The following is a 241,991-nucleotide window of genomic DNA, read 5'->3' as shown; positions in this document are numbered from 1 at the left end:
CAAGAACCACTCATAACTATACACGATAAAAAACAATGCATCAAGTCTCAATGATACATTTATAACTTAAGATTTAATAATAATTAGCTAAACAACAACTTTCAATCCAAGAAAAACATGACTTTACTGTTGTTAATTTCTTATAAGTAAATAATATTATACATTCTTAAATGGCTAATACGGATCAGCAGTATACATTAATTAAAAGAGGCACCTAATACGGAAAACGATAATAATTATGAATATCGAGGAAATTACCTCAAAATGTTCGTGACTTACCTACACCAGTTTTTTACTTAAATATTTGAGACGTGTACATTAGTGTTACCATTTGTGCCTAAAGGCTAATTTGACTTAAGGAATTCATGTCGCAACCTCAACTCAAGGGTTTGCATCAGTGTGATTGTCTATCAAATATCAAGTGATAGAGTAGCGAGTCCACAATCGTGTGTCTCGCGGCCTCGCACGCATACCCAGTCGAATCAGTCAATATGTATCGATTAGGTTATATAGATCGATTTATTTCACCTATCACTTATCATAGTTCAGAGATCAAGTCGTGGCAACGGTGTAGTTTGCAGGTTGAATGTCAACTTGCTACATTAAGTTAATTAACAACTAAGAGCCCAGAGGTTGTACTCGTAGAATGTTGACATATACCTAATTGTAGTCAACTATGCTCGTTATACATAAAAAATGTAGTCTGACCTCGTTTATAATGATATAAACTTAAAGAGGAAGATGTAACAGCTATTTTCAATTGCCTTTTCATTCATGTCGATTTGGATAAGAATTACAATATTACTTGCGAAAAGACGTGTAGATGAAAAACGCGCCTATGACTTAACAGTTGGTGTGCAATTGGCCTAGATTAATATAATTTGCACTTATAATCTCAGAGATTACCTGAAGCGGCTAGTAGCTCTGTTTTCTAATGAGCAAATGACGAATGATCAAAATACATTAGTTTGCGTTCCTTTTTTTATTAACTACCTATTTATATAACTAACATATTATATGTCGCTATATCATAGTTTGATTGAGGTTAGTTCGTATTATTTTAAAACTCTTATAAAAAAGAAACTGACACCGTGACACGGAAATACTCAATAAAAATAGCAACTTGGACAGACCTTATCAGCGCTTTGCGTGCAATTGAATCTAATGCAAGAAAAAATCGTGATTTTCATTACAGAATCGTAATTAGCATATTGTACGCGGCATCTGCCGAAACCTTGCTCAAGCGTTGTAATGTAATTAGTGTCGGTTCAACTGTCAGTGACAACAATAGGTATAAAAGATCCAATCACTTACTCTACGAGTGTTCAGTGCCGTATCACGAAGGCTTTAACCTCTAGCCGCCCATACGTCAAACCTTGTCAAGCAAAATTAAATTTTATTTTGTCGACACAAAGTTCAAATTAGAATGGAACAGGAGCCCTTTTTATAGGTCTCTGGGCGGCTAGAGGTTAAGAAAGTCAACATTAATCTATGTATTTACTTACTCATGAGTCATTGAAAGCAATATATTAGACATATTAGTTTAAGTAATGGAATATTGTATGTTAAGCTACTTAATGTCCTTTGAAACACATGGCGCTTTGTTTTCAACGGAATTCCCGTATAAGTTATGACTGTTATGAGATTTATTAGGGTCGTTAATTTTGTGTACTGGAAATTTACGAAATGTCAACACATACCGGATTTTAGGTATTTATACGATAAATAGCTTCTGCCCGCGACTTCGTCTGTGTGGAATCCTGATGATGATGATTGATAAAATAACTACTTTATGTCTTTCTTCGGGTGTGACAGACATGTAACATGTTACTTTGGCATATTTTATAATATTGGCAGGGATATGTTAACACATATTAACCATTATTTAAATCATAGATGAACGTATAAAAATAAAGTATATTATAAAAAATATTTTATAACCTTTTCGAATGTATGTATAGTCGAGTTTGGCTAGGCCATAATTTGCCTAATATTATCTACAACAAATTGTCAATTAATTTAGGTAATAATTGACCCTAATTGACCCTTTTACTCGAGAAGACAGTTTATTCCGTGTATTAATGCTAGCCTCTATTTTATTTAGATACCTACTCGTATCCCTAAAAACCAGCCGTTTTGAATAACTTGAAATTTACTGATTAATATTGTTGATGCAAAGAAGGTACGAGATCAGAGGCCGTGGCCAATATGACAGTCATTTATCGACAAATGCCAATCTAAAAATAAAAATGTATCAGGGCGATAGATGCGAAAGCAAAGTCAAGCGATTATTTGTTTCGATTGGCGTTTTCTTTAAAGTATTATCACTTGGCTAGACCTCCAGTTATCACATTTGTCACTTAAAATACTTGCAGTCTAGCATGAATGTAGTACCTATTAGAGAGCCTGTGATATTCAAGAACCTAACGCTACGTCTTACGTAGGCGAACAACGCGCGAACGCGGCGCGGCGCGGCGCGGCGAAATCAATCCTTTGATGCCCATAGAAGTGTCCTACGTAAGCGATCTCGTTGCGAACGCGGTGCGGCGCGATTTGCACGCGAATGTCAGGCGGCGCGGCGCGGCGCGGCGCGGCGGCGGCCGCTTTCGCCGCGCCGCGCCGCGCCGCGTTCGCGCGTTGTTCGCCTACGTAAGACGTAGCGTAACAAGTTGTCTGTCATCCGCCACGCCTCTGCCAGAGGTCACGCATTCCTTTGCTAATAGACTCGAAGAAGATTGCATGAATACAGCTTGCTTTTAATAAATTTAGGTAGGTATTTTTTTTGGAAAAACCATAATTTGACCTTTGTATTTGTATTTGTATTTATTTATTTGCTGAATATGGGTTTACAAAGGTGTACAATAACATATTAATTAGTTCAACCATACCCTGCTTGGTGTAGCATGCAAAATTTAAAGTATAGTCGCACTAACATAAAATTATAACATAAAAAATATTAGAAATAACATGTCAGATTAATTATTAACATTAGAAAAGTCATGCAATTCATTATTTACAATTTCAAATTCCTATTTCTATTCCATTTCATAATCAAAGTATTCATGTATGGAATAAAAACACATGTCATTAAGCCATAAAAATAATTTCTTTTTAAACTTGTTGATTGGAAGGTCTTTTATGTCAGCTGGCAACCTATTAAATATTTTTATACACATATAAAATGAACTTCTAGCTGTTTGTTTGAGGCAGGTTTTTGGCAAAAATAGTAGATTGCGCTGTCTAGATATACGGTCATTGTAACTTATCATATCACAGTTTTTTTTTAAATGAGTTTCATTGAGGCGAACAAAAAGAGCCATTTCATATATGTACAAGGATGGTAGTGATAACAATTTATTCTTTTGCATTACTGGCTTACAGGATTCCATTTGTTTCATTTTGAAGATGGCTCTTATACATCTTTTTTGCATTATGAACGCCCTTTGCACATCAAATGAGTTACCCCATACTATTATACCATATCTGAGTGTAGACATAATGTAGCTGTGATATGCCAGTAATGCTGATTCTCGAGATACTGTTTGTCTGACTTTCCTCAAAGGGAATATAAATTTATTTATTTTACTACAAACACCATCAACATGCTCATTAAAGGTTAAATGTTCATCCAAATCTATACCAAGAAATTTGAAGCTTTTATTTTCGCTGACAGAATCACCTAAGCAAGTTATATTTAGCTTCAAACTTTGACGCTTACTAGTTCTAAATTGCATATACCTAGTTTTGCTTACATTTATTGATAGGTTATTAATTTCCAGCCAGTTGACTAATGCATTCAGAGTTCTATTAATGTCACTTTCAAATGTTTGCATATCAGTACATGGTATTACTACGGAAGTGTCGTCTGCAAATAGTACGGTAGGAAAATCTACGGCTTTAGGCAAATCATTTATGTAAAATGAAAACAGTAATGGGCCCAAGACACTGCCCTGTGGCACGCCAAAGTAATTTTCTCTGCAGTTAGATTTGTAGGTGTTTAAAGACTTGCCTACCCTCCTAACAATTTCTGTATATTGCGTTCTTTGACTTAAGTATGACTCTATCCAGCGAAGCACAAGCTTTGTCTTTGTTTTATTGTCAGATTTTAATTTAAAATTATAAGAAATATTTTTATTTGTGTGGAATTGAAGATGTAGCTTATTCAAACATTGTATGATTTTCATAAATGTGCATTCAAAAATTTCAAAACTGAAATCTATGTAAGTGGGTGTCATAAAACTGAACTAACTTAACGTTATGTGTTGACTGTGGGTCATAAAACTCCTACTAGGTAATATGGATGTATATTAATATTAGTAATAAAGGAATACGCTAAACAATAAAGCCTTGCTTAATTGAATTGGGTGTGAGATTGCGGTCTGGCAGTAACAGTAACCCGAGATGAAACACAAGATTACTTACATACGTATCTACCAACATAACGAGAGGATATTGAACGTATTAACGAAGGTCACGAGACATTAAATTTTACTCTGATTATTAAACAATAAATAGTCAAAAAGGCTTTTTAATGTTAACAAAGAACTGTAATCTTAGTAGGTCCTTGGTTATTAAGCAACTAAGTAATCAATGAGTTTTAATGGTTATATTGTACAACAAGTCAATAAACACAAAATTTGGTTGCGAAAATTGTAATTATCTTTATTAATACATGGTATGTAAGCACGCGCCATGGAGAAATATTAATATTACTGATGTATAATTCCAATACCCTACAGGTAGCAGAGGAGGAAATTTGGGTGAACCAGCATAAGAACGGCCTTCGATAGGGTTAAGTTTGTTACAAATCTTGAGGTCATATAATAGCGGTAACTAGAAACAACGACTCGCCTTCGATTGCGTATTTTAGTGAATATATTGGAAATAAGGTCAACCAGGGAAACTGTAATTAAGTATGGGGCAAAAGCATCTATTATAAAAAAAACAAGACGTAAGTCTTGAGCTAGAGCCACTTATATTATAAGTGTTATACCATGGTGTCTTGAGCTCTAGACTCAATTCTTGTATTTTTAGAATAGTTACATTTACCCCATAGTTGCAATTAGCCTGGCTGACTTTCATAGGTCAGAGAGATTATCCTATTACGTATTAGATTTCGAGAAAGACAGTTAAGTTATAAATTTAATCAGTTATTTTACATACCATCCTTTAATTTTTTACAACTCCTGCCGATGCCGGCTGAGTTAAGTACAGCAAAACATAAAGAGAAACATGTTAATGCAATTATTGTCTTGTTTCGATAACCAACGCAATTAATGCTTCATATTATACATGTAATTAATTAATTACACATAGATTAGTCGCGGTTGATCCAGTTATTTTTATGCAAGTACTTACCTATCAAGGGAAACATAAAATGCAACATATTTTTATTTTACCAAGTTTTAATCGAGCAAGGATAATAGGAACCAGTTAATCGACGCATAATCGAGGTCTTTGCCATAAAATAAAATTATCACTTAATACGTAACTCGGTTGCTTCATTGATGAGATGAGTAATCAAACTTCACCTATTTCCACTATTATATTTAGGTGTGCTCAAGGATAAATTGTAAAATTTAAATTACTTAGGGGAGAGAGGGGACCATTGGGCAGAACTGACATACACAGTATCATACACATACATACATACATACATACATATCATATCATAGTACATATGTATCTTCTACACAGTCATGTGTTTTATGAGTTATGAGTACTGTGTATATGTATCTTCTACTCAAGAGTGAATTTTCTGTTAATTAAGAGACACACAAAATTTTAATACAAAGAAATTAGAGCGAATACAAGGTTTACATACAAAACTTCTACTAGATCTATTTTTTGTACCTATAGCAATTTTTAGCAACGAAAATTAGAATCAGACATAGACAATCAAATAAATTTTACGTTAATGTTCATGCCAGATCTCATGTCATTTAAACAAAATGTGTTGTGTAACTTCAAACGCGGGTAAATCCATTCGACGTAGTTTTCCATACAACCGTATTCTCCATTTTCTTCCCTGGGTATTAACATAATTGAAAATATTTTTACACGATTTGATGTATTTAATCGTCCGTTTAATTTTATTGATTTATTAACTATAATAAAAGTTGGCAGCGAAAAAAGGTTTCATACAATTTTTTAAAGCCCCTAACTCTTATAATAAAGTAAAAATCTATAAAATCAAACAGTCGGGTATAGCTATGAATGCTATGATTAAAATATATCAAATTGTGTAAACATATCCATAATGTATTGACATCCAGGGAGGAAAATGAGGACTACGTTTGTATGGAGAGTCGATTAGTGATCTAAAAGCCTTTTTTATTTCATTAGTATAATAGGCTTTTATCCTTTTAGGCGTCAAGAGATGAGGCGAGCCCTAAAAAAAGAGCTAACAGGGCTAGAGTCTTTTGGATCACTAGAATCGATCGTCCCCTATCTTGTAAAGTTGTTATTCATTTTTACTTACAGCGCCATCTCTGCAAACAGCGAAAGATTCTACGCGCCTAATATCACTAGCGCCGCCTCTCTTCAACAGTGTTTGAGATAACAAGTATAGATGGCTCTCAAGGTAATCATTAATACTACTAAATATTATGCTCATGAAATCAAACTTTTCTAAAACAAAGTTATGAACTTATGAATGTTGTAAAATTTGGAAATAAATATTTATTAATATATGTATTTGTATGTAATTTTAACCTACTGAACTGAAATATTATTACTAAAAGACGATAATTTCACATAACACCCGTGAATTTTTTTTTGTGTTACCTAGCGGTTAACTGCAACTTTCTTTTTGTATCGATGTTAGGATGTTAGTATGTATTGGCAATTATTTGTATGTATAACCTATTTATTATGGTTCTGAACTGGTTTTGATACGTTATTGACGTGACGGTCACATTTGATGATTGACAATCAGCGTAAACTATCTTTAAAGTTGTATTGAAATAAGATCGTAACCGGAGCAACACAGTCATAGCCAGGCAAACTAATTGTGTAGTTTACACTTTCGGTTATTTCTGTTTAGATTTGCTAATAAAAGATATGTTAAAATTTACTTGGTATAGTACGCGTAGGTACCCACACATTGACTACCACTACTGCCAGCGACCCGCTAGATGGGTTCTCTGTTCGTAAGCGCTTTTTGCTTTAAAGCCTACTATCTGCTACAATTGTATCGTGCCGGCAGCGATAATACAATATTTTCAAGCATTTTATTCACCCCCCTCCCCCCATTATCACTCTTGGTCGGACCGGCTCCCGTTGATTGGTCTACAAAGCAAACTTGTAAACATTCACAATACATTATGCAGTCAGAATATCGAAACTCTTTCAGCGAGTTCTCGGAAGAACCGTGATCGATCAACTGTGCTTATTGAATTCTCGGGTTTGGAAACGTGCTTTTATTATTAATATTATTGAATAAGATAAGGGAAAACGAGTTTTCACGGTGTTTGTTAACTTGAGTTCTCCAGTAACTGTGTTTGTGGGCTAAATACAATCATATTTCTAAGCCAGCATCGTATAAGGTTGTGTGATGAACACATATTTATTTCTTAGTCATTGGTGTTTGCTAAGTATACCGGTTGTGGCCTGTAACACGAGCAAATAATTAAAACATAGATTGTACTCCTCAAACGGTGACACTTTTGTTCAGCAACTTTTGAAAATTATGAAGTATTTAGACTCCCTATTTTTCATACAAAATAAATATTATCTTCAATGGATGCCATCGCCACGCCATATCATTGCGATTGACGTTGCTTGTCACGCATTGAAACATAACAAAATTCGCAATACATTGCGTCTTAGAATAAACTTTAAAGTGTATTAAAAATCACACTCACACCACAAGTTATTTTTAAAAGTCACTGAACAAATGTTGGTCAGTATGAGGAGTAGCCTACAGTTTCATTTTTTGCTCATATTACAGGTCACACCCGGTATAAGTATGTACCTATTTATTTATATAAGTATGTGTATATCGTCGCCTAGCACCCATAATATAAGTTATGCTTAGTTTGGGGCTAGGTCGACCTGTGTAAGATATCCCCAATATTTATTTATTATTTATTTATAAGTAGAAACCAGTACTTATGGTGCCCTCTAGCCTTCGGCCTTAATGGTATAATAAATCGATGGAAACCAGTTACTTACACAAAAATATTTCCAATAATAATTTATTTTTATTTTCTCCTCTAGTAGAAAAAAAATAATAGGAAAAAGTAGTACTTACAGTAATTCAGTGCAAGTTTCAGTGGTTTTAGACGGGTCTACAACTTTTCCGGGTTAGGCCGTATGGTTCCGGAAATCTGGAGTAATATAAATCTGTCTTTTTAACGAAAAACCTTGAAGAAACGCCTATAGTCATTCAAAATTGCTTTCATTTTCCTAGATAACTCCAATAAAATCAAAAAGTAATAACGTCAACTTTTGCCCGGTTTTAATAACAGGAAACAGGAAGAACAACGAAAATTTGAATCAGAGTAAATAAAATTTCCGTTTCGTTTTGTTTGAAGATTTTATAATCTCCTTGAGTTTTACAATATGTTTTTATGAAAGAAGCTACGAAGTTAGCAACGTATTTATTTTCGCTATCCCTGTTATTATTTCATACTTTGAAGTTTATACTTACATTCTGAACAAGTAGTACAATATATAATATTTATTTTGCATAACACACAAGTTTGGATCATAAATGCAACATTTGGATAATTCTCGCAAACTCGACTAATTTGGACTTCAGTCAGGCGTGTCTCACTCCGCGATTTCGTCGCTTTGCTACAGGTACTTAGCTAAAAGTACATCCGTTCTGCCCCAATTTTGGGGTTTGCCATAAGCCGCGCGTGGCGCTGTCGCCACCTAGCGGCTATATCTGTGCTGATCTGATCGTAACTGACGCGTTTTGTTAGAGAGTGAGTTTTCTGTACTTAGTACTAGTATTTATTCTGTGCTTCAGCACTAATTACGACACATTGGAAAACAACAGTGTTCTGCTTTTTAGGGTTCTGTACTCAAAGGGTTAAAACGGGACCCTATTAAGAATCCACTGTCCATCTGTCGGTCTGTCTGTCACCAGGCCACCACCACTTTTATAAACCGTGATAACTAGACAGTTGAAATTTTGAAATACTATGTTCGTTTTTTTAGCATTAGAAAGAACTCCACAGAAGCAAGCGTGCAGATTTTATCAGGCTCGTTAATTGTTAATAATTATTGAATTATCTAATGTAGCATGGTCAATACATATAATTTACTTCAAATTATTACCGCTAAAAGTGCCGGATTTGGAACCACAAGCTTACTTCTGCGAAGTTCTTTCTAATGCTAAAAAAAACGGACTAAAAACAGAATATAATAAATACCTATTCAAGCTGAGCTCCCACATAACAAACTTGATTATTTTTGCCGTGTTTTGAGTACCTAATGGCACGGAACCCTTCGTGCGCGAGTCCAACTCGCATTTGGCCGGTTTTTTCGTTACATATTTACTAGGAATACTCTCCTGTCTACTACAACAGTAGCTTAGTGAATGAATCCCGGTAGCATTCATTCAAGTGCTGAAATCGATTTCGATTATATTCATCCAGTGCATGGTGGCCTAGTAATAACGCAGTAATTCGAGATATTGGCAGGACAGTAGACACGAGTTGATAGAACCGGGTAAATTAATAGTGTTTGGACATGGCTCGCGTTGGAGCATGGACAAACATTGTGAATGCCTGTTTTGTATTTATTGAATGGTTCGTGTAGTCCAGTCATTGAGAACTTTATGTGGGAAATGGAAAAGTTATTCATTTTTAACCGACTTCCAAATCTCAAAGAAGGAGGTTATGAATTCAGTTGTATGTTTTTTTGTAGAATGAGATGCGGGAACATAATCGAATAATATAATAATACCTGAGAGACCGAGCTTTGCTCGGAAAACATATAAAATCTTAAAAGTGCATTTCCCAGAGATAAGACCTACCTATTAGACATCACCAAGATACGATAACGATATGTTTAAGATCTAACCTGTCAAATTTTCATTTGCGCGATTCTGGAGATACTCTTGAACGATTTCCACAGGATATGACTTAGAGATCCAATTCACATCTATTAGATATCTTACTCTATCTAACGTAAAAGTGACATTAGTTGCCCGAATTGCGCTGCAAAAGAGAACAAGTTGATATCTAAACTATACCTTATTTAGAATAGAAACGTGTCGTTTCTTGTGAATATAAGTTCGAATACGGCAGTAGGTAGATGTCTTAGCTATCTAGCTAGCTATTTAGATCGATTTTTCGCCCCCGAAAACCCCCCATTTAGCAAATTTCATCGAAATCGTTCCAGCTGTTTCCGAGATCCCCGAAATATATATATAAATAAACAAGAATTGTTCGTTTAGAGGTATTAGACTGCAGCAAAAATAAAAAAGGTTTAATGTACCTATGTATCCTGTAATTTCGATAAATATACATAATTAAATAACGTCTGACTCTACTGCTCGTAAATAATTACTTTGACGATAAATGAGATTAGGTCTATAGATTGTATAAATAATAGAATTTATACAAATTTACGTCTGTAAGTCATTACGAGAATATCTGGAAAAGACAAAAAGTACACAAAAAAACAGTAGAGCCAGTTAGTAAAGACGTCAGAATGTGCTGTCTATCTGACAGACCATTTAAACTGAAAACCGATTTTACAACAACCGCAATTCTAGCGAGCAAATAGCTGAACTGTAAAGAAAGAATTCACTTTACTGCAGAAGAGAATAAAATAACACGCTTGTAAGTACATTGCCTGTAATGGTATTGCTGCCTTCCTGTCCACAATTCCGTATATTCTTTTTAGTCTTTTATTCACTGTTCTAACGTTCGATATTGCCTACATTTATATTATGGAGCTTATGATATCGTTGATATTTTTTTTAATATCATCGTGTTTTCGATTTGGCTCAACTTACATTTAGTAAATTAATGCCTAATGTCATAGATATAGAAGGTAAAATATTTATTATGACTCAATTAAACCTAGAACATTAAATAAGATTAAAAATAATAATACAAACTATCTTTAAATAAACATAAAATAAAAGGCCTATAATAAAAATAAAGATGTAAAATTAATAACTTTTTTTGTACGTCGGTGCCTAAAGTTCACATTTTCATTCATATTGTAGGTATCTATTTTTTATTATCAAATAAATCAATTAGATATTTAAAGTTTTGACTTAGATTAGGATTTCATTTTTTATAAGCCGTGAAATTAAAAAAGGATTCCTGGTAAATTCCTTGTCTGCTTGAGTAACGCTAAGTGGCCTAGATATTTATTTCCCTTCGACTTTTTTTAAATATTTTTCCAATTACTTGCTTACTTGAAACGCCACTCCACAAAGAGCAAAGAAGTCATTCTTAGAAGTTATTCTTAGAAACTGTCAAGTTTCTTACTAAACAGCACTAACTATATATACTTAAGACATCAAATTTATCTAAAAGTACCAATATTAGGTTTAATACGAGGTTTTATAAAATTACAAAATGAGATGAGCTCCGAGAAGTGTGAAAAGCGGAATTTTGCACAACGGTCTACCGTTACCGTGGCGGGCGGTCATCTTAACTTGCAATTCCATAAAGGAGCGCAATCTTCTGGCTGTGGTGGCAATGAGATCTGCACAGAAGGGCTCAACTGCTGTTGTTTTTGTACAAAAATCCGCCTTTTTATGGCAGTTTGGATGTGTACATTCCGCCCATTGACCCTCGGCTATATAGTTTCCATTACGTACAAGCTCTTTGTTTTCCCTCAATGTTTTTGTTCGCCAGCAGGGACTAGCTTTGAAACTGTTTGATTATTTTGGTATTGCAAAAGCTTGAAATACGTACTCGTAGTTTGTACTTAAACATTTTTAATCTGTTTTTATTAGATTTAGAACGTAGGTGTATTTAGTGAGCCGCTACTTAGTTTGGATGTTAAAATTTATAAAAATAATCAGGGGCTACAATTACAAGAAAAAAAAACTGTGTACAAGTTAAAAAAAAAAGATAAGTAGGTACATAAATATTTTCTACAAAAATTTGGTTGAGCCATTAATATTCTTATTAAAACGCACTAGTGCCGTTAAGATACACCCTTCCTTGTGCATGTATGGCTTTTTGTAGTTTTTAGGGTTCCGTACCCAAAGGGTAAAACGGGACCCTATTACTAAGACTTCGCTGTCCGTCCGTCCGTCCGTCCGTCCGTCCATCTGTCACCAGGCTGTATCTCACGAACCGTGATAGCTAGACAGTTGAAATTGTCACAGATGATGTATTTCTGTTGCCGCTATAACAACAAATACTAAAAACAGAATAAAATAAAGATTTAAATGGGGCTCCCATACAACAAACGTGATTTTTGACCAAAGTTAAGCAACGTCGGGAGTGGTCAGTACTTGGATGGGTGACCGTTTTCTTTTTGCTTTTTTTTTTGTTTTTTTTTGCATTATGGTACGGAACCCTTCGTGCGCGACTCCGATTCGCACTTGCCCGGTTTTTTTGTATTGTACGAAGTTGCGGAACCCTCCATTATGCATAGTCCGATACGCACTCAGCCGTTTTTTTCAATTTTAAGTTACGCAAAATATTAGTTAACTAACGGCTTGAAATGGCATGAATAGATTGAAGAGTAGTTTTAATTATTTCTATAGCCAAAGACTTACTTTTTAAATTAAGCACCGTCATTTCATCTTGAAGTCTTAATTCGCCCCAGTTTTCACCTTCCACAGCTGAAGTGCTTTCGGCTTGGCAGAGCTATAAAGGCTTAGTATCCTATAAACGAGCCACATGATAAATATGAGTATAACTGTAATAAACGTAAACGGAGGTCGTATTTTTAAATCGCTGCGGCCACGAGACGGCGGAGTGTAAAGAAAAGAGTATTTTCTAGATAGGTATACAACTTGAGATGTTTGCTGGGGCTCGTCTCGTGGTGTTGGGTAAACATGTTTTCGTTGGTGAACATACGATCAGGATTGAATAAACACGGGCTTTGGAAATCGAACGAATTAATCATGTGTGCGCTTTAAATTGATTTGTACCTATCGATTAATCACTACACCTTATAAAACAAAGTCCCCCGCCGCGTCTGTCTGTCTATGTAAGTATGTTTGCGATAAACTCGAAAACTACTGAACGAATTTTCATGCGGTTTTCTCGTATCAATAGAGTGATTCTTAAAAAAGGTTTAGGTTACGTAACAAATTATACGGTTTTGTCTAACCCGTCGAAGCCGGGGCAGGTCGCTAGTTACTTATATTTAAATATAAACACATTGAGATTACAACATGCTATAACATTCACGTCCTATTTAATTCGAAATCGATATGAGAATTAGAATACGACTGCTGAATAAACGCGTCTGACTTACGGCTCGAAACGTAACGATTCGGGTAGACCGCTCCATGGACCGTGTGAATCAAGTGTCTGGGTCGCGCCGAGGATCGAGATCGGGCGGCAGTGTGGCGGATCGCGCGTGACGTCATCTCTCTCCGGGCGTAGAAGGCGGACAACGCATGCGTTAGACCAAGATTACCAAGTACAAGTACGACGTATCGCGCCCTCCACCCTCCCTTCCCGCGAGCCCCCGCGCCCCGGCGACACCCTCGCCCGCCATTTCACGGGCGGCGCGCAACCCCTCCACTCGCTCGCCCGCCCTGGCCAACTTTCGCATACGCCGCGTCAAGGCCGAATCATAAACTTTCACAGTTTCAAGTGCGTGTTTACGACGGACTTGGTGTGAAAAGGACAATTAATTTGAGTGACATTATTACGTTGGTACCGGTAATTAGTTCGGATGTAAAAGTTCAGGTAAGTTTTGTCTCGCTTTTTGTTTACAGGAGCTGTTTATTGTTAACAGCGGGTTGGAAAATTCGAAAATTTGCGCTCGTAAGTATGGTCGGTGGGAGATAGATCGAGTTGCACTGAATTTGGTGATTGCGTAACTGGATGCGCCGCGATCGGATTCCGACCTCCCGCTGTCTTAATTATCTGTTCCATGTCCTAGTTTATTAAAAAACACTTAAAAGCTTAATTAAAAAATGTGTAACAGAAACGGTTCATCAAATTTCCGTTGAAATTTGAACCGTGACTCCGGTTAAAAAACATCAACGCGCGCGCGCCTGTTTGCCATAACACGAGTAGCCCGCAGAAAAATAACTAAGTATCATTATTTTTAAAAGAACTGCGTATTAATCACACTGTTACAAAAAAAAGTGTTTCATTGCACTATTTGTAATGAGTTGTATAGTACGGGTCATTCCATGTGATTTCAACAAATTTGAATTAAAAAGTGTGCCGCATGATTTATTCGATATTTATTTATTTATTCATTTATTTATAGGTACACCTATACAGAGCTTACACCGCTTTCAAATAGTAAAATTGTCGAACACAGGTCGCGTTTCAGTTTCCCGCACAACGTTCTTCTTGGAGCACTATCGCCGTAATTGAATATCAGAGTTTACTTTAGTAGTTGAAACAAAAGATATGTAAATCCAAAAGATCTTCTTATTATTAATAATAATAGGAATGATTTTGTTAATTTATCGAATAAATTTCGAGTTATTTCTGCTAGTCAAGGTTTCTGATAAGCATAATTTTTATTATAATTTTACCAACCAGCGATGTTTCATAAGGCTTTCCTATTTGTCAAAGGGTATTTGTTTTCCTAATAGTGAAGAGATATTCACTTATAACTAATACTGGGATACGTTAAATTTACTATTCAAACCTGTTCATCATCATCATCATCATCATCTCAGCCATAAGACGTCCACTGCTGAACATAGGCCTCCCCCTTTTGGGGGGTGTATGCCATAATCGCCACGCTTGGCAGGCGGGTTGGCGATCGCAGTCGAGTACACCGAATTTGAGGGACGCTGCTGCCCGTCCACCGGTGGTCTTGGACGTAGTTTAAGGACATACCCGGGTCCTCAAAACCTGTTAAGTATTCAAAATTAAGCCGCGGCAGACCAAGAGCACTTGAAGCTACTGAAAGTCAGCTACCCCTACAAAAAAGGTATTTTTAATTTTTTTATCAGGTAGGGTTTCATGCAGTCGCCACCGCACTATTATCGAATCTCCGCTAAATATGCCTCCGCAAAATGACAGATAGAAACTAACGATTATCAACGGCATTTTAGTTTTGACAGAAGTTTAACGAATAATGTCACATTTATAAAATTACGATACCTAACTATAAAGTGGATGTATACGACAGTTTGGGTGCCCACCGCCCCGTTTCCAGTACCTACAAAATGAACACACATTCGTATTCTTGGCAGTGAATGTGTTAAATAATTGCCTTCCTAGCAATGCCTACTATCCCTCATCTCTCTTACAAGGCATGGCAAATTGGCATTTTTTCATGCGCATGTGTGAACCCGGAGGCAATAAATCTACTGGTATCTATTGGGAGCCGAGTAGAGTTAGTTTTGCTTTTGAGAATTTATCGTATGTTTCCGAATGGTGGGATCATTCTTTCGGATTGTTTGTGGTATCGGAATCGGAGCGTTTTTAGGGTTCCGTACCCAAAGGGTAAAACGGGACCCTATTACTAAGACATCGCTGTCCGTCCGTCCGTCTGTCACCAGCCTGTATCTCACGAACCGTGATAGCTAGACAGTTGAAATTTTCACAGGTGATGTATTTCTGTTGCCGCTATAAGAACGAATACTAAAAACAGAATAAAATAAAGATTTAAATGGGGCTCCGATACAACAAACGTGATTTTTGACCAAAGTTAAGCAACGTCAGGAGTGGTCAGTACTTGGATGGGTGACCGTTTTTTTTTTTGTTTTTGTTTTTTGCATTATGGTACGGAACCCTTCGTGCGCGAGTCCGACTCGCACTTGCCCGGTTTTTTTATGAAAGAAGCGAGCCTATGCTGTCGATGTTTCTGAATAGCTTACATTCGGCCGCCGAATACTGTATAAAAGAATATTGGAAATGGAAAAAGGAATATGTGAAAAGCTTAATTAAATTTCCGTAAATGTATATTTTCTAGTTTTTGGTATATATTCTGACTAACTAAAACGTTTTTTAGCCCGAATTTTATTTTAACAGTATTCAATCTATTTTACTTTAATATTCAATACTCAGGAAATAACTTTTTATTTAAAATGTTTTTACGTATATTTTTTAATTAATATATCTGATATCTACATGAATTTTATGTCAGGCACATTATTTTGTGCAAAAGGAGTAAATTTAGTCGCTTTGAAATTTAACAGAAAATACAGACTAGAATTTCAGAAAATTTACTTACCTAATACTCGCGCAAACGAAATGCCACAGTGATAGACTTGCAATTTAATTACTTGGTTGAATAGAACAGACTTGCTTTACGTACCAGCTCCCGGTCGTAGCTAGTCAATGCATGCAGCCTTTTGGCGGTTTTACTGTAAAACCAACAAGATGGCCTAGCGGTAACAGCGTGTGACTTTCAATCCGCAGGTCGCGGGTGCAAACCCCGGCTCGTACCAATGAGTTTTTCGGAACTTATGTACGAAATATCATTTGATATTTACCAGTTGCTTTTGGGTGAAGGAAAACATCGTGAGGAAACCGGACTAATCCCAATAATGCCTAGCTGGAAGTTTGGATTGGAAGGTCAGATGGTAGTCGCTTTCGTAAAAACTAGTGCCTACGTCAAATCATTAGATTACTTGTCAAGGGTAGCTTCCTTGCCTTGATTTTATACAGGTTATTAAGAGTTACAGTTTGTGTGTAAAAACCGTATATAATTTGTATGATAACGCTTTGAAAAGACACCACTGAAAGATCAATAAAAATATATAAAAAGTTGACTAAAGGTTATATTACGGCATATATTGAAAGAAAAATAACGTTTAGCGATGTACACCATTTTAAATTAACCTTACCAATTATTTGGCCAATATCAGGTTACAAATTTGTTCACACAACTGCAAATTATGTTTATTAATACTAAAGCTAACGCGTGTTTGGTAGTCGCGCCGTAAGCCGATCATGAATATCGACACTCACACCTAAACTTGTTGACAGTTTAAACATGATAGGTACTTGAGGTATGGGCATGGATTAGTTCACTTTCATTCATGTACACCGAGACGAGAATATTGTTAAGTAAAACTACTGATAGAAAGCGTTTTTAATTGGGCAGGAAATCTTACAAAGGCTATACATTATTGTAGTCAAAAAACTGTACTCGGTATCTAAGTCGATCACTTAAAAACAACAATACAAAAAAACTTACTTTTTATAAATTGTATCTCTAGACTTGAAATTTAATATAAATTAATTTCTTCTTCTTCCTAGTCGAATCCTCATGTCTGAGGGTCGTGACCACCATAAGTCGCTCTGTGCTGTAGTGCTCTCCATCCTGGCCGATTCATTGCCTTCCTTAAGGAACCCTGGAACCCCTCGCGTGTAACATCTTGAATGGCGTTGAACCAGCGTGTGGGTATCCCTCCCTGTTTTCGATGTCCTTCAACAGGCCCAACTAGCAGAGCCTTTTCCAGGCTATCAGGTTCACGCCGGGCCAAGTGCCCAAAAAAGCCAAGCATTCTCCCACGGCAAATAGCAGAAAGACGAGTCTGGATCTTGAGCTCCTGCAGAATAGACACATTAGTGCGACGCGCTGTCCAGGATATGCCTAACATTTTGCGCCAACACCACATTTCAAACGCATCTATTCTGCCTTTAATTAATTTATATATTGCTAAATGAAAATGGAATCCGAAAATATATATTATTATCAATTTGTATAAGTGAAATCGATTAAAAAATTTTCGCTAACCTTCAAAGAGCCGAATTTGGCACATAACTCGGAAGCTGCATCACTTGGAAGTGACGCTAATCGATATGTCGGAGTTGGACATGGACCAAAAATCATGTACAGTCGCCATCAGATATATCGGAGCGGGCTAGGTGTTCACAATATCTGAACACGCACTCTAACGCCTTGACAATAGAGGCGTGTTCGGATATTTGTGAGCACCTCGGCCGCTCCGATATATCTGATGGCGACTGTATAAAGCCTGTGTTAGCTGCAAATGAATATTATCACCGATACCAAACTGATTATGAGTATTTAATTTTCGTTAGTCTCTGAATAAGAAGGATAAGTAAGCGACCTGCAAAATTGAAAAGGAATTCGTTCATAATGTGTCCATGCATCTTTCCTATAAATTACTGCTTCTATGTTTTGGCTTCAATATGTCACAAAATGCTAAGTTTGCTTTTAATCTAGTTTAGCCCCAAAATTATTTATTTATTAATTTATTACTTATAAACTTTATTGCAAATTTAAAAATAAGTACAAATGGCGGACTTAATGCCTTAGGGCAATCTCCACCAGTCAACCATTATTCAATATTCTGACGCCCTAGGGGATATAAACAATAGTCATTTCAGCCTGTATTGGAAATAAATATCGTCATAAACAGAGTATTATTTTATAAAGGACTAATGAAAATATAACCTTCATAATAATCATAATGAATGACGTCATTGGCGGTTAGGGGCTATTCTGTAACATCGCTGTTAATTATGAACCTATTAGGAACTGTAGACTAAATAGCTTATTCACAAGCTTTTCATTCAACTTCTATACTGTGACGAAGCAGCCGAGAAAGGAGCTCATTTCACAATATGCAGGTTGAAAGCAAATTGCATACTTTAACACTTTGTAACGGTATAGCTCAAAAAGGATAATATCACTACTATCTAGTTTGTAGGTATACAGTGTGTTTTCTGTAACAGGAGCAATAAATTAAACTGTAGGCTGTACGCCTCAAACTGACCAAGATTTGTTTAGCAACTTTTGAAAATAACTCATGGTTTGATTTTTATTACACTTTAAAGTTTATTCTAAGACGCAATGTATTGCAAATTTTGTCATGTTTACAGCGTGACAAGCAACGTCAAACACACTGATGTCAGCGTACATTGAAGACAATATTTATTCTGTATGCAAAAGAGGAAGTCTAAAGGATTCATAATATTTAAAAGTTGCTGAACAAATATTGGTCAGTTTGAGAAGTACAGCCTTTAGTTTAATTTATTGCTCCTGTTACAGGAAGCACCCTGTATGTCGAGGTATAGTTCAGTGTCTGTGCTATAAGTTAATTTAACAGAAAATTGCAAAAGCTTTCTGGGCAATGGTTTTCAATACAAGTACATTTCATGTCAGTAAATGAGAACAATATGGTCAAAGCTTTATCATGTTTTATTTTTCACTTTATCACAAAAAAATTTTAAACGAATATCTGGTTATTTTAGTTTTGTTCTACAAACCATTCCAGTTGAATGGTTTGAGAAAAGTGTTTTAAAAAGTTTATTTTTTTAATATGAACGGATTTAGAGCAATTAAATTCATTTATAAATTATAAGCGCCATCTTTTCCTTGCTTGTTGAAGTAACCGGTTATTTTCGAGGAGCATAGATCTTAAAATGTACGAATTCTCAATAAAAAATTCTAATGTATCCGAAATGACCGGTTTATTACCCGTACATTTAAAACCGGTTTCTAACCTTGATTTAAAACCTAATCAAACCTAACCTTGGTTATTAAGTTCATGGTGAATGTGTCAAAAATTAAAACTTACAAATAGGAAAATATCGGTAAAGCTTCAGACTATCGCGTATTAATTCAAGCCAGAGCTCAATACGTACACGTATCTGCATTTAATTATTTCCAATTAGCTAAGCTCCTAAAGCGAAATCACATCAGGCCGGGATAATTGAGCGGAGCGATTACTCAAGCAAAGTCCAATTGGGCCTCGTGTCAGTATCTTTACGAGCTTATACCCTCTTGGAGAGGCAATCAAACATTACATTTTACTCGTATGCCAGTCACAGACCCTCTTTTACCTACTAATATATTGGTGCGAGCGAGATGCCCTCTCGGGTGAATGGTAGCGTAATTCAAAAGTGTATTTACATTGGTAAGCCTGAACTTTCGACTCTCCTGTAGTCTTTTTATACCTAAATCACAAAGAAAGATGACGTGACTGTAAGTTCGTTTCTATGGTACCTACCTAACTACAAAAGACAACTTGGACTTAAATAAATTAGCAAATTGATAATTGTTTAAATAATTATATATTATATACCTACAATAAGCCTTGAAGATCACAAAAACATAAGTCCTGTCGGTCCCGACAATGGTATCGGTTTTAGATGACTAATTAAGAACTGAGACGCTCATTTTAAAGGAAAAATAAGATGAAACAATGAAGAATTTGAATTATATATACAAAAATAGGTAAACATTTATTTTTGGAAGGAAATTTATTAGATTTACTCAATGATTTCCAGTTTTAGGAATAAGCCTCTTTTAAATGAAAGCTTCTGAGCAGATATATTGTATACGACATAATAAATATCCCGATGGGTATCTCAATAGGAGCGTTGGGTGCGGTAGGATATTCAGTGAATTTTCTCTTGTAGGTATCTTTGAATAGACTGTCGATATTTCAATTTTGTAAATACGTGCACTCATTGCTTTATTTTTATGATTCTTCACAAAATATAAACAAAATATCTCGCTAAATGACATTTGCTGGGACAACAGTATCGGCGAACAGCATCAACGTTACCTGCGTCGAAACGTCGGATTTTAATTGAAATGTATCCGTATTTAATGTACCCACCTATTGTTTAGTTTTTTAATAAAAGATATCAGGATATGTGCATTTTTCTGGCCGGCATCAAATTAATGTTTGCCGGTAGCATGCAGCGTCCAGAGCGCAATAAAACATATTAGCATAGCTTGCGCTACCTGAAAAAACAGATCCATGATCGATTTTTATATTTTGTGTACGTAACTTTATTTTCGCAATATGTTTGATGCAAACTTATTGTAGAAATTTTTAAGTTCAGATATAAATCAATCTAACATCTATTAAAAAAACAGTCAAAAACCTTAAATTTGTGGCAAAAATATGTGATGTGTGTGTGTGTGTGTGTGAATGTGTGAATAATGGCTGATGGGATTAAAACAAAAGATATTAATATATTTTAGTCAAAAAATTATTCATTGTGACTCCAACACTGATCAATTTAGCAAAGTGCATGCATTTTACGTAGTTATTTTTGCATTTGATTTCAATAGTAAAAAAATAATATTATACAGAATTCATTCTCTTTCACATTTCAATAACTTTTGCGAAGCGCGCAACATATTTCATTTCAGATTAGAACTGATAAGAAATTATCAACTAAATAAGCTACAATAGTTACTTACGAGTAAAAGAGTAACCCCCTTATTCATAAACGTTGACTAAAGTTGACAAGCCGATAATAATCGTTTGTCCCTTTCCGACGTATTCGTATGATGGAAAGGGACAAACGATTATTATCGGCTTGTCAACTTTAGTCAACGTTTATGAATAAGGGGGTATGTCTTTAACGGTTTCATAGTTGAATTTGCCTTTTTGGGATTGCATGGTGGCAAAGCGCGGGCGCTCCCTGGGGTGATACTTTGAAAACCAACTACAAAACATTACAGTGGCTTCGGCTTTTAGATTAAACACGGTCCCTGGTTGCTACTTTGTAGAAATGTTGCAACGTCACTTCACGATTTTCTTGGCACTGTTATTGGTCACTCGGTTTCCACTTAATGTTCTTGAAGTCTTTGCATTATGCACTGTTTGTATTTTTCCACTGAACTATTTCCACGTGCATGTCTGACTTAACTAAATGATTGATGGCGTGGGTTACGCGACAGGCCACTCGTTAAGCCTTTTATGTCCACGAAAATAAAATTAAAGATAGTATGCAGGATTATATAACAGGAATTGTAGAATGCTTGGTTATTCGTACGTACTTATTCTTATTCTTTCGCACTATCTTTTTGCTTACGCATTTAGTTCTAATGTCTAAATAAATATAGTCAAAATAGTCTAGCGGCAACATATAAATCAGCATGTGTAGATAGCTTTCACGCAATATTATGTATATGTGTATTGTGTATATGTTATTATAGTAGTATTAATTACTAATTACATAATTCATCGAGACCAATGAATTTATCGTATTTACCCCTGACTCATCGTTTGTATTAAGATAATCTGTTACTGTTAATTATCTCCCGCTCGGATAGTTTTATTATATGTATAGAGACTTCCACATCTAAATGCAGCATGATAATTAAGACAAAAATGATTAAAAAAAACTGTCAATGGCACAGAAAGTAAGTTGAAAATTAGAATAAATCCACAGAATAATGCCTTCTCGCGTGATTCCTACCTATGCATCAAAGACTTATTTAAACAAATTATGATAATGCAGTTGTCAAAAATTATACATTCCCTACTAGAACATCAAACAATTAAGTCTTTATGGTCCAATAAAACCTCCAAAAGCTTAACGTAACACTTTGTAAATATAAACCATTGTGCCGTTTAAAAAGTGGATAAGAAAACATCGGGTCGCTTTCTCAATTTCGTCCCTCTTTCTGGTCCACTGAATGCCTACACAAAGTGCGGTATCAGCACAGGCAACTTAACCTCAATTAGAGAGTCTTCGCTGCATCGCAACTTGTAATATTGGATTTGATGCTTCGAAATTCGAAAATATTACGGATGATATTTTACCATTTTGATTTATTTTCCTATTTTACTACAGAACTAGCTCTAATGACTACATATCCAATATTTTTATGTACATTTCCTGCCGTCACTAACATTCAGAATAAGAATATTTTGGCATGAAAACTTGTGTTTCCAATACTTATTGACATCTTTGGGTTAGAAATTGTTTTGTTATTTTTCATTTCCATTTCTTAGAAACAAGGATAAAATGCTGCCATGTTTACAACTGGAGAATATTTTTACCTAAAACAAAGCTTTTGAAAATTCACTGTTAAAGTTAAAACTCATCTGCTACATCAGTAAATATCAATTAACCTTTCTGTAATCACAGTTTTTGTATTTTTATTTTTTTACCACAGCATTTTAAAACGTACGAACCGTGAATAACTGAAAAGCGTAAGTTTAAAAGGCTCAAAATGAAAACATTTTTTAAGCTCTCTTTTTAATTCAGATATTAGCGGGTTTAATCTGAGCTCTGCTTTAAAGCGTTGGCACATATTGCATTAAGAATGAAATTTTGCAACGCGAGAATCGAGTCGACGTTTACTCGATCGGAGGATAAGCTAGTTAACGCTAGGCGCTGCGTTATTGTCCCTTTATGATGGAAAATCGCGGTCAGCGTTGCCAATGATGACCTAGACCGGCATTGTGGAAACTATAGTTACCTACTAATACGGTTGTTGACACATGTTGGTATAGCTAAATCTGGTTAAATAGATAGCAAATGAGCAATTTATCACAATACATTGGAAATATAATGGTACCATTCGATTCCTTACATTTTATTAAAAAAAAATTCTATGCCAACAATATACATAAACGCAATATTTCACCGATAAAATCGAAATTTCCTTGTTTTCCATACCTCGAAACGGCCTCTAAGGTTATATGGTGACGTCACGATGTATTGCCATTTTGTTAGAAGCGCGACTATAATTTGTGACTTTTGTAATGCTTTAAGACAATGGGTCCCATACAGACGTTTTATCCGCAAAACAAACCTGATCGATTGATACCATTCATTAAAAAATTTCAAAAACCCTATTGTAGTCAACTTTGTAGCAATAAAATATGACATATTCATAATTTGCTGCCATTAGTTTAAATTTGGCTTTCAGTCGTCGGGATAAGTTAAATTATGTTGCAATCTATACAGGGTGTCCCAGAATTCGACGTCAAGCCGTAAACGGATGATAGACCAGGTCATAACAGTTATCATAAAAATACAAAAAAAAATCCAACTCATGTTCTTTAAAAATTATGGTCACTTTAAAAATTCACTAAAAAATCCACAGCCCTGTAATTATTCAAGATTACACAATAATAAAAAAATTAGAATAAATTATGGAATTTGTAGTAACAAGAGTTAAAGAACCATTACAGGGTGTGGATTAATAGTGAATTTTTAAAGTGACCATAATTTTTAAAAACCATGAGTTGGTTTTTTTTTTTGTATTTTTATGATAACTGTTATGACTTGGTCTATCATCCGTTTACGGCTTGACGTCGAATTCTGGGACACCCTGTATGACCGGACTATAATTATAATATTTATAATAGTCCGTAAGTATTTTAAACCCTCTGGAGTCTGCCCTGTAATGGCTCGTTGGAATGTTGATAGTGAGCTGCACTTCAGATAGGACTATAAAGAACTAACAGCGTTATTTAGGTAGGTAATATTTACAAATAAATTGATAATATTACACATTCTTAATCTATTTTTATAGTTTTTTTTTATTATTATTATGAATGGGCTTACTCATGGCTACAGACTAGCCGAGGCGTAGACGTGGCCTACGATGTAGCGAGCTCGCCCAGAAGGTGCCTGTTCACTCTTGATTTGAAGGTTGCCGGGTTATAAGAACACGGAAATATAGACGCCGGCAAGGAATTCCATTCCTTGGCAGTGCGCATATAGCGGAAGCAGTTATAAAGTTGACCCAAAAAAAAATTATTAAGCTATGAGCTTCATCACATATGTTCCTTGAGTAATTCTAAGCATTTCAAGCCTGGGAGGCAATAAGAAATGTGTGTCTACTCGGATTTGTAATGGATTCAAACTTTCAACCCCTTTTTAACCCTGTTAGGGGATGAATTTTACAAAACGCTGAAATTACTTTTCCTGTCTTTTAATAATATCCCCAAATACAAAGATTCAAGTCCCGCGTTCCAAAATTTTTTTGATATCCATACATACTTTCAACCCTTTTTTCACCACCTTAGGGGATGAATTTTCAAAAACGCTGAAATTAGTTTTCTTTTATTTTAATAATATATCGTTTTACGAAGTTTCAAATTCCTAGCTTAAAATAAAACTTGAACCCCATACAAACTTTCATCCTCTTTTTAACCCCCTTAGGGGTTGAATTTCTCAAAATCGCTTCTTATCTCTTGTACACTCTATAAATGTAATCTAGTGTGCAAATTTCAACTTTCTATCTTTTGTAGTTTCGGCTCCGCGTAGCAAAAATCTCCAACCAAATTTTTCACCTTTTTACGTTTTTCTTGTAAAATTACTATGAAACTGAAAAAAACAAATATCAGCAATGAATTCTACGTCTTTGGTTTATACGAAAATGATACCAAACTTGCCCTAGTACCCACCAGGATCAGAATAGATTTTTTTTAAAGATGACGGGTGGCGGCTGTCTTTGTACCCCACCCTTTCCCGCACCCCAGGCTAGAAATGCTTAGAATTACTCATATATCAGATGGGATGAAGCTCATAGCTTAATAAAAAAATTTTGGGTCATGTATGGCAGCGTTACATAACTGATTCCAGTAATAAGGAAAGTGGAAGCAAAGCGCTTCGTGCGTTTTAATGCAGTTTAAACACTCATTCATAAGTTTCAAGTTATCTCATTGTTCCAGAGCCTAAAATAAGACACGATGCAATTTAGTTTTAAGTATAGAGTCCTTTTAAAGTTCTACTAAATTCGTAAAGCAGTCTAAATACGAAAAATAAAGTACCAACATAACATCAAGAGCTGTCGATCGCAGTTATGCATTGTAGGGAGCAAATTGTATTTCCATCTCATTCCACGGAACATTCCAGCGTAACTGCGTCCCGAAGGCATTCTGTGGCTTGACATACATGGAAAGGCTTTTGTTAAGTTTATTAATTTTAATGGGACGTAGGTGCAGTTGTATTACTTATTATTTATTTGTAACTTTGATATGAATATGGATTTATATGGTAATATCTATCCATTTCTTAATTTCTGACAGATCTGGGCTATAACCGCGAAAATCGAAGTTCGCAAATTGCGGGCATTTTTCTCGGTCACTCTCTAATTACGCCTTCATTGGAGTAAAAGAGAAAGATCCCCGCAATTTGCGAATTTCGGTTTTCGCGGTAGCCCCTCAGAGCCTTAATCATTAATGGTGATAATGGCGTTGAAAGTTCCAGGAGGATGAGGTCGCGGATGGTAATAAAAACTGTTTTAAATTTCTCACAGTGTTGTAAACATTTCCCGAACTTTAATTTATTTTCTGCCTGTCATGGCTTGGGACATGACAGGCAGAAAATGCCTTCTGTCATTAAGTTTCTCTTCTACTAAAATCTAATCGAATATGTAGGTAGGTCTCTGTACGAGAAACCTTTTGCAGTTATTGGTCGCAGATATATCCCGTGTCTTGAAGATGGGTCTCTATTTATAGACACCCATAAATAGGGTATTAATTAATAAAGATATCATACTTTGTTGGACTCCGGATCTTATTTACTTAATGCGAATGAGACTGTAATATACCCACGAATCTAAACGTTTCATTTCGCTGAGGAATATCAATGAAAATAATTTGCATGACTTATTAAAGTCTGAATGTACGCTCACTCAACCATTATAACACCACAATTGTACTATATTTAAATCAAATAATAGTACATTATTGTCGAGGCTCGGAAGTAGCTACTTGCAGGCTGAGGGTTCGTTTTAAACGGACGACCTTGGGAGTCCGTTTAATTGAATCCGAAGCCAGCAAGTAGCCTTCCAGCCGAGTCATATATAGTGCTTTTCTCAAAAATGGTGCAAGAAACATAAATATCATAGAAACATTTTACAAAAGCAACGTTCTTACGTATATATTTTCACAGAGAAAAGCCCTTGCCGCCTTTTTATTTTTTTAATAAAAAAATAGAAGTGTATTTTTCTGCCGAAAATACGCCAACCTATTTGAGACAACTAAATAGTCGCGGTACTAATCATCTGTTTGGCTGTTTAATGGGCCTGTGCCTTCATATTTTGATATGGCCATTTGAACTTTTAAAAAGTTTGGAACTCGACAAATAATGGAATTTGTATGCAACATTGCAGTCCCAAAATCGGGACTGCAATGTTTTTAACTTTTTAATTTTTGACTGACCATAAACTCCGCGCTTCGCGACCTATTTTTTAGACGGCAAAGTCGACTTTGCCGTCCATTTTTGAGAAAATTACTATTACTAGTCTGTTTAACATCCAAATATTGGCAGACTGATCAAATTAAAGAGCTTGCGATGGCAGCTAAATCCTATAAACTAAAAACGCAGAGTTGTTCAATATGTAACATACAGAGGCTATGCACACTTTAGCTAAGTTGAGAACACTTTAGATATGTTATGAGTATGACATTGTCTTTGGTAGGTATAAGTTAAAAGCGCCTGATGCTTAGCGCGCCGCCAAGTTTTCATAATATGTTTTCACGTCATTTCACGTCACGTCGGCGTCGAGGCAGTGATGGAACACGCAATCTGTCTGCTAAGTAAGGGGTCTGGATCAACAATGGCGTTTGAGTGATTCAATTTGTTAAATAAGACAATTTTATTAAATATTTTTAGGTTACACGGATGCTAGTGAAACTGTACAAAAATGTGAACAGATTTAAATTGAAATACACCGTGTTTTTATTGAATTCCGTTAACTTCGGGGTATGGTTAAGTACGTTTAAGAGAACTAAATGGCATAGTTTATTTAAAAAAAAATTATATATTTTTGCTTTTTAAGGTTCCGTACCCAAAGGGTAAAACGGGACCCTATTACTAAAGACTTCGCTGTCCGTCCGTCCGTCCGTCCGTCCGTCTGTCACCAGGCTGTATCTCACGAACCGTGATAGCTAGACAGTTGAAATTTTCACAGATGATGTATTTCTGTTGCCGCTATAACAACAAATACTAAAAACAGAATAAAATAAAGATTTAAATGGGGCTCCCATACAACAAACGTGATTTTTGACCAAAGTTAAGCAACGTCGGGAGGGTCAGTACTTGGATGGGTGACCGTTTTTTTTTTGCTTTTTTTTGTTTTTGTTTTTTTTTTCATTATGGTACGGAACCCTTCGTGCGCGAGTCCGACTCGCACTTGCCCGGTTTTTTTTTTAATTGGTATACCCTGTTGAGTTTGTAGACATAACTATTTTATATGAAACTAAACTGAATTTAACTTTTTTCAATCCTATAAAATTAAAAGTATATTTCTGAAGTCGGCCTGTGGGTTTAAGGATGCTGCATTATAAATTATAGCGCTGTAATCGATTAAATGCCTTTTGTTAATTGCTGGTGTATTTGGGAGGCTGTATTAACAGCTTAATTTCATGCATTAACTGATTACCGCTCACTAGCCCGCACTGTTGTTGATAACGTTTTGTTGCTAGTTAATCACGGATTTATCTCTGAATAGTCTGAATACAATATTATACGTATAAACCAAATTAATGAGATGCGTGCCGATTATACAGCAAAATATCTTCGTGTGCTTTTCAATTAAAATTAGGTTTATGTTTGTGTTGTTAAGAAACGTGCCAGAGTTATCTGCTCCTGTATTGCACGAATACGCAAGACAAACGGCGAGTCAGATAAGGAAAATTTATATTATGGATGATTGTGGCAGGGCCCCCAGTTTCTAAGTTTAAAGCGTTGACAACGTTAATGCTCTTAAAAGTTCGATCAATCGCATTTTCATTAGGAAAGATTAAAGAAAGCGAGCAGTCCTTAAGAAGTACCTATTAATCATCTTTCGAGAACCAAAGCTGAGTAACACTCTTCATTAAAAAAAATTTTAAATTCATTTATTTCTTCTTCATTCATTAGACTTAAACACTAGACTTAAACACTATAATAGCATTTAAAATGATAAACCATCAGTGGTACCTAATACTTTGACAGTCATCACTAATGTCATAAGTCATAATACTTTCAAAATTTAATACTTGCATAAAATTATTACTTTATATGATAATCTGAAAAGGATTTTGTAAAACGGCGGCTTTAAAATATTAATGAATTATAGCAACCATCACACAAAGATTATTTTTCAGTTGTAATGAAAAGAGTTATTTAGCCATTTAAATGTACCATTTCGCTTCATTCTACTCATTATAATGGTTAAATAGACTGTTTGATCTGTCGTTACTATACTACCTAAGTACTAACTTTTATTATTATTTCTACTTAAACAACTGGTTGACTGGCCGCCACTTAACGTCTTGTACAAAATGTACAATACAATACAATACTCTTTGTTGCACACCTTGTATTGTGTGAATTGTATCTTATTATAGGTATGGTAAGTTTAAATTATATGTCACTAGCGACCCAAATTATACACCTAAACTTTCCTCGAGAATCACTCTATTGATAGGTGAAAACCTCTTGAAAATCCGTTCAGTAGTTTTTGAGTTTATCGCGAACAAACATACAAACACACAAGCAGCGGGGTTCGTTTTATAAGGTGTAGTGATGTCACTACATTCCGTATCTCATGTCTCTAGATTTCAAGAATTTATTGCTGGCGAGAGTTTCCCGAGTGCGGGCTCGAAGTTGCAGCCCCGCGACCTCAACCGCGGTCAGAGGTGTCTAAACTTCGTTCGCGATCAGCTCAATTTGTTACCCAAATTAAACTTGGGAACTTACCCATTTAAACGAATAATTAGCTCAGCACCAAACTTTGCAATGTTTGTCAGTTTATCACTTCAATTTATTTTTTGCAGATAGGTACCTAGTTTATTTTTCATATTATGGTATATTTATCGCCACAAAATATCACTTACTTAACTGTTCGGTTTCTGTCGACTTATTCTGTTTCACGTGATAGTTTTTTTACAATACTGACCGTGTCAACTGTCAATGAGGTGGCCACTGACGAGCCTTCCAACAGTCTGAATAGCGTGCCTGCAATCCAAAATCGGTCTGTGAATGTCAAAAACGTACAATGTTTAATATTAGGATGGAGGACTATCCATTTGGATGAATCCATTGTAACGGCATCCATTTGGAATGCTCGTCAGTGGCCTGCTTAACGAAACTTCCCACAACACCTTTTAAAAATAAATAAGTACTAAATTTTTGAAACAACAATCAAATTTTCAATCTGAAATTAATTTAACATTAGAGATTCTAATTTGAGTATTAATCTGTTATTGGATGCAATAGGCCACAAAAAAGTCGAATGACCTAATAAAGCTTAAAATACTACTACAGTTTTATATTAAGTTCGTACATTTTGGCCTCATCTTAGCGTGAATATGCAAAGACGATGCAAAGCTCTAATTATCTCGTTTGCGACACGTAAGTCGGGGAAAATGTCCTCAAACTAATTAGGACGGGCATGCAAAGAGTTTTAGGCCAACGTTAATCTCTAGTAGGGATCTAATTTTGGCTATTTGACCGTACTAATAGTAATAAACTGGCCATTTTAATTCTAGTTAACTAATTAGTGTAACATTCAGATTAAGGTTGTGGTAGTCCGTGATTTGAATATTCATTAACATTATTGTTTTATTAAGCTTATTAATATAGACATTAGATTCAATAAAACTATTAAAACTACTAACAATCGGTAGCTACCTATTGCTATACCATATACGAGTCTTTAGTGTTTTGTATCTGGAAGTCTATACCAACCCTAAAACTGTCAATAAATATTCAATGTGAGTAATTTCAACTCTATTTATTATTGACGTTCGAATTATGAATAGGCCTCGTAATTAGTTGATTACGGTGTCCCTTTCCATATATGACCCGTGATCGTATATGATACCGTCTGAGCATAAGCAAAACTTAAGTAATTACTTTGCTAATAAATTTCTTGGACGCCCACGAGACTCAATCGTGATTGTCTATCTCACGTTATGGATACATGACTGCACATGGTATTAAGATGACTTGAGAGGTTCTTTGCTATTCTCGTCACAATACAATCTTGTGTTAAAATGCAAAGTGTCGAATCATTCGCATGTGACAGAGAGATTGGTGGGTAGTCATGCGTGAAATGCAAAAGTCAGTACTCAGATTCGGAAGCTGCATTCAACTCGCAGCTGAAAGCCACACCTGATTGGACGGCCACGAAATTTATGCGAAGAGATTTTGCGGCGCCTGAGAAATTTTTGCGGTGGGTTTCAGTACTCTATTTAACATAGGGGTTAGAAAGGCGAGGCTTGACGTTCAAAAATTATCAATTTAAATGGAATTAATATACGTGACTATTTAATCGAATCTAAGGTCATAACTTAAGTAATCATATGGTAACTACCTGAAGCAAAATAAATTTAAAATACTTATTTTAAATTTTATGTAGGTACCTACGACGTCCATTTGTGAAAACGCACTTTATTTATAGATTTGAAGATGTGCGACTTGCGGACAAGTAACAATAACAATCAAAGATAAATATAAAAAAATATACTATGCTAAAAAAAGCAGAAAGTAAAAATGTCTAATAAGTGAGGAGTAAAATAAAATGCTTTGTATAGGTATATTTCAGTAAAAGTATTTAGTAATTTTGTACGAAGTATCTACAGTAATCTGCATAAATTCCATTTGGACAATGCCGTAACGAGATTGCTGTTGTCGTTTTCACGACTGTTTCTTACAGCTCGGAATGTTTGTTTGCAAACTTTTCAAAATTTGTTAGCTCATTAATTAAGAAGTTAATTAGTTGGATTTACACTCGCCAGACAGTCAGTAAGTATTGGTCGTGAAACAAGGTCATGCTTTGATTTTATTTCGGGTCAAATGGGCTTCTAGATAAAACACATAATAATATATTACAATTTCTTTATGGTTTTATTAGACTTAAGTATATCGACTGGGATATGAACCGTGATTACCTTTTGTATAGTTTTCGAGCTCCCGATATTACAAAACAAAACACGACGACCGGTCTGGCCTAGTGGATAGTGACCCTGTCTGCTAAGCCGATGGTCCTGGGTTCGAATCCCAGTAAGGGCATTTATTTGTGTGATGAACACTAATATTTGTTCCTGAGTCATGGGTGTTTTCTATGTATATAAGTATGTATTTATCTATATAAGTATGTACATCGTCGCCTAGCAGCCATAGTACAAGCTTTGCTTAGTTTGGGGCTAGGTTGATCTGTGTAAGATGTCCCCTAATATTTATTTATTATTTTATGATTATTTATTAAACAATACAAAAGGTAATCACGGTCCATATCCCGGTCGATATAAATCTAGTGAAACTAACCGTGAATCATCCAAAACTGTTACTCTTTATGAATTTTTTATTACAATTTGAGATGACGTAACTAGTGGTTCCTGCTTTGTTTTTCAGGGATGTACGAAATGTGAATGAATTACCTACTACACCACTACTAAATCCATATCGATGTTATGTGATGTGTTTGATAAACCAGTTGCTATAATAATGTTAAATGTATAACTATGTTTTTCTGAATAAATTTTTTATTTATTATTATTTTATTTATTTAGTTATCAGTATCATCATACTGCCCGTAATTTGCGGTTTTTGAACGATTCATAAAGGGTTTATTTAATTTATTAAATTTTTTTAAATACCTCACGACGTAAATATCGTTTTAAACCATATAATGAGATAAACTTTACTGTTGAGTATTCATTCGAAATGAAATGTTGCGTTCATTTCATTCGTGAGCACAATCCCAGCAACAAATCCATGAAAGGATGTCCCGGGTAAGTTACAACCATTTTTCATAGCGACAATCCATTAAGCAGGGACTATAGCGTAGTTGTTAGGTGTGTCAACACGGATCAAGGGGCAGGATAAATTGTTAGGTTTGTTCCATTTATATCCCCTGGTAATTCCTAGTTGAAAGATAGTTGACCTAGTAACTTACTTGGAGCCTAAGTAGCTTTCACGTTTAATTTTCTTTTGTTTTATTCACGTTGTTTATCTTTTGTTTCATTTAGATTTCTTAGTGGGAAGTATTTTCCGTTGCGAAATTAACGTTGCCGTGTTTACTTTAGAAGAAAGAAATCCACTTTATCGATGTTAAAGGAAAGAAATAATTACAAATTGTTGTTAGGTAGTATAAAAGAGCTATATTTGTTACCTAATGTAATCTTCCACTCCGCGCGGCCTTTAATTGGAATTGACCCTCATTCATGGCGTAGGTTTTTAAATTTATTAATATTTATGCATTTATGAAACAAGTTGGACCCAAGTTGATGCACACATTACAATACATACCTTCATGTTCGTCTTTACTTCTGCTGATTTAAGCAGCAATATATTATTTTCAAAATAATTCTAGCTATACTAAAGTTAAGCAAGTCCGTGCCATATTGTTAATGACTCAACTTAGCGGTTTTGCTCTTGTTCATTACTTAATTTCCACCAAATTTCATTACTTTCTTTCCATCCTGTTACCCCCTGCTGGGGTGTAGGGCTCGAATCTCAGGTCTACTTACTTTAAAAAAGTTTATACTCTGTGAATTCTTGTTTCAATTTGAAAACTCTAAGAGCTTTCCATTATTACGGCGACCCTGTACCTACCAACGAAGCCACACACTCTTTTAAATTAAAAATACGTCGAAATTCGCTTTGCATATTAAGAGTATTGGTTGTTAAGCCGTTTACGTATATTAAAGCCACAATGCCAGTGCCAGTATAATTTACTACATTTGCTTTTATTTGACTTATTATTTATTCTTCGTTTGACCTGTTTTATTGTAAACGTTTAATTGTTATTTAAGTAAAAAAGTATTTGATAAATTAAGTATTATAATGATTTGATTAAATCGCAGTCAGCTAAAAGTTATTTGAAGCAGCTGTGCATGATTAATGATTATTAGGAAGATTTTTTGCATAGTACATACTTATAATATTTGCTTTAGATGGAAAAGCCAAAGAATATTAAATAGTAATTCACTGGTTCATATACATTTTAAGGAACACTTACTTCTAAATAGCTACAGCAATAAATTATCTCGTTCAGCGCTCGAGCAATAACTTCTACCGGGATTCCTAGCACTTCAAACCAGACTAAACCATTTCACTAATAAGTTAAGCACTAAAGCAAGCTAACTTTTAGCTCAATAAAGTTGAGCCACGCTGCGACAAGCCTTTATATTAGCGTGGGCGCTGAACCGTAGATTAGTAACCCCGTTAAAACATTTTTACTCACGAACATGTTCGACATGGCTTCTTCTTATGTAACATTGTTTTCAGGCATATGATTTGTAAACTGAAATAATATGTTTTTAACATTTTATACGAAGGAAGACCTCGAGTGCCCAAGATAGCGTCAGCGCTAAACTAGCGTCTTCTGTATTCATTCTGCAGGATCATATCGGTGCCGGCCGAATTTCTGCCGCGAATGTTTGATTATATCCTTACATCTTTGGACAGGCAATCCAAAGATGTGGGCTCGAATCCCACGTTGACCAGCTGGTCATCGTTAATTTTTTCATTGTGATTGATATCTATACCTATATACAGTCAACGGTAAAGATATGGGTGTACAAATCATTTCAAAAATATGTCCCATAACTCTTATGTCAGTGAATTAAGAACTATGGGACATATTTTTGAATAAGTTTACACCCATATTTTTACCGTTGACTGTACCAATTATTAATCTTAAACCTTAGAGTCAAATGTTAAAAATATATTTCTTGTTTTTTTTTAGATATTAAAGGCAAAGTATACACGCGAGACATAGATTCAAAGAGGATTTAAATTTGAGAAAATTTAAGGCGTGTGCGAGTTGACTGAAACGTCCCTGGTGAGAAATCAATTACTTATAAGAGGCAAAAAGTTAAAGTAATTGGCTCGATGGAACTTCCTGTGTGTAAATGGAGTTTGGGTCTAACGGTTTATCTCGTCTGTATTTTATTAAGAGGGCTTTGGTTCTGTTGTGGTTCTTAGTTAAGGATGACTCACGCTAAACCGGTATGTCAGTGTCAAAAGTGACGTTTCCTCAAACAAAAATTTATTTTTTAGAAGATACACACATTAGAATGTCAGTACATATCCATGTCGTTTCTAGACGTAATATTTGACGCAGTGGGCAGTAGTGAACCTCGCTTACTTGTTTCCGTCACTGTTTCCTCCTAGGGTTTTGATGCTAGAGCAATGATTTTTTCAACACAGATTAATATTGTCAATATCTGTGTCGGACCGTTTTGCTTTTTTTGATATTTTTTACGAATTAAATTTGGTTACGAGTGGTTATGTTTTGGAGGAGGAAACAGTCGAGTACGAAACCTCGATTTTTGAGATTTTTACGCAGGATTTTTCGCCTTGTCCTTATCGCACTAGTTTTAGATCCGCTTCCGTTAGCGAGACGGGTATATTTATCTAAAATATTTAAAACTGAGCTCCTGTTTCGTCTTAATAAGACTTTAGACGAAGGCCCGTTGCTCGAAACTGTAAGACAGCGACAAATCCACTCGACGATTGGCGCAACCAATTTGCTACATAGACAATGATTCATTTCCGTAAATCTGGGTTATCCGTCCGAAGCAGTCAGATTTGTTTTAGAACAGAGCTCGGCCATAGTAGGATTATTCAAATAAGCAAGCTTATTCTGACTGTATTAACATTACGTTATGAATTTGATCTGGATTTGTTATGGATATGATAATATATCAGCTGTCAACAGTGACATAATTATATCAATTACAAATCCAGATCAAATTCATAATCTATTTTTATAATCAGAATAAGCCTCCAGCTTGAAACCTGTGAAAAATCGTAAAATATCTGCGAAATAGCGTTAGCCACAAAATAAACGCTATTTGATAGTAATGATAGTTCATTTTTAATACTACAAAAGGTTTTAGAATGAAAACAAACTATCTTATTTAAATTTCAAACAAGAAATCTGCACTGAATCAAACTTTGTTTGAAATTGCTACATTACCTAAGTAATAAATCGGCGTCTGAATAAGTTTCACCTAATATATTGTTTTAGTTACTGTATTTCTTGAAATAAGAAATAAATATAAATGATGAATTTGAATTTGACTAGTTCAGCTAAGCTAATTCTTGAATTAATTTCTATACTTACTTACTTAATATAACACTTTATATACTGGTAAGTCTAACAATTCACATAATCCAATTAGATTGATGTATATCGCAATTGAAAACTCAATATTCAATTATTTAAAATAGGCAACATTAAAAGGTCATTCTACATGTGATTAATAGCTGTATTCATAAACTAAATTTCCTAAATTTGAGTAGATGAAAATTTGTGATGGTTAACAGTAGTTGCGCTGAGATTCTTTGGTAGAACGGAGGTACTATAGTAAATTTTTTGTAAAATTTTTTTAGTACTTATTAAATTTATCGTACCTAACATAATACAGATCAATTTACTGCGCAGCCAATCCTTTAACCAGTTTGTAGTAAACTAATTATATTAACTAGTATCTCCTTGAACTAACTTTTATCTCCTCTTATTTCTTCCCAGCTAAATGGTATATTGTTTCTACTGTTTATAAGACAGACGCTGTAAAATAACACTCGTCACTTCGCGGAACGCGACCAATGCGTACAAACAATTAGGATTAGCGTGAGGATTTCGTTCGCTGCTTGATGAATAATTAAATAAAGAGCGACTCGTTAATTAAACCGTATTATTGCTATTATTATAACTATGAATTTGCATAAAATCTGTAGGCACTTACATAATAATTATGTCAATTCAAGTCAATTATTGACTTTTTAAAGCATTCAGATTTAAAAATATTTAATTGTTTTGGTTTTACATAAATTTATCAGTGCATACGCCGCCTTAACATTCCAAATAACTTTTAATAACAAAACGTTTGGATTAAAAATAAATCTTAGCTAATTGTAAGCCTATATTTTATATTAGGTATTACTTTGCAGTACCGCTACAATAGTTCTGTACAATACCGATAGCTCAAACTAGGAGAACTTTAGTACTACGAAATTTCGTAGTAGTGCTACGGGCGCTGAGCGCGCTTCATCGTAGTAGTCGAAGCTACAACTAGGGGCCCACTGATTAACAGTCCGCCGGACGGTAATCAGCCTGTCAGTTGTTCGGAACTGACAAAATTTTGTTCTAACTGACAGGCCGATACCGTCCGGCGGACTGTTAATCAGTTGACCTTCTCAAATTTGGCACTTTCGAATTATTTTCATTTCTCAAATTCATCTATATGTACCTACTACATCTTAAAAGGCTTTCATAATATGTATTTTCTTCTTTTATGCACGTTCGTTTTCAGTAAGTAGTTTTTCTGTTTTTACCAATTGTTTTACCCTATTGTTCCAAAACAAAGGATACCTATTCTGTTCAATATAGGTATATTTAAGTATAATAGTAGGTATTACAGCATTAATTTGAACAAAGGTGGTACATATAAGCCATCATGTTTCACAAATAAGTAGTACAAAGGACGTGATAATTTCATAATGAAGTTGTGTGTTTAATTTACGCGTTAGGATTTGTGTGGCATTATGTCGGCTCGCGAAACAAACAGCCCACAGAATTATGCTATCATGGATTATTTATGATACAGTAAACCCGTCTCTGCACGGACACTGTCGACAATCATATGCAAATTACAGACTAAGCCTAAACATTGAATTTTAGCCGCCTCTTAAAATCATCGCGTAATAAGCAACGTTATTAATTTCATGTTTCAAATACTAAGCCTTTGCTCAATAAACCCCGTTAATAACCCGTAAATATCAACGACTCAATATTGGGGCTTAGTAACGACGCAGACTTTGTTTTACGTGTTCATTTTATTGTTAGACTAAAAGCTAATTAAATAAAGGTATTGTTCTGATGAAGAATAATGTGATATGAAAGCGGCTCGCCAATGCCGTTGAGGCTCAATAAATCCTTTCTTTTCTTTTATTCAAGGCTTTCTGGATGATAGATGCAGATAATTTGTAATGTTTGCTCTACGTTCATTTACGTCACACTGGATAGTGAGACCTAAATCCCAACTGGACTGTGAAAATGACCTCTTTTCTTACACTCTTGATAATAGGCCGTTTCATCAATATTTCAAAGAAGATTGGAATCAGAATCAGAAGTTTGCGTTATATTTTCACCGAAAGCCGATAATTCCAGCCCGCCTGTTGGAGGATGCCATAAATCAGAAGGGAGTTGAGGTTCGATAGAATCGATAGGGCCGAAGAGGAAACTGGTAAGAACAAAATAAGTACCGATTACGAGTGAAAGTATTGCTATGCATAAATATCCGTGATACGCCGCCTGTCGCTTAAGGATTACATGCGAGACGCGCAAGTGCGTACGCCTTTTTACACGATATATTTTAGGGAATTTCGGGAACTAACTGATCGTGGGATCGTCTGAGCGTTTTAGAATTTTATGTGGATCGTTTAAGGACTTTAGGGGGTCTGTTCATTTTGAACGTACAGTCGCCATCAGATATATTGGAGCGGCCGAGGTGCTCAAAAATATCTGAACACACACTCTAGCGCCTTGACAATAGAGGCGTGTTCAGATATTTGTGAGCGCCTTGGCTGCTCCGATATATCTGATGGCGAATGTACGTTTTCTATAGATACGTATGCGAACTTCCTACGAAAAGCGCCCAATGGAATTAAGTGTAGTTTTTTAAGCTCTGTTTCGACTGGACGCATTGGGGCGATTTGCATAACTTTTTGAAGCGGTACAATTAAAGGTTCAGTGGGTAATTTTATGTATTTATACAGAATTCAATTAAAGTGGTTTCGATTTCCCGCAAACTAGACGGACAGTTTGTAAATGGCATGTGGAACGTTTGTTAATGTATAATCTAAATTAATAGGACTTTCAGTTTTAACGTTATTTTTGTTACTTACAAATATCTTAACAAATAACCTTACTTTTTGATCGTTAATAAAAAAATACGCACAAAAAATCAACGTAGACAAGTTCTTGTTGAAAGATGGCGTCGTGTAAATATTGTTTGGGCAAGACAGTCCAGTCACGTTCCACGTCATCTGGATGGAGCCGACGCAAACTTTGACGCCGTTGAATGGCGACTGAAAACAAAGCATTAAATCATGGTATTTTTCACGGAGCATTTTTTGTCACTAGTGAGTTTTTTTACTAGACAGTCAGTTATAGAGACAGCGCCTGATATAGAGACCGATCCTGATTTACCATTTGTTCATCTTTTGGTCTCCTTTTGATATTACCTTGAGTCGTACATTCATTTCACGCGTACCAAACAATTACGCTTAAAGATTGACTGTTCTGAATCTACGCGAGCGAACGTCTATGTAGGTAGTATCGTGATAACAAAATTAAAACCTTAAGAATCGGCTTCTCACACAAGCTTGCTCTAATAGCTGGTAATACTTACAATTTTCTTGAAAGCAAAGAAATTTACCGAAAGAGACTTGTGATACCTTTTTTTTTAATGAATAATGCCTTGTTCATCCTATAGGTACGTGGTGCGGTTACCAACCTACTTTAAGCTGTATAATGAAGTGAAGTCATGCTGAAGTACCTAATATTAATTACGACACGACTACTTTATATGTAATATGATAGGTATTTAGAATTCTAGTAGTGTGTGCTAAAATAAGCAATAACGGAGGAATCCTAAAACAACATTATGTTTCAAATAACTTTAAATCGAAACCAATTTGAACGAGCCTCTCAAAAGGGTTCTGTCGGTTAATAAGAGGGCTCCTTCGCGACATTCGAACATTTCCAAATTGATTTCAATTTTGACATCAACCACAGCCCGTTACGCTCGCACCGATGTCAGTACGAGTAAAATGCACTTTAAGTGATATCAAAATGGGATTATTCATTTAATAAAGTAGTTCGAATTGTTCATCAAACCCCTGCTTTATTAGCTGAAAATTGGCTCAGCGATTGACGACTGATAGGTAATGAATGCAATTATTATTTCCGCGATAATAATTTGTCAGTGGGAACTCGGATTCATAACGAAATTCGACTCTTAAATATAATTTCTGTTGCTTCTGAGTGAATCACTTGATCCTTAAAATAACTACAATGAAATACAATAACATTAACTTGCACGTTGAGGCACGTTGATGATTATAGCATGTCAGTTTTCTTAAACTTTTTATAATTTTTACACTGTTTATGTTTGGGCTGATGGTTGACAAGTTGATAATACCTTTAGGCATGAAGTTCGTACTTAATTATGTTGTGCAATTAAGTTTAAATAATTACTTACTGAAATAAGGGAGATATGAGAAAAAAATGTTAACGAAAGTCAATAGAAACACGATGTCTGGATTGTAGAGATGGCTTTTATGACTCGAGTTTACAATTTTCACACTACTCCTCCCGTGTTATGCATAAAATACCACCATTAATGAGCAAATTTGATGAATATATAATTGATTGAGGTTAGCGTAGATTAATAACTGAAATTTGAGATGCTCTCTAATACAATTGCCGTGAGATTTGCAACAGCTTCACCTATATTAAAAAGATCAGCTTGCTTGCTTCTGAAATAGAAAACAAATACAGAAAAATAAGTCCGACAGGCGAAGGTTGAACTACTTCGTCGACGGTGTTTTGGCAGGGGAAAACAATTCTAACGTTGAATAATAAATAAGTTTGAAATTGTTTTCTATTTCTTGCGAAAACTTAGTTCAATATCGATACGAAAGCTACAAAAAATATCTCGACACATATAAATATATATACCTATGCCTACCCATAGTTTTTTTTATTGTTAGCTAAACAAAATTATACTTATGTTAGGTATGTACTCGTACAAGTGTACAAACGAACTATGTTAACCTTTTGGACGCCAAAGACCGATTAATCGGTCACAGACCACAGAGCAACATAGACCTACGTGCATATGCATACAGTTCAATTTCAGTTTTGACACTTGGGTGACGTGGCGTCCGAGTGACAGCTTTTGTTTGACACGGCGTCGAAAAGGTTAACATACGAATGGTTCATGTATTTAGGTACCCATGTTAGATTAATATAATATAATATAAAGGCTGCGTAAGACTTGAGATTAAATAAGTAAAAGTGAAGCTTTATTATACTTAATATTGCACCCAATATCGTCATCATAAATGTTTTGTATTACTGTTTGGGATGGTTAGTACTGTTATTTCACGTAGAGGAATTTCGAGAGCAAATTCGAGGTGAGCGAAAAACTTAATTAAAATATGAAGCTCAACGGGACAACGCGCGCCACAACTGTCGCCAGTTCTTTATTTCCACTAAAACACACATTTTAATTGCTTTTCTGGTCATTTTATTCATAAGTGTGCAGAGTAGGTAACTTAATTACTTGTACTTCTATTGACGTGATTTTAGCTGGTCAAATAACTAAACATGGTATTTTTGTTAAACTAAAGCCCTTTTTAGGGAAAAAATATTATTTCAAATATATAGAAGATATCTTTTTATGTCTGTGTACCAACTCATACAGCTTATTATTTTTAAATACATCTTCCGAAATCACCATAACTTCTACGTCTGAAGTACTGAACTACCTATTAGACACCGCCAAGTTTATTTTAGTAATTTGCTATTATGGCTAATTAGGTGCCTGTTCACAGAGAAGCACGGACTGCGATAAAAGCTTTCATCAAATATGAAACGTGTGAGATAAAAAATCTTATTTAATTACAATAAAATATACGTCTGGTACATTTTACTAAGAACCTTTGTTGCAGAGTTGCGCAAATATTTATCAATTTATAAAGCAAATAATAAAAAACAAAAGCTTTTCATGGTTGCCGTGATATAAATAACTTCCCTATTGCGCACAGGCACTCATTATCATTACTTTTGTTTATTTTCCCCCATTTTAGGTCACACCGCACTTGACCCCCGTCGCAGATATCCGTGATAAATACAACACTTGTAACGTGAGCTGGTAAGCGCTGTCCCATTAAAAACGCTCAAAATTTAGGTCAGGATTGCCATTTATGGGGTGGCATATAATGTCATAATTAATTTATCCCAATTTATTCCTTCTCATGGTTTAACTAAACATTGTATACCGTGCAAAAATTGCTTAGCACTTCTCCGAATACAAACAACATAAAATTTAAAATACACAATATTCTACACAGTATTTTAAATTTTATTTTTAGTCATGGAAATTTTCGTCATTCATTATTGTTAACCGCCACTAATGGGAAATAATTTTCTACTAAACTTCCTTTTTCGAACACACACATTGAATCAATCGAAAATTGAAGCGTTCATTTAGCATACAAATTCATTTCGCTAACAACAAAATCGTAACTCTTTTGTTTCTATAAAACCTGTAACAAATCAATGGGAGTGAATTTTTCAGAATAACAGACGTGTTATTCCATGGAACTAAGTCAACTTGGCTTGGCTAGGGAAGGATAAACTTGGAGTGGCTTCCCCGGGAGGAATATTTGTCAAAATATTTACGGAGCCTTGGGACGCCGTCGTCTGCTTCTCCTTTACCGTTCATTTCTTATACCGATGATGTCATAAAATAAATAAAGCGCTTTTATATAATTAACCCGATACAATGTTGTGTAATTAATTTGTATGCCAATAATGACATGGTTAATATTAATTAATATAGTCAAACAGGTTTGCGGTGAACTTATTGATTATAGTTCGGTTAATTAATATGCCCAGTCGTAATAATGTATCGTTATTGATTCAGGCAAACATAATAAGGCACATAAAACCAAAATTCAAGAAATTGAAGCATGGTAGAAACGGGTAAATCTCAGAATTGAATTTAAAAAAAAATTTGCCTTGTGATTTTGCGTATTTAAATGAATGCATGTATATTTAATTAATTCTATTAGATATAAACGAATGACTCAAATTACAATTTGTGCGTTTTAATTTACTTTTGTTTCATATAACTTGTCACATGAGTGTAAACTTTGCATTTGCATGATATAAACGTAAACAAATATCTAAAAAAAACTTTTGGGTATCCAAAGCCAAACACAACGTCCATTTATTTAACCCGACCCTTACAAAGTATTCACGAAAATGCAGTGTTACCACAATAAAAATGGCGAAAGGAATAAGAACTCAATTTAGAGGGTTGATTGGTACAAGCGAGAATTCGCATTTTTTACGTCGACGCTCTGCGTACAAAGGAAGAATAGTGAAAAACGTTTCCGAGCGGTTCTTGACCCGCATATTTCTCGCCTTATCCTATGCTCCTGGAGGCTTTCAACTTTTTAACAAAGGCCCCAACTTGGCATTGATACGTGTAGAACGCATCTAAGATAAAGTTAACCCTTACATGAATGAAATATCAATATTGATACTGAAGCAAGATAAGTGGCAACAAATTGTCTTGAAATTAGAAACTTTGTTATGGCGATATAAATTCTTAAAAAGTGAATTTGGTTGTCACTTAGGTGCTTGTTTAGTACAAGCTGGTACAAGTATTGATACTTCATGTATATAAGAGTTAAATCGATAGACATTTCTATTTATATTCATTAATCAAGACAACAGGGATAATAATATGCATTAATATACTGTTAAAATAGCAACGTATTTACCTTGTGACAACTAAACTTAAACCCAGTGAAACCAGTCTAATTATCAGTCCATTTATTATATCTGCAGAGGCAGGTGTATATGATTCCGTTACCGGAAAATTACGGGAACGCGTAAAAAAGCAGCAGGTACCGAGATCATGACCTACATACACACATTTATGCGTTACGAAATGTTTATAAGTATATACTGTAGCTACATTATTTAAGCACATCACTGAAAAAAAAACAACATGAAATGTGACGCAAAAGATATTCAGTTGGGTGTGACTTCAACGAGGTCGTTATTTGAGATTCACACTTTGCTTCGAGCACATTTAATAGGACACAATACAGAAAGTAGGTCATATTCACTTTCAGTGAACTTTTTAGTCAATCTCGTCCCGCGCCGAGCCTCAGAATATCATATTGCCAACACACTTTGGTATTCCCACTGGGGCTCTTAACTGTTCCAGGAAATTTTGCTATTTACCATGTCGGTTTAACATGGTTTGAACATTATTCCTTGCTTTATAAATAAATATCCGGCATCCGCTTTCACATAACTTTACTTACTGCCGCATTCGAACTTCAAGATATTCACAAGAGACGACACGTACTAGGTCCATTCTAGATACGTTATAGTTTAGATATCAACTAGTTCTCTTTTGCAGCGCAATTCGGGCAACCAATGTCACTTTTACGATAGATAGCGTAAGATATTTATTAGATGTGAATTGGATCTCTAAGTCATAACCTGAGGAAATCGTTCAAGAGTATCTCCAGAATCGCTCAATGTCAAATTTGACAGTTTAGATCTTAAACATATTGTTATCGTATCTTGGTGATGTCTAAAAGATATCTAATAGATGTCTATTTCAAAATCCGAATCGGGCCCCTATTGTATATTGACTAAAACCATTTACTCAACCCTATTAATATTTAGGTCATGCTGAGCAACTTTTACTACTATGGGATCACGACCCCGAAACCAAGAATAAAATTTTGGCTGTGTCATACAATAAATAATCTATCTTCTTTGTCTTAATTATTTATAATCTAAACTAACGACCACATCCCGGCATTGAAGGTAGGACCTTAAAATGAGACACATATACTATTTTTGTATAAATGTTGTACCTACAGCGTCAGTACAAAAATATAATTTGAATGTCTAGTTTGAGGCCGATATTTTCTTTGTTGTAAAAGTTCAGTTACGTTAAGTTAATTATCTGTAAGCTTTAGTTTGTAGAATATTCTGGCAAATATACGATTAAACGATTTGAATTTCAACCCCAAGGGAGGTGAAAATTAAGTTGGAAGTTTTTGATGAATTATAAGGAAACGAACTCGCCGGCGAAAACTTGTTGGGTCATAATCATAAATAAACGATTAATGAAATGAACGTCTTCGAAGCCAGCAAGTCTTATAACCGATTGGCTTTATTACTGTTTACCGGACTGACCATTGATTCAAATGTGTCGTTAGATTTGGCTTCATTTTGAGTGCATGAGTGAAAGAGGGATTCAAGGACTGTGCTGTGGTGTGTTGTTTTAATTTAAGCTCCAGCGTTAGTTAAGTTTATTTTAGTGACTTCTGTAGACGTTTTTCTTAACCTATAGATAAAGAAGTGTTTAAGATAATCTCCCTGAATAATTCAATTAAATCTATTTATACGTATATATCGAAGCATGATGCATGTAATGCCTACGTCAAATCATGGAATTAGTTTGTCAAGCGGACCCCAGGCTTCCATGAGCCGAGACAAAATGCCGGGATAACGCAAGGAAGAAGAGGATATATCGAAGCACGAATATCTAGGTAATAGCATAACTTGTACAGTTAGCTAAATTAAACGAATTTGCAATAAAATAAAATTTTTCAATGAATTTTCATCAAGAGATAAATTTAATTACTATATGGTTATTTAACCGCGTTTGCAGACATCAATTAATTAATTTTGCTTTAAATCCCTTTGAATCGGGAAATGTACTGTAAGATAGTATCTACATACCTACTTGTTTATACGTGGGTCATACTGAAAGTCTCTGGATTATGATATATGAGAAGACTTATTTTTTCTAACAAGGAAGGAAGGAAGGAAGGGTAAGGTAAGGGTAAAAAAATACATATATAATAAATAAATATAATAATAATATTTTTATATAAAAAATGAGTTTGTGGTGAAATGACAAAACACGTCCCCATTCTTTATTCATGTTCTCCAACATATAACGAAACCAGTAATTAATTATCAATTTGTTTGAACAAATCTCTTCTCAGAAATTAGAAGGTTTGGTCAATTTTCAGTACTTTGAAGGCCATTTTCTCCTAACAGGTTGAGTTTGGGCAGCTAAAAAAAAATACGTGTCCGTTATTTTAGACTACTCTATAACATATATCAAAATAAATCAAATCGGAGTCGGACAGTTGGGTAGGTACCCTTCCTTGTAAGTAGCCAGTCCAGGAATTTTCAGTATGACCTAAGTACGGTACGGTATGTGTATAGGTAATAAATTGAATTCCGTAATGGAATGATGAAATGAAAAAAATGAGTCGATACAGAACCGTTCGTTTTAACTAAATTTCGTTGGCCAAAACAGCGAGCACCCGAGGGAGTAGAGCGCGGCAAACAGGATGCCTGCTAGAAATGGCGCGGGTGCCCATTTCTACAGCGGTGATTTATTTTGATGAATGCTCTATGCGTATACCTAAATTCTAGCTAGCTGGTTGAAATAATAATCCATTTTTGTGTCACTAGTTGAAATGAAAGTGATAGAACTATAACATGGTTGTAAATTGTAGTTAGTATGGAATTTCTTTAATCAGTAAATACTTTAGATTGTTTTGCTAAAAACAAAAACAAGTAGCTTAGAATAAGCATAGTTTTCATTTGCTACACGTGTTTTCTTTAATATTGAGTTATTTCCTACTCAAAATGTTTGTGTAGGTAAATTGGTATCAAGACCAAGTAATATTTTGCTTTCTCAATATAAAATCTAACATCTCGCGTATATATGAGCCCTCGTGCACTTATTTAGATATCAAACAATTTCTTGTAAGCAAAGGGTAAATTTATAAATAAGATTTTACCAGGTTTCTTTTCAAATAATGTTTACCTACTTCCGCGCACACAATGCCTCCCAGGATTTTATTCAAGGAAGAAAGATAAGCAATTTTATTCCACGTATCGTGTAGCTCTTACGTTGCCAAGATTATGGCACGGATAAATAGACTTGTCGACGACTTGCGTAGGCTGTCATGTAAAAAATTGCTCGTCTTCTGCACGCACAGCACGGTAACGACCGACGCATCTCCCTACAAATGACGGAGCTTTATTTCCCTGTGAAATTATGTCTTTGCATGAGCTAGTAGCCCCGTTTGCACGTCGACGACTTTATCTCGTATTTCAATTATTCAAAATGCCCTCGGCTTACCTGATGCTTTTAGTGATGTTCCCAGTCATTGTCTTACCGTTTCTGGAAAAATAGGTGTATTTCATATTTCATTTGAAACTCGTATTCATAATTACAATGTTGGTTTTAGTTACATCCTCGTTTACGTCACGTCAGCTCCTGTCTGTAGAAAAAAATATTAAAATATGTCAACAATATTTATGCTTATTCCTTTTGGATTTCACGTATAGAATAGTTATTTACGATAAAAGTGCGAAAAAGAGGAAATTCGAAACGAGTGGCGATAAATTAAAACACGACCGAAGGGAGTGTTTTAAATCGACACGAGTTGCGAATTACCTATTCGCACGTGTATCGTACAACGTTTTACAGTACATATGGCCCTTTAAACTTTTGACATACGCATGATAAGTGCTATTTTGCGCACTAGTGCGGGAAAATTGGGCCATATGTACTGTAAATATTATTATGGAATCACATCAAAAGCATACATTTATCTGTACCTTTTGAACATGAAAACGTAATTGAAAGCTGCGCGCAGTATAAAAAAGTAACGTTAAAACAAGAACAAGATGAAAGCTGAAGTTTTGGTGTATTCTAACAATGTAGTCTCGTTTTTATTCGTCTGTCATGGAGCGCCGGCCCCCGGAGTGAAAAGATCTGTTTAACCGTGAGTGTCGCCAGTTTTTGTGCTCATAATGTGTACATACGAAAAATTTTGTACGAATTTTTAGGCCGTAAGTGTTATTATTGCGAAGGCTCGTTAGTTTTAGGTTTGAACAAAGCTTTTGGGGTTATGTATGTCAATATTTATGTGTTTGTAATTTATACAGTATTACGTTCCAATATTAACTGCTTAAACCAGTGTCTTAACCAGACAATACACAATATTTAAATAACTATTACTAGTTTTATAAGTACCTATTTACTTTTATGATAAAGATGAATTATGTAAAACTTAAATCATTCCTGCCTGCATCGTACATACCTATTCCATTTGGATTCTTTTGGAGTTTCTCAATAAAAAAAGCATTTATACCTACCTAAGAACTGTTTTTAACTCGGGTAACTTTGTCAAGCATTATTCAAATTAATGTAAAATCACGACGAAGAAGTTAAACGCACAACAAAATATTGTCTCCAATTACTACGTTCAATCACGTACCCTTGAACAATGTATATGTTCACGATTATCTTTAGACAAATGTAGCTTCTGTGGCGAGTAGATAAGACTGCTGTTTCATTATTCAAGTGTAACGAAGGCTGGGGAGCACTCTGTCTTCATTATAATACAATTTGTCGTAGGCTCTTACGCGGCGTATCTGATCACATATGTGTGAAGGCTATTTATATAGCAGGACACTAAGTAAAATATCGCTGCGAAAGATTAAGCACGCACGTGTGAAAGCAGCAAGATAAAGTTGAGACATAATAAGAGCTGTTATGTGATGCACTAGTTTGATATTATTTAATGATCAGACTATTAACATGCGTTACATGCTTAGAAAGTTGCACACGTGAACTACGTATATGTAAATTCAAGAATACAATTTTTTAAGTATGTAGTTTTGATAGATTAATCTTAGTTGTAGGAGTAGCTAACAAATATATCGTTAGATAAGCAAACAAAATTTGTTTATAATATATAATTAGTTTTGGTATTTATTTAGAGGCTTCAGTGTAAGATGACAATTCGCCAAGACGGGTTGACAGGCAGACACGCTTTAGTTTTTGCTTTGTTGTATAACAACTATATTTTCCTTTCTTTAAAATAAAAGCCAAATGCATACGGTTAAACCAACCATTTATCTTAACGACCCACTTCACGAGTGTTAGGCTCTAACATGCTGCCTGATCTCATAACATACGTGACAGCTATTAATATAAAGTGTGGCTCCGAGTAAATTATTATAGCAGCTAGAGATTAAACTCGTGAGCGAGCAAGGATGCAGGAATGTAGTGGTGAGATGAGGTGTTGTTAATAAATAAAGCTTCATCAAAGCTTAATCAACTCTGGTTTTGAGGCTGGTTTATCAGGCAAACCTGTTTACAGGTTTAATAGTAAAGGTATTACACGGTAAAATAGTATTACCTACTTAACATCTCTACAATTAATCGAATGAGTATTTTAATAGAATAAACCCAAACTATAAACCAACAAGTATGATAATTTATTAGGGTCTGCATTTTCTACCTAGTTAGATGTAAAATACTCTTCTTACTTATTTAATTACACAAAAGTGTCTACCGCGATATAATTTCATTGTTTTAACCTTAAATGCCGACGTTTCAGCTGAGTTGCACCAGCTGTGGTCACGGAAAGACTGATGTCCCAGCAAATGTCAACGGAATTTGCGTAATTAAATAATAATATGTGTACAAAACGCGAGAGTTTAAAAACTTTTCTTACATCCCTAAATTTTCTCTAAAAATCTAAAAAGTTGTGATATCTATGTTGTAATTTTCTGGGTACTTATATAAGTTTTTTACCTCAAAAAGTTGTCTTTGCATCCAGTCCTTTATTATTACTTTTCGTCATAGTTGATTTTGAATACATAACTTATAATCTTGAAATTCCACCTTAGCACCTAAATTTATTCAATACTTACTACTTAAAAAAAATCTATAAACTATATACTGTTTACATCCAAATTAAGCCTTGTTATCGTCTGTATCGTTAACACAAAACATTCTGGCGAGGAAACAATTCGTTGTGGCGTCCCTGTTCCCTAATAGCTGTGCCAGTTTTCCTCTAAATGACCGGGGCGCCGCAGGGACCAGGCCTCCGTTTGATTCTCGATATGCGGGTATCGACGTTAGTTTTTGTGAGGCATACGATGTGCCAGGAACTTTTCCCAATAATGCAATGTAGATTCGCATTTATTTGGTTTTTGGTAATAACAATTCTTTCTATTGTACACCATAACGTTTTCTTTTAGAAAACGTCTCAAACGAGCAACTTAAAAGTAAATGTAACCGGAAAATAGACAATCGGTAATATTCCGAAGACACAGAATAGTTTAAGTACCTGTAAGGATTCTAAAAATGAGAGATTGCAGATGTTCCTTTTTTAGGGTTCCGTACCCAAAGGGTAAAACGGGACCCTATTACTAAGACTTCGCTGTCCGTCCGTCCGTCCGTCCGTCCGTCTGTCACCAGGCTGTATCTCACGAACCGTGATAGCTAGACAGTTGAAATTTTCACAGATGATGTATTTCTGTTGCCGCTATAACAACAAATACTAAAAACTGGTCAAGTGCGAGTCGGACTCGCGTTTCAAGGGTTCCGTACATCACACAATTCTCAACAATTTTTTTTTGTACGTGTAACGTGACGTGAGTGAAACGTCTTGAAAAACCCGAATGAGTCAATCAAGTTTTCAACACATGTAATATGAAGTTTTCTGCCGTGGTGGCTTATATCTCTGCAAATATGCAAAGTAGCTTAGTTAGGAAATTAAATGCCGAACAATAGTACAAGTGTCTAAATGCGAAGACTGAAGACCGAGCTCCGCCAGGCGTGTCTCACTCCGCGATTTCGTCGCTTTGCTACAGGTAGCTAAAAGTACATCCGTTCGACCCCAATTTTGGGGTTTGCCATAAGCCGCGCGTGGCGCTGTCGCCACCTAGCGGCCATATCTGTGCTGATCGTGACAGACGCGTTTTGTTAGAGAGTGAGTCTTCTGTACCTAGTACTATTATTTATTCTGTGGCTCCGCGTAGAGCTTAAAACTCGGAGCGTCCGACGGGTCGCGCTTCCTACAACTTCCGCAAGTGTTTTAAAAGCGAAGGCCGAAGAGAGATAATACCTACAAGGTGGCCAAAAAATACGCACATTCCCGTAGCCAGGGAGGTTTTGGGATTATACCTACTGAGCAACATTTACTATGGGACCCGAAATCGCGAAAAAAAATGTATCCTCCCATAGAAAACGGACCAGCCAAAACGTATGAAACAGCCAAATTTTTCTTCGCGATTTCGGGGTTGCACGTCGGCAACGGGAATACACTTAGTTTATTTTTTGGCCACCCTGTATAGTGCTATTTAAAACACGTGACAATACCTAGTAACCTAGTCAATCAGTACTACAAGTACCATTGCGGCTGTGTGCCAGATACAGCCTAGTCGCATTTTTTTATCTACAGTCCAACTCACGCTTGAAGCTAAAGGCACGCCTTTCGGGACGCTTCGGGTCTTCGGCCTTATGCGGATATCGGCCTAGGGCCTTCGCAATAGCTGTCTACATCATGTTTCACTTAAAGTATTGCGGCTGTGTCCCTAAAAAAACCTAAACCGCATTTTTGTTTTTAAATCCGAGTCACGCTTGACTCTAGATTTCTAATAAGTTTTCCTGTCATCTTTAGGTAAAGGACTATTTTGTGTATTTTTTTCAGAATTTTAGACTTAGTAGTTTCGGAGATAGAGGGGGGGGGGAATGGTCATTTTTTGTCTATTTTCTTGAATAACTTTTAAAATTTTTATCGTAAATTTATAAAAAAATACATTTGAGATTCTCACAATGAGCTCTTTCGTTTGATATGTAACACGACATAGTTTGCAAAACTTTGATTTTTAATTTTATGGTTTACCCCCCAAAAGTAGCCCCTATGTTTAAAATTCATTTGTTGACGTTACATATCCGTTTTTGGGTCACAGACTTACATATGTGTACGAAATTTCAACTTAATTGGTCCAGTAGTTTCGGAGCAAATTGGCTGTGACAGACGGACGGACAGACAGACGCACGAGTGATCCTATAAGGGTTCCGTTTTTTCCTTTTGAGGTACGGAACCCTAAAAACAGAATAAAATAAAGATTTAAATTACAACAAACGTGATTTTTGACCAAAGTTAAGCAACGTCGGGAGGGGTCAGTACTTGGATGGGGGACCGTTTTCTTTTTGCTTTTTTTTGTTTTTTTTTTTGCATTATGGTACGGAACCCTTCGTGCGCGAGTCCGACTCGCACTTGCCCGGTTTTTTAAAGCAATTTTCATGTATCAGGTTTATACATTATATTGTATACAGGGTGATTCATGAGACGTGAGCAGGACTAATCCTGCACACTCAGTAACTGATAATTGATCGATCACCGTCGTATTTAGGTGAAACAACCACACCTTTTCTTACTTTATGGCGAGAGCAAATTTAATTCTCTACAATCATGGTCACCCTACAAGATCTAATTAATAAACATAAAACCTCTTTAACCGTAATGACAGCATTATGATTACGAAGAAAATAAACTGTCAAACTTGAGTGAGATACGAGTTTTCAAAAGTAACCAGACCGCGATGACATTCAATTTGACACAGAATATCGGTAGTTTAGTATTCTGATTGTAGGGTGACCATGCATGTCGTAAATAAATTAATAACTTTTTTTTTCAACACGACTAGAAAATTAACGTTAACCTCACTAATACTGATACGAAACAGTTGCTTATAATTTACGAAATGCGCAGTGTTAGTCCTGCTCACGTCTCCTGAATCACCCTGTATATTTATTTAGGATTAATATATTTGAGTGATACCGGGACTTCGTCGTCTAATACTGATACCCTTTGCTAACATAATATAAATATTTGAAAAATACCCATCTCATTAATCATAAAAGTCATGACTGGCAATTTATAATTTAAAATGAAGGTAATTATTATTTCTGATCAAAGTAACATATCCTCAAAGTATCGCGGTAACGTAACATGGGGCGTAGTATGTTTTCATTATCGCTCTGTCTATAAAAGGGTAGGTATATATATATATTAGGTACGGAGGACAGAATGGCGACATAAAACCACTGTCGTTAAACTATGGACCGGCGCTAACAGCATGCCCTAATTTTTGTATTTATTACTCGCCCTTCCCTGTGGTTTTATTTGCGGAATTTTTGCACAGGCTTCCAATTCAGGTTGTAACAAAATAATAATATACGCCGATGTCGATATGATTTTTGACTTGAGCCAAATACACACTGACAGAAGTTGTAAAATGCGCTCCTCCTGTGATTTTTTTTAAATGTCAATACATAGAAGGTGTAAAGTTGAAGAAATATAAAGTTCGATCCGATCTTGTTCAAACTTGTTCGAGAGATCGGCTCACTTTATATTTCGTCAACCTTACTAGGTGTTAATTACTTGTGTATTTTTCGCATGCAATTAAGGTACGCAAAACCGTTAATATCTCCAGTAACTCCTGAGGGTAGGCCCTTATACATTCAACACATTCGACGTGTTGCCGCTCCGTCTCATTTGTAAATTCGTACGTAAGTGTGACAGGGAGGCCACACGACGAACGTGGTTCGCGGTAGGCCTTCTGATGATGCCTCGCAGAGAGGCCAAACACGTGTCGAGTTTTGTACTTTTTGGTGGTGGTTTGTTATATTTATTTGCGTATTTAATTTCGCGGTGACAGGATGGGAAGATTAATTGCATGAAAAAGTACCTACGCAAATAAATTAGGGTAGCCCTGATTGACTAACACGTTATTAATTTGTGGATTAGCAAAGCAATATTATTTGTGCTTTAGTTAATATGGGTTTTCGCCCAAAACCGCCCAAAACCGGGGTTTTTTTTTCAACCGGTAGTAGAGATCTGGACAAAATTAAACTTATAAAATTGGATTATAAACCCATCAGCAGGTGAATCTAAATGAAACGTGAAATCAAGTGAACAATAGGTACAGTTGTGCACATTTTGATGGAAAAAAATGCTTTCTGTTTTTATTTGCATAAAGACTAAAAGCTCCCCAAAGCTTTTTGTGACACGGTTTAGTACAGCTGATAGTTGATAAAAAGTTGACCGGCGTTTTTGCCGGTTGGGGATCCAACCAGTTATTGCGTTCGGGTTCGGATTACCGTGGCTTTCAATGTCGCTGCTTCTATAAGCAGTACATTTATATAGGTACAAACTCGGATGGTAGAACAAAACAAAACGATGGATGGATTGTGTGAAAGAGAATATATTATATGATGAAGAAAGGAGTGAGTGCTGAGGTGACGAAAGACAGAGAAAAATATGTTGTGCCGACCCCACATAACGTGGGATAAGGGCAGGGTGAAGGAGTTTTCCGAGAAATGAAATGAAAGTACATATGTATTGCATTGTGAGCACCAATTGCCAAGTCGATCGCCAAGGAAGTGTCAAAACCATAGGTATTTTACAAGTACTAACCTGCACAATTTCACGAGAACAGAAGGTATACCTACCATTGATGAGTTTACTTATGTAACATGCTGTTGTTTTACATTAGGAAGGATTGAGAGTATTCCTTTTATGCCTTTTACGCGTGCCAAACCAAGTGTGTAAACCAACAAATTTTTAAGGTGCGTTTTAGATATTTGTTCGTGATTTTTTCTATCAACCGAAAATGAAGAAATCGGGTTTCGAATCGACGAAGTTACTAGAAAATAGCCTCAAATTTGTATATTAAATGTTTGGCAACCGTATTGGCATCTGAACAAACTACGATTTTTCAAAAGTTCTGCTGGCTGTACCTACTGTTTTAATTTATACTGTATTGATACAATTTATCTAAGATAACAGAGGATTGATTCTTTACTGCGTTTAAGGGTTTTGAAGAAAGTGTAGCTACTGATGAAATATTGTGGGCAATTTCTTTCTAAGGGTGATTTTGGTCCGCGTGTTACGTGAAAATGAGATTTTCCGTTTTGTGATTTACGGCAAATTGGGATTCCTTTCTATCATGAATATCATGATAGCTGAATATATTTCATTGATCAGCCGCTGATGTATTGTGTTAAATAAAACCAAAATTATAAAAAAGGATTCTTTTTAAAGTTATCAATACATGCTAATTATTTTGCTTCTTTGTTTTTAAATATCAATGAAATGCAATGGAGGGTATTTAATATCTCACTAATACCTGTAAAATTTTCCCGCATTGCGCTCTCAAAAGTTCGAATGTCCTATTAGTCTTTTATGTTTTCGACGTGTCTAATTTAATGAAAGATGCTGTAATTGGTTTCAAAATTATTAAGAAAAACTAAGTTATTCTTTCGATGGTTTTGACAATAGTTTTGTTGTTTATAAGGTTCGCTTATTAGGAAATATTTATACGAATAAACTTATTAAGTAAAAACAATTTATTTACAAATACAGTGGTATTACTAAAATAAATTAATAACTAGCTTAAATTTTATTTATTTGTCGTATCAGAAAAATGTACAGAATAAATAAAATACTAAACTCTCCACCCTAAAATTCCGAGCTAGTAAACTCCCGTAGCTCAAAACTTTCCCTTTTAAGCTTTATCTTAATTATTAACACTCCAGTCAATATAAACACTTTTATACAGAAGCATGACTCAGAGGACCATCAAAAGAGGCTGATCTGATTATTTATACATTGAAAAGCAGTCAAGCGGTCCAATGATCAGTAATTTTGCAGATGATGATAGCATATTTCTAAGTAATATTTTTGGGGTGTGGAAATATTATGGGTACTATTCAGATATCAATACCTCTGTACTATTTATGTCGTTATTTAGTATATTATACTGTAAATAATGATGGTTTGAGCCCCATTTTACGAGTATTTGCTTATCCTATTAAGGACGGCTGAACATGTAGGTACATTAACATACGAATATTTCCTTTCTGGACAACAAATCATTTCTATGCATAAACATTGTATATCTTACTATGTATGTCCTTAATGAGTGTTGGGGTATTTGTATTTATTCTGTCTATATTAAAGATACATTTTCAGTTTTGTACCATATTCTATTGTTATAAGGAAAAAAAGCGTATAGGAGATGAGGTTCGTGTAATTTCCTGTACCTACTCGCCAACCGACTCTTTCCTGGTCAGCTCACGTTACCGAGGTCAGCAAAAGACTTTTCGCTTCACTGCACTCCCTGCGGCGCCTACAAAATTTTCTCCCACTTCGTACGAAGGTCATCCTTGCCCGCTCTCTCTTGCTTCCTCTTCTGGACTATGGGGACATCGCGACCCTGGACCTTAATGAGGAACTCCTTAATAAGATGGAGCGCCTGCAGAACGTCTGCATAAGATTTATATTTGGCCTGCGGAAATTTGACCATGTTTCATCGTTCCGTTCTCAGCTTGAGTGGTTACCTATCCGCCGCCGTAGAGACTTGCACATCTTATCTCTACTTTATAAGGTGCTGTTCTGCCCCTCTTCTCCAACTTACCTTGCAGAACGGTTTAGGTTTTTGGCGGATGGAAGTGACCACCGGCTGCGATCTAGTGCGGATCTATCGCTCGCTATTCCTCCCCACGAACACCGATCTTACAATAAGTCATTCACGATACACTCTGTGAAGCTATGGAACGCGTTGCCATCCCCGCTAAGGCAGTGTCAGTCTGTAGCGTCGCTGAAGGCAAAATTAAAGAGGTTATGGCAATAACACAAAATGTCAATTGAAGGACACGTAGGTAGGATTGTGCGGTTATATATATTTATATATTTGTATGTATTTATATATATGTATATATTTATTTATTTAGAAGTTAGTATTAATATTTTTATGGACATGTAATTGTTTCGTATATCTATATATGTATATGCCTTTGCACCTAATGCATCACATTGTATTAAGTTATGTTCCTAGGGTTAGCTACTTCTTTTAAGTCTCGCCGTCATGTACATTTTATCTTAGTTTGACTACCATTTCATATGTATCTCTCAGTTACTTAAAGGTTAGCTGGAAGAGATCCCTTCACGGGATAAGTTCGCCTTTGTACACATTTATTGTATTCTCTCTGTGTTATGTACTTGTTTTGTGCAATAAAGTGTTTACTACTACTACTACAACCAACGCCGTATATCTCGTTAAAATAGGACGTGAAATACGCGGTGAGCAAAAATATTGTGTTATTACAAAGGATACAACGGCAGGTAAATAAGATATACTTACCATAACTTTACACAAAGAAAGGATAGCAGGAAGAACGATAACAGATTTAAAGGATTTTCTTGTTATTATAAACTTATATGAGTGATTCGTTTTCCATTTAACTATTTTTGGTGTTCCATATCTAAATACTAATATTCGCTAAAACGCGTTACTTAATTAACTCTTTGTCTGTTTTTAGGGTTCCGTACCCAAAGGGTAAAACGGGACCCTATTATTAGGGTTCCATACCCAAAGGGTAAAACGGGACCCTATTACTAAGACTTCGCTGTCCGTCCGTCCGTCCGTCCGTCCGTCTGTCACCAGGCTGTATCTCACGAACCGTGATAGCTAGACAGTTGAAATTTTCACAGATGATGTATTTCTGTTGCCGCTATAACAACAAATACTAAAAACAGAATAAAATAAAGATTTAAATGGGGCTCCCATACAACAAACGCGATTTTTTACCAAAGTTAAGCAACGTCGGGAGTGGTCAGTACTTGGATGGGTGACCGTCTTTATTTTGCTTTTTTTTGTTTTTTTTTGCATTATGGTACGGAACCCTTCGTGCGCGAGTCCGACTCGCACTTGCCCGGTTTTTGATACGTTTGTGACTATCAAGCTGTGAAAACAGGAACCGCTCTTAAGCATCAGGTAAGCAATTCATTGCCCATTCATGTTTTAATCAGGGATTCTAGAAAAGCAATATGCACTTGCCACGACACAGGATCAAGCTTTTATAGAGCCACTGCGTATGCTAATACGAACCTCTCGGGACCTTTTGTCACTCTAAACGCTCACACGGTACGCTGGGAATCAGTATCTATTCATACTTTAGTACCTGCACCTGCAAGAAGTGTGCTAGGAAAGTAACGCATTATCAAAGTTTTCTATTTAATTAAATTCGTTTAAAACGGTGTAAACGTACATGTCAATAAAATGCAAAAAAAACACACACACACACACACATCTAAAACTAATTACACCTAAATTACACACACGTCAATTAATTTAAAGAATAAAAAACATTACACAATATTAAACAAAATAAATTCTTATAATTATTATATATTCAATGCCCATAAAATTCATAAACACTGTACAAGGCTTTATCAATTAAATATTTTTTGAGTTTATTGACAAATCTCTCATAAGAAATTGCCTATTTTACGATGATATATCTATCTTTAAAGCATGTTGTAACCGCAAAGATAAATTTCTTTATTATTCGTTGCATATTTACTGAGACCTACTTAGTTGATTTTCCAGTACGCTTGTTAAATTCGTTCGTTATTACAAAATTAAAATTAAGATGCCATAATATGCAGGAGTCGAGAAAAATAAAAATTATTGCCTTTATTAAACTGGCAAATGTTGAAATGTTTTACGTCCCGGTCTGGTTTAGTAACGCCAATTATGTTCTCAAATGAGAGTGATAAAACTTATCGACTGTAAGTAAGGTTGGGCATTATTTCATTTTAAATGCAGACTGTTTATTACCATTTAGTAAACGATGAATAAACATGTTAAGCCATAAAACTGAGATCACATAAAAACGACATTATGATATATTATTATAATTTATTATAAGGTAATAAGAACTTCTATAGGGTATCTTAGCCCGATGCGAATATACATTTTATTTTTACCCGACTACGGCAACGCAAAAGGAGGGTTATAGTTAACTAGACCTAGTTCAATAGTTTATGTTTAATGCAGGCTGTTAAGATATTACCATTTACTTACCTATATGATGATTAAACATTTAAAGCCTTATAACTAAAATCACATAAAAACGACATTATGGTTAGGCACCTATTTAAATCACATATTTGAGACCAATTAATTTATTATAAGGTAAGTAATAAGAACGGTATCTTAACCTGATGCGAATATATGTTTTATTTGAATTAACTACACCTAGTTCAAACCATTACTAAGCCAAATTTTGCGTGAATATTATGCCCACCGACGCAATGTGGCTTCTAAAATTAATGTTCCTTAGCTTTCATGACTCAGCGAGAGCTGCCATGTCTATATAATGTACGCACGCATTATATACACCTACTTATAGATTTAGATTAACGATATAACGTCTTTTTAAGAAAAGTTCAGACGGATCATAAAGCCGAAGTTTGGCCGCGATAAAATCAATAGGTAGTGGCGGTATGATGGAGCGGCGTTTGGTCTAGAAATTAATTTCTTTGTTAGTAACTCATACTACTCGTACATAGCTTAGGTACGCTACCTCTCGTTAAACCGGGCCGTGTCCGGGCCCAAGCTTGCGGCGCTTACTTTTCTATGACATGACAGGCGATCACGTGATGATTTCCATAGAAAACGATGCGCCGGAAGCTCCGGCCCGGACACGGCCCAGTTTAACGTGATCCTTTACTTCGTACATAATGGAATGATATTATGGGTAAAAGTATGCGCTACCTACATATTTTTGACAAACGAATATTTTCGGTCGCTCGGAGACTTAATAATATATTTTATGTTTAAGAAGCAGTGAAATATTTTGGTCAAGAATTCAATGATATTGAAAATAAAAGGTATCATTTATTTTTCTATTTATATTGATGTCGTTTCTTTTATGAAGGTCCCTAAAAACACGTGTACTGAAACTTACAATTTATATTGAAACTTACCTATAAAACTTCTGTAAAAGTCTTCTATAAAATTTTAAATTTGCAACGCTGTGAGAAATTTTATTACCTTATAACATTTTTCTTTTTATTTTCAGGTACGAAATGGTGAACGGTTGTTTAATGTTTAAGACTTCGGTAACAGCAGTGGTGTTTGTATGTGAGTATAATTATTAATTACGTCATTAGATTTCTTTAGTAACAAGGAAGTGGGCATACGTATAAGTATGGTTAAAGGAATTTATGAAAAAAAAATATTACTATAATTAGCAGGGGTCGGACAAAAAGTGCGGATGACGTCAAACCACTTATAGGATGATTTCAAATAGTATTTTTGATTTTCATAAACAATTATCACTTATCATTTATCAACCTCTTTTTTAAACGATATCGCCACTTGAAATGAGTAAGTACGTTTTTGACTGACACATTGTCAATCAGATGAACAATAAATTGACTTCGTTATTGTTTAGCTATTGTATCTTCACGATTATATTTAGCTAAAATCTATATTTACTAATGTATAAGAAAACGCTCTAAAATGTGATCTTTACTCGAATATTGTGTCAATTTTCCGTTACTTCATTAATACTACTTTGTTACTACATGACATGTCACACGGAAGTTTAAATACAAACTCAAACATCATCCTGTGTGCAAGATTACGTCATTTTTACGTCATCCGCACTTTTTGTCCGACCCCTGATAATTAGGAAACAAATCATATTATCTTTTTATAAACATACATTTTTATACTTATGACAAAATACTTATATTGCTCGTTAATGACATACATGTAGGAGTTGAGTTGGGTATAACACAAAGTGATATCCATAGGGGACAAGACTAGTTATAGTTGTTAAACCTACTTATTTCTTTTTGTCAATTCATAAAGTATTAAGTATATTATGGCGCTGGCTAGCTAAGTAGAAGTCTCCTTAATTTACTTAATATTATTTGATTCGTTATTTACAATGTTAATTGAAGCCCATGAAATATGTGACATATTTTGTTGTTAAATAGTTTTTGTTATTAAGCCTTGACATCTTTTAACATTTTTGTAAATTAATTTTGAAATAAAACAGCCATGTTAATTGAAATAATTACGAACCTAATTTGCTTAGTACCTAAGATAATTTCCACGCTTATCCAAATGTCTATTTTATCTAAAATGATTGTATACACTTTCTAGTTTTTAACAAACAAGACCATTCTCAGCCTCAGGGCAGCATTTAGTAGCTCCCTACAATAAATTACTTTGCCAACTCTAGCTAGTAAAAATTTCTTTAAAACATAAAAATAATCCCTTGGAAAATAATACATTTTTTTATGTTGTGGTTTCTTTATAGATACCTTAAGGTTTTGGTATAAAAACAAAGTAGGTAACAAATACGCAAACATCTCATTTTCTCGCATTTATCTAAGCTGTATTCACTAATCACAAACTATAAAACTTGTAAGACTTTCCGCACAATCGCAGTATACATGTATGTTTGCGGGAAGGCCTTGGGCGAAGTTGTTTGATTAATGAAGATAAGTTCGAGCGCCGATACTTGAATATGGCTGAAAGAGTTTTTAGGTCGCGAACATTCTTTAGCCCCAGCTAGTGATGGTAGGAACTCGATTCCTTTGAGTCTGAATTTGATGAACTCAGCTCGATTTTACGAGACTCTGCGCTTAAAAAAACTTCTGAGTCTTTTAAGTACCGAGTCGAGTCTTTTGTTTAGTTTTTTAAGAGCACCTCGAAAGGACTCGAGCCTCCGAATGAAGACTCCTTGAAATTTTTCATAGGTTATTCCTAAATAACAGTAAAATAATTAGCCGTTATTGTATGATTTGTGTACGTATTCCACAAATTATACTGTACATAAAGCAACGCATTTCAAAATCGTTTGTAATATAATTCGAGAGTTCTCTGAAAAGAACTCACGTCTCTATAAAAGACTCGAGTCTCTATCAAGTTGAAAAGAACTGAGTCGAGTCCTACCTAACACTAGCCCCAGCCCGGAGCAGTTCTCATTAACTATATCTCACGTTCTAGCGTATAATACTCGGAAATAAATGCTCTAAGCTTCAAATATTGGTTGGCTCAGGTGTGCAACTTTAAATTGGTGGGTTGGGCAAATGACACTTACTGTTTTTTTTTCTCCAATAAAAAGACAGACAGTTAATTAAAACTAAAATTTGTAAAACGATTTGATCCAGCTATATTATATGTGACGTTCCACGGGTAAAGATACCTTATGGCGTTTGGTGCTTACGCTATTATTAACGTCGCTCCAATATTATTGCGGAGCTATGCGACGTAAGCGCCAGCCGCCATAAGGTACCTTTTCGCGTGGAGCGTCACATATTATAACTAAAGCTTTATTTAGGTTTACGATTTGAAACGTAGCGCGCGAAAAAAATGTATCGATAAGTGTGCATGCATAAAAACAACGAATGTAGTACCCAATAGATAAACGCTGAATATTAAAATTGGGAAAAAAAGGTCGACCGTATATCATAGACCTGTAGAGAAACATTGCAATGTCGTTATTGTGATTGTTTCTCTCTCACTCGCTCCTAGTTTTTTGAGAAAGGAAGATATAATATTGGATATGGAAGCACGAATCTGGACAATAAAAGTCATGTTCACATAACGCGCTATTTTGATTCCTGGAATAATTCCCCTTCCTGTTATTGGCTTATAGACATATAACGATCTACACCGTGGCTTGCCTGGTTCATAAAACTGATATACGAGAAAAAAACGTTGATTTTGACCGCCTTTCTAGTTGAATAAATTGAGATTGCCGCAGGCATCGCATATTACAATATTCATTTGGTCCTTATTTACAGAAAAGAAAAACTAGTTCATCAAAATCAGCAGCGTATAATCCGAACTACATGCAAATCCAAAATAAATCAAATAAGTATGCTTTTAAGTTCTAAGATTATAATCAAATTTTGTGGTTCAAATTACAGTTTTACTATCCTCCTAGATCCGACATTTCTACAACCCAATCCCAAAACTGTACCTACATGGAAACTAGTTTTCAACAAAATCGACTGCTCTGAGCCCCTGACCTTCCAACTCATAGGGAAAACTGGGCCTTATTGGGACTAGTGCGATTTCCACACGATGTTTTGCTTCACTGAAAAGCTGTATTTAAATAGGCTAAGATCAATGTAATAATAAAACCACCCTTTTAATATTCATGTTATAAATGACCTAGCCTAAGAAGAAAAATAAATAAATAAAAACCACTAAGTAGCTTTCGATTTTATACTTTTTTCCGTTAACATTTTCCGATTTGAACAAACAGTGCTTCCAGTGCGACACTCGTTTCGACCAGATGTAAACGACCAAATAAGCAGAAGCCAATAGCCCGACGTTCAGTTTTACATTTCAAACACGGAAACGAGAACAATCACTGAATTTAGATTCCCTCATTTAAATTCATGATTTTGCCTTCAAGCTGATCATTGTTTGAATCTTTTTAAATTATTTTTCCCCACATCTATAATTTAAGATTGAAGAATGGTGTCTTGACTTATTGACTGTAGCGCAACTGGCATTCATGATTGCATGTTACAATAAATGTAAGAAAAATATTCAATAGTGTTGTTTTGAGTACTTATGTATTTTAACATCAGATGTAGAGATGTAGATTTCTGGTTAAAAATGTCATCGTTGACAGCTTTTCCACAACCGTTAAATGACAATAAATTACTATCTTGATAAACCACCTAGTTAGCATGCTGCACTCGGGAGGAATAGAAAACGCCCCAATTGTTGGAAAATTGCAAAAAGTTAGCGCTTACTAAACTAGTACTGCAGTCAGTTTTACAATAGTTTGAACATTGTTACTCTAAATTAGTTTTAATGAGTTTAAGCAAGTTATTGTAATTAAGCAACTGGCTTCGTTTACCGGACTGATATAAGTTTTTGAAAATTTACTATGTTTTACTAGATAGCTACACATAAGAAGATAGTAGATAACCAGTTTTATTGAGCCTGGATATTGATATAATGGAAAATATTTTGATACAATTTTATTATATAGCTGAGTATTATACATAGAGCTATGCCCCTCCTTTTAAATTGAAAAAGGGGTATAAATTTGGATCATTTGGCGTAAAAATATAATATAAGCAAAGCTTTGTATAGGTACTATGGCTTCTAGGCAAATATTATACATCCTACTAAAAAAAAACAGCACTTAAATATAATTTAGCTGCACATAGTAAACATACATAATTGCGCATTTATAAACTATATCAACACAACGAAAAATACCTGCCCTTGGTTAGCAATCCTTTGAGCATAAACCACACGCTTGATTAGCGAGCTTCGCTTCAAACTCCGTTGGGTCTTGCGGGGCGAAACGCTTTTGTTTCTCTAATCAACTATTTCCAGACACACACAGGCAGTTTAGTTTTTGTTTGTTTTAACGTCTTGAAGTAGATACTAAACAAGTATACGTAAAAGAAAATTGTCTGTAAACGGATATTCAAACTGTGCAAATAAGTTTTCTTTTTTAATTTGATAGCTATTGAATTAATTATTAATACAATACACTGAAGACAATAGGTGTAAGGAATGAGTGCTCAATAATGCAACACTTAATTAAAAATACGTTGTCATTAGTGAGTTACGAATACTAACATTGTTATTAGGTTTTAGTTTGTACCTATATAATACTAACAAAGTAGATCTTGTTGTCTAAATAAATAAAATAAAATAATTTATTATTATTTTAATTCGTATATGGGCCCGTACTTTTTATCCCTAGACATTTGCTTAGAATTACTACACCAGTTTTTTTTTCAACCACATTGTTGTAAGGTTTTGTTTATTGTGTAATAAATATTATTTCTCACAAAAATTCCTCGACTGCTCCTGCAAACGGGCTAGGTACATATTTTGTAGTGAGAATAATTATTTCTTGGAATTTTATAAGGGAATGCCAGCCGTTGCTTCGCTGAAATGGATGGTCGTGTCTAATACGTAAAGCCATTAAGGTAAGGTAGGGTAAGACTATCAGTTATATGGAATAAACTATGTTAGTCTTACCCCACCTTACCTTAACTTACTTTGACTTTTAGTGAGTACTCGTACTGATTTTAAAATTTCACTTTTTTTACAGTGAATTGATTTCAATAAACTCATATAAATTATACGGTTAACTAAGTCCACGTGGTGGTTCGCTGACACTGTAGGGGTTTGGTAGATACGACGATGATCGTATCAATAAAGTTTAATTTCGAAAACTCTGACAATATTAAGTATAAATCATCAACTTGACTATGTCTTAGGTAAACAAGATAAATTGAATTATATACTATAAATTATAATTCCGATATAATAGCAAATATGCTACCTATCTAATTTATATGTTTCTTCTCTTATAATTTTACCATAATTTGCTTCACAAATTATTTTCACAACACCCCAGCGAAGGCGCTGCTAACCTGGCAGAATTAACTACACTAGCGGTGGTATGGTCCGGGGGGAATCTGTACACATCCTTCCTCTTACATATTGAGTTCTAAGTCTATTTTGTAGTTGACTAGATTTTACGAGGTAAATTGTATTGAACCTTTTAATACTTCATATTGCAAATATTACAAACGCAACGAAATGGATTACTTACTTCTTGAAAAAGCTACCAATGTTTATTTTGTATTAGTCGCTCGTACTATAATAGACAAATACATAGCACAGAACGTAGTTGACAGCTATAGTAAAGATTTATTATGAAAGATAGCCAAAGAATTTTCTTTCATTGCTGAAAACACAAATTCAGACTCGCAAAGCATAGTCAAAGAAAGGCATTTATTTTCATAATTAAAATGACGAATGCTTGCATCTTTGAGAACCGCAATCATTAGCCACGATCCTACCGCTGCGAAGATCGTATTTTAATTCCTTTCAAAACCTTGAGAATTCCAGTGCAATAATCTTGCAAGTTGCAAGTTCGTTCGTAAAACTAAGAGAATAAGGTGGACCTTTCACTATTTTTAAGTAAAATTTGTTCAGTAGACTATACCTGTTTAACTTTGATTATGCATGCAGTGCTGAAGTTTCTCGATAGAAGAGCTGCTTTAGCAGCGAAATTGCATCGTGATTATGCATCCGATTTATTCTTTCTCCGGGAGTTATTCGTTATCTTTGAAGGTATTTTTGAGCGTACTGTACTTTAATTATATATCAGGCTCGCGAGTAAATAAAATAATTAACTCTTACATAATATAAATTTTAAAATTCTCCAATAATGACTATAACTATCTCCGCAAATATGATTGGTCCTCACCGATCTCGTTCAGCGAACACCCGAAATCTTCATAAATCAATCTGATGTCGGTCAATCTTCAAAAATAATTTGTAATATCAAATCATTCTCAAGAAACTAGGTTCTTGCTTATCAATAAGACACTAAAGTGTCATTCTATGGAACTTGCTAACTATGTAAACAAAAGTCACTAGTAAATTCATCATTCAGAGACAATTTCAATATGGCGGTTTGTTTACATAGTTAGCAAGTTCCATAAAATGACAGTTTACTAGCATTAAATGATTAAATTAGGACCTTTTGTACGAGATTGGTTGTGTTTTGTATCGGAGCGTGAATTAACATTTTCAACCGCCTTAAAGTAAACCACTCAGAAAAGCTTTCCAGTTGACTATAAATAGGCTGATCACGCCCTCGCAGTAAGCATGTCTAAGTCCCAACCTTTGGCAAACAATTCACTTCTAATCTTAACAAGGAATCGGGCCCGCGAGCCAATAATAGCTCTACAAACAGTTGTATTTGTACATTCAAACTTCCCTGCCATAAATCGAGATTAAGGGTCCAAGTGTCCGGGTTTCATTCCTTTTCGTCGGGTTCTGTGTAAATAAAACTAGCCGCTGATTTATGTTAAAACCCCGTATTTGTCTAATGAGTCTGAGTTTGGCCAGGGGATTTATTATTAATAAAATACGTGCATGTTAACCGAAGACTATTTATTGTGTGACAGAACGACATGACAGCGATTCATATCAAAAACATATTTGGAACACCACAGTTCCATATTTAAATCAACACTGTAGATGGCGCTGCTGGATATCGTAAAACTACACCCCCACTATATCTAAGCATAGCCATCAGCATCATCAGCATTAAAAAAACAGCTTTAAAAAAAACTACACATACCTACTACTTAGGCACAAGTCCTAACTTCTCAAGAAATCTAAAGTGCTTGACAAACCCTAGACTCTTCGTTAATAAGTCAGCTGGCATCTCAGCTGTTGCTAAGTATTTTGCTTCTACCACACCTTTAGCAATTATATCCCTACTAAAGTGGTAACGAATGTCAACGTGCTTCGACCTATTGTGAAACACAGGGTTGGCCAATAACTTCAGGGCACTTTGGTTGTCATTATAAATTGTAATTAATGACATCTTATTTGTAATTTCATGGTACAATGACCTTAAGTACATAGCTTCTTTAATACATTCAGAAATGCTAATATATTCCGATTCACAACTGCTCAATGACACGCTATTCTGCTTTTTACTGCACCATGAAACTACACTGCCAGACAAAGTGAAACAAAATCCTGAATAGGACCTCCTATCAAGAACATTACTGCCCCAGTCAGCGTCAACAAACCCGGTAAGCTTTGAATCAGACTCACTACTATACCTGAGACAATAGTGTTTTGTTTTCTTGAGATAACGCAAAACACGTTTGGCATGAGCCCAGTGTTCTCTACCATGACAGTTATTAAACTGGCTCAAATACCCTACGCTAAAAGCAATGTCAGGCCGCGTCAAAACCGCTAGGTACATGAGACTACCAATGAGTTGTTGATAAGGTAATTCAGTATCACAGCTCTCACCTTTATCTAAGTTCAATCTCTCCTCCATAGGAGTTTGAGCACTGTTACAGTCTGTCATATTGAACTTATGCAACAACTTGTTAACATAATCCTCCTGATCTAAAGTTATCACATTATGTTCTTTATCAACACACACATTCATACCTAAACACTGTTTGACCTGACCAAGGTCTTTTAATTTAAAATGTGAAGACAGCACCTGCTTCAAACTTTTGGTTTCCTCTTCATTATTAGAAAACACAAAGAAATCATCGACATATAGAGCTACTACAGTCAAACCATTATCATTTTTCACATATAAACAAGGTTCAAGTTTAGACCTAGTATAACCATACTCAGTTAAGCAATCATCTACCCTCCTGTACCACGCCCTTGAGGATTGTTTGAGACCATATATGGCTCGCTTCAACTTAAGCACCTGCCCTTTACCTTCAGATGAAGGAAAACCTTCTGGCTTCTCCATATAAATATCCTCCTCAAGATAGCCGTTCAGGAAAGCAGTAGTCACGTCTAAATGAGAAATATCTAAATTTAATTGAACCGACAAAGCAAATAAAAGTCTGAGAGTTGTATGCCTTACCACTGGCGCGAAGGTTTCCTCATAGTCCACTCCGTACTTCTGAGTATAGCCCTTGGCTACTAACCTGGCTCGGAACCGCACATTGCCCTCACTATCATACTTCTTCTTAAGTACCCACTTGCACTTTACGACACTAGAGTCTTTTGGAACGCTGACAAGCTCCCAGGCCTGGTTGTCTTCGAAACTTTTCAACTCTTCTGCCATAGCTTGTCTCCATTGCTCTTTCTCTGGTCCGCGCAAAGCCTCTGATAGTGTAAGACCACTGGCATCATCCATCCTGCTAGCATCTGAACATAGATTTGAAATGCCATACCTTTCAGGCGCTTTTCTTTGTTCTGCTGTTCTCAGGACTGGTCCGATCCTCTCAGGAGCAGGAACATTTTCAGGAACTGAAACACTCTCAGTTGTGGTATCTGCATCCTCATACTCACTAGGGTTCATCGACTCAAAAGATGAATCAGTCAAAGTTCTAGAAATATCTGGACTCTCATCCCCCACTGAACTTTGACACCCTACTTCAGCTTTTTGTATTGTTGGTTGTTGAACTTCAATTTGGCAATACTCTTGTTTTTCAAAAACTTTTACATCCCTCGCTGTGAAAAAAGTTCTCTTTTCAGGATCGAAAAGTCTATATCCTTTGACCCCTTCTGGGTAACCCATTAGGATAGCTTCCTTAGACTTTTTCTGCCACTTCAACCTTTTCTCTTTGGGAATGTGGACCATGACAGTACTGCCGAAGATTCTTAGGTGACTTAGGTCTGGCTTTGTTCCTGTCCACATTTCAAAAGGTGTTTTGTTGTTCAATCCTGAAGCTACTGTCCTGTTCCGTAGGTAAACTGCACAACTACATGCTTCTGCCCAGAATTCTGTGGGAAGCTCAGCATCGAATAACAAGCATCTGGCCTTCTCACACACCACACGATTCTGGCGCTCGCACAACCCATTTTGTTCAGGCGTATAAGGGTTCGTCCGTTGATGCAGTATCCCATTTACCTTCAGGAACTCGCTGAACTTCTTGCTGCAAAATTCAAGACCATTATCACTCCTTATAATCTTGATCTTTTTGTCAAGTTCATTTTCAACTTTAGCTTTAAATTCTTTGAAACAATCCAGAGCTTGACTTTTCTCTTTCAAAAAATATATAAATGCCATACAACTATAGTCATCCACGAATAGCAAATAATATCGTGATCCTCCAAGAGATGTCACTTCCATTGGACCAGCTATATCCATGTGAATAACATTCAGTAAATTGTCACTTCTATTGCAATTATTAGGAAATGGCAGTCTGCATTGTTTGCCTTCACAACATACCTTGCATTTACTGATGTCAATCTTGTCACTAATACTGAAACCTTCCACTGCATCCTTCATTTTCGCCATGTATGAGCTATTAACATGGGCGAGACGACGATGCCAAGTCTCGGCAGACACTGCCATAGCAACGTTGGTCGTATTTTCTGGCATATTCAATTTGTAAACGCCGTTTGTCAAAGCAGCCGTAGCAACAAGCTGTCCACTTCTGTTGTAAATCTTACAACCTTTCTTAGTGAAGTCTACTTTGTTACCTTTCTTTATCAGTTGGCTTACAGATAACAGGTTCGTAGTTAAACTCGGTACACATAAAACATCTTCAACAGTTATGTCGAATTCACTGTCGGGAGTCACAGTCGTAATCTGTACGTTTCCGGAGCACAACACTGGCATACATGCCTTATTTGCTGCAACTATCTCGCGAGTAGCCGGCTCGTACGATGCATTCATAACCCAACTTTCATTAGCCGTAAGATGAGTACTAGCGCCACTATCAATGTAGTAATCGTTTTTCTTGAAATCTGCACTTAAAAACACAGCACTGAATGCATTCGACTGTTTACGTGTACTATTCTTTTCAATATTTGGGCACTGATTTCGATAATGCCCCGGGACTTTGCATCGAAAACATATCACTTTGACATTTCTGACTTTTGTCATTTCGCCGCCATCCTGTTTACCACAGACAATCTTGGTTTTATTCTTCTTATTATGTTGGTAACTTGACGTACTCGCGAACGCACTCTCAATCTCGTTCCCATTCCTTGTCAAATTTGAATTTTTCTCTTCCATGTCTAAAAGTTTTGTTTTGATGGCATCTGTCGTGATAGAAATGCCGGAATGCTCTATTGCCATGATCATCGGGGAATATTTCTCAGGCAAACCTGCTAATAATAGCGAGCCAATCCATTCATCACTAATGGCAAAACCCGTACCACTCAATTTCTGACCATTTTCAACCATTTTCGTTACGTATTCTGTCATCGAAGTCGAATTTTCGAGTCTTATGGAAATTAAATTTCGCAACAACGTAATTTTTCTGGCGAAACCAGAGTCATCAAATAAGCTTTTGAGTTTAGTCCATAATTCAAACGTAGTTTTGATGCCTTTTACATGGACATACAAGGAAGGGTCGATTGTCAAAATCAATTTCGCACGGGCTTTTTCGTCATCTGCAACTTCTGTACCCGTAGCTTCTGGCTTACGCGCAATAAACTTTTGCGTGCCCTCTAGGATAAGAAAATTCTCTGCAGCGAAAACCCATTCACAATAGTTTTCTCGGCCACGTAACTTGGGCACATTCGTCACATAGTTTGGTGACGACATCTTCGGATTTCTGTCACAGATCGCACTCACAATATATCACACACGATACACTATAAACTAGCAATCTAATACTGGACTAACCCCCCGTATTTATCAATTTAAATCGCCCATAACCTATTATTAATAAAATACGTGCATGTTAACCGAAGACTATTTATTGTGTGACAGAACGACATGACAGCGATTCATATCAAAAACATATTTGGAACACCACAGTTCCATATTTAAATCAACACTGTAGATGGCGCTGCTGGATATCGTAAAACTACAGGATTCATATTTAAAAGGTTTATATTTTCTCTTCCATCTATATTCCTCTCTTTTGCGCTAAATATTTTACAAGTTAGTGTACTCCTAACTCTTATATTTTTTATTTCATTCTACATTTAACCACTGGTCTGCTGTTTGATTTTAGTAGAATAACGTTTTGATTTTATCCTCCTATATCTAATGCCATCGTTCTCTAGGCCGTATCGATTACCTCGTCTCTTCAATATCATCCAAAAAACTGGAATGATTAATTAAATTTTCTCGGTTAGATTCGGGGTTGTCAATATGTCAGCAGTTGATAAATGATGATATGTCTCTTAGGGAAATGGAATCCTAGTGAAGGTTATAACCGCTTTGTGCGTTAAGACTGATAGAATCTATATACAAATAAATATAATATTCACGAAAGTGGTAGATTTTACTATTAATAATTTAAGTAACTAATAAAAGAATAGGCAATATATTATTTAAAGATAATGCAAGTTTGTTTATTCAGGAAATAATAAGTTTTTTGTAGTACATTAGAAAACAAAGGTTTCAATATTACTTTATGTAGTCATTTACTCGGTTTTGATCTAGGACAATAAATGATGACTCACACGCTAGACCGGGTCGTGGCCGGCCGGAGCTTCCGGCGCTTCATTGTCTATGGACAACACCATGTGATCACCGATCAGCCGTCTTAGAAAATGATATGTCGGACGCCCTGGCCCGGTCACGGCCCGGTCTAGTGTGAGTCATCCTCAACTACGGGTAGTCGTAAAACCGTTCTCTTAAAATCAGAGCCAGTTGCGACATACGTGACTCTCATTGCCATTCTGTCGAGCGGCCCGCTCTGCCGTTATTGTCTTTGATAATTATTATTTCAGCACGTTAATTAGGGCGTTCTTTTGTTTGATCAATTATAGGTAATAATTTAAATATTAGTTTAATTAAAACTATAATAACCATTGATTCTATTCTATTTACAGTTACTATTAAGAAAAACATAAATTAAACGAAATAAACATGTTAAAATCGCGCTACAGCACAGCTCACGTCGCTTGGGCGGTTGGGCGTGGTAAAGAAAATCACACCTGGCCATCAGCCATATCATATTAATATTATAATCAATGGGTGTGTGTGAGTTTTCGCTGAATATATTCTATCATACCACTAGTTGCCTGAAATAAAGATTTTCATTCCTTCATTCATAGCTTTAATTTTTTTCCAACGGTTTCTGATGTTCTTTATTTTTATCTGACTATCTAAATTTTGACCTCACTCACCGTTCACGATAACTCATATCTCTAGTGAAAAAAAAACAGCCCTATTTTCAGAAATTATGTTGCAACTCGTTGCTAAACTACCCTCTTAAAATCAGAAACAGTAGTCACAGCATACGTGACTCTCATTACGATTCCACTACGCGGTGTGCCAGCTCTGTCCTGTAGTTTCATCTCTTGTCACAAGCGAGCCATCGCATCAGATAATCCAGTGTAAGTGTAGTCTTCAATATCGCATAGTCGCAAAGAATCTAAAGTATACGCTTTATGGAGTGCAGCCCCACTAAATGTTTAATGTTTTAGTATAGCAACAAAGGCGAAAGCTGGTTCGTCATATTAAATTCAAATTCAAATTCAAAATATACTTTATTCATGTAGGCCTAGTAACAAGCTCTTTCGAAGCGTAATTAATCTTAATCTAATTATCACAGCAATTTATTGATGTTAATATTATTCCATAATAACATTGGATTATTATACAGATCAAATTTAACACTAAGAATTTCACAAAAGGATCGTCCAGTATTGCATCTAGGCGTCTTCCTTCAAGTGGCTGTAATGCTTTGATCTCCACCGATAAACAGCTGTCAGGCGGTAGAATCTATAACTCTGTATCTTTAGGTATTTAATTAAAAGTAAACTAAAACTAACCTCAAATGGCTCATTAAGCCAGTTGAGGGTAGATGAAAACATTATATAATAAAAATATATAGGTTAAAGTCAAGTCGTTCAGTGACTGATCCAGACGGTTTTATGTTTGGTTGGTTAACCAATAATTATACGAAATGTTATATAATATAACTACCGGAAAATTTACAAATTGTTTGTTTTTATTTTAATACCTAAAGTTACAGACTATAGTGAAAGGGATAATATAGCAAACTAAGTGGGTTTATACCAATTGCCGGCGCTATCTTTTACTCGTAGTCTACTGAATGTCGAAAGCGATTGCTCGCCTAATAAAGTTCGGGAATAACAACCATGCGAAAGCCTTTATTGTCTTTGGTAATTATTATTGTGTTGCGGTAATTCGAATAGAGTTATTAATTGGATTAATAATAGATAATTGGATTAATAAGATAATCAGTCATGTTATTGAGTATAACATCACTGGATATTAACTGCATGTACTTGTATTGTTGTTGTATTTAATTGATTAATCGTCTAGAGGTGTCTTAAGGTTCTTAGTATGTACGTACAAAAACATGAGGCTTAGACTGCGTCGGTATTTTGCCAAGATTATGCCTTCGACTTTACTCTTTAAAACCAATATATTTATACAGTGGTTTCGTTTCATACGGTCATGTGCTTGTGTAAGTTTAATCAGAGGGCTTCAAGTTAACCGTGCCCCTACATGACTATGGCTAACTCTTAAGCCCTGTAATTACACATACCCAACTTGATATCCCCTACATTGTTCCTTCGTCGACACATAATTGACCACTTGTAGATCTTATTGCAACGAGATAACGTTCATCAATCGTCAATGAAGTGTGATGCTAATAGTTAATATAACATTTACCTGCTATACGAGTTTGAAGCAAATTAAATCTGTCACCTTTATTTAGAAAATCAGAGGTCATCATCTCGTCAGCCCTAGCCATATATACTTCCATATTACCGAAGACACACGTAATGACTTCTTACTCTATTACTGATAACTTGATAAGGTTACTAGAGCTCTCAAGGATTCACTGTGGTGATGGAAAAAAAGCATTGAGCTATTGCGTATTAATACAATGTGATAAATCACCTGTGTGGTGTTCAAGCGTCCACAGAATAATTATAGTGTCCCTGTATAATAATCCTGGTTACTTGTGTGCTATCATGTTTGCCTACTTAAATATTACAAAAGTTCTATACACATTTATGTTGTATTTTCTCCCTTGCGTCATATGAGTTCTCCCCGTATATCTTATAGACAAAAATCGTTTGTTTCCGCAAAGAATAACTTATCTCCTCTTGCGAATATATTTGGTGTGAGACAGCTAGGCTTACAATAGCAATTGTTTTCCTCGACCTCTTTTTATTCCGTTGTATATAATTGGATCAGAACCCTTGATCGGCATACAATAAAGTTCACTATTCGAAATAACGAAAAAGGGGATATGAGGTTTCGAAAGTAAGCCAATGTATAATAAACTGAGCTAGTCAAAAGGGCTGCGGGTCCCGTATCCGTTTCATTACGCTCGAATACTAATCTATGGACATCTTTATCTGTGCTTCTTCTACGTAGCGAACTGTATAAAATGCGTATTTTGGAGTCCAAGAATTGTCCGTATTGTTATAGTCTTAGAGTCCTAAGTGCTGAATGACTAAGGTTTGCTTGGCTTAAGGAGGTCGGATGTCACGTCTATTGTTCAACTAGGGATATTCTAAAAAGTATTTCAAAATATTTAGTACTTTAATATATTTAATAGTATTCTAAGCATAACGTCCCAAACATTCCAAGCATAACTAGATTTGCACAACACCTATTACTAATATCACCGTTTGGACGTCCGACTGACCTCCAATACTCCTCAATTTTGGACAGGCGTAACTGTAGAGACACTTACAGGATGATACGACAATTTGAAATAAAGGTGTGTACTATAGTTACGTGTATCTGGCTCGAGTCCCAGCTCGTTTGTTTCCGTTAACTAGTGACTTGGCCGAACTAGCACTCTGACTGTGATTAAAATCAATTAGCAAGGTGTTGGTAGTATTCCAAAACTTAATCAACAAATGTTTACTTTGTTGAAAACAACCTTAGGTAGTTACTTAACTTGTACGATAGAGTCGGAAGAACCTAGCTTTGTATGGCATTTTGCTATGGAGAAATGTGGCATATCATAATTAATGTCCAATTGTAGTTGTAGCGAAAATGTAGCGTAAACTATTAATATCATATATCGTGTTTGACGCGTTAAAAGTATTATTTAACTGTAAATCTCCGCGGACTGGTGATGCAATGGAAAAACTATTAAATCCCGATGCGAGTAAGCTGTTTTTTAATCTTTAAAGCATGTTGATCAAATGATCACATTTAAATATCTGTTATTTTGTTTCACTAAACTGACCTGAATCAAATTAAAAACTTAGAGTAATCCGAACAAGTTTTTTATAATGCCATTACAATAACCAATGGCGCAAATAATTCGTTAATTATCTCCTTGTGTATTTCTGTATATAGAATCGTCCTTAATTCGAAAAGGAAACTGTTTTTCGTTCCCATGTGGAAATTTATGTGCTAGGCACGTAGGGGAAATATGCCTTTTATTGCGTTTCTGCGATGAACTATTGAATTATGGGGCCAATCTGTTCTATACGGCGTCTGTTTTCAATGTCTATACACGTTTATATGCTGAACTTTTGCATTAAATCATGATATTTTATACGGGTTTTGCATAGAATGAATTCAAATAGGTATTTTTACTTTACAAAAACCGATGGGCACCAGTTTATAATGCAAATAAAAATAAATTTAGTATTGTAATATAAATAAATGAGCATTATTTTGTTTTAAATTTGACGTTAATATTGTTTAATAAATAACATTATTTATAATACTTAAATTTTGATGAAATAAAACAAGTCTATCACTTCGCTTATCAACCTATTTAACTATGTATAAGAATTTTCAGGTAAAATGGATAAGAACCTACCAAACTTACATAAATGGGCACATATCAGTGAAAAATTACTGTCAGATAAGTCGTTCCGTGCATAGCGGAGAGAAAACGGCAGTTTAGTGGCCAGAGTAACATAGAGCCACTTGCCTCAGACTCCCTTGAATATGCATGACGGGTCTCCGGGCCCAATACGCTTTAGGATAAACGGTCCTATCTGAATAGGAGTCACAACGACACATTCTTTATAGACTAGATAATCAGCCTAGGCCTTCTTGAGCTAATGCTGGTGGGCAATCAGAAAAATTGTCTACATAATTGAGACGGTTTAGGCGTGTTTTCATTACGAATTTGAAAGCTTACCTTGTTAGAATTATTGTGTTATTGGTTATCGTATAAAATAATAGTAAAACATCGTCTATACGAGAAACTGAAAGCATTAATAAAGCCTTATAAATCAATTTGTTATGATTCGAGGGTTCAGCAGATTACACGAGAATTGTTTTATTTTTTCGTTAATTCTCACCTCGAAATTTAAACAATTTTATTAAATAATCACGCGACTTTTCTCAGCATACTTATTTCATCCCGCTGCATTTTTACTTTTCGTTTGGCGATTTGTCGATGTTCGGTTGACATCTTGGTTAAGCCAGTTGTTTTTACGTATCGAAATATACGTTTAAAGCCACATGACATAAAATTATATAGCTTTTATACAACTACAGTTCAGCCACTCCCCGCATTCACGAAGTCCGGAAATTAAGTTATTCAGTGGTTAAAACGGGGATCTGCACCCAAGTAAACAAACAAGTAGACTGAATAAACAAGAATTATCAAGTTAATTTATAGGCAAAAGCTCGTAGGTATAGTGATTAATAAGTACAATATAGTGGTACATATATGGAATATTTGTTCAATAGCTTCACAAATAAACAATCATGTCAAAGAATAGACCCAAATGTAAATACATATTCTGAAGTGTTAGGGCGTCAATATTTGCATAAATAATGGACCTAAATACGCCGATGTTTTTATATTTGTAAACGAGGTTTTGGAACCTATTTCGATTTTGATCAACTTAAGACAACATTAATTTGGAGACAATATAACACCATACGGAGATTATTTTTTCTTAATTTACAGATTACACGTAGTTGATCAGACAAGAATATAGGTATAAGAGTAGGTATTTAGATTTATTCTTTAGGAGTCCAGACGTTTGATAGCGGACGGTTCGAAGCAATTTTCTTTAAGAGGCCATTTTGGGCCCGCAGCATCGGCAGTCTACTTAGCTCCCCTGTTCCTAAGAGATACAATTTCTTGTCTTATGCTAAGTAATTCTAGTCCTATCCTTTGCATATACATTAAATACAGTTTCTTATTTAGTTTTATCTATCGTCAGCTTATGACAAAATATATATTGGTATATGTAGGTATAGGTACCTACCAGTACATATAACAGAAGCCTATATTCATAACACGTCGGTGTTTCCATTCGATCTATTATGTATAAGTAGTTATTGGGTAATGATGATGATTGATTATTTACGATAGTTATAATTCCATAATTATACACACTGCTAACATGCTTACCTCATTAAATAGTAAGTTAGGTATAGTTCATGGAAGGTCTAATTTGGTGCAAGGAACACATTCAGATAATACATTTGGAAGCGATACCAACTACTAATATAATGCCAAACCTAAAGTCAAATGCTTATCGACGTAATTATACACGGTGTAACATGAGGAAACCGAATAATTTTAACCAGGCATTTCTGAGGTCAAAAGAAGTACAAAATGTAATAAGAGTTTAGGTCATTTCGCAAAATTTTTTTTTTTTCAATTTTTTGAATGTATTTGTACATAAAAAAATAAATGCTATTGCTAAACTTGTCACTTAAAATTGAATTTTACATTTTTTTTTCGTGGAACCTACTTTTTGCAGTGTTACTTGTCACTTTTTGACATATATCAATAAGGATATTTAGACTACGTCCCATAGCAGCAACATCACCATCAAAAAGGCCTTTTACACTATGTAACAATAAAAACTTGTTTTTTTTTTAATTAATAATATCTCTGAAACTAGGCGAATTACAAAAAAGTTTATATGACATTTTTGTCTCTAAATATGATCAGGAATACGCTGTTAAAATTATTCGGTTTACTCATGTTACACCGTGTATACATATTTGCTAAACTAAAGCTAAGCCTTATAAAAACACAATATTTGAAATTGCTTCATTTAACCAATAAGTATTTTGCAAGAATCCATTTCACGTCTTCCTTATTTAATATCTCGAGGCTATTTGTAATTTCTACAGTCGGCTCTCCGTGTTGGACAGACTTGACTGCTAACAATATTTGAATTTGAATATGATAGGACCTTCTTGAATAATCAGGACATAACAGCTCCCAGTTCAAGTTATGTTTCTTTGGAGAATGATATTTTAAGCAAATTAGCATGGTCCTGTTTTTATAAAAAACCGGGCAAGTGCGAGTCGGACTCGCGCACGGAGGGTTCCGTACCATAATGCAAAAAAAAAAAGCAAAAAGAAAACGGTCACCCATCCAAGTACTGACCAAAAAAAATCACGTTTGTTGTATGGGAGCCCCATTTAAATCTTTGTTTTATTCTGTTTTTAGTATTTGTTGTTATAGCGGCAACAGAAATACATCATCTGTGAAAATTTCAACTGTCTAGCTATCACGGTTCGTGAGATACAGCCTGGTGACAGACGGACGGACGGACGGACGGACAGCGAAGTCTTAGTAATAGGGTCCCGTTTTACCCTTTCGGTACGGAACCCTAAAAAGTGAAGATGTATCTGTTTGCTGTAGTTATGGTAATCTGGTTGATACCTTTTTTATTACGTTATTTTGTTTAAATAATCACAGAAAAGCATACCTACGTATGGCATGTAAATGTATTAATAGTTGTACGACTACCTAATCTTGCCAATGTACACTAGATTTAGTAATTACTTTGTAATACATTATGTTAAATAAAGTAACTTATAAAAAAATTAAACATTATAAACATTATTTTTTATTCAGTCCCGGTAAAATAATATAAGGTCGCAAAAAATATTCATGAATTTCACTATAAATAGTTATAACATGATAAATTGGTCATTATCATGCAATTTGCAATAAAATAAATGAGATTATCGGCATAAATGGCATCTAAATATAAAAACCGGATCTGAACTCACCAGTGCCCAGACTTCAGTAAAATATAGAACCGCCCCAGCAAACATTTTTGGTCGATATTCCGAAAAAGGCACCTATTCTAGGTCGCACAATTTAGGAGACCAAAATGAGGCACGTCGAATCGACGTCGTGGGCACGTCGAGTCGACATAAATGGGGAAAAAACGCACGTGCCGGCGACGTATTTATTGACGGTAAATTAGTGATTACAACCATTAGGTCAACACTAGGTCATGTTTCCGACGTGGATTCGACGTCGCCACGACGTGCCGCGTAGTGAAAATGTACTAATTTGGTATTCTTTACCACCTTTAGACGTGATCGCGACATATTTTTATCCATATAATTACTCTGCGAGGCAATATTTAGATGAGACGCGATGAAGAGAAAAAGAGACACAAACATTACGCTTATATATTATTTTCACTCAGAAACAAAATGTCTAACAAGAAAACAACTTTAAGTTGTGCAATGATAATGGCGGCCACTAAGTCATGTAAAATAATTTAGGCCGATTACGCTGATGAAGAACGATGAAATCTAGTGCACAGAAAATTTTTTCGTGCAGTATGTTAGGTTTACATACAAAACTATCGATGGGCTTTTGAAATATTTAAGTTTTCAACATTTTATAAAATCAAAATGCATATATTCGCTTGTAATTGAGTGTTGTAATTGAATATTTGTGTGTGTGAGTGTATTGACTTGATCAAAATTATTGTTTTTTTTTAATATTAGCACAATGAAGTACCGTGCGATGGCACCATTCAAGATATAACAACTTAAATTATGCAATTTCATATTTAGCATCTCGTTATAATGAAAGTAAATGGCGGCACAACCTTATGGTATTGATAGTACTTTACAAGTGATTTTAACTATATGGTCGCAATTTGGTATCTATTTTAAGTAACATTTACCTAAAATTAGTAGCTAAATCGACATAAAATCGACGACCTAAAGGTCTCCGTATAAGAAATAATTACGTCGCAAATACACCTAAAATGTCTTATTAGTAGATTTGACCTATTGGTCAGACTTTGCAGTTAATTTTACCTAATATTTCGACTTATTTTCAACCATTAAGTCCCTGACTTCATGGTCCCCGTATAAGAAATAATTACGTCATATATACACCTAAAATGCCTTATTGGTACATTTGACCTATTGGTCAGGGTTCGAAGTTAATATTACCTAATATTTCGACAGATTTTCAACCATTAAGTCCCTAACTTCATGGTCTTCGTATAAGAAATAATTACGTCGCATATACACCTAAAAGGCCTTATTAGTATATTTGACCTATTGGTCAGGGTACGAAGTTAATTTTACCTAGTAATACGACTTATTTTCAACCATTAAGTCCGTGACTTCATAGTCTCCGTATAAGTAATAATTACGTCGCAAATACACCTAAAATACCTTATTAGTAGATTTGACCTATTGGTCAAGGTTTAAGGTTAATTTTACCTAATATTTTGCCTTATTTTCAACCCCTAAGTCCCTGACTTCATGGTGTATTTATGAAGTGAAATTAACGTTTTATTATCCCTATATTTCGACTTGGAAGTAAAAGTGTACAATACGTAAAATAATTGGTGACTTAGGACGGCATTTTCACTTAAATTGGTAAAATCTTCTTCGAGCCTAGGAAAAAATACTTAAAATGTTTGCTGGGGCTAGGCCAGGCTTTTTCGCAAAATTTAAAAATATAACGAAGCGCAGGTGTGGCGAAGTACTTAACAGCAGCACTTGGCGAAGAGAAATAGTCGCGTGCCTTTATTGCTACGATATTCTTCACAACGGAGCGGGAATTAGTGCGCCATATAATAATATTTTCATGGAATTATCATCAGTATTCAGCGGGCCGACTAATCCCCAGCGTTGATTTCCATAATCACTCGGTCTGCCCACTCAAGTGTTCAGCTTAATGCTGTTGACTGAATCTATTTTTGATCTACCTAACTTTTTGTATATGGCGTCCTATGTTCAATAATCTGTCTATATCGTTGTCCGTTTGGGTGCGGACGGCACGACAGGCGTATCATCAATGTTTTTAACGCGTAGCGTATGACACTACAGGCGTGTCATCATATTATATGGCGTAAGGCATGCCTGTCGTGACATGAAATAATTGTACGCTAGTTTTTGGAAATGGAAGATGCAACGAACTGGTTAAATTCAAAATGTTATTGTGGTTTTATCACGGCTAAACTAGCACTAGGTGGTGGTAGATCGTTAGGATACACAAGGGTATAACGGCCGGTTGCACCAACTACAATCGATTCGATCTGCCTGATTAACGTAAACGTGAAACGGCTACGTTCACTGATGGTTTGGTACGACGAACCTTAATTGATGAACCGTATTCGAACAATGAGATACGTCAAATACTAGATATTGAAAAGATATGGAATAGATATGTCAGTGTCAAACAAGTGTCAAAAGTGACGTTTTTGTTTGAAGAAATGTCAATTTTGACACTTGTTTGACACTGACATATCTAATTCATATCGTTTCAATATCTATTAATTAATCTATTAATATTTGATCGTATCTCATTGTTCGAATACGGCTGTATGTCTAATTTTTATCCTACCCGTTTTGTTTCCGTGTTTTAAATTTCTTAATAGGTACCTAAACTTTGTCTGGGAACCAACACTTTTAGGTATAAAACTGTCTATTGTTTTTAGGGTTCCGTACCTCAAAAGGAAAAAACGGAACCCTTATAGGATCACTCGTGCGTCTGTCTGTCCGTCTGTCCGTCTGTCACAGCCAATTTGCTCCGAAACTACCGCACCAATTAAGTTGAAATTTGGTACACATATGTAAGTCTGTGACCCAAAGACGGATATCGTTACATAGGGTCTCTTTTGGTTCCCATAAATTTTTTGTTCCGATTTTTTCAGTCCATACCGTTTTCCATCATAATTTTTATTAGTTATATTGTCAATAGTCATAAAATTTAACAATACAAATTGCAGTTCCGATTTTTGCAGGTCATTATTATTGTTAGTCATAAAATTTGTTACTCATAATATTCAAAGTCCAGAAGGTATACCATTACATAATGTTGAAAGGCAATAAACTTGCTTAAACTAATCGTTGTAAGTTCTTTTATCGCAGGTTATAATGATAAGTAGGGGTCTATATTGCATTCCATAAATTTTAAGTTCCGATTGTTTTAGACCATATCGTTTTCCATCATAATTTTTATTAGTCATGTTGCCAATAATTATAAAATTGAACAGTACAAATTGCAGTTCCGATTTTTACAGGTCATAATTATTGTTAGTCATAAAATTTGTCACTCATAATATTGAAAGTCCACGTAGCATACTTTACATAATGTTGAAGGCAAGAAGCGCTGCTAAGAGCGTGCGACTTTTAATCCGGAGGTCGCGGGTTCAAACTCCGGCTCGTACCAATGTGCTTTTCGGAACTTATGTACGAAAAATATTATATTTACCGACGCTTTTCAGTGAAGGAAACCGGACTAATCCCAATAAGGTCTAGTTTACCCTCTGGATTGGAAGGTCAGATGGCAGTCATTTTCGTAAAAACTAGTGCCTACGCCAATCCTCGTGATTAGTTGCAAAGCGGACCCCATGAACCTTGACAGAACCACAATGCCAGGATTACGCGAGGAAGATGGAGTGTTAAACTTGCTTATAACAATTGTTATAAGGTCTTTTTTCGCAGGTTATAATCATAGGTAGTCACGTGATTAGTTCTTATAACATTCAATGGTGTTGTTGTCATGGTGTTGCCAGCCTTCATAATGTAACAAGGTTACAACCAATAAAAACACTCGTAATTTTTATATGAATTCATGTTAGGTATTCTTATATTAAAATCTTGTTCAATCAAATTAATTACTTACATTTCATAAAATGTTAACAACAAAAATAGATGTCAGTGAACGCGTTCTTCCAGACCGATTTATAATTAAAGTGGGTACTTGAGCAAAAATAAAGAAGGTAGGGAGTGATGGGTTTAAACGCATCTATGCCACTAACTCATGATATTGTTAACACTGTTTTGTTTGTTTAGTTATTGTAAACATGTCGGATGAAGGTGAAAGTGATAAAGTGTACTGCGAGTTGTTCAAAACTAAAAAAGGAGGCCTGAAATTACACCTCGATGGGTTTAGTTATGAAAAAAACAACCAATCCGGCGAAAAATATTATTGGATATGTGAGCTACGGAAAAACAATGATTTCAAGTGCCAATCACGTTGTATAACACAATTAGATCCAAAAAATGGTCGGCATTTATTTCTGAAAAAATCGAAATATGAGCACAATCATGAACCCGATGCTTTAAAGTTGGAAATAGCAAAATCAGTGAATAGTTTGAAGGATAATGCAAAAAAAAACTTAACCGTGAAACCATCACAACTATTAAATGAAAGTGTTGCATCGACGTCTTCAGAAATATTACCACATTTACCGACTATGGTAAATTTAAGACAAAGCATTTATCGTTTAAGGAAAAAAGAATTTACACTACCAGAACCACAAGACATTGATTTTCAATTACGGGAAGATTTATTACAGAGTGAAAATATTATAATATTAGACAAGCAATTTGACAAAAAAAGGATAATAATATATACTACTGAAACTTTATTGTCATATCTATGCAGAGCGAAATATCTACTAATGGATGGAACATTCGAAATCGTACCAAAAATATTCCAACAACTATACAGTATTCACGGCTGCGTTATGGATTCGAAAACATTTCCCTTAATTTTTGCTTTATGTACAAACAAAGACAAGCAAAGCTATGAAATGCTTTTTTCAACTATTGTGGAATGTTGTGAATCTTACAATTTGAATTTTTCACCAAGATATGTTGTCTTAGATTTTGAAAAAGCCTCCCAAAACAGCATTAAAAGATTATTCGATAATGTTACAATTAAGGGATGTCTCTTTCATCTAGGACAAATAATTTACCGGCGCGTGCAAAAGTCTGGCTATCAAACGCTATACGGCAATAATATTAAATTTGCATCTGACGTTAAATGTCTTCTTGCTTTAGCGTTTTTAACTCCAGAGGAAATTCCAATTTATTTTGAGGAATTGAAAGAAAATATTTGTTCGGAAGCAAAAGTGATAGCAGAGTGGTTTTCAGACAACTATATTTGGGGAACTGCCACATCGCCAGCTAAATATGAACCACATTTTTGGAGTGTACACGAGTCGAATGAAACCAATATCCCACGCACGCAAAATAGTGCTGAGTCATGGCATAGAAGAATACAGGTATTAGTCGATCGTTATCATGAACAGTTTTACAAATTATCAAGACATTTGTTAAATGAAATCAAATACACAACGTCCGAAATACAAAAACTTATGTATGGGGCACCACCACCGGCTAAGAAAAGAAAATATGTTAACCAAGAAACCCGGATAAAAAAAATTTTGGAAAACAAATCTCAATATCTTAGTAAAACGCATTATTTACAGGCTATTGCTGCCAACTTAAAATTGGCTTAAAATTATTTGTGTACAAAAGGCTTAAGTACATGAGCTATATGAATAGTTCCTTTCAAACTGGGAGGGTACGCTGACATGTGTCATCTCCATACAATTTATTGCCTAAAAATGCCAATTGTTGCAAAATTGTATTGAATTGACATGTATCAGCGTACAGTCACCTGCAATAATATGTTACACTTTGAAGGCCGCGAAAATATGAGACACGCTGTTATGGCTATAAGATCGTGTCGGATATTTTTGCGGCCTTTGTTTGGCCTTTTTTGTTGTGTAATAATATATTATTGCAGGTGACTTTCCAGGTTAAAATACTATAGTAACTTTTTTCTATATGTCGAGGACTGATATAAGGTTTTATATTATTTATACTTTTTATACATTGTCTATGTTTTTATGCTATTTTGTTTTACCTTTTGTTTTAGATCTTAGTTGTCATTAAATGCTCATGTCTGAAAGCCCAGCTTTTTCGTTTTGCTCCCAAAAAAATTAGCTATCGAAGTAGTAATTGTCCTGGATTCCGGGACATTTTGGTCCTTCTCGGAACATGATCACGCGTTCTAAAACGAAACAGCTGAGCACACCAGCAAAAAGTGCTGGCAAGACGCGCTCGGACTCGGGAGCGTTGGCTGCGGGTGGGGCCGGCCGGTCCTCGAGATTGGACACCGTTTCGGCCGGTGCCACTGTTATGCCCGCACCCCACGTTTTCAAAAGCCCCGAGGAGCCCGGAGCGTCGGCTGCGGGTGGGTCCGGTCAGCCCACAAAGTTGGACACCGTTACGACCGGAACCACTGATACGCCCGCACCCTACGTCTCCAAAGGCCCCGAGGCCCCCGAGACGCCTCGCCAGTGTCGTGTGAATAGTGCTGAACAGATTAATGTTGTTTCTCCTAGTAACAGGTCGCGTGTGTCGTCTTCTCGTTCATCAGCCACAATAAAGGCACTGAGGTTGAACGAGGAGGCCCAATTGGCGCGTCGCAGCCTGGAGCGTGAACAGCAGCTATTTGAACGTGAGCAGGCGCTACTGCAACTACAACGCGACCAGGAGGTCGCACGCCAGCGGCTTGACTTCGAACGTAAGCTCTTCGAACAAGCTAAGCAAGTGGAAGAGCTCGAAATAGAGGCAAGACTGGCAACCCAAGAAGTGGATGGACGATCCAACACTCATACGGTCAGTCAATCTTATTCACGTACTGCATCGTGGGTCCGCGACGTCAACCATAGCGGCCGTCGTCCCGCTGACAACAACGTCGATGCGGCCCTAATAAATATCCCGCCTACGGGCGCAGACTCTACTACGGTTCACGTTCGCGAGAGAAAGTTAGGTTTAGAACCTAGTTATATTCAACAAAATAATGTAAACAACCCTATCAACCCATATTTCTCTCAAGAACGAGATACCACACGTCAAAATACTAATAACACAAATGATATGATTGCGTCACATCGCAATCATGAAAATTCAGTGGTACATCATAATCCTGAAAATCATGAAATGCATCGCGATGTCTACAAAAAACCCGTGACATTTCAAATACCAATACATGACAATTCAAACTTATTGCAAACCTCTACGAGCAATAATAATAAGGCACTGACATCAATGCCGTTGCTTGACAACCCGAATAACAAACAATGTCAGTTGCCGTCAAATCAGCCAGAGCCTTATTTTTATTCCCAAAGGTGCTCACATAAACTACAGCTTACTCCTTTTAGCGGTAAGACCACGGAATGGTTAATGTTTAAGCGCATTTACCGCGATACTCAAAATTTGTTTACGCCTACAGAGAATCTTGTGCGTTTGAGCGGCGCGCTGCGCGGCGCGGCCCTGGAGAGCGTGTCGTCGCTGCTGTACACGGCGGAGCGGCCCGAGCAGGTGCTCGACGTGCTGGAGCAGACGTTCGCGCTCCCTGAAATGATCGTGCTACACGAGATTACTCTCGTGCGGAATCTCCCAAAGCTAAGCTTTGATCAAAAAGATCTTACCAACTTTGCTTGTAGATTGCGCAATTGTATAGCAGTAATTAGAAACTTAGATCAGATAGAGCATATTTATTCAGTAGAGTTGTTTCATAGTGTGTTATCCAAACTGACACCGATATTGTACAGTCAGTGGAAAGAATTTGCGTACAAAAATGACCGATCTGTGCCTAAAATTCAATTACTGTCTGAGTTTCTTGATATTGAGGCTATAAAACACAATCGTTACGGTTTAGTACCTGATTACGCCCGACGACCTGGCACTGTTATGCCTGATTTAGGTAGGCGGTCTGGCACATTTATGCCAGAGTTAGGTAGGCAAACCGGCACCTTTACTTCAGGTTTAGGTAGGCGAAATGGTGCCATTATTTCAGAGTCAGGTAGGCGACATGGTACAGTCGGCAACAATAATTTTTCACACAAACCTACACGAAGTGAAAACATTCATGTGACATCTGTGCGTAACACCAATAATGAAATATGTCGTTACTGTAACAATAAACATAAACTTACGGAGTGTGAGGAATTTAAGTCACTATCTTTAGATGACAAATGGATTTGGTTGCGTGAAGCAAAAATATGTTCTAAGTGTCTGGTATCTAAATCACATCGGTGGAAGTCATGCAGGATCGATCGATGTGGTGTCGACGGGTGCGAACGTTTTCATCACCCATTGCTACATTCAGCAACGACGCCTCACGTAGTCAATGCTGCCAGAGAGTCTCCGTCTTTCTCCTGCGATGTTATTGAACACAAAAACATAAATAAAACTGTTACAATTTCTAACGTCACTGGATCACACTCAAACGATGAAATGTTAAGTCCAGAATCTCAAGTGTTTTTAAGAGTCATTCCGGTTGAAGTAAGCGGTCCTCATGGAAAATATGACACATATGCGTTACTTGATGACGGTTCCATGTCAACCATGATCGACTGGGAGGTGGCACGCCACATTGGAGCGACTGGCCCCATGCAATCAATCAAGGTTGACGGAGCCTGTGGAATGTCAGTACACAGGCCCATCCAACATGTTAGCTTTTCTATAAAAGGTAAACAATGTTCTGAAACGTTCACGGTTAACAACGCTAAGGCCGTAAACTCACTGTCACTGTTCACACAAACTGTCAACCAAAGCGACATTACGAAATATTCACACTTGGCTGATTTAGCGGACGTTCTTTCAATATCGGAAGCTACACCTAAAGTCTTGCTTGGTGCAGAACATTGGTATCTCACCATCTGCCGTGAGCTTAGGGAAGGTGCCCAAACCGATCCGATTGCCACACGTACAGCTTTAGGTTGGGTGTTACACGGCAAATCCAACATTTGGTCTAAACCCGTCTATTTTGTAAATCACATTTCAAGCAAAAATAGTGCTAGTGACACCACCATGGATGAACTTGTGAAAGATTATTTTCGCCTTGATGCCATAGGTATTTCTAAGTCTGAAAATGTGTACTCTAACGAAGATAAACACGCTTTAGGGGTTTTAGAATCCACGACCAAACGTTTGCCATCAGGTAGGTTCGAAGTAGGTCTATTATGGCGTAATGACATTCCAAACACACCTGACAGTTATCCTCAAGCGCTTTCGAGGTTCCACGGTTTGGAAAGGCGAATGGCTCGAGAGTCTAACCTCAAAAAAGATTATTGTGCCTTTATCGATAACATGATGTCAAAAGGTTATACTGAAGAGTGTCCAAAGGAAACATACCATGATAAAATAAACACAAGCGTTACACACAAAGGTTTACGTTGGTATTTACCCCATTTTCCTGTAATCCACCCTCAAAAACGAAAACTGCGCGTAGTCCATGACGCAGCCGCAAAGACTTCGGGAGTCAGTTTGAATTCACTCCTGCTCCCGGGGCCTGATCTCCTGCAGTCACTGCTACACATATTGTTCCCGTTTTCGTGAAGGTCATGTTGCGATGACAGCTGACGTGAAAGAAATGTTTCCACAAATTAGGATTAGGCAGGAAGATCGTGACGCTTTACGTTTTCTTTGGAGGAATGACCCTCACTGTGAATTAAAAGAATACAGAATGACTTCCGTTATCTTCGGTGCTGTGTGCAGCCCCTGTACTGCTCTATACATAAAAAATCGTAACGCTCAGGAATTGCAACGGTCTTACCCGGCCGCCGCAAAGGCCATCGTTCGTGATCATTACATGGATGATTATTTAGGAAGTCTTGACAGTGTCCAAGAAGCTGCGCAACTTGCAGCTGACATAGTAACGGTTCACAAAGCGGCAGGCATGGAGATGCGTGGTTGGGTCTCTAACGTACCCGCTGCACTTGCAGCCGTACCAGAAGACTTACGAGCTCCTATAGTTGAAGATATACATGTAGGGCCTGAAGCTTTTGTTAGGACTTTAGGACTTATATGGCATCCTAAGAGCGATACCTTTAGTTTTCGTACTGGTTCTCCCATACCTGACCAAGACAAATTAACAAAACGAAAGGTATTGTCTTACCTGATGTGTGTGTACGACCCCCTCGGTCTCTTGACTCCTCTGGTTATTCAAGGTCGTATTTTATTCCAGCAGACATGGCGAACTGGTATTGATTGGGACACTGAGCTGCAATCACATGCCGTTCAAAAGTGGCGAGCTTGGTCTCAACAACTTGCTACAATTACATGCGTCAAAATTCCGCGTTGGTACAGATGTGGGTTTCCAGACGATATCATTCGTGACAGACAGCTCCATATATTTGCAGACGCCAGCGAGGAGGCATACGCGTGCGTCGCATATTGGCGCTTTACATTAACGAGCGGTTCCGTAAAGCTGTCTCTCATCGGTGGAAAGGCCCGACTGAGTCCTTTGAAACCTACGTCTATACCACGACTTGAACTCCAAGCTAGCCTGATAGCCTCCCGATTCGCCAATACGATATGCATCGGTCACGATATAAAACCTGATGCGATCTACTTTTGGTCAGATTCAACCACAGTACTCAGTTGGATCCGTAGTGATGCAAGGACATTCAAACCATTTGTCGCGAACCGTGTGGGCGAAATCACCGAAATCACCAAAGTTACCAACTGGAAATTCGTACCAGGTGGTTTGAATGTAGCGGATGACGCGACTAGATTAAAAGATCGTGACGTCGATTTATCGCGGTGGTTCTCTGGACCTGATTTCTTATTACTGCCGTTCAGCGAATGGCCCAAAGAACCATCGCCACCTGAAAGTACATCCGTCTTGGAGGAGTTAAAACCCTCTAAGACGCATGTAGGACTAATCAATCTGGACAAGCCTTCATCGGTTGTGCCAGATCCCTCACGTTTTAGTGAATGGTTACGCCTGGTTCGTACAACTGCACGTATATTTCAGTGCATCAATAAGTTTCGTTCCCTTTTGGCACATGACAATCCAAATTCTAAAAACAAAACTAACCCTTCTTCTAAGCTTCCGCCACTGTCCGCCGTAGAGATGCAGAAGGCCGAAATTGCCATTCTTCGACAGACGCAGACCGATTTGTTCGGCGAAGAATTTGCCTTGCTTCGAGAAGCTAAGCCCTTGCCCAAGTCGAGCAAATTGAATCCTCTCTGCCCGATTATTGATGAAGATGGCCTTCTCAGACTGGACAGTCGTATAAAGCGCATGAAGAACGTTGACTACGCCACTACATCACCTATTATTCTTGATGGCCGTCACCCAGCTGTTCGTCTACTCATACGGCACTACCACGTCGAAGCTGCACACGCCTTCAACGAGCTGGTGATTAACGAACTTAAACAAAGATTTTGGATACTGCGATGCCGTAGCGAAGTGCGCATGGTTGCCCGAAAATGTGCCTACTGTATAAAGCGTAAAGCAACGCCCCACATCCCACCAACCGGCGACATACCAGATGTGCGCCTGGAACACCACAAACGCCCGTTCACAAACACCGGGCTAGATTATTTTGGCCCCGTCGAAGTGTCAATCGGCCGTCGACGAGAAAAACGATGGATAGCCCTCTTTACCTGCATGACGACACGAGCAGTGCACCTGGAAATTGTTGCTAGTCTATCAGCAGATTCCGCAATCATGAGCATACGTCGTTTTGCTGCACGTCGAGGACTCCCGAATAAGATACTTTCGGATAATGGGACTTCCTTTGTTGGAGCCAACAGACAACTGTGCGAATTTTACAACGACGCCGTGCGAGACTTTGCTGCCAGCAAACGCATAGAGTGGTGCTTCATTCCTCCGGCGTCACCATTCATGGGTGGTTGTTGGGAGAGACTTGTTAAGACAGTTAAGACAGCACTCCTTGTGACTCTAAAAGAAAGGGCTCCCAGAGAAGAACTACTCCATACTCTTCTCCTAGAGGCAGAGGCGCTAGTAAACTCGCGGCCATTAACCTACGTCACTGAGAATAGAGAGTATGAAAGCCTGACTCCGTCCCATTTCTTGATTGGTACCTCTTCACCACAGCAGCTACCGGCCGTTTTAGACGATGGTGTATTTTCGTCAAGAAAGGAGTGGCAAAAGGTTCTACGACTGTCCGAACACTTTTGGACCAGGTGGCTTAAAGAATACCTGCCCAGTCTAAAGCCGAGAAGAAACAACGGAAGGCAGTATCACAATTTAAAAGTAGACGACGTTGTCCTCGTAGTTGACCCCGACCTGCCTAGAGGTGTTTGGCCTATAGGTCGTATAGTTGAAGTGTTCCCGGGCAGAGATGGAATTGTCAGAGTGGCTGACGTGGCCACAAAAGGGGGCCTATTAAGGAGGCCCGCCAGAAAGTTAGCTCGACTACACGATGAAGTTGTGTAGCCTTGCTACACGGGGGGGATGATGTCGAGGACTGATATAAGGTTTTATATTATTTATACTTTTTATACATTGTCTATGTTTTTATGCTATTTTGTTTTACCTTTTGTTTTAGATCTTAGTTGTCATTAAATGCTCATGTCTGAAAGCCCAGCTTTTTCGTTTTGCTCCCAAAAAAATTAGCTATCGAAGTAGTAATTGTCCTGGATTCCGGGACACTATATGCGTTGTTAGAATACCTACCTATTTAATAAGGTGGCCAGTTATTAATAAGTGGCCATAACTGACGATTTATCCTTCCTAATGTAACATCCTAATGCAATGGCCTATTGTTAAAATGTAAATTATTACTACCTCATAGGTATACGAATTATATTTTTTGTTGCTTATTAAATAATATCGGTAATGTGTTTTCTATGCATTGCTCAAATGTAAATAATTATTTGTGTACAGTCGCCATCAGATATATCAGATGTTCAGATATTTAATAGCACCTCGGCAGTTCTGATATAATATATCTATGGCGACTGTACAAAAGGCTTACATGAGCTTTATGATTTATCTAACTTTTGTTATTCATTAAATAATATGGATATAATAATGTTTTTTTTTTCTATAAGTACATTGGTCAATCATAATTGTAAAGTATATTTGCAATATTATTTCTTGGATTCCTTTGACTTTATCCATTTCGATAATAACATAATTATGTATTCAATAATACATGTTTATTTTTTGTTACTAAAATAAATGATTTAAAGATTTATTGTTTTCTTCATCATAAACAACCAGTAGCCGTACCACGAGTTGGCATTTGACATATGCGTTTGGGTCGGCCTGACTCGATCGCATTTCCTGACTATCGCACCAATACATCAGTGCGAACGAGATAGACTGCGCTTGAGTACTTATACGCAGTGGCTAACGTAAACGTCAAGTGTAAAGTCATGGTACAGCAATCAAACAAGCAAGTTAGGTACTCAAGAAGCACGTATAATTTTGTACAGTCACGGAAGTTGAAGGTTTGTCACTTTTGAACAAATGAACATGTCACAGAATCGTAAAGTATGTCTATTAAGTATGTCAATTTGTAACAAATGTTTGGTAAATAAAGGATTTGGATTTGTAAAGTGACAAAACTTTTAATTCCGTCACTGTTCTTATGCCTACTTGTTTTTATGCACACGTTATTGTTTGCTTGCGTGCATGCGTGCCTACTTACCTGGGGTTTATGTTTTGTTTGACTTACTGATTTCCCCGCCATTTTTTACTTTTCATATAGCTTATTAAGCCATTTCGTACCGCCTATAAATCGACGGAGCCCCGCTTCGCGGGGCTCCTATTTCCGCTCTGAGGGACACAAGGTAACTAACGAACCTACCTGAGGAAACCGATTTCTTTTGTTTGGCTTACTGATTTCGCGTAATTTCTTATTTTTCATGTAGCTTATTAAGCCATTTCGTCCCGCAAACGAGTCGACGGAGCCCCGCTTTGCGGGGCTCCTATTTCCTCTCTGAGGGACACAAGGTAACTAACGAACCTACCTGAGGAAACCGATTTCTTTTGTTTGGCTTACTGATTTCGCGCAATTTCTTATTTTTCATGTGGCTTATTAAGCCATTTCGTCCCGCCAACGAGTCGACGGAGCCCCGCGCGGGGCTCCTATTTCCGCTCTGAGGGATACAAAGTAACTAACGAACCTACCTGAGGAAACAGATTTCTTTTGTTTGGCTTACTGATTTCGCGCAATTTCCTATCTTTCATGTAGCTTATTAAGCCATTTCGTCCCGCCAACGAGTCGACGGAGCCCCGCTTCGCGGGTCTCCTATTTCCTCTCTGAGGGACACAAGGTAACTAACGAACCTACCTGAGGAAACCGATTTCTTTTGTTTGGCTTACTGATTTCGCGCAATTTCTTATTTTTCATGTGGCTTATTAAGCCATTTCGTCCCGCCAACGAGTCGACGGAGCCCCGCTTCGCGCGGCTCCTATTTCCGCTCTGAGGGACACAAGGTAACTAACGAACCTACCTGAGGAAACAGATTTCTTTTGTTTGGCTTACTGATTTCGCGCAATTTCTTATCTTTCATGTAGCTTATTAAGCCATTTCGTCCCGCCAACGAGTCGACGGAGCCCCGCTTCGCGGGTCTCCTATTTCCGCTCTGAGGGACACAAGGTAACCTACCTGAGGAAACCGATTTCTTTTGTTTGGCTTACTGATTTCGCGCAATTTCTTATTTTTCATGTGGCTTATTAAGCCATTTCGTCCCGCCAACGAGTCAACGGAGCCCCGCTTCGCGGGGCTCCTATTTCCGCTCTGAAGGACACAAGGTAACTAACGAACCTACCTGAGGAAACAGATTTCTTTTGTTTGGCTTACTGATTTCGCGCAATTTCTTATTTTTCATGTAGCTTATTAAGCCATTACGTCCCGCCAACGAGTCGACGGAGCCCCGCTTTGCGGGGCTCCTATTTCCGCTCTAAGGGACACAAGTTAACTAACGAACCTACCTGAGGAAACAGATTTCTTTTGTTTGGCTTACTAGTTTCGCGCAATTTCTTATTTTTCATGTAGCTTATTAAGCCATTTCGTCCCGCACACGAGTCGACGGAACCCCGCTTTACGGGGCTCCTATTTCCGCTCTAAGGGACACAAGGTAACTAACGAACCTACCTGAGGAAACCGATTTCTTTTGTTTGGCTTACTGATTTCGCGCAATTTCTTATTTTTCATGTAGCTTATTAAGCCATTACATCCCGCCAACGAGTCGACGGAGCCCCGCTTTGCGGGGCTCCTATTTCCGCTCTGAGGGACACAAGTTAACTAACGAACCTACCTGAGGAAACAGATTTCTTTTGTTTGGCTTACTAGTTTCGCGCAATTTCTTATTTTTCATGTAGCTTATTAAGCCATTTCGTCCCGCACACGAGTCGACGGAACCCCGCTTTACGGGGCTCCTATTTCCGCTCTAAGGGACACAAGGTAACTAACGAACCTACCTGAGGAAACCGATTTCTTTTGTTTGGCTTACTGATTTCGCGCAATTTCTTATTTTTCATGTAGCTTATTAAGCCATTTCGTCCCGCCAACGAGTCGACGGAGCCCCGCTTCGCGGGGCTCCTATTTCCGCTCTGAGGGACACAAGGTAACTAACGAACCTACCTGAGGAAACCGATTTCTTTTGTTTGGCTTACTGATTTCGCGCAATTTCTTATTTTTCATGTAGCTTATTAAGCCATTTCGTCCCGCCAACGAGTCGACGGAGCCCCGCTTCGCGGGGCTCCTATTTCCGCTCTGAGGGACACAAGGTAACTAACGAACCTACCTGAGGAAACCGATTTCTTTTGTTTGGCTTACTGATTTCGCGCAATTTCTTATTTTTCATGTAGCTTATTAAGCCATTTCGTCCCGCCAACGAGTCGACGGAGCCCCGCTTCGCGGGGCTCCTATTGCCGCTCTGAGGGACACAAGATAACTAACGAACCTACCTGAGGAAACCGATTTCTTTAGTTTGGCTTACTGATTTCGCGCAATTTCTTATTTTTCATGTGGCTTATTAAGCCATTTCGTCCCGCCAACGAGTCGACGGAGCCCCGCTTTGCGGGGCTCCTATTTCCGCTCTGAGGGACACAAGGTAACTAACGAACCTACCTGAGGTAATTTTCTTTTGTTGTAATTCGTTTCTATACTGGTTGCTTAGACGTAATTTACGTTAGGTTAAATCGGGAGTGTTTTATCATAGTCCATAACGTTTTTCATCACAACTTGAATAAGCAATATTATCGAAAGTCATAACGAATTGAAAAAACTTCCAAATATACCTTACCTTTAAATTTTTCTGAGTAATAATTATGATTAACGACCATTAGTCTGTTATAATATATGCCTTCAAATATTTCTGAATAAATTGTTGATAGGCCGTTGAATGTTATTTTCATTAATTTTATAACCTTTGTGATTCTAATGCTTAATAATATAGGTCCTAAATATAAGAACCATTAAACGTTATACTTGCCAAAAATTATGTTATTGATGTTTGTGTCCATAAATCATAATGGATATAATTTTATGACTATCGAATTTCGGAACAGTAAGTTTATGGGAAACAAAGAGATGACATTAAAACGATATGATTAACAACCATTAGTCAGATAAATTATATGCCTTAAAATATTTCTGAATAATTATTGATATAACCTTTAAATGTTATACTCATCAATTTTATATCCTTTGTGATTATAGCCTTTAATATTATAGATGTTTAATATTATATCTATGAAACGTTATACTTAACAAAAATTATGACTATTGATGTTTGTGCCCATAAATTATATGGACATCAATTTCTGACTATCGAAATTCGAAACAATAAGTTTATGGGAAACAAAGGGATCCCCGTTACCATATCCGTCTTTGGGTCACACATATCCTTCTTTGGACAACAAATGAATTTTAAACATAGGGGCTACTTTTGGGGGGTAAACAATAAAATTAAAAAACAAAGTTTTGAAAACTATATTGTGTTACATATCAAACGAAAGAGCTCATTTTGAGAATCTCAAATATATTTTTCTTATAAATTTACAATAAAAAGTTTAGAAGTTATTCAAGAAAATAGACAAAAAATGACCATTCCCCCCCCTCTATCTCCGAAACTACTGGGTCTAAAATTCTGGAAAAAATACACAAAATAGTCCTTTACCTAAAGATGACAGGAAAACCTATTAGAAATCTAGAGTCAAGCGTGAGTCGGATTTAAGAACAAAAATGCGGTTAACGTTTTTTTAGGGACACAGCCGCAATGGTTTAAGTGAAACGTGATGTAGACAGCTATTGCAAAGGCCCTAGGCCGATATCGGCATAAGGCCGAAGGCCCGAAGCGTTCCAAAGAGGCGTGCCTTTAGCTTCAAGCGTGAGTCGGACTGAAGACAAAAAATGCAACTAGGCTGTATCTGGCACATAGCCGCAATGGTACTTGTAGTACAGTCAACAGCAGAAGTTGCTAAGCGGGCGAGGCGTTCAAAATGACCTTGACATGCTCTTATTGTCTTAACTATAAAGTCGCGTCCAGATCATTTAAAACCACTCGCCCGCTTAGCAACTTCTGCTGCTGACTGTACTGATTGATTAGGTTACTATTGTTACGTGTTTTAAAAAGCACTAGGTATACAGGGTGGCTAAAAAATAAACTAAGTGTATTCCTGCAACGTGCAACCTGCAGCCAACGTGCAACCCTGAAATCGCGAAGAATAATTTGGGTGTTTCATACATTTTGGCTGGTCCGTTTCTATGGGAGGATACTTCTTTTTTCGCGATTTCGGGGTTGGTCCCATACTAAAAGTTGCTCAGTATAATTCCAAAACCTCCCTGGCTACGGAAATACACTTATTTTTTGGCCACCCTACCACCATTGCGATTGGTGGATTTGGAATACCTACGTATTATCTCTCTTCGGCCTTCGAAGTTGTAGGAAGCGCGACCCGTCGGACGCTCGAGTTTTCAGCTCTACGCATTTGGACACTTGTACTATTGTTCGGCATTTAATCTTCAGAGATATAGAGATATTGTAAGCCACCACGACAGAAAACTTCATGTTAGATCTGGTTTTTGATTGACCCATTCGGGTTTTACAAGACGTTTTACTCACGTCACGTTTCACGTACAAAAAAAATGTTGAAAATTGTGTGATGTACGGAACCCTTGAAACGCGAGTCCGACTCGCATTTGACCAGTTTTTTTTTTATAAATTATCACTACTCCAACCTTATAAAACAAAGTGCCTGTCTATATGTTTGTTCGCGATAAACTCAAAAACTACGGAACGGATTTTCATGTGGTTTTCACCTATCAATAGTTATAATTCTTGAGGAAGGTTTAGGAGTATAATTTGTTAACCCGTGCGAAGTCGAGGCTGGTCGCTATTAGTTTAATTTAATTTTTAGGTGTGTATAATACAGCATTATCATGTGTTCACATTTAGAACAATGTAATTCAAAATCAAAAGGCATAATGTGGATTGAAAATTTAATTACTAAGCCAAAGTACGCACATAAGTTAGTGGCCGGGGCCCGAGGGAGCCTTGCCACTGAACCATAACGACCTGATTTATCCGACAACCGGCGACAATTTTCAACATTTACATTGTTTAATCTCATCGTATTTTAAGCGGGCCCATTAATTCTTTGATAAGTAAAATATTTGTTTTGTTTATAGGAGTAAAACTCAAATCTGTTTTTGGACTTACTTACTATGGTAATTTTCCTCGTTGCTCTTTAACTTAACTTATCTTTAGGGTTCCGTTACTCAAAAGAAAACAACGGTACTCTTATATGATCACTCGTGTATCAATCTGTCTATTCTTCATAAAGGCAGTTGAAATTTGGTAGTTTTTTAGGGTTCCGTACCTCAAAAGGAAAAAACGGAACCCTTATAGGATCACTCGTGCGTCTGTCTGTCCGTCTGTCCGTCTGTCACAGCCAATTTGCTCCGAAACTACCGGACCAATCAAGTTGAAATTTGGTACACATATGGAAGTCTGTGACCCAAAGACGGATATGTAACGTCAACAAATGAATTTTAAACATAGGGGTTACTTTTGGGGGGTAAACGATAAAATTAAAAAACAAAGTTTTGAAAACAGTATCGTGTTACATATCAAACGAAAGAGCTCATTGTGAGAAGCTCAAATATATTTTTTTTATAAATTTACAACAATACGTTTAGAAGTTATTCAAGAAAATAGACAAAAAATGACCATTCCCCCCCCTCTATCTCCGAAACTACAGGGTCTAAAATTCTGAAAAAAATACAAAAAATAGTCCTTTACCTAAAGATGACAGGAAAACCTATTAGAAATCTAGAGTCAAGCGTGAGTCGGATTTAAGAACAAAAATGCAGTTACGTTTTTTTAGGGACACAGCCGCAATGGTTTAAGTGAAACGTGATGTAGACAGCTATTGCGTAGGCCCTAGGCCGATATCCGCAGAAGGCCGAAGGCCCGAAGCGATCCGAAGAGGTGTGCCTTTAGCTTCATGCGTGTCGGACTGAAGACAAAAAATGCGACTAGGCTGTATCTGGCACACAGCCCCAATGGTACTTGTAGTACTGATTGATTAGGTTACTATTGTTACGTGTTTTAAAAAGCACTATACTGGGTGGCCAAAAGAAAAGTGTATTCCCGTTGCCAACGTGCAACCCCGAAATCGCGAAGAAAAATTTGGCTGTTTCATACATTTTGGCTGGACCGTTTTCTATGGGAGCATACATTTTTTTCGCGATTTCGGGGTTGGTCCCATACTAAAAGTTGCTTAGTTTAATCTAAAACCTCCTTGGCTAAGGGAATGCACTTATTTTTTGGCCAACCTGTAGGCATTATCTCTCTTCGCCCTTCGTTTTTAAGTAGGAAGCGCGACCCGTCGGACGCTCCGAGTATTCAGCTCTATGCGGAGCTCGGTCTTCAGTCTTCGCATTTGGACACTTGTTATTGTTCGGCATTTAATCTTCAGAGTTGTAGAGATGTAAGCCACCACGCCAGAAAACTTCATGTAATATCTGGTTTTTGATTGACCCATTCGGCTTTTTCAAGACTTTTTACTCACGTCACGTTTCACCTTCACGTACAAAAAAAAATTTTGAAAATTGTGTGATGTACGGAACCCTTGAAACGCGAGTCCGACTCGCACTTGACCAGTTTTATTAAATATGCAATTTGATGACTTTAAATTGTTAGTAATGCAACTAAATTAATTTTAAACAAAGAGGCACTTTTGGGGTGTAAATGAAAAAAAGAAACAGCATCTTCTGACAACAAAGAACCAGGTGTCATTGTAAAAATCTTAAATAGGTAAATATTTTTAGAAATAGTGGTAAATCTATTTAACCAAATTGAAAATGGTTGTTACTTATGTCACTGTATAATTATTGAGGTATTTATTCAAGCTTAAGCTTACTTTATGATAAATTAGCATAAAATTAGGTACACAACAGTTCTTAAATTTTTTCCAACTTATGCGAACCTCACTTTTACCTTTATACAAGTAAACTTTTTACATACATAAATAAATTTTACATTTCTTAATAATATTTTCCATCGCGCATTTGTTTTTTTGGCTGACAGTAATCATTGCTTCTCCGAAGTCACGAGTAAATTACCGAATGAATAAAAAATACGGAGCCCATTGAAGACCGATTAATCTGAATTAGCGGCTGACCCACTAATTACTAACTACCCCATCACGATGATGTATAGGGGAAACCTCTTCTGTAAGTAAATGTTCTGTGTCCGTTATGATGAAAATTTACTGTTATTTTATTTTGAGTCTAATAAATTTCATTGTCGTCCGCCTCAAAGGAAAACATCAATTTGTACAGTGTCATCTTTTTCAACGCTGTTTTATAAACATTCTCTTTGACCACGCCAATTTCAGAACCAATGCAACATCTTAATTTGTATTTCAAATATACTGCCGTATTCGAACTTCAAGATATTCACAAGAGACGACACGTACTAGATCCATTCTAGATACGTTATTTATAGTTTAGATATCAACTAGTTCTCTTTTGCAGCGCAATTCGGGCAACCAATGTCACTTTTACGTTATATAGAGTAAGATATCTATTAGATGTGAATTGAATATCTAAGTCATATGCTGTGGAAAGCGTTCAAGAGTATCTCCAGAATCGCGCAAATGTCAAATTTGACAGGTGAGATCTTAAACATATCGTTATCGTATCTGGGTGATGTCTGAAAGATGTCTATTTCAAAATTCGAATCGGGCCCATATTCTTTTGAATATAGAAAATAGCCCAAGACCTCTCGCACATGAGAGGAGGCCTGTGCCGAACAGGAGCCCATACATTAAAAGTACCCTATTACAGTTTGGTATACGAAATCTTAAGAGTGACATTCCATTTCCAAATGCAGCTGCAATACTGTTCGTTTTACTATGGAAACGCGTCGCTGTCATTGTCAATTTCCATAGAAAATGAACAGTATTGCAGCTGCAGTTGGAAATGGAATGTCATTTTAAGTCAACAATAACAATCGACGAGCAGAAAAAAGTTATAGTTTTATAAGCACTCAATGGACCTCTTGTGTCTGTCATGCGATCCTCACAATTATAAATAAGCTCAAAAAGAAGCCCACACGGCTACAGACTGGCCTGAAACGGCGACCATTAGACGCTCTCTAATGGAACGACATCCGAAACTGCGCACTCCGTAAAGTGACACGTTTCCGACTCTCAGGTTTACTAAAATACTTACGTAGAACGATGTTTATGTATAATGGATGCCACCTCTGCTTGGAAAATACCTTGACCAGTGATTTTTTTTTCTTAGCCTATTTGTGTGTCCCACTGCTGGGCAAAGGCCTCTCCCCTGGTTCTCCATGACTCCCGATTTAGCGCTTCCTCCGGCCAGTTGTGATTTGTTTTATCTAAAATTATTTCATAAGGTAAACTATTTACTTGATCGAGCCGAATCTGTATTTATTAGACAGTAAACTTTATCTAACTAGTACTCGTGTAACCATCAAGGACTTAGTTATACTAATTGGTAACTTCAACTAGCGACAGTACGATTATGAAGTTATTAGTTCGCTCAATGAAGTTTTAGCCGAAATAACCTAGATTCAGGTTTCGCCAATTCTCACTTGATTTTAAAGGAAATATATGAATGAAATGAATGAAAACATTTATTTTCAGGCAACTATTGGCCCATAGATAAATACCTTAAAACTAGCATACCCCTTTACGGCCGGGAAAAATATTTTGCACAAACTAATAAAAATGCATGTGAACCGTTTTCATTTGTTATAAAATACACGTAAAAAATGATAAAAAAAATCCAACGACCCTTCATCATAAAAAAAATCGCATGCACGAAAGTGACGTTCAGGATTTATCTGTAAATGCACGAACGTGCAAATTCATTTGGATTTGTAAAATGATATGAAAAAAACGCAACATTTTACACAACAATACACTATAATATTTTAAACTTTCGCGTTTTGAATACATATTAACTCACATTATAGACGGGTCTAACGCGAATTATATTCAATTACCTTTATTTACCGACGTTTCGACACAGGTTTCGCTGGTGGTGGTGGTGGTGGTGGTGGTGGTGAGTTAACAATACACTAGTATAATAATAAGTCTTTAACTTTACATAATCATCACAGTTCTCTTTAAGAATCAACACCGAAACGATTATAGAATGACTGAAAACAATAATCAACAATTATAAAGTAATCTCAATTCAACTACCTACACCATATGGAAATCCTTCAAAAAGTTCTCATAAAATGAATATGGATTCATTCACAAGTAAAAAGAAAGTATTGACATGTGTTTAATATAGTTTATAACTAATTCTGGAGCTGTTACATCAACAATTTGATCGAATCTTTTTCTCTCATCTCTTCATAACCCTAATATTGATTGTGCCTGAAAACTTGAACAGTTAGAAGTCGGGGAACATAATTTACTGTCTTTCCACTTAAGTAGAATGTTACTAAATCTGTCATCATCAGCTGACTCTCTCCAAGTCACATATCATTGTCGTCTTTGAATGTCAAACTTGATCTGTCAGGAATTCGATTCACCATTATTTTACCCGTGCTGTGTCATCTGCTATTATTGAGTTTTACAGCAAATAATATAGTTGTAAAGAATCTATGACGATATAAACTAACTACCTTGGCATATACTTCGAGAAAAGATCGAGTTTAGACCAACAGCTAGACCTAACTCCAGTGACATAATATCACAGCCAAACTCCTTTATATGGATGTACCGAAATCAAGCATAAATCTGGCAGAATTATAATCACCATGCTTTTAATCCTACTGGACGGGTTTTATACACCACGACCTGAGGCAGCGAAGCTAGAACATCGTCTGATTCTTGGCTTTCATAGTGAATCCATTCCAAAAGCGAATAAGGGAAATAAGGTCGTCGTGAAATTCTTCAATATTTGATACCTATTATCACCATAACACAAAATTCAAAGAATTTGTCTGGCTCCTAATGGACGTCTTAAAAAATACAAACCTAAGAAACGGAATATATTATAAAATTATCAACCATATGCTATCTATTGTGATTTAAGTTTTTGCGCAAAAGCCGGATACTCACAAACTTGCAAATAGTTATGACAATTGATTCACGGGCTACGGCCGAACCCACAAATTCGTGCACTTATTTTTTACGAGCATGTGGTTTTCCCTAAATAACATACTTTTGCTCTAATTTGTGCTGAATAAACTCATTTAACTCTTTTACTGTAATAATTAAGCATTAAATAGCAACTTCGATACCAAAATTATACGAAATTATGAACTTACGTGTGTCACTACTCACACCAAAATACACCACCATCTTCAACACTGTCTTGCGACCAACTGATGCCATTGACCTACAGTATTTAGTACTCAAACGTGTCGCTAATATCTGCAGTTTAGATCGGAATAGGTTTGAGCTCGAAAAGACGATTTGCTTGCGGACAGGATTTTTTTAAATTAGTTTGCAGGATTATATCGAACCGGTCGGAAAGGGATACATATTATTACAAAATAATAGCATACATATTATTATAATATAAGTTGTATTAGCTGTATAATGTAAGTTATTTATAAGTTCTGATAAATTTTAGTTTTAATTTTAATGTTGTTTTATTATCACTTTATTTGTTATTGGTAAATATAATTTTTAAGAGTTGTATTGATGTTATTTATTCATACAAAAAGTACTTAAGTATTTGAGAAAGTTGAAAGCAATGTTTGCGATTGGATTCAAGTTTTTCTATAACACAAATGGGCTAAATCCCAAAAACAGGAAACAATTTTCTTATGTTTTGCTATGGTACGCAAAATACCAAACAGCAGTTGTCTCGAAAATTCGATAAAAGCTTACGTACTCTTAATGGTGCTCCGATTAATAATATATCAACGATGGCTCAACCAAGAAAGTTAAATTGAAGTATTATGTTTTGCTTTTCTTAAGAATGGAAAATCCATCCAAACTTTTGCCCTTATCATCTTCAACGTAAAGTTAATTCACTTCCCGAAATTATAACCTGATAATAAGTAATTTGTTAGGTTCATTCTATGAGTTTTTGCAAACGTAGAGATTGAATTTATTTGGACTGGAAACGAATAAAGTTTTCATTTAACTTATACTCTGCGCTCGCTGAATAACTCCGGACTGACAGTTTAACTTTTAACATAGTTTTGAACTAAAGGTTGAAGAGATTTAAAATTCAAATAGGATCATACCTGTGTTATTGTTACAATGAGATTTTGCAGATGAAGTTCTGTTTGTATTAAAATTGGAATGTACTATCCAGATCCAGATGCTATGCTGTCGGTGCCGTCACAAAAAAAGTCACAGTAAAAACTGATTTTACGTATAACTGAAGGTTCTATAGCAAATATTTGACGTATTTAAGTTAAAATCAGGCCGCTACTCGCTGCCTAACGAAATGATTAAACAACAAGTCTAAAAAAAGTGGTAAAAAATATCAACGTGGCTTTAATTTTATGTTTACATTCGCGTCGTCTAGCCATACTCGTCGTGGCGCGACGCCATGAGAATATTATTATTAGGAAAGGAACCCAGCAAATCGTGCTACAAGTGGCCTATTTTATAAAGCTACAAGTTACAATTTACAAGCGGAAGTCTCTTTCTAACCCTATGTATTAGAACGAGACTTCCGCTTGTAAATTGTAACTTGTAGCTTTATAAAATAGGCCAAAGTTGGCTACAAATATCTCACAAGCCCCAGCTCAGTCGAGCTTGCTCAATCGTTCAAGTGGAACGCCACTGCTGCCACCGCGGATACGCTCTGCGAATTTCCAAATTTGAAAGGACTGGACAGGTTTATTGTTCAATGGGAACAAAGGTCTCGCGTGTGCCCTTTTGTGATTTATTGTCCATTCACTTAATTGGAAAAATGTTTGGATCATGATATTTTGATTCAATATTGCTCGGCTCGTAGCGATATGCCTGTCTTCGGCCCATCGATATTGGATTTAGCACCCTAATTTCAATTTAATAGCCTCGGTTTCGGCCATCCAGATACAATAAATCGTCTTCCAGACGGCACATATTGTTTTCTCCCTTAAAACAACTTTTTATTGAAAACCCCTTATATTTTCAGTTCCGTGAAAAAAGCCAGGTCGGCTTGCAAAACAATGGGATTTATATCTGCCCGATGTCCGGTACCTGAAAACGGTTTCGATGGGTGTCGAATATTTCCAATAAATTGAGGATCGTTTGACCAGCACCAGGGTCATGTATTGTATGAAATGGGGCTTACCTTCATTACAGTCTCTAACAGAAACTATTTTGAAGAAACTTAGGTATCATGTACTTATTTAGGAATGGAGACTAACTTTACTATCGATTTAGCTGGTTATTGATTGTTTGAGGGGAGTATTGTTATACCTATGCAATTTTATTAAATTTAATAATAATAAAAAAACATACCAAAATGTACGCTTCTAGGAGAAGCAAACTTTTCACCGATTTGAATAGAAATTTGACATTCATAAAGACATTGCCACACTTTGCCAAATGATATGCAGACTCTACCTTTTTTTATAACTAACACTCTTTTGTCAGATCTGGTCTGTTCCCATAGTAATGAGTAATGTGCACAACTATTTTACCATGTAAACAAAATGCTTTATGTGATTCACAATCATATTTTATGTCCAGATAAGCGTAACTAAGTGTTTTATTTACATTACATTGCATTAGTATACATTTATCTGGTTCCATAATCATTATCATTTTAATAGTAGGTATTCGATCATATTGAACTTCCGTACTGTACAGAATTAAGGTCTTTGTTAAATTCAACCTCAGTGCCCTCAGTGGTAATTCGGCAGATTACCGTGACAGTACTCAAATGTACATTGTTTTGTGGGTTCCACTCCGAACCAGTTGAACCCATTACCGTTACATCGTTTGCCGTGGTTACGTTTTACAGTGGCATAGGTATGTTAGAACACTCGTAACAGCAGCATTTCTAGATCGGTTGGTTACACAGACAAGACATCCTCCAGACTGAGCATAGTCGCGCTACCCCCTCTGCCACGCATACGGTAATTTTACTCCATGTTCGAGTCGAAAGTGTCTTTGTGTGACGTCCATGTCTTTGAACGGACCAATAACGGCACGGGACTTCGCTCACCTCGTCCCACGTACTCCCGCATTTTTGGCATCATCGGTTGCATGAAATAATTGCTCTAAACACGGTCTAGAGCATTCCTAGAGTATGTTTTGTTCCCGATGTATAGATGTCGCTTGTGATTTTGAAGAGTTCTTGTTCAGTCCAGTTATACAGTGGATCTTGGCCGTATTCTGAATAGAGACGCATCCCTATTTTACCATTGATGCGACATCTTTGCTTTTATGCAGAGTTGAATAGACATCTCGATCGAGTTAGAGAATCGAGCGACATAAGATATTGGAAAAGTCGTAAAATGAAAGTTGAAATTTGACAAATGCACTGCAGACTTTGCACAGCTCAATAAAAGAAGAATTGTACAGAAAAACTATGTAAATATTGACAAAAGACAACGGTTTTGTCCCTGAGAAGCGATCTCTCCCACACAACTTTTGGTAGCTGAAACAAAGGAAATTAATTAGTGATTTATACTTACATAGTTGGGTAACATTGTGTGTTTCGCCGATGTTGGACAGTTTATTCGTCCTTTATTAGTATATACTACATATGTTGCATTTCCTTTACATAGTGGCAACGTCACCATAAGTCTATAGATTAGAAGACGGCTTCTAAGATCTTATCTCATCAAACTACGAGACAATAAGATAAGCACTCGAGATAAGCTGTTATTGTCGTTATTTACGACTGATTTATATCCGAATGCTTGTTATTGTTTCAATCAAAAGATACGGCTTGATTCCAACTTTAAGATACGTCAATATTACGTCTAGATACGATATGGATTAAATATGTCACGGCTCGATTCCGAAAATGTATTAGATCTCTACTAGACCTCAACAAGTTACGATATGGATAATTTAAAGATATTTGTAAGATAGATATGTCAAATTTGACGTTTCCGCGATTCTGGAGGTCCTCTTGAACGATTTCGACAAGATAGATATGTCAAATTTGACGTTTCCGCGATTCTGGAGGTCCTCTTGAACGATTTCGACAAGTTATGACTTAGATATCCAAGTCACATCTAGTCGATATCTAATGTAAATCTAGTTGATATCTATATCGTTTCTAGATCTTGTGATTATCTCGTTTCCCGAATACGCGTGTCAGTGTCAAAAGTGACGTTTTTATTTGAAGAAATATCACATTTGACACTGACATATCCAATCTATAAGTATCGTATCTAGACGTAATCTTAAAGTTGGAATCGGGCCGATTGTTCATTTGAACAAGTCGTAGCTTGTTATCTTCGTGTGAAGTTGCTTCTACGAAACTTTGAAGAGTTTCTACGCCGTAGCGCGTGCGTAGAATCGATTACATCACTAAACTTTGGATTACTAGGCGGCTACTACGCGTATGCGCGTAAAATTATAGTTCAACGTAAGCAACGAGATTTTGTCTCATTGCAAAATAATATTATACCTACCTAATTTTAGAGTGAAATTTCTGCAGTTAAAATAAGAATTTAAATTTATTATTTGTTTCTTGTTTTAATTATTAAAATGCACATCTGATCAATCATTTTTAAAGCTGCGTTGAAACTTGTTATTGATGTCGTTGCCTTTTTCTCAAATGGTTTAATTTGAAACGTTACCTACTAAATCTTGTAATCCTTTAGTAACTCTAGTTTAAAGTGCACAAGTATAACACTGTACGTATGATATAATTGGAGGTTGAACAGGGCTAAACGTAGCACAGATCGGCGAGCACTTGATGCGACGTTTCAACCGATGTAACCTCGGAGTAATTAACAATGGAGCCGCCATTAACAGGCGTTCCCCTCTGTCGAAAATAGGCGGCCAATGGTCAACCTCATGTCAACCATATGTATGGACTGACGTTTATCTGACATGACGTACCTATACATTTGATGTGCCCCTCCCCCGCAAAAAACGGCAGACTATTTTGTACCGAAAATTTTAGACATGGCGTCTCCGTTGGTTATATCCTCCAAGGATGTAACAGTTTAATCCGCCGTGTAGCGCACTTCACTGCTCTTGCCGGAGATGGGACGCCGCACCGGTTTAGCTCTTGTTCAGATTTTGTGCTGTAAAGCTTGAATGTTTTGACGAAACCAACAAGTAAAATTTTTAGAAACTTTCACAATATAAGTAGAGCCTTTAGAGAAGAGTCGATTATAAACGTAGTATTTACCCATGATTTTTGGTTCAAAAACACATTATAAAGGAAAGCCGTATTCGAACAATGAGATACGTCAAATACTAGATATTGAAACGATATGGATTAGATATGTCAGTGTCAAACAAGTGTCAAAATTGACATTTCTTCAAACAAAAACGTCACTTTTGACACTTGTTTGACACTGACATATCTAATCCATATCGTTTCAATATCTAGTATTTGACGTATCTCATTGTTCGAATACGGCTGTTAGTCTCATTATAACGTCTAAATCAAAACAAGTTGCAACAAGTTTTATTATAATGCTAACCATTCGTCTGGCAAACTCCGGCAGCGAGAATTCTTTAGTCTAATTGAAATTTATTTAATTGGCAGAAAGTTAAAATTATAGCAAATTAAAAAATAAAAAATTAAAAATTATAGTTAAAATTATAGTTAATTATAGAAAGTTAAATTTTTTGTAGTTTCACAGTGCCTTGGTTTTACTGTAATGCTGTGTTACTTATTTGACTAATAAATAAATAAATAAATAAATAAATAAATAGCAAATCAAAAATGATTTATGGCAGCTGAAGGGTTGAATACTTAAAAAAGTTTTCCCTCTTCTCTTGCGTTATATCTCCCCGCAACATCATTCTAGACTAGTCATTGTCTTACGTGTCTTTCGTGCTCAACACGGCGTGCATCGAGGATGTGCGGGCATTGTGACAAGTCAAGCGGAGACGCCATTGTGCTGCTTCGACGTCGCTTCGTAAAAGCCACCTGCGATCCACGATATGAAGATGTCTGGCTTAGGTGGCGATAAAACTTAAATCGATAAACTTGTTTCGCGATTCAATGTATAACCAAATTTTCTGTTAGTATTCAGTACAAAAAAATAGTTTCCTTTTTATGAAGCGACTGATAATGTTTATATTGATTTCATCAATTATAATAATTACTGTACAACTGTACTTACTTACCGTCACGTAAGAATTGATAGTCAAATCTTACAAAAAAATCTCCTAAAAAAACAATGCGTGATGTAGTTCTGTATTTTTTATATATTGTTTGGAGTCCTTGAAGGAATGTGAGACTATGTTTTGCAAGCAAAAAAAAGTCGTGCTCTCTGTGTAATTTGCGAAAAACTGCAAAAATTTCAGACTTTTTTCAGAATTTACAGATTTATTGTAAAACTATGGGTTTTTGGTCAAAACTTGCTATGTTGAAAGTATATTAAATTTGGAACAATCTAAGCTCATAAACAGCGCCGTATGTCAAATAGTTCTTGAAATATGGGGCTTTAAAAAAAGGGTATTTTTTTCCTTGGAATGAAATTACAAGTTTTTCCTATATTTTAAGACAAATATCGGCACAACTGCTCATGCTATGATATATATTGCAATGAATAAAGTTATAGCAAATTTAATTACCTTTCATTTAAGTGCTAGAAAAAGTCGGTAAGTCTTACAGTACTGAAGTTATCGTAAAAAAATGAAATTGCTATAATGAGGAAGGCAACTGATGTATTGTTTAAGGCATTGTCAAAATCCCTTCAAAAGGCAGTACCATCGTTGAGAACGCAATATACGATTATCTTTTACCGGTTTTCCCCGATAGCAGTAGAGCGACGTCGGAGATCAACCATTTTTAAAATGCACCCCTCTCTTAAGCACTTCAATTCAGTAATGAAATCAAGACACAATCTGTAGTTTGGCTTGTTTCTCGGCTCCATTTTTTGCTTGTAGCCATAGACCTCACGATGCCGATTCCGATTTAACAATTTATTATGATTTTGAACTTGTTTTCATACGACCGGCCTTGACGGTAATAATTATAGTTCACGGCAATTGGCATGGTGTTGGATAAACACACTGAAAGTCATGTCACTAGTATCTAGCTCGCGCTCGCTTATTGGTGCTCTTGAGTGAACTCTGAGTCTTGGTAATGCAAGATCACGATAATATCCTAACCGTAACATAATGATTCATCAGAATCAGCTACCATTACCCACTCTAGGTAAACGTTTAGTTATAGGGCATGTATGTGACTCAGTCTTGTCATGTAACCAGTATATCAAAACGTCTTCAATGGTTTACCGAATTTACACAATAAATTACAAATTCATTTCCAATGGTTGTTAAGGCTGAAATGAATGTGGTGCTACTGCTCAGAGAGTTGTCAATCCACGGGTTGTAACTAGCGATACCTCTTTCACTAGTAGTATTTACTGTATAAAATAAATGTATTTATAGTAAAAAATAAAAATAATTGGAAAGTAAATGGGTCAATTTATCAATAGAAAACAAGTAATTGTGTGGTTTTATGAAACCACGATACAAGTGAAACTTTTTTCGGATTGTAGATATAGGCATTTAACTAAAAATATTCGGAAATTTATCGGATTTAGGGTGTTCAAAACGGGTTTTTTAATCTTAACTTAATGAATATTTTCTTTTATTATCTTATAAAAGCTCGCCCAACGCCAATCACGCCAGTTACTCAACATGATGCTGTAGTTCATTATTAATATCGCTTATACGAGTCAAGGGCTAAAGAAACCGGTATGTAAGCTTACCGATATGAAACAAATGTATGCGATCCGCCCGGCTTGGCACATCATGTTAACACACACTTATCTATACTTTCCTACGTGTTTCGTTCAGTTCTTTTTCTATAAATGATTTGGTTTGTCAGTTTATACACCTATCTAGTAAAGACTAGTAGTAACAGGATATTGCCAGTTAAGACCCGTGGATTATAACACAAACGTATACCTAGAGTGGGTAATGGTAACTGATTCTGATGTATCAATTTGTTATGGTTAGGATTTTATCGTGATCTTGTATTACCATTACCACGACTCAGAGTACACTCAAGAGCACCAATAAGCGAGCGCAAGCTAGATACTAATGACATGACTTCCAGTAATTTCAGTGTGTTTCACCAACACCACGCCGATTACCGTGAACTATTGTCAAGGTCGGTCGTATTAAAACAAGTTCAAAACCATAACAAATTGTAAAATCAGAATTGGCATCATGAAATCTACGGCTACAACCAAAAAGTGGGGCCAAGAAACAAGCCAAACTACAGATTGTGTCTTGATTTCATTACTGAATGAATGAAGTGCTTAAGAGGTGAGTGGCGTGAGTGCATTTTAAAAATGGTTGATCTCCGACGTCGCTCTACTGCTATCGGGGAAAACCGGTAAAAGATAATCGTAGATTGCGTTCTCGACAATGGTACTGCCTTTTGAAGGGATTTTGATAATGCCTAAAACAATACATTAGTTGCCTTCCCCATTATAGCAATTTAATTTTTTTACGATAACTTCAGTACTGTAAGACTTACTGACTTTTTCTAGCACTTAAATGAAAGGTAATTAAATTTGCTATAACTTTCATTGCCATATATATCATAGCATGAGCGGTTGTGCCGATATTTGACTTAAAATATAGGAAAAACTTGTAATTTCATTCCAAGGAAAAAAATACCCTTTTTTTAAAGCCCCATATCTCAAGAACTATTTGACATATGGCGCTGTTTGTGGGCTTAAATTGTTCCAAATTTAATATTCTTTCAACATTACATAGCAAGTTTTGACCAAAAACCCATAGTTTTATGATGAAACTGTAAAATCTGAAAAAAGTCCGAAATTTTTGCAGTTTTTCGCAAATTACGCAGAGAGCACAACTTTTTTTTGCTTGCAAAATATAGTCTCACATTACTCTAAGGACTATAAACAATATACAAAAAATACAGAACTACATCACGCATTGTTTTTTTATTGTAAGATTTGACCGGTGTATATTGCCAGCAAAAATTTAAGAATATAAATATCATTTCATGTATTCAACTCATGATGTGAAGTATTAAATTGTTACGGGTCTTTGTAGTCAACAAAAAATAGTTAAAAATAGTTTTTCTGTTCATCCATGAGTGCATTAAGTGATGTGAAATATGCATTAAATGCGCACTATGTATGTGCACTCTACGTTCGTCACCAAAAAAGCTAAAACCATTATAAAAAAGGTGCTGTCGGCAGTTTTCAGTGAATAGCGCATAAATATTCATTTTATTTATCCTCACGAATGGCACCGTGAATATTTTTAATTGCACCATTAAAATCATGTTTCAAACGCTAATTGGTTTATTATATAAAGTTTTTGTAAGGATACGCTCTAGTTGAAATGTCAACGACGATTTGCTACTAATTGCAGTGTTCAGGAATGTCCTAAATGGTGCTAACAAGGCCCACTGTCCTTAACAAGGCCAGTGGGGACAGCAGATACTGACAAGAAGGTACCTAAACATATTTCCCAGTAGACACTAACAGGCTCCTGTCGGACTTGCAGTTTAGAGATGTTAAGATTTTGTTTGAATAGATTATTGACTGAGAATTAATTATTTAGCGGTTATACGGTAAACGGTACTAAGAAATTTGCAGTTGCTGCATCGGCAGTAATATAGTGAGTTGCAACTATGGGGACAATCATTACAAAATACGAATAGTAGGTATACTCGTACTTCTCAATTCTTATGTAGGAGTCGCAAAAAGTTTGTTCAGCAGGTTGTAATTATATTCTTATTTAACTCCAAAATATATCACAAAATCATTTCAATTCATCATTTAAATAAAGGCAGTACTCTATCATTAACTCCAAACATACCGTTACCACTACGAGTATGTGTGGAAAATATTTATCTGGGTTGCACTGTAACCCGGGCTGGTAAATTAAAAGAGAATGGTTCGCAGTGACGTAAAGTCAATTAAGCTTATCCAACATCATCCCGTCACATAGTTAAACGACCAGTACTAATTTCTTTTATTGTACTCAATGAATGTAAAGGCCCTATACGGGCCTCTTTTGAATTCAAATTCGCGTCACCAATACTTACAGTGGGCAAGTACTTAAAATTTGTTTCGTAATCTAATATATCCTGTTTTTCTTTGTGTCAAACGGTCGGTAATTTTTATACCTTTACATTGCACTATACCTACATTTTTTGTAAGAACCAAAAATAATACAAATACCAACCCTATAACGCGCTTTTTCGCTTTCATAGTGTCGGTAGATTTTTTTCATTTTTTGTAGAATCAAGTGAAGTAGGATTAAGTAAAGCTGTCTGCTAAGAATTTAATTAACTAAAAACAATTGCTTTGATAGCGATTCGGACGAATTCTTTGTTATCTGTCCGTTCTCAAAATGAACTAAGTACCTACAGTTTTAACTATTCGTCCGTGGGGTCTTGGCGGTCTGACTCTCTTTGGAGACCTTTCAAAGAGACCCAGGGATGCAACTGGGGACCGGAGAAACAGCAGTTAGCTCGCTCAACTCATCACTATTGGCAGTTCAGTGGGGTAACGCAGCCTGCATCTTCGGGACCTTGCCGCATCAGGGGCCTTTTTTAGATTTAAGTGGTTTGGTTTAGTGTAGTTTAATTTTGAATAGTTTGTATTTAGATTAATTACAATCATAAGCAACGTTGGGGCAACGTTTGAGGGAGGGAGGTCATGACCCTCGTTCCGGGTCATTCCTGATGCAGAGGCTGTCTATCGCGGTCCAGCGTGGCAACGCGGCGAGCGTGATGGGCACCTTTGCATCTGGAAGGGCGCGGGACGGGTTGTTTGATTGAGTTCTCGGTTGTAGCTTTATTTAGCTTAGTTTAATTTAGAGTTAATTTATTAATTTAATAATTGATCGAGTGTGTTTAGGTATAAGTTTTAATTTCCAATAGGTTTAGCTGTATATGATTTATGATGTATCATAAGTGGTTTTTATTTATTGTTTAAAAAAATGGTAAGCTGGTATTTCCCAATAAATATAAATAAAGATTATTTACTGACATGGATTAGTTATTTCAAAATAATTGGAGAACTTTTCCGACCACATGATGGAGGTTCTCAATTCGTCGAGATTTCTTTGTTTGTTTTTTTATTTGCCTTTTTTATGTGAGTTCTCTAACTAGAATTTTATTTGCTTAGCTTAGGCCGACCTCACGTCAATATCTGATGGATGAAAATATTTTTGTTTTACTCTGTAGCGAAGTTTATTTGCCTCTCGGCCTTTAACCCTTTAACCGCCGTCGTCTGATATATAAGATACAATATTCGGCTCATTTTGCCGCAGTCTGATAAATAAGACAAAACTTCGTGTAAGTTCTTACCGTGGTGGCACGAGCAGGCTCGATGAATGATTTTAAGCAGTTATAAGGTCAATGAAACACAAGATAAAAGCTTCTGACAACATAAGAAAAACATAAATAAAATAAATGCAACATGGCTGATTGACCATAGAGCATATTGAACTCTATAAAGTAATTAATCTACATACATACGTAACATCAGCTGAAAGGTCAATTTAATTCTAGTTGGAGGTTCATAAATATGAATATCTTATATCTATTTTAGCCAATGATAAATGCGAGCTGAGAATATGCGAACAGATTTTTGATAAATGAGATAGATAAATTTTATTATCAACCTAAAGCAGCTATTCTACATACCTACATACGTAATTTTTTTAATCAAACATGAGAATAAATTAAATAATATGACTTATGAAAAAACTAGCACTTTACCGTGCACATTATAGGTATATTTTCCTTGATTTTTTTAATGACTAACGAGCAGACAAATCGTCTGATGGCAAGATTACCGTCGTATAATAAATCATCATCATCATCATTCATCATTTCAGTCTATATACGTCCCACTACTGAGCACAGGCCTCCTCTCATGCGCGAGAGGGCTTGGGCTATAGTCCCCACGCTAGCCCAATGCGGATTGGGGACTTCACATACACCTTTGAATTTCTTCGCAGATGTATGCAGGTTTCCTCACGATGTTTTCCTTCACCGAAAAGCTAGTGGTAAATATCAAATGATATTTCGTACATAAGTTCCGAAAAACTCATTGGTACGAGCCGGGATTTGAACCCGCGACCTCCGGATTGAAAGTCGGGCGTCATATCCACTCGGCCACCACTGCTTAATAAATATAAGTATGTAATTATATGTATACAGGGTGGAAAGATAAGTCGGGCCCTGGAGGGAAACTACCTTAAATCCTTAAGCTGGCTTATTTTACTTAAAGGAGACATTCCTTTATTTTTTTAAAGAAACAAAACTGCATTCAAAGTATTTTTCTTTTTTTCTTCAATTTGGCTTGACTAAAAGAAATCTTAAGTACTAAATATTAGATTTTATGGATATTTTGTACGACAAACGAGTGTAAGACCTAATGTTTCTTGGAGAAATGTTATCATTAACATTAACTGCATCGACTAGAAGAATCAAATTGCGAGTTTTTATTTTTCGGATTTTTTAGGCGGTTCGAGTCCCGGGCGAGGCAAGCGAGTTTTAGAAAATCTTTGAATACAGATTTGTTTCTTTAAAAAAATAAAGGAATGTCTCCTTTAAGTAAAATGAGCCAGCTTAAGGATTTAAGGTAGATTCCCTCCAGGGCCCGACTTATCTTTCCACCCTGTATAGTGGATAGTTATACTTTTCATGCTGTTTTTTACGCAAGCACCTTTAAAATTCCGATTGTTTTTTCAATCCAATAACAATGATAAATAAGTTCTAGCTTATTATTATAATTACTCCCCTCTGGTTTTTGAGTTTTTAATTACGCTACACACAAGGAACAAAGCGTTTTCATAATCAACAACGCATAGGTACTTAACAACTACATTTTTTTCTCAAGTGTAAAATATAGTTCATTTTATTCGCTCTTGCAACGTATATCGTGTCTTCCATACCGGCCATTACGCAAGAAATGGCAAATAAATCACGTTTGTTGTATGGGGCCCCACTAAAATATTGATTTTATTTTGTTTTTAGAATTTGTTGTCATAGCGGCAACCGAAAAATTTCAACTGTCTAGCTTTCATGAGATACAGCCTGGTGACAGACAGACGAACTTAGTAATAGGGTCCCGTTTTTACCCTATGGGCCCAGATCCTAAAAATAATTAACGCAGTTTTTGTGAACCCATTTACAAAATGGGTGTCTACGTATACAATACAATATTATAACTGGTGGCACAATGCCACGAGCGCATCACCAAAGCTTAAGTATCTCATTGTTATCTAACGATCGGGGTGCGGTCAGTCCAAGTGTGTGATTAATTAGGGATAATAACCGGCTGTATAAATGTTACGTTAAGTGGATCTTTTATGATAAACCTAAAAAATAACCTCTCTTCCTAAAAAAAATTAGATGTCAAAGTATGCATGCAGCATGGTATTATTTAGGTTAGGTGTGACATTCAATTTGTACATCCGAATTTGTGGATATAACGTAGTGATCGAAATGTATTTAAAACTACCACCTCTATGTTATATTACCTATGCCATACAAATAAATTCTGTTTCTGATTACTACAAGAACCTCGTTGTTTTTTGATAGTAAGCCTTATTACTGGTATTATATAACGCGTTTAGAATTTTTATTAATACTTTAACATTATAAATGGGAAAGCGTATCTGTCTGTATGTCTTTCTGTCTGTTTGTTACCTCTTCACGCTTAAACCGCTGAACGGATTTTAGTTTAAATTTGGCATAGAGATAGTTTGAGTCCTGGGGAAGGACATATGATAGTTTTTATGTCGGAAGTCATCCCTAATGAGGGTGAAAGGGGGCGAAATTGTGAGAGGTTTAATGAAGTGCCTGATAATTAATGTTAGCTTAAGCTTATGCTCAAAATATATGATTGAGTCGCGGGCAAACGCTAGTTAATTATATCTGCTAAAAGTAGCATCACTCTACTCTGCTAGTAATCGACTAACCATCAAAAAATTCGTTTCGCGTTAGGATTAGGTGGGTGGGGGTTGGGTGGGAGAATTTACGGCTGTGGTTTTAATTTCGAAGCAGAACTAGTTACTCTCTGACCAGAGTTTTTCATTTTAAACCAAAGTGGATGCCCAGGATACAATATCGTGGTCAACGTCAAAATGATTATGAAATTCATTTTCCTATCATGTTTTTGCTTTATGTGTGTATTTAGTCAAAAAATTAACAAAGGCTTATATATCGGCGATAAACGTTATTTGACCGTTAACGGTATAAACGGTTTTTAAAATATACCTACACAATTACGAGTAAGTACCATTCTACTTTTAGTTAATAAAGCATATTCTTCCATTTAAAGAAGAATACCTTGTCTGAGACTCTCAATTAGAAGTTATATTTAATTAACTGTAATTTTTTCCTCAACTTAAATTTAGTATGCGACGTACAAGATATTTTATCAAAACTTGTGACAGGGTGTTTCCTGTTTATAAATGCTTAGAGAAAGATTAATGATATTGATAATTATTGCTATGGTACTTTTTGAAACTGGGTCATATTGGAACTTTGGAGAATTATGTAATGAAAATATATAATTTATAACGAGAAAGTCCGCTTTTGGCATCGAGAGATGATCTTTAGGACGTAACAGTGTTTAAAGGCTGTTTTAAACTATGTTGTTAACTATTTTGTTTTCATTAGCTTTTATTTTATTTACAAGTGCTTGATAATGTTTATGCTTATGCTGTAAATTTATTCATTTTACGGGGTTCAGGAACGGTAAATAATTTACCGTTATTATACATTATTGATTAACTTAGGTCGTTTTAACATTCTATGGGACTATTAAGGTAGCAGTGTGTCGAGCGTAGTTACTGTGGGGCTCGCAGATTCCGAAGTCAGGACACGTTCACGCAGGCTGGAACACGCTGGCTGGCTCGCTGGCTGCTGGTTACCTCCGGATTACCGCACCATTACCGGGGATGTAGTTGGAGTTTAATAAAAACACATATGTATGTTTATAAGAAAACTTTGGAGAGTGTTGGGAGGCTGGTGCCTCTGTTGATGCTTGTAGATGAGTGAGTGAGCTCCCAGGGTGGGCGCGTATATATAGGCGCGCTCAGCGCACCCCCACCGTAGGTACTCTAGGCCACGCCTACTCAAGGCGTGGGTGTTACGGGCAGAGTAAGTATTTTCTTTATTGAGCCAATCACAGTACAATAAATATAATCATGTTACAAAATTAGGGAAAAAGAGGATATATTTAATTGGGGAACAATAAAGACTTATTATCTAACACGTGACATAATAAAACGTAAAAAATAGCCAAGTTAGTACAATAATTAATAATAAAAAATAAACACACACAAATAGTAAAAGACAGAAATCATTAATATTTAGTTATACGTTTTATACTTAAATTTATTATGACCTATTCGCGACAGTTCTCCCCCACGTGTGTCAACACCGTATTTAGAGGAGCGTGTAGGAATAAGCCTGGAAGCTGAGCAGCAAACGTCACCTGCGCGCGTGTGTACAATGGCTACTCTTATTTGATCGTCTACATCGGGAAAGAGTTGTGCGATTTCGCCTCTAGACCATGTACTTTGTGGCACGGAGCAGTCACTTATTATGACGCCGTCGCCTACGTGCAATTTCTGTCTGTTGTGATGAACGTCGGGTATATTCGTAGCCGCGGCGGTAGATGGTAGTGGATTCGTTCGAGGCCTTTCTAATGGTAAGTCGACCACGGGAACCTTGAGGTTGGCCCCGCGACAGGTTCGACACCATTGGCGCTTATGTGATCGATAACGAATACTACCGCGCAATCCGACTATGTGATATTTTTGTTTTAACTCGCTTATCACTGTCGAGTGGTTGCCGTTGTACAGAGCGCGAAAATGATGAATTAGCAGCTTGGTGAAGTCTTCTTTAGCGCGTAGGACGGGTACTTGCTTGCTTCCGCCGTCTGTCACGATGACTCCGTATTCGTCAAGTTTAACTGCTATTCTGTGCAGCGGAGATTTTCTCGGTAGCGCATGCCCAGCTTCCAGGGACTTTATCTCTTCTGGATAGGCTTCATATTGGCTCCGTTTGATTAGCGATATCTCAGCTAAAATCAAATTCCCCTTGATCATTTCTGTATCTGTTTTCTCATATGGCAACTTGGCGTTATTTACCTCGGTGGCAACCAGAACTCTAGCCGTGGCCCTAACTAAATGCGTGAATTCGGAAAAACTGTTTACCTTAGGTAGGTACTCGAATTTACTTTTAGTTTTCGTATTTGAGCGTACGGATTTTGACACGCGTCGTCGTCTATGACGTATCGCGGCGTTGTCGGCGACGGGCGCGAGCGTTTGAATTATTGCCGATCGCGGCTTATGGTCGCTTTTATGTTCGGGTTCTACAGCCCACCGGGAGGATGCTTCAACTTGAGCAGGTTTGCCTCGGTCAAACGTCGACGCGGGCCACTTTGTGGGCAATATCTGCGCGGTGGGCACGTCTTTGGGCGGGTTTAGAGAGCTTTCGCTCCCCCCGGCGAAAGACGTGTCGCCATTTCTACCTACGCTAGATACCGCGGGCTTGTTTGACGCGAAGCTAATTGTGTGTACGGCTCGTGCCCAGCTAATCTTAGTTGCAGGAGAGGCCGTGTGTAATCCGTGTAGCAGTTTATGATGACCTGCTTCGCATTCGCCTACACCGCATGCTACGTATTTGCATGTATTCGGCTGATGAGGCGCGGATCCTAAACACCTAAAACACAGCCGCGCGCCCTTCGCTAGTTCCCATCTTTCGGAAATCGTTGCCGCCGTAAACTGTGCGCACGTGCCAACCACGTGATCCTCATTACAAATGGGGCACGTATTGCGCGGCGGGACAGAGATGGACGATTCCTGATTGGATCTAGCTCCGGTTGACGCGGGTTTTTTTTTATTGTTATTATCGCGATGTTTTACTTGGGCGATAGTAGACTTACTGTGCGAACTACTTTTCGTATCGCGGGAGTAAGTTTCGTGGAAATCTGACTCCGAATCCGTGCTAGAGTCGCGAGAGAACGCGGGGGCGCGGGACCTAGAGGGAGCATTGCTCGACCGCCTAGGTTCGTGCTCAAAAGATACCGAGTTCACTATAGCTCGCGATCTATTTGCCGGTCTACGGTTTACGCGTTTGGCTGCAGTACTAATGTCGTTGAGAAACTCAGATAAAGCGGCTAAGCCGGGAGTTTCCGAATTAGTCTGCCTATATTTGGCCCATTCGTAACGCACTATCAAATTTAATTTGTCCACTATTTTGTTCACTAGTTCAGGCGCGTGCAAATATTTTTCCTGACGCAACGATTTTATAGTGGCGACGGCGTTCGCGATATGCGCGGCGAAAGAAGAGATATTACCATTGTCTTCGGACAAACGCGGCATGCGTTTGATATTATGCAGTTCCGTAAGTACAATTTCTTCGGGGTCGCCGAATTGCCGTTCTAGCGCTTCCATAATTTCGTATGGATCCTGAACTGTGTACATGATCGATTTTACGGCCGTCCGGGCCTCGCGTTTAAGTGCGCGCCTAATTCTACTGACATTGTTAACGGCACTAAACATGGGCGACGTGTCCTCGAACTCCGCCCTAAACGATATCCATTCGGTTATATCGCCACCGAATGTGGGTAACTCTGGCGGCTTGTGATACATTGGCGCGTAGGTACCTTGCGGCACCTCTAAAAATCGCGGTGGCGGCTTGCTAACCCTATCGGTCGCGGCGCGCGGCGCGGTCTCTTTCGGCGGCGGGATTTTTACGTTTTCACTCGCGATTTCGCGCTGTAGCCTCGCTTGTTCTACCCAACTTCTAGTTCGTACCTCGGCCTCGGTCGCGATACTGCCGCCGTCAGACTGCGCCTTAGCTTGGGCAATCTGCAGCTTCGTTTTGGCGGTATCGGACTCTGCCTTGGCTACGAGTAGAGCGGCTTTACGAACTTCGAGCTCGGCTAAAAGCACGGTTAATTCACTATCGCGGTCCCTATTTGCCGATTCGTGGACAGACCTAACTGATTCGCGAACAGACGGCGCTCGCGGCGGCGGCGCAACAACGGGCGGCACTAAAGTATTCGACCTACTGCGAACTACCACTGTTTCATCATGACGCTCGTTTGAGTGTACCGACTCATTATCTCTCTCACCACTAGTTTTCCGGTTGTCGCTGGTGCCTTTGCTCCACGTATGGGTCTCGCCGGACGTAGTTTTGCCGGACGAGGGCGTGGGCGTGGGCGTGGGGACAGGCTGGTCCCGTTTGCGTGAGCGAAGTGATCTTCCGCTTTGTGACATCTTCTTCTTTCTTGATTTTTACGCACAAAACACAACACTTGACACACGCGGGGGGTCCCTAACTATATACAAATTTACCTGCCTAACGCCTATGCTCTGACGCTACAGATCGCAACGCCAGTGCCCCTAAGCGTGGATCCCTCGGTGCACTGAATCTCCCGCAATGGCTAAGTGCAGTGCCTAGAGCGTTCGAAAGCAGCGTGATGGTATCACCAAGTGACACATGCAACTAAAGTTGCCAGGACGCGTGAGTGGAGGAAAACCTACAACACTGCACGGTCCGCCGGCAAGCCGGTAATGGTGGGGTAGGTAGGTAAGGTCTGAGCCGAAGCGAACTTCGGGGGCTCAGCGCGTTCGTTTTTCTTTTTTCCTCTGAATCAAGTAAAGCTCTACTTAAAATTCAGCGCGTACGTGTTTCTTTCTTCATTCGGCAACGAAGGACCATAATGTCGAGCGTAGTTACTGTGGGGCTCGCAGATTCCGAAGTCAGGACACGTTCACGCAGGCTGGAACACGCTGGCTGGCTCGCTGGCTGCTGGTTACCTCCGGATTACCGCACCATTACCGGGGATGTAGTTGGAGTTTAATAAAAGCACATATGTATGTTTATAAGAAAACTTTGGAGAGTGTTGGGAGGCTGGTGCCTCTGTTGATGCTTGTAGATGAGTGAGTGAGCTCCCAGGGTGGGCGCGTATATATAGGCGCGCTCAGCGCACCCCCACCGTAGGTACTCTAGGCCACGCCTACTCAAGGCGTGGGTGTTACGTGCAGAGTAAGTATTTTCTTTATTGAGCCAATCACAGTACAATAAATATAATCATGTTACAAAATTAGGGAAAAAGAGGATATATTTAATTGGGGAACAATAAAGACTTATTATCTAACACGTGACATAATAAAACGTAAAAAATAGCCAAGTTAGTACAATAATTAATAATAAAAAATAAACACACACAAATAGTAAAAGACAGAAATCATTAATATTTAGTTATACGTTTTATACTTAAATTTATTATGACCTATTCGCGACACAGTGTAAACCGGGTGTGGCCTGTAACACGAGCAAATAATTAAAACATAGATTGTACACCTACTGGAGTCAGTTATGTAACGCTGCCATACATGACCCAAAAAAAATTTATTAAGCTATGAGCTTCATCACATCTGATATTTGAGTAATTCTAAGCATTTCTAGCCTGAAGTGGGGGGGAGGGTGGGGTAGAAAGACGGCCGCCATCCGTCATCTTTAAAAAAAATCTACTCTGATCCTGGTGGGTACTAGGGCAAGTTTGGTATCATTTTCGTATAAACCAAAGACGTAGAATTCATTGCTGATATTTGTTTTTTCAATTTCATAGTAATTTTACAAGAAAAACGTAAAAAGGTGAAAAATTTGGTTGGAGATTTTTGCTACGCGGAGCCGAAACTACAAAAGATAGAAAGTTGAAATTTGCATACTAGATTACATTTATAAAGTGTACAAGAGATAAGAAGCGATTTTGAGAAATTCAACCCCTAAGGGGGTTAAAAAGGGGATGAAAGTTTGTATGGGGTTCAAGTTTTATTTTAAGCTAGGAATTTGAAACTTCGTAAAACGATATATTATTAAAATACAAGAAAACTAATTTCAGCGTTTTTGAAAATTCATCCCCTAAGGTGGTGAAAAAGGAGTTGAAAGTTTGTATGGATATCAAAAAAATTTTCGAACGCGGGACTTGAATCTTTGTATTTGGGGATATTATTAAAATACAGGAAAAGTAATTTCAGCGTTTTGTAAAATTCATCCCCTAACAGGGTTAAAAAGGGGTTGAAAGTTTGAATCCATTACAAATCCGAGTAGACACACATTTCTTATTGCCTCCCAGGCTTGAAATGCTTAGAATTACTCAAGGAACATATGTGATGAAGCTCATAGCTTAATAAAAAAATTTTGGGTCAACTTTATAACTGCTTCCGCTAACCCTCAAACGGTGACACTTTTGTTCAACAACTATTAAAAATGATAAAGTATTTAGACTCCCTATTTTTCATACAAAATAAATATTATCTTCAATGGACGCCATCGCCACGCCATTATCATTGTGACTGACGTTACTTGTCATGCCTTAAACATAACAAAATTTGCAATAGGTACATTACGTCTTAGAATAAACTTTAAAGTATTCCAAATCAAACCACAAGTTATTTTTAAAAGTCGTTGAGCAAATGTTGGTCACTATGAGGAGTACAGCCTACAGTTTAATTTTTTGCTCATATTACAGGCCACACCCGGTATAGGTACTAGATAGATCCCAGAGGGAAAATGACATGCACAGCGCACCATCAGGCGATTCGTCTGCTCTTAGTTATGTCCTAAAAAAACTGATTGGACATTCGAAACATTCTAAATTAAAGTTTCGTATAAGTTTCCTTTTAAAACATAAAAGAGATGTCATGAACAGACATTTTTGTAAATTTACGATACTATTTCAAGTGGAAAATAATGTTAGGTAGGTACTTAACGTAAGATTAATTACGAGAAAATGTGTTTCAGAGAGATGTGGTAGAAACTTTCTCAACGCTCGAACATTTACTAGGTTATGCTCTGAATTAACATTATTTATAGTAATAAGTGGTAAGCGGTGTGGGCCACACATATTGTAGACATTATAGTTTAATAAGTATTATTTGTAGTGGCTGTTTGTTTACCTAAATAAATTAAAAAAACCGGGCAAGTGCGAGCCGGACTCGCGCACGAAGGGTTCCGTACCATAATGCAAAAAAAGGCAAAAAAACGGTCACCCATCCAAGTACTGACCCCGCCCGACGTTGCTTAACTTCGGTCAAAAATCACGTTTGTTGTATGGGAGCCCCACTTAAATCTTTATTTTATTCTGTTTTTAGTATTTGTTGTTATAGCGGCAACAAAAATACATCATCTGTGAAAATTTCAACTGTCTAGCTATCACAGTTCGTGAGATACAGCCTGGTGACAGACGGACGGACGGACGGACGGACAGCAGTCTTAGTAATAGGGTCCCATTTTACCCTTTGGGTACGGAACCCTAAAAAAAAGTAATTTATTTGGTTATGACATACCACCAGGGCCCTATTTCACCAACGTGACAAATATCGAATTTGTCGACAACACTGTTACTGACGTCACAGGTCTCCATAGGCTACGGTAACCACTTACCATAAGACGGGCGGTGTGGTTGTTTGCCACCAACATGTTAATTAAAAAAAAGACTCCACTATATCGCCAGTAAATAAGTATTTATTTTGCGAAGCTAATGACAATTGTCACAAGAAATACGACAATTGTCACGAAATTCCGACACAGAACTCATTTGCTGTCAAGAATTACCGAAAGTTCTTTGAAATCTTGTGACAATTGTCACCATTATCATCATAAACATATATCACAAGAGAAATACCTGTTTTTTGCCGATATAATAAAGTTTTTTTTTAATAATACAATGATGGTGACAAACAGGAATACGGCCCGCCCGATGGTAAGCGATAACCGTAGCCCATAGATACCTGTGACGTCAGCAACAATGAGACTTGTCGAATTGTTGCACCTGTCACGTTGGTGAAATAGGGGCCAGGTATTACCAACGGGAATCATTCTGTACCTCACAAGGTAATTTGATTTCTCGAATAGGTAAGCTAACTTGAACTACATCTTGGTTAAATATTATTGTTGGATGCTCCGTGGCTAATGCAGTAAATGTTACATTCAGATGATGACTTTGCTGCGTTGTTGTGGGCGATGTCACTGTCAATTTTTAAGACCACGACCCCGATATAGATTTTAATTTCTCGGTGTAAAAAGGTTATCGATGGTGTACCCTTGTTTTGCCGACGAACTTTTCATCGAATATTATTTCATCGACAACGATTCATCGAAACGTTAGTACTAGTAATATTGTTTGGCGTTATTATGTTTCATATACTATTTATTTCAGTTTTTCTTACTGCGTAGAAATACTATTCAACGAATATTACTTGATCGCTGATTCATTTCAAATTATTTTAATTGGCACAACTACTAAACATTGCAATTCATTTGTTCGACGTATTACTTTAATACACTTTTATGTCGTACTACTCATTTATACATTTTTCTGTTGTAAGAATTTTAGGTTTCGGTTAGGTTAGAACTGCGACCCCACACAGAAACGAACGGCTATCAAAGTCGGTTTAGGTTAGGTTAGAACTGCAACCCCACACAGAAACGAACGGCTTTCAAAGTAGGTTTAGGTTAGGTTAGAACAGCGACCCCACACAGAAACGAACGGCTTTCAAAGTAGGTTTAGGTTAGGTTAGAACTGCGACCCCACACAGAAACGAAAGCTATCAAAATAGGTTTAGGTTCGGTTAGAACTGCGACCCCACACAGAAACGAACAGCTTTCAAAGTAGGTTTAGGTTAGGTTAGAACTGCGACCCCACACAGAAACGAACGGCTTTCAAAGTAGGTTTAGGTTAGGTTAGAACTGCGACCCCACACAGAAACGAACGGCTATCAAAGTAGGTTTAGGTTAGGTTAGAACTGCGACCCCACACAGAAACGAACGGCTATCAAAGTCAAATATTACAAATTGAAATAATTTTATGCGTAATAAATTTTATTAAATGCAATCCAAAATGAAATAAGAAAACCCGTAAAGAAATACCACGATATAAACTATATACGAAATAACTCGAGTGCCAATTAAAAGTCCCCGATGTAAATTTACTAGTATCAATTCTTCGACGCAATGACTTGTCGATGAAATGAAAATACTTGAAACGTTGTCTTCGAAATAACATTCGATGAAATGTCTGTCGGCAATTCAAGGGTAAACCGTTATCGATATGATCTGCCAGCTATCGACAGTGGCATTGCTTTAAGTACTAGAAATCTGTTTAACAATTATAATTATTTTGAGGATTCAAAATAATTAATTGTAAAACAGATTTCTAGTCACTTAAGAGTAAGTAAAGGCGACATAGTTATTATAAACAAACCAAAGGCATACTCAACCTGCCTGAAATTTGTCGGACAAGGGTTATTTCTGTTTAATTATACTCAATCATTCCCAGTCCCCACGATATAAACTAAAACAATTCCCCACAACTCAGTTCGTAACGGCAAATATAATAGTAACATTCCATTTCTGACCGCAGCTGCACTACTGGTACTGAACGCGTCGGTGTTATTGTCAATTTCCATAGTAAAATGGACGGTAATGCAGCTGTCGTTGGAAATGGACTGTCACCTTAATGGAAAACATTTTAGCAGCATGTCAGTCGCCGTAGGCCGTCAAACTTTTAGCTAGCTCTCCCGAGACGGCGCGGCTGAACGATGAACCACTGAAATTCTCACTAAGGCCAACAATTTACTTTATATAAGTTAGCATTTTTGCTACCCTAGAGACTGGGAGATTGAGTGCTTAGTCAAACATAATAAAAAAGCCAGCTTTTCGATATTTTTCTCTTTATATAGTTTTTATTACGTCTAACAAAATAGAATAATAATAAATAAGTTAATTATATACATGTTATAAACGTGATTATTTAAATTTAACGACAAGTATTTAAAAAAGGGGGCCGCTATAGCGGTACACAATACAATACGTATACATACTGTATTATTGTGTATTTAAGTACCTTTTGAATACATACATAAACTAGTTTTTATGTTGCTGGATTCGTCGAGCCTGTTTTAACTTTGGACGCATAGATTGAGCAACATAAAACAAGTAAAATTTAAATAATCACGATTATTTAGCAGTGGTGCACGTTGATGGGCTCTTAAAGAAACATAATTTGTATATACAAAAGGCAAAAGCATAAAGTGTAAGCCAACCTCAGCAAATTACTGTTTCAGAAAGCAGCAAGGCATCCGTAGGAACCACAGGTGCTGCGGGTACAGGATTGCCTTTTATTTAGCCGCAGCGCCTTCGCTTCGCGAGCTTCGCTATTTTAAATAATTTACGTCAAACTTGCAATTCGATTCGCCGAGATTGAAAATCATATATTTCTGATAATTTAACCCGAAAAAATATTTGGAAACTTGAGTCTCAATATATTAGTACGAGTTTGTAGCCTTTTTATATGTATATTACAGAATTCACCTCAAAAGGAGAGGATACAAAAAAATAAGCAATATACCTCAGTATATAACAGTAACAGCAGTTCATATTTTTCAACGACAATCGCACTTAATAGACTACAACGAACACTCATCAAATTAAATTGCCTCAGAAACTTCCTTTATATAATGCAAAATAGGACAAAAGCGCCATTAAAGTGATCTGATATGCATGCAAATAAACCGACAGTGCTTTACCGTTTCCAGCAGATCGTTAAAATAACCGGGTGCCGGTACCCGGATAGCCAATAAAACAAAAGTGCGTCTGGGATTCACTCGTGACTTATCTACGTAGTCAGCATCATATAGATAGTGACTGTCAAAGTAGCGAAATAATATACAGGGTTACTTTTTTACCGGTACAATAAAGTTTACCACATCATTGGTATCGATAATAAATCACATTGCACAAATAATTTTTTTTTTATTTCGCATCAATTAATTTATCCTTCACCAATTTAGTAACTTCTGGTTGCACTAAGCCGCTCGCTAAATCGCGCGCGATGACGTAAACAAACAGTTGCCAGTTCGTGCGTTTGCTAATTGATGCGTAAGGCATCCACATTTTCTAGTACTTTAGCGGATAAGTTCGGGCATTGGTATTTTTGTTTTTTTGTTCCCAAATAGTAGTAACAAAGAATGCTGGTATTTTTTATTTTTGGCAACAATTACGTATGTTGATTTATTGTACTGGTAAAAAAGTAACCCTGTATAGTGGCACACCTTTGTTAACATATTATAAATAATTATGTCTTTCGATATACCTATTTGACCACTTTAGCGTAACTTTAGCCGTCACTATCTCTTCTGATGGTAACTGTAGGCAAGTATATACATAATAATATGTGCGAGACAATATTCCAACCTTACTAAATAATTACTTGTTAAAATTAGCATATGTATTTATGTGCTAGTTTTGATTTGAGTGATTACTTAGGTAAAGGTTTGGAATGGATATTAATCGTTTTTGTTTAATTTGCCATGTTAAGAAATATTGATTGTACAAGGAATGTCGTACTGGTAATACTGGGTGTGGCCTGTAATATGAGCAAAAAATTAAACTCTAGGCTGTACTCCTCATACTGACCAACATTTGTTCAGCGACTTTAAAAAATTACTTGTGGTTTGATTTTTAATACACTTGCAAGTTTATTCTATTAAGACGCAATGTATTGCGAATTTCGTTATGTTTAAAACGTGACAAGCAACGTCAATCACAATGATATGGCGTGGCGATAGCGTCCATTGAAGATAATATTTATTTTGTATGAAAAATAGGGAGTCTAAATACTTCATACTTTTTAAAAGTTGTTGAACAAAAGTGTCACCGTTTGAGGAGTACAATCTATGTTTTAATTATTTGCTCGTGTTACAGGCCACACCCGGTATATACTTTATGTTTCTTTATCCTCGTCTAACTTTGAACGATGAAATAGAGTGCTTTGTGTAGTATAGTGTATGTGTAGGTGTCGACTAAACCCGTTTACCGTAACTCACCAGTATAAAGGCGTCGCTGTATTTAATATAAAGACCCTCCAGAAAATATAACCTCTATAAGGCATCACGTATACGTATAAGTTCAGTATGTAGTTTTTGAGATTTTATTCATAGGTGCTCATTTAAAAATGAATGAATCAAATATTAATATTCTTCTTATAAACATATGCAATTATGAACCAAAGCCCGTTTTTGACGTTGAAGTGATATAACAACAGCCGCGGCGTATTATGGATGTTTTTTTTCCACGTGATAAAATAACTGTCACTTTTTAACACCGCGGGATAGAAAGTGCGGACACCGTTTTATTACCCTGTCACGTAGATAAGAACGACCACCATATCCGTACAGGATTGCTGATGTTAAGCACTCGCACCTGACGTTCCAGTAATTGATGAGTATACTTACTATACTCGTACATGTAATATGATTATTTCAGAAGTGGTTTCTGGCTCAGTAGTATCCATACCTATATAATATGTAGCACAATATATTCACCTCCCAAATTTGGCTAATGGTAACATTCCATTTCTGACTCCAGCTGCACTACTAGTACTGAACGCGTCGCTGTTATTGTCAATTTCCATAGTAAAATGAACAGTAATGTAGCTGTCGTTGGAAATGGACTGTCATCTTAAGGGTTGAAAAATACCCCGTATACGATATACATTAGGTATGTACAACACATTTATGTATATGTATTTTTTGAGCAACACCGAAATCGACGGTACATAATATGTACTGCTCGAAAAATATATTTCAAACAGGGTATGTCTTTTTCTTCCCAAGACAGCTGAACAACAACTTTACGACGCGACGTACGAGCAATGTAAAGTTTTAAAAGCACCTTAACTACGTTAAAGTTCCAAATATTATGATATATATGTATCGTTAGGCAACTCACATGTAAAATATAGGTATGAACCTACCTACCTCATATGTAAAATTTGTAATTTAACTGGTTAGTTGACGTAAATAAATGTATTTTCTTTCTTTCTTTCTTCTTTCATTCATAATATTATTATGTAGTCGGCAGTAATATGTATATTCTCATAAGTTTCATATTTGCAGGCATTGGTAATATAAGTAGATGGTTTTGGTAGCACTCCATTGTTAAGGGTTAGTCGGGTACAGATACGTCATTAGCGATGAGAGTCAGTACTCTGTAGTATTTGTATTCCTAACTAGTACTCATAACGCATAATACGCGGGCATGAGAGGAAATCACTGTTTATGTAATGAACTGGGTGAATTTGCTCAGCTCTAGTTAGGTATAGGAGATGAGGTTAGGTTTTGAGGTGTAAAGATGTGTACTGTTTATAATCTTATCAAAATGCATTTTGTAAGTCCAATTAGCACAGGTTTTTAAAGTTAGGTACTTTTATAATCTAATATTTTACAAACAAAATATATTTTTTTAATTCACACTAAAATAATTTGATATTCGTTTCGAAAAGTAATAGAGTTAGATGAAAAAAAGTTTGGAGCGATTTTGATAGCCCACGCAGTGGAAGTGTTATTTTAAACGTCAAACTTCTATGAAATGAGGACATATAAATAACACTTGCACTGCGTGAGCTATCAAAATCGCTGCAGACTTTTCTTGGTATAACTCTATAGGTATATACCTAAGTCAGTGGTTTAATGTGGCCTGAATTATAACAAAATCTATTTTCTCAAACATGCAATGAAATATTGATGTTATGTTCCTTATAATAGGCTGCGAAGTATGACGTTTCAGGTGCGGCTAGGACAAAAGGTCGTTAATGGAATTTCATACACATCTTGCAGGCCTAGGCCGGCAAAGTCCTCTTTTTTAATTTTCATTTCACAGATATTTGTGACACAGCATCGTGGCATTCATCCATTAAAAAAAACTAGAGGCAGTTATTGCTTTATGGTTCGTAATGACACTCTGCCACTACGCCTATAAAAAAAAACAAAAAACAATGTTTGCTATAATTTGCAGTTTTATTTGTATAAAATCAACATGAACTTAATAAATAATACATTCTATAATTTTAAATTATAAATTTAACTACACAAATAAAAATCTTTAAAATATTTCATCTAAACGTTAGCGGTAAAAAGGTCTACTCAAACACGCGTAATGATTTTTTTTAATTGTTATGGAGGTAAAGTTGAAAAATATTCATTCTGTTTTATTGGATTTATGGTGCGTTGTTGATTTTTTGACTTTAATATGAGTTCCGACGAAATAATGAAATTAATATTAATTGTAATCGTATGTGTTGGAATTGGCAGCGTAAGCAGAATTGATTTTAAATAACTTGCTGCCTCTGCCGCTAAGTCAAAGACGAAGTATGTATATGGTTGCTTATGGCAATTTTATTCTTTGAGAAACTAAGAAAAATGGCTTACAGTTTATTAGAAACAGTTTTGTGGCATATTTTAAATGAATGTAACTACAAATTCGTCAACACTGTGGAAATTATACTTATTTACTCCATGCATAAAGCAACGATGTATGTGAAACATGATATCAACATGAAAGACTATGTAAACCTTTGTGACGAAAACGACAGTCAGACGGATACAAGGCGAAAAAATCAAAGATACATGAAAATATACGGGTAGTAAAAATACACGACTCGTGTAAAACATACGCGTGATAATGATATAGGTACGTGTTGGTTATATTTTGGGTGTAGTTTACTTTTAGTTTTTTCTATAAATAAAACTTGGGTTTCGTGGATTTTTTATTTTATTTATTTCATTGCATGTTTGAGAAAAGCACTATACATACCTCGGCGGGAAATGGGGTTGCCCGCGCTCAGACCTATCCGGCCTCGCTTCGCTCGGCCGTCTATATGTCTTCGGCCGGCAACCCCTTTTGTCCCGGCCTCTGTAGTAATGTACTATTGTTTTAGTTGAGCGATGTCGTATTCAAAAGCCCGACAAAAAAACGTTTAATGTGCAATTTGTCATAATTGCTTCCTTTTTTTACGCTTGCCTGCGCCTAAATGTGTGAGGCTGTATGAACATAACACTGAATAAATCCATGTAGCTAAACCCTACAATATGTTGGTAACTTGGTAAGTAAGTTTAACGCTTATGTTGTTTCCAAGGAATTTAGACGAAGTTTTCTTCCCGGTACCTCTTGTCCATAAGAATGAGGTTTTGCAGTGTGGCGACTGCTAGCGGCAAAACTTGTTAGGTTGTTACTAAGTAAATTAGAAATTTATAAGTTTGGGTTTAATTTTATAAAATGTTAACAAGGTCCTACTTTATTTTTCATAGGCCTTTGGAGACGAGTGAAGTACAGTCTGACAAAAAAGAGTAGAAATTAAAAAGTGGCAATACTGTAGTGTCGTCCCTTTCAAACCAATTTATACCGGGTGTGGCCTGTAATATGAGCAAATTATTAAAACATAGATTGTACTCCTCAAACAGTGACACTTTTATTATGAAGTATTTAGACTTCCTATTTTTCATACAAAATAAATATTACATTCAATGGACGACATCGCCATGCCATATCATTTATGATTGACGTTGCTTGTCATGCCTTAAACATAACAAAATTCGCAATAAATTGCGTCTTAGAATAAACTTTAAAGTGTATTAAAAATCAAACCACAAGTTATTTTTAAAAGTTGCTGAACAAAAACATTGGTCAGAATGAGGAGTACAGCCTAAAGTTAATTTTTTTTGCTCGTATTTCAGGCCCACCCGGTATAACAGACACTACAGTATTGCCACTCTTTAATTTCTACTCTGTTTTGTCAGACTGTAATTTTTGTTTCTATTAGATCCCTTTGACTTACGATACTTATCGTATGTCATTTTTAAGAACACGCTTCACAAAAATTATGCCAAAATAAAGTAGAATTAGCGTGTACGTATGTGTACGCTTGTGTGTATTAGTTTTGACACAGAATCGTTAATTGTAAAATCCTTGCGGGTAAGGATAAAGTTGTCTGTGAATTACGAGCAACTATTGAATAGAAAAGGAAATACCAGCGGTTAAATAATGTTGCAACTGACGGCAAAGTTAACTGTTAGCTGCGCTCAGCGCGGACACGAAAGTTGCCGCTTTTCAAACGCTATTGGCATTATATCGATGCAAGTAAAGACTTACTTTCCGCGGTTAATTATAGACTGCTTTCGATTACTGTTGAATTTTCTTTACTTTATTAAATAAATGATTAATTCATTGTATTTAAGAACACAGCTTTTCTCCATAAAATCATCATTGAATGCCATGCCATAAAAGATAAGCCCGAAAATGTGATTCCTCCCTTACATACGAGTCTTGCATACTTATCTGTATTAAGTAAATAATTAATTCATTTGATATATTCTATCTCTAGGGACTACTATTATCGCCACGGATGTAAATAAATAGTGACAAAAGTATGTAGGTAGAAAGTTAAAAAATGCAAGAAGAAAAACAAAAAAGGTATTATTTTTGGGTAAAGGTGACACTTGAAATGAATTCAATATCAAAATCGAGGCGGATGGCTTGGATACACAAGTCATTTTCAATTAGCTCCAACGGATGTCTAAGTTGGCAAGGGTCTGTTACATCCGCTATACGAATTTGGTTATAACCTACTTAAGTGTACCTACGAGGGCTACAAGGTACTTAGACAGGTACTAGAAATTACTACTTGGTACCTACCTAATTTCCGTCTAGTCTAGTCATTAACATACACTTATACTCTTCGAGTAGGTTCCATTCATTTTTATAAACAATATTAACAAATAACGTGATTGTGGGTCATGATTCCATAGTAGGTACTTGTTGTACCGAACCGCGTAGTTTTTTTCATTAAGAAACTTTCTTTTCGTAACATAGTGACATTTTTACAGCTCGTTATAAAATATTTTTATTCTTGTTACAGATAGCAACAGTCGAAACTCGCAGAAATATTTGTGTCTGTGCATAACATCAAAAGCCGTCCATTCCAGTGAAACCAAAAAAAAGTGGTTATAAGTAAAAAGTTTCAATCGGCCTCGAAATCGGCTGACAGTGTTAAATGTTGGAACAATTGAATACGGGACTAGTTGTGTGAGGGTGGATGGTGTTGGTGGGGCGGCGGGCATGGCGGCGCGCGGGCGGCGGTCCGGGCGCGCGCGGCGGTGAGACGGGCGGCGGGGGGCGCGATGCGCGCGGGCGCTTGGGCCGTGTGGGCGGCGTTGTGCGCATGCGCGCTGGCGTCGGGCGAGTTGCGCGTGCTGCAGGCGGACGCGCGCGCCGCTTTCTACGTGGGCATCGCCGCGCCGCCCTCGGCCGCCGCCGTCGTGCGCGCCTTTAACAAGAGCCTCGCGGAGATCTCGCAGACGTACCTCGCCGGCGACTATCCGCTGCATCTCCGCAATATCACCCTGCTGCCGCTTTACATCGAGTTGCCCGAAGATGAAAGGTCAGTTGTTTAAGTTGTGGTTTCGTAGATAGCGGCGTTTTTAAGTTGAAGCATTGGTTAAGAGTGTAAACCTGCTAAATCCATTTTGGAAATTAATTTAGTTTTAACTTTGATCAAAGAGAGTTGAAAATTCTTTATTTTCAAAAATAGATTTAGCAGGTACTTATACACTCTTAAGTAACCAACGAATTTTAAAAAGTAAGTACCTATGTGTGATTTTATTCATTAATCATATAAAATATGAAAAGATAAACATGTTTTTATGGCCCATACACAACGTATGTACGTTTACAATACATTTGTTTACAAACAGCGTTTACGGTCTAACCTAATAGGTAACCCTATGAGGTTAATGAGCTAAAAATATTGCTGTTTTATTTGCTAAAATAACTATGATTTAGTCAAAATATCTAAATGTAAGTACAATACATAATCACATCAACACCTGACATCTTTTAAATAAATCTTTTTATTGCAGATTGTAAGCAGTGTGTGGGTTAGGTACACAATGTTCATGAGTTTCATGACTAACTCTTACCCCTTATGCATTGAACTTAGCAAACTCTTACAAACTTTTATCTCTTTCTAACAAACAGTTATTTTTTTCATCAGTTTAGTTTCATATTTATAAGGGTCAATTACGAGTAATAACGGACTAAAATGAATTCTTACGTTAATCCAGCTATAAACACACCCTCTGAATTTGGGTGTAATAACATAATTGCAACCCTATTGTTGTGTCAACCATTTAGTATAAGCTGCATGCTGTCACAGAAGGATCCTGATCCTGTGAATATAGATTGGCATTAATTTGACCTTTGTGAGAGACGCCAAAGGCTTTTGAGGAAGTTCGTATACCTACACCCCTAGCCTCAACACAATAATCTAAAGGGTTTGCAAGATTAATGTGCTTGTACCCCCGTAGCGTGTTGCTTGTTTGTATTCGAACAGCAGGTTTAGATTTAATCGATCCATACGTACGAAGTTTATGGAAATACTCTATGCATAGCATTCATTAATAAATCCATAAAAAATATCTGGTTAAGGTAACTACTACCTACTCAGTTTAGTTTTATATTTTATAATAGTTGATAGCGCATTTGTTATCTTTATTGCTAGGAATTAAGTATGGGGATAGCTATTAATTTTGGGGTGGAACGTTTAAAGGATCATTCTCAAAAAATATGTCCGTGTTTTATCTGCTACGACCCATACAAAATGTATGAAAAGACTCGCGGCACGTCTAATTGCCGTAAACATATTTTCAGAGAATGACCCTAAAATTTGTTTGGTGTGAAAAAACTAAAGCACCAAATATTAGTGGCAAAATATTATTCGTTGACAAGTCATTATTGCTCTGCTTATGCGATACACATATAAACTACGTTTAATGTGTAAGTAGTTCGGCAGATTGACTGTTTAATATATTTCATGAAAATTTGATCGATGAATGGTTTGAAAACCCATCATCTTTTGTTTTGTATATTTTTCATAGTTGTTTTGAAAAAACTAATTGTTTTAAAAAATATTACAGCACAATAATAATACGTACTATTCCAAACCTTCCAAATTAAGTATTGATACTTACCAAATTTACTAAGACATGTACAGCATGACGTCAGCGTTACGAGTATGATACGTAAAATCATGTCTTAAACTAATTTAGCAGTTATAGAGGGCATACTTATAGGTCGGATCGAGAGAGAGCACTCAGCCCTCGTCCAAGATAGTTCCCGTCCGTTAGAAAATTGATATTCTAAGCAGCAGAGCTAAGATGGATATTGATATCCGACACTATGATAAAATGTTTGCTTTAAGAAAATATGACCTAGTTGTACCGCTTATCTGAAAAAGTTTTGTTAAGCCTAGAATGAAGTGTAGTGTTCGGTACCAATTATATGTACATATTAAATTATTAATTATTTCTTATAAAATAATAGAATTTAGGTAATATATTTGCGCACAACACAAAATACAACAAATGTTTGAAAAAAGTACTGTAACTACTTTGCCGGCAATACATGCGTCTGCCTCTGTAGTAATGTGCTACTAATAGTCTTGCTATATTTAGCTTGATGGCTGATTTTTATAGTAAAAATATATAAAACACATGTTACCAATCTGGTTCTTCCGACTTATGTTATAGAGCTTTTCTAGCCTTATCCCTTTGTATTTTGCAAACAGCATTTGCCGGGACGTATTGAAAATGCAAAGCCCTCGAATCCCTCAAAAAATCAAAATCACATTTCTATCTACTGCATCGATTCCACAATAAGAATATTGATACCGACAGCTATCGGCCGAGAACCTTTTCAAGTTTCGACTGCAAACAAGCCGAACAAGCAATCCACGTTTGTTTGGTACTTTATGGATATTGTTGAAGTTGTTTCTATTTCGATCGGAACGTGTTCTGCGCAGTGAGGCGTAGTTTCGTAGTTTGATGCGGGGCGAGGTGTCTGCAAAGTTGGGGATTTATATATTTTGGAATGCTCATACATCAATCTCAGCTCGCATACTATTTTTTGTAATCAAAGTATATTTCTTTTAATTTGTCTGGCCACTTTGGAATAATATAAGTACATATTAATAAACTGTTAGCGTCCAAAATATAAATGCAGGATGATTGCAGAGATGTCAAAACGGTATCAAGTGATAATGATAGTTGGGATTCCCTTTCTTCGGTATGTATCAAATGACAGAGATTGTCATAATTTTGTTTGTTGTGGGTTGATCGTATTTTACAAGATTGCTTGTTTTTGTGCAAGTCTTATTGTTTGTAAAGTATGGAGTGATGATGTCTTTATGTTTTATTTAATTACGCGCATTGAAAACAATAGTTATCCTTTGTAATGCGCTATAGCTAAGAAAAACCATACTTATAATGTCAATTTCATATCTGGCCGAGATAGAGCGCAGGAAGAAACCTTGCTGGAATTGATGTCAATCCCTTTAAGTGCTTTTGTTAGCCGGTGGGGGTGATTCCGTAAAACACTTTTGTTTATGACACTTTTAAAAACGTTTTATGCGCCGGGGATCAGAATTTTCATTTGCGGTATTTACGGTAATGCATGTTGTCTTTTAATAAAAGATGATACTCGTGTATAGCAAAAAGTTTGGAAAAATGCATTTTCAACAATTTTCATACACAAAACATGTTTGCCGAATTACTAGTAATTTTATATTAAAGTTTTTATTTATACAAGATACATAATATTGCCTTAGCGATGCTGATATATTTATTGTATTAAATTTCAATTTGCAATTTATTCATTTTAGAGCATCTATGGCTCCTACGAATCGACCTGGCAATTATAGCATCAAAAATATTTCACATCTGTGAAATACACCAAGAACACATCTGATACATCTGTGAAATATACAAGTTACCAGAAATTTGACACTTCTGTTAATACGCCGTATAAAAAAGCGTCAAAAAAGACAGGTTAAATCTTCTTGGCCCCAGCATTAAAGTTCAATATGTTATCTTGATCAATGATGAATAAATCTCTACAGTATTTTCACATTTTTCCCTTATACATAAGTACGTTTCCTACATTATTCAAAGACTCCATAATTTATCTTCTGAAGCTGTACCTAGACATTCCTACATACATACATTTTGATAATATATGAATTTTGGACTTGTGCTAGTATATCATAATTTAATAAATGTGAGCAGTACAAAGTTCTCAAAGAATAAGACGCGCTTATATAAAACTGATTTAAAGTTTCACGATTTTTACATAAATCCGTTGGAATCTAATATGTATAAGTAAGAATGAAATTGTAAAGAAATACGATTATATTTATCATTTACTAGTATATAGCATGCTTATCGAATCGTAGGCCAAATTCGGCATGATCCTTTCACCGAAATCAGAAATTTCTTCTTGAACGGGTAACAAGCATTGAAACGACTTTCCCGAATAAAAATTAATACTTTATGAGCCTTTTCACATCGTAGTCGTATAAGAAATTATATTCACTGAATATAAATTCAGGATCCGCCTTTAATATTCAAGCACCTTTATAATATCGTGAAATGTAAACATGTATAAGCATTTAGGTTAAGTCAAGATAACATTCTAAAATTCTTAAACAACCTCGTTTAATGTGTCGCATTTCTTTCATCTCTGAGATAATCGCATGATATAGATGCTCTTAAGCTAATGCTTTTCGTTCCGCTTTTTAATAACGCTACGCCATTGGTTTTCTAATGATGCTGGCGCCAACGCAACGCATTGTCGAGAAGCCTACTGTAGAGTTATCCATTGTAAACTTTACTTGTCTTGACCGTTAATAAAGTGCCCCTTTCCACGCTGCGCTTTTGTTTTTGCGTTAAAAGGGTGTCTTTTTGTATTCTGTCGGAAAGTTGGACTTTATAATCTCAGGCTGAAGCTTTCCGTTTTACAGTAAAACGAGAGGTTTAAAGATTAGGTTGAAATGAATTTATAATATTATGAATTATACTTTGTTGTTGGCGTAGATTTTAATTTTAAGTCTTTAGGATACATTTTAATATTTTTTTAATAAAATAATGGAATAATAGCACAATAATAGATATACATATAGATAGATCGAATACTCTTTATTGGCACACCTCAGTAAAAAGATACAAATGAAAAGAACAATTGATTAAATGTAGAGGCAGACAACAGGCGGTTTTATCGCTAAAGAGAGATCTCTTCCAGACAACAATAATATGCCTAAACTTCTAGAAATAAACAAGTTTGCAGACTTTTCTATACTGCAGTTCTAACAAAAAGTGTCTACGACGGATCCCAGCAGGCACTTTTCCCGAGCAACCATGTTCGGAGCATGCTGACGAATCCCACAGGGAGTTAACACGCTATATATTGTTATGTAGTTCGAACATGTTATCCCTGTTCAGTGACAGTGCAGGTACTGTTTTGTTCAATGTAATACCGGGTGTTCAAAGTTCAAAGTTTTTATTGTATATAAGGTGTGGCCTGTAATACGAGCAAAAAATTCAACTGTAGGCTGTATTCCTCATACTGACCAGTATTTGTTCAGCAACTTTTAAAAATAACTTGTGGTTTGATTTTTAATACACTTTAAAGTTTATTCTAAGACGCAATGTATTGCGAATTTGACGTCAATCACAAATGATATGGCATGGCGATGGCGTCCATTGAAGATAATATTTATTTTGTATGAAAAATAGCAAGTCTAAATACGTTATAATTTTTAAAAGTAGTTGAACAAAAGTGTCACCGTTTGAGGAGTACAATCTATGTTTTAATTATTTGCTCGTGTTACAGGCCACACCCGGTATATAAAACTTTTGCTGGTTTTATGGACCATGGCTTGTTGTAATTTCATGTAATCAAAAGGTCAACCGGACATGTCAACTGCAACGAAATACTGCTGTAGCTGCGGAACATATACAGAACTGCATTTGTAAAAAAGTATTACCTGAATAAAGGATGACCCACGCTAGACTGGGCCATGCCCGGGCCGAGGCGTCCGACATGACATTTTCTATGACGGCTGATAGGTGATCAAGTGGTGCTTTCCATAGAAAACGAAGCGCCGCGCCGGAAGTTCCGGCCCGGCCCCGGCTCGGTCTATCATGAGTCAACCTTAAACCTCCTGAATAAATAGTAAGTAACTTTCATATTCAGTCAATCCGTAATCTGAATCATCATCCAACATTTAGTAGTTTAACAGAATATTGGCTTTGACATTTTCCTATAATTTATTCCATATTGATTCGATGACGAAAACATGGCATATTAATTTTCACACGTAATTACCAATGTCAGAATAAAATGAATTGCGTAAATACACCATTAACTGCATTACGACTGTCGTCGCATTACACTGTTTCATATGTTTCTGAACACACCGAATATATTAATTCATTAAAGGTTTCTATACAGGGCCGGCCAGTGATAAACAAGTGTGAAACTCTCCTAATGGCAAGGTAATTTGAAACTCTAGGGGTATCAAATTCCTTTGTATTCCTTTGTATTGGGGTATACGGGTGACTTTGAATTACTTTCAGATGTCAATTAATTCCAAGAATTGAATTCTACATGATGGAAATAATATGGATTATTTCAGAAGTGATTCGAATTTATGCGATAGTAAAGCGTAGTTAAGGACCTGACATTATTCTTAAGTATTGAGTACATTGTATTACGCAAATTAACAATTTGGGATTATAATACACCTTACATCTGCTTATTGAGGAAGCTCTTACTGTAATCCGTCGAGAAAACTAATGTAGAGAGTTAATTCTACAGCCAGCCTGAGCTTTTGCGGGATTCCTCTGAACCCAAAATTGTTGTAAAAATTACAATTTGCAATTATAATTATTGTGTAATAATTAAGTTCTACATTTTAAACTTTCTTTCACACAGATAACCTTATTTGAGTTATCAAAGAAACGCTGTGTGTAAAAACTGACTTGTTTTAACAAGTCTTATTGTATGGCGAAAATCATCGTTATTAGTTTTCTGATAAATTTTAATTCAATTGCGGAAAATTGGTGCCAGCAATTTAATATTACAATTCACAATAACGGAAGTACTATTTTACGTACATAATTTAATAAAATACACATGTATATTTAAGTTTGTATTATTATTAAATTTAAATAATGTTACATAACTAAAATAATATATTATACATTATTTATTTAATCGCATGGCATTATATTATACAGATGCATAGAAATCATAAATCTAACTCCAGAGAATTAATCTATTCGTTCAGTTATATCAGGTCTTCCGGGGGCATTAAAAGGCATTCATGTAAATTAGGCTTTTATTAATGCTGAAGACCCATCATACTCGCTATAATGTCAGATCAGAAAAAGTATCATGGTCGATTTTTTATCACCTGTCATGCCATGCGTCACTTTCCCACTTACATATGTGTTAGGACGTGACAGCCATGGTGACAAATGATAAAGAGCCGACTATTTTAGACGTACAGATCTATAGTTATTAGCGTAAGAGTGACATTCCAATCCATTTCCAACTGCAGCTGCAATACTGTTCATTTTACTATGGAAACGCGTCGCTGTCATTGTCAATTTCCATAGAAAATGAACAGTATTGCAGCTGCAGTTGGAAATGGAATGTCACTTTTATGTTATCGGATAGTGTAGATAGAGGACTAACCCCTTAGTACCGATTTCATACAGATATTCTAACAGTCAAATAGTAGCGACAGATTTCTCTGTTTTTAATTTAAAGTAAAATGATGATGATGTGTTATATAGGTAGGTAGGTATATGAAATTATATTAAAATTCAGATTCATTCATCATTATTGAACTTACTTGTTATAAGTGAAATTTTATTGAGATTGAAAATGCAATTAAACCTTAATTATCTTCGTCTGTTCTCACCTTCACGTTGTAAATTTAATGCCGGATTTCGAGTTCTGGAACTAATTTGGCAAAGTAATTTCCGGGTACATTGTAAGTTGAGAAGGTTCCTTCAAACAAAGCTTTCTATGTATGTTTGTTTTTAATAATGGGTTTTTGATGTTACAACAAAGTTACATATACTTAATTGAAATTTAGACGAAACAGGAGCTGAGTTTTAAATATTTTAGGTAAATATACCCGTCTCGCTAACAGAAGCGGCTCCTTAAACTAGTGCGATAACGACAAGGCGAAAAATCCTGCGTAAAAATTCCAAAAATCGAGGTTTCGTACTCGACTGTTTCCTCCTCCAAAACTCAACCAATCTTAACCAAACTTGGAAATATAAATGACTATGAAATTATCTGTGTCGGACCGTTTTGCTTTTTTGGCAAATTGATATCAGTTTTGAATACTACGCCTCTCATTTTGGCATAGTCAATAAGGCCATTTTGACCATTTTTGAAGGGCTCTAGCCCCTTAAAAAACAAAAATATCAAAAAAAGCAAAACGGTCCGACATAGATATTGACAATATTAATCTGTGTTGAAAAAATCAGTGCTCGCATCAAAACCCACGGAGGAAACAGTCGAGTACGTTTGTATGGAGAAATGACCACTCCTGTTGGCTCTTAAAACGAGAATTCAATCACAAGTGAATATTACTTATTTTCGATCAGAAAGTTTCCTAGACTCTAATATCAGATATGCAACACAGAAGTATTAGTCAAAATAATGGTCTCTCGCCTGCTTTTAGCGTTCCGTATCCAAATGTGGCAAAAGAGATTCTTTATAGTTCTTTCATGTCCAACTGTCATGTTAAAATTATTATTCTGGGTGTTTTATTTTATCATTTTACAATTTTTTTGTAGGTATAACTGGAATTAAGTTTTTTGTCAAACATTTTATGTTTAGATTATAAAAAAGCTTTTATCGTTGACTGTACTTTTCTCCCGACAGGCACCTAAAACCTCGGTAATTGAGACAATATTTACTGGCCCAAACACAATAACGTTGCGTTGTTTTATCACAGAGTGTAAAAATTATGATCATATGGTCTACCGGCCTTAGGCGAAGATTTTGCAATAGCTTATGTATGTATCATGGCTTTTATAATCTTATTGATATAAAAAGTATCTAGAAAGATTAAAAACCAAATAAAGGATGACTCACGCTAGACCGGGCCGTGCCCGGGCCGAGGCGTCCGACATATAGTTTTCTATGACGGCTGGTCGGTCATCACGTGGTGCTTTCTATATAAAACGAAGCTCCGGAAACTCCGGCCCGCTCTGACGTGAGTTATCCTTAACTGTCCCTATTCCTAGTAACATTTTATTCAGTTTTAATAGCAAATATCTTCAAATCTTGCGTGCTACTGTTAAAGACGATGTTGCAGCGTTTCCCAAACTTTTTGTATGGAATTGTGTAAAGACACTCGTAGCTGGCCTTTTCAGCTGCTAGTTGACCGTGTTCACTGGTGAAGATGCCGCCAGTTGCTCGAAATCCCAGGCTCTTCGATAGTGCGATTCTAAGAAAAAAAAAATCGAATCAAACACAGTAACCCAGGTGTACCCAAGTGGGGACACTGGGGACAATAGGCGCTAATGGGTTAATTTACATTTCTTACATACATAATTGCTCTTAATTCTCAATAGTTTTGTTACAACTTGTTAAAAAATCACAAAAATAAAGCTCGCGAACTCAGAGTGTCTACCGCGAAAACCGAAATTCGCAAATTGCGGGGATCTTTCTCTTTTACTCCAATGAAGGCGTAATTAGAGTGACAGAGAAAAATCCCCGCAACTTGCGAACTTTGATTTTCGCGGTTATAGCCCAGATCTAATTCAGATCTACCTTTTCGCAAACTTAGCACACCTACATCAGCATTTAAACGTCAATATCTATCTTACGCAATTCAGTAATTCAAATTCAAACGGTTTTGCCAAAACCAATAGTAATTGAGAATAGTTGAAAGCGAAGTTTGGTACCGGTGCCAAGTTGAATCCAATTGCAATTGCACTATGTAGATTGTAGGTACTTATATTTAAGCGGATACCTAGCAAGTTAACTATATTGGAAGCCTGTCATCATTGGTTAGCTCCTTTCTATGCTAACTATTGTGGTGCGTTCCTTTTGTAGTGTCAACATTAGTTTAAGCAAACATTTGTAAGGCTTCTATAGACTTATTTTTTACGTTAGAAACATAGAGAAATATAAGGTACTTGCGCCTAATAAGACTTTTAATTTAATTTTTTATTTTTTTCATTTTTGATATGAACTTGCAATTTTGTCTATGGTACTAACCAAACATGGGCGAGAAATTTAAACTCATAAAAGTATGAAATTTTGAAATTGAGCAAGCTTTAAAACTGGGCCTTATTAGGTGCAAGTACCTTAGTAAGAATAGAGTGCTCACTACATCAGTTTTGGTACCAATACGACTACATATTATTTTCGCGGTCGACATTTCTAGCATCGAGTGGGGGAATTATCTGTAGGTACCTCTACTTGATACTAGAATTATCTACTGTCGCCACTCACGAAAGTTGTATTGAACAACAATTCACAACTAATATTAAAAGCAGAAGGATTAGAAAATAGAGTTCCGGTTATTCCGGCTATAATAATTTGCTGAAAATTGTTGAGCATTAGACTTTTCGGTCGTCGGAACATCTATTGTCAAGTAGCTTAACTGATAATTCCGCTACTCGATGCAAGATGTCGACTACGAAAATAATAGTAATTTTGATATTAAAACTGATGTATGGAGTGAACATCCTATGTATTTTTTTCTCTATGGTTTCCAACATAAATAATTAATAAATTTATTTATTCAATAAACATACAAACCATGTTACTAACTAAACCTAAATATAAACTAAACATGTAATATATCGACATACTGTAACCCGCCCGGGCGGCTTTTGATAAATAAGCATTTGCACTTGTTTATAAATTACTAGCTGTGCCCGCGGCTCCGCCCGCGTGGAATTCGATCTGTGTCAGTAAGCGGCTAATTTCTAATCCTAATTTCTCTCCCTCTCCCCTGGAGGCGGAACTTGAAGTAAAGTTGACAGATGGATATGCTAGAGGACTGCAGACCAGATACAATATTTTACAATTAGGTACCACTAAATAAAACTACACTCCATAATCAATAGTTTTTTTCGCCCTTATTCAAATTTTACACGTGATTTGAACGACAGAGTAGTAGATGTATATCGGACGATACAGTAAGGTATACGCGCGCGAGCGAAAGCGAAGCCTGCCTGGCTAGAGCGCCACTAATCGTGGTCTTCTTCAGACTCCTGAGGAAGACCACGTGCCCCTTGTAACCTCAATGCGTTGCGAGACTTTCGCGAATGATTGGATGTTTTTCTGGAAGGCATGGTAATGCGTTTTAAATGCGAGTCACAAATCGTTTGGCTCCGCAAACGACCAGTGCCGTATTAAGATATTTTGATGCCCTAAGCATTACTAGACTATGGTGCCCCCTGTCCCTAGGGTCATCGAGATTACATTGATTCTTTTTTTGGTAAGTTGAATAACGGTTATTGCTGCATTACAGCTGAGAATGGAAATTAGTCACATCATTTTATCACGAAAATTGACAGTGCTGCAGCAGTAACGTTGCAACAGAGTTATGCTGCTGCAGTCGCCACCCGTATGTCACTTAGAAAGTGATTATAAACGCGAGCGAAGCGAACGCGAAATTTTTTCGATATAAAAACGCAATTTGATAGATAGTTGTACATTTTTACTTTTAGTATGGAAATCAGTCACATCATTTTATCACAAAAATCGACAGTGCTACAGCAGTAACGTTGCAACAGAGTAATGCTGCTGCAGTCGCCATAAATTAGAAAGTTATTGAAAATGCGAGCGAAGCGAGCGCGAAAATGTTTCGATATAAAAACGTAATTTGATAAATAGTTGTACATTTTTACTTTTAGTATGGAAATCAGTCACATAATTTTATCACGAAAATCGACAGTGCTACAGCAGTAACGTTGCAACAGAGTAATGCTGCTGCAGTCGCCATATATTAGAAAATTATTGAAAACGCGAGCGAAGCGAGCGCGAAAATGTTTCGATATAAAAACGTAATTTGATAGATAGTTGTACATTTTTACTTTTCGTATGGAAATCGGTCACATCATTTTATGACGAAAATTGAAAGTGCTGCAGCAGTAACGTTGCAACAGAGTAATGCTGCTGTAGTCGCCATACATTAGAAAGTTATTGAAAACGCGAGCGAAGCGAGTGCGAAAATTTTTCGATATAAAAACGCAATTTGATAGACAGTTGTACATTTTTACTTTTAGTATAGAAATCGGTCACATCATTTTATGACGAAAATTGAAAGTGCTGCAGCAGTAACGTTGCAACAGAGTAATGCTGCTATAGTCGCCATACATTAGAAAGTTATCGAAAACGCGAGCGAAGCGAGCGCGAAAATTTTTTGATATAAAAACGCAATTTGATAGATAGTAGTACATTTTTACTTTTAGTATGGGAATCAGTCACAGCATTTTATCACGAAAATCGACAGTGCTGCAGCAGTAACGTTGCAACAGAGTAGTGCTGCTGTAGTCGCCATACCTTAGAAAGTGATTATAAACGCGAGCGAAGCGAGCGCGAAAATTTTTCGATATAAAAACGCACTTTGATAGATAGTAGTACATTTTTACTTTTAGTATGGGAATCAATCACAGCATTTTATCACGAAAATCAACAGTGCTGCAGCAGTAACGTTGCAACAGAGTAATGCTGCTGCAGTCGCCACCCGAATGTCACTTTTATCATATCTTATAATGTTATTATAAACGCGAGCGAAGCGAGCGCAAAAATGTATCGATATAAAAAACCCAATTTGATAGACAGTTGTACATTAGTTTTTACTTTTAGTCCCAACCAGGCGCGTATCCAGGATTTATTACAGAGAAGGGACGGGACAGTTTTCTATCAGCCTAGCTTCGCATAGGGCTCGACATTTTAACGGTGTCAGCGAGGTTGTTTTCATACAGAAAAGATGCAAGAAAGCAGAGCTTGGACTTGGAATTGACTAAGTGAATTGAATTGGCGAAGTGTGAGCAAGGCAGAAGGCCCAGCTTCGAAAGAGGAAAGCTTGGATTTGGATCCACGCCCAAGTGTAATTAAGGCAGAAGATTAACTTTGCCATAAGGCAGAAGACCTCGCATAAGACCGAACTGTAATCACGACTTTCTACTGCTCGCTCTGTGGCTTCACTCGAAAGCGCTTCTTCATAGGATGCTTTTAATTTTCGGCTTTCACGGGGCCCCTTAACACACAGTTAGGTCTCAGGATCGCGGCTAAGGAGCAACTCGGTTTGGCCGACAAATCTGGCGTGCAAGAGAGCAAATTTCACTATAAAATCGGTAACCTATGTCGAAAAAATCCGCTGGCCGCAAGCCCGAAAGCAGGATTTTTTTCCATGACTTTAAGGGCCTCCGCGTAAGGTCAAATCGAAAGCCTACGTTGGAGATGTTCTTACGTACCCTCAATCTCTTACTTGATCCCTACGGCCCTTCGTTATTAGATGGGTACACACGTATAAAAGTTTCATGTAGGTACCCACTCCACGACGACTGCAATGCTGATGCAGCCTTCTCTTTTTTGCCTACAGTTTTGGTGCCCTAAGCAAGTGCTTATTTTGCTTAAAAGGGTTAATCCGGCACTGCAAATGACAGAGGTCAATGTTTTTTTCTCAAAGTACCCACCTTCGTGGTCATTTTTATTAAGTGCTTAAAGTAGGCGATACGTATGAATATAGATTTGATATGGGTGCGATATAATTACGATTAGGTATAATTCATGACGGAGAAAATTAATAATTTTAAATAACTATGCAATTATACGCGTGTTGATATGTGTGTTTATTTTACCACTACTTACTTACGTAACTATGTAAACTCATTTTTAGTTTTCTTATTTACTTAATGTTTACTCACTTCCCCAAAAGATGGCACTGTGCAATGAGAGGCAATTAATTTACTGTCGTTTAATTTTGTTGTATTATTAATTTATTAAATCAACATAATTATTCAATTATTTTTGCTGATATATCCGACCCCCTTTCTAACTTAGAGTTAATTTGGCAAGATCTTTCCGCGGTGGCTTCAAATTCAGCGCCATCTGTTAGTTCAGTCTGGGTACTCAATAGTGGTAGCACATATCTGAAAAGAGTTTGCCCCTCCTTCCTAAGTAGCGCCATAAGATTCAGGGGCAAACTTAAATCAAGCGAGTGTTGTGGCTACCCCCCCTTTTAAGGGTTAAATTTTTAAAGCCTATAACCTGGCCGGGGATTTTCTCGACAGATTAGTGAAGTTTTCATCAAAATCCGTTCAGCCGTTTTCACGTGATGCGCGTTCAAATAAACAGACAAACAGATAAACAGATAAACAGATAAACAGACAAACAGACAAAAATTCTAAAAACTGTTGGAACGTGTTCTGTTATCGATTCTAAGTATCCCCAGCCAACTTTTATTCAAATATCTTCCATGTACAGACTTTCGACCGTCTTCAGCTTTATTATATGTATAGATAGATGTATAGATAGATAGATTCAATTATAAAACATATGTAACCATATATTGTAGGTACAAACATTTAGGCCCATTAAAATTGCAGTTGCACTTAGTACGAACACAAAATATTGTAAACTGTTTAGCAGGTAGGTATGAATTTACATCATGCTTTTATTGTATCATTCCAATAATATTGGTTGAAACTTTGTAGCAGTTGCAACACTTTATATTTATCTGCGAAGATTTACTGTACTTAGAGATACCAATTTTAATAAAATATACTTAGGTAGTACTTAAACATACTATGTTGATGTCAGATGTAACTTGCACGTAAATGTTACGATGTGCGATCACGCCAAGTTCTGCACCGTAACGTAAAACATGTACTAACTTAGTTGCACAGTGATAAAAGTAATAATGCAAGTGAAACTTGTATACTAAAATGTAGTTTGCATGTTGCGAGTTACAAAGAATGACTAAACTGGTTACCTTAAACTAAAATGGGAGCTTTGAAAACTGTAAGCCCTATTGTCAATAATCACGTCACGTCAGATAGATAATTTAAACAATAATTTATAACTAATATATGAACAGTTATCAAATTAAACAAACACGTTCAATGCAACAAATGAACCTAACATAATTATAATCTACCGGGTGTGGCCTGTAATATGAGCAAATAATTAAAACATAGATTATACTCCTCAACTGGTGAAACTTTTGTCCAACAACTTGAAAAAATTATGAAGTATTTAGACTCCCTATTTTTCATACAAAATAAATATTATATTCAATGGACGCCATCGCCACGCCATATAATTGTGATTGACGTTGCTTGTCAAGCCTTAAACATAATAAAATTCGCAATACATTGCGTCTTTGAACAAGCTTTAAAGTGTATTAAAAATCAAACTACAAGTTATTTTCAAAAGTCGCTGAACAGATGTTGATCAGTATGAGGAGTACATCCTACAGTAAAATTTTTTGCTCATGTTACAGGCCACACCCGGTAAAAACTGAAATAGATGTAGAAAAAGTAACGATTGCTAAAGACGCCGGTTCGAATCCGTCCTTCAACACTGGAGGGCTCGTCACTCTTTCTTTAATATATGACATATATTTCAGTTTATAAATTATATATAGTAGTGTGACTTCTTAAAAACACAAATCAAAATAATTTGATTTGTTCCCAAAGTTGTATATAATTATAATCTGCCAATACTTGAATATCGACGCCGTGAGCTTGTGTCATGAATAGATTTCCGCGCTAACGGATTTCGGTATAACACGATGTGATTAAGACTTACCTCGCCGTGAGTAATTTGGTGGCGATGCCCAATCTCCTGTACTCCGGGGCTACGGAGAGGCCGGCGCCCATTAGGTATTCACCAACTCCGTATTTATCATAAATTACGGGTACTTTCATCGCCTCTGCGAACATGCGTAGGGATAATAGGCCGGCTTCGGTTTTGGGCTGTGGAAGGAAATGTAATAATATTTTGTAACCCGTGTTGTTAATCACTAGTAAGCCCAGCCAAATTATTTATTTCAATGTGTATGAATATTATTCAAGTGACTCAAAATAGAGAATTTATCTTACAGTATTCGAATGATAGTCTATTTTAAATACCTAGATATCTACAAGATAACTACTTCAATCAAATTTTCAATTTTGTTATTACTGTGAGTTATTAGTACGATTGAGTGTGCAGATAGTGTTAACATGTCGTCTTTCTAATCTTTTTTAAAGTTCTATTAAGTATCAAATATCAAAACCTTATAGCTAGAAAAAAGTATGATACTAAATTAAAGATAAACTGATAGCATGTAATATAGATAATACTGTACTTAAATCCCTAAGGGCTTAAACTAGGTCGGCCTCGAATAGAAATGGAAGAATAAACGGGAGCGGTTCCAGGGTTAGGGCGTAACGGCGATCGGCGTAAAGCTCAGATGAAATGGAGTAGCGGGATGAAATGGACTCAGGCTTATTCTGTTATTCTCTTTAATAAAATATTTATCGAAAGTTTGACAAGCGCCGAAATGAATCTCATAATAACGAAATTATGTTTCGCATTTGGGCCTAATTTACATAGTTCCATAGTTAGTTTACCATACGGTACAATCGTTCCTATTTTTTAATAATGTCTGAAGAATTTATTCCCAAGCTCCGTGCTAAGAGCTTTTAGGCTGATCAGCATACAAGTTGATTTTAGAATTTTAAATTGAATGCAAAGTAGCCAATTTGGAGTTGCTTGCTTTACGTTCCTTCAAGTAACGCTCCTATCTGCCAAAATTTTGGCAAGGATTTATAATTCATAGAAGAAAGCAATTTGAAGCTGCTGGCCCGCTTTTCGGTTTTCCATTTTACCCGTTGAATAAGGTTCTGTACGATACTGTATTAAACAAATGAACCATGGAAACCTTGGCACATTTGGAACGTTTTTTGTTTGTATTGGTATTCGGAACCTTTAGATTTAGGTATCTACAGTATTTTTGTATCATTTTGTAGGTTTGTATATTTTCTAAAGAAACTTAGTAAAGCAAAAACAATTAACATTATAAAATTTCCTTTTTTAATCTTAAATGCATTTTTTTAAAAGAAAAATATCTGAAAATCGACCTATAAGCAACGCAGATAAATTGATTAACAATGATGAATATTGCAATAAAGCCAAATAATTCTCCAAGTATTAGTCGAACGGTTTTAAAATGTCCGAATCCACTTGAGAGATTACCTGCCGAGGAATAGCATTATTTTCTTTTGTTAAACTAAAGCGCTAATTACTTACGTGTCAAAATAAAAAGCAATTACAATGAAAGACTCCATACAGATAACACCTTTACTGCTTGAAGGATAGAGTTAAATTACAATAGCAATTACTTACATCGAGCAGGGATTAATTAGTCACTGGCTGTACAGATACTCGTAAATACTATTTATACCGGGTGTGGCCTGCAATACGAGTAAAAAATGTAACTGTAGGCTGTACTCCTCATACCGACCAACGCTTGTTCAGCAACTTTTAAAAATAACTTGTGGTTTAATTTTTAATACACTTTAAAGTTTATTCTAAGACACAATGTATTGCAAATTTTGTTATGTTTAAGGCATGACAAGCAACGTCAATCACAACTGATATGGCATGGCGATGGCGTCCATTGAAGATAATATTTATTTTGTATGAAAAATAGGAAGTCTAAATACTTCATAATTTTTAAAAGTTGTTGAACAAAAGTGTCACCCTTTGAGGAGTACAATCCATGTTTTAATTATTTGCTCGTGTTACAGGCCACACCCGGTATATAAATTAATAATAGTAATTGAGTGCAAATAAAAATGAGAACTGTACAAATAATATTCACCGGATTATGATCCACAAACTCGCCCTTGACCTGAGGCAGGCAAAGATTCGCACCAACCAAAGTGTGTCCCGATCCATCTCCGTCAGCCAGAAAGCAGGCAAGCGACATCTTCTGCCTAATGATCGATGTCAGCAGCACACGGTACTCTTGCACCGCATCGGGGTCCCTCGCCGTACCTATTCAAAGGTGGACACTCAATTAATCATCCACGGCCCGCATTAAATTCGACTCAATTAATAACCCGTACAAATCAATTGGAAAATTTCCAATCTTATCAGTCCCAACGTTTGAAATTTGGGCGTCTGTTTTCGGGGAGTTTTTATCCGAAGTAATTGTGCTAAATGGAGTTTGATCGTTATAATTTCTTCAAAGTGAGAAAACCAATTTAATAAAATACAGGATGGGCTCGTAATACGAGTATCTAAAAATTTTAAAAGCAGATTATGTATCCAATATTTTAAGATTAGGTATTTGAAGAAACATTTGCCAGTATAAAAACACTGTGAATAGGTACATAATAACATCTAGTTAGCTTTCTATTTTTTATTGCCAGATGAATAACAAGGCGTGTTTAAGCTACCGAGCTATGATATTCTAATGTTAAGATTCATGATTTGTGGTATAGATCGTATGTTAAAATTAACATTTTGAAAAGAAAATCAAGTAAAAAGCGTAGTCTATTTCTACGAGTCCGTACTCCGAAATGTTGGTAAAGCAAACACCTTTGTTGTTGAGGGTGGCCATGGACTATGGTTAACGTTTACCATTAGACGATTCGTTTGCTCATTTGCCTTCATTATAAAAAAAAACAATGAAATATTTTAAAACATGAAGACCATCAGATAGTAACAAGATAGGTATTTAAATATTTGCTACTGTCACGCACCCCATCCAATGATATATAGCTTTGTAAATTGAATATCAAGATTATTTTAACTAAACCAATTCGTAGCCCTAAGCTAAACGCAAACGGTGATGTAGTATAATTAACGATATGTGATTCACTCTCAGTTTGTTCAACCTAAATTTTAGTTCAAAATTTACATTTGATTACGCGGGAAGTGTACAATAAAGTTATAATTTGGGAAGGTATCCGAGGACGCGCAGAAGGGTAATGGCAGCACATTAGGGCGAACCCCAGCCTCGGGATAATTGGGCGGCGGGCGGCGGTCGCCAACTGGACATAGACTACGCCGTAGAGACTGCGCAATATTACGCTTTTATCTATATTTCCTGTCTCAATACATACAATTAAATATGCGTTTGTAAATAACTACACTGTGAGCCGTACCGCTCATATTAGTGGTAGTAGTAGTAATAGTATTCTCCGTTTTTTTTAACAAAAATAAAAAATAGAAGTATAGTTATCTTTGATGAGATGACAGGAGAAAGTGAAGAGAAGGCAAGGGAGGTGCATATTACATTTTTAAGTACAATAAGTGTCCCAACTTGCGCACCCAGTACCCACGTCACCATACTAGCTGTATAGAAAAGGTATCCAACCCTTAAGTTAGGGCACCGACTGAAATACTAGAAAAGTATTTGTTTTAATAGGCAAGGAATATTTTTTATTGATTCCGAAATTAAATTAACAACAAACTTATAACTAGAATTACGTTTCAATTGAGATGAGCGGTTGCTTCTCTTCCATTAATAATAGTATGGTTGCTGCAGTAAGGGTCGTGAAATATGGTTGTGAAACGGCTTTTTCCTTAGTGCACTACTTTATTAAAACAAACTTTTCTCTGCCATTAGTAGGTAGCTAAGAGTGAGCACTATGTACTATGGTATCGTTATATAATCCAGCTACTGGGAAAGTGATCTGTGCCTCTGAATAAGGCTAATGACTTATTTTCTTGCGTGAGAAAATGTTCGCCGCCATAAGAAGGGATTCTGTTAATTGCAAAAAGTGTTGAGCCCCCAACCGCTGAAAAAGTACTAAGTTAATTAATGTTAAGTCTTTTATTATCTGCAATGCCATTATCACGTTTATTGTACTTGTATATTTTTTATACATACATATGGACAGTAGTCGGATGTATAATGTTTGAAAAGGAATACATGTGTAGGTAATTGTGTATATATATGAGGTATTGGGAGTCAATACACAAGCTTCTTAAGCTTACCGTGGGGCTTTGTCAATGAAAATTACCTATAATATAAATAAATAAAATAAATAAATATTATATCATATTTTTTACACAAATTGACTAGGCCCCACGGTAGGCTCAAGAAGGGAATATTTATTTATTTATTTAAAAAGTGTTTTATTCGTTAGCAAAGTTTGTTTAACCCTCGTGCCTTAAAACCCTCGCAACACACAAGATTCTACTTTATAAACCATTTGCACGGTCGTGGCTCAATTTTGTAATCTTTTGCTTGCTCGAGAATCAATATTAGCACGAGGAGTTAAACAAAAACTTTACTTTGTCCTCTTGTAAAACAAATAAATGTTTTTTATTTACAATGAGAGCTACATGTAACTATCGTTATCTTTGCTGTTTAATTAAAAGTGTAAATATTGTTAGGAGAATAAATGAGAGTGGAAAAAAGGATAGCCCTTAATTAGGAAAACTCTGGGGTCAGAGCAAACGTTCAAAAAGTTACCTACAACGATTAAGGTGTTACAAAAGTTACTTCGTCGGCCGGAGTTCGGGAAATTACAAGTAACAATATACCGCATTAGTTTTACCAAACATATTGTGTTCAGAATTTCGTAAATTATTACACATAATTAATACCTGGGATTGATGAATAAATTAAGTACCTACTAATTTCTGTAAAATAAGCTAGCAGCCATATCCATTGCTCACAATTATGAATACACTAAAAAAAACTTGTTTAAGTATTCTTATTCATAAACTACAAACTGGTCTCAAACGGCTGTATAATATTATATTAAAAGGTAATTATTTATTTATTTAAAGCAATAAATTGTAGCGAGTGACGGCACAGCCGGGATGATCAGCTTACTGGGCGCGGAACTGATGTTACTCTCGTTGTGAGTAAGGGAAGCAAATTGAAACTAAGTCTAAAGCTTAAGCTTAAATCATTCATAATCCTTAAGTTTAAAATAAACAGTCCCGGCAATGTTAATATTATTTAAATTTACGCTACAGAAATTTACAAAAAATATTTTATTCTTCATGCAATTTCGACATAATGCAATGGAAATTATATTTATACAAATGTATTACGCAATGTTTTTTTTTTATATTAAATTTTTAAATATTATAGGACACTTCTTACACAGATTGACTAAGTCCCACAGTAAGCTCAAGAAGGCTTGTGTTGTGGGTACTCAGACAACGATATATATAATATACAAATACTTAAATACATAATAAACACCCATGACTCAGGAACAAATATCTGTATCATCATACAAATAAATGCCCTTACTGGGATTCGAACCCAGGACCATCGGCTTCGCAGGCAGGGTCACTACCCACTAGGCCAGACCGGTCGTCAGTTTTGAATGTACATACCAACATATCCAATATTTAACGCTTTTATTTTGGTCATTGTATTATTTCTTGAATTTCAGGATTTATATAGGTAATAATTATTAACGTTCTTATGATAAATTTATGGAATTCTACAATTATTAGCGAAAAACAAAATACCAATCCAATGTTTGTAGATTATTGTTTTTCATTTCAAGTAAGTATTTATTAGTAATTTTAATTTGCATGTTTGTGACATGTCCGAGCATATGTCGAGCTCAAAATGCAGTAGCAATTTAACATATAACCGAATGATTTCAACATTGAAAAGCCGAGTAACGAGCACTACCGCTTTGTATTAAGTTAAATTAGATAAGTAGTAGTTTGAATGCAGCTAAGTTCGTTTCAAAGCGAAATGCGATTTACTAGTAGGTAAATTCCAATGGTACAGCAAAATAAATAACATGTTAGGCGAAATGCACACGTTGTGTCAAGAGAATATGACTATACAACCAGTGAATGTCTCTAATGCACTATTCATAACTCACCCGCCGTGCTCCACCAAACATCTTCCTTAATATAATTTCCCAACATGAATTCGACTGCGGTACTCCACATAGCTTCAGATACATCTTCCACTACAAATTTCATCGTAACACCGTCAACTGTTCGCTCGAAACTGTCCCATACCTTGGGATATTCCCGGGAAGACATTGGCTTAAATTGCTAGATAATGTAAAATGAAGAAACGCTTTTGAGGCTTTAAATTTAAAACGATTTCTGAGACATTGAGTGCACGGAACGGGACTGGATTGTATTCTGTGTGAGCTCGGTTTGTGCTACTTGCGGTTTATAAGTTGCGGTGTATAACTAGATTTGTTGTTATAAGATGGTTCTTACAAACAGCATGATTTATACTTGCTCATAATATTAAAATTTAAAGTCCCATTGGGAAGAACTATAGGTAGAAAAACTAGAGGTTTTGCCCAAACGAGTATGGAAGGATATTGATATTGAAAGTTTAATGCTCCTCTACAAAAATGATAATCTTTGCTTAGGAAAGTAAAAAATGATAATCTTTGCTTAGGGAAGTTTCGCTTTGAAATGAAATTAACTGCATTCAAACTACTACTTATCTAATTTAACTTAATACAAAGCGGTAGTGCTCGTTACTCGGCTTTTCAATGTTGAAATCATTCGGTTATATGTTAAATTGCTACTGCATTTTGAGCTCGACATATGCTCGGACATGTCACAAACATGCAAATTAAAATTACTAATAAATACTTACTTTTTTTTTTAATGAAATCAGCATATTTTTACTATTACTTACTTGAAATGAAAAACAATAATCTACAAACATTGGATTGGTATTTTGTTTTTCGCTAATAATTGTAGAATTCCATAAATTTATCATAAGAACGTTAGTAATTATTACCTATATAAATCCTGAAATTCAATAAATAATACAATTACCAAAATAAAAGCGTTAAATATTGGATATGTTGGTATGTACATTCAAAACATTGCGTAATACATTTGTATAAATATAATTTCCATTGCATTATGTCGAAATTGCATGAAGAATAAAATATTTTTTGTAAATTTCTGTAGCGTAAATTGAAATAATATTAACATTGCCAGGACTGTTTATTTTAACCAAAAATGATAATCTTTGCTTAGGGAAGTATAATCCTGGTTTTCGTTTGTTTTCGAATACCTATCTTTTTGCCTTTGAACTTTTATTCAAACGGCCTGTACAAAGATAATGTGCCTTTTTATGTGAAACAAGTACCTAATGGTTTTCCTTGAATCTCCTATATTGGTGCAAATTCGTTCCATCAGGTTCTTTGTAGAATTGTCGCTGGTTGATCTGTTAACATTATTCAACGGGGTTACGGGCTTATGGTAATGAGAGTTATTGGATCTTGGAATACCTCTGATTCTCCAGTACACAAATGGAGAAGATATATTATTTAGTTAGTCCACAAAATGTATATTGTATTTACCTATCGGTGATATGACATCATACGATTATACGATATGTTTCCTATATTCCTTGGTAAGAAAAACGGTTTCATCCACCCTTAATATAGAAAGATCCCATAAAAACGTTTGTACCTTTGACGTTCTGAACGCTGCTTTATTGTGCCCAAGTATCGATTTTTAATTATTATATTACCCAAACGACTATAGTTACCGCTGGGACTCGTACTAATAAAATTAAGATCTAGCTGTACCATCGATACTTAAGCAGTCAAGTGGTTTGGACGCATTCTGATCCGAGCGATGTAAGCGATCCAATTGCGGTTAGGTACCAATGGAACGCGTCACCGAGTTATTTCAATTGCGTTCCTTCTGGCTCCCACATTTCCAGGTCCTTTTATCTTGGCGGGAGCACAAATTTATGCATATTTTATGAAGGTACTAGGCGCACACTGTGCTGTGGCACTTACCTGAATTAATCTTATTATATTATACGGCATTGAAATTCACGATCTGTATGTTAGTGGGAATTTTATATCAATGGTTATCGTAGTTAGAGGCTACTATATTTGTTATATTGCAATGGAAGACTGATTGAAAACTACTGTTTAAAGTTATTGTCATTCTATTTAAATAAAGTCTACTACAACTTCTTAGTAGCAAGAGTAAAACAATTGCACAAAAGTCCGCTACCTCTAATTATTATGTAAGTAGGTACACGTAGGTACATACCTACCTGTACATACACACTTATTCTATTGAGGCAACTTTTCACTAACCTATTGTTAGGAAATAAGGGATCGATTAAGCATTCGGTTTCATTGTTATAAACATTATTATACATATATATATTGTAATATAACTGCACACATCTACCTACCTAAACTTTTCATTTGAATCGGGACGGAGAGACATAACTTTTTCAATTTCGCCTTTAGCGACGCCACTGATTGGCACTGCCACAGAGGAGGTGGCAACGCATTTCACAACTTTACTGTGAGAAATTTATCACATGATGTTACTAACCGATGTATAGGTATAAGATAGGATAAGATAAAAATACTATATGGTAAACATACTTAAATATAGAAAATAGAGAAATAGAGAAAGTTTCACTAAAGGGCCTCAACTCAGAATGAAATGATAACGTTTTCCAGTACTCATATTTTATTTAGGATATATTATAATATTAGATACCAATTTGACCAAGGCCATCGCGGAGCCAGAATCAGGGGCGTGGCTCCATGCATTGCCCTCACCTCAACTGGGTACCATGCTAGAATGACTCGCTGAGAATAGCTGTGGCACTCAGATTGGGGGCAAAAGTGTGTGAGCCTCACCGCTGCGGAGCATGGGTGGCGGAGAACGGGCATCATGGCCTGAGTTGCCGACGATGCGCTGGCCGTTTCCGAGACACCACTCTATAAATGAGATTGTGCGGAGGGCCATGGTTTCGGCAAACGTTCCCTGTGTGTTGGAGCCGCCGGGTCTCAGTAGCACGGATGGGAAGAGGCCGGACGGCCTTACGCTGCCTCTTGTGGGATGCAACTTGCGTGAGCACGTTTGCTGCATCCCATTAAGGGCAGACCATGCGTTGTGCTGGTTCGGCGGCGGAGACTGCTGCCAAGCAAAAGCACATTAAATACTCCGCACTGGCATCTGCTTACGATTTTGTGCCGGTAGCACTGGAGACAGCGGGGCCGTGGGGAGTGGAAGCTCGCCGCCTTTTTGGGGAAATAGGCCGGCGTTTGCGGGAGAGCGGTGGTGATCCTCGCTCTGGGTCGTACTTGGTTCAACAGGTCTCCGTAGCAGTTCAGCGGGGGAATGCTGCAGGCATTATGGGGACCTTTGAGCCAGGTACGATGCAGGGTGGGTTATTTTAAGCTTTGTGTAGGTTAAGTTTTATTTGAATTATATTTAGGGTTTTTTTACAATAATAAAAAAAAAAATTGACCAATCCGAAATAGGAAAAATCTGACATTTAAGGAAGACTCACGCTATACCGAGCTGAGTCCGGGCCGAGGCGTCCGATATATTATTATCACGGCTGATCGGTGATCACACGGTGCACTCCATATAAAACGACGCGTCGGAAGCTCCGGCTCGGCCCCAGCCCGGCCTAGCCAGAGTCAACTTTAAGCAAGAAGAAGGAACTTTTGCGGCAGGTATCCGTCTTGTTAACTAAACTCACCCATGTGAGTGCGTAACAAGAATAACAAAGAGCAACCTAATTCAAGTTGGCTAATCGCACAGACGCTTACGGGCTTACGGCACAACGGGTGCTGCGGCGCGTAAAACACACACCTCGGAGGACAAATAGCTCTATTAATCACAGTTCGAGGCTCAGGGACTAGTGATGTGCCATATCCAGACTTACGGCGCGATTCGGGAAATTCATTTCCCTAGGCAGACATTTTGGTAAATATTAATCATCGTATGTGTATATACTAAAGTGAAGTTTATTATTAAAGTTCAGTAATGTATTTTTGTACATGTGCCCATGGAAAATCCTCTATTACTATTAATAGGTTCGATACGATATGTCTCATATGCGGGTCTATTATAATATATATCATTTTAGTATCCGAGCCACTAGCAGTAATAGCGTGTTAGCACACGTAGGTATGATAATATTTTATTTCTTACCATTATAATATTAAGGGTCAGTTGCACCAACCACAATTAACAGACTAATCAACGTCAAGCAGCAGAGAACTATGAAACTTTCCATATAATAAAATTTTGTGAACGCTAAAACGGTGAGACGGTTTGGTGCAACCGACCCTTAGGCTATAAAAAGTTATGTTCGAAAATTAGTTATCTATACAGATTATATTCACTCCCGTGCTCCCGTGAACATTTGTTTTAACACGAACAATCAAAACGTTTCTCAATTATTATGTTTAACCCTCATTAGCTTTTATAATGTTCATAATATTACGAAATAGATATGTTAATTATAGATAATAATGATTTTCTCTGGGATACTTCTTAAAGTCTACGATGTTAAAATCGAATTATTTAAAGAGTGAACCAACACAGAGCAGAGCCTTAAATAAACACTGGATTGGATTTCCTGACTACAATGATTACAATTATATACCCTTCGCATTTGGCTTTGGTATCAAATTATAGTTACTGTCAGTTTCAATATAAATAAAACAATACTGTCGAAGAAATATATACTGTTAATTTTTCTGTTCAGGATGTAATCGTAAATTCAGTAGCTTGTTTTGAGGAAGCACATCACTACATTTGATTCGATCCCCGTTCAGCACAGGTGCGGGAATCACATGTCGTTTCCAAGTACTACCCTTTTATGTGCGTATCAGTACCTACAGACGTGTAAAGATTGTTGATCGCTTGTAAGCGAAGGGAAAGCGATTGACATGATGTTAGAATAGGCTTTCAATTTAAGCTTAAATATATACGTTACCTGAGTTTTTCCGTTCCAGCTGAATAGGAGAGAGTTTGTGCGTGGTAGCCGTAATTCGGGTGGTGTGAATCTCGGAGACCGTCACGCATACAAAACTATCGGCTAGATTTAGGAAATGAATTAGAGGCTCACTAGATATGAAATAGTAAAGATATGTGACGTTCCACTGCAAAAGGTACCTTATGGCGCCGCGATTAGGGAAATGAATTAGAGATCCACTAGATATGAAATAGTGAAGATATGTGACGTTCTACGAAAAAAGGTACCTTATAGAGGCCGGCGCTTACGTCGCATAGCGCCGCAATAATATTGAAGAGGCGTTAATAATAGCGTAAGCGCCAACCGCCATAAGGTACCTTTACCCGTGGGACGTCTCATATCTTTACATTCTTTACTACATCTTATCTAGTTAATCTCTAATTCATTTCCCGAATCGCGCCGTATAGCCCCGTAGAACAATGATGGTCGGCTCTTTATCATTTGTCACCATGCTTGTTACGTTCTAACAAATATGTAAGTGCGAAAGTGACGCATGGCATGATAAAATTGCGACCATGATACCGTGGGCTACAAAATCAAAAATGTTTTCAAAAGCAAAGTTAATTGGAATTGAGAGTGCAGAGCGGCTACCGCGAAAACCGAAATTCGCAAATTGCGGGGATCTTTCTCTTTTACTCCAATGAAGGCGTAATTAGAGTGACAGAGAAAAATGCCCGCAATTTGCAAACTTCGATTTTCGCGGTTATAGCCCAGTTTTGATGACACCACTACGTAATAGAGAAGAAAAGTTAGATTGGATAAAAATATTTATTTATACATACACTAACTTGATTATTGTGTTTATAGGTACTGTAAGAAGGACAATAAAACTGTCATAAGGAGAATGTCTCTTGAAAACCGTTGCTTGTTCACGGCTTCCACAATATTTACATCAAAACATCCAATCTTTTAACATTTATAGGTATTACTACTAAGGTTTTTGTATAAAAAACAGTAAATGTCAACCGTAGGTAATTCGTTTATTTTCAATTTTTTGGAACATTTCGAGGAAAACCAGGATTCTCTAACATAATTAATTAAATAAAGCAATTCCAACGAAAAGGTATAGCAAAGCGGACGCGGCTCAGGCCAGACGTCGACAATTAGTCTTTCCTGTGCTTCACTCACAGGCAAAGGTTCCTATATGTATAAGAAATACCTTACGAATAGGTATCATATTTTACACGTAGGTAGGTAGGTAGGTATATAAACTTCAAGGACCGGTTTTAACATATTAAATTTAATCACGATACAGATTTATTAGTAAGATGATGGATGGTGTTATCTACATGATGAAATATGTGACGATCCACAGGTAAAGGTACTATATGGCGGTCGGCGCTTACGCTGTTATTAATGACGCTCCAATACTAATGCGGTGCTACGCGGCGAAGCGCCAACCAACATAAAGGTACCTTTACCCGTAGACCGTCACATATTTAAACGTAACTTTTTAACAAGTGCGCAATTGAAAGAGCAGAATGTAGCATCATATTCACATCTACAGGTATTTGTAAGTTTTCGTCCCTTCCTGTTTCCTACTTTTTTGAAGTTTATTGTAGTCAACTTGCTAAAAATGTACATTAATATTTAACCTAAAAGTCCCTAAAAGTTACTCATTTCCATCTTCCGTCCGTTCCATAATTAATTTTCTCAACCAAACAAAATATGAACCGACTGATAGGTACAGAGTATCACGTGTTTTGTCTTAGCTCGCTCCGCTTTCTGGGAGCGAGCTAAGACCAGTTTATTTTTAACCGACTTCCATTTCATAGAAGGAGGAGGTTCTGTATTCGGTTGTGGCTATTTTTTTTTTTTTTTCTATGTACGTTCACCGATTACTCCGACATCCGTAGTCCGATTTGAGTAATTCTTTTTTTGTTTGAAAGGAGCTACCTCCGAGTTGGTCCCATTTTAATTTGGTTCTGTTCTGATGATGGGATCCATGAGGAATTGAGGGAACTCCTCAATTTTTAAAGGCACATGCATGGTGATTTGGGTGTTTTCTTAAGCAACTCGAGCATTTTCTCCCGGAAACCACCACTTTGATGAAGTAGACCTGATGATGATGATTGTTTTGATGATAATGATGATGATTTATTAAATGTAGTATGTTCAGCGATTACTCCGGCACCTGTGATCCGATTTGAGTAATTCTTTTTTTGTTTGGAAGGAGTTGCCTCCAAGGTGTTTCAGTATTATTTTTGGTTCTGGTCTGATGATGGAATCCATGAGGAATTGAGGGAACTCCTCAGTTTTTAAAGGCACGTGTAAAGTGATTTCGGTGTTTTCTAAAGTAACTCGAGCATTTGCTTCCGAACACCGCCAATTTGATGTAGTGCAAGTGTAGCCTTACCACGAGTTTGACATTGACATATTCGCTAAGTTAGCGATGCTAACGTCTTCGTAACTTACTTTTTATGCATCTCGCTCGCACTAATATGCCAGTACGAGCGAGATGCAAAGAAAGTAAGTTACACACACGCTAGCGAATAAATCAATGTCAAACTCTTGGTAAGCTGGTAAGGCTACTGATCGGGGGTTAGGGTTAGGAGTTAAGGGGCCGGGGTTTAAGGGGTCGGGTAATGGTGGTTGAAGGGGTGCTGGTTCAGGGCCGAGGGGTACATGGATCAGGGGTTGATACGCTATGAGGTTGAGTGATCGGGGGGAGGTTGAGGGATTGGGTCAGTGGCGGGGCGGAGGATGGATTTAGTGTAGTGACAGGAATTATAATTTCCCAGACGGACTCGATAAAATTCCAGATTAAATATTTATTAAAGTAGATACACGAATTTAGTGTTAATCGTGATGTTGTTTTTCATTCACGCGTCGCGCTATTAACAATGCGTTAAAACTAAAAATGGAAAAATAAAAACTTTTTACAAAAAAAAGAAAACCGACTTCAAAAAGGATGAAATAAAATATTATCCTTTTTAAGTCTATGCGTTACCAACTCATATGTTTGAAGTCGGTGCCAAGCCAAGTAGTAAAGAATACCCGTCAATAATAATCAGCTTTATGACTATAAAATAAATCCCATTAGAACTGTATCATTAGAACTATTATAAATGTGTAAGTAATTCTGTCTACCTCTTTGTCGCCTTTTCATGGCTAAACAACTGAACCGCTTTAGGTGAAATTTGGCAAGAACGTAAATTCCTTGAATTGTTTTATATTTTGAAATGTAGTCCTCTGAATAAGGGACGGGAAATAACTTCAGTCCCAATCCCACGCTTGCGTGCCGACAAACATGGTACGGACTGTGCCAAGAAGGTTTGATCGTGTGTTCTGAGGTGTGTTCTTAGGTACAGTCGACGTCAAAGATATGTATTATACACTTTTGCACCTTACTCCTTTGTAATAAGACGAAAAGTGTAAACATATTTTTAACGTCGACTGTACCTACAGAAAGTACGTTCATTGTAAGGCAATCCAACGTACATCCTTATCGAATCGCACCAAAATCATGGTATGCTTCAAAAGTTGGCTTGGCACCGACTTCAAACATATGAGTTGGTAACGCATAGACTTAAAAAGGATAATATTTTATTTCATCCTTTTTGAAGTCGGTTTTCTTTTTTTTGTAAAAAGTTTTTATTATTTTTACAACTTAACCTGATACTGATTTAAGTATTTCATTTCTCTTCTCTCGGTGTCTATCTTTTAATAAGTGATAAATAAGGGATCTCTAACTTAATTTTTTATCTATAGTTTTGTAAGTTTTATTATGTTTGTTGATTCCTTTCTTTGTTTTTATCAATAAATAATAAATAAAAGTAATTCTATTATTATTTAAAAATTCGGAAATATTTCACTCTCTCAAATGCAGTGTACCTACTCATAGTACTCATTTTTAACATATCATTTTTTTTTACAGGTTCAGTGCGCGCATGCTCGAGCGTACGTGCCACGCGTTGGGAGGTCGGCGCGTGGCTACGCTGCTCGTGGTCGGCGGCGGCGCGGCGGCGGCGGCCGTCGTGACGGCGGCGGCGCGCGCCGGCGTGCCGGTGCTGAGAGCCTCGCCTTCACACCTGCATCTCTCTTATACTATCGCCAACGTGAGTAAGGATTAGATTATTCCACGGGGTGGTCTGTACGTGCCACGCGTTGGGAGATCGGCGCGTGGCTACGCTGCTCGTTGTCGGCGGCGGCGCGGCGGCGGCGGCCGTAGTGACGGCGGCGGCGCGCGCCGGCGTGCCGGTGCTGAGAGCCTCGCCTTCACACCTGCATCTCTCTTATACTATCGCCAACGTGAGTAAGGTTTAGATGACTTCACTGGGCGGTCTGCACCTGGCAACGCCTGGCAGCGGCCGTGGTGATGACAGCGGACCTCGTCTGTGTGCGTGTTATGTTCGTCTTTACACGAGAGACAGTGACAGATCAGATTATTTACTCTTAAACGAGCTACATGTTTGGCAATTGGTATACAGGTATAATGCAGGTATATATCTATGACAGCAATACCTGAGGTATACTTATAACTCTTACACATATTATTATTCTCATAAAATTACAAACGTGCTGGCGATGCAGTTTTGTGAAAATCTAATTCGTATAATATTTAACCGATTTCAAGAAAATGATTTTTAAAATACTCCCAAAAATAGTTATTCTCGATACTGCAATATATTTTTACAGTCAATTTAAGTTTCTAAATAATATATATTATGATTGCATATTGAGAGACTGGTCAGCAACATTAGGACATGATGTCACGATCCTCAGCATTGAGGGAACGACTGATGATGATGATGATTGAGATTAAACACCGGAACATTTTTCTACTAGTTTCCAAAGAATTCTTCACTTTGCTTCCAATAAATTTTAAATCCATTTTTACCCGTAATATACAGGGAAATACTATTAAACCTGCTTACCTGTGGCCCGCTGCGAGTACTCCTATTTTTTGCGATGCAATATTCCAAGCTCCGAACTTTTTTTGTACGTTGTAGTTGCGTTTAAAACGTTTCCAGTTTTTCGTAAAGCTTTTTACAAGAAAAGGGCGGTCAAGTAACCGTGTTCAGTGACTGTCGCCTCGTTTGGCTTTTCAAGATGTTCTTTCGCCTTATAACAGAATACACTGAGTTTAAAGCGTCAAGTTGCGATTTTATACCGTTTAGCCTTTAACAAGAGAGCGTACTTACGTACCAATAGATTTTCTATTGTTTTAAGTTTTAACCACATACAATATCGACGTAATTGTAATAATGCATGATCTTAATAAATGGTGTCATCTTGTTCTCATCCTGCCGTGCGTTTCTATCGCGATCATACATGTACCTACGTCCGAAATGCTCTCGCGAATGATAACTTTGATATCATTTTGATATCAAAGTGTACGTTCGAATTGACTTCCAGTGTCTGTTTTGGGTTAAATTGTATCGCTAAAGTATATATTAAATGGAAACATTTATTAAGAAATAACAAAAAAAAGAAACCATATACGTAGACAAAGTAATAAAAACCAAACGCAATATTTCTAAACTAGATACTAAAGTTAAATTATTCATAAAGTAGCTGAATAATGTAAAGCATTAACTAAGTGTACCCGTTTATTGAAATGAAACGGCACAAAGGAAAGTATTCATAATATGCATCTAGATTTATGTAAGAAAAGAGTCGGCTGCAATGCACTTAAATGAACTAGGCATTTCCAACTGAATTAAGTGAAACATCTTGGAGTGCCCCTTTTCTTTATTTGAAAGTTAAGGTAGAAAAACAAGATGTAAAGTGTTATTATTGAACATAATGTTTACCAGCATTCAGCATTATTTTTAATGTGGTGAAAATAACGACTATTATTAGATAGTAGGTGATAACATCCCAATAGTGTGAAATGATATATATGTCACTGTAAAAGCCCGAAGTACGGCAAACCTAGGATTTACCGGTAAAACCTAACCTAACCTAACCCAACCCACTTTTGTTCGGTTCTGTGAGGATCTCAGTTCAAACCTAACCTAACCCACTTAACGGCGCATGCGGTGCGGTGTACGGGGGTTTGAGCGGGAGGGGTTGAGAATCAGTGCATGATTTAAACTTTACCGGTCGCCGTGGTAAGACCTAGGATTTACCATATCGGTGTTGGTAAAAGCCCGAAGTAAACTAGTAAGATTTAACATTTCGGGCTTTTACCGAACGGCATCGGTAAAAACTAGGATTTACCGGTAAGACCTAGGTTTTTTCGTATTTCGGGCTTTTACAGGAACATATACATATCATGAAAATTAAAATTATAAATGTTGATGACATGATGACCATAGTTACATTGATCATATCGAAAAGAAAGCGCTGGTGCGACGTTCAATCCGGAGGTCGAGGGTTCAAACCCCAGCTCGTACCAATGTGTTTTTAGGAACTTATGTACGATATATCATTTGATATTTACCAGTTGCTTTTCGGTGAAGGAAAACATCGTGAGGAAACCGGACTAAATAATCCCATTAAGGCCCAATAGAATAAAAACATATTTATTGTATATCTTTTTGTTACAAATTATGTCCGCTTAGCGGGTGTGGGTCATTAAGGCCCAGTTTCCCCTCTGGGTTGAAATGTCAGATGGCAATCACCTTCGTAAAAACTAGTGCCTACGTCAATTCTTGGGATTATTTGTCAAGCGGACGATGCCGGGATAACGCGAGGATGAAGAAGAAGAAGCTTTTCAAATACAAATTATTCAAATAAAGAATCCCCACCGCACAATTCAAATACAGTGAAACCTGGTTAATTGGCACCTGGATAAATGGAAAACCTCAATAATTGCAACCAAAAGTCCGGTTCCGGTCCCTTGAGACCAAAAGGCCTCTATAATTGAAATTTTGGAACCTCTATAATTGCAATTTAGATTTTAGTGCTTTTCGTAATTTTGCCTCTGTAATTGACCACATCGCAACTAAGACCTCTATAATTGACACTGTGCTAAAAGAATCCGTTATTTTTGTTCTTCTTTTTACCTCCATTATTGAAACGAGTCTTACTTATTACCTCTGTAATTGAAATAATGTAGTTGTAGACAGCAGAAAGAATATATGTATTGATAGCAATGATCATTTTATTTATATCTTCATCCCGAATTCAATTTATTTATTGGGTATCTATCACAGCCTGTAGTAGGTGAAATACTTTTAATTAAATCAAAAACAAAGTATGCTTTTTACATTCTAATAAAACTTTCTTCTACAATTCAAGGGATTTTTTTTAAATTTGGGATTAATAAGAAAATAAAGTAGTAATTATTATAGTGTAAAAGTACAAGTATAGACATAAGCAATATAAAGACCAAAAACCCAGAACGTAAGCGTGTAAATCTACTTTCAAAGGTTAATTGCACCTCCATAAAAGAAATTTGTCAGAACGCAACCTCTATTAATGAGGACCTCTATAATTGACAGAACGATTTTTTGAACCTCGTTAATTGACATGACTTGCTTAAATGAAAAACCTGGTTAATTGACAAAAAATGGCCGGTCCCTTGAGATTGCAATTATCCAGGTTCCACTGTAGATAAAAAAAACAATATGCCTCAAATAAAACTTAAAAGAGCTTGTTAGGGTTTAAATCATTGTGAAAAAAGTTATAAACTAGGTGACAGAAAAAAATAAAAGCAATAAAAGTAATGCGAGAGCCCCGGGGCTGCCTCGGCTACAATAAATCTGTCACTGTTGCTACAAGTCGGAGAAAGAAACCACACTATTATCGCGAATGAAAACAATACTGCCAGCTACAGGACAATAGTGTGATAAATGCGTAATAGTATTGCCTAAAGTAATAAAACTAGCAAATGGAACAAACTGTTAACACTTGGTATTTAATTTTATGACTTACATGAATATGAAAACTTAAAATGCCATTCAGTTAACAAGAAATAATCGCCATCATGTTTCATTAAGATAATGTCAGTAGACATTTGCAGTGACAAATTTTATTGTAGCCATGTTATTAATGAATGTCAAATTTCTATAAAATTAATTATGACGTTTATAATGACACTCCCTCACTTTGTTCTACTTATATTCAAATCTGTGCAAAGTTAGCTTAAACATATTCTAATAAAAAAATAAATTTAAGAACTATATATTAACGTAATACCTACACACGGAAAAGATATGTAACATTGTATAAATATAGCTGTACATAGAATATTTGCAGTGCTAAACTAAACAATTGGATTTTGATATAGATTATGAATAAACGATTATGATAATTATAATGACATGACAGTTGCAGAGCGGACGCGTGGCTCCCATGGGCCATGACGAAACGCCACGCTAGGAATATAATGATAATAATATTTTAAACAGAAACAAATTAAATGTACGCGCCGCCACAGATTTAGATCAATTCACAAACAAACCATTATGAATACCTAGTTATTTGTATTTACGATTCAAATATACGATGGTATATACCTTAAACTGCTACTAATGTATTATATTATAGTATACATGAGAATCGTGTTGTTAGTGGTTCACCGACGATTCCGCCCGTGTACGGCTATTAATCGCGATAAAAGCTGGAACGCCATAAAATAATGCTGGGACGTGACGGGCCTTGTCACGTTGTCCTATATTTTACCATCAAGCTGTGAAACTACAATAAATAAATGTTGAAAACTTACGTCAATTAAAAAAATAGCTTTCTATAAAAAAAACATAATAAATGATTAATTGATATAGGTATTCTATGGAAAATTATAAAACTGTAACATGATGACTGGTTAAAAAGAATATCTTGCTATAAAAAGTCATAATAAATGATTAATTACTTGGTATATTCTATGGAAAATTATAAAAACTGTGACATGATGACTGGTTAAAAAGAATATTTTTTTACACATAAGTAGGTACATAGCTATTTATCTTAATCCACATATTATTATTGTTACCTTCTGCTGTGGAAATGATTATTTGTGTGGCTCATTTAAATAAAACTCCTAACAAATAGTTGTCCTAAAGTATACCGATACTGGTTATGACAATAGGAATTTTAGTAAAGTAAACATAACTAAGCTTTAACTTTTTGAAACCCGAGATGATTAATTTATTTACATTTCTGTCCTTTGACGGAGTGCCCTGAATACCAGGAGTAATAATTTAGTATGAAACAACATAAAACAAGAAACCTAGTTACCTACCATCTTGTGATATTCTTAAAATTAAAAATATTTAAAACATAACATTAACAATTTTGTACTATAATATAAGAGGCAATCCAAATAATACTGTTTCAATTAAATACTTACTGTTTTTATGTACCCTTAATGTACAGTCAGCAGCAGATATACCTGAGCGGGCAAGGTGTCCAAGAAAACATATACACTTCAATCGTCACAAAAATAAGGACATCTAAGTTGTCATTTTCACGTAGGCTTTCAGTTCGTCACATATACCTTAACTTCTGAGTTTTTCTTTAACACATACACCCTTATTTAATCACAATGACAATAACGGTTAAAACGTCAGTGGTAACTAAGCACTCAAATTCAAGCTGCTGTCATTAATACCTACACGCACTGCCAATCACGTACGTCAGCAGCCAGGGTGCCACCAGTTGCTAAGCAGTTGTTATTTCAATGGTAACTAAGCATCAACATTTTATCTGTTTAACTTTTAAATAAATACTGTAGCACTACGAATTGACACCTCCTTTCTTAAAGAAGTATTTTATCGTTAAGTGTCAAACTTAGACAATAAATAAGTAGGTTCTACGAGAACGATCGGTTTTTTTTATTTTAACTGTCATATGCGGCTGTTCTTCCAAACCGTAGAGCATATTATATACCTATGGTAATATATTTATTTAGCCTGCTTATTGTACTAAAACATACTATACAGGGTGGCCACAGGTTGGCCCATTTAGATCGGCCAGTATGGGAAAATCTGATACTATAAGATATACACCGATCTTTTCTTAGGAATCATGTCATCGATTTAAGTAACACGAAACAAAGGCATTCATACATTTAAAAAAAATGTGTACTCAGCTCGGGAATCAAACCCCGAACGTTTTGAAAAATAAAACTAAGACTATTTCTATTTAGATATCGATTGTGTAGGTCTTAAGAAATAAATGTTACTATGAAACATGATGTCTAAAATTAATAAAATGCATTGTTTTCATGTCCTTTAATTTCATTTAGTAAGTTTCCGAAGATTTTTAGGGTTTTTAGGGTTCCGTACCCAAAGGGTAAAACGGGACCCTATTACTAAGACTGTTATCCGTCCGTCCGTCCATCCATCCGACCGTCCGTCCGTCTGTCACCAGGCTGTATCTCACGAACCGTGATAGCTAGATAGTTGAAATTTTCACAGATGATGTATTTCTGTTGCCGCTATAACAACAAATACTAAAAACAGAATAAAATAAAGATTTAACTGGGGCTCCCATACAACGAACGTGATTTTTGACCGAAGTTAAGCAACGTCGGGCGGGGTCAGTACTTGGATGGGTGACCGTTTTTTTTTGCCTTTTTTTGCATTATGGTACGGAACCCTTCGTGCGCGAGTCCGACTCGCACTTGCCCGGTTTTTATTTTCAATACATTTTACATACATTTTTTTTAAATGGATGAATGCAGTTTTTCTTGTTACTAAAATCGATGACATGGTTCCTAAGAAGAGATCGGTGTATGTTTTATAGTTTTAGATTTTCCCATACTGACCGATCTAAATGGGCCAACCTGTGTAGTACCTACTAAAATACGATGCCCCGAATCGATCAAAGAACGAAGTAGAAAATAATTGTATCCAACCTAGCAGTAGGTAAATATCAAATGGCATTCCGCACAGGAGTAATCTAAGTAACGCTTACTGCGGGTTCAAACCTACAAAATCCTGATAGAAAGTCGTACATATTACGCTACATCTGACATATCTTCAAAAATTATACAGGGCGTCCCACGGCGATGCCACATGGAGGGAAAGTACCTTAAATATCATAGATAGCATATTTTTCTGAAAGAAGACTTCATTTTATTTTTAAAGCTTAGTTAAATTGCATTCATACTTTTTTAATTTTTTTGAAAAATAATGTATGGAAAAAAATTATCGCGTCATTGGAGGAAAAGTACCTTAATTATTGTAAATGAACATCTTACTGAAAGAAGACATTATTTCGATTTAAAAAAACAAGTTGAATTGCATTTTAAATAATTTCATGGTTAAACCGGGAATCGAACCCGCTACACGAGAAAAAAAAATACCTTGTAGCTTTGTCATACCGATCGAAAGGCTTCAATGTGAGAATTATTTTTTTGGTACAAGGTATTTTTTTTCTCGTGTAGCGGGTTCGATTCCCGGTTTAACCATGAAATTATTTAAAATGCAATTCAACTTGTTTTTTTAAATCGAAATAATGTCTTCTTTCAGTAAGATGTTCATTTACAATAATTAAGGTACTTTTCCTCCAATGACGCGATAATTTTTTTCCATACATTTTTTTTCAAAAAAAATTAAAAAAGTATGAATGCAACTTTACTAAGTTTTAAAAATAAAATGAAGTCTTCTTTCAGCAATATATGCTATCTATGATATTTAAGGTACTTTCCCTCCATGTGGCATCGCCGTGGGACGCCCTGTATAAACTAATGCGAAATTAACATACAACCTGAAGACACAAATTAATAATAAAAATGAAACCCAAAAGAAATAAAAAGCTGTAATCTTTAGGTGCGTACGACTGAGATTTGAACCCGCGGTCTCTACTTTGAAAAGCAAACGCCTGTTACTGATACCACAACGTGCCTTGACAATTGGCTCTAAATTCGGCTTCAGTTAGATTTTGCTATGTGTCACTCATTCGTCTTGACGATTCTGTTAAAAGAAATAGTTTGCAGTAAGTTGACCGAGAGGCTCCTGTCAAATGGTTGAAGGGCAAAACGTGAGATAGATGTATGTGATGACAAGACTGTACTGCTTTCGATGATTGTCAAAACGCTTTACCTGAAATTAGCATGGCTATCTTTCATTCAATATTCGACCATACTTGTATGCTTTAAAGTCTATTTTTCCATATTGTTCAGATATATTTGACACGTTGGCCGCTTAGATACCATTGGTTTTTTAACAGCTAAGGTATCAATGACTTGTTGTAAGTGTAAAAATTAATGAATAGCGACTGTTAACATATTTGTGATACGTTGAGCGCTCACAAGTAAATACTACCATGACAGTCAACAACTTTTTGACAGTTTAAACGTTTACCTCTCTTTGAGCACCTGGAGTGTATAGCGACTTCTGCTGCTGACTGTACCCCTGCTTAATGTGCTTATAGCCCTAAATAACCTACAAATTGCTCGTAATCAAGTTTTCACGGCATTCATTGGAGAGAAAATTGGATCAAATCAAATAGTTGGGATTAATTCTCTCCATTTCGTAGTTTTATTCGGGGACTATTTATCTCACGTTTTTGTCCTGAAAAACGTTTCTAGACGATTTGTCGTGAAATATTCGCATTTCTTTTTTCCCGCGATGTGATCATGAGTTGAGTGTCATGGAAAATTATGGTCATTTGTTATCCACTTTAGCGGCGATTACGAAATGGCGTATACTAATCCCGCGTCCTACCGAATAAATACGTAACTGTTGCTCTACAATATTTTTTTCTAAAACTTCACTGCACTATTTCTGCTATTATAATTATAATTCGTGAACAAATATTTTTTTTGTTTGCAGGAAATACTTCCAATGGAAATCCGTTTAGAAATTACAGCAAGGGAAACTTTAAACGCACTCAGGTACGGATCAAATGATAAAATGTATAAAATTGCATCTTATTTGTCATGGTTATAAATGAATCATTTTAATTACAGGGCTACTCTTCTGCATACTCACTGGCATACTTTTACTGTGCTTGCCGAGGAAGACATCTATTCAACTTTAAAACTGCGAAAAGATCTCTCGTCGATACTAGACACCCAACCACTGGATCCTAATTGGCTTTTTCTTCCTTCAAAGTTTTCACGACATGCTATTTTTCGGTATGTATTATGTTTAATTTATATAATCGCATAATATCTGTAGTTGTATAATACTTAACGAATACGTATTAAATCTTTTATTTGTGCAGGAAACTCGCTAAGATTTCCAGGCTGACTCGGGGCGTCGTCGTACTGATATGTGATATCCATTACGCTAAGCTTATTATGGATGAGGCTAAACGTTTTAACATGCTTGATGGTCATTTTTTTTGGTTATGGATTGACGCATCCCGAGAGATCGATGTCTTCCGCAACATCGGTAACCGAACACAGTACAGCGATGCCGACAATTTAGACTTTGATAGCATAAGAGATAAGGAAGAAGCACTGAGAAGCGAGGAATTCGAGCGCAGTAAACGCGGTGATGTAGACAATAATTTGTTAAAAGATATTAACGATCATGTTCCTGCGAAATACCTTGAGGAGGTTTTGAATGGAAGTTCAAATGAAGAAAATCGATTTTTAGTAAATAATAATTCAATAAATTCAGTTTTTCATCATTTAAGTAGGAATAAAAGTAAATCAGAAGCGCACAGTATTAACAAAAAAATATTAAATATAAGTTTTAGTCAATCGTATGAAAGTAGGCGCAATATTAGTATGGAGAGTGTAAAAAATAATAATGTAAATAAGAAAGGCGTTGAAACTTCTAAAATTGAAAACAATTCTATCGAGAAGGATAAACTGTCCTTCCATGTAAGAAATAACGGTAGACGTAATAGTTATAGCAAAATGAAAAATGAATCTTTTAACAAATATGTATATAGTATAAATAAAAATAACGTATATAATGAAATGAAAACATTATTGCAAAGAGATATAAATACTGAAGAAGATGTACATGTAAGGCGTAGGTTAGCACTCACAAGTGATACTAGTGATTTCTTAATGAATCCCACGGTGCAGACCTCCACGTATAAAATAAGAGAATCGATTGAAAAGCGAGGAGAAAGAAAACTCAACAAAGAATATGACATTGATGATATATCGGAAGCAATGAAAGACAACATTACTACTATAATTGACAGTCTTCCTGTTGGACTATTAGCTTTACATCCCCAGCCAATGAAAATCGGTAAGCAGAACACATAAAACAATGATAATTTATACATTGCACGTTCATTTGCAATCTGTTTAAAGTGATAATGATTGTTAAAGCATAATACTTCTGTTATAGATCGTTCATTCGTCCGAGCGGCAGTGCGCATGGCGGTGGGCGCGTTGCGGCGCGTTTTGCGTGCGTGCGACGCATGGTCGGCCCAAGCGCAGTTCCTTAGCGATGCCGCAGCCTCCTGTTGGGAAGAGCCCAGTGACGCTGCCGCCGACTTTTCTGCTGATTTTGTCAGGTAAGTGGCTTATAAACTGAAATAAATGTCATATACTAAGAAAAAGTGACCAAGGCCTCCAGTGGCCCAGGCTGGAAACGAACCAGCGTCCTCTGCTATCGCGGCAGGTGCCTGGGGCACTGGAGGCCTTGGTCACTTTTTCTTAGTAAGTATATGACATTTATTTCAGTTTATAATTTATAAAGTAGTGTTTCTACTTGAAATAAAAACAAATTAAAATATTTTCTGAAAATAATTTAATTTGTTCTAATACTTCTAGGTAAGTTTCTTCTGTTCTTATTCTGTTTTTCAAACTTGTTCTTGGCTTACAAAAAAAAAATATATATATATATATATATATATATATGTTATCACAAGCATCAGAATAGTTTACCGTTAGTTTGAATTTACCAGACAATGCTCAACTTTGAACAACCATTGAAAGTTTCCGCCTTGAGTGCAAGCCACGGGTCTGCCGCGATGCCCTGAGATACAGGGCCCTCAAACGTTTCGTAAACTTTGGCCCCAAGTAGGTAAGTAGTTAGGCACCCGGGTGTTTGTTTTTGTCCACGATTAGTTAGTATGTACGAACCAAGAGGTCATATTGACATTACACTTCGGCTACCTATATAAATACCGTTCATTCAATATGCTTATTTAAGTCAGTCCGTTTGTAACGTTATATCCTTGTTCTCTTTTTGATAGAAGGATAATTCGTTTCCAATTTATTGTGAAAGCTATAAATCACTCGAATAAAGCTTATCGGCATCGGCTGTAACTTTTTAAGTGACAATTATTGGAAAAGTTGACACAAAGCCAAAGTTTAGGTTTAGTGAAAATTTTCTTTGTTATCCTCAAAAGTTGTGTTCAGTTAATGACCTTCTGGGATCAGGGGCCTATAGTGTCGAGACAGCAGTGAGTGATACCGTCCTTGGCCGTGATGGATCTCTCTCATTGCGGCATCTTATTAAAATACTTGCCGTAACAGGCAACTTTGCCCTCCATAACTGTAGATTCCCACGAATAGATTGTGCGGATCATCTTGCGAACGAAATGCTTAATTTATTTTCTAATTCCGTTTCTTTTGCGTAATTCTTTTCATATAAATTTGACTTTTGAGTCAGGAAGCGACACTTGCCTAAAATTATGAATAACCAGGGATTCGCATTAAATTTAATGCTTTATTTTCATTGGTTTCTATACTGAAATTGTCAAGATTTGCAGTTCAAATCAACTATATTATAAAACAGGCTACACCTTAACTTGACGCAAGTAATATATATGCGTACTACTGATGTGTGTTATGCGTTACCTATCAAAAATTTAGACGACGTTAAACGAGCAAATTTTATAAGCATCCAAAATTCACGATAGTGTTAAGCTTAGGCCTAATATTGTGATAGTTTCAATTCTCGACGTTTCACCAGTTAACGTATAGTTTTGTCATATAGTGTCAAACTATGTTATAAAATTACTCATAGGTATGTTGTTTACACTAACATCAAAGTTATTCTCCATGATTCTAATATGAATCTAAAAAAATGTCTACAGAAATGCATCTAAATCAGTATTTACTTAGCATTTTGCAATATAGTATTAAAACATTTAAAAAGTCGACGTTTGAATGCGCTGGATTGAAACTAGGGACGATAATAGAATGGTAACAAGCGTGGCGCATCATCGTAAAAGTAAATTGACTAGCGCGTCCGAGAACGGGGCTAGATTACTTTTACGCCCTTCTATCTAAAAGGCAAGCTTGCGGTGTATATCGGGCCCGCATTAAGGATGACTCACGTTAGACCGGGCCGTGTCCGGCCTGGAGCTTCCGGAGCTTACTTTTCTATGACATGACAGGCGATCACGTGATGCTTTCCATAGAAAACGATGCGCCGGAAGCTCCGGCCCGGACACGGCCCGGTCTAACGTGAGTCATCCTTTACGCTACATAAAACCTTATCTTGGTGCTGGTCACACTGGCACGATTCTGCACTTTGTCAAGGGTTTTGCTGCGAATTATGTTACTTGAAACATGCATTTTGACTTCATTTTATAAGTTTTATAACGTTGTTACAATAAATGGGCTTGTGTAGAAGATATTGTTACCTCATTCGTTGTGTGAAAAATTATAATTATATTTTATTTACTACACACAACGCTGGCGAAGTCCCATTTCGGGGGTTATTGCCAGGTAAAAATTGAAAAATAAAGATATACATAATTCAGCTTTGGTCATGATATACCATACAATACAAGCCTTGTTGAATGGATATTTTTTATCCAAGAAGGTCAATTTGTGTAAAATTGTCTTATAAATTTTTTAAAATGTATTTATTTTAGAAAAACATGAAATGCAAGCACGAAATTATTAAATGAAACAGAATTAGGTACATATTTACATTTACTTTACGGAAGCGTTCGGTCTCAAACTTTAGCGTTGTGAGTTTTCAATTAAATAATACAAGAGGCGAGGGCAACCGGTAAACTGAAATCAGAAGAGAATCCACTGCGAAATCATGCGTCTGACATTTCAATGTATCGTTTTGTTATTTTGGATATTATGGTGGTCACATTAAATACCTAAGTACAATACGTAGCGACTCACGTGTTCTTAGTTAGTGACTAGTAATAAGATATTTTTAAATAATAATTTGGCCAAGTCCGAGATACCTCGAGGCATTTAGTGTTCCGTACGGCTACCATCAGTTTGGCATTGACATAAACGATATCGTGAACGTAATTTACTTCCTATAGGTATATCTCTTTCGCACTAATATGTCAGTACGAGCGAGATACATAGAAAGTAAATTACGTTCACGCCCACGGTAGCGTTTATGTCAATGCCAAACTGATGGTAGCCGTACCGCTCGCATCGTTACATTTTACAGAGGTTGTTTCCCTGTTTTTAGGATACCGTATTCAACTACACACACAGAACAATAGTACAAAGTGTCTAAGTACGAAGGCCGAAGGCCGAGCTTTAGCAAAATGTAATCGCTTTAGCACAGAGCAATAGTACAAGTGTCTAAATGTGAAAGCTAAAGGCCGTCCTCCGCGTAGCCCGAAGGCCCGAAGCGTCCAGGATGTCAGTGCTTTAACACAGAACAATAGTACAAGTGTCTAAATGCGAAAGCTGAAGGCCGAGCTCCGCGTAGGGCCGAAGGCCCGAAGCGTCCAAGATGTTAGTACTTAAGTACTGCCGAAGGCCCGAAACGTCCAGGCTGTCAGTTCTGTGTTTAACCACTGACATCTTGCAGGCTTCGGGCCTTCGGCCCTACGCGGAGCTCGGCCTCCGGCCTTCGCATTTAGACACTTGTATTAATTACCTGTGTTTAGAACTGACCTCCTGGATGCTTCGGGCTTTCGGCCCAATGCGACTTCAGCCTTTGGATCTTGCGACTTAGACACTTGTACTTAAAAATACTTGGAAAAGTTACGGGAGGCGCGCGTCTGTCGGACGCTTCGGATCTACGAATCGCTCCTTCGGCCTTTGCATTTAGTTAGATTCTTGTACTATTGCTTTGTGTTTGAATACCGAAGTCGAGCATCTCGCGAATGCTTGATGTATTATAATAATTTAGAGTAAGGCCAAGCGCGCACCACGATTTTTTGTCCTGCGATAATTTTGTCGCAGAAATGCAACGTATGTGTTTATATGTTAGTGCGCGCATATGCGACAAAAAAATCGCAGCGATTTTAAAATTGTGATTTGTCACATTTTTCCGCGATTGTTCGCGACGCGATTGTCGCAAAGTGAATTGCAGCATGCGGAGTTGTATGGCCCCGCGCGCACTATGATAATAAAATCGCACCCCGGCCGGACCTCAGTCGGCATTTCGCTCTCCAAACCCCAACATCTCGGCACCCTGCATCTCCAATGGAGTCTCAAAATGAGACGCTAGATGTTGACCATTTAATTATGGAAATAGACGGGGATCACCTTTGTGTTATAAATGCTCAAAGTCATACAGCAATCGCATATTAAAGACACGTTTCATGACAAGCGACTGGTACGAAATCCATGTTGAGAATGAGCAAATCGTCGACTTTTTCATCGCAGTTCACTGCGCGAATTTTCTGAGATATATTACAGCGCGATTCTAAAATCGTGTCGCAAAAATTAATATCGTGGTGCGCGCTTGGCCTATAATACCTTAAATGTATACTCCTTCAATTTGAATTTAGAACTCATTATTATTTTTTATTTGAATTTGTTTCTAGTTCTATGCCATATATATAGACTTTAATATTATTTAGAACTGCTAAAAAACAAGATCGGCTTACTTTAAATATACTTGGTCAAGCCTTCGAGCAACACGGAAGGGAGGCGGCATTCGCACTATTTCCCCTCTGCCGAGGTACAAGATTAGCGCGTCAATAAAATCTAGCGCGGGTAATAAAACTAGTTGCACTTGGATTTTTCACTAGACTGAGTCCAGACGCGCGCGTGAACACAGCTGCACAAAAATGCCTGTTTGCTCGGTTTTTTGTTATAAAAAGAGGTCGGGGACATCAAATTTACAAAAAGAAAGTGTTACATTTCACATGTAATATTTTTTTTTACATATCATACGTTTAATTACATTTAAATACAATTATTATATTTTAGTCTCAAGTAATTGTTGGATTTATCGATTTTACTCGCTCAGTACAAATTGCGGATCGGTCGAGCGACAAATCCGACTTCTCATCTCTCAGAATACAATGACATACTTCAAAGAAAATGTGTTAGTGTACGTGTTGTGACACTAGTCACTCGTCCGTACACAAAAAGAGATCGAGGTTTGCAAGATTTGTCTTTGACGTGTGTCATTTTCTATGTATTTGTGTCGTCATTACAGAGGGCCTACCGCAAACCACGTTCGACGTGTTGCCTCCCTGTCACACTTACGTATGAATTTACAAGTGCCATAGAGAGGCAACACGTCGAACGTGGTTCGCGGTAGGGCCTTTGATTGGATTTTGTATGTAAGTGTGTGAGAAGTGCGACTGTGTGCACCTTCCCCCCGCGAAAAATGGCAGAATGATTTGTACGGTGAGATATCGCTTGGGCCCCTCCCTTCCGACGTGTCGGAAGCCGGTGTTGCTCGAAGGGTCAAGCAGATCTTGTCAGTAGAAAAAGGCGGCAAATTTGAAAAATGTAGGCGCGAAGGGATATCGTCTCATAGAAAATTTGAATTTCGCGCCTTTTTTTACTGACACGATTTGCTTGACCAGCTATATTTCGTCAATTTTACCTTTGTTTCTAAAAACTGTGATATTTAACTGTCATATACAATTAATGTCTTCCAAAATTATTTTCTCGTAACAGGACTGAGGGGCTACCGCGAAAACCGAAATTCGCAATTTGCGGGGATTTTCTCTTTTACTCCAATGAAGGCGTAATTAGAGTGACAGAGAAAAATGCTCGCAATTTGCGAACTTTTATTTTCGCGGTTATAGCCCTGAATCTTGTTGCTCACCGATCCGTTCAAAAATATACATAAGTACTGAATATAATTAATAGATATTATAATTATACAATTAATACAGAAATGTAATGGTACTTAATGAAAAGGAATATTGTGTATATTGTTTCGACGAATCAGATACTCTCAATAAAATCTATACATGAGGCCAAAGCTGTTCATAAATATTAAATGACTTTATTATCTCTATACGCCTTACTAACTCTATGTGTCCTATAGGCATGTTGACAAATTTTTAAAACTGTATTCATTTTATAGATAGACACGTAATTATTACAAAAAAAATATTTAAAATTTTTATTCATTAGTTTTACATACTAAATAGAGCTTAATTAGTTTAGTGTTTAAAGTTTGAGCCTAAACGCTCCAAGCTGTCACGTGACGTCACGAACAGATAAATAAACAAACTGCTGCCAAAATGTCAGTCCTAGCGTAGATCAAAAGCTGTAGTATTTAATTTATATCTCTTTCTAAAAGATCAGTATTATGTAAATATATAAGCTAAAATAATGAATAACAAGTTTTACATGTCTTATGCAGTGCCTATATGTAAAAGAACAACAATCAAGACCCTAGAGTATAAAACAAATATTTGTTGAATGATACTTGCGTTGCAGTTACGGATTTTCACTTGAATGATATTGTTACTTGCGAACTATATGAATACATATTACGTTCAGCGATGATAAAACCATTTCAAAAATGAATCACAATAACTGATTTCACACAAAAACACTTACAGTTACAATTTAAGATGAATTATTATGATACAACTGAAATTGTGAGTGCAAATATAGTAAACGCAAATATAACTTTTTAAATTTTATTTTTTTTTGTTTCCGACAGCCAACATGGCGATGATAGTTCCATTCAGCCAAATTATTAAAAAGATTTTGGTGAAATATCATATTATATGACATTTTATTTATTTAATAACAAATAAGTATATATTTTTATATCATGTAATAATATTTTTTGTACGTAATAAATGTCTATTGTCGAAATAAAAAATACATACAGTTTTTGAACATCCAAACTCTTTGGCGGTGTCGTATGGATTACGGTCAGGTTTGACGACTAGTCTGTGGTGATTCTCATGTCATGACGTCACGCGCCCCGATTGGCGTTTGCAGTCACGTGATACTGGGCATTATTTTAAATACTTTTGCTTATTTTTAATTAATTTATTACGCATATTTACACTTGCAAAATATGATTTTCAGCATTCTAATATTCCCTGCTATGGTAAAAACGTAACATGTTATATATTCGCGATTCATGACAACATGCCTATTGTGGAAAAAAAAACACAACGACAGTCAAGAACGGAATTCTTAATTTGAATTTTTCAGGTTTTTGAGAGTCCATTGGTTGGAAAGCCCGTTCGAAATTGAACCTTATTTGCAATATAATAAGGTCGTATTTTGTAGATCTCTCTCATACTTATAGTAGGCTATTGAGATAAAATTAAATATCCCACAAAAATAAGCAAGCAGAATTAAACTTTGTGTCAAAGACATAAGTCATAAATTTCAATGCCAAAGTCTTAACTAAGGATGTTTCTCGCCTAATATGAATTGACCAGTGTAAGCATCAGTTAGCTAGCCCTAAGCAACCAAAGGTCAAGCTGCAGTTGAAAAACTAATAAAGATAAAGTTAAGCTTATAATTTTCCCGCCGTCTCCATGCTTCTTTAAGTTGGGTATTGACTGGTCAGCTGCCTGTTAGCTATAGTTTTCGCGAAAATCGCCAGGACAGAGGTGAAAATTTTTGTATGAAAACTTGCAACTTTAAATGCATTTTTTGACGAAACTATTGCAGTCTAAAATGAAGTCAAAATCAGTCCATCGACTCAATTTTTTGCAAGCTTTCTAATGGTACCCCACACGATTCTTACAAATGAAAAAAGTTTCAGCCTACCCCTCTCAACCCCCCAAATTTCCCCCTTTAATAAGAAATAAGCAGTTTTGACTTATTTACAATATGAGTGGTGGTAATTGCTATAACTGTTCCAAATTTTAGGTATCTATGTCAAACGGTCTCTGAGAAAAACGTATTTAACTGATTTGCAAGACCGAAGTGATCCCATAAGTGTTCCGTAAACAAAGGTTTGTACGGAACACTAAAAATTGCACATAATTCTAACTAAATTCCTGGCCAATGGCTATGTACTTATGGTCTATAAATTTTGCTACAATTAGAGTTCACAAAATATAGCTCAGTAATATTTCCTTCTACTTAATTAAAAATTCGTGTCACACTCAGACATTAGACTCTGGGGGATTGCTCGTTATCGATTTAAACCTACGAAAATTTTGCCTTGAGTAAAGGTTGTTTTTACTTGAAAAGATCCAAACCTTGTTTCCAAACAATAGTTTAATACATCTAGTCACTGGCTAAATCAAGGCAGTCTTACTGAAAAAAAGAAAAACATGTTTTAAAAAGAATCGGAATGCACGGTGGTTCATTATACATTCAACGCGTCCCCCGTACATCACAGCGCGTCACGTCAAGGCTCGAATTCCCGGAATTCTTCAACTGTATTGAACTGGAAAGAAATTAATTGTAGCAGTAACGGTTAGGTTTATTTACGGTCGCGGCCTGCGGTGTTCGCGTAGTGTCACGCCGACAGTGACGAGGGTGGCTCGAGACTACCCTGTGGTAACCGATATTTAACGCTGGATGTGCTCTAAATACTCCCTACTTAAGCAAAGTCGTTAACATAATCTATTTAGCTGACTTCTGAACTTGTGTTATGATTAGAACCATCTAAGCTTGCGTAAGGTGAAGAAGTAAATGTAAGATTGATCATTAATTTTCATTATAAAAATCACCTCACCAAGAATGCTCTCTTTATTCTGTGAAATTGGCCAAGGTAATTTTATGCATTTTGTAAGTTGCTTCTTTGCCTTTTGATAGAACGAACTTTTTAGCGCTGACTTCGAATAGTAATTAGGTATTTAGTCGCAATAATAGATATTAGATTGCATAAAAGGATTTAAATGTAGTTTGTTTGCCTTCCGTACCTTCAAACCCTCATAACGTTTTAAGAACATTTTGTGGTTATGCGCTTTAATTCGTCGTATTAACTCTTACTCGTTGTTGCAATAACATACATATAAATATATCAAAACTGTATTTCAAAAGATACAACGAAGTTACGTTGACTCTATTACTTACTATTATTGAAAAAAAAAAAACACGTTGAATGCAAGCTAATATTCATGTCTTCCTGTCTGAATAGATTCTTATGAAAAAACGTTTTTCTATTATTAGACCTTTTCAGCTGTTATATTTCTTATAATAAGAAAAATCCTTCAACTTTCCGTTCTGATGTGCCCCCATTTGTCACTACCGATATCATAACATAATGCTTCTGTATTATTCGGGTCAGTGTATGTACCTATCAAAATTGTATTGAATATGCTTATTTATCACTTTTATTGTATTTTATTTTCTCTCTGTAATAAAACTGTGATATTATGGACACTTATAAATATATTTTTGGACGATTTCTATAAATAAAACATGTGATAACATGTCACTGTGTATCTTGTTTTATACCAAAAAAATCGCGCGCGTTTGAAAATTCAAGCTCGTCTGAAAGTTCACTGTCAGTCCATGTATCTTTCACAATAAAACAAGGTCGTTTTTCTCGACAAAGGTGAAGCCTTCACTGAGGAAATTCAATACGCATTTAGAGCTCTGTTTGCCAACGAGTCAAAGTGGAAGACAGAACGTTACTCCGGTTTTGTGGGCTTACGTTTCAAATTCAAATTTGTGCCACTCAAATCCACAATCGTAATCTTACCAAATTTGGTTTCGTGATAATAACGGTTTCCCTTAAAATTCTTGTTTTAGGGGTGCCATAGTCTTTATTGATAGAAACAAAGAAATAAATTAACAAACATAATAAAACTTACAATTAAAATTGATTACATCGTAATTTAATTTATCATATAGGTATGAAGCTTTACTTTGATACATATGACGGCGCGAAAATTACATCAAGTTGATTTATACATTAACGCTTTTGTAATTTTTTAAGAATGGGAATAAGGTTCCGTAAACCCTTCAAGTAAGTATGGTCTTGGAATGAAAGATTTAGGAAGTTGCTCTTGACCCCTTTAATAGTGGCACGCGAGAGGAACGGTCTTCAAAGCGTTATTCAATAAAATACGTGATCGGCGTACATATGTATTCCGGCTCCACTGTAAGTATAAACGCTGAATATTCCATGATGATGGATCGGTACTGTGATCGCTTTTGAATTGGTTTGATCATGAAAAAACGATTGCTATAATATGTTACGAGGGCCGCAAAAATATGTGACGCGCAAGTAATTTTGATTACTTAAATTAAACACAATCAAAACACAGCAACAGAATCCGAAGATGACGTATAGTCACCACAGCCTTCAGATTTATTGGAGCTGCCAAGGTTCTCAAAAATATCTGAAAATGGACTTAACATCTTGAAAATAGAGGATATGTTCAGATATTTGCGAACACCAAAGTCACTACGATAAAAGTATATGATAGCGACTTCGCAATACAATTATTGCATTTTAGTACACTTAAATTACTTTGCAAAAACAATTTTACATACACACATTTACTCAGCGTTTCATAGGTATTATATTATGATATCTATTAGCTTGCTTCTCGCTTATTTATTATAGATAAAACTAAAAGTACTTTCGCATTCTTCCCAGAATGTAAAAAATATTTTTTACGCTGATAAACGCGAAAGGTATGCGCCGTCGTACTTATATGTCTGCTGTAACTTGAGTAACTTAAGTTGTAAAAAATTACTTGCCAGATTGTGATCGCGCGTTCCGGACGTGTGACTAATGGCGCTTGCCGTCCCTACTGGCACTTAAATTAGTTGCCAACTTCGCGGCTATCTAAACAATTTTTAAACGGGAAACTTTTCAGTTTAACTGCATTTCTGATTCAGGATAAACTTGACGGAGACTTGTTTCTCGAGAAATGTGTTTCAAGGATTTTTTTAGAAAGAAACTGAGGGGCTATCGCGAAAGCCGAAATTCGCAAATTGCGGGGATCTTTCTCGTTTACTCAAATGAAGGCTTAATTAGAATAACAAAGAAAGATGTCCGCAATTTGCGAACTTCGATTATCGCGGTAATAGTCCTGGTGAGGAACGTTGGTGTGTGGGTTGATTGGAAAATATGAAATTTTTAACTTTATTGTTTTCGGTTACTCTTGAAATAAGACTACGTAAACGGATTATATCTGTTGTCACTAGCTCTAAACCTTGTTAATATTTTGGGTGTATATGTTTATACATTTTTTGTTATACTAATATTGACACAGCTGTTGATATTTTGTTCAGTTTGTAATTTTGTAAATCGTCGAGATGTATTTTAAATTCATTATAATTATGTACTTACGAGATATAATCTTTTATTCTATTTTATTCCAGATACCCGCTATTAAAAAAAATATTATAATAATCTATAAATTGTCAAAAAACTATTTTAGAGCCAAATGTAAAATTCAATATAGTTTAGTTTTATTTGTAAGACTTCATGACTACTTGTATAAGTCATACATTTTTTTTATTCATATATATGTTCAGGGTCGGTCGGTTGGACCAAACCGTATGTCAACGGTAAAACGTCCGCAAAAATTTACCTATTCTTTTTTTTTCTTATATTGGAATCTACTCTAAGAAGCGAAAAAGTTCCGAGCACTCGCCGCTACTCTTGTTTACTTTTTGCTTGCAAACATTTGTCCCGCAGCTGAATCTAATCCTCACATGCTAGGAAATCCACACAAAAAGCAGATAGAATTTCAGTTCAGATATTGTTTCGTTTTATTAAACATAATCATTATAATCAAAAACAAGTGTATGCGTGTGTGTGTGTGAATATTATCACTACACCTTATAAAACAAATTCCCCCGCCGCGTTTGTCTGTTTGTGTGTTTGTATGTTCGCGTTAAACTCAAAAACTGAACGGATTTTGATGTGGTTTTCACCCATCAATAGAGTGATTCTTGAGGAAGGTTTAAGCGTATAAGCGATTTGCATAAGTAGCGAAACCCGTGCGAAGTCGGGGGCGGGTCGCTAGTGTATGTAATATAAACTTGATAAACTGATAAAGGTGACATATTTTGTTTGTAAGTACGCGAACTGAAACTAAGTAGTTTCAAGATATGGCTAAAAAATTACTTTACTTTTCTTTATTTATAGTTGTAACAATGGATTGTTTTATTGTTATGTTGGGCTAAATCCAAGTCAATCACATTATCATAAATCGGGCGGGAGTGCACGGCTAGTTGGCGGGCGGCCAGGCTGCAAGCTGATTCCACAAAATGATGGCCCCGTTGACATGACTTGACGCGAGCATTCGGAGACCCTTCAGAAATTGTGCAACTTGGCGATTCACTAGGTCAGCCAAGTGGAAAAATCGGCACCCTTGCAGGTTTTAGCAAACCTGACGAGGCGGAAATAATAAACGATTGAACTGATTGATCGTCTCGTAATAAGAAATGATGGCTTTGACGTTCATTTTACCCTTTTAATTTTGATCACACTGATTGGCAGTTGGTATTAGGTATTGAGAGAAAAAAAACGAATTGATAGAAAACTATTAGAACAAATTAAAGTACCATAAGCCGTTAGTAAAATTGCCTTCTTTTCTTCGCCGTGACCTGGGTGACCGAGGGACTTGGGAACCTGCCGCGATAGCAGAGAACGCTGGTTTGATTCCAGCCCTGGCCACAGGATTGACAGGAGGCCTTGGATCTTGGAAACGGATTTTCACTTCCTGCGATCCTGGCCTCTTTCGCTTCCTTCACTTTCATACCATTCCTCATACTCCCTCACAGGTTTAGGGTGCTCTTGACCTGACCTTTCTTCAGGATTTCTCCGATCTGATCAGAGAAAGTCGCCGAGGTCTACTCCTTCCAACTCCCATTTTTACTTCTCTGTTATACACTCTTTTTGTTAGCCTTCTTTCACTCAGTCTATTCCCGTGTCCAAACCATCTCAATACACCTATCTCAATTTTTGTCACTACATCTTCATTGAGATATACAATATTCTTAGTATGTATATGCCATTAATTTTGCTTAATTAATAGAAAGTTGAAAATTACACCAACCAGTTATGTGATTGAATATAATCTTGACACGTTTTACTTGTCTAAGGTTTATTTTTCAATCATTACTATCGTTCATTACTTGGATATCTAATTCATTACCCTGTTTCAAAAGACTTATTTTTTGTGTTTCTACTTTGTTCCATCTTTCGCTTTCTTTGCTGCGGTAAGAACAGAAAAACTAGAAATTCGCGGCGTGATTTTCTCTCCTCAACTTTGTCTATCAAAGCCTATCACGGTTGGCGGGATTTCGACACGAAACATCACTAAAGTTGAGGATACTTTGGAAGACTAAAACTTTTAATTAAAACGCGTATCTATCAATCGTCACATTATTGTGATCACATTAATGTGAGCGTTTAGTTGACCGACTGTTTAGGTTAAATGAAACCTTCTAAGCAAAATAGTTTGCTCGCATTTTAAAAGTTAATGTAAAATAAACTATAAAAGTAACAAACAATAAAAAAACAGTATTATACAAGGTGGCCAAAAAATAAGTGCTCGTTGCCAGGGAGGCTTTGGGATTATACTGAGCAACTTTTAGTATAGGATCAACCCCGAACTCCTGCTCTCAAACTCCCCGGCAACGGTTAATGCACTTATTTTTTGGCCACCGTGTATAGGTATCAATAATTCAAGATATCTTATCAAAAATCGTAACATACTTATGTAAGCAATGTTTATAAAGAAATACGTTTTATTTTTGTTATTGGTTGAAAATATCTCATTCACTGCTGAATAAATGTATCATTGAATAGGGCGTCGCCATAATAGTTTTACTTATTGATACATCCGCATGGAAATTAAATGCAAGCGGGATCGACCGTAGGCTCGGATATTGCACGTTCATACTCGCGCGGAGCCAAGAATTATGTTTAGTATGCCGTCGGTGTTGAGGCTATATTTCGTGACACACCTGGCCAATTTGCTCTACGAATTTTATTGTGACAATGGTAAGCTTTGAATATTAAAAGCTATAACAGCGACAGTCAACACAAAAACTCATGCCAGCGAAAACACTCATGTTGAAACAATAATAATATGAATCTAGGATAAACTCAAATTAAAGAATGTCCTGTTATATTGAACTTATATTTGTAACTTATACCTACTACTTAGTATCTAAAAATAATTTAAATACCTAAATAAGTAAAATAGCCTAAAACAGTATCTAAAGAGAGGAGCCTTTTTCTGCCAAAAAACTGTTATACAGTTTGGCGGAGGTTGTACCTAGTATGTAAAAATATGCTGTTTCCGTGAATAAATGTTTTTTTTTTTAAGTATATCCGTAAAAAATCCAAACTAAGATTTTTTTAAACATCGGGTACTAGCGACCCGCCTTGGCTTCGCACGGGTTAGCAAATTATACACCTGAACTTTTATAAAGAATCACTTTATTGGTAGGTGAAAACCGCATGAAAATCCGTTCAGTAGTTTTTGAGTTTATCGCGAACATACAACAAAACACACAGACAGACACGGCGGGCCTTATAAGGGGTTTTATTATAAGGTGTTATGATAAAACACATAGGACAGTAAATATAAAGGGTGAAATAATTTTAAGGGTAACGTGATAACCTCTTCGTTTTTAGTTTCTTTTAAAATGTTATTATCTAAAGCGAAAATGAGACAAGCGGCTTTATTTACCCAGAGCCCGCTCAATCCCTCGGTCGCTTAACTATTACACAACTAAGTAACTTTGCAGGAAAATTTCAAGATGAAATCTCGTGTAAGTTTGTGGTGTCGAGAAAATACCACAGATATTGGCAAGATCTATTAAGTTAATTTGTACTACCTATTACTTAATCATAATCATATTTAATGAGATATACAATATACTTAATTAATAACAGCACCTACCTACCGAATTATTTCTTAATTTATTTTATATTGAGGTGGTTCGCTTTTGGGAAGCAATTAGTGCGAGGTTTAATAAAATATGCAGAAGTGTTCGGAATATGGGCCTTTCATTACAATAACAATACATTTAATAATTAATATTGTACTTAATTAGTATCAAAAAATTCAACCAGTCACCAAACACGAATTAAAAATAAATTTACTTATTCCAAACATTACTTTTTAAAGTAAAATATAATAAAATGGAATCGTATTGTCATTCAGACTTACGGCCTGATTCCAAATTTAAAATACGTCATAAATTAGGTACGATACGAATCAGATATATCAGTGTCAAAAGTGACGTTTCTTTGAAGACGTTAGAAGTAACTAGATTATCTGAGTACTTGTAATGAAATTGAAATGCCTTTATTTTGCATTGGTTCAAGTACCTACTTATAAATACTCAAATATTGCCGAACACCTAAGGCTTATACAGGATCTTGATATAATAGAACGCATGTTGTTCAAAGCTTCTCTAAGATAGGGTTTTATTAAATGCAATTCTTATAGACAGGAGTGTAAATGGGGTTGAAAACTAATAACGACTTAAATAAATAGATAAATATTATAGGACATTCTGTAAATAAAATGTCCATACCTTGTAAAATAATGCTAATACTGGAATAACAAGTTACCAGACAAACATTCCAAATGGTCTAAAACTCGTTTGCCTAAGCGTTACTAAAAGCTAAGTTACATAGAATTTACAAAGTTGTAAACTTAGGGCTTGTTTGCCGGAGTTAAGGCTAACTAGCGAGCGACTAACTCGAATAGATTTTCCCGAAACTTAATAAAATTCTAGAAGTACAATTTATACATTGGACATACAATAAAAAATTACAATTTCTTGTAGAATTGGTTGCGCTTTGAAGTTGACCAGAGTTAATAATAGTTCATCTTCTCTCGCCCCCCCCCCCCCTGCCTTCTTGCCCGTCTGTTCTTTTTTTGTACCTTTAAACTATCTAATTAAACAATTATTGTTTATCCACAGAGAAACCCGGATTACATCAGCAGCGGCACTTGCCGGAGGCACCGAGCGACCAGAACCCGCGTTGACGTCTTCATTTACTTTTTTCAACTTGGTGCCCGGACCCACAGGGGGTAATGTTTGGAGACAAGTAGGCCATATTCACGGGCGCATGGTGAGGTTACACACCATCGTTTGGCCCGGTGGTCGGCTTGTCGCTCATGGCCAGTCCGCGGGCGCCCGCACCATATACCGCATCGTCACCGCCTTAGCACCACCATTCGTAATGGAAGGAGAACTAGACGAAGACGGTCAATGCCTAAGAGGACTCCCCTGCCATCGACCACAAACTTCTGATAAAGACAACCTCACCCTTGCTTTTAATGACTTGGAAAGGGATGATGATGACCATCACCCTACTGATTTTTTCTTTCCTACACCCAAACCTACGAATCTTCCAAAAATGGCTACCCACTGTTGCTACGGACTAGCGATGGATTTATTAGAAAATATTGCCCAGGAATTGGAATTTGATTTTCATTTATATCTAGTCGAAGATGGACTTTATGGATCTCGAAAACTAGTGAGATCTTTTAGTAAACTGCATGAGTTTACAAACTTTTTGAATGATGAGCCCATGTTTACTATGTCAGAACACCTTAATTATCGAGCCCAGTTTCGAAATGGCTTCAAAGCCAATAGTAAAGAGCAATACAGTGAGCCGAATTATGATGATAATATAGACGAAGAGAGCCAGAAATGGAATGGAATTGTCGGAGATTTAGTATCGGGATCCGCCCACATGTCTTTCGCGGCACTCAGCGTGTCTGCGGCACGCGCGGAAGTGATCGACTTCAGTCAACCTTATTTTTATAGTGGCATATCACTTTTAGCAGCTCCTAACCAAAAGGCCGATATACCCTTGTTAGCGTTTCTATTGCCATTTTCAACTGAATTATGGATTGCCATTTTTTTGTCCCTAAATGTGACCGCCATCGCGGTAGCCATTTACGAGTGGCTGTCACCGTTTGGTTTAAATCCTTGGGGCCGACAGAGGTCAAAGAACTTTAGCCTTTCTAGCGCGCTATGGGTGATGTGGGGCCTTTTATGTGGACATTTAGTAGCATTTAAAGCTCCTAAGAGTTGGCCTAATAAGTTCCTTATAAATGTCTGGGGTGGCTTTTCTGTGATATTCGTTGCCAGTTACACTGCCAATATTGCCGCTCTAATAGCAGGATTATTTTTTCACAACGCTGTTGATGACTACCAAGGACGGAATAACGTATGTTACATACACTTACATTATGTATTAATGTATTCATGTTGATAACATAACTATGTGAACATTCGTTTCAGTGGCTTTCTTTGCGAGTGGGTACAGCTAAATCATCCATATCAGAGTACTACGTTCAAAGAGGCAATCCACAATTGGCACAAAGGATGAGAGGCTACGCACTTCAGAACATTGAAGAAGGCATTCAACGATTGAGGTATGATATAAATAATTGGTACTTATACGATTATGAAATATCCGACGTAGGTAAAGGGTAATCTTTCGATTTACAAAGGTTTTTATTTGAGCACATAAATGTGGTTAAATAGCTTGTATTTGAAAAAAAAGTAGCGGTTGTTTTATGGGATCATAAAATTTTCTGGTTCAGTGTACTTACAGTCGATTTATCAGCTGGCTACTTTATATGATTCAAAAGGCTTTATTTTATTTTCTGATTCAGTGCCTGCATCTGCAGTTGAACAATTAGGACCATAAACATCCATTCAGACCACCGCTCTATTAACTTTTATTCTAGGGGAAGGGTACTGAAACAAACATTCCACTCGTTATTATAAAGTCGTGTAGGTTGCGCGCAGCACCGGAAAACAACACCTTATTCTTAATAGAATTAGTCATATTTTTCTGCGATCTTGTAACCTTGCATGGAGCTTATTTTACTTTCCATTTCGAGTTTTAAGGTTTCACTCGGGTTTTATTTTCGCACTTCGTCTTTATGAGGCGGGCACAGTATTTATTTTCACGGTCCGTAATAATGTTTAGCGTACTTATATCATGATTATCATATAATTTGATGGTACTTTCTTATATGGTGTTTGTGTATTTCAGGAATCGAACGTTGGACCTTTTGATAGCAGATACTCCTGTTTTAGACTACTACCGCGCCACTGATCACGGGTGCAAGCTGCAGCGCGTAGGAGACCACGCTTTCATTGAAGACACCTATGCTATAGGAATGACCAAGGGATTTCCTTTACAGGTATATTTTATACGAGTATCTATGTTCTCTATTTTTGAAACTAAGTCTTCAAACACTGATATTTTATCTGAATAAGATCCAAAACAACCAAACCCAAACCACCAAATTGCATCCACTAAAATATATGTAGACATGCCTATCCAAATGAAAATTTTGAATTAGTCAAATCAGAATGACAGTTTGCTTAATTCGGTACCTAATTAAAAGCGAAGTGAATTCCCTTGTTAAGACAACATAACAGACGAAAAGTTGGTTTACGTTTTGTGTCAATGTAAAATGTAGGTACCTGGAAACAAAGATGTCATGAACGAAAGATAACTGTAACGGGAACCAAATGCTTTATTGAAGTCTACATAAGTATATATATAATTTTTATTTTTTACTGTTATTTTTGTATAAGACAATATTTTTTTAACTAAATGTAAACATTAACGAATTATTTAATATTATTGAAAGTAACTAAGCAAGATAAATAATAAGGTATGAATTGCGTTGCGAGCTTAGGTGTACAAAATATTAATCAATATTAGAATTGGCGGGCGTTACGGTTGACTGAAGGGCGGTATAAAACTCTAAAAATAGCACAAGACGTTAGGAATTCAACTTCTAAGTTCTAATTTACGTATTTATTCCTTAAAGCACCGGAAATTATACATGTGAGCTTAACTCGTGAGCGACTCATTTGTATCAGATCCAAACGCTCGGGAAGCAAAAGTGGGTGGGATCAATCCACTCGGCCTTCGCCATATAAAGTAATACAAAAAACGCTTGCATATTTTTAATGATAATTTAGTGATGCAAAGTGAAACGTCAGTCTAAATTTCGTGTCTGACTCACTCCTAAGATTACATTCATGCCGCTCCTTACAGTAGCTGAATGCGTGAGGATAGATATTATCATTTTTAGTTAACTTTTTGTCGAAATTTCTTACTAGTTATCTCACAAAACACAGTATAAGTTAACCTATATGTTTATTATCTAATATGAATTGACAAACCAATTGTATGAGTGTATACTATATATCACATACATGTAAAGTATCCACATAATCGCAAGAAGGCCTCGTGAAAAAGACTTTCGGATCGTGAAAGATTGATAGATGACGCACGCGAACTGCTAATGGTGTGATCGATAGCGGGTGTCGTGTAGCGCTGGCTTAGACGATTATACGTCATTTTATCTTGACATCGTTCAATAAACCTCTGAGGTTTACGCGTTTCACGACATAAATCAACGGATCGTACTGCGTTTGTTTCAATGAATTCGTGAGATAGCTTTTTCAGTATATTTTTTCGACTCGCTGTCAGTCGACAGAAAACCAATGGTTATGTTATGACTTTACTATTTTTTACTTTTAAATATAGCTTTTATGAAGATATAATCTCAATTGTTACAGAAAAGTATATCAGCAGCGATAGCCAAGTATTCAACGAATGGGTACATGGATATATTAACTGATAAGTGGTATGGAGGATTACCATGTTTCAAACTAAGCCAAGACTATGGAATTCAGCCAAAACCGCTTGGTAAGTTTCCAATTAATAAGTTTTGCTGTTTCTATTTAGCGTAAATTAGTTATAAGCAATTTGTTTGAGAGGGCCTGTGAATTATCACAGCCTAGTTAGTGGTATCGTATATCACTATTTTAATGCGTGTTAGCAACATCCACGCAGTCAGCTGGCTCGTCTCTGGCGGAAATTTCATTAGAATTTATCGCCACCCCACGTTAATCCGACCCCTCAGCGGGGGTGGGGGGAGGGGAACCGCCAGGAAACCTAAAAGATTAAACATGGGATTTATCGTTAAAAAAAGAATCGCTCACTCACACTGTGCTTATTTCCTGTTTGTTTTGGAATTAGATAACCCAAGTATCCCACCCAATAATGAAATTCCTGTTATTCATATTTAGGTAGCCTTAAAATAATTAAATGGAACATAAATAACTTCTCACATACGTTAAAGTGAGTACTTAAGTTACTCTATGTATGTGATCGTTATTACCTACCACTTCTAGACTTTAGTTGTCCTGCCTAGATTGATTTCTTTAATTTTACAGTTAAGCTAGATTAAATTAACTTTATTCAGTAACAGAATACCTTTACATTTATAATATTATTTGCCAAATAATTTTATAACTTGCCACGCCACACAGAGGATGGACTCGGTACCTTGGGTCGGACATGTACATTTCTTGTTTTTTTAAGGTTACTTTTTTATAGTGTTAACAAGAAAAGCCTGGATTCGACATTCTTCCCAGATCTCAAGCCTCCTCGTTAACACAATAAAATTCATTCTCGAGAAACAGTTAATTGTGTCTGAATTCGAGTATGGCGTCGATCCACTGTGTCCTCTATAAAAATGTATGAAATGAGTCGTATTTCGTGTACCTTGTGTATTAGTATTTCGGCTACCTTTTGTATTCTGGGCAAGTAGGTAATACATAATAGCACGAAGAGGAAAAGTGGGGCGTTAAATTATACATATAGTGACGGTAACTGCTTTGTATTTACGTCTGTATTCACATTCGAATTTATGTAATAAGCTTACGATAGTTAGGTACCTACAAATCCTACAATGTTGTGAAACTTGTCAATTCTTAGTTTTACCAAAAGACCAAATAGTATTTTGTTCATGTTTGTAGACTTGCTGGATTATATCGGTTTATATAGATACTGTTATATAAAAGTTAAGTTATACAATGTACCCTATAGGTCTATATAACTTTTTTAAATGAGTAATTAGTAGGTAAGTATATTCCAGTTGGATTGAGTATTGATACTTACTAGTTACGAAAATATTTATTTAGGATTATTTTCCGTAACAAAAACATTAAATAATTTAATAAAATACCAATTAACGTACTTCAATTGCAGTTTACAGAGTAGGTAATTTTAGAAATTATAATTAAGTACCTAATTAAAACATCTCACGTGAATCCCTCGGATTATTCTGTGCATTGGGCAAATTGTTTAACCGTCTCCTCACAAGGTGTTAAAATATATTACTTATATTATTCTTAATCACGAAATGAGATGATGCGTTTATTACTTCTGAATTATAGAAAAAAGATCAAATCTGTTTCTTAGTTACTTGTGTCTATAGACAAAGAGAATAGATAGTAAAGAGGGGTCCTGTCATAGTAAATTTTGTAGTCACTGTAAATTTACTACTATCTATCGACACACGACTAAAACTCAAAATTAACACGTATAAAATTATCAAAAAAATGTGTATATATGAATAAATGATTTTATTATTTTTATATTGTTTTGACCCATGCTCATTCACTGATATCTGTGTGTTAAAATTGTAAAATATGAAACGGTGTCGTCACGCCATCTTGCCGAGCATAGGCCAAAGGTGTGTGCGCCATCTATGCGAAAATGACTATTTCTTGATTTCCGAGGCACGTTTTTTCCTTAGACTTTATTCATCTTATACATACAAAGTTACATAGGTATGTCTTTGCTACAGACAATAAACAAGTCCAAATCGGCGAAGACAGCACTTGTCAATAACCACAGACATGTTGGAACTAGTTTTATCGGTATCGAAAACTTTTCCCCCAGTTTTCCGTCCATGTTCGCAGTTTGTGGGAGCGCGGGGGTGTCAGTTCAATAGCAAACCGAGCAAGCGAAACGGGCTGTTGCTACGGTCACGAAAAAACGCCCTGGAGACCTGTGTATCTCACCCTTTCTTATATATTTTATTTTTATGAACAAGGTGCCATGCGAGCTTTAATATATCAATAAAGAATCGTAGCAGTATTTTTGTGTGTACTTCCGAATAAATCCTAGCTAGCTAGCGATATTTTCATATTCCTGTCTTCGGGTTCGAATTTTTTTTAGCGCGCTCGTTGGTATATTATTTAAATTTGTGTGTATTTATGTATGGTATTTATTGTTTTTTATGACTGTAAGTATAAATATAACGATGCTTTATAATATACAATCATTTGATCTGTGTTTCATATTCCCTTAACTGTGCCTCACAGTTTTGCACATCATTGGTGGAATCCCACCTTAAGACTTACAGAAAAGTCAGTTTCGAACAGCCTCGGTTTATCAAATTTAAATTTAAGAAAAACCGGGCAAGTGCGAGTCGGACTCGCGCACGAAGGGTTCCGTATCATAATGCAAAAAAAAAAAACAAAAAAAAGCAAAAAAAAAACGGTCACCCATCCAAGTACTGACCACTCCCGACGTTGCTTAAAAATCACGTTTGTTGTATGGGAGCCCCATTTAAATCTTTATTTTATTCTGTTTTTAGTATTTGTTGTTATAGCGGCAACAGAAATACATCATCTGTGAAAATTTCAAGTGTCTAGCTATCACGGTTCGTGAGATACAGCCTGGTGACAGACGGACGGACGGACGGACAGCGAAGTCTTAGTAATGGGGTCCCGTTTTACCCTTTGGGTACGGAACCCTAAAAAACACACGATTAAAGTAACAATTTATGCATCCATCCAGGAGCTAAATTGCCTCAGACAGACAGCTGTCTAAATCAACAGTGATTTATTTGAGTTGGAGGTAGAAACGCAAGTTAATTGATGTTAATACAAAAATGGCGTTACGGAATCAGCTTTCTGATTGGTATTCTAGCCAGAAAATACTCAATTACTTGCCAGTTTTCCATCCATTCCATATGAAAGGTGAACGTATGTGCCAATCAATGAAAGGATCTCGGGTTCGAGTTCCGCACAGCGACAAATATTTACGAGGGGAATAAAAAGGATCCTTACGTCTGGAAGGGGTCTGGGGATTAGTTTCCTTCAGATCTACATTTATAAAACCGCTGCGGCGTGCAATAATAGACTAGTCCAGGTCGTTAGAATCAGGGAATGAAATGAAGTGAATGTTTCATTTACATCGATTCAATATTGAATGAGAAAAACTCTGATACTAGGCTAAAAAGAAGAACCTTTTCATCTGATGACGATGATGTACACGAGTTGCGTTCTCCCGCGCGACTCCATACATCTTGCACGACTTCAAGTATGGACTCATGTTAGACGGTCTGATATGATACTACAATAACATAACGTTAGATCATTTTTACAAGCTTTTATTTACTTTCACCTGACCGTTGTCTGTCTGTCTGTCTGTCTGTAATCAAATCTTGCAAGTTAAATTTCATCCACTTCCCGGTTTCCGATTGAGCTGAAATTTTGCATACATACGTAAGTCGGGTGACAATGCAATATTATGGTGCCATTGAGCTGATCTGATGATGAAGACCGGAGGTGGCCATTTGTGGTGGCCATTGGTGGTGGTTTGTGTGTGATAAAACAACACAAACTAATTGTGTTTGGGATTGTTACAATTGTCTTGATGTGTATTAGTTGCCTGTGGAAATAAAAGTAAGGTCAGCGATATTAAAAGCTTATACCAAGAATGATTTTTTTGTCAATATATAAGTGTAAGTGTAATGGTATATATAAGTGAAAGTTTTCCAGGCTATCTTTAATAATTTAATAACAGAAAATAAGCTTTATATACTAGCTGCATATATTATAGTAATCAGCAGCTGACACAAAATTAGAGACCTGCTTGTGTATTTGTGAATACAAATAATATTGTTTGAATAACAAACTAAACCAAACACTCTAATGTAAGTGAATAAGTAAGGCAAGGCTCCGAGGAGCAGACGGGAATATCTCGTTTCGATTGTATACAGAGTATTTTCTTACTATGGATATCATAAGGCACAGGACAAAGTTTTTCTTGGTATTATTTAGTCATATACAACTATCTTATTTTTTAGAAATAGGGTAAACCCTCCAGTGAATGAACACCCCCCAGTGAATGAACAAAATCACGTTTTTTGTCTAAAATAAGAAATGTAGCAATTTCTTCCACTTGTCTTATTTTTTTTCTTATTAACAATTCTATTTCCTATGCAATGACAACCCGTAATAAATTTATTTTCGACCAGTTAGGATGTGACTGGCGTTTGAAGTTTACGTGTTTCTGGATTTGAAGTTTTGTATGGAAATATTAGATCCCAGATAAGAACAGTGTACGTTTGGAGCAACATATGAAGTGCTTATTTAATCTTTACCAGTACAAAGTTTAGTTATTTGGTTAGATTAAGAGTTGAACCTTCTATTTATGTACACTTTGTCGGCATATTATGCGATTAAGTCTTTATTTTTTATAGTTCCAATACTGGCTCATCAAATGTTCTGAAACCAGTAAATGAACAGTGTGTTCATTTACTGGTGTCGCGTAGATTTAATTTTTTTCCCAAATGTATATGTAAACGCAATCGTATTGAGCTTGTTTTTTGTGATTCTGCATAGAAAACGATTCTGATTCATTAAGCCAGTATTGGAACAAACCAAATTTCTATAGTCCATTTACTAGATTTGTCATGCCTATGTATGAACAATACAAAATTTGGCTTGTTCATTTATTGGATTTCTACTAATTCTATGTATGAACAGTGTAACCACGAACAATGCAGTGACAAGTTTATTATTTTAAGCATTATTTTGTGAGCATGACCCCTTTTCATCAAAATATGCACGTTGGTTCTTGTTTTAATGGTTGATTTTATTTTTTCCTTTTAATATGTAACGGGTTTCTATGTTATTGGTGAATAACCATCATTTTATTACATTCTAATCGATTTGAAGGAGGGATAAAAAGATATAAACGCTATCGCTATACCTATTAAAATAGAGCCGGAAACGGTGTTTGAAATAAAAATGATTTTATTGTGCTAATTAAAAGAGTTAATTTAATTTAATTTTATTTATTTAGAAACAAACAGTCTCGTATTGCTACATTGGATACAATTGCATTTTAGTAATATTGTAGACTTACAGTTTCCTTAATTAAATTATGTAAACCTAAACATTAAAATGTGAAAGTACATAAGAATTATGAATTATCTATATGAATCAAACATACTTAAACGGTGTATTAATTAACAGTGCCAGAAAATTTGAAAGTTATGTAGATGTATTAACAATTATAATGCCTGCTGAATACATTGTAAAGATAACCGTTTGAAATTAGATAGTGTTTCATGAAAAATATCTACATTTTGAAACTTTTCATCATAAAGCCTTAAAGTTAAATAATGTTCATTCACTGGGTTTTTCGGTGTTCATTCACTAGTTTTTATGTTCATTCATTAGGTTTTTGGGTAGTTTTTGGTAAATTCTGGTATAACTCAAAAACTATGAAAGTAATTAAAAATCGCAGAAATTACTTTCTTATTTATTAAATGAGGATTGATTACATTGCAGTTAATTATACCAATTATTAATGAATGCTGAGCAATGATTTTTCAAACTTGGATAATTGCTTAAGTGTTCATTCACTGGTGGTCTTACCCTACCAAGGGATATTTATTTGAAAATGTAATATATTTTTTTGTAAAATATGTATTGTTAAACAATATAAGTTGCTCATCGGAACGAATGTAAAATCTATTAATTATACATATTAATAATGCTTGTACGTTTCTTTTTCTTCAATTATGTGTGGGTGAAGATAATAAATATTATTATTTCGTAACTAAGTATCATCATTTAAAAAGCTATAATAATACAGGTATCAAACTAACACTTGTGGACCGATTTCAAGCCCATTTATAAAGGTGATTACGGTTTCTTGGTCAAATAGTTCAGATATTGTTAATAACTTGTTGGTTATATCTCGCCTAACTTGCGGCATGTTACCTATCCGCCAGTAAACACTAGAAGTAAATTTATATTGAGTTGAAGTGGAAAATTCATCATATGTTTATTAAATTCACAGTCACAGAATGAGAAATATGATTTTATAATTTTGTTTATTGCGCTCAAAATATAGGCTGTATTCATATGTAGCAAATTTCTTCTTAACCATGATCTATGTAACGGCATTCCAACTTTGTTTTGTACGAAAATGAATTGATTGCGACTTTGGTGTCAGGTTTTACTAGATAAAGTGACAAAATTTGTCTGTTTTTATTGACCATAAACGCGTAGTTCCAAAAGAATACCTGTTTAATTTAGATTATCCATCATCACAAGAGCTTCGTTTATTTTCATGGTTTTATCTAGTGCCCCCAAAGAGCGAAAGTTATCTCATGACCTGCGATTTTTCTTCACCGCCTGATTTGAATTAGCCATCTTGTATGTTACGATTTTCCGCGTCTTACTTTTACTACGCGACAATAAAATTTTACGGCCTTATCGCTTCAATACGCAGTATAGAAACGGCATCGTAGTACGGTCTTTTTTAGGGTTCCGTAGCCAAATGGCAAAAAACGGAACCCTTATGGATTCGTCATGTCTGTCTGTCTGTCCGTCCGTATGTCACAGCCACTTTTTTCGGAAACTATAAGAACTATACTGTTGAAACTTGGTAAGTAGATGTATTCTGTGAACCGCATTAAGATTTTCACACAAAAATAGAAAAAAAACAGTAAATTTTGGGGGTTCCCCATACTTCTAAGTATTTGAAACTCAAATTTTTTTTTTCATCAAACCCATTCGTGTGGGGTATCTATGGATAGGTCTTTATTCCAGTATCATTTTTTTCTAAACTGAATAGTTTGCGCGAGAGACACTTCCAAAGTGGTAAAATGTGTCCCCTCCTGCAACTTCTAAAATGAGAGAATGATAAAACTAAAAAAAATATGTGAGGTACATTACCATGCAAACTTCCACCGAAAATTGGTTCAAACGAGATCTAGTAAGTAGTTTCTTTTAATACGTCATAAATCTTAAACCGCAATTTTATTATGTTATTGCTGCTACGGAACCCTTCATGGGCGAGTCCGACTCGCACTTGACCGCTTTTTTAAACTAAGGTGATACTATAAGAATACCATTAAAGTTGCAATACTTAGTCGTTGTTTTACTTAAATGAGCAAGTTTAACTAAGCCAATAAAAACTCACAAGAAAATTAAGCAATCAATCAAGTTTAACAATCGCTCAATTGGACATCTTACAAATTGCCAATCTGATGGATTGTGTAATGGGAGCAATACATCGCGGAGCATCGGAAATGAGTCTATTACGCAGAAGGATAGTCCCGTTATATCCCTGACTGTATAAATATACCTATACACTATAAACATGTATACAGACTTAGATAGGTACACACTGTATCAACGTTTGTATAATATGTTTATTGAATATTAATTGTGTCATCATACACTTGATACCTATTCAGTGTGTGACTACTTGTATTGCGTATGACACCGTTGTTATAATTATTGTTTGCACTACCAACGAGTGGGAATTGATAATTTTTTATATTCTACCGGGTGTGGCTTGTAACACGAGTAAATAATTAAAATATACATTGTACTCCTCAAACGGTGACACTTTTGTTCAACAACTTTTAAAAACTATGAAGTATTTAGACTCCTTATTTTTCATACAAAATTATTATTATCTTCAATGGACGCCATCGCCACGCCCTATCATTGTGTTGCTTGTCACGCCTTAAACATAACAAAATTCGCAATACATTGCGTCTTGGAATAAACTTTAAAGTGTATTTAAAATCAAACCACAAGTTATTTTTAAAAGTCGTTAAACAAATGTTGGTCAGTATGAGGAGTACAGCCTACAGTTAAATTTTTTGCTCATATTACAGGCCACACCCGGTATATTAATAGAGGGAGTGATATAATGTCCACTAGTTCATTAAAGGTTAATAGAAATTAACGATAGGTGTTTAATTGTCAGCATTAAGTTACAGAGTTTATGTACATTAAGGAAGTAAACAAACAACACTAATTAAAAACTAAACTTAAATATAAATATAAACTAAATAATAATGACGAACAAAAATTAATTAAACTAATAACTAAAAATACTAAACTAAAACTACCTAAAAAATAAAAAACCTACAAATAAAAAATTGGCCCCAGGTCTGTGCCCTCCGGTAGGGTGCCCAGAAGGCTGGCGGCGTTACCGCGCTGAACGGCAACGCCAATGCGTTGGGCGAGGTAGGCTCCAGCCTTCCGGTCACCCGTTGCGTCTATAAGGCGCTTGGCTAATTCTTTGTAAATGCTGTGCGCGCCTTGACCCCACGGCCCAAGCGTCTCCACACCAAACGGTTCAAACATGCAGCCGGTGTCTATGGCTGCATATTTGCGCCGCTTGAGATGCTCGGCCGCATCGGCAGCGGCGCCAGCCCTGGAAGAGGTCCCTGGAAGATGGGACGGCGCGAGCGTGTCCACGCACGTGGCGTCCCAGACGAGGGGTCGACCCAGCTTCCAGGGAACCAGTGTCATGCCATCTGGCCTCTTCCCATCGTCACGCGCTAGACCCGTCGGTTCTAGAACCGACGGCGCTCCGGCGGTGACGAGGGCCCGGCGCAGTATGTCATTAAGACTGGCGTGGCGTGCCATGCGGCCGGCGCTCTTGGTGCAGGAGAGGCCGTGGGTTCCAAATTTCGACACGTCAGTGCCGCAGTGGCAACGGTGTGGGGCCACGCATGCCGCCCCCAAGCGCAGGGATACCGCGAGTCTAAAAGTACTGCTGGTTAGCAGAGTGCCGAGGTTACTGGAAGGGAGTGCCTGCAGCCACGCGCCGGATTCCCATTTCGTTCCAGCAAGAAGACGAGCTCGCTCTGCAGGGCTGGTGGCCGTTTCATATAGATTATCACGTACCAGCACGCAGAGCGGCTCGTCCCATTGATGTTGCGAATGGCGCATCTCGGGCAGGTCCTTGTTGGGGCAGGCAGCCTTCCAGCTATCCACGGCTTCTGACAAAAAAGGTAAGTCCGAACTGTTAACTGTGTTGATTTTTAGAATTTTGAAAAATAAATTTTGTATGCTATGAACCGAAGAAAGGAAGGCAGGTAAAGCGATACTCGAAATTGGACGGATCCCAATACCACCATGTCTGATGGGCAAGGTGGCTTGGGTCCATTGACGGTTGTCTAAATGAATGTTCATGATTGAAAAAACGGTATTTTTTATAAGTTCGTCTAGTTTGGCCAAAAGTTGGGGATATTTCCAAAAGTGACTGCATCGAAGGGCATACGTAAATTTGGGGACAAACAAGCAGAATTTAATGATCGTGTAAGCCATGTGGGGGTTAATTTGGAGTAAGCGATCCGAAAAAAAACTAAAATTTTGGTGTTTGTCGTTGATATACCCTGGGAAGGCTTCGTCTAAGATGGGTGAGCCTAATAGAAAAAGTGAGCTAGAATCTAAAATTTTGATGTCTGGGGCGAAATTTTGGAATTTGGGAATTGCTGTGTCTTTTTGGAAATTGTCTAAAAAATATAGCTCACATTTGGAAAAATTTAAAGTCAAACCTATTTTTGAGAATTCTGTGGTGAGACTTTCTAGGTCTTTGACAACTTCGTCGACTTTGCCACCCAGGGTACCATCGTCAAGATACCAAACATTAAATTTTGAATTTAGGCGCTCAATAATTGGTTGGATAGCCAGACTAAAAAGAGCAGGACCCAGGGGGTCGCCTTGCTGACATCCGACGGAAGAGAATAAGAGGTTATTTTTGAAAAGTAATTTGGAGGGGTTGCAGTAGCATTGCCAAATAAAATTAGTAAGTTCAGGGATTTTCTCTTTGACTTGTGTCAACAAGGCGCCACGGTCGACCGAGTTAAATGCATTACGTACATCTACCTTTAGTAAGACCTCGCCTTCCTTTCTTGTAGTAAAAGCACGTAGGGAGTGTACCGCTGCTTCACACCCACCTTTAGAGCCGAAACCTAATTGAAGCGGTTGGAAGTAATTCTTTAATGTGTCTGATACGGCTTTGCAGCAGGTTTTGGCCGCCAGGCGGCGGTAAGTCGTACCTACCGCAATTGGCCTGATTCCACCGTCCTTCTTGGTCAGCGCACACAGGTTTGCTCCATATAAAATGTTAATTACATCTGGGTTAACTTTGCCCTGTAGCATGTGATTAACTAAGGTTGTCAGACCTATCAAAAGGGCCTCACCGGCTTCGCCGCAACAGTGGCCAAGTAGGTCCTTAAGGTGTTGGGGCGACAGACCGTCAAGACCACCTGCGGAGCCATTGGGAAAGGAGCAAATCGCGGCGAGAATCTCATCGGGCGTTACCTAGAGGCATGGGTCGGAAGGGCCGGGAGGATCGGGTAGGATGGCGTTGGTATCGGGGCTCGGGTGCTTGGATAGTAGGGCTGCCAAAGTTTCAGGTGTGTCAGGGGCTATTGCGTCACTGGAAAATAGGAGGCGTGCGGCGCCTTTAATATTGCCTTCTCCAATTTTTGTTTCGACGTGACGGCGAAATGACAGGCTTTGTTTAAAAGCGGGTCTGGCTAAGTTGGTAATGTCATGGGGATTAGAACAATTTTGTTTTATCCTCGATGTCAGTGAAATACCCTTTTGCGCGTCTGCTTTGATATGTAGAACTCTGTATGGGAAAGTAAGAAGGTGCTCCCAGGATTCCGGAGAGTTCTGACTCACGGCAGCATTCACGATAGGTACATTTTACTGGCATGTTACGATTATAATTTTCTCGTACAAAGCAAGACATTAATTATGTTATTATGTGTGCTAATAATTTAATAGTTAATATAGTAACAATTAATAAAACCATGATTAAAATAAATAAGCTCTGTTTATAAGCCCCTTAGAACTGCAACTCTAGTTAGGTATAAAACCAAACTAAGTAGGTAATAAATTAGGCAATATATAATATTAGTATATAGGATACAAAAGAGTCCAAATATGATCCGTTCGGCGCGATTCGGGAAATGAATTAGAGATTCACTAGATATAAAATAGTAAAGATATGTGACGTTCCACGGCAAAATGTACCATTGCCCCGGATGAATATTGGAGCGGCGTTAATAATAGCGTGAGCGCTAGCCGCCATAAGGTATCTTTCATCGTGGAACGTCACATATCTTTACTATTTCATGTCTAATGAATCTCTAATTCATATCCCAAATCGCGCCGCTTGTTATTTACAATTCAGATATAATTAGTAACTATAAACAAACAACAGCTGACTAAATATTTATACGCCCTAAATAACCAGAGGGCCTACCGCATAGCACGTTCGACGTGTTACCTCCCTGTCAGACTTACGTACGAATTTACAAGTGCGACATGGGGGCAACACGTCGAACGTGTACTTATTATCCATTTGTAGGTGTAGCGGCTGTGGCGGGCGTGTTCCTCCTGCTCCTCGTGGGGATGATCGTTGGGTTCCTCATATTGATTCTGGAACATTTGTTCTATAAATACACGTTGCCTGTTTTGCGACATCAACCTAAAGATGCTGTTTGGAGAAGCAGAAACGTTATGTTTTTCAGTCAGGTAAGAATAAAATGATAAGATTGTCGTGGACTTTAAAGGCCGAGCCACACCGGCTTGCGTATGCGTGACGTGCGCGTGTGCGTGCACTAAAATGTTGGAGCCGAACACGCACACGTCACGCAAGCGGTGTGCCATCTCTCATAAGGATCTGTATACTACAACGCCGCACGCGCACGTGCACGTCACGCGCACGCAGCCGGTATGCACAGGCCTTTAGAATTTAGAGGATACGGGAAATTTCGGGAGCTGGAGCCGATACTGCGGTGCGGTGCTAAAAGAAATTTATACTCGCAGATGACTACTTACCCCGTTCGTCCGTCGTCCTTGTCCACAAAATCCAAAGCGATTTCTTGTTATATTGCGGCGGGGCTATATGTATTTAAATTGCAGGATTCTTCTTATAATATGGAAGGAAATCAACATTATAAGAAAAAACGATTTAAAAGGTTTTATTATAAGGGGCAATTGAGAAAATTGACATAAAATTAAGTAACTATTAGATAAATTAAGTGACGTAACTGTCCGAAAGTTATCTGCCACGTTAAGTTACTTTCAATTACGCCTATCGCTTCAAAATCGCTTGAAGGTCAAGGTATCAGTTCAATCTAATAGTGCTATTTGTAGGGTAGGAACATTATTTTTCAGTCACAAAGAATTCTTTAAGGAAAGGATTGATTTCGAATCGCTCAGTTTAATCCGATAGAGAGAATTTCAGTTACGTTCCATAAGATTGGTTTACGTCGTTACTACATGTTAGGTATTCGCCTGAAGAGCACTCTAGGATATTTAAAAAGTCTAAAGGTAGATAAGTAGGTATCTTATATATTTAGTCTTATTGATTTGAAGTGAGGAAATGGAACTAAAAAAAGAAATATTGATTGATTCTGACTCACAGCTCTTTCAGTCTGCAAATTAATTCATAAAATAAAGTCAACTCACTAGAGACGCTTAAAAAAAATACTTTCTCATTCGATTCACTTAGTGATCCACTTTATATCCCGCTCATTAATAACCGAGTCACAAAATATTAGACTAGTAACTCGCACAATTGAGTAGAATCCAACAACACCTCAGAAGTTAACCGTGTCTGTAAGGATGGTATGTATAGGAGAGCAATTCTAAATGTATGCGAGGGTTTAAGTTTTCAATTTTATTGCAATAACAAAATCGACGTGGACGCAATCATGGGTTAGTAGAACGCGAAACAAAAATAATCTCATGCTTCATCCCATGCTTGTGAGTGAAGCCTTTGAACAGTTACCGCGAAAATTTCACTTCGAACAAAGTATATCGTCTATCTCTATCGCTCTTGCACTGTTCGAGTAACAGGGACGCAGTTACAGGCTCTTTTTGAACTACAAATTTTGTAGTAGCCCCCCTGGCTGGATTACGTGCCGACGAGCTCATCGCGGCTTTTAACACCGAACGAGCACTTCAGACGGGGCATAATCTCCTTGAATTACTCTGTGTCTGCATTGCCTTTAATATTCCGATATCAGAATTATACACAACGGGGAAGTGGATTGGTTTAGTTTATTCTAATAAACAAAACATAAGTGAATTCAAATTACAGTAAAGAGCAATGAAGATGTGTCATATTGTATAGAAATTCCTTACTAAGTTCATTAGATACTAATGGCTGATTGTTAAACTCACCTACTTTGCTATCTTTTGCAACGGTGGTTTATTTTTAGTAATATTTGATTATAATGACACATTATAAAATTACTTAATATTTTAAGCTGAGAAAATTGCCTTTTAAAAATTATAATAGTGTAATTTAGTAAAAAATTCTTAGTCTGAAATGAAGTTTTAATGTACAGGTAAACTAATGTGATCGTAGTATTTTTTGACTTTTATTTTCTTTACAGAAACTCTACAGATTTATTAACTGTGTGGAACTTGTTTCGCCACATCACGCCGCACGAGAACTAGTAAACACTATTCGGCAGGGACACTTTACGTCGCTTTTCCAGAAAAGTGTTAAAAGGGTAATAATTTATACAATTATTCTTTTTGGATTTATCTGTAAATTCTAGATTACATCAGGTAGCACATTTGTTTCAGAAGGAACACGAACAGCGCAGAAGGAGACGGAGTAAAGCGCAGTTTTTTGAAATGATTCAAGAAATTCGAAGGTTTGTAGGATTCTACATCAAAAACAAAATTTGCTTCACTAATTTTATTTCTCAATTAATATTTTTCATAATATTCGCAGGGTTCAACAAGGACGTGATCAATCACTGGATTCTATAAAGGAGCACGTGGCTGTAGAAACATCTGAAGTCTCAGAAGAATTGACGGAATCAAAGTTCCTGTCCCCTTCACCTGAGGTACCCTCTCGCTCGCCTCGATCGGGTCGGTCTCCTCGGCAGCTCCGCTCTCCACGAGGTAGACGAAAAAGATGCAGTTTGGCCGGACTTAATGTTAGGAGATTCAGCACAGATTCGGTCCTAGGATCAGATTCAGGATCAATTTATGAGCGGACGAGTCTTAACATTGGAAGAAGACTAAGTCGTGACGTCAGCTGCTTGACTAGTTCTCCTCCTGACATAAATACCCGGTTGCGAACACCATCACCAATGGTTAGACGTGCTGAGGGATCATCTACAAGATCGTATCAAGATGTATCAGAAAGGTCAGAAAAATCAGAGAGGTATTTAAGCTCTGACGGACCGCGTTCGCGAGCTAGCGTAGAAATTTTAGTATCTGAAGAACAAGACGTGCCTCCAGCGCCACCTTATCCTAGAGTATCTCCGACCGGAGGAAGATCAGAACTTTCGCAACTGTCAGAGGAAGAACTCATTAGATTATGGCGAAGTTCGGAAAGAGAAGTGAGAGAGGCACTGTTAGCAGCATTGCAAGAAAGACGGGCGAACTTAGATCCAAAACAAGATCCAGGATGAAGGAGCTACACGTGAACTTTTGAAATACATCTGAAAGGCGTATGTTTGAGGAATTCTCATTCTGGTTGGGTCACTTTGCGTGAAAGCATTGGGTTCGGAACGAGGATGATCTGAGTTGTTATGATAGTGCCTTTTTAAATTGTTTGATGCGGACCCATCTTGCAGGCGTTAGACAATCGGTGTTCATTTCAGTGTCTTGATATGACTACCAAGTTAGAGGCTGCCTTATTGTATCGTTATTGCCTCTTACTTTTTAATCCGCCTCAAACAATCTAAATAGGGTACTCGGTAAAGATGTTTACGTCCAGAAAATCAATTTAAGCATTTAGTAGAAATATATACGTTTAAATTTAATTCGAATGAAGAATAATTGTGTATGTAGTGTAAGTATATTACATTATAGCTGTGACCAGACGATTCAAAGTGCTTTATTCTATAGCCTAGTGAACGGTAGATATTTTCATTTATAAAAAAATATACAAGTTATTATATTTTCATGGCATAAGCATGATCTAATCAATAACTCTTCAAGTTAGAAAGTTTCATTGATTAGACAAATAGTGTTATGTAGATATGTCCTAAAAGTTCTTTCATATTAAACATTTACTTGAAATGTAAAAAAATGGATTTATAATAAATATTAAATAACTACGAGTCATTTATCGTGTACGTCGTATATGAAATTTTTATTGGTCCTAATTTTAATTTAAAACCGTTTGAATATTTAAATAGCATATTTGTCTAGCGTCAACTACTTTTGGTTGTACTTAATTGTTTTTTGTGAAATATTTATGACCTGTTTTATTTTAAAATGCTGACATAAAATCTTACCATCATTTATTTCCTATAATGTATTTAGATACTTCGTGGAAGTTCAGTATACTATATCTTGTACTGAAATATGATGTGCCATTTAGATATATCATCTTACTATTACGTTAATATAAGTTCGATATAACGAAATCAAAACTGCCAACTATATTTTAGTAGATAGTTTATAAGAATTAATACACTTTCTTCCTAGACTTGCACCCTAGATTTTAGTTTAGATTTTCTCTTTATAAAACTTATCAATTTGACCTATTTATCATTAGCCCAGCTTTTCACGAGTTTGTGGTGTTTGCTTGTTTAACCTCTGTCAGTGTGATTCAAATCAAAGCGGTCAAAGTGTTCAGTAGAGTTGATATAATAAGAATACCTGTGAGCAATGTTTTAGAACACATTAAGTCCATTTATGTGCCCTTAGTCTTATTTGGTTAGTTTCTCGTGTCATCATGTTATCAATTGGATGGTGATACGCAATGTGTAAACCCACATAAAGGACCCCGCAGCAAACATAGGGAAAAAGTGGTTTCAGTTAAATCTCACGAAATTTTAGTATGATGTTGATTTGGCTATCCTGATTATTTTTTTGTATGGGCACAACTCTCTCAGAAGTATACTTTCAGAAATAATCAATGTAATTATTTTGTACAAAATATGTGTTTGTTAGCCATTTTTACGTAATTCCTCCTCTTGACAGTTGGTGGCTTCACCTTATAACGTCAGTAACAGTTTTTCCCTATGTTTGCTGCGGGGTCCTTTTTCAATAAGATGTTAACTCAAAAAATTGACGCATAAAGTTGACATTTTATTGCAAAATAGATGTGGGATGACTCATTTTTGCTAAACACCATCCAATTATGAATATACCTAAGAGGATGGTGTTTATCAAAAATGTGTCAACACACATTAATTTTGCAAAAAAATGTCAACTGTAAGCGTACATTTTTTGAGTTGACATCTTATTAAAAGATTAATGTGGGTTGACACATTATTGCTTAACAGCATCCTAATGTGTTACATCCTATGCTATCCTAATTTACGCATTAATATTTGAAATTATACCTGCTATTCCTACAGAAACAATAATTATTTACGAAATAAAATGACACTATCAGAAATGGTAGTTATTCTGGTGACTTTTACTGCTATTTCTTGCACATGAATTATGCGAAAGATAACGGTCTTTTAGACATTAAAGTAAACTTCCTAATCCCAGAAATAAAAATGACATCTAAAAAAAACTGGTCAAGTGCGAGTCGGATTCGCCTTTCAAGGGTTCCGTACATCACATAATTTTCAAAATTTTTTTGTACGTGAAACGTCTTGAAAAACCCGAATGGGTCAATCAAAAACCAGATGTAACATGAAGTTTTCTGGCGTGGTGGCTTATATCTTTACATCTCTGAAGATTAAATGCCGAACAATAGTACAAGTGTCCAAATGCGTAGAGCTGAAAACAGTGAAAACTCGAGCGTCCGACGGGTCGCGCTTCCTACAACTTCCGAAAGTGTTTTAAAAGCGAAGGCCGAAGAGAGATGATACGTACAGGATGGCCAAAAATAAAAGTGTATTTCCGTAGCCAGGGAGGTTTTGGGATTATACTGAGCGACTTTTAGTATGGGACCAACCCCGAAATCGCGAAAAAAGAAGTATCCTCCCATAGAAAACGGACCAGCCTAAATGTATGAAACAGCCAAATTTTTCCTCGCGATTTCAGGGTTGCACGTTGGCAACGGGAATACACTTAGTTTATTTTTTAGCCACCCTGTATACCTAGTGCTTTTTAAAACACGTAACAATAGTAACCTAATCAATCAGTACAGTCAGCAACAGAAGTTGCTAAGCGGGTGAGTGGTTTAAAATGATCTGGACGCGACTTTATAGTTAAGACAATAAGAGCATGTCAAGGTAATTTTGAACAACTTCTGCTGTTGACTGTACTACAAGTACCATTGCGGCTATGTGCCAGTTACAGCCTAGTCGCATTTTTTGTCTTCAGTCCGACTCACGCTTGAAGCTAAAGGAACGCCACTTTGGGACGCTTCGGGCCTTCGGCCTTATGCGGATATCGGCCTATGGCCTTCGCAATAGCTGTTTACATCACGTTTCACTTAAACCATTGCGGCTGTGTCCCTAAAAAACGTTAACCGCATTTATGTTCTTAAATCCGATTCACGCTTGACTCTAGATTTCTAATAGGTTTTCCTGTCATCTTTAGGTAAAGGACTATTTTGTGTATTTTTTTCAGAATTTTAGACCCAGTAGTTTCGGAGATAGAGGGGGGGAATGGTCATTTTTTGTCTATTTTCTTGAATAACTTCTAAAATTTTTATCCTAAATTTATAACAAAAATATATTTGAGATTCCCAAAATGAGCTCTTTCGTTTGATATGTAACACGATATAGTTTTCAAAACTTTGTTTTTTAATTTTATCGTTTACCCCCCAAAAGTAGCCCCTATGTTTAAAATTCATTTGTTGACGTTACATATCCGTCTTTGGGTCACAGACTTACATATGTGTACCAAATTTCAACTTAATTGGTCCGGTAGTTTCGGAGCAAATTGGCTGTGACAGACGGACAGACGGACAGACAGACGCACGAGTGATCCTATAAGGGTTCCGTTTTTTCCTTTTGAGCTACGGAACCCTAAAAAGAATGTAATCATAAAATATTGTCCTCAATTCATGCTGATACTGCTACCATGTTACTAACACCATGACAGGTTTATTCCTGTTTGTTAAAAAAATATTTAATCATGGGGAGCCTGCGACATTGAACCAAGGCAAATAACTTTTTTTTTAATTCGCCTATTAAATTGTCTCACTGCTGCCTCTCGTCTTGATTTCCACGACTCCCGTTGATGTGCTTTTGTTGGCCAGTTGCTGAGAAAGGCGTCCATGTCATCCTGCCATCTTCACCTAGACCAGCCCCGTTTGCGCTTATTTGCATCCACATGGTGGCTATACTAGCTCTCCTATCCGGATGCATGCCGCAGACATGCCTGGTCCATTGCCACTTCAGCCTGGCATTGGCAGTCTTCTTGCCCACATCAGCTATGCGGGTTTTTGAGCACAGCTTAGTGTTCACACCTAGAATGCTGCGTTTCATTGCTCGCTAGCAAAACTTGAATTTGGACTTCTGGCTCTCGGCGAGATGTTTGAGCACCGTAGTTTAGGATAAGCAGAATATACATGTCAACTAGTTTATGCTTGAATTACATTGGGAGGTCGCCTTTTATTAGATCCTTCTTCCATATTTCTATTTAACATAAATAAAAGGGTCATACATCACAAACAAAAGAAAAAAAGGGTCACATTGAGTGCATATTCAAGCTGTTAACTATTGTCCATAGGAGCGACAATTTTTTGATATTTGTGTATAACACATAAAAATGTATTTTGTTTTCTGGGATTCTGAACAGTGAGAAACGAATAGCTTGTAGTCTTTAGCTTTTAAACTGAGCTCGTCCAAAACTCTATTCAGTATTTTCACAACCACACACCGGTGGGGCCATAAAGAAAAGAGCCGGAACGGTAATCAATGTTTACCAATTATCAATTCTATGGCTTTAGCCAGTAGATTCATAATGAACAATCAGATATTTATAGCGTGTGGTCAAGACGCGCTAAGAAGGAGCGTACCACTATCTGGAGATTTTACCGATGGTTAGTACAATCCAAAGTATCTACTCGCACTGCCATGGGCATAGAGATGTTCAGTCGACGTCACAGATATGTTTACACTTTTTGCCTTATTACAAAGGAATAAGGTGCAAAATTGTAAACATATTTTTGAGGTCGACTGTTCACTGACATACATAGCATAGCATTTTAAACCTTTTTTCATGGACCTCTCGTTTGCGGCCTTGAAAGCAATACTGGATAGATTTTGGGTCGAGCTTAGCTTAAAAACTTAACGCTCTATATTGTATACCTACTACCCCTACGACTATAATTTTTTAATTGGTCTATAATGATTTTCAGAAAATAGTGCCTACAATATGTTACAAACCGATAAACAACTGCATTCCAATGTTATTATTACAATGTTGGACCAAATTTTATTTGTAATAATTAAATTACTTACAAATTCTATTGGATGTGAGTCATCTAGTGATATTTGAAGTCTTATGCATTTCTCTCTCTAATGTTTAATATTATGCTCTATAACTTAGATATGGGAATAGACAAAACATGAAATATAAAGTAGATTGAAAGTAAATAAAACATACTTATTGTATTTAGAGATTTAAGAATTGAAAAAATGATATTAAAAACTTTATTGTTTAAAGGTTTAATTCAATGGACACTTGATTGTGCAAACATGTTTTAATTTATTCTTTAGTTTATTACAGTAACAAATACCCATCTAATTATTAATTATATACTCGAACCGTTTTGTTAAAAAAATATTCATTTTATGCCCCGGGAACTATTATAGTTAGAAATTGCACTTTTATTCATTATACTGAGTTTTTCTATAAACACTGTCTGTTTTAGTTATAACATAAAGAATTGAAATACATCTGTTAGAACTTGCCATCAAATCAATACGATGAAGTATTAGTGAAATAATTATACAGAAGCATTTGCTTCTCTTCACGGGCAGGGCATTAATTGCTCTGCATATTGCTAGTCATAGAATTTTTAAAACGCCAATATTGTACTTAGAGTTTACGTGTCGCAGTGGAATTTGATAATTTATCTGTATATTATTGTAAATAAGACTTTTGAAATAGCGTCAAATCGCGTCCTAGGAAAATTATATGTAACTATTTTAATTTAAAATTTAACAAACAGAAACGTCTGCGAGCGATGCTATGCAATGTTCATTTAAAAGAAGTATTTTTGTTATTTCTTGTGAAGAAACTATTTTTTTGTATGTAATATTTTGTATGTTTATCAAAAAACTATGTGTTTTTTTTCTACCATTTTGAATATGAGACAATTACTTAATTTTATATTTTTATTAATACATATGCATAGAATTATAGATAATCTATAATTTTGTGCATATATATGTATCGTATCTAATATTGTCTTCGGTTATCATGCTAATTATTCTTTAGTTTAATAAAATTGTCAATTGCCAATTAGTGTTTACTTTTTTCGAAATAATATTCAAAATAGGTAATTAACTTATATAAATATCATTGCAGAGAATTATCACAAATAAAAAAGAAACGTTTTAAAATATTATATTGAGTTATGATTATAAAATCTATCCTATTATGTAAAAACAAAATATGAAATAAATATTATATTTACTGCATAACTAACTGAAACAATGGTGATGATAGTTGCGGAAATAAACTATTTGTGCCAATAATTTTTGTTTCATTTATAAGTAGCTTTTTAGTCAAATTAATACAAAAAAAAAAGTCAGACCAAGAAAAGTCTGCAGCGGATTTGATAGCCAACGCAGTGCAAGTATTATATTAAACGTCAAACTTCTATGAAATTATGATGTATCAATAACACTGGCACTGCGAGGGCTATCAAAATCGCTGCAGACTTTTCTTGGCTTAAGTCTAGCATCAAATAAAGAGTGACGTCTAATAGTGGCCACACATAATAACAATACCATTATAATATGGTGTGCTGTAATGTAATGTATGTGGTACCTACAAATCACTCACGCGTACCTATTCGGGAAACGAGATAATCACAAGATCTAGAAACGATATAGAGATCAACTAGATTTACATTAGATATCGACTAGATGTAACTTGGATATCTAAGTCATAACTTGTCGAAATCGTTCAAGAGGGCCTCCAGAATCGCGGAAACGTCAAATTTGACATATCTGTCTTACAAATATCTTTAAATTATCCATATCGTTGTTGAGGTCTAGTAGAGATCTAATGCATTTTCAGGATCGAGCCGTATGTCTGTTTGATCTAGGTAGATGGTTAGTATTAAATATCAAACGGCTTAAAAACTAGTATGAGTTGCAGAACAAGTGTGTGATACCTAAATATTTTTGGTGCGACAAAGACAGAACCACAGGCAATCAGGTATATTTAAGTACAAATAGGAACGAGTATATTATATATATTTTAGATACAAATGCGATGTTCTCACCAACTAATATTAACAAATTTTATCTGGTAAGAAAAATAAGATGTGTCTGCATACCTATATTATGGATTGATTAGGATATATACAAGTCAAACCAGTATATTGGCCTACTAAAATGTCAAATAACTTGTGTTCTGTTATTGTGCACTCGTCATTGAGCAGAGGTTGAGCCCACAAATAACGTGTTTTCGTAATCAATTTAAGAAAAAAGATTATTTTGAAAATATGATGAGAGTGAAATTTAATTTAATAGTGCTTATTGTTTATCTAAACGCAGGTATTGCGTTATCTTCGTTTTGTTATTGGAACACGGCATGCTCCTATAGATATTTTTCGACCAAAACTCCCTACAATGCGGTACGAGGTGACATACGGGACTCCGTCATAAATATACCAGGCAAGTATCAAATTTAATACATATAATTGTTAATGTGATTTCACAAAAAAATGGTACTTACGTAGTTAAGAACTTTAATTGCTGTTACTTACATTTTGACATGATTAATTTTGGTAACAAAATGGTTGACACCATTTAAAATTTTAAAATGTGGATGAAAAAAGAATCAATTAAGGCCGTTACTATGCAAACAAAGTACTACGGGCCACTTCTAATAGAACTTAAAACTGTATTCGCACCTTTTTTTAACGGCCTGCTAGCCTAGTCGATAGTGTAGTGACTGCCTACGTAGCAGGACGTAAGTTTGCTTCAACGGCCACTGAAAAAATAATAATAATAATAATATCCAATTGTCTTCTCAGTTTTAATCAACTCATTTTTATAATTTAACAGAATGTGAACCGATCAGTATCTGGGGCATATTTCGCAACGGCAAAACATACCCTGATCCTAAATCAGCCATAAGGATGAAGGAAGCAATCGCGATCCGTGACCTCGTTGTCTCGAGCTACGAAAAAGGCAGGTGTTCACTTTGCGCTCAAGATATCGACAATCTCCGAGACTGGGCCATTGACAACGATAATTTTGATAAAACAAGCGCTTTACATGATGAAGGACGCCAGGAAATGTTTGATATCGCTAGCAGATTAAAACAAGTTTATTCTAAGCTGAACGAACTAGATGGAGCTAATTACAGATTCCGGCCAACGCATCATTCTTGGGTTAAAGAGTGTGCTAAAGCGTTTTTGGAGGGGCTTGGAAGCAAGAATATAAAAATGGATGATCTAACAAGCGACTTTGATGTTATGGATGTAAGTGCCTGACATATTTGTCCGCCAGATATGTCTGCAAGTTATCAATGACTGACGTATTCTGTGCGTAGGGGAGGTAGGGGACCATTCGGCAGTCGGGAGGCTCGGGCACCCCTTTGTAATAATTTGTCCTGATTTACAAGGGGGTGCCTGAGCCTTCTGACTGCCCAATGGTCCCCTACCTCCCCTATACGTACTCCTAGCGAATAATAGTAAAGATTATACAGATTGGATTGAAATGTGTTTTATAAAATTTTCAGCCGGTCAACACTGATGTTGAAGAAAACTCCGATTGGAACAAGGAAACAGATAAATATAAAATTTCCTCAGACTATCTAGCAGTAAGTACCTATACTGAAAAACTTTTTTATTGATAGGGGATTCTATTTTGTCTCGTCATTTTTACTACCTTATTTTTATACTTAGTTAGATTTTTTAGGGTTCCGTACCTCAAATCACTCGTGCGTGTGTCTGTCTGTACGTCTGTCACAGCCTATTTTCTCGGAAACTACTAGACCAATTAAGTTGAAATTTGGTACACATATGTAAATCAGTGACCCAAAGATGGACATATTTTTTATAATTTTAAAATACATAGGTTCTAAGTTATTTAAGAAAATAGCCAAAAAATTACAATTAACCTTGTTAACCAAATTTTAATGTATCCCATTTTTATTATAGGCAAAGGATAGGATCCAAAGGCGATTGGGTATCGATTATAGCCTAACCAGCGACAACATAACTGCTCTTTATGATTTATGTTGCTATACTTGGTCGGGACTGAACAACAAGGCTAGTCCTTGGTGTGCCCTATTTACAACCGAGGACCTCAAAGTTTTAGAATACATCGGAGACTTAGAACATTACTACAGATATGGTTATGGGCGTCAAAACGCAGAGATGAACGCTCAAATACCCTTAGAAGATCTACTAGAGAGTTTCCAATTGGCAAAAGCTGGGAAAGGTAGAAAAATAACGGCATATTTCACGCGCTCCAGAATAATGGATATGATATATACAGCTCTTGGTTGGTTCAAAGATAGCGAACCAATTACTGCAGCTGACAAAAAACGAGAACGTTATTGGAGAACTAGCAGAATCAATCCTCATGCAGCTAATATTGTCATGGTCTTAAACAAGTACGTATACTTACACTACGACACAAGTGCGAAAAGTAGGAAATTCGCAACGAGTGGCGATTAATAGAAATACGACCGAAGGGAGTGTTTTAAATCGATACGAGTTGCGAATTACCTTTTTGCACATGTATAGTTCGTTTTTTTTAGCATTAGAAAGAACTCCACAGAAGCAAGCGTGCAGTTTTTATCAGGCTCTTTAATTGTTAATAATTATTGAATTATCTAATGTAGCATGGTCAATACATATAATTTACTTCAAATTATTACCGCTAAAAGTGCCGGATTTGGAACCACAAGCTTACTTCTGCGAAGTTCTTTCTAATGCTAAAAAAACGGACTATATTGTACGTTTTACAGTACATATATTATGGCCTTTTAAATTTTTTACATAGGCACTTATTTCAATTTTTAAACAAGCAGAAACGTCTGCTAACGATGCTGCTAAGCTTAGAATAAATTTAAAAGTGGAAAAATTAATGTCTTGGGTGAGACTTGATCTCACGGCCTCTAGATTTTGGATCTGGATTAATTTAAATCCATTTTTAAATTTATTCTATAGGCACTTATTGTCCGTAATCCCGCCCTTAGGCGGTAAAGTAGCTCCATATGTACAGTCAGCAGCAGAAGTTGCTAAGCGGGCCGGGTGTTCAAAATGATCTCGACGCGACTGTATTGTTAAGACAATAAGAGCGTGTCAAGGTAATTTTGAACACCTCGCAAAATTAAAATTTACTGATTTAGTTTTGACATTATACCTTAATGTTCTGATTTCAGATGCGCGTTTAAGAAGTCCAGTGACTACCACGTCATGTTCTACATGAATGAAGAGCCGCTACGCTCAGTTTGCGAAGGAGGAATTTGCTCTTGGTCGGAATTCGAAAAAATATTCAGTCCATTTAGTAAGACTAGGTCTAATACGACAACTTCTTAAAAAAAGTGGTAATTGTCATAATTTAGTATACAAAAGATAATAAAAGATAACATTTCATTTAAAAAAACCGGCCAAGTGCGAGTCGGACTCGAGTTTCCAGGGTTCCGTACATAAGTCCGACTCCCGCTTGACTGCACATTTGTAATAAGTTTTTCTGTTATTTATAGGTGAAGAATTATTATGTGTATTTTTTTCAAAATATTAGACCCAGTAGTGTCGAAGATAAAGGGGGGGGGGGAATGGTAATTTTTTGGCTATTTTCTTAAATAGCTTCGAACCTATCGGCTCGATTCAGAAAATGAAATAGATCTCTACTAGACCTCAACAAGTTACGATATGGATAATTTAAAGATACAGTGAAACCTGGTTAAGTGGGACCTGGATAAGTGAGAAACCTCTATAGCTGGGACTCATGGTGCGGTCCCGACACTTTAGCACTGAATTACCTCTGTTACTGAGAAAAAACGAACCTCTATAACTGGGATTCGTTGTTGTGATTTTATAGTCACATTTACCTCTATAAGTGAGACGGAGAGTGTATTTTACCTCTTTTACTGATACTATATTTATAAGATTACATTTTCCTAATTGTTTTTTACAATTTTATAGGGAATTGACTTCTGTATCTGAGATAACGTCAATCTATGACCTCTCTAACTTGGACTTCATTGAACGAGTTCCGTATTCTTACTAACTTTTGGTCTATCCACAAATTCCGCATTTGCCTAATTGTGTCTAAACAACTTCAAACTTTGATTTAGTTAATTTATCTAAGTAGCTAAAACTACCGAAACGAAAGCTGAAATTTTGATAAGTAACACGAAAAAATTAATTTTCATTTATTAAATTTCTAATACGCAATGAAGTCCGTATCAAATTTAATTTAATTTTGATATATCTATCCGTTGGAGAATCATTCAAAATAAATTCAAAGAAACGTTTAAACAGGCTTAAAACATATTTAGGGACAAGGATTATTTTACCTTATTTAGTTTTAAAGATATTAATTATTAAATATCTTATTAACCACCTCTATAACTGAAATATACTCTATTCTCACCTCTATTAATGAAAACCTCTGTAAATGAGACAGAAATTTATCTGTACCTGGCTAACTGGGAACCTGGGTAAGTGGAAAACCTCTTTAAGTGAGACAAATTTGCTCGTCCCTTGAGATCTCACTTATCCAGGTTTCACTGTATTTGTAAGATAGATATGTCAAATTTGACGTTTCCGCGATTCTGGAGGTCCTCTTGAACGATTTTGACAACTTAGATATCCACGGCCTTACTTAGATATCCAAGTCACACCTAGTCGATATCTAATGTAAATCTAGTAGATCTCTATATCGTTTCTAGATCTTGTGATTATCTCGTTTCCCGAATACGCGTGTATGTATTTTAAAATTATAAAAAATATATATCCATCTTGGGGTTCGGAACATTTATGATTGAGTCTATCTTTTTTAGCACCGTTTTTAACTCTTTTAGACATGAAGTATAATAAAATAAGTAAGTATATTAAATGAAACATAAAACAGTTTAACTCACGTATTGAACCGTTTATATATGCCCGTTTTTATGATCGTATGACTCACGATAGGTTATACTAAAATAAACCACTTTTAAACGTCCCGAAGGCACTTAATACTACTTGTATTAAATAAAATTCCGATATTAAAGAGTTCGCTTCTAACTTATAACTCCGTACTTATGACGCTGTCTGGGGAATTCGCTGAAAATGTCCAGACATCATTGTGAGAGATTCTAGGATGGGTTCATAGAACTGGAAATCGTTTTCTGAGTTTATGATTATTGTGTATATTCTTAAAACGCATTAAGTACTTAATTCTGTATACCGGGTGTGGCCTGTAACATGAGCAAATAATTAAAACATAGATTGTACTCCTCAAACGGTGACACTTTTGTTCTACAACTTTTAAAAATTATGAAGTATTTAGACTCCCTATTTTTCATACAAAATAAATATTATCTTCAATGGACGCCATAGCCACGCCATATCATTGTGATTGGCGTTGCTTGTCACGCCTTAAACATAACAGAATTCGCAATACATTGCGTCTTAGAATAATCTTTAAAGTGTATTAAAAATCAAACCACAAGTTATTTTTAAAAGTCGCTGAACAAATGTTGGTCAGTATGAGGAGTACAGCCTACAGTTTAATTTTTTGCTCATATTACAGGCCACACCCGGTATATTAGCAGTATATTTAAACGGTGCCACTTGTAGGATTTTAGTGACGTTATAGGTACAGATCTAATAGGTTTAGAGGTAGCATCGAGAAGTCAAAAGGTTTTTTTTCTTGTTTACTTGTGATTTTCCGAACTTCATTCCTACATTGTGCATAACATAACCTTCGCAAAGTAGGTACTATAACTTGGTAGTTATACGAATATACGTAGTATGTACATTCTAATATATCGGAGCGGTCAAGGTGTTCAAAAATATCTGAACATGCACTTTAACGTTTTGACAAAAAAAGGCTTTGTAGGTATTTGTTGACACATCGGCCGTTCTGATATATCTGATGGTGGCTGTATACGAAATATCATTAACCTGTTATTTAATACTGATTTATCGTGTTGAATGATTAAATTTATTTTTTGATAAAGCTATATTTTTATCCGCAAATTCCTCTATATTGGATGGTGCAAAGCAATACAAAATATTGTTGTTTGTAGTTTAGTTCAATTCACGCTCATTTTGTGTTTATTAAGCCAATACGAACACAACCCATAATTAACATTTATAATATCCGAGCGTTAGTGAGCACACCCAAACTTTACTGCACTACTACTCGTATAATAATGTAACATGATTACATTGTCATAAAATGTAATTTGAAACTTCTATTACCTACTGTAGGATTATTAATCACTTCAAATAGGTTGTTATAGTTCCATTCCGAAAATATTCATTAAATGTGTTATAAGTTTATTTATAGATCTGGATTAATTATGAATCTGATCTAATTCATAACCTGTTATTAAAATCAGAATCCGCCTGAATGTTATTTATTGTTAGAATACAACTTGCAAAGGGGCTATTCATAAATTACGTCATTTTAAATTAGGGGGGGGGGTCTCGACATCGGGTGACGGTAGCATGAAGTAGGAGGAAATGGGGTCATTTGAAGCATGATTTTTGGATGATTATAGGGGGGGGGGGGTCAAAAATCGTCAAAAATCGATGACGTAATTTATGGACAGCCCCAAAGCCGTACATATTTACATATAATATATTATTATGTACGTACGTCGTATTAGAGCAACTAGGCTCACACGGTGTTTAAGCATTGTATGCTCATCGCCTTAGCCCTCACCACCATTGATATAGAGTTAGACCAAGAAAATTCTGCAGCGATTTTGATAGCCCACGCAGTGCAAGTGTTATTTATACGTCATAATTTCATAGAAGTTAACGTTTAAAATAACACAGGCACTGCTTGGGCTATCAAAATCGCTGCAGACTTTTCTTGGTCAAACTCTAACAGGAATTCACATCTGATGTGTCAAAATTATTAGGGATTAGGAACTCAAAGTTATGAATGTTATGAATGTTATGATGCTTGAATTTCGTTCGTTGGTTTCAAGTTCTATTCGTTTAAAACAGTATTTATTAGCTTAAGCTAAAAAATTACTCCGCCATTTGAGGAAAATGATTGAACATTAAGATAACAAAGGTCGTACCAAAAACTTTCAAGGAATGAGATCAGCAACGTCTTGTTTTAACGATCCAAACCGGCTGGCTATTAGAGAAGAAAGGTCATGATCTTGTTTGCATAAGGTCAATACACACCAGATTTTATGCTATATCGCTTGAGCGTGTCATTATGGTTATATTGAACGCATACTAGTAATTAAAAATCAAATATTTTAATCTTGTTGTTAATTAGGGTTATAAGATGACACAATGATATTCACATATTCAATTGACGTTGGCATTAAGGCTGTTACACAACATAAGGTTTGTTGTATACCTCCTCAAAATTCCTTCTTTAATCGCTGCAACTATCATCTGCAAAGATCTGATGCTGTGGCCAATGATGATGAATTATGATGTTGTATATGTCGCAGTCAAAAGTGTGAACTGGTCAAAAGAACTTTTAACCGACAAAAACAGGCAAAACTGCTTTTGACTGAGCATGTTGGTCAAAAGTAGTTTTACCTGAAAATCATTGGTTAATAGCAATTGTAACTGTTACTATCAGTCAAAAGTACTCGCACTTGTAGGTAGGTTAGGGTTATTTTTATTTGCTACGCCCAAAAAACGAAACTGTTCCCAGAGATAGGTAGGTTAGGGTTATTTTTTTTTTGCTACGCCCTAAAAACGAAACTGCTGCCAGAAATAGGTATGATTTTCAGATAAAACTACTTTTGACCGACATGCTCAGTCAAAAGCAGTTTTGCCTGTTTTTGTCGGTTAAAAGTTCTTTTGACCAGTTCACACTTTTGACTACAACATATACAATACGACGTGGCTGAATACTAGAGCCAGAGCCTGGATACATGCTTATATCTCGTGTGGCTCAGCCTTTATTCTACATATTAAAGACAAAGATATTTAGATGAAGGTACATAGGTAAAAAAAAAACGATTTTCGTAATGAATATTAGAACGCAGAACTTCGTAAATATAGTCTGACAAACCATTTCCGCTAGTAGAAAAAAGCGGTAACATTTCAAAATATAGTCGCGAAGAGTTATCATCCCACAGAAGTTTTGAATTTATTTATTTTCTACTAACAATGTTGTTTAACAGACTATATATACAAAAAGCCTGACTGCCTGAAAAAGCAACTTTCGTCTTAACCTAAAATGGCTGAAAATGCAAGCAGCAAGACCGAGACAACCAAAAAAAGAAATGTCAGCACAGTTTGTTTATATCAATACGCGTTAATGTCATATTTAATAAAAGTTATTTTATATATATTAACAAAATGTAGTTTAATTTTAATTTATAATGTAATTTAACCAAGAAGTAAAAAGTGCTGCTAATACTACGAAGACTGGACTCATCTACCCACGACATCCATACTTATCCGGCGTCCTTGAAGGTAAGTGTCTCCTTCGTTCATAATTAATTTACTTTCTTAGCTATGGCGCTTCACATACCCTGCCTATCTAAATACAAAAATCTTTACGCATTTATCATGCGTTACATATGTATATGTAGGTATGTGCCGCCAGCTGTGTGCTTATTTATTGTCGGATTTATTGTGCGATAAAGGAAGATATAACATTTTACACTACTGATATTTCGCTATTTTCTCTTAGCCCGGCATTTTGCCACTGCCCGTGGAAGCCTGGGGTCCGCTTGGCAACTAAACCTAAGAATTGGCGTAGGCACTAGTTTTTACGAAAGCAACCTGACCTTCCAACCCAGCGGGTAAACTAGGCTTTATTGGGATTAGTCCGGTTTCCTCGCGATGTTTTCCTTCACCGAAAAGCGACTGGAAAATATTAAATGATATTTCGTACAAGTTCCGAAAAACTCATTGGTGCGAACCGGGGTTTGAACCCGCGACCTCCGGATTGCAAGTCGCACGTTCTTACCGCTAGACCACCAGCGCTTTCGCTTTTAGTCATGTGATACGTAATAATCCATTAAAAACCAAATGGGACTGCGGGTGGTGCTTGCGTGCGGCTTTTACTCGTAAATTAGAAGACGTATGATCTAATCCATAATCCATAATGCTGGAAACCATCGCGAGCGCGGTTTCTGGCCGAAGGGTGTGGTGTTTCGGTGGTTCCGTGGGAATCTGCCAAATCCTACACCGGAACATGCGACACAACTGAAAACCGCCGTGTCGCCGAAAAAATTTTTTTAGCTTGTAAGATTTTACTATTGTACGAGTATGTATGTTAGTTTGTATCTATGGGCCTTAGTTGCCTGATAATAAATGATATTTGATTTTTTTTTAATCCAGGATTGTACCAATTAGTTCTTAAGAACTTAATATCATTTGCTTAATAGCAGTTGCTTTTAAGAAAACATCGAGTAAACTGAAGTTTTCCTTATATGATGCAAAAACTAGCGAGAAATAGACGTTAAATGGTATAAAGAAAACTAAAAGTTTCCTTGAAAATGACACAAAATTATGAACGTCTTGGCGTCCCCGCTTTACTCCGTACTCCGTACAATTTTCTCTGCTTGTAAGTAAGTACTTTTAATATTTTATTTCTTTGAAGTTAAAGTCCACGAGCTCGATCCGACACTGAGTCAATAAATTTGTTCTGTAAGTATGTAGTTATACTCTACTGAATGTATTTTTTTAATCTAATTGTCGTCATGTTTTGATTTAAATAGATTAATTTTGAATTCTGTAAATATCAAGTGTAATTAATGTTGACGTTAAGTACAGTCATGGAGAAAAATATAAACTCTGACTAGGTACCTATTTATTGTTTGGTTGAAATTATAAATGTGATTATTTTTTTTATCTTAATTTAATGTTTCAAAAATGCCTCAGTCTCAAAATTAAAAACGCACAAAGCATTTAAATCTGGTTCGAAAAACCAAGCAGTCACACTAAAATAGCTAATGAAAAATATTTCACGTGAAAAACTATGACACCTTTTAAGCTAAATATTTTCGTCAAAGAGCAGTGGTGTTTACGTGTTCTTTTGCATACATAACTTAATAAGCAGCCGACAGCCGACGTCGCGTCGTCGACTCTTTTTATGTTATAAAAAAAACTTTAAAATGTATTTTTTAACGTTACGTAGAAGTGGTTGCAACCTGAGAGTTTGTGTGAACCCACGAATTTATATAGTTATTACTTGTCTTTGTCGCTTTTGTATTCTCGTTTACGTTTATGCCTATTCTTTTTTTAACCCACAATGTTGCCTAAATTGATATTTATTGTATGGGATTTTTTTTAAGTTAAGTTTATGCATCTTTCCAGGTATACACTTTACAAAATAAAGCGTCGTTTTCTTACTTTATATGTCTATGTGTTTGTGTGTTCATCACGCATATTTGTTCCTGAGTTATGTATGTTATATTATGTATTTAAGTAAGTATTAATTATAATAAGTAGGTATGTATGTCGCATGAATTGCATCGTATCATCGCCTGGTATGTATCCATATTACAAGCTTTGCTTAGTCTAAAGCGAGGTCGAAGAGATACAGAGACACATAAGTAGTTTTAAACTCTTGTTTATATTTGTTTTTTACCATTTTTATATCTAAAACATGTAAATATCAAGATTATTATGCCTAATATTTTTTGGATTCGACAACATCGACAAAATATAAATGCGTTGATAGGCACTAAAAGCAATCCGATAAACCGAAATGCTTATAATTCTGCATTAAAATCGGTCTAGCCATTCGCATAACGAGCTCACAAGCAAGTGAGGGTATTAAAGCCCGCAATTTTATAGATGTTAAAGATGGATTCGTAAAAGTTTACGACTGTTAACTTTCAAGCTCGGTTACAGCTGAATCCGAGATTAACACCTATTACTTATATTCGTATTTATGGTTCTTTTATTGACAATATTTGCAAGAAGTAGCAGTTATAGTACAGAGATATATAAATAAAGTAAAAATTATGGAAGTAATAAACGTGAATGAAATAAAGATGATGTAACCCCCCGTATGCTTAGACACGGATCTGTGCGTGGGAATTAAATCTAGTCTTTTAAATGTCAGTGTCACTTTATCAATGATCAAATTTGACAGGCCGCATACGAGGGGTTAAGGTGGCCACTGACGAGCCTTCCAACAGTCCAAATAGCGTGGCTGCAATCCAAAATCGGGCCGTGAATGTCACAAACGTTCAATGTTTAATATTAGGATACCGTCCATTTGGATGAATCCATTGTAACGGCATCCATTTGGAAGGCTCGTCAGTGGCCTGCTTTAGTTTTAAATTTTAAGACTACCTATAAGAAAACAATAAATCGTATACTCAATTATGATTTATAAATTATAATATACGGATTTCCCAGTATCCTATAATTCCCATGTTCCCAAGTAGTGCCATTTCCCCATTAGCCTTATTGTCCCCTTGCAATTTCCTCGCAGTCATAACCACACGTTTTTCACAAATCCCTTTGACTACGTGTTCATATGTTTTGATGATATTTCCTTGTTAGATGCTCATTGCTCAGTACCAAGTTAACTATTTTATCATCATAATTTCGAAACACGTCCTTAAAAATGTCTCCAAAGAATTTAGTGAGACAGAAACGCTCCGATATTGTAGGACTATATTATTACAATTGAATTCAGTTTACTAATAGGTACAATTTCAAAGCAAGTCACTCGATACTATAGCCTGTATTGTAATTAAACCATTCACAAGTCTGGCTTAGGCCCGATTCAGCTATCGGGTCTCAAATGAATTCGTCCGACTGACGCCTCGTTTACATTAGTCAGGCTTTGTCCTGGATAATCCGACATTAATCAATGCTTTCCAACCGGACTCACCTAATTGAGTCATTACGAAATACACAATAAACGATATGTCCCTTAATAACACTATTTAATTGTTCTATTAGGGTAGTTGAATTTATGGAAAGTTAACTTTGATTACAGGCGAAATTGACAAAGTTAGATCCTATTACCTATATTTTAATATGTCTTACCACAACATTACAGAATTTTAATTAAAGTTGCATCAAATAGTATTTTGTTCGTTATTAATAGACCTTTGGATAATACCTATACCGGGTGTGGCCTGTAATATGAGCAAAAAATTAAACTGTAGTATGTACTCCTCATACTGATCAACATTTGTTCAGCGACTTTTGAAAATAACTTGTACTTTGATTTTTAATACACTTTAAAGGTTATTCAAAGACGCAATGTACTGCGAATTTTGTTATGTTTAAGGCTTGACAAGCAACGTCAATCACAATGATATGGCGTGGCGATGGCGTCCATTGACGATAATATTTATTTTGTATGAAAAATAGGGAGTCTAAATACTTCATAATTATTAAAACTTGTTGAACAAAAGTGTCACCGTTTGAGGAGTACAATCTATGTTTTAATTATTTGCTCATGTTACAGGCCACACCCGGTATAGGTACCTAATAAAATTAATAAAACACTTTTTTGTTAGATCATTTTATATTCTGACTACTTAGAATCAGAAAAAAAAATTACGAAAATTTCCATTCCTTCTAGTCCGTGAAGTCCATGAGAAATGATAAAGGTATGGAAGAAAAATCATGAAGCAATTTTTTTTCTCCGTTTAGTATCGTTAAATCAATTCTGAAAAGCAAAAATAACGTAAAGTCCAAATAAAAAAAAAGGAAATTGGAATCTGAAAAATGGATGGGTGTATATAGCTTTATTACTGAACGAAGAAAAGGTATTTATAAAAATATTAATAACCCTCAGCGTTATGCGGTTTTGATTAAAATGTGCTTAATCGTTTTAATTAACTTAATCACTTTCCGCTACAGGCCACACTGTACAAACGGCAACACTCTTGACTGTCCATCGGTGGATCTTATGCCTTTTGTAATAAGGTCCACCGATGGACGGTTAACAGTGTGGGCGATGGTACATAGACGAGAGTAGATTATGCAGTGCTAGCACAGAATAAATAATAGTACTAAGTATAGAAGACTCACTCTCTAACAAAACGTGTCTGTTACGATCAGCACAGATATGGCCGCTAGGTGGCGACAGCGCCACGCGCGGCTTATGGCAAACCCCACAATTGGGGCCGAACGGATGTACTTTTAGCTACCTGTAGCAAAGCGACGAAATCGCGGAGTGAGACGCGCCTGGTGCTAGGTAATGAGCATAGACGAGTAGAGGAACTCGAGTCTCCGAATAGAGACTCTGTCATATAATTTCTAAGTTTAATCAAAATACTAGCAGTAAAAAAGCATTATTTTATGGTGTACCTTACCCATGAATTTTATCTGAAAACATATATTTTTTTGAGTCATTTGAAATGGATTCAAGTTTCTACAAAAGCCTTGGGTTTCTAACAAATTGAAGGGAACTTTGTTTCGACTTAATTTATATGAGTCTGAAAAACAGTCGAGTCTTAAAGCAGAGGACTCAAAGAGACAGATCGAGAAGTCGATTCTGTTTTAACATTTTGATATCGTTATAAAATAAGATAAACCCTCATCAAATAATTAAAACAATTATGTTTCCTCCGAGCTCGATTAAAACGCACCCGCAGAATTTGATAGGTAGTTAATTAAACATAACCATCATCTTCCTCGTTATCCCGGCATTTTGCTCATGGGAGCCTATGGGATGCCGCTCTGGACCGATCAAAGTGGCGTGCTCTTGTGTTGGAGGCCAAGACTCATTTTGGGTCACCGCGCTAACCAAGTAAGTAGTAGTAGTAGAGTCATCTAATCCCAAGAATTAGCGTAGGCACAATTTTTTTTTACTAAAGTGACTACCATCTGACCTTCCAACCCAGAGGAAAAACTAGGCCTTCTTGGGATTAGTCCGGTTTCCTCACGATGTTTTACCTTCATTGAAAAGCGATTGGTAGTAAATATCAAATGATACACACATAAGTTCCGAAAAATTTATTGGTACGAGTCGGGGTTAGAACCCGCGACCTCCGGATTGAAAGTCGCACGCTCTTACCGCTAGGCCACCAGCGCTCTGTTAATTAAACATAGTAATAATATTGTCGTTGCTACTTGTTTATCGTTTTCATCGCCGTGGTATGTTATACAACATCTCATTTTCATTACTTTAAAAAAAAAACCTAACAAATTCATGTATTGATCAGATGTCAGAGACCCTCAACGGGATTAATATCAAAACAGTAAATCATTTCAAAAATCTGAATACGGCTCCAACATTTAATAGTAACCCGTATATTTCATGTATACGTTCTCGCATTAGTACAGTATCCGGCTGAGTGACACAAACTGATTACCTCGGTTGCCTTCGTCACGCGTCAAATGGGACGCTCGACAAAAACACGGAATCCCAATTCGCGTTATCAGCTTTTTACATAGAATGAAAATTTTATGTATATTTTATTAGACGCGACGTACGAGAGCGGAGTTGATAAGTTGAGTAATTTGTTCGAGATTGAATGTGGGGCTAGAAAAAATGTCCACCAGTCAGCGTGACAAGGGTGATAAGGTAAACTGCTGTGTAATGGGCTATACTAGCAGTGTAGTCGTTAGGTAAATTAACTTCATGTTCAGTAAGCTATTTACCTTTACTTAGTATATTCTAGTTACATGAGGTACTAAATCTTTATATTATTATTTTACTTAGTCGCTTCCTTACTAAATTTACGACGATGATTAGGTAAATTTCTAAGTTTGAATACTGTTTTCAGTTTTTTATCTTTTATCATGCATAAAATTTATTTTTTAGTTATTAAGAGCCTACTCTTATCCCACTATTTGGCAAAGGCCTCCCCCCTCTTTTTTACTCGTCTGGGTTTAGTGCCAATTTTACCCAGTCTCTCAAAAAGGGTCCCAAGTTATCCCCTCATCACCGACGACGCCTGCTGGCTCCTCGATTTGACTCGTAATACCTACGCCCACAACTCAAAATAATTAATATTTTGAATATTATTTTGAAAATGATCTATAATGTATCTCACAAAATACTAAATTCAGTTATTAATAGCTTAAAATGTAGATTATAGCACTAAAAATAGTAATAAGTAGCAGAACAAAAGGTTAAGTAGATACGGAAATTATGAGGGAGATGTGAAAAATCATATATGTATGCTACCAAACGTCAGTTACCTGCGAATCAACTTATTTCCTTTTGTCAAATACAAGCTATACCAAAACCGAGACCTCGATCAAAAGATTGAAATGGATCGCGAGATATCAACCTTTTGATCGTGTGATCCCTCGATCTCAATCTTATAGGATTTGAATGTCGTTACCAAAATCGTTGGAAATGTATCGTGTTGTGTGTTTTTTTTTACATTTTTGGCTTACGAGTTGCGATCCCACCATAACCGGTAGATAATTAATGATGTTGATTATAAAATGTACAGATGTAGTGCATAATTATTTTTGATCGTAATTTCACGGAAACGTACGAACGTGTCTTGCTATTTCAGTCAGTCTCGGTACAAAAAGTACTGAGATTGTCTGAATTCGCAGGACGAATACGAAATATTACGAACGTTTTCGAGAAAATATTACGAACGAAAACAATTATGTACCACATTTCTACCACTCTACCACTTTTAGAAAAAATGAGAATATTTACATTTACGCCATCTATTTCAAAGAGATTGAACTAGGGAGTTATGAATTCCTTGACAATATTGAGTCTGTTACAACAGTTCTTGTAAGCCTAACCGTCAGGGTTGTAGTTCAGCAAATGACCCGCGAGATGCCGTTAATACACGTTAGTCACTAATAAAATATATGTATGAATTAATTTTACTAATTTGTGTCAGCAGAAGTTGGTAAGCGGGAAAGGTGCTCAAAATGCGCACATCTTTATTGTTTAGAAAATAAGAGCCTGTATAGGTTATTTTGAATGCCTTATCTACTTGGCAACTTCTGCTGCTGACTATAAGTATCTACTGCAAAATAAGGGTTATTATGAAGAAAAAAAAACTATTATTGTTAGTTAATGGTCGGACCTTCTCGTCAAAAATAAATAGGTATGTAGATGTGTAGTTGGGTCTAAGATATTTCACGTACCTACCTTCCTAATAAAAAAAATACCCAGAATTTTTATTGTTAATTATTTGAGTATAAGATATCTCGGGAGACATTGCTAAAAAGATTTTTCACAAAGCAAATGGTGGCCACGAAGCACTTGTTATACTTACCTGCTTATGTAAGAGTACATTTCAAGTGTTAACGCGACGACAACCCTCGGCCCGATTCGAGCTTTAAGATACGTCAGATAATAGATCTAGAAACGATTAGATATGTTATGTCAGTGTCAAATGTGACTTTTCTTCAAACAAAAAACTTACTTTTGACACTGACGCATCTAATCCATGTCGTTTCCAGATCAATTAATTGACGTATTTTAAAGTTCGAATCAGGCAGCCTCTCTCCTTTTCATTGTGGACTGAGCTTCGACCTTGATTAGAGAGCATCCTTGACCCAATCGATCGCACTTTGCGACCTAGTTATTGTAACATCAATCTGGATGAGACGGATACATTTGTGGTTGATATTGTGTCCTTTTCTGTCTTTACAATAATTATTTGGTTTGAAATCATTGATGACCCCGTACATTAGCGTCACTATGTACCAATTACGTAAGTCTAAGTCAGGAAAAGCCTAAAAACTCCACAGAAAAAAAAAAAAAAAAAACCACCAAATATCTCCTTTTCTATTTTTTTGACGGGTTTAATTAATGATAACCATTTATAAATATGTTATATGAGTTTTTAGCCTCAAGCTCATAATAACAACAAGTTACCAACTTACCGTATAGGAACTGGTCGCCGGAAATATTTTTTTAGGAATATTTATTATGCCTGTATACAAAAATAAATAATCATTGAAACATCTGAATATTTAATAATTTATATAATTATATTCGTGAATCTTTTACACGGGTGTATCTTTAAATAATTCCTTTAACACACAACAAATATTATATAACATACAATTATGAATACTACTAGTTTAATTCTTTCCTGCAGCTTATCGAGTCAAAATTTGTGTGAAAAAACGTTCATTAAGTTTATAATATTCTGCAAATAATACTTAAAAATAGTGAAAATATGATGTTTTAAATATTATTTGCTAATCAACACAATCTACTAAAGCCCGTTACTACGATATGCCTTTCACGCCCTGCTACAGGACTCACACACACTGCTATATACGATACCTCTACTGTTATATTAAGCCCATTTCCACCGGCAACGCCACGCATTAGTAACGTGGGGAAACTATATCCATAGTTACAGTTTATTTGTTACTAAAAATCATCACCTTCAAAATAACTAGATCAAATGTTCACTTTGCTAGGTAATATTTATACATAGGAAAGGTTTCATGCAATACAGCCGGTAAAAATAGCATCTCCGACTGTTTTAAATTTCTTTTGATGACTTTTCCCGTCGTAGTTTGTTGGTAGGTAATTGATTAAGTCAAATTGACACATGCTGTTTTAACCCTTTTCTAGGCATAGTACGATTTGTCGACCACATGTGCTCCAACAGAATTTCAACTTTATCATTCCCAATTAAGGTTCAAACTAGATTGCATTTTCGGGAAATGTGACTTTTATTTAAATGGATCATCGGCATCATAGCTGGATTATTTGAAATATATTTGCATTTTTTTGGGAAACCTTGTAGATTGGTGCGGCCTGGAAAAGGGTTAATATTTTTAAAACCCAGGTGTTGAAACAGCTGATGCTAGATAATGTTAAAAACATAATAATTTTTTTATCTATTGCTAATTCATAAGAATCATAAGATGAAATTTAATTGTAGGTTTTAATAAATTTAATTCTGCTTTAGACAATCTCTATTGTACTTTCAATAAATTTGGCGACGTCATTTGTGTTTTTTTTTACAAATTGCTTTTTCAAGCAATCAAAATATAGTCATCTAATGAAGTAGATACGTATTTTTAATAGTTCGGTTTGACCACATCAAAGAAATTGATGACTTATTCTTAATTAATATCTAAACAATACATGATTAGTTCCTAAAAAAATAAATGTGCTCATGTTTCAACATAACTTGATATAAATCGTATTGTCTATGTCGCCTACAGATACACCTAGTTGTAATTTTCACATGAGGAAACACGCCGAATACATATACCTACACAATACTGTGGGATCCGCCCATAACGACAATATGAGTAAGTACGTTACTTATACGAAAACTTGTATAAGTAACGTACTTACTCATAAGTACGTACGTTACTTATACAAGTACTTACTCATACAGTAAGTACTTGTAAAACAGACACTTAAAAGCTAATGTAATATTAAAGACGAATAACTATATTAAAACTGAGAAATAAAAACTGCGTTGTTCATTATGCTTTTGTAACGTTATGTAATGTAGGTATTAGATATTTTGTAATATGAAATCTGTACTCTACAATTCTTATATTGGCGTGCTAAAGTGTTGGAGGCCAAGACTCATTTTGGGTCATCATGCCAGCCAAGTTAGTAAGAAGGTAAGTACAATTCTTAAAGAGTACATATTATAATTGCTACACGCGGTCGTTATAGACGGTTTAAGTATCATTATAAATTATGCAATGAAAGTAAAGGATACAACTAAAACATGTCTTATCTTAGTGGTTAAATAAACACCTATATTTAGTATTAACATAGCGTAGTAACAAGAATACAAACAGATTTATATAGTACGTAGATATAATACTATACAGTAGTTTATTTTATACACTGGTTAACGTATTTACAAAGTGAACGCTAAGTACAAGCAATATGTACCCGATTTACGATTAGATAGCAGGCCAAAATAAATTTTAGCTACAACGAAGTCAACAACTAATTTAGCTACTTATACCTAAATGTTCAATAAAGTAGCTATGCTCATCGCTTCAAAAGAATAGTAGTTGAAAAAATAAGCATTAACAGAATTTTAATACATGTTTACTAACATTCGCTAAACTTTAAATGCAAGTTACAATTTTGGGTTCAATATTTGCCCATAATTACAATGAATCCACCACGCTTATTGCTGCAAGCGGATTGGTAATCAGTTGATTTTAAGTAGTGATTGATGTAAATATAACACGATAATCAAATCCCTAATTGTTTTATTCTCGTTGTTAATTTTAATAACATTAAAACAATTATACATCGCCATACACAACATTTAATTATTTAGCTAAAAATAAACAGCTAGACATAGTCAACGAGAGCAAAACTAATTGAAGGGAACCATCAGGCGGTTAACAACTAGCTATAAGAAGTATCAGATCCCTACTCCAGCTCACAATATATATAGCTACCTAACACCTATAGATAATCAATAATATTATATAGATACACACAAGTTTTAACATTTGTAATAATAATATTTTTCGTTCAAATAAGTGTTAATTCTATGGTACTAAGTGTTAAAATCTAATATGTCCTGTGACAAATTATGTAGTGGTAAAACGTCATGATTATGGAACGGTAAGGGGTTATTCATTTACGAATACAGAAATGTATAACATTGATTGTAAATTAACTATATTTTATTTATTCTCTCCTCAATATTGGTTTATTTTTGGAGGTAGCTTTAAAGAAATCAGCGGACAAAGCACTCGTAGCAGAATATGTGTATACGAAAAGCGTTTACAGAATCAGATAATTTTCAACTGTGCTAAATAATGCTAACGATATCGAACAAAACTAACGAGTGTTTGATTGGTCCTATTGCTTGAACAAGGTCGTGTGAGTTACATTCTGATGGATAACTTCTAGATGCCGTCAGAATAAATGTTCACTTTAACAGGCAAACGACTAAGCGGTCGCCAGACACCTCATAAATGTATCGGCTTACAAATTGGATTTTGTGCACGAGGATAATATTGACTTATTAGTTTTACGACCGCGTCACCGCGTCTACCACGAGTGCTAATCGCTACAGATTCAAAAGCTCCTTCACAAGCCATAGCCCAGTTAAAATTGACAGTACATTAACAGTTACAGTTGCTGTTCGTGTTCCCTTGCGGCTGCTCTGTGAGGCGCTGGCCGCGGGCTCCTCCGGCAAGCATGGCCGGCTCAGAGTCCAAGCTCTCTGACATTTTGTCGCAAATTATGTCCACCAGGCGCTCGAACACAGACTGGTAAAGAAATTTTGCGATTAAAACAATTTATGCAAGAAAAAAAACAATGAGAAAAATATGTATCTAATAAACGTTAAACGTTATGTGCACTTACATATGTATTTCAATATAAGTACAGAACCAATCCCTTAAAAGTACTAAAATATAAGTCTAGTTGTTCTTGTCGTCGGTTCACCATAAACAGTAGTAGACCATATGTGTCATTTCTTGTAATTAAGATCCAAACAAAAAATCCTTGTTAAACTAAGCGACATAATCAAGAGGGCGCATGTAGCCTCTAACGGAGGTCCATTATTGAAAGACCCGAGCTGTATGTAGAGCATATGGTCATGATTTTCAGAAATGAAGGAATGACTACAAGAAGTGACCATTACAGGTTCTAAGAATCATAGGCCTTTCAGTCTATTGCAGACTATACAAACAGTGTCAGGCAGGACGACAACGTTTTTCATGGCTGTATAAGCCAATACGGGAGCGGCAACCACGACCGCAAAACAGACAGGTGTAGTGTGTGGCGAACTGATGTCGGGCTGGTGACGCTTGGCTCGCTTACTTGCGAGTGTCTTAAACTAAACGTCATCGTGGATTTTACGACTGTCGAACACCAGTTTGCGCCACTAAACGAAGAAACAGAACAAATGGAAGGGTACCTTAACATTGATGTTCTCCTTAGCACTGGTCTCGTAGAACTCGACGCCTAGCTGCTCAGCTAACTGGCGGCCGCGCTCCGCGCTCACCACACGCTCCTCCTCCATGTCGCACTTGTTGCCCACCAGGATCACTTGCGCATTGTCCCATGAGTACGTCTTTATTTGCGTCACCCTGAAGAGGTAATAAAGTTTGTAAACAACCAGATATATGGGCGTCTACTTGATTTATGAATGATATAAGCGGGTTTGGCGCACAACATTTGTACCCAATTTTATGTCAAATTAGTTAATGGTCTCTCTTCTTTTGTAATACTTGTGTTCTTCTTGACCAGAAAGGAAAGCGACTCACAAGAAAGATATTTTATCAAAATAAACATGAACTGGTGTACGGCATCCTGATAAACTGTCTATAGGTTGCCAGTAATTAGTTACCCATAGTTCTGATTAAGGTAAAAATCCTCTGAATTTTAGGCCTCAAGCCATGAAGCAAAAATCTGATTTAAAATATGAGTCGGAAATTTGGGATAGGCCTTTTTTATAATGATCCACAATAGCCATGAGCTGATCTAAATTCTAAAAATGCTATTAAGTATTGTGATTTCAATATCTCGATACCAAGGTATATTATTTTGAGAATTTTTTAGAAGCTAATAAGCAATATTGATTAAAAGTATAATCTGGAGCCCAGGATGAGAATAGTCATTATTGTTAAATGTGACTCACCAATCTTGCACGCTGTTGAAACTCTCCTCATTGGTGATATCGTACATGAGGATGAAACCCATGGCTCCTCGGTAGTATGCCGTTGTAATGGTCCGGTAGCGCTCTTGTCCTGCAGTATCCTGGAAGATTATGGTGGAAATTTATTACGTTTTTATTAAAAAAATACAAGTAATTTTAAACTGGATTTTTCTAAAAATTTCCTACGCAATAGGTAGGTACCTATATCATTATTACATGTATGTACTTAGGTAAAATGTTGTGGAAAACTTTGTCAATAATTTACATATTAAACATAATTATATCGTAACCTGCTAAGGCAAACGTACTGGTGCTCGACGCGGTCCCAGTACATGTCATATGAAAACTTAACTCATTGTCAATAGAGGTGACAGCAGCATGTTTACCTTACTCGTTCTTCAAATGTTCCACATAAATTCTAAGCTAATTAGTCTCCCTTTATTAACTCAAAATAGCTTAATAACTTTCCATATTACAGATTAAATAGGCACACAAATCCCACAGAGATTCTGTAAAGGTTGAAGTAAATTTTCGACCCGCGTAACTTTTACAACAAAATTTGCATAATTTTGTATTCTCCTGAAGGTACTTTTCTTTTACTTCTTTTAAAATCATGTCATCCAAGCACTTTATTAACATAATAAATACGGTATTAAAAGTTTTTACAAGCGAGATTAAATTATTAAATGAAGGCCGACAGAAAAATAGATGGCGCTATCACTGTCGTTGTCGCTGAATTTTAATGCGACAGAATAAATGTTTCTTTTCCTTCCCTCCTTGTTATTTAAATATGTATTTTTTTATATGTACACTTGCAATCTTCGGCTATAATTAATTTATAACTTTAGTAAGTGGTTCCCCTTCATTATTAGCCTGCTGCAGATTCAACTAAGTGGTATTGATATTCGAAATAATCTAAACACAGTAAAAGTAACTCGTTTGCTGATTCATTTGAGCGCTTTGCTTAGTTATTTCTCATAACTTTACCGGCTTCTAATTTCTCAATAATTGGAGTGTTTTCAAATTTCCAATTCCAAATTAAAAGTATTTAGTCTTTAACTAATCGAGCGCCAAATTATCTTGTCAGAAATGTGCTTTTTGTCCTTGGTTAACAATCTACTAGACTTACTTAACTTAAATCATTATTTACAGTAACAAAAAAAAATCTACTAGGTATTGTTCTATTTTCAAGCTGCAACTCACCCATATCTGAAGTTTAACGCGTTTGTCGTGGCGAAAGACCGTCTTCACCTTGAAATCGATCCCCACCGTCGATACGAATGCTGATGTGAATGAGTCATCCGCGTAACGGAACAGAAAACTGGAAAAAAACAAATACAAAATACAGCCATTAAAAATAAAGTTCTCTCGAAATGTGTTTAAGCATACGCTTTGGTTGGTACTCGTAGTTTAGTCAAATTTTAAGATACCACTACACACCTGGTTTTTCCTACAGAACTGTTGCCAATGATGAGAAGTTTGAACATGTAGTCGAAATTCTGATCCGACGCATCTTTCTGCCATTTCGGGTCTCCGCCACCAGCCATCTGAAAAAAGACCTCGATATAATCTTGATAATTTTTTATGTAACAATTATGTTAAATTGTTTAGTAATAAGTATACAATCAAATATTATTAGTGATTCTGGCACTACTCTTCGAAACCTCACAACTCAACGCAACCTAAATTCATTACCTACAGAAGTAAAATTTATTTAGTATTCATTAACTTTCAAAATTAATATTCTATCCTAACACCGCTAATCACGAGGGGCTTAATTTTACATTTTGATCAATTATGGCAGGCAACTGTCGTGTTCTGTTACTGAATGAGGTCGTTGTTAAAAACCTATCAATCAATTACACATTTTACATAAAAGACAATCAACACAAAATGCCAAAATAGAAACACCTCTCCTCCAACGATCTCGTGCTCGTCAATAATCTTTGCATACATTGTACCGAATGACAAATTGTACCACCACTTCAACTGTTTATGTCCTACTAAACACAAGTTCAGAACATAACCCGTTACCCAGGCCTTTACAAAACCATCATTAAGTAAAACGGAACTTTATTATCCGTAGCATTAACATTCAAATAAGCCCACATCGGTGGAACATTTGTTTGACACAAACAAAACGCCTTATCTCTAAAAAGCGTGGTACAAAAAATATTTCTACGACCTGTGCATAAAGACTGGATTAGTCTAAACATGTACTCGATATAAGTGAGAATGTAATACTTTTACCAGAATCGCAGATAATAAAAGTGTCGTCACATCCTTTGCGATATGGGCGCAATTTATTTTGGCATAAACAGAATGTCCCACTAACTGTAAGTATTGGTTTTTGTTTATACTTACGCTTGAAATAAAAATAAGTGTAGGAGGCAATGAAAAGATGGGAAGAAATATTTAGTTCAAATGTCTTTCTAAATTGTTATTTTCTTCCATTCCAATTTTTTTTACAAAAGGGCCTTATGAAATAATGTTGGTTTCATCACAATTAAGGTAAGTAAGGTAAGCTTAATAAGGAGATTGAAAGATTAAATTTTATAACTAAATAAATATTACATATACCTAATATTAGTTAATTCAAGAAAGTCTGGAATCGCATCATAATTATACTCGTAGGTGTATGATAAATAGTAAAACAGGGGACAGTAATTTTTAACTATGTAGCTTCTACCCGATACCTCGTCCGCGTAAAAATAGTTAAAAATTTAAATTATCAGTCCCATACGGATTAATTAAAAAAAAAACCTTTCCTTAGAGCCTATTTTGCAAACCTCTAACATTCGTATAATATTTATTCCCAACTTCAAAGTCTTTGCTTATCTTTATCTAAAAAAACTGACTGAAGCTTAACTTCGTGTTGATAATTAATAGTTATGTGTCAAAATGTAAATTAGGAACAAGTCGCCATTAGCTTTGTCGTATTCTATAAATAGAATGAAAGCCTAGCCTTTTTAATTTATCCGTATTTTATGTAAATATTTCAGACAGCGCCGTCCTTTCTGACGTCGGTACAAATAACTGAGTTTAATTACTCGTAGTAAGCTTGCTTCATTATTCATTTCATTCATCTTATACGTAGGTATTTGATTGTAGCTATTATTCTAAAGTTAGCAAAAACACATTTATGCTTATCGTATACGCATCCAGAAATTTAATAAGCCTGCTCAATATGTATATTTTTAAATCTTTATAATAATTTAGATTTTTTAAATGTATATTTACATTTCTCATATCCACTAAGTTTAAACACTTTTTACTTTAAACTTTCGAAATTGAAATTAATATCTACATGTAAAAACGTATTTAAGATGCTTTTGACCATCATTACAAACCTTATATTTGTTCTGCAGTAAATGGTAATATTATTTTTTTATATCGCTGTGTACGATTTGGCGTAACAGTGATCCGCTGCTGTAACTTTCGCACCACCCGACGTATCTCCAACAGCTTATTGATTACCCGCCTAGTCCCACTCTCCTCACTTTAAAAATATTCTACAATAATGAAGTAACTACAACAATTATAACCCGGAGCACGGCACTAACAAATTCAGCGAATTGAAATATATAAAATCGATAACTTGATAATTTTTATGTCGTAACTCACTTGTATTTACACACTTCCTAAAACGGTGCTTGCGGTATATTGCTTTATTTTTATTTTGTTTAATAAATGTGCGTTTGTGTCCAAACTATTTAATGTTTAAAAAAAAGAGTTAGGGATTAGCAGTGAGACGCACTCACAGCTGTTACGTCCGCCGAGTTCCCTGTGACATGGGGAGAAAATTCAAGATGGCGGATTGTTGCGCGCGCATGGTGCCCGCCCGAGTAGCCTGTCAAACTCCCCATCAAACAAATCCGGATTCAAATATGTATCTACGGTCAATAATGAACTTGATAAAAATTTACCAATTTATTACAAGCATACACTTTAAACACTTAGATCATTATTGTTTATTTAATGCAAAAAATATTTAATTCAGCTAAAAGATAAAAGAAAAAACATGAAATCTGTAAACAACCGTTTGTTCGGTCGACCAATTGCACAATTAATCCAAAAAAATGTCGTCATGTCGAGGCAGCAGTATAGTTACATATTATTATTTGTTAAGATGTATGGAATTCACGGGATACTGAGTGGCTATTTTTGGAAGCAGGCATCTCCGCAAGCGGCAGCTTTTAGATTTATCAGTACTTATCTACAAAGGTGAAATCCTTATATCAAGGAAATTTTGTTATCCGCTTCGAGTGGGTGGAAAATTTACCTTTTTACCGTTCGTTGGTTACGTTGAAAAAACATACAAAAAGACATATTTCGTCTTATAAAAATAGCTAAACTAACATGGTAAAACATGGTATTCGATTAACTTGATTTGTTAAATTTATTTTAACATATTAACAACAACCTATTAATATATTTTTAAGATACATACCTACAGATATCTATGAATTTTTTATATTTAGAAATGTTTTAATTATGTTTGCAAAACATTTCTATATGAGAGTTGATTGTAGGTAATATCCAATAGCCGACCGTATCTTTCCTGGCCTACTTGTAAATACATCAAAGAATACAATAATAAACTGTTAATCTCTGTTTTGCTCTGAAGCGACACTTAAGAATGCTATAAATACAAATAAACAAAATAATAATATCCAATGATTGTTTTGCCAAAATAAAGTAAACCTACAATTTCCCGGGAGTCGAGTAAACCGAGAAGCAAAGCTGCCGCTGGGTCAGTCGTACAGCCCTTGACTGAAGCCTTGACCCATGAGTCCCATGACCCAGTTGTACGCTGCTACATACCTTTCTTTGATTGTTTTTTGCATGTGTTTATATACATTCTTCGCATTTAGATACAAATAATATGTGCGATAAAAAGATATAATCAAAACTTATAGTTAATGAGAATCGCCCGACTTTCAATCCGGAGGTCGCGGGTTCAAATCCTGGCTCGTACCAATGAGTTTTTCGGAACTTATGTAAGAAATATCATTTGAATTTACCACTAGCTTTTCGGTGAAGGAAAACAACGTGAGGAAACCTGCATAATGTACATCTGCGAAGAAAAAAAAACTAAAAACTTTAAATGCAGTTTTTGTTTCTTTTTAAAAATAAAGGAATGTCTCCTTTACATAAGTGAAATGAGCCAGCTTAAGGATTAAAGGTAGTTTCCCTCTAGGGCCCGACTTATCTTTCCACACTGTATAGGCTAAACTATTATTATTATATTGTAATGCAAAATCGCAATTAAAAATTCGATATGTCACGCTTTTTATGTCTCGAGATTATAATCGCCAGATGAGAAGAGAAATAGCGTTAAATACATTTACATCGACGCTATCGATATCGCAGGCGGAATTTACTTAAGAAATAAAATGCATGCAAAAGTATCTGAATGAATAATAATTATTAAGGTGAGTGTTGCTATTCTATAGCCCTTGAGCCGACCTTATTAAACGAACACATTGTTGTCATTTTCCTAAATAGGTATTATAATCTGAATAATATTTAAAATAACATACGCAAAATAGGCGCCAGGCAACTAAACAATAGTTGCGGAAACTTGCCTGTGCTACAAACAAACGCCATCTATCTGAAAATGTTTGAACTTTACTGCTGCGTCGAGTAGTAAAGGGGATGAAAACTCTCGTGCAAAAGAAGTTGAAGCTCCGTTAAGCCTGAAGGTGGCGTTTTATGTGCAGAACGCCCCAATTTCACATCGGTGACAGGTGCGGCGAATTGTAAAATCACTGTTGCTGACGTCACAGGCATCCATGGGCTACGATTACCACTTACCATCGGGCGGGCCGTATT

At 36.2% G+C, this 241,991-nt stretch overlaps 4 protein-coding genes across 6 annotated transcripts; 2 read left to right on the top strand and 2 right to left on the bottom strand.

The window, feature by feature from the left end:
* Positions 1 to 133,142: 133,142 nt before the first annotated feature.
* LOC134665987 (uncharacterized) lies at positions 133,143 to 208,126 on the top strand. 2 transcript variants are annotated; one of them, XM_063523050.1, is made up of 14 exons: positions 133,143 to 133,402; positions 163,500 to 163,680; positions 172,294 to 172,355; positions 172,431 to 172,598; positions 172,688 to 173,673; positions 173,776 to 173,944; positions 189,408 to 190,665; positions 190,740 to 190,873; positions 191,503 to 191,653; positions 193,050 to 193,179; positions 204,760 to 204,926; positions 206,798 to 206,917; positions 206,994 to 207,064; positions 207,145 to 208,126. In XM_063523050.1, the coding sequence occupies exons 1-14, from the start codon at positions 133,143 to 133,145 to the stop codon at positions 207,830 to 207,832; spliced, it is 4,545 nt and encodes a 1,514-aa protein (XP_063379120.1). In that variant the 3' UTR covers positions 207,833 to 208,126. The 2 variants fall into 2 exon arrangements, with proteins under 2 accessions (XP_063379120.1, XP_063379119.1); XM_063523049.1 differs by lacking the exons at positions 133,143 to 133,402; positions 163,500 to 163,680 and adding an exon at positions 163,744 to 163,873 and having other exon boundaries at positions 206,997 to 207,064.
* Positions 142,112 to 155,019, bottom strand: LOC134666332 (uncharacterized). The gene is made up of 4 exons (XM_063523478.1): positions 154,710 to 155,019; positions 150,716 to 150,891; positions 148,657 to 148,823; positions 142,112 to 142,327 (listed from the first exon to the last, which is right to left on the bottom strand). Exons 1-4 carry the CDS (start codon positions 154,873 to 154,875, stop codon positions 142,132 to 142,134), a joined length of 705 nt encoding a protein of 234 aa, XP_063379548.1. The 5' UTR covers positions 154,876 to 155,019; the 3' UTR covers positions 142,112 to 142,131.
* Positions 208,127 to 214,939: 6,813 nt separating the features above from the next.
* LOC134666228 (multiple inositol polyphosphate phosphatase 1-like) lies at positions 214,940 to 218,019 on the top strand. Its single transcript, XM_063523379.1, has 5 exons — positions 214,940 to 215,137; positions 215,531 to 215,949; positions 216,210 to 216,290; positions 216,631 to 217,088; positions 217,863 to 218,019. Exons 1-5 carry the CDS (start codon positions 214,966 to 214,968, stop codon positions 218,017 to 218,019), a joined length of 1,287 nt encoding a protein of 428 aa, XP_063379449.1. The 5' UTR covers positions 214,940 to 214,965.
* Positions 218,020 to 231,504: 13,485 nt separating this feature from the next.
* LOC134665974 (ras-related protein Rab-3) lies at positions 231,505 to 239,976 on the bottom strand. 2 transcript variants are annotated; one of them, XM_063523032.1, is made up of 6 exons: positions 239,507 to 239,976; positions 237,597 to 237,703; positions 237,360 to 237,477; positions 236,139 to 236,257; positions 235,416 to 235,587; positions 231,505 to 234,762 (listed from the first exon to the last, which is right to left on the bottom strand). In XM_063523032.1, the coding sequence occupies exons 2-6, from the start codon at positions 237,701 to 237,703 to the stop codon at positions 234,616 to 234,618; spliced, it is 663 nt and encodes a 220-aa protein (XP_063379102.1). In that variant the 5' UTR covers positions 239,507 to 239,976; the 3' UTR covers positions 231,505 to 234,615. The 2 variants fall into 2 exon arrangements, with proteins under 2 accessions (XP_063379102.1, XP_063379103.1); XM_063523033.1 differs by having other exon boundaries at positions 239,781 to 239,976.
* Positions 239,977 to 241,991: the final 2,015 nt, after the last annotated feature.

This window comes from Cydia fagiglandana, chromosome 7, assembly GCF_963556715.1.
Source record: "Cydia fagiglandana chromosome 7, ilCydFagi1.1, whole genome shotgun sequence".
In the NCBI taxonomy this organism is placed as follows: domain Eukaryota; kingdom Metazoa; phylum Arthropoda; class Insecta; order Lepidoptera; family Tortricidae; genus Cydia; species Cydia fagiglandana.
The sequence above is the reverse complement of the archived record's forward strand: the minus strand, read 5'-3'. Positions and strand labels throughout refer to the sequence as shown.

Bases quoted from the DNA above. Each gene is read 5' to 3' on its own strand.
- LOC134665987 (XM_063523050.1), top strand. From the start codon at position 133,143: ATGCGCGCGGGCGCTTGGGCCGTGTGGGCGGCGTTGTGCGCATGCGCG. The intron at 163,681-172,293 runs GTGAGTAAGGAT...TTTTGTTTGCAG, and splicing joins TCTCTTATACTATCGCCAAC to GAAATACTTCCAATGGAAAT. The intron at 204,927-206,797 runs GTAAGAATAAAA...TTTTCTTTACAG, and splicing joins ACGTTATGTTTTTCAGTCAG to AAACTCTACAGATTTATTAA.
- LOC134666332 (XM_063523478.1), bottom strand. From the start codon at position 154,875: ATGTCTTCCCGGGAATATCCCAAGGTATGGGACAGTTTCGAGCGAACA. The intron at 148,824-150,715 runs GTGAATATTATT...TTCCTTCCACAG, and splicing joins AGTTTGTGGATCATAATCCG to CCCAAAACCGAAGCCGGCCT. The intron at 142,328-148,656 runs GTAAGTCTTAAT...TTTTTTTCTTAG, and splicing joins ACCAAATTACTCACGGCGAG to AATCGCACTATCGAAGAGCC.
- LOC134666228 (XM_063523379.1), top strand. From the start codon at position 214,966: ATGATGAGAGTGAAATTTAATTTAATAGTGCTTATTGTTTATCTAAAC. The intron at 215,138-215,530 runs GCAAGTATCAAA...ATAATTTAACAG, and splicing joins CTCCGTCATAAATATACCAG to AATGTGAACCGATCAGTATC. The intron at 217,089-217,862 runs GTACGTATACTT...TTCTGATTTCAG, and splicing joins ATTGTCATGGTCTTAAACAA to ATGCGCGTTTAAGAAGTCCA.
- LOC134665974 (XM_063523032.1), bottom strand. From the start codon at position 237,703: ATGGCTGGTGGCGGAGACCCGAAATGGCAGAAAGATGCGTCGGATCAG. The intron at 237,478-237,596 runs GTGTGTAGTGGT...GTTTTTTTCCAG, and splicing joins AGTTCTGTAGGAAAAACCAG to TTTTCTGTTCCGTTACGCGG. The intron at 235,588-236,138 runs GTGAGTCACATT...TTACCTCTTCAG, and splicing joins TTCAACAGCGTGCAAGATTG to GGTGACGCAAATAAAGACGT.